This window comes from Papio anubis, chromosome 3 (genome assembly GCF_008728515.1).
Source record: "Papio anubis isolate 15944 chromosome 3, Panubis1.0, whole genome shotgun sequence".
Taxonomy (NCBI): Eukaryota; Metazoa; Chordata; class Mammalia; order Primates; family Cercopithecidae; genus Papio; species Papio anubis.
The window spans coordinates 159,978,466-160,266,823 of record NC_044978.1 but is presented as its reverse complement, the minus strand read 5'-3'; the positions used below and the strand labels follow the sequence as shown (position 1 = coordinate 160,266,823).

Genomic DNA, 288,358 nt, shown 5'->3' with positions numbered 1-288,358 from the left:
TGCAAACTTCTGAACATATGACTTTATCCAGCCTTGTCTCACAATGACTTGGTTATGTTTTTTTTTTTTTTATCAGCCTTGCCTTTGCTGATTTCTCCCGCAACTCAGTAGTTTCCTGGATTAAAATAACAGCTTCCGACACTTACCTTTGGAGGGACGAGGCTGATCCAAGCAGAAAAGCGTCTCATTTTCGAGCCCGAGTTCGCAGGGAGGAGTGATGTTGCTTCCATTCACAAGAAGGCTGTCAACCACATCCATCCTTGCCTGCTGCTTTCCACCAAGTGCTGGAGAGCTGGTGAATTGCTCACTCCCGGCTCATTTCTCTAATGACTGAAGCGTCTCCCAAATGCAACCTGCCGTGGAGGAGCAGGGAGGGAGTGATTTCCAGGTGTGGGCTTTTTCAGCCATTCCTAAAGGCGACTTGAGTTCACCACACTCACTCCAGCTGGGCAAGCATTTGCACTCCTGTTGTGGAAAAGGCAGTGAGTGCAAGCGAAGCCCGCTCCACCTTCACCCCCCACCCCCCCGGCCCTTTCCTGGGCCAGTCTTAGGGCCCTGAGCACAGACAGCCTGGTTGCCCGTTAACCATTCTCAGAGTGTGGCTGCTTTTATACACACATGTGTACACATGCAGGGACACATACACACACACACAGGCTTCCCCAGTACTCCTCTATATAGGAACCTGTCACCATCCAAGACATGTGCAGAAGAAAGCCCAAACTGGCTGTATGAGACAGGAACAATTAACATGGTAACAGATCCGATAATGCAGACCATCAGGCCTAAAGAACACGGAGGGACTGTGTTCTACCTCCTTATAGAAAAGCAATTAGTGCCTTTTTAGTTCTGGAACCATGCCCGGTGGTGTGTGTCTGTGGATAGAACTGCTGGCTGGTTGTTAAGTTGCTACTAAACACAGTGTTGTTTCTCGTGGTCTCTGCCCTTGTTAACTAGAAGGATTGAGGTACTTTTGAATATAGGTACCTGGGTCCTTATTACAAAAGATGTTAGTAAGATTTCCTCGTCATTCATGAAGTCTTGCGTTCAGCACATCTTCATTGAGGGTCAATCATTTGCCAGGCACTTTTCTATCATGTCAGCAAATAATGAACAGAATTATTTCAGGTAGTAAGTACTATGAAGGAAGTAAAGCAGGGAGACGTGATGTATACAAACAGATTAGGGACTGATTTTTTGGGGGGCGGGGACAGGGTCTTACTCTGTCCCCCAGGCTGCAGTGGAGTGGTGCAATCATGGCTCACTGCAGCCTTCATCTCCCTGGCTCAAGCAATCCTCCTACCTTAGCCTCCTGAGTAGCTGGGACTACGGGTACACACCACTAAGCCCAGCTGATTTTTTTAGTTTTAGAATAGAGGAGGTCTCGCTATGTTGCCCAGGCTGGTCTCAAGCTCCTGAGCTCAAGCAATCCTCCTGCCTTGGCCTCCGAGTGTTGGGATTACAGTTGTGAGCCACTGGCCTGGGGCTGCTAATTTAGAAGGGGTAGTCAGGAGAGGTCTCTCAAGGAGGGGACTGTGATCTGAGACCTGAACCACAAGGAGGACAAAGTCTTGTGAAGATCTGGGGACAGCTTCTCCCAGGCAAAAGAAGGAGTATTTTTAGCAGTGGTAACAGCACGTGCAAAGGCCCTGAGGTGGGAATGAGGGTGGCCCCATTGAGATACGAATAGATAGAAGCAGGAGTGAGTGAGGGGCAAACAGCAGGACATGAGATCAGAGAGGGGGACCAGACTCAGAGGTCTTGCTCTGTTGCCCATGAAGCTCTGTGAGTGCAGTGGCATGATCTACGGCCTCCACTGCACAGACTCTACCTCCTCAGTCGCAGAGCAATTGTCATGCCTCAGCCTCCCAAGTAGCTGTGGAATCTACAGGTGCTGCACCACCACACCCAGCTAATTTTTAGACATTTGTCTAGTAGAGACTAGATTTCACCAAGTTGGGCTCGTCTGTGTACTCAAAGTGCTTCCGCTGAACTGCAAGCTGCATCCAACCGCGTCTCGGCCTCACACAAAGTGAACTGGCGCATTTTTACTGTCAAGTGTGAGCCACTGCACCGACAGCCTGGTGCAAGTTTTCCTTGAAACCACGAAGACCACATGGTTCAGGGCATTTAGTCAAATGGGGATCAGAATGATTTAATAGATATTTGTTATGAAGATTGAACGATTGACTCAAGACAGTGTCTGACATACAAAAAATGTTCAATAAATCACAGGCAGCAGTATTCATAGCTTCCTACAATAATGGCTATTTTCCTTTTACAAATGAGAAGGCTGGGGCTCACAGTGGCCACATGCTTTGCTGGTGAGAACCAGTGGTGGATTTCCCCTCGAGGGCCCTGCAGACCCCATCCTCACACCGCTCTTCCCATGGCATGGAGCTTTGCATCCCCATTCTAGCATCACGTAGCCTGTTTGGAGCCAGGGCTGTCGTCTTTACTCCTCCTTCCTGCCATGAGGCCTTTTGGCTGAATCCTCCCTGTCTACAGATGATGGACCCTGCTCACTGGGCGATGACCCAGAGCAGCTGTGTTCTGATGTGAGAAGGGATGAGCATCCAGGGTTTCGGCTGCTGCTTCAGCTGCTCCAGCTGGGCAGACATCACCAGCCGTTCAGGGTGCCTCCTGCTGAGGCTTGTCAGGCCCATCAGCAGCTGCTTCTAAAGCTGGGGGGACAGTAGTTCTGTAAGTCCGAGAACCAGAAGAGCAGAGGGCTGAGTATCGATCTGCCCTAAACCAAAATGGAGCCCAATTTGGGGCAAGTTCCTCCTTTCCCTTCCCTTCCCTTTCCCTTCTTCCTATTCTGTTTCTTCCTCCTGCTCATTGTTTGGTAGGAAGTGGGAGTGGGAGATGTGGTTGATGCTAGCGATTTTGTGAACTCACGGTTGGGGGGATGGCAGCATATTTGAGTTCTATTTTGTACAAACTTTACTGCACAACTGAATTACCTGGATTAGTGGTGATTTCCAGACTTTCCTCCTGTAGATTCTGATTCCTCAGCCCTGAGCCTGGAAATCTGCATTTTTATCCAGCATCCCTGGGGATTTGGAGACCTGTGATCTCAGGATCACTTGTGGGAAAACTCCCTGGGACCCGTTAAGAGGGTGAGGGGAGCTGTCAGAAGGCAGAAGTTGAAGCCTGATCTTCATCCCTGGCTGGTTGGGAAGCACGTACAAAGAAATTACTTAACCTTTCTGAATCTCAGCTTGCTCGTCTGTAAAATAGAGATAAAATAATACTACTATAAATAAAACAATACATGGAGACAACTCAGAACAATGCCTGGAACATAGTGCTGGATACTATTTGTTATTATTAATGGGTAAGATTAATTCTAGGGATGCTCTATTTATCCCATTATCATGGCCAGATTAAGGGCTTGTATTAATATCTTCAACACCCTAGCACAAAATCTGGCATATAGTATGTGCTTGGTAAATATGAATGAATAAACAGCAAAAATTAGAGGAGCCAATATTTCATTGCTTATTACACCCATTGATAATTCTATTACATTGATTCCTTTCCTGGCCATCTCTGGATTTTTTACTTTGAATTTGTGAGCCCATGTGATATGGTTTGGGTGTGTCCCCACCCAAATCTCATCTTGAATTGTAGTTCCCATAATTCCCACATGTGGTGGGAGGGACTGGATGGGAGGTAATTGAATCATGAGAATGGGTCTTTCCCTTGCTGTTCTTGTGATAGTGAATAAGTCTCATGAGAGCTGATGTTTTTATAAAGGGGAGTTCCCTTGCACATGCTCTCCCTTGCCTGCCACCATATAAGGTGTGACTTTGCTCCTCATTCACCTTGCATCATGATTGTGAGGTCTCCCCAGCCATGTGGAGCTGTGAGTCCATTAAACCTCTTTCCTTTTTAAATTACCCAGTCTTGGGTATGTCTTTATTAGCAGCATGAAAACAGACTAAAACCTCGTATTACCTAAGAGTTCAACTAACAAAAGAGAATTGCAATGAAAGATTCCAATGCACTTTCAAGGGAAAAGCTGATGCATTTCCAAAGTGTCAGCCCTTGTTTCATTCCTCAACATACATGATAGTGAGTGTCTCGTAAGTGCCAGGTGCTGTATTTGGTGCTAGGGATTTCGTGAGCCAAGTGGATGGAATTTCTGTCCTCATGAAATCACTGTCCTCTGTGGGACATAGAAGACGAGTAACTTGGGCAAAGTGGAAATGCCTTTTCACCCTGGAGACCTAACCTGTGATTAGGCACAGTTCCAGATGAATTGATACAAATGGACTAAATTGAATTGGAATGGCATAAATGCCTCTCCTCTCTCTGAGACACACACAGACACACAGGACATAAGCCCAAGTGCCTCCTGCAGTCCACAAAACCCTTTCAGTACTGGGGACTCTCTTCTCTGTCAAACCCTGCCCTGGAAGGAAAAGACGTAAACAATCTCCATGGGTTCCTGGTTGATAAAATTATTAACTGTTCTCCAAGCTATTCTTTGTGTTAAGAAACAATCGTTCTAAAACACCTAAAGGATTTATATGGATTCCCCCACCCCATTATGACATTAATCACATGCTTATTGCACATTTTTTAAAAATAAAGAAAAATAAAGGCTGGGTATGGTGGCTCACACCTGTAATCCCAGCACTTTGGGAGGCCAAGGTGGGTGGGTCACCTGAAGTCGGGAGTTGGAGACTGGCCTGACCAACATGGAGAAACCCTGTCTCTACTAAAAATACAAAATTAGTCGGGTGTGGTGGTGCATGCCTGTAATCCCAGCTACTTGAGAGGCTGAGGCAGGAGAATCGTTTGCACCCGGGAGGCAGAGGTTGCGGTGAGCCAAGATGGCGCCATTGCACTCCAGCCTGGCAACAAGAGTGACACTCTGTCTCAAATAAATAAATAAATAATAAAGAAAAATAGATCAGTATAAATATAACACAAATACATTTTGGGGCCCTACATGATTCATTCTCAATGTGGTGCCACTTTCAGAGAAACTCAGACACTCAGAGGTAGTGAACAGGCAATTTCATGTTCTGGGAGACTCAGTTCACAGGGCAGCCTGACATTTCTTAAAATTCTCTTGCCTCTGCAGTTTCTCCGTACACTCTGCTGCTCAGATTGTCATTCCCTGAATTCCTCATTCCTCACTCTAGTCCCAGACTCACTCAGAGTGCCGTTTGCTAGGGTTTTTCTATTTTCCTCCCTCTAACCTTCTCAGCCTTCTGCCACTGGCTGACTGGGACTTCTCTTCCTCGTTGCACGCTGGCCGAGCTGGGCTACTCTGGGAAGAGTTAACGCCCTGAGGCTCTCGCACATCCCTGGTGCCCACAGAAGGCAGCTTGCAACCACCCTCTCAAGTTCTTCCCCCACGGCTGCCCTCCTTGGAAAAAGCACAGTGGACCTTTGCTGATGAATAGATCCCTTCTCCTTGAACAGAGGAAAGCCAGTACTGTGTCTGCTTGAAGATGTCACTTAGCAAAGTGGACTTGGGCTTTGGGCAAGCAGCTTTGCCTCTCTGAGTCTCCATTTCCTCGCCTGTAAAATGGATTCGCAGCAATAACGCACACCTCAGAGGCTGTTGGGACCTTACTTGTCACAATGTGTGTAAAAAGTGCACCCAGGAGAGCACTTTGCATGTCATAGGGGCTCAATAAATGATAATAACAAGCAAAAAATGTATTGATAGGAACATTAAAACCAACCCTGTTACCACTGTCTCAAGATAACCTTTGTTAGTGGTTTGGTGGTTATCCATTCAGCCTTTTCCTCTAAATACATTTTTTAAGAAAGAGAGAATTGGTATAATACTCTATATACCATAATTATTCTACTTACCACTTTTTGAAAATGTAATTTTAAGATAAAATTTCTCTCAAAATGAGAAATATGGTTTTTGTAGCATAATGGAAAAACGTATTTTTAAAAAAATACTTAGATAGACAAGAAAGTAAAAACATCTATAGCCTCATTATCCGGAGAATTTAAAAAAACGTTTTATATACATCTTATTTTGTATATTTATTTTGCATATGTCTTTTCTTCACTTAACATTATTCCATGATTATGGTTTTTTGTTTGTTTTTTGTTTTTGTTTTTGTTTTTGTTTGAGACGGAGTCTCACTATGTCACCCAAGCTGGAGTGCAGTGGCGCCATCTCGGCTCACTGCAACTTCTGCCTCCCAGGTTCAAGCGATTCTCCTGCTTCAGCCTCCTGAGTAACTGGGACTACAGGTGCACGCCACCTCACCCAGCTAATTTTTGTATTTTTAGTAGAGATGGGGTTTCACCATGTTGGCCAGGATGGTCTCGATCTCCTGACCTCGTGATCCATTTGCCTCGGCCTCCCAAAGTGCTGGGATTACAGGCATGAGCCACCGCGCCCGGCCGATATTTAGGTTTTATTGTTAGCTTTTTATTTTCATAAGTGAACACATGCACACATGTTTTTGTGACATTTGATGTACATTGGTAACTTCAGGGCTGTCCTCAGCACACTCACAGCATTCACACTGAATGCAACGCAAATGTAACCTCATATAGTTGTCCACGCAAGGTGCATGATCCCCTGGAGCTGGTCACCTGGCAGGCCTGGGCAATTGCTTTCCAAAAAAATCATACTATTTTATAAGGCTGCTATTTAATAGTACTGGTTTATTTCCTTTTTTTTTTTTTTTTTTTTTTTTTTTTTGGAGACAGAGTCCTGCTCTATCACCCAGGCTGGAGTGCAGTGGTAGGATCTTGGCTTTCTGTAACCTCCACCTCCTAGGTTCAAGTGATTGTCCTGCCTCAGCCTCCCAAGTAGTGGGAATTACAGGCACCCACCATCACGCCTGGTTAATTTTTGTTGTTGTTGTTGTTGTTTTCATTTTTCAGACAGAGTCTTGCTCTCAGTAGGCTGGAGTGCAATGGCGTGATCTCAGCTCACTGCAACCTCCGCCTCCTGAGTTCAAGCGATTCTCCGGCCTCAGCCTCCAGAGTAGCTGGAACTACAGGCGTGCACCACCATGATCAGCTAATTTTCTTTTGGTATTTTTACTAGAGACAGGATTTCGCCATCTTGGCCAGACTGGTCTTGAACTCCTGACCTCATGTTATCTGCCCGCCTTGACCTCCCAAAGTGCTGGGATTGTAGGCGTGAGCCACCACGCAAGGCCAGTGTGCAGGTCTTGTATGATCAAAGATGCTCACTATTTCCCACCTTTGTTTACTAGTTGTATTTCTTCTTTACCAAAACCTAAGATAAGCCAGAGCATCTTTTAGGAATTCTGTGCTTTGCCCATTTCTTTATACCATCAACAAATATTTATTGAACATCTGCTCTGTAGCAGGAACTGGGGCAGGTGCTGTTCCCAGTGGTGAACAAAACAAATTCCCTTCCTTTACAGAGCTCTCATTCTGTGAGGGACATGCAATAAGCAAATAACTGAATAGAGTTTTATGTCAGAGAGTGTAAAGGGCTGTGAAGGGAAACAAAGCGAGTTTGGGGATAGAGAGTGATGGGTCATTAGGAAGGCCTTTCTGAGGGAAAGAGTCTCAGGACAGTCTGGGAAAAGACCATTCCAGATAGGGCAGTTATTGCGGTCTTAACGTTTTTCTCATCACCTGATACGAGCTCTAAAAAGCTGAGAATGATGTTTAATTTGCAAATCACTGTCATAAACTGCAGTGTGTGCGTGTGGCAGAAACTCCTTCCCTTCTCTTTTTACATAATAATAGGGTCTCCCATTTTTAATTGGGTACACAACTGCCTAGCATGAATAATATTTTCCTGCCTCCTTTGCAGCTAGATAGGGCCATGTGACTAAGTTCTGACCACTGACAAGTAGGCAGAAATGAACATGCAGCTTCTGGAAAGCATCTTTACAAAGAGGGAGCATGTCCTTTTCTTTCCTTTTCATCTTTCCTCTGACTGGAATGAAGATGTGACCGCTGGAGCTGGAGATGCTGTCTTGTACCATGAGGTGGGTGCCTGTGTTGGATGTAACGAAACAAGACACTTGAGGAGCCTGGATTCCCGACAATCTTATTTATTTATTTATTGAGACAGGGTCTCACTTTGTCACCCAGGCTGGAGTGCAGTGGTGTGATCTCGGCTCACTGCAACCTTCACCTCCTGGGTTCAAGCGATTCTCGTGCCTTAGCCTCCTGAGTAGCTGGGATTACAGGCACACACCACCTTGCCCAGCTCATTTTTTTGTATTTTTAGTAGAGACAGGATTTCACCATGTTGGCCAGGCTAGTCTTGAACTCCTGACCTCAAGTGATCCACCTGCCTTGGCCTCCCAAAGAGCTGGGATTACGGGCATGAGCCACCGTGTCCAGCCCTGACAATCTTAGAATTGGTATATTAGCTAGACCTGAACTGCTTATCTTTAAACTTCATTTATGTAAGAAAGAAAAATGGATTTTATTTCAAAAAACCAGTGCTGTTATGGATTTTCTGCCACTCTCAGCCTAATTTGAACAGAAACACTGTAAATGAGAGTCTGCAAATTTTAGTTTCTAGTCTTTTTTTCCTCACACTACTCCACAGCCATTAATATAGTCCAGATACATCACTGTAGCTTTCACATCAACACTGGTGATATTTCCATCGGTTGGAACACTGGTGATATTTCCCTGACTCCCAGTGTGCCTGTCTGATTCCTTACCACCTCATTAGAGTCTACTATTCCTTTTTAAATTTATTTTTATTTTTGTAGATATAAGATCTCACCATGTTGCCCAGTCTGGTCTCGGACTCCAGGCCTCAAGTGATCCTCTCACCTCGACCTCCCAAAGTGCTGGGATTACAGATATGAGTCACTGCACCTGGCCCAGAGTCTACTATTCTTATTTTTTTGAGATGTCACCTCTCTCTGTCACCCAGGCTGGAGTGCGGTGACGCAATCTCAGCTCACTACAGCCTCCACCTCCTGGGTTCAAGTGATTCTCCTGGCCCAGCCTCCTGAGTAGCTGGGATTGCAGGCACGTGCCACCACTCCCAGCTAATTTTTGTATTTTTAGTAAAGATGGGGTTTCGTCATGTTAGCCGGGCTGGTTTCAAACCCCTGACCTCAAGTGATTCATCCGCTTTGGTCTCCCAAAGTGCTGGGATTATAGGCGTGAGTCACTGCACCCGGCCCAGAGTCTACTATTCTTTAAGACCCAACTCCAATCTACCTCCCAGCAGCCTTCTCCAGTTTACAGCCCTCATTGCTGGGTTTTTTCTCTCAACCTCCACAGCCCTTACCACGAATTCCACTCACTGGGACTTAATCAAGTGGTCTTGTCCTTTCATGGGTTGAAGATAAATTTCTGCCTCATTTTTCCACTTTTGTCTATCTCTGCTGCTGTTGCCCTAGTGCACGTGGCCCTCACCTCTCCCAGGGGGAATTGCTGGAGCTCCCTGCTTTCCCTATGACTCCTCCAATCCCTCCTCCATGCAGTAGCCTGTGTGGTGTTTTAAAAATAGAAGCCAGAATGTTATTCCCTACTTGACTTTGCAGACCTTTCCGGTGAGTCCCTCAATGACCTGGATAGCCCCTGCCTCCCTCTGTGGCCTCACTTTACACCCTTCCCCATCCCATTTCCTTTCTGTGTGTGCCATAGACTTGCTTCTCCCCCATGCCATGCTCTTAGCGCACTCCCTTCCTCTTGCCTGCGGTCGTCACACATGTTTTCTCTCTGTCTGGACTGCCCTACCCTCATGAATTCCCACCCACCAATGCCCTTCCTCAGGGAAACCTGTCTTTGGACTTAGACTAAAACAAGTTTCCCCATTGGCTGCCCACACAGGTACCTGGTCTTTTCTTTAGCAGTACTTACTGTGGCTCGTAATATTGATTTGTGTATTTGTGTATCAGGGTTCTCTAGAGGGATAGAACTAATGGAATATATATACATATATGTGTGTGTGTGTGTGTATATACATATATATACATATATATGTGTGTGTGTATATATATACATATATATACATATATATGTGTGTGTGTGTATATACATATATGTGTGTGTATATATACACGTATATATATGTGTGTGTGTGTGTATATATATAGGAGTTTATTAAGTATTAACCCGCATGATCACAAGGTCCCACAATAGGCCATCTGCAGGCTGAGGAGAAAGGATTGCGAGTTCAAGTTCCAAAACTGAAGAACTTGGAGTCCGATGTTTGAGGGAAGGAAGTATCCAGCACCGGAGAAAGATGTAGGCTGGGAGGCTAGGCCAGTCTAACCTTTTCACATTTTTCTGCCTGTTTACATTCTAGCCGTGCTGGCAGCTGATTAGATGGTACCTACCTAGATTAAGGGTGGGTCTCCCTTTCCCAGCCCGCTGACTCAAATATTAATCTCCTTTGGCAACATCCTCATAGACACACACAGGATCAATACTTTGTATTCTTCAATCCAGTCAAGTTGACACTCAGTATTCACCATCACAATTTGTGTGATTGTTGGCTCACCTGTCTACACACTAGAAGCTCCATGAAGACAGGAGCTGTGCTTTGCATGTCACTACAGTAACTCCTCAATGTAAGTGTCGGTCAGTATTCCTCCCCAAGCCACTAGAAAGAAGGTATTATAATTCCTTCTTGCACATGAGGAAAATGAGTCTCAAAGAGATCATAATAGCAGAATCAGCACTCAGACCCAAGTAGGCTTGATGCCAACTCCGACAGCACAAAGTATCACCGTAATAAACTCCAGAGTCGGTTGGGAATGGAGGCCAAAAACTGGTTCCTACTCTGGTCTGGTCTTCAGTACGATTGAGGAGGAGGCTTGTGAGTCTTTAAGATTCAAGGACATGAATCTCTGAATAAAATTTCACAATATATGACAGACCCTGGGGGAGGTTCTCTTAACTTGGGAGTCAACACAAAGCCAGTATAGAATTAGCTTAGAATTTTCTCACCCTTTCTTAGGCTCTCCGGGACCACTCAGAGAAGGAAGCTAAGAGGCACTGCTACGCAGTGAGCACATGGAACTCCAGTGTGCCACTTTATTGGGCCATCTTCACTGACCTGACCTCAGTTGGGCTCTACCATTGACCTTCATTCCTTTGCATTTCCAGTTCCTGCTCCACAAAGTGCAGAACATAATATTAACCTCACGGGGTTGCGTTAGGAACCCATAAGATGGTGCATGTGAGGGAAAGTTCCATCTGAGTTCTAGAGAGATGAGGGAAAAAAGCACCATTTTTTTGGGCACAAACACTCCATCAGATGTCCTATTTCTCACACAACAACGTGCTGCCCCAGTATGAGGCATCCTTCACTTATCTGTGGGAGTCCTCAAGGCAGGCCTCATGTACACACCTGCAAGTCACGCTCTTAACTATTGCTACCTCATGCCACCCATGACTTTATCCTCTGCCCTGGATCCCACTGCGGAAAACTTCTACCTTGAACCACTGGAATCTCATCATGAGAACGCCATGAACCATGGGAAGAACACTGTCTCTGTATCTTTCATGTATTCTCACGAAAGGACACTGTTCTGCAGTGGCTCATCCTCCCACACCAGTGTGCAGCAGTGGGGACTGAGCACCCAAGGAGCCCCACTGCGTTAGACCCCAGAAAGCCTCCTGGGAAAACAGTCCCATCAACTCCAGCCCTCAAATCTAGTCCAAGGCCCACCGTGGCCCTCCATCTCTCTGCTATCCTGCTGCACTGCCCCATCCAAACCCTTTTTTCCCCTGGAAATTAAGAGACAAAAGCCCCCAGGAATATCAGAGGATGCAAAGGGATGGATGAGTCTTCCTGGGGTGGTGGGAGGTCTATGTCCCAGCTCAGCCAGCCCAATGCCCTACCATATCACTGTTATTATGCTCCCATCATGTCAGGAGGAGGCTGCTAGGCACCACTGGATCACTAAAACCCTGAGGATCACATTCCTCAGAGGCGTGGGGAACAAGCTTCGTGGTTTTTACGGGAACCATTTAGACTTGTGCCCAGTGGCATCTGATCCACCCACAAGTCCACTTGCTATTTTGGGATTGTAACAGCTACCAAATCCATTAACTGGTTTAAAAGTGAAAGCAATTGGAAACACAAGTGCCTTGAAATGTTTAAACACCATAATGCTTATCTGGCCTGATTACTGGGAAGGGAGAGCCAGAATGGAACACTTGATTTCAACCCTTTCATGAACCAGTCAATTAAAGGAGAAATGTCAGGAAAACATTATTTCTACTCCTGTCAATAATAAAAGCTTGGATTTGAAAGTAACTTGTCTTAGACAGGCATTTACAGATCACAGAGTAGTTATAGCCCCAAGCACACAGTCTCAGAGCTTACTATGCAGTGATGTCACTGTGCCTGCAGGGTCAATCTGTCACCACGATGGACCCTGAGCTCCTTGAGAGCAGTGCCCTGTCAACCACATTTGCTGTAATTGTATCTCCATTTATTTCTGCAATAGTTAGTGCATGTAAGCATTCGCTAAATGTTTGTGGGGTAAAAGAATGAGCAAATGGGAGGATTGATGTCATTTAATGTCATTTTATCATTTTTATATATGGAAGAAAATGTAAGAGTCTGAAATTGTAGGATTTTTCAAACTGGATAGAATTATCCCTCCATTTTACTTATGATATAACCATTTCAAGAATTCAAGTCTCTTCAATGGCATGATCTTTCCAAGCTATTTAAAATAGCAGCAACAACAAAAGGAATACTAATAGTTAATATTTATGAACTTCTATTTTGCATGCTTTATACACATTGACGCACTTAATCCTCACACTGACCCCATGAGGTAAATACTATTATGATCCTCATTATCCAGAGAGGCTGAGTAGCTTTCCTAAGGCCACAACAGAACAGGAACATTTGCCACCAAAATTGTCCTTGACCTTTTTTGGGTCTTGGATCCTGCTATAGACTGAAGATTTATGTTGTCCAGTATTCATGTTAAATCCTAACCCCTAAGGTGATGGTATTTGCTGGTGGGGCCTTTGGGAGGTGATTAGATCATGAGGCTGGAGTCCTCTTGACTGGGATTAGTTCCCTTATAAAAGAGACCCCACAGAGCTTTCTTACCGCTTCTGCTACATGAGGACACAGCAAGATGGCAGCCATCTATGAACCAGGAAGCAGCCCTTACCAGACCCCAGTCGGCCAGCACCTTGATCTTGGACTTCCTGGTCTCCAGACCTGTGAGAAATAAACGTTTGTTGTTTATAAGCCATCCAGTCTGTGGTATTTTGTTATAGCAACCCAAGTTGACTAAGACAGATTTCCTTTGGAATCCAATATTCCAAAGGAAATCTAAGAAAAGATATTTGTACCCCAACATACATTCAATGTGTGCACAATTTCATAAGTTCATGAACTTTCTAAAAACCTAACCATAAACCATAAACCATAGGTTAAGAATCAATATAACAACATACTTAGGCTCTGGAGTTAGCCACTCCTTGTTTCTTTCTCTTTTTAAAAAAGTGTTGGCTGGGCGTGGTGGCTCACGCCTGTAATCTCAGCACTTTGGGAGGCTTGGGTGTGGGGGGTGCCTTGGGGTTGGGGGGGACATGGAGGGGGAGGGGGCCGGGGCTGAGGGGGGCGGATTACCTAAGGTCAAGAGTTTGAAACCAGCCTGGCCAACATGAAGAAACCCTGTCTCCACTAAATTAAAAAAATTATCCGGGCTTGGTGGCAGGTGCCTGCCAGTTACTTGGGAGGCTGAGGCAGGAGAATCACTTGAACCCAGGAGGCGGAGGTTGCAGTGAGCCAAGATCGCGCCACTGCCACTCCAGCCTGGGTAACAGAGTAAGACTCTGTCACAATTTAAAGAAAAAAGAAAAGTACTTGTTGTTAGTTATAAGTAATAGAGGACTACATCTTCTGTAGTTAAAATTCAAACGTTAAATCAATGTCTAAATTTCTTTTGACCAATGATTTCCAGATGCTTTCCTAGAAGTAACCATTGCTACCACTTCATTTTATATTCTTTTTCTATACATTAAAGATCTAATTTTTTATCCACAGACATTACTTGCTATGGTTGTGTGTTAATGAGGAGTTTATGCAAATGATATTTCATTACATCTTTTTTCCCCCTTCAACTTTCATTTTTTCACTTAAGAATCATTTTAGAGGTTTTCAGCCTATATAGATCTTCCATATCCTTTTTAAGCTACTGTGTAGTATTCCATAATATAGATGCACCACACTGTTATCGTTTTCTTACTAAATGACTTTAAGTTGTTTTTATCAAGGTGCAAAAGCAGTTGCGGGTTTTGCCATTAGTTTTAATGGAAGTAATGGCGAAAACCACAATTGCTTTTGCATCAACCTAATAGCTTTTTGATCTCACAAACAAAGCCACAGTGAACACTTTTGTACACCCTTCTCCAGTACTTAAGCAGGTGTTTCTCCAGAATAAACACCAAAGCACTGGAACTGCTGGGACATTGGATATGTGCATTTTAAAAAATGTAAATGTACCAAACTTTATTAAAAACAGTGATGCTGACTTGTATTTTCTCTAACCATGCATAAAACTCACAATTTATGCATGTTAAACCATGACTTTTATCAATCTTTTCAACTTTTCTCTAAACTGATGGATAAAAAATGATATCTCATTACTTCAGTTTGCATTCTTTGGTTACTAGTGAGGTTGAGCATCTTTTTGTATTTTATTGATCATTTGTATTTTTTATTTGGTGAATTACTTGCTTATTTCTTTTGCTCATTTTTCTGAGCATTTTCTTTTTCATTACTGATTTATGAGTAATGAAAATGATTGTCCCCAAAAGCCTCCAGAATAGGTGAGGGCAAGAAAAGCTATTTCCTCCCAACTTTCAATTGAGGAAACAGAGGCTCTGAGGGCAAAGACATTCTTGACCTTCCCCATCTGAATGGGGTCTCCTTGTAGAAGCCTCCATCCCACCACGTATGAGCTATGTTACAAATATTATCTCTCCGTCTGTCCCTTGTCCTTGTAAGTTACACGCCTAGACTGGAATTCTGGCACTAACATTGACATTCTACATGACTTGCATAAATACCACTCTGAGCCTTAGAGTCCTTTTTTACAATATGGAAGTAGTAACAGTATCTACCTTTAGGGTTGTTGTTAGGATTAAATGAGATAATGATTATAAAGTGTTCAACCCAGTGCCTGACATATAATAAGTGTTTAAAAGTCATTATTATTCTTCATTGGTAATTTTTGGAAGATTTTTCCATGTATAAGCCAAAATAACTCCTATCTGTTGGTTATAGATCTATTTTCTACAGGGAAACAAAAATGAAAGTTCGAGAGATCTTTTAGGATAAATAGTAGAAAAAGATCACATCTGATTTTAGTTTATAACTTCTACAATAGACCTGTTTTATTTTCATTTGCAGCCAATTTTATAGAAACCTAATTGTTAGGACAGCAGGGGAAGGCCTGAATAGAAGTAAAATTATGTTTTCATTCAAAAAAACTTTTAAAGCAAATTTAGAGAAATATTTTTCATAATGGCCTCAGCCTGGGGAGATGGAGAAACATTCTGTCCTCCTCTTCCCCCTGTAACATTGCCTGCCTACAAAATCATTGTTCTGAAAGACACCCATTTGTTTTGAGAGGCCAAACAGCTTCTGATTTGGAATGATCATGAGCCTATGTAACCAACCATGCTCTCTAGGCCACAGACCTTCCTTATGAACTTGATTCTCCCCAAAAGCCTCCAGAATAGGTGAGGGCAAGAAAAGCTATTTCCTCCAAACTTTCAATTGAGGAAACAGAGGCTCTGAGGGCAAAGACATTCTTGACCTTCCCCATCTGAATGGGGTCTCCTTGTAGAAGCCTCCATCCCACCACGTATAAACCTCTATCAAACCGTGCTCAAGTCATGTGTATATGTCTTGGTCTCCTCTATTACATGAGTTCCCTGTGAGCAGAAGCCTTAAGTTTTGTCTTTGCATCCTTAACGCCTGCCTAGTATGAATGCATGGAGAGAAGAATGGATGGATGGAAGAAGTATGGAGGGAGGGATGGATGGATGGATGGATAAATCAATGGATGGATGAATAAATCAATGGAAGAGGGAGGGATGCATGCATGGATGCATGGGAGAAAGATGGAGGGATGGATGATGGAGGGAAGAAGGGTGGGTGGATAGATGGATGGATGAGTGGATGGATGGGCAAACTTAGTCAAAACCATATCTGGTAAGAAATGGTATCCGGGTCTCCATAAACCATATCAAGCACTCCTTCTTCAGATGTAGTCAAAATTTTAAAATAATGTTTCAAATCATCATACAGGAAAATAGACTTTGGGAAGTGTGTTCGTAGAGTTCTATGAATTTTAACACACACATAGATTCATGTAATCACCTCCACAATCAAGATACAGAACTATTCCATCATCACAAAAACTTCCTAATGTTACCCTTTAGAGTCACACCCTCTCTTACCCCAACCCCTGCAACCACCTGTCTGTTCTCCATCAATATATTTTATTTATTTATTTTTGGAGACAGGGCCCCGTTCTGTCACCCAGGCTGGAGTGGATCACCCAGCCGTAATCACAGCTCACTGCAGCCTCGAACCTCTGGGCTCAAGTGACCCTCCTTCCTCAGCAACCCAAGTAGCTAGAACTATAGGCACACCACCATGCTCAGCTAATGTTTTTTATTTTAATTTTTATAGAGATGGGGTCTTGCTATGTTTGGGCCTGGGCTGGTCTCAAACTTCTAGCCTCAAGTAGTCCTCCTGCCTCGGCCTCCTAAAGCACTGGGATTACAAGCATGAGCCACTGTGGCCAGCCTTTCATCACTCTCTCTTTGTCTTTCAAGAATGTCTTATATGGAACCAAACAGTATGTGGCCTTTTGAGAATGGCTTCTTTTACTTAGCATAATGCATTTGAGATCCACCACCGTTGCTGTGTGTGTCAATAGCTTCTTTTTTATCGCTGAGCTGTATTCCTGTGGGTGATGTACCCCGGAGCCTTTATCCATTCACCTATAGAAGACAATTTGGGCTGTTTCCAGTTGTGAGCAAGTATGAATTAGAGCTTCTATGAACAATCTTGTACAGGTTTTTGTAAGAAGCTAAGCCTTAATATCTCTAGGACAGTCCAAAGAGTAGAATTTCTGGGTCTCATGATAAGTGTATATTTCAAGGAGTTGTCAAACTGTTTTCCAGCAAGGCCATATGAAGCATGCTAACCTTGATACTATGGACCCTATTTTAAAAACCCTCTTCTCTTTTTTCTCTCTTGAGACAGGATCCCTTTCTTCCCTTCATCTAACTCCCCTCCCTGCACCCTTCAGAGTGCCAAGTGCTTCCCTGACCTCCAGAACCAAGAAGACAGCTATCAATCACGGTATGTGTCAGGGGGTACTGCAAGTCACACCCCCTCCAGATCTTTCCCTCCTGGCTTCAGAATGGCCTCTCTTCCACAGCACCAGATTCCTTCTTTCCACGGTATTAAAAAACACATTGTAGGGACTGGCAGGGTGAGGTGGCTCATGCCTGTAATCCCAGCACTTTGGGAAGCCGAGGCGGGCGGATCACCTGAGGTCGGGAGTTCGAGACCAGCCTAACCATCATGGAGAAACCCCACCTCGACTAAGAATACAAAAAGTTAGCTGGGCGCAGTGGTGCATGCCTGTGATCACAGCTACTCAGGAGGCTGAGGCAGGAGAATCACTTGAACTCAGGAGGCAGAGGTTGTGGTGAGCCAAGATCGCTCTATTGCCCTCCAGCCTGGCAGCAAGAGTGAAACTCTGTCTCAAAACAAACAAACAAACAAACAGCAGATGGTAGGGACTGAGAACATATCGGGCTCTTACATATTCTACTTAGACTAAACCACATTCAAGGCCATCCGAGTATAGACTGGGATATAGGAAGTAGAACAACCAGTAGGGAGTTGGCCATCCGGAGGGACTTAGGGACAGAGGCCCTGAAAGAAAAAACAGAGGGCACCTAACCCTGTTTGTCTATGTCCTGGCGCCGCTTTGCTCACTTACACGCTGACTGTTAGTAATGCGTCAGGGTGATCCTCTCTCTTCCCTTCTTTCCTCATACGCTTCTACCAATGATCTTCTCATTTCATCATGATGAACATGGTACCACCGGCGCTTTTCATCCAAACTGGCATGCTGTTGTGTGTACAGAGAAGCAGACTAGACACTTTTCTTGCCCGCCTCTCTGCAACTTTGGAAGAGGCACACTGCCTCTTAGAATAATCTACGTGTGATATTTCAAGCCTTATGCTCTTCCTTTTATCTGTGAGTTTAAACACAGCTCTGTCAATGAAATGTGGTTATGCCAGACTTTGTAGCCACAATTTGTGATGTTATTTGAGTTGCTTCATTCTTGACAAACTTCCCAAATGCAAGGGATAAGAAGAAAAGGCTCTTTTCGTCTTTCTCTCCGTGGAATCTTGACACAATGCAGATCCACATCTTTCTAACAGGCCTTTAGCCAGCTCAGCAGTGGTGTGATCCGTCAGCAAAGCCCACCCAAGTCCTCAATCTGGGTAAAGCTGGGAGGGACTTGTGGCCTGGGGCCCGCTGGCGTTTCCTGCTGGAGGTGGTATTTCAGGGAAAACCACGTCACTGATGCTCTCTGTCCCCTCCTCCCTTCTGGCTGGACTGTTCCTCCCCAACTGGCCTGCTGGAATTTCCTCATTTCAGGAAGTAAATTGCAGGCTTACAGCTCAGAGAGTCCATGTCAGTCTCCCTTGCCTTAACCGGGCGGTAGTCACACAGGAAGCTCCCTTTGTCCCAGAGCTGGGCCTCAGCACCTTTCCCCTGGGGCTTGTAGATTAGAGAGAGCAGTGAAGAGGGAGGACTACAGGTGGGATGAGAGTATTTCTAGGGTTGGTGAGTCTGATGGGGCTACCATGTAAGCATTCTATTGTGGGAGAGTGGAGTGAGGGGAATGGAGGTCTCAGAATTTACAGTATGCTTTAAATCCCCAGCCGTTCTGAATGACTTCTATAAACTGAGGGCCAGGGAAAGGGCTCGGGCCTCTCTCTGGAGTTGTTCCTACTTCAGTGATGCCAACTGCCTGCTGTTCTTACCAATCAACGTGGAATCCGGAGGATGACCCTAGCCAGGAAATAACAGAAGCATATGCACAGGTTTTCAGACCCACTGAAAAACTGTTACACTTTCCTTTAGCTTAGGAGTTTGGGGAAAGGGGGACGGGTGTTCTCTTCTTTCCTTTAATTTCCAAATTGTGTAGAGTATGCATGGGCTTCTTTTATATTAAACAGACTAGCTCTCATTCATTTACTAAACACCGTCTACGTGCCAGGACTGTGCTAAGCTGGGGATTTAATTCAAAGACAAGGCTCTCAAAAGCTAGGAAGTACCACCTCCCTTTTATTTATTTATTTTTATATTATTTTATTTTATTATTTTTTTTTTGAGATGGAATCTCACTCTGTCGCCCAGGTTGGAGTGCAGTGGTGCAATCTTGGCTCACTGCAAGCTCTGCCTCCTGGGTTCACGCCATTCTCCTGCCTCAGCCTCCTAAGTAGCTGGGACTACAGGCACCCGCCACCATACCTGGCTAATGTTTTGTGTTTTTAGTAGAGACGGGGTTTCACCGTGTTAGCCAGGATGGTCTCGATCTCCTGACCTCGTGATCCACCCACCTCGGCATCCCAAAGTGCTAGGATTACAGGTGTGAGCCACCGTGCCCAGCCACCACCTCCCTTTTAAAAGAGAAAAACAAAAAGAGGAGGAAATCACTGACAGAGAATGCTCTTTGTTGCTTGTAGATCATGGAGAATACCTTTTTTTGTTTGTTTGTTTTTGTTTCTTTGAGACAGGGTCTTGCTGTGTTGCCCAGGCTGGAGTGCAGTAGTGTGATTCAGCTCACTTTAGACTAGACTTCCAAGCTCAAGTGAACCTCCCACGTCAGCTTCCCAAGGAGCTGGGACTGAACGTGTGAGCCACTGCACCCAGCTAATTATTTTTTTCTGTAGAGACAGGGTCTCACTTTGTTGTCCAGGTTGGCCTTGAACTCCTGGGCTTAAGTGATTTTCCTGCCTCAGGCTCTCAGTGTTGGGATTACAGGCGTGAGCCACTGTGTCTGGCCACATGGAGAACATTTTATAGGGCACTGAATATTCTGAGCATATCCTCAGTATTATTGGCACCACAGGGGATGTGGGCAGCTGATCACTGGAATATTTACCTTGCTATCCTCTTTGCCCTCCTCCAGCTCCTGTCGTATTGGCAATTTCCCTTACTTAAAGGTACCGGCTCCTCAGACTATCCCAGCCTGCTCTTGCTTCTGGCTAGACTGAGAGGAACTTGTATTCGTGATTAATATTTTCCACACTGTATCTGTGCTTGGGATGGTTTTCTTCTGCTTTATTAAAACTAGTTTTGCTAATACTGAACAATTTTCATAATTGTTAATATATGGAAAAGTGGCTTGTTATTAGAATTCATTCTTCCTAGGACTCAGGCTCATATAAGTCTTTAAAGGCTAGGTCAAAGGTCAGATTGTGAAAGTGACTATGGAACGCCCTGCAGGACTCAAACTTTTCCCTGATGCTAATCCAGCTACATTTGGATCATACCTGTGCACTTGACTCTAGCATGGAATACGTTTTCTCCCAGGAGAATCCTCAGTTCTTTATGCAAATAAGATCGTGGTCTGATTCTCCCCACTACTCCTCTAGATGCATCTGAATCCTAACACCAATTGATGTCCCAACAAACACACTTGCATACACAGGGTGTGCATGGTTTTGTTAAAATAGCATGGGCTTTTTGGTCAGCCAGATCTGGAACTGAAAGTGACTTCATCACGTGCTTAGTGTATGACCTTGGCCAAGTTATTTGACCCTTTGGAGTCTTAGGTCCTTTATCTTCATGTGACAGAGAAAGAAGAAAAGATATGAGATTATGAATACTTGCAGTTTTCTAAACACACACACACACACACTCTACAATAGAACACACTTGCCATGAGCAAGGATTCTTTGCCTGCTTGATCATTTATTGGAGTTTGGTTGGGTTTCATCAGGGTGAGAGAGGTGAAGAGGAGAATTAAATAGACCAAGAGAGGCTGGATTGCACTATTTAAGAAAAATATAGAGGGAGGTGATAAGGCAGACAGGAGCAATGGGAGCCTCCTTTCCTTGAAAAATACAAGGACATGGGATCATGAAGCTAGGCCTTAGAAGACGTGTCTTTTTTGATCTTTCAAGAAGCAGATGCCAAGATGGAATTAGGAGAACAAAGATTTATTGGGGAAAGTATCTGTAGGTTAAAAGGAAGAGGGAACAGGAGGAGCAGGAGGGGAGTTTGATATCTGTGAAGAAAGAGTGAGAAGGAAGGAGGACTGGAAGAGCTTCAGGCTACAGTGCAGCTCTGAGGAAGTCAGCTAGGCTGTTGGGGCGCCCAGAACAAAGGCTGCGCCCAGACCAAAAGCAGCCTTGTGAACAGGAATGGTTGGGTTCTGGTAGCCCCACCACGCTGTCACTGGCTGGGAGCAGAGCAAAGAGGGAAGATATTTGGCTTCCACAGGGAAAAACAGACTTGGGAGTGGAGAGGAGAGAGAGAGACAGAATTTTAGGTGGCTGAGAAAGTTTGGCTATGTGAAGAGGGAGGAGAGATGAGCTGGGCAGCTCCTTGATGAGTGGAATCTTGAGTCGTAGAAAGAGGGTCTGGGTGGGTTCTGCGAGGTAGTTCCTTCTTTCCCATCATCTACTCAACCTTCTCATCCTGCTCCCACCCCAATACAACCTTCCATAAAGATTTATGTTGTATTAAGTGCCATGGGGTCTAATTTGTGCTGCTTCTTCTTCTTCTCTCTCTTTTTTTTTTTTGAGATGGAGTCTTGCTCTTTCGCCCAGGCTGGAGTGCAGTGGCGCCATCTCGGCTCACTGCAACTCTACCTCCCAGGTTCACACCATTCTCCTGCCTCAGCCTCCCGAGTAGCTGGGACTACAGGCACCCGCCACCACGCCCAGTTAATTTTTTGTATTTTTAGTAGAGACGGGGTTTCACCATGTTAGCCAGGGTGGTCTCGATCTCCTGAACTCGTGATCTGCCCACCTCGGCCTCCCAAAGTGCTGGGATTACAGGTGTGAGCCACCATGCCCGGCTCTTCTTCTTTTTTTTTTTTAATATATATATATATTTATTTTTATTTACATATAATAATTTTACATTTTCATAGGGTACAGAATGATATTTTGATACATGCATACAATGCTTAATGATCAGGTCAGAGCAATTAGAATACCCATCACTTCAAACATTTATTATTTCTTTGTTTTGGGAGCATTCAAAATCTTCTCTTTTAGCTTTTTGGACATATATAATAAATCATTGTTAACTATAATCATGCTGCAGTGCTACAGAACACTAGTACTTATTCCTCCTATCTAGTCATTTTGTATCCCTTAACCACCTTCTCCCCATCCTCCCCTCCACCTTTCCCTTTCCAGTCTCTAATACTCATAATTGTACTCACTACTTCTAGGGGCTCACTTTGTTAGTTCCCACATATGAGTGAGAATATGCAGTACTTATCTTTCTGTACCTGACATGTTTTACTTAACATAATGTCTTCTAGTTCCATTCATGTTACCATGAATGACGGATTTCTTTTTTATGGCTGAATAGTATTCCCTTGTTTATGTACACACCACATTTTCTTTAATCATCTGTTGATAGGCACTTAGCTTGATTCCATTTCTTCATTGTTGTGAATAGTGCTGCCATAAATATGGGGTCCAGATGGCTTCTGTATGCTGATTTCCTTTCATCTGGGTAAATATCCAGTAGTGGGATTGTTGGATTGTATAGTAGTTCTATTTTTAGCTTTCTGAGAAAACACCATACTATTTTCCATAGAGGTTATTCTAATGTACTTTATCACAAACAGTGTATAAAAGTCTCCCTTTCTCTGCATCCTCACTGGTATTTGTTATTTTTTGTCTTTTTGATGGTAGCTTTTCAGACCGGGATGAGGTGATACCTGATTGTGGTTTCGATTTGCATTTCCCTGATGATTAGTGATATTGAGCATTTTTTCATATTGTGATTTGTGTTTAAGGTGTCTGTTTTATTTGGGTTATGTGTTAAATGGCTATAACAGCTACCTTCCAGTATTGTAACAATTAAATGAAGCAATGCAAGTAGAATTGCTTGACACACAGCACACTGAACAGCTAATATGTGTCTGTCACTATTCTGTGTGGTAAGAACGAAGGAATAACTAAGAAAGGCACAGTCCTGGTCCTTATGGGTCTTAATAAAGAGTAACTTTTCTAATTTTCCTTTTCTTCATCTCAGGAAGCTTTTCAGTGTAGAAAATAATGCAATAGAAAAGCCCAGTTTAGTCTCATTGCAATCCTGATTTTAGATGGGCAATTCCTCATAGTTGAAATGATATTGATTTGTTGTAGTAATAATGATCTTAGCTAATATTTTCGCTTGCACTTTGGAGTTTTCAGGGGTTAATTCATTTAATTCTCATACCATACCTATAAAGTGAATATATGCATTACCCCCATTGTATAGATGAGGAAAACGAAGCCCAGAGATGGTTTTGGAGCGCTTGCCAAGGTCTTGGTGGAGGCGGGATTTAAACCAGAAGTTGGTCTTCCAAGCTGCTACTCCTAATGGAAGCTCCATTCTATCACTGGAGTGAAAAAGGTTGATTGCCTCTGGAGAAATAAGTATTATCTAATGGCCCTGTCCACGCAGCCCTTAACAAGGTAAATGTTGGACAAATGTTTGCTTTTCATAAAACAAACCTTAATGCCTTTATCGTTCCAAATGTACGTAGAGCCAACCCAAGGCTATTCGGGGAGCCAGGGAACAGAGGCAGGCTGCCTAAGTCTTTATTTACAGTTGGAGAAGAGAGTTCAGCATTTTTCTTGCCCACAGAGTAACACTAACATCTGTCTTTAGAAGTCATTTTGCGTTCCTGCTGCTGTTTGCTGCTAGTGCTGTTTCCCATCTATGGCTGCCAAAACTGAGTGCTCCCCTCATCCTCACCATACTGAGACTCCCCCGGTTCCTGGTTCCAGATAGACATTTCCTATGCCAATGTCAGGAATAATTCCTCAGCAAATCGTCATTCTAACCCTTCATCTCTTCCCCCATTATCAACACTCCCCTACCAAAGTGGTACGTTTGTTATAATTGATGAACCTACTTCACACATCATTATCGCCCAAAGTCCATAGTTCACCTTAGAGTTGACTCTTGGTATTGTATATTCTATGGGTTTAGACAAATGTGAAATGACGTTTCCACCGCTGTTTTCACCGCCATGCAAACCCTCTGTGCTCCACCTATTCATCCCTCACTCCCTCTATAACCCCCGGCAACCACTGATGGTTTTACTGCCTCCGTAGTTTTGCCTTTTTCTCCCTTCAGTTTTAAAGTTGTGGCCCAGGTTAATTTATTTCCACTGCCATGTTCATTTCTTTTGGAATGACATAGGTTTTTTTCCGGGTTCATTTCCCTGTCTTTCTATGTTTTCCTTTGTGTATTTGGATGTTGCTTCCTATCATTCAAGGTCAATAGTGATATTAATATCTTCGACTTGGGTAGTGCCTTCTGAATTACAGTGATCTCATTTACATTACTGTAATCTTCTCAGTCATTCCATGAGATAGGCATTTTACCCCTATTATACAGATGAAAAAACCGAGACTCAGGTATTTTTGGGAATTTGTCCCGTGTGATTGTAGAAGACACTTACTTTTGTATATACTTGTTGTATACACTTATTGCATCCATCCCCCCTATTTCTGGTACCATCTCAATATTTATTAGTGTCAATTTCTCTACTCTCGATATGTGAGGTCCTTGTGAAGCTGAGCCAACCACTGGTTACAGAAGTGGATATTAGAGTAATACACCACCAGTGAAAATCATTCAGTAACCACTTCCCATCAGAGCCGATCACAGTACATCTTGACAAGGAACTGGAGAAGGGCTGTCTTTTTACTGGATGTGAAGCTTGAGGAGGGGCCACAGGAGAAGAGTGAAGATGGAGTTGTTGCAAAAGAATGCAGAGCTTATACGAAGTTATCCTGTCAGAATCTGGATCAGGCTGGGAGTTTCAGCAGAGAAAGCCAAAACATTTCCTTTCTGGCTTTCGCCAGACAAACTGGGTTTCTACCACCGAGCCCTAATCATCCCCCACATTCTCAAAGGCAGGAGAGAGGATGTGGCCCAGCTCACCAGACTCCAGGACTGGGGTGTTTGACTCTGCTCAGAGCCACCTTCAAAAGGCCAGCAACTCCACCTGTCTGAGTGTGATAAGAAAGACAGAGATGAAAGACTAGACATTGGGTACAATGTGCACTGCTCAGGTGATGGGAACAACAAAATCTCAGAAATTACCACTAAATAACTTATTCATGTAACCAAACCCCACGTATTTCCAAACCTATTGAAAAAAAGAAAGAAAGACTAAGGGCACATCTCATTACAATATCACCCCTTCCCCTCCCCCAAGAACTTCATGCTTCTCCTAGCACTTGCATTTTTACTTGTTTAAGGATCTCTCTGATATCTTTCCAGTGATTAAAAACAGAGTAAAAAATATGCAGCCTGTAAGAACCAAGGTCACCCCCACTTTTTTTTTCATTGCCAGTAGAATGGTGACCTTTTCTCATTTTTTGAGGGCTTCCTTTATTCTTCCAAAGAACTGAAAAATAATAGTTAATGGCTTTGCAGTAATATCTTCTCATTCCCTGAGTACCTTAGAATAAATGCCATCAAGCCTGGTTGATGACAGTAGGTTCAGCTTTTACATACTCTCAGCCATCCTCTCTATTTGGAGAGACAGAGATGAAAGAAAAAAACAGCAAAAGCTACTGACCTTAGAGATGATATGTTCTGTCTATTTCTTTTGCTTCTTGTTTTGTATTTTTTTCTCTATGCTTTTGCTATCATAAAATTAATACATACTTACTGTAAATTATTTTGAACAATAAAGAACATAAAATTAAAAACAGAATCCTACCTCCCATTAACCCACCCAATTCTCCAGAAATAATCACTGTTAACAAATTACAATGGAATCTTTCTAGATAATTTCAAAAGCATTTCAAACATACTTTTTGAAAAAAATAAAACGGTATATATGTATAAAGAAAATATTTCCTCCACCCTTACTTAATTTTTCTACCTTAGGGCAGTCATTGGGACTATTTTTATATTGTTCTGCAATAGTTTGTTTTTACTTAAAAGCATGTGATAGACACTTTTCAGGTCCACGTATATAGCTCTGCCTCATTCTTTCCAAAGGCTGCATAATAGTTTTATAGTCAGTTATACCATTATTTATTTATCCATTCTCCAATGATGGTTACTTACATTGTGCCTGTTTTCTATGATTATAAACAATACAGCAATAAATATCCTCATACACATATCTTTACACACTGGCATTAGTATTTCTGAAGGTTCAATTTCTAAAAGTGGCATTTCTGGGCCATAGGATACAAATACACATTTTTTTAATTGATATTGTCAAATAATGCTCAAAAAAGCTGTATCAGTTTATACTACTGAAAGTGTAGAAAAGTACCTGTTTCGGCCGGGTGTGGTGGCTCATGCCTGTGCGGTGGCTCATGCCTGTAATCCCATCAGTTTGGGAGGCGGAGGCCTGTGGATCACCTGAGGTCAGGAGTTTGAGACCAGCTTGGCCAACATGGTAAAATCCCATCTCTACTAAAAATACAAAAAATTGGCTGGGCATGGTGGCAGATGCCTGTAATTCCAGCTACTCGGGAGGCTGAGGCAGGAGAATCACTTGAACCCAGGAGGCAGAGGTTGAAGCGAGCCGAGATTGTGCCACTGCACTCCAGCCTGGGCAACAAGAGTGAAACTTCGTCTCAAAAAAAAAAAAAAAAAGAAAGAAAGAAAAAGTGCCTATTTCTCAACGTTTTTGCCAACACTGGAGGTAGTCCATTTTTTAAAGATTTGTACCAGGCAACAGGTGGAAAAGGGAATCTTGTTGCTATTTTAAGTCCTTTCTTTTTACTATTTTGAAGAGTTTGCTCCTTTTTACTATTTATCAGCCAAAAATATTTTTTCTGTGAATTGTCTTAACATAGCATTTGACCATATTTCAATCAGTTTGTTTGAATGTTTCTTATTGATGTTGTAGAAATTCTTTATATTGTTATATATACTGTGGTAACTCATTGAACTCTAATTGACCAAATAGAAGATTTCCCTCCACATTTACATAGTAGGGGTTTCTTAGTTTTTCCTTATACAGAGATCTTCTTGATTTCACTTCCTGATTAGGAAAATCTTCTCCAGTCAATAATTGACTTTTCTCCCATACATTTTAAATACTTTTTAGTTTACTTTTCTTTTCTTTTCTTTCTTTTTTTTTTTTTTTTGAAACAGAGTCTTGCTCTGTCGCCCAGGTTGGAGTGCTGTGGCGTGATCTTGGCTCTCCGCAACCTTCACCTCCTGGGTTCAAGTGATTCCCCCACCTCAGCCTCCCGAGTAGCTGGGATTATAGGTGCCCGCCACCACGCCTGGGGAACTTTTTGTATCTTTAATATTTACTATGTTGGCCAGGCTGGTCTCGAACTGCTGACCTCAAATGATCCACCCACCTCGGCCCCCCATAGTGCTGTGATTACAGGCGTGAGCCACTGCAACTAGCTACTTTTCTTTATATGATGTAAAGTAGGAACTAAATTTTAATTTTCTAACTGGTAGCTAATTACTCCCAAGAAAATGTATTCAATAGCAAGTTCATCCTTTTTCTTCTAAGCTGAAATGCCACCTTTATCATATTTCCTAAACCTGTCTTTATTTCACTTCTGGATTCCCTGTTCTGTTCCAACAATAATATATTTGTGCATCCAAACCAGCATAGCAATACATGTTTGTTCTACCTTATACATTACAGGTACTGTACAGTTGAAAGCACAAGCTCTGGAATGAGACTGCCTGGGTAAAAATCCCAGTCATAACACTTCTTAGCTGTGTGATTTTGGGCAAGTCATTAAATCTTTCTTGAGCTTATTTCTCTCATCTGGAAAATGAGAACAACAATGGTACCAGTCTCATAATGCTGTTGTGATGGTTCAATGAAATAAGACATGCTGAGCATTTGATAGAATGCCTGGCTCATTCTAACTGGTGCATTCCTATGTAACTTCAAGTCTGCGCACTTACCATGCGTCACACACTCTGCTTGTGGGTATTTTTTTTTTTTTTTTTTTTTTGAGATGGATTTTCACTCTTATTGACCAGGCTGGAGGGCAAGGGCGTGATCTCGGTTCACTGCAACCTCTGTCTCCCAGGCTCAAGCAATTCTCCTGCCTCAACCTCCCGAGTAGCTGGGATTACAGGCATGTGCCACCATGCCCGGATAATTTTGTATTTTTATTAGAGACAGGGTTTCTTCATGTTGGTCAGGCTGGTCTCGAACTCCTGAAGTCAGGTGATCCGCCCACCTTGGCCTCCCAAAGTGCTGGGATTACAAGCATGAGCCACCGTGCCCAGCCATGTTTGTTTTTTAATCTCCATTTCTAAAAGATAATAAATAAGATTCAGAAATATTAACTAACTTGCCTGATGTGTGATGGGGTGGAACCACGCTTCTAAGTTCTATTTGACTCATTACAAGACATGTGCTCTTTTCATTACATTATTCTCTTCTTAAATAACAAGCACTAGGCAATAGTGGTAATTTGTGACTCAATTTCTTACATTTTCTAACCGTCATATTCTTACTACCCAGAAACCATTGCTTTTGATGCTCTCTTAACTCCCTGGCTTCTACGCTGAGGAAGGATGCCTGTTTCATAGTTGGTTCTCAAAAGGAACTTCCCATGTTCTAAGAATTTGGGAAAAACCCTAAAACATAGTAATATATTTTCTGCTCTGGTGATTTTCATAGCTGTGTCATCCAGAAAGAATAGACTGTGTAGGCTGTTGGTCAAAACTTGAAATTATTGTAATTCTACTGAATTTTAAAAATTAGATTCCCGGTAACAGGTTTGTTCAGTGTGACCTTGGTTTGCCCTCTGCTCCGAGTTCCCAGCTCCCCCTACGTCTGCCACCCTCTGTTCTCTTTGGCGATTTGTTGGGCATCCTCCTCACTCAGTTCCAACACTTTTGGGGTGGTTCCTTCCCAGATCAGGATTCTTTGTGTTGAAAATTCACTAGCTGGTGTTCAGCAGCCTAATTTCCTCTTCCTAAACACATGTGAAGATTATATACCTTAGCTTGCTTGTGGACAGACCACGGCCTTGTGATGAGTTTTAGCCAGTGGAATGGGGTCAGAAGTAATATCTGCCAATTTCAGGACTGACAATAAAGTATACCACGTGTGATAATTTTATGTGTCAACTTGGCTGTGCTGTGGCACCCAGAAAGGTGGCCAAATATTTTTATGGATGTTTCCATGAGGGAGCTTTTGGATGAGATTAACCGTAAAATCAGGGGACTCAGATAGATTACCTTCCATAATGTGGGTGGGCCTCATCCATTAAAGGCCTGGGAAACAAAAGACTGGCCTCCCACAAGCAAGAATTGTGCCAGCAAACAGTTTTCAGACTTGTATTGCAGCATTGGCTCCCCCCTTGGACTCCACCCTGCTGGCGCATCCTGCAGATTTTGGACTTGCTGGCCTCTATAATTACATGACCCAACTCCTTAAAATAAATCTTTTTGTTTCTCTCTACACATACATCCTATTGGTTCTGTTTCTCTGGAGAACCCTAATGCATGTTGCCATTCTCCATACTGTTTTGTTCTCCATCTACATGGCAAAGATCTCCAAAGGTGATGGAGTCATATGATGGGAGGAGCTTGGAGCCTGAGTCACCGCTGAAAGCACACTGCCATGTAGTGTCATTTGACCAATGTCAGAGTTTTTATGCGCTAGAAATAAACTTGTTGTTGTTAAGTCACTGAGATGTGACTGACTAGAGTTACTTGTCTTAACTACATCACTATTGTCTGGAAAATCCAGTGATGGAGTAACATAGAGACAAGAGAGGCCAGCTCAGCAGATGCGCCAGGGTTTAGTTCCAAGGGGGAACTGCAGTAAAAATCAAGGAGGTAATGCGGAAGGGACCCGAGAATGGAGCAAACACAGAGGGGGGCTTTTGGACCAGAAGCTGGCCTGGTGAGTCAGAGCTTTCCCAGGCACAATAGATACCTGTTCCACCAAACCAGTTCCAGACTCCAGCTGCTGCTGGGTGTGAGCTGACTGTCTGGTCAGCATCAACTCAGGCTGCATGGGAGTGAGAGACTTGGCTCCTATGTAGCCAAAGAGGCTGGGACCTGATCCAGTTGATTCAGGAATAATTCTCATGGAAGCGGGAGGAGAGTTGCAGGTAGCTAGCGCAGCAAACTCTCTCCTCTGCTTGAACTCCCTTGCTCCTCTGGTTACATTCATACTTCTCCAAGGATCCCTGCCCCTCTGTTGGTGTTGCAGAACTCCCAACATCTCCCTCTTGCCTTATTCCTCTGTGATGAGCTGGATTTCTTGCTCACCTGATTTAACTCTCTGGTCTGACCCATAGCTTGTTTTGTCTTCTAGGAGTCCAGATGGGAATGGAGGGATGAGGCATTGACTTCAGCCAGGCTCTAATCTTAGATTTGTCTTTGCTCATTGTAGTGGATTGAATAGTGTCCCTCCAAAATTTATGTCCATTCAGAACCTCAAACTGTGACTTTATTTAGAAACAGAGTCTTTACAGATGTAATTAAGAATCTTGAGAGAAGATCATCCTGGAAAATTAGGGTGCACCCTACATCCAATGACTGATGTCCTCATGAGAACTGGAGAGGACACAGAGACACAGAGAGGAAGGTGATGTGAAGATGCAGCAGAGACTGGAGTGATATGCCTGGAAGTCAGGGAATGCCAAGGATTGCCGGCCACCACTAGAAGCTAAGGAGAGAGGCATGGAATAGATTCTCCCTCGGAACCTTCAGAAGAAACCAATCCTGCCAACACCTTGATTTCAGATTCCTAGCCTCCAGAACTGCGATAGAATACATTTCTATTGTTTCAAGCCACCCAGATGTGGTCATTTGTTACGGCAGCATCTAGGACACTAATGTACCCCTCAAGACCTTGATGTGGCTCTTGTTTCATATACAGAGCCTGCTGCCCGAGGTTGCACAGCCAGTGAGTGGTAGAGCTGGGATGTGAACCTGGTTCTTATGATGCACAAATTAAGACCCTTTTTCCTACCTCTTGAGCTTGAGGCTTGCAAGAGTGAGTTTACATGGGAACACCTGATTAAAAAAGAGAATGGGACAGCTGGGAGCAAGGAACTCCTTGCTGGAAATCAACCCAGACCATTATCCCCTTCATCATAGGGTTACTGGTTAAATATACTTGTTCCTTAATTTCCGCCCTTCCTACAAGGAAGAGAGAGAGAGAGCTGTCTACACCACCGGTTCTATTCAATGAAATAGAAAAACTCTATTCATCACCCAAATTTTTATTTGCTAGCCTCAAATTGCTAAATAATAGAATTCTCCAACTATAATCAAGATGTTTGCTTGGCACAGGTATGGAGAGGATTAGACATCTCCACAGTTGGCTTTGTTTAAAGAAAAAAATTAGAGTAATGACTCAGAATGTAAAAATCACATTACTTTAAACGATATGAATAGCAGTCAAGGCAAGAACACGATTATCTGTGGTTGGAATCAGAAAGCAGAGATTGACTGTCACAGCCCAGAACAAGGTTTGTAGTCGTCTGCCCTCCTTCCTTTTCCAGACAATTTAACTGACTGTTAATCAGTCAAACACGACCAAGAGCACAGAAACTGACCCTTGTGTATTTAAGAGAATAAGATGGCATTTCAAGTTAGTTGTGGGAAAAATAGATTATTATTATTATTTTTCAATGAGTCATGTAGGGGCAATTGATTAGCTATTTGGAAAAACATAAGTTCTTATCTCATGTGCGCTTGAATCAGTGTCCTTAGTTGCAGACAACAGAAACCTCCCTAGCTACTGTTAGTGAAAAAGGAAATGATTAAATTATTAAAGGGTAGGGTAGCCCTGAAACTCTCTGAGAAAGACAGGAATTGGGTCCGAGGACTGTGCAGGCAGGAACAAAGCCCAAATTATAGAACAGGTCAGCTGTAGTGGAAACATTAAAGCTTCCCTTCTAGATACCAGCCTCCACTCACTCTTGTAGCCAGGCAAAGGGTGCCACGAAACTACTGCTATGATTGTGTCTGAAATCTGGAGACCTGTGCCACCACCCTCCACAGAATGGATTTCTGGAGGCCTTTGTTTCTGCTCATCACTGGTTTCTAAATTAAAATTTCACATGGGACTATCTGATTGGTGGAGCCTTGGTCACAGGCCTGTGCCCTCTATGCAAAGGCAGTTGGGACATCCAGTTTCTGGCATCTACTGTGGAGTTAAGTACAAACCAATAAGGTGAGGACATCCTCTATGACACACACACAGGCACACACACACATGCGTGCGCGTGCACACACACACACACACACACACGAAGGAGGTATCAAAGTTGTTAGCCCACCAAAACCGTAATACATGTTCATCACAATACTTTAAAATATATTCTAGCCATTGAAGAGTTGAAGAATTAGCTGTACGAAAGGGAACCCTAAACGGACTGGAAGAAGATGTGGGTGAATATTGAAGCAATCCTGGGATGAGGAAGGACTTTCTGAGCATAAAAGCAATAGAAGAAATCACAAAGGAACAGAGTCATAGATTTGACTACTTGAAAGACCAATCCTCCTTCCATCAAGCAAACCATGCACAGTGTGACTGATCACCCTCTGGTGTCATTTGCCCCCTTTAAAATCTGCACATACAAGGCCAAAGTCAATGGAATAAAATCTGCTTGGGAGGTCATCAGGGATCACAAATTTGAGTCCAAAATGACAGGATTTCAGTCCTCTCAAAATTGCCTAAAACTCAGCTCTGATCTACTCCAGAAGAGTATTTATATTTCAAAGGAAGAAGCTTTTTGTTTTTCCCAGTCTCTTAAGAATTGCTCTTACATATTTGGAAAGTTTAATTATTTTTATTGTCCAAATTACTTTCTGTCTTTTAGAGGAACTTAAGTTAATCCATGTCTAGACTTCTGAGATTCTTTTAATTAGAAAGAGGAATGATTTGGGTCACAAAGTAGATTCCCCAACCCCCAGCTCCCTCAGCTCTGTTTTACAAGGTTATTGCTGAATGTTTTATTGCTAAAGTGGGTGCAGACGCAGGGCAGTTAAAAAGAATCCTCTTTATTCCTTTTCATTACAGCTACTGGAGAATGTTCGGATTTGCTTCTTATGGCTAGCTAGGGTCTGACAATTGCTCTTCACTGGCAACACAAAATATATTGCTTTTTGATTTCCTGTCAGATTTTAAATGCATCCCTCAGCTAATAATAAGCTGAATCTGCAAAGAAAATGTAGAAAAGAAGAGGAGCAAATCAGGGTCTTGGTACAGAGATGAGCTGATGAGTGTGATGCTGGGGGCACTGAGCCAGTGAGTGGTGCAGACTCGGGTGCATCCCTGCTCTGGCTCACTCCAGGGTGAGTGAAGGGAGGAGAAATAGGCCATGGATGGCGAGCAGATAAAGAAGCGCTGTCCGAAAAACATGATCTTAATTGTTTTGGGGTTTGTGATTTAAAATTTAGCCAAAGAGGGCACTTGTAAGCAGATATGAAAATTAAGGTCTATTTTTAACCTGTACTTTCCATTCTTTGCCTTCCCATCGCTGTAAACCTTTCAATGTTCATGTTTCAACCCACAAAACAATAAAAGTCAGAAAATCGCATTATTGCATTTATGTCAGGTACTTTGATGGGTAACAGAAAAATAATTCTGTTATTTACAACCCTTTTCTTTTCTTTTCTTTAGAGATGGGATCTTGCTTTTGCCTAGGCTGGTCTCTAACTCCTGGGTTTAAGCAATCCTCCTGCCTCAGCCTTCTGGGTCACTAGGATTATAGGTATGAGCCCCTTTTTCAAGATGATGGGTGTGGTGGATTAAAGATAGTACAAATACTTTACCCCTCTTCCTCTTAAATTTAAGCTGGTCTTTGCTTTGACCAATACAAAGTGGTGGAAATTTTTTACTGTAGAACTTTCAGCCCTGGGCCTTAAGAGAGCAGCAACTTCTGTTTCCAAGTGCTTGGAATGCTCCCTCATGGAACCCACTTGCTGTGCTATGAAAAGCCCAATCAAGTGGAGAGGCCACCTGGAGAACTAAGTTGCTCCAGTTCAGCTTGCAGCAGAGAACCAGCTCCAACTGCCAGCCATGCGAGTCAGCCATCTCGGACATTCCAGCTTCCCAATGACTGTAACATCAGCTTACCCCATGTGCAACCGAGGAACCACCAGGCTGAGCCCAGCCCACCCAAGGAACTGTGAGAAAGAAAAGAAAGGTTTCTTGTTATGTGAAGCCCCTACATTTTGTGGTGTGTTTTTTTGTTTTTTTTGTTTTTTGTTTTTTGTTGTTGTTGTTGTTGTTGTTGTTTAAATGCAGCAATAGTAACCAAGATAGTGGGCCCTGATGAAATAACTGGAGGACCCTTTGTTTGCTAAGTAGTGTGTCAAATATGCATGTATGAGCGTAGAATTCAGAGCAGGCTTAGAGCCAAAGCAATATGGTTTGATGGAGTTGCTTGGGGTGAAAAATCTTGGAGGGAGAAGGAGGAGTCTGAAAGCTGAGAGTGTGTAGAGTTGGGGGAAAGTTAAGGGAGAGAAAGAAAAAGAAATCGATTTTGAGTTTCAACTGCCCACTCACTCTATTCCCTTCTGTAGCAGGTTAGCAGAGAAGGGGAGTTGGGGAAAGAAACACTAAGTCATTGCTGTGGCAGGGGATAGGTAAAGTTCCTCCTCATCTCCTCTACACAATCCTCAGTATAGTCTATATTACTTACAAATGCTTCTGGGCAAGTGTATTCTTTGGGGAAAACTAAAAAGTGATGACTAAGAAGTGACTAAAATATGGGTGAGTGGAGGGCAAGTGGACACAGTGGCTGCACGTGGTTACATGGGGACCAAAGGACAAGAAGGCAAAGCACATGGCACAGGCATCGATGTCATGTTTCATCCTGCCAGCAACCCTCCGAGACAGGCATTGCTGTGCTCATTTGACAGATGAGCAAATTGAGGCTTAGACATGTGAAGTGCTGTTTCCAAAGCACAGCAGCTTAGAGGTGGCAGCACTGAGATTCACACCCAGGTCCCTCTAATGCCAGTGCTTGAATTCTTTCCACCTTGCCTTGTACCCTGTGCCCCTTCTCATCCTTTACTTTTCAGATAATCAATCTTCAAGACTTAAACAAGGGTTTCACATATCTTATATACCTGGGTTTCTCAAGCCTCTTATTCTCTATAAACGCAATGCCCAAATAATATTTAGATGCGGCCAGACACGGTGGCTCATGCCTGTAATCTCAGCACTTTGGAGGGTCGAGGCTGGTGGATCACCTGAGGTTGGGAGTTCGAGACCAGTCAGACCAACATGAAGAAACCCCATCTCTAGTAAAAATACAAAAAATTAGCCAGGCGTGGTGGTGCATGCCTGTAATCCCAGCTAATCGGGAGCTGAGGCAGGAGAATTGCTTGAATCCAGGAGGCGGAGGTTGCAGTGAGCCGAGATCGTGCCATTGCACTCCAGCCTGGGTAACAAGAGCAAAATTCCTTCTCAAAAATAAATAAATAAATAAAAATAGATGCACACACACACACACACATATACATATACGTCTATATATGTATATATTTAGATGCTGTTTGAGAGCCTGCTTAATGGTTGTGTGCCTGGACTCTGGAGTCAGACTACCTCGGTGCAAAGCTCTGCCCCATCACTTGCTAGCTTTGTGAGACTGGGCAAGTTCCTTGTTCCTTAAACCCTCCATGCCTCTGTTTTCTTCATCTGTTAAATGGGAATAAGGCTTTTGACCTCTCTGGTTTGCTGATAGGTTTCAATGAGTCAATGCCTAAAGTTCTTAGGGCGGTACCCAGCACACAGTAAATGCTACACAAGTATTCACTCTTGTGATTATGTTCCCTGCACTGTTTCATTCCCTGCCTGAAGACAGGAAACTATTTTTTATCAGTTATCTCATTATCCCACAGTATGGTGCTGGTATTCTTGGTTTGGATTGGAAATGAGAGGCAGGGTCTCCTCTCCCTGCAATGGTCAAGTTGCCTCCAACAAGTGGAGAGGGAATTCTGTCCCAGCACAGCAACTGTGCAGCAGTGCAGAAATCTCCTTAAAACATCCTTTTTCCCATTCGGATGAAAAGAAATACATTCCTCCCTAATTTAAGGAGACACATACCCCTCAGAAGAACAAATAAACAGGCTTGCTAAACAAGAACTCTCAACTAGAGATTTGCGGCTGACACTAGTTTTCCTTCATTAAAGAAAAAGAGGCAGTGACTTTGGCTGGCATACCTTGCTCATCTGTTTCTGTGAGAAGAAACCAGTATTAGATTCTCATGCCAAAGTATCAGATGCAATTTGAGGATTTGTCTCAAGAATTCCCCCATAAGAGGAAATGTATAGATAAAAAGTTACAGAAAAAAATTCATCAAAATATTGAATCAACAATCCAAAATGGATCAATAATATATGTTACATAAGTCATCTTTAAACACAAACACACATAAAGCAAGGTTATATATTGACGAATTGGTGAAATTGTTGTGACCAGAGAGGCCTGCAGGAACCTAACCTTATAGTTCTCCTAAAAGTAGCAGTTGTCATCTCTGAGTGATGGGTTGACAGGCAAGCTTAACTTTTTTCTTTACACTTTTCTACCTTTTCAAAATAAAAGACATGAACATGTGTTGTTCTTACTGTCAATAGAAATAAGATAGCCATTTAAAGAAAAGTGATGTAATTGACTTAATATTAACTTGGAATTCATGGACTCCTCTAGAAATCTCAACTCCGGTAATAATCTTTGCTATACCAACAGCTCAACCAAAGAGAGGCAGTCCGTTCGCTTATTGGGAGGCTATTTTCATGTTTCTTCCTATTTCCTTGAGGAAAATAACACCAATTTTGTTGGTCTTTTCTCCTAGAGGCATTTCAACCCTTTCATCATGTTAACATTTCCCATTGGCAACCCCACCATTTATGAAAAAAAAATTATTTCTCACTGACTTCCATCAAAGCAGGTTAACTACACCTTGCAATAGACATTTTGACAGTCTGAAATAAAAGCTTGCCGGATCACTTGTATCTGAGAAAGGACAGCATAAGGCATAATGACCAAATAGGGCCCTGGAAGCCTGTGGCGATGCCTCCATCTTTATCCACACCTTCAGGTGTGGCTGCAACTCTTACCCAGAGGCAGCTTTAACTTCTATATCACAAGACCTGGGGCCTAGAAGCCAATGTTCCTAATCAAATTGTCCTGCCTTAATAACAATAATAATAATAATAATTGTTCTGATTGCTATATCATTAATAATACAAAATAATTATTGTCATATTATTATTACTATTATTACAGTTGATTCTCATTATTCACCATCGTTGTGTTCTATAAAATTCCCATGAACACTGAATTAGCAAATCCTGAACTGCTATTTTTAGGAGAACTACAAGGTTAGGTTCCTGCAGGCCTCTGGTCACAACAATTTCATCAATCGATCAATATATAACCTTGTTTTATGTGTGTTTGTGTTTAAAGATGCCTTATGTAATATATATTGTTGATCCATTAACATTCAACTCACAGTCAACAGCACTAGAACTCACGCCTGAATGAAACTCAGCTAACATATTTTTTTTCTTTTTTCTTTTTTTTTTTTTTTTTGAGATGGAGTGTTTCTCTGTTGCCCAGGCTGGAGTGCAGTGGCCGGATCTCAGCTCACTGCAAGCTCCGCCTCCTGGGTTTACGCCATTCTCCTGCCTCAGCCTCCCGAGTAGCTGGGACTACAGGCGCCTGCCACCTCGCCCAGCTGGTTTTTTCGTATTTTTTTTAGTAGAGATGGGGTTTCACCATGTTAGCCAGGATGGTCTCGATCTCCTGACCTCATGATCCACCCGTCTCAGCTTCCCAAAGACATATGTTTTTTTCTCTGTAATGCATATCACAGCCTTCTTGTGCTGAGGAAGATTTCAGCACTATGCATGGGGGACACTGTAAACAGCAAAATTAACAACAAAAAACACGCACAAAAATGTGGAATAATGCGGTGTTAAACAGATCATGAAAAGGACTATTGTCTACAGTATTGAGATGGGAGAGTTCCCTTGCCTCTATTGCAGGACTTGCAATAGATGTGTAGCTTGTTTATTTGGCCCCTTGTGGGAGGGAGAGCAGACAGTTGAGTGGGTGCAGGAACCAGGGTGAGCACTTTTGGGCTCTGGCCCCACAGCAGAGTTTAGGGGTGTGTTACAATTAATGCTCTTTTAGCTTTGCTGTCCGTAGACAGCTTAAGTGTTAAACAGCTCAGTGAAGAGTCAGTGTGACAGCCTTTTTGGATTCCTGCACACAGTGCATACTGAATTCTTGTCCCGTGTCCAGGAAGAATCAGGTTACATGAACAGTTTCAAAGATAATGAAAGTGGAGGATTTTATTAAGCAGTAGAAGTGGCTCTCAGAAGAAGGGGAGCAGGAGAGGGGATGGTGTGGGAAGAAGGTGATCTTTCCCTAAGCCAGGCTGTCTATAGCTGGGTTCCTCTCCAAAGCTGAGCCGTCTAAAATTAAGCTGTGTCTATCCATAGTCTCGATACTCAGTTGCTTCTTCTCCTGTCAGTGTTCAGCTGCTTGTCTCTCTGCCAGCTGAGGTCTGGGGTTTATATGGGCACAGGATTGGGGAGTGCGGCAGGCCAAAAAAGTAACACTTGGGTGGGATAACAGGGATGACTGTTCTCATTTAGAGCTGTGGTTCCAGGCTTGAGGGTGGGGCCTTTGCTGGGAAACCACTCTCTTTTACCGAGTATTTCCCTGCTTCCTGTTCATATCAGTATGAGAGCTGAAACTAGAAGGCAGAGTGTTGCTTTGTTCCACCTCAGCTGTGAATGAGGGCATGGAGTGACACTAATATTTTGCCACTCTGTGTGTGTCCATGGATGACTTCAAAAGCACTGTGAGTACTATTTTGGGGTTACAAATAAATTTTAGGGAGTATGTAAATTCATAAATAAGAAATCTGCAAATAATAAAGATCCACTGCATATGATTTGTGCTAAGATTTATTTCACACTTTCTACAGGGTAAGTGCTATATCAAGTATTTCATGCACATTTGCTCCTTAAACCTTTACAATAACCCCATTAGGGAAGTGCTATTGTCATTGATAGGGACAGAGGGCAGGGAAATCCTAGGCAGACGAGGGCCCTACCCTGGCGAGGGCCCTATCCTCAATCCTGGAACCACACCACAAAGTGAGAACATACATTCCTGTTTCCCTGCTGAATGTTGCCTTTTCCAAAGCTACCTATGGCCTGCCCCACCCCATCCTGTGCCCATAAAAACCCTAGGCTCTGCCAGCAGAGAGAAGAGGAGAGGAGAAGAGGAGAGGCAGTAGGACATGGGAGACTATGGTTGGACTTCAGACAGAAGTAGCTTAACTTCAGAGGGATAGCCTGACAGCATAGATTCAGTGAGGAGTCCGGCTGGAGATGGACAGACTCCAGGGGAAGATTATCTTTCTACTCCATTCCCTTTTCAGCTCCCCTTCCTGCTGAGAGCCACTTTCATCAATAATAAAATCCCCCACATTTAGCATCTTCAATTTGTTCATGTAACCTCATTTCTCCTGGACACCAGACAAGAACTCAGGTGCAGGAGCCAAAGACTGTCACGCTGGTCCTCCACTGAGTTGTTAACACTTAAGCTGTTTATGGACAGCAAACTAAAAGAGTACAGACAATTACACTCTTTCTGAGGCTTCCGGGGGTTGCATGCACCCCACTAGATGCTGCCATGTGGCCACACAGAGCTTTGCTCCTGCCAGCACCCAAAAGCGCTTGCCCTGCCTCCTGTACCCACTCACCTGTGCTTCCCCTCCTTCGAAGGGTGGAATGCAGTGGGACTGAGTGAGTGGAGTCCGCCTCTGCCGTCACTGAAGCAGCCGGCTAGTTCTAGTGCCCATGCACTCCAGTTCCTGCCACAAAGGAGTCGGGGAATCTTTCCTGCTTCATCATCACCATTTTATCTATGAAGATACTGAGTCTTAAGTAGGCTAAATGACATTATCAAGATGTACAGCTAACACATGGCCAAGCAGGATCCGTACCCAGTTGTGGCTCTGAGGACCACGGGCTTATCACTGTGAGCCATAGTCTAGCATGGTGGTGTTGGGGATTGGGGTGAGAAGAGGGTTGCCAAAGATCAGTAAATGGGTAACCACAGGCTATGACCTTCATGCTGAGTGGCAGTGGATATGGCGCAAAGTGCATCAAGGCTTGGAAACAGGGCACTTGGCTTCATATCTCGATTGTATCATTGTGTGAATGTAGCTTTGAGTAAACAGCCTCTCTTTTCATCAGTGTCTTCTTGTGGCCAGCAACAGAAATGCAACTCAAACATCCTTAAGAAACTCCATTATCTTCCTTAAGGAAGGAGGATAATTAAGAGATAATGGCTGGTTCATATAATCTGGTGAAGGGATCAACATCTAATACTCTGGAAAAGCAGGATCCAAGGCAACTTGAGGAATTTTGTGATTCAGCCATTACCGTTGGATATTTGGGGTTCTCTTTTCTAGAGAATCACCATTAATATGACTCAGTTCCAATCACTCTTACTTGGTGTTCTGGGTTCAAAACTTTAAATAGTGTGAAGGAACTGGCCGTTGGAGACCACCTCCAGGGACACTGGTCAGTTTTCAGGGAAGGAATACGTGTTGTTTATTATAAACTGCCTGAGTTTCTTTTTCCTCACTAGCTAAATAGTAGCTAAAGAAAGCTCCTTACATTGTCCCTGTAAGGTTGCTAGGAAGATCGAATGAGATTGTGTAAGTGGAAGCAGCCAGCACCAGGGTAGAAAGAGGCTCCTCTTCACCAGACAGCTCCAGGAGACTGGTAGCAGCTGCCCGAGGATTCCGGAGCTGAGACCTGTTACTAAGCTTAGTCCTTGGCTGGCCTGGGAGGCAGGGTGAGTGGCTGGAGTGTCTGCTCACATACTTTACGTATGTCATCTCTTGTTCTACCACAGTGCTCTCAAGGCTTCTTTCTCACCCTTGCTGTTTCCCTCCCCTGATTGAGAAAACTGGCCTCTCTCCACCCCAGAGAAGCACGCCTCAGATTGGTAAATTGGGAACAATTAACTGTGCATGCTCAGCTGAGCTCCCCCCACTCCCTCTGCTACTCCACACCTTCATTTTATTGGCTTTCTCCCTTAAATGCGAAGGCGGGTGGTGGTCTCGGGACATCTAGGGCTGAGGAGGTGTATCTAATTCTGTGGTTCAGAATTAGGAAATCCACCTACCTGCAGACATGTTGCTAGTCTTTTTTTTTTTTTTTTTTTTTTGAGACAGGGTTTCACACTGTCACCTGGGCATGATCACGGCTCATTGCAGTCCCAACTTCTCGGGTTCAGGTGATTCTCCCACCTTAGCCTCCTGAGTAGCTGGAACTAGAGGTGTGTAACACCATGCCTGGCTAATTTTTAAATTTTTTTGTAGAGACAGGGGTGGTCTTGCCATGCAGCCTAGGCTGGTCTTGAACTCCTGGGCTCAGGCGATCTGACCTCCTGGGCCTCCCAAAGTGCTGGGAGTACAGGCATGAGCCACCATGCTCATCAGTTGCTAGTGTTTATCAGCAATAAAGGCTATACTTGGGCTCAATCTGCCTGCCTCCTTTGTCTATTTTATTTTATTTTATTTTTTGAGACAGAGTCTCAGTCTGTCACCCAAGCTGGAGGGCAGTGGTGCTATCTCGGCTCACTGCAACCTCTGCCTCCTGGGTTCAAGCGATTCTCCTGCCTCAGTCTCTGGAGTAGCTGGGATTCTGTAAAACTGCCACCATGCCCAGCTAATTTTTGTGTTTTTAGTAGAGACAGACTTTCACAATATGGTCAGTTTGCTCTCAAACGCCTGACTTCAAGTGATCCGCTTGCCTCTGCCCCGCAAAGTGTTGGGATTACAGGCATAAGCCACCGCACCTGGCCTTTTGTCTCATTTCTCAATTAGTTCAGAACTTCAGTACCCTGACACAGGACAGGAGCTGATAAAAGCCACTGGAATCTGAAACAGCTGAATTTCCCATCCCTGACATTATCTGAGCTGCCCATTTTTCAAACACATCCAGTTTCCCAGCAAAAGGACATGCTTTGTACGGAAAACAGTGTGAAAGAAACCACTCAGTAGGTCCCAGTCATCATTCAGGCTTGGCTTAGGATTTTTGTTATATTAACTGCATATACCAGGGTTTGGCTTAGCACATCAGGACCACCCATTTCACTGTCCTCGCATATGCAGACTTGACAGGGCTCCCTGGTTATGTCAGGGCAAAGTATTATCCAAACAATGACAAGGAAGATGATTGCCTGTTGCAAGCTGGGTATATTTTCTTTGTTTTATTTCAGAATGCATTATCAGTCTACCCAGGATACTTTATATTCAGAAAGGATCTTCCCAGAAAGCTGTAGGCAACGTTTACATTTTGGTTATGTTTATACAGGACTGGATTTGGAAGTGGCTGAAATGAAGTAAAATCTAAATCTCACTTTTGTTCCTGGCTCTTAGTTTACCTTAAATAAGCGAATATGCTGCCTACACAGTAAAAGCATCCAACACAGAACATGAAAGGGAAAGATTGGGCTAGATTTCCAGCAAATTCATCCTCTTTTCAAGCTACTCTTTAAAGTCATTTGTTAATTGCAAACATAAATTTAAAACTGTTACTTTATTTAATCATTTGCAGTTTGGAAACAGGTTGAACATCTCTGTTCTAGAATAGAAATGAAGGCAGATCTTTCTTACGGAACATTTTAAACTGTCTGTGCATGGTGCTATGCCAGGTGTTTTCATAAATAATGTTCCACTGAACTCCCACAATAACTCTGTGAATTGCATAGTCTTACTTCATTTTACTGATAAAGAAACTGAGGCTCAAACTTGTTGTATAACCTGCCCACAGCTGCCCAGTTAGGAATAGGAGAACTGGAAGGAGACTCAAAGTTTCTAAGACCAGGAGTAAAATAAGAATTTTTTTTTTTTTTTTTGAGAAGGAGTCTCACTCTTTCATCCAGGTTGGAGTGCAGTGGTGCGATCTCAGCTCACTGCAACCTCCACCTCTTGGGTTCAAACAATTCTCTTGCCTCAGCCTCCCAGGTAGCTGGGATTACAGGCGCCTGCCACCACACCCGGCTAATTAAAAAAAAAATTTTTTTTTGAGATGGAGTCTCACTCTGTCGCCCTGGCTGGAGTGCAGTGGTGTGATCTCGGCTCACTGCAAGCTCTGCCTCCAGGGTTCATGCCATTCTCCTGCCTCAGCCTCCCGAGTAGCTGGGACTACAGGCACATGCCACCACGCCCAGATAATTTTTTGTATTTTTAGTAGAGACAGGGTTTCACCGTGTTAGCCAGGATGGTCTCGATCTCCTGACCTCGTGATCTACAGGCCTTGGCCTCCCAAAGTGCTAGGATTATAGGCGTGAGCCACTGCGCCTGGCCCACACCTGGCTAATTTTTGTATTTTTAGTAGAGACGGGAGTTTCACCACGTTGGCCAGGCTGGTCTCGAACTCTTGACCTCAAGTGATCCACCTGCCTCAACCTCCCAAAGTGCTAGGATTACAGGCATGAGCCACTGCGTCCAGCCTAAAATAAGAATTTTTTTTAACCCCTTCAAAAGAATGACATATTGGACTACATTTTTAAAAGATACAAAAAACTTTACAAAACACCTTAAGTAAAGCAACGTGTCCAGAATCTCCACATTTCAACATGAGGTGCTACTCTATCTATGCAAGACTTACAAAGGATACTTCAAAAAACCTGTTATGTGACATCACAGTGAATGATTTGCAGAGTCGAGATTGAAGATCTTTAGAGAGAGTCACATATGGTTTGCATCTGTCTTCCTTCCATGATGATGGGGAGGAGAGGACTGCCTTCCCACCTCAAGCCAAATGTGAGAGCTTGGCATGTACCCTATGGCGTAAAAGAGACACAGGGATTTATATTTGTTCCACTTCTGAAAAATTCTGCAGGCAGGTGGCTGGATGTGGTTAAAGTAGAAAGGCCGGTACTGGCAGCAAGCTGTACCTCACTGATGGGAGCCTCCTGGGAGACAAATTAGGAGAATTCAGCTTGGGGTCAGCCTGAACTCCACTTGACTCTCTGGAAGGGTAATGTGACCCCAGCAGAAGGAGTGGATGGTCAGATGCCTACAGGCTTTGGAGGAATTATAAGTAGCCAGCCAGAGTGGGGAATTCTCCACATTAAGGAAGCTACAATCACAAGGGGCGTATTTGGAGAATCCCCGAAAGCACCCTAACATAAGAAAGAATCAGCTTTGGGAATCTCCGTACAGTGGAGACAATGCTATGCATTCCAACTCCCAGACACAAAGTCCACATTTCCCAGCAGCCTTTGCAGTTCGGTGGGCCTACATAACTGAGTGACAGCCAATGAGGGATGGGCAGAAGTGAGATGACAGATGCCTTCCTACCTGGCCTGGCCTTCAAGTGGATCATTCTACAGGATCCTCCATGCCTTTTCTCTTTCCCCACCAACAGTAGAGCAGGAAGACACCACAGGCTGGGTTTTGAATGAGTGTAGCTGAGTCCTGTGTCCTCTTTCCCACTCAAAGACTGATGCATGTTGCCTGTGACAAGGGTGAGAATAAACTTTCACTGCGAAGTCACTCTAATTTGGGGTTATTGTTATTACATTAGTGTGAATCTGATTAATACACTCTGACACCTACCATTGTCAGATTCCATCTGTGACAAACAGCTAAAGCCTTTGCTGCTCCTTAGACCTAGCCCTCCAATCATGGAGAAGTCAGAGGTAGACTGTGTGGGGCCTGCAGGAGAGGAACTAGCAGAGAAAAGCAGCAGCAACTAGCCATGCTTCCTCCCGCAAGGCAGATTGCCAGTGAGGTTGTGAGGAGGAGAGAGCTTAATTAGAATAAGAATGTGACAATTTTAATATTACTCTGCGTTAGATATTTGGGCTAATACAATAAGATCAATCTTGTAATTAAAATGACCAAAGGCCTTTTTATTACCTTAAACGTCTGGAGAAAAAATTATGAGAGTAGCTTACAATTTTATCCAGGACAGAAAAGAGCTGGCTCCACAATGAGAGGAAAAATAGCGTTTTTATGGCACCCTATAGAATCAAGCTCATGTAACATAAAGGTTAGCATGTTTCGATTGCTTCCAGTTTTTTGTTATAAATAATGCTTCAGTGAATAATCTTGAATATACATATTTCTATTTTTATAGGCATGTTGAGTATGACTGTATACATTCCTGAAATTGGAACTGCTGGTTCAAATGATATGTCTTGTGTGAAATTTTGATTATTATTGCCACACTGCCCTCCAGGAGGTTGCCCTCCAATTCAGCACCCTGTGGTTGTGTGTGAGAGAATTGGTGTCCCCACACTCTCATCATAGAGTTTTATATTAGTTTGCTGAGACTGCTGTAACAAGTGACCACAAATTGGTGGCCTCAAACAATAGAAAGTGATTCTTTCACAGTTCTGGAGGCCACAAGTCCAAAACTAAAGTGTGAGCAGGGCTACACTCACACTGGGTATTCTAGGGGGAATCTTTCTTTGCTCCTTCCAGCTCCTGGCAGCCATCATCATTCCTAGGCTTCTTGGGCTTGTGGCTGTGTCACTCCAATCTCTGTCTCTGTCTTCACATAGCTGTACCCTCTCCTGTGTAATCTCCCTCTGTGCACTCTAACGAGGACACTGGTCATTGGACTGAGGGCCCACTGCAGCCTCAGACTCCGGGGCTCAAGGGATCCTTCCACCTCAGCCACCAGGCTCGGCTAATTTTTAAAGTTTTCATAAAGACAGGATCTCGCTATGCTGCCCAGGTTGGTCTTAAAGCCCTACTTTCTTTCTTTTCTTTTCTTTTTTTTTTTTTCACTTTTCCAATGAGTTTTTATTAGCAGGTAAGTCATGATTTAGGATCCCGGGGTGGGGATCACTAGGTACGAGGTTCCCCTTCACCATCCTGGGAGAAGGACAGAGGACAGGGAGGTACAGCCAGTTCAGATTTTCCTGGGAAACGTGCCTTCAGCCCGTTGCTCGTCCCAGTCTGTGACCCAGGATGTGGGGCAGAGGGACTGGTACACACGCTGGTACCATTCGCACACAGAGACATTGCCTCTTTTAGCGGTCATTGCCTTCTGACAGTGGTGGAAGTCCAGGTAGTTCTGCCAGCAGTTCCTGGTCTGGTTCTGGTTGGGGAAGCGGCTGTCAAAAGGGGCAGTCTTGTAGTTTTTGATTTTGGTCTCAATGTCTTCTTCTGCCATGGTGCTGAATCCTAAAGGCACCCCAGATGCAACTTGCAGCTCAATGTCACCCTCAGCAAAGATACCAGCCCTCCTTTCAAGCAATCCTTCTGCCTCAGCCTCCCAAAATGCTGAGATTACATGCCTGGCCTCAAGATTCTTATAAGATAACATTCACATGTTCTGGGGATTAAGACATGGACATATCTTTGTGGGAGCCCACCATTCAACACCCTGCAAGCTTATTAAAACTTTTAAAGATCTTTACTGATCTTAAAGATCAAAGATGGTATCTCTGTGTACAGTTGACCCTTGAACAATAGGTTTGAACTGCATGAGTCCACTTACACTCAAATTCTCTTCTGCCTCTACCACCCTTGACACAGCAGGACCAAGCTGTCCCCTTCCTCCTCCTCCCCAGCCTTCTTAACATGAAGTCTGTGAGGATGAAGACCTTCACGATGATCTACTCCCACTTAATAAAGAGTAAATACATTTTCTCTTCCTTATGATTTTCTTCATAACATTTTCTTTCCTCTAGCTTACTTTATTATAACAATACAGTATATAATACATATGCAAAAATGAGTTAATTGACTGTTCATGTTATCAGTAAGGCTTCCGATCTACAGTAGGCTATTAGTAATTAATTTTGGGGGAGTCAAAGGTTATATGAGGATTTTCTACTGTGCAGTGCGGCGGCATCCCTAATGCCCGTATGGTTCAAGGGTCAACTCTAGTTTTATACCCACTTCTTAAAATACTCTTGTCTCTTGAGTTCTGTGACATCCCTCTCTTGGGTTTTCTCTCCTGGCTGCTCCTTCATCACATCTGCTGGTTTCTCCTTAATCTTCATGTTCCTCCCAAGGGTTTTCTTTTCAGACCTCTTATCTCCTCTGTCCTCATGCTTTGCCTCCATCTGATCTCAACCAGGTCTTAAATACCACATTTAAGACCTATCCAAATTCAACAATCCTGCTTGGACGCAGTGCCCTTCTGGGCTATATTGGAGCCAGAGACAAAAGAAGGCACGTGAGCTCCTATATTCCCGTATCCAAATATCCTCAGGTATTTGAAACCAGGTGGAAAAAGGCGATAAAGCTCTACATTAAAAAAATAAAATAAAGACTATATGTGAAGCCTTGTATTGCCTAACCTATCGGCATGCCGTTGTCAGTTCTCACAAAAGAGTGAGGAGATCTCATGGCCTCATGGCCCAGGAAGCTCAGGCTGATAGAAATGATTGTTCCTGTGGTGCAATAATAGGGAGTCATAAAACAAACCAACCATAGTCTTTCTTTATTTTAAATTTTCGTAGTTTGTGCAACATCAATTTTTTTACATTAACTTTGATTTTTAAAACTATTACATTCAAATATTACTTATGTCGGTTACTGAGTTTTGGGTGGCCTCTTGTAGTTTGTGTCTAAGGCGAGTACCTCACTGGCTTTACCCCGATCCTGGCCCTGCCTGATATGTTGAAACCAAACTCTTGATTATTCACCCTACCCTAACCCCAGCCTCGAACTTGTTCCTCTTTGTCTCTGTAACTGTTAACTCATTTTTTTAGTTACTCAGGCCAAAACGATTTGAATCATTCTTGACCCCTTGCTTTCTCCATACTCCATATCTAGTCTGTCAGTAGATTTTGTCAGCTCTTCCTTCAAAATTACCCACAGTCTGATCATTCCCTCCACCTCTGCCGCTTTCCACATCATCTAAGCCTCCGTTGCCTCTCAGCAGTATCATTGCAAAAGTCTCCTAAATGGTCTTTCTGCCATTACTCTCTAGTCGCTTCTCATCTCGCTCAAAACAGGAGCCAAAGCCAGTCTATGTCCTACCAGGCCCTAGACACCCAGCCACCCAGCCATCTCTCTGACTTTGTCTCCTACACCTTCCACCCCCTGATCCCCCTGATGTAGCCACACTGGCTTCCTTACTATTTTGCAAACATATCAAGCCTCTCCTGCCTCAGGGCTTTGCCCTTCCTGCTCCTTCTTCCTAAGAAGTGTTCTTACAGATATCTTGCATGGCCAGGTATCTCACTCCATTCAGATCTCTGTTCAAATATTACTTCATGAAAAGGTCTTCTCAACTATTAGTTTCAAAATAATACAATCCCCCCATTCCCATGCTTACTCTATCACCTAGCTTTATTTTCTTCATAATAACCAATGACCACCTCATATAATATATGCATTCATAGGGTTATTATATTTTTGTCTCTCACTTCCCACTAGATTGTAGACTCTATGAAGGCAGGGAGTTTCTGTTTTCAGTCATATATCCCCTGTGTTAAAGACAAGATCTGGCTTAAAGTAGTATCTTGGAGCTAGTATACTCAAACTTGTCTCCCACCCTAAAGGGTGATTAAATACATTATCTTTTTGTTGTTGTTGAGACAGGATCTCACTCTGTTGCCCAGGCTAGGGTGCAGTGGTGCCATTATAGCTCACTACTACCTCAAACTCCTGGGCTCAAGGGTAGCTAGGACTACAGGTGCATGCCACCATGCCCAACTAGTTTTTAAAATTATTATTATTATTTTTTTTTTTGTAGAAATGGAATCTTCCTATGTTGCCCTGGCTGGTCTCAAACTCCTGGCTTCAGGCAATCCTCCTACCTTGACCTCCCAAAGTGCTGGAGTGTAGGCATGAGCCACTGTGCCTAGTTTATAGTATCCTTGAATTCAGTTTCCTTGATTGAACCCCTTTCTGTTTTTTGATGTAATACTTTATTGGCCAGGTACTCATTTGGGTGATTTTTTTTTTCTTGCTTTAAGACCTGTTCAAGAGTATGTATTCCCAGTGTCTCTCTGTAAGCAAGATCAGGTCTTCCAGGATCTCTCTTGGTCTCTATCTCCATCGCTGTTTATCTGTTTCCGTCTCTCTCTTACTTAGCACTGCTTCAGGCAATTAATAAAAATCAGATAATGATTTCCTCATTAAATCAGCAAGATGAGCTACAAGTAGACTGACAGGTGGTTGAAAGTCACCCTGGAGAATCATGCTGATTGGTGCCCTATGATATAGAGGTCAAAATGATTTAATTCTTATTATGTGGATGAAAACATTTTCAAACTTGTTTATATTGCTTGTTGATTACTCCATTGAGCCTTGTCGTTAAAACACTGGGGAAAATAAATGTAATTCAAAGTCACCTTTACCAAAGAGAAAATAATCCATCAAAAGTAAAAACAAACTTCAAAAGGAAAAAATGAGATAATTTGGGGTGGAGGGCATATAAATGGCCGTGTCTCAGGCTGTAAAAAACTTCCCTGTGCCCAGGACAGATGGAGGCATGACATCCATGCTAGCATGCAACCCATGCTAGACCCAGTACCATAGAAAGAGGGAAGCTGGCAATCATTGGCCACTTATTCAACAGGCACTATGGAATCCTGTGAGAAGGTAATATTAACATCTCCGTTTAACTGATAAGCAAATTGAGATTCACAGAGGCTGGTTAATTGCCCCAGGCCACACAGTCTTCAGGAGGCTGAGTGCACTTCTCAGTAGCCCCGTGGTCTGTCTCAGTGCCATCTAGCACACCCACCCCAGCACTGAACACATCCCTAGGGGAATCACAAGCAAAGGGAGGATGCTCATCTTATCCTGAATTAGAGCTTTGCATCCTAGTTCATTCTGTTTTAGAAAGGATTTGATTCAACCCGTGAAGGAGTCAAGGAAAATGGTTGAAAGGGTTGAAAATGTGTGAAGAAAGAAGAAAAACCAATCTATTCATGGTAAAGGAGGGGAAGGGTTGAAACAATGTGTTTACTCAACTTCCTGCCCTAACCATATTATCTTAGTCCATTCAAGCTGCTATAACAAAGACACCACAAAATGGGTAGCTAATAAACAATAGAAATTTGTTTCTCACGGTCCTGAAGGCTCAGAAGTCCAAGATCAAGTCTATTCCAAGGTGGAAGGATGGGTCCTACTTCCTAATACCATCACATTGGGAATTAGGTCTCAACTTATGAATATTTTGGGGTGGCACAAAAATTCATTCTATGCCAAATATGGTTCCTGAAACTTCCTGTTCTAAAATAATTTCTTACTCTATAACAAAGAAAAAGGTATACTGATTGGCTGCTTGATTCAAAATTATAAATAGTTGTATTAGATAATATTCTCCAAAGAGACAGAACCAATACTACATATATAGGTATATATATACATATATATACATACACACGTGTGTGTGTGTGTGTATATATATAGTATACCAGATAATGATGTTTTGGTCAATGTGGCCTGCATATACAACAGTGGTTCCATAAGATTATAATAAAGCTGCTCTATACAGGTGTATCATTTTTAAGTCTTTTAATATCATATTTTTACTGCACCTTTTTAATGTTGAGCTATGTTTAGATACACAAATACCACTGTGTTACAGCTGCCTACAGTACAGTATTTAGTACTGTAATATTCAGTACTGTGACATGCTGTACAGGTTTGTAGCATAGGAGCACTGGCCATACCATTTAGCCTAGGAGTGTAGGAGGCTATCCCATCCAGGTTTGTGTAAGTACACTCTGTGATGTTTGCAAAACAACGGACTTGCCTAATGACACATTTCGTAGGATGTATCTCCATCATTAAGCAATGCATGACCTTACATACATGAGAGAAAATTTACTAGAGGAATTGACTCTCATGGTCACAGAGGCTGAGACATCCCACGATAGGTCATCTGCAAGATGGAGAATGAGGGAAGCTGGAAGTGTGGCTCATTCCAAGTCTGAAAGCCTCAGAACCAGGGAAACTGATGGTGTAAATCTCAGTCCAAAGCCAAAGGTCTGAGAACCCCAGGGGGCCACTGGTGCAAATACCAGAGTCCACTCCAAAGATCAGAGAACCTGGAGTTCTAATGTGTATCAGCTCCAAAAGAGAAGGAGAGAATTCACCTCTCCTCTACCTTTTTATTCTATCTAGGCTATCAGCCAATTGGATGATGCCCATTTCCAGTAGGTGAGGGCAGATCTTCCTTACTCAGTCCACTGATTCAAATGCCAGTCTCCTCCAGAAACACCCTCACAGACACACTCAGAAATCATGCTTTATCAGCTATTTGTGTATTCCTTCATCCAGGCAAGTTGATACCTAAAATTAATCATCACAGTGGGCATACAGTTGAACAAAAAAGGTCAATTGTCAGTTTTTTTATTTTTAAAGCTTCATTGCATTTTAAAATGTATCTTCCACTTGCACACTTACAATAGTGAGAGGACAAACATCATTTAAATACTAGTTCTCCATAACATATAAATGACAAGATGAAATTGGAAGTATAATAGCATAGATTACTGCATCCTGTATGTAATTTTGTCGTTGTCCTTGTCATACTGTTTTGTAACTACTTCTCGGGTGCTCCCCCTATTGATTGTGTCATAACAGCAGTACCCACTTCTTTTTCGTCTCTATAGTTCCAGTGCCATATCCTTTGTTAATTTGGCTTATAATAAATCACAGACACTCATTTGGTTATTAATTAAAGACAAGCTAGACCACTCAAAAATTTGTTTGTGACTTGGAACCTACCCAAATGGCTATCAATGATAGGCTGGATAAAGAAAATGTGGCACATATATACTATAGAATACTATGCAGCCATAAAAAAGAATGAGTTCATATCCTTTGCAGTGACATGGATGAAGCTGGGAAACCATCACCCTCAGCAAACCAACACAGGAACAGAAAACCAAACACTGCATGTTCTCACTCATAAGTGGAAGTTGAACGATGAGAACACATGGACACAGGGAGAGGAATATCACACGCCAGGGCCTGTTGGGATGGGGAACAAGGGGAGAAAGAGCATTAGGACAAATACCTAATGCATGCAGAGCTGAAAACCTAGATGATGTGTTGATAGGTGCAGCAAATCACCATGGCACATGTATACCTGTGTAACAAACCTGCACATTCTGCACATGTATCCCAGAACCTAAAGTAAAATAAAATCAAATTTTAAATAAGTAAGAAAAAAAATCTGTTTGTGAATAGGAGTTGAGCCAAGTTAATCAGGATTCTGTCAGTTGCAAAAAGTAGAATCTCAACTCACCTCAAATTGCCTGAAATTAAGAGAACTATGAATCCTATAACTGGGGTAGCTCTCAACATTAAAGCAAGTCTTGTAGGAATCACGGAAGCTCCAGAGGCATCTGGAATTGGAACTGGGCCCCAGTGCTTCAGAACTCTACTTCATCTTTATGACACATTTTCTTTTTTCTTTTTTTTCATTTATTATACTTTAAGTTCTAGGGTACGTGTGCATAACGTGCAGGTTTGTTACATATGTATACTTGTGCCATGTTGGTGTGCTGCACCCATCAACTCGTATGCCACATTTTCTAATCTCTCTTTGTTATTCTCACTTGTTAAAGATGAGATTTCTCTGCCAGGCACGGTGGCTCATGCCTGTAATCCCAGCACTTTGAGGGGCCTAAGCGGGTGGATCACCTGAGGTCAGGAGTTCGAGACTGGCCTGGCCAACATGGTGAAACCCCGTCTCTACTAAAACTACAAAAATTAGCTGAGTGTCGTGGTGGGCACCTGTAATCTCAGTTACTCAGGAGATTGAGGCAGGAGAATTGCTGGAACCCAGGAGGCAGAGGTTGCAGTGAGCCGAGATCACACCATGGCATTCCAACTCAGCAAGAGTCTGTCTCAAAAAAAAAAAAAAAAAAAGATGAGATTTCTCCATGTGGTAGGGAAGGGGGTGGGCCACCAGCTACTTCAGTTTCATATTTTTTATCTCCTTGTGCCTTCAACTCCAAATGGAGAAATCCCAGAGAAAAGCTGTGCTGGGCCCCGCCTGGTCACTTTCCTATTCTGGAACCATTCTCCATGGCCCAGGGCATGGGAGACCATGGTCTTCCACAGGAAAATGGCTGAGGGATTGGGGTGAGGGATATCATTTGATTGCAGGGGAGGATCTCTTCCTCTAGCTAGAGGAGATGTGCTAGATGGGCAAGAACAATAGATAGTCACCACAGAAATGTTTTGCTACTTGGAAAATCTTACATTAGTAGGGACTTGCCGAGCTTCTGAAGCTTGACGCTGAAGGTTGGGTACAACAAAAGTTCTGGACCCAATGTCTGTCTTCAAGGAGTTCACCAATCAACTGGGGAGGCCCAAAGCCATTCCACCTGCCAGTTTCACCTACTCATCTTCCAGATCCTAGCTCAAATGTCAGAGCTTCCTTAATCTCCCAAAATAGACATGTCCATTTGTTATATGCTCTTACAGAAATCTGTCCCCCACTCTCTTTTTTAAGGCAACCTGTGTTTGTAACAATTGCCTTTCATGAATACGTTTGTCCCCTCCCACTAGAGTATAAGCCCTTTGAGGTTAAGACCATGTTGGTATAAACTCTCCATCATATCCTCAGCACTGAGCACAATTCTTAGAATAAAGGGTGGATGAAATTGCTAAAGATCTCACCATGACTTTCCTATTTGAGGAAGTGTGGAAAGGAGGTAAAGTTGAGAGCCAATTGCTGAGCCTGGGGGAGGGCCCAAATGAAACTGGGCAAGAGAATAGAGATGAGGAGGGAGATCTGATTGAATGAGCATCATTCTGGCCAAGTTAGGATAAAGTTTCAGTGAAATGAAGAGATGGCAATGTTTGCTGCAGTGAATCAGGAAAGAATAAAAATCTGAAAAATCATATCCCCCCAGGTTTGTTTTAGAAAAGAGAGTCGAGATTCAACCCACTACCATGATCCCAGACCCATATAGGGACTGGTCCTCTATGGATTAGGAAAAGCTCCCCACATAGAATAAACTTAAGCACTTGGCCTTGAGCCCAGCCTACAAATTTGATCTAGGGTCTTTGCAGCCTTTAAGGAAAATTAATAATGTCAAAGCTTCTAGTTATTTGCTTTGTTAAAAATCATAAATTTGGATTCCCTTTTGGTGGGTGAAAGGAATGATTATGTCTTTAGCTATGTAAAAGAATGCAGTCTTATACTAGAAAGGAAAACCTAAAACAATGAGCAAGGAAGCTGGAACTGCTTTACTCCGCTGCACATTAAACCACGTGGACAACTTCTCAAATATAAGCCATATGCTGGCCCCAATTCAGAACATGCAAATCAGGCTCTCCACAGGTGCAACTCAATCACTGGAATGTTGTAAAATCTCCCCAGGTGACTCTAATGTGTAGTCAGGATTGAGAGCTACTGAACTAAACTGTTTTATCTGAGGTAAAAGCATGGTCTTCTTTGTGGGGGCAGAGATTGTCCGAGACTTTTGGAAGTTGAGGTTCATTTGCATGGGGCTAAAGACGAGGCATTGGAACTTGGGAGAATATTAGAAAGGAGTCTTTAAACTGATGGAGGAGTGGGCCCTCTGCAACATGATGGCTAGCCTAGGGCTCAGGTGGTAGACAGCCAATATCGAATTCCCTCTCTTGCCCCACTTCTATGCTTGCCCACCATGAAAGAACACAGCCAGTGAACTTTAGGGTTGAACAAGTTTGTTATATAGGTAAATTGCATGTCATGGGGGTTTGGTGTGCAGATTATTTCACCACCCAGGTAATAAGCACAGCACTCAATAGGTAGTGTTTTTTTGTTTTGTTTTGTTTTTAAAACGTAATTTAATTTTAAGTTCCAGGATACAAGTGCAGAATGTGCAGATTTGTTACATAGGTAAATGTGTGCCCCAGTGGTTTGCTGCACCTATCAACCCATCACATAGGTATTAAGACCCACATGCATTAGCTGTTTATCCTGATGCTCTCTCTCCCCCCACCACACTGACAGGCCCCAGTGTATGTTGTTCCACTCCCTGTGTCCATGTGTTCTCATTGTTCGGCTCCCACTTATAAGTGAGAATATGTGGTGTTTGGTTTTCTGTTCCTGCATCAGTTTGCTGAGGATAATGGCTTCCAGTTCCATCAATGTCCCTGCAAAGGACATGGTTTCATTCCTTTTTATGATTGCATAGTATTCCATGGTGTATATGTACCATGTTTTCTTTATCCAGTCTATCATTGATGGGCATTTGGGTTGATTCCACTTCTTTGCTATTGTGAACAGTGCTGCAATGAACATACACATGCATGTATCTTTATACTAGAATGATTTATATTCTTTTGGATATATACCCAGTAATGAGATTGCTGGATCAAATGCTATTTCTGCTTCTAGATCTTTGAAGAATCACCACACTGTCTTCCACAATGGCTGAACTAATTTACATTCCCACCAACAGTATAAAAGCATTTCTCTTTCTCTACAACTGCACCAGCATCTGTTGTTTCTTGACTTTTTAGTAATTGCCATTCTGACTGGTGTGAGATGGTATGTCATTGCATTTTTTATTTGCATTTCTCTAATGATCAGTGATGTTGAGCTTTTTTCCATATGTTTTTTAGCCACATGAATGTCTTCTTTTGAGAAGTTCTGTTCATGTTTTTTGCCCAGTTTTTAATGAGGTCTTTTTTTTTTTTTTTTTTCCAAATTTGTTTACTCTACAATCATTGTAGATTCTGGATATTAGACCTTTGTCAAATGGATAGATTGCAAAAATTTTCTCCCATTCTGTAGGATGTCTGTTCACTCTGAAGATAGTTTCTTCTGCTGGGCAGAAAACTCTTTAGTTTAATTAGATCCCATTTGTCAATTTTTGCTTTTGTTGCAATTGCTTTTTATGTTTTCATCATAAAATTTTTGTCTGTGCCTGTGTCCTCAATGGTATTGCCTAGATTTTCTTCTAGGGTTTTTATAGTTTTTGTTTTTTTGTTTTTGTTTTTTTACTGTTTTGTTTATTTATTTTTTATTATACTTTAAGTTCTAGGGTACATGTACACAACATGCAGGTTTGTTACATATGTATACATGTGCCATGTTGGTGTGCCGCACCCATTAACTCATCATTTACATTAGGTATATCTCCTAATGCTATCCCTCCCCGCTACCCCCTCCCCACAATAGGACCCGGTGTGTGATGTTCCCCTTCCTGTGTCCAAGTGTTCTCTTTGTTCAGTTCCCATCTATGAGTGAGAACATGTGGTGTTTAGTTTTCTGTTCTTGTGATAGTTTGCTGAGAATGATGGTTTCCAGTTGCATCCATGTCCCTACAAAGGATACAAACTCATCCTTTTTTTATGGCTGCATAGTATTCCATGGTATATATGTGCCACATTTTCTTAATCCAGTCTGTCACTGATGGACATTTGAGTTGATTCCAAGTCTTTGCTGTTGTGAATAGTGCCGCAATAAACATACATATGCATGACGTATAGCAGCATGACTTTATAATTCTTTGGGTATATACCCAGTAATGGGATGGTTGCGTCAAATGGTATTTCTAGTTCTAGATCCTTGAGGAATCTCCACACTGTTTTCCACAGTAGTTGGACTAGTTTACAGTACCACCAACAGTGTAAAACTGTTTCTATTTCTCCACATCCTCTCCAGCACCTGTTGTTTCCTGACTTTTTAATGATTGCCATTCTAACTGGTGTGAGATGGTATCTCATTGTGGTTTTGATTTGCATTTCTCTGATGGCCTGTGATGATGAGCATGTTTTCATGTGTCTGTTGGCTGCATAAATATCTTCTTTTGAGAAGTGTCTGTTCATATCCTTTGCCCACTTTTTGATGGGATTGTTTGGTTTTTTTCTTGTAAATTTGTTTGAGTTCTTTGTAGGTTCTGGATATTAGCCCTTCGTCAGATGAGTAGATTGCAAAAACTTTCTCCCATTCTGTAGGTTGCCTGTTCACTCTGATGGTAGTCTCTTTTGCTGTACAGAAGCTCTTTAGTTTAATTAGATCCCATTTGTCAATTTTGGCTTTTGTTGCCATTGCTTTTGGTGTTTTAGACATGAAATCCTTGCCCATGCCTATGTCCTGAATGGTATTACCTAGGTTTTCTTCTGGGGTTTTTATGGTTTTAGGTCTAACATTTACGTCTCTAATCCATTCATATCCAGCCAAACTAAGTTTCATAAGTGAAGGAGAAATAAAATCCTTCACAGACAAGCAAATGCTGAGAGATTTTGTCACCACCAGGCCTGCCATACAAGAGCTTCTGAAGGAAGCACTAAACATAAAATGGAAGAACCAGTACCAGTCACTGCAAAAAGAAGCCAAAATGTGAAGACTATCAATGCTAGGAAGAAACTGCATCAACTAACGAGCAAAATAACCAGCTAACATCATAATGACAGGATCAAGTTCACACATAACAAAATTAATCTTAAATGTAAATGGGCTAAATGCTCCAATTAAAAGACACAGACTGGCAAATTGGATAAAGAGTCAAGATGCATCAGTTTGCTGTATTCAGGATACGCATCTCACATGCAGAGACACACATAGGCTCAAAATAAAGAGATGGAGGAAGATCTACCAAGCAATTGAAAACAAAAAAAGGCACGAGTTGCAATCCTAGTCTCTGATAAAACAGATTTTAAACCATCAAAGATCAAAAGAGACAAAGAAGGCCATTACATAATGGTAAAGGGATTAATCCAACAAGAAGAGCTAACTATCCTAAATATATATGCACCCAATATAGGAGCTCCCAGATTCATAAAGCAAGTCCTTAGAGACTTACAGAGAGACCTAGACTCCCATACAATAATAATGGGAGACTTTAACACCCCACTGTCAACATTAGACAGATTAGCGAGACAGAAAGTTAACAAGGATATCCAGGAATTGAGCTCAACTCTGCACCTAGCAGACTTAATAGACATCTACACAACTCTCCACCCCAAATCAACAGAATATACATTCTTCTCAGCACCACATGGCACTTATTCCAAAATTGACCACATAGTTGGAAGTAAAACACTCCTCAGCAAATGTAAAAGGACAGAAATTATAACAAACTGTCTCTCAGACCACAGTGCAATGAAACTAGAATTCAGGATTAAGAAACTCAATCAAAACCACTCAACTACATGGAAACTGAACAACCTGCTCCTAAATGACTACTGGGTACATAATGAAATGAAGGCGGAAATAAAGATGTTCTTTGAAACCAATGAGAACAAAGATAGAACATACCAGAATCTCTGGGACACATGTAAAGCAATATGTAGAGGGAAATTTATAGCACTAAATGCCCACAAGAAACAACAGGAAAGATCTAAAACTGAGACCCTAACATCACAATTAAAAGAACTAGAGAAGCAAGAGCAAACACATTCAAAAGCTAGCAGAAGGCAAGAAACAACTAAGATCAGCACAGAACTGAAGGCGATAGAGACACAAAAAACCCTTCAAAAAAATCAATGAATCCAGGAGCTGGTTTTTTGAAAAGATCAACAAAATTTATACACCGCTAGCAAGAAAAATAAAGAAGAAAAGAGAGAAGAATCAAATAGATGCAATAAAAAATGATAAAGGGGATGTCACCACCAACCCCACAGAAATACAAACTACCATCAGAGAATACTATAAACACCTCTATGCAAATAAACTAGAAAACCTAGAAGAAATGGATAAATTCCTGGACACATACACTTTCCCAAGATTAACCCAGGAAGAAGTTGAATCCTTGAACAGACCAATAACAGGCTCTGAAATTGAGGCAGTAATTAATAGCCTACCAGCCAAAAAGTCCAGGACCACTTGATTCATTGCTTCCATTCCTACCAGAGCAACGAGGGAGAGCTGGTACCATTCTTCTGAAACTATTCCAACAACAAATAGAAAAAGAGGGAATCCTCCCTAACTCATTTTATGAGGCCAACATCATCCTGATGTCAAAAGCCTGGCAGAGACACAACAACAAAAAGAGAATTTTAGACCAATATCCCCGATGAACACGATGCAAAAATCCTCAATAAAATACTGGCAAACCAACTAAAAGGCACATCAAAAAGTTTATCCACCATGATCAAGTGGGCTTCATCCCTGATGCAAGGTTGGTTCAACATATGCACCCAACAAAGGTAATCCAGCATATATAAACAGAACCAAAGACACAAAACCACATGATTATCTCTAATAGATGGCAGCACAAAATTCAACAGTCCTTTCACGCTAAAAACTCTCAATAAATTCGTATTGATGGAACGTGATCTCAAAATAATAACAGCTGTTTATGACCAACCCACAGCCAATATCATACTGAATGGGCAAAACTGAAGCATTCCTTGAAAAACTGGGCACAAGACAGGATGCCCTCTCACCACCATTCAAATACATGTTGAAAGTTCTGGCCAGGGCAATCAGGCAGGAGAAAGAAATAAATGGTGTTCAATTAGAAAAGAAGAAGTCAAATTGTCCCTGTTTGCAGATGACATGATTATTAGACATGAAAACCCCATTGTCTCAGCCCAAAATCTCCTTAAGCTGATAAGCAACTTCCAGCAAAGTCTCAGGATACAAAATCAATGTGCAAAAATCACAAGCATTCTTCTACACCAATACAGACAAACAGAGAGCCAAGTCATGAATGAACTCCCATTCACAATGTTCAAAGAGAATAAAATACCTAGGAATACAACTTACAAGGGATGTGAAGCACCTCTTCAAGGAGAACTGCAAACCACTGCTCAGTGAAATAAAAGAGGACACAAACAAAATGGAAGAACATTCCATGCTCATGGATAGGAAGAATCAATATCATGAAAATGGCCATACTGCCTCTAGGTAATTTATAGATTCAATGCCATCCCGCTAAAGCTACTATTACTTTCACAGAATTGTAAAACTCCTTTAAAGTTCATATGGAACCAAAAAAAGAGCCCACATTACCAAGACAACTTAAGTCAAAAGAACAAAACTGAGGCATCATGCTACCTGACTTCAAACTATACTACAAGGCTACAGTAACTAAAACAGCACGGTACTGGTACCAAAACAGAGATATAGGATCAAATGGAACAGAACAGAGCCCTCAGAAATAATACCACACATCTACACCATCTGATCTTTGACAAACCTGGACAAAACAAGAAATGGGGAAAGGATTTCTATTTAATAAATGGTGCTGGGAAACTGGACTAGCCATAAGTAGAAAGCTTCAGCCAGACCTTCCTTACACCTCACCTCTTATTTGTATGTCTTTTATTTCTTTATTTTACCAAATTGCTCTGACCAGGAGTTCCAGTACTATCTTGAATAAGAGTGGTGGGAGAGGCCATCCTTATCTTGTTCTGGTTTTCAAGAGGAATGCTTCCAGCTTTTGCCCATTCAGTATGATGTTAGTTGTGGGTTTGTCATAGATGGCTCTTAATATTTTGAGGTATGTTCTTCCAATGCCTAGTTTGCTGAGGGTTTTTAGCATAAAGAGATGTTGAATTTTATTGAAAGCCCTTTCTGCATCTGTTGAGATAATCATGTGGTTTTTGTTTTTAGTTCATTTATGTGACGAATCACATTTATTCATTTGTATTTGTTAAACCAAACTTGCATCCCAGAGATAAAGCCTACTTGATCATGATGGATTAGCTTTTTGATGTGCTGCTGGATTTGGTTGAGTAGTATTTTGCTGACGATTTTTGCATCTATGTTCATCAAGGATATTGGCCTAAAGTTTTCTTCTTGGTTGTGTCTCTGCCAGATTTTGGTATCAGGATAATGCTGGCCTCATGGAATGAGTTAGAGAGTATTACCTCCTCTTTATGACTGATATTATGTTTAATTTTTCTTGCCCTATGTGATAATTCCTTACAATAAACTTGTGTTATCAGAGTCATGGGGAATGAGGAAAGGGGCTGTGTCTATACTTGGGAAAGAGTGTCAAGATGGCAAGAGGTACTCAAAGGAACAGTCTGGCATAATCATCTTGAGAGAGGTAACTGCCATCAACTCATCTGGAAATTTTCAGCTATATTTGGTAAGAAACTAAATTTTCCTCAGTAATGCAAAATGAGACTAAGATTTTTTTTTAAATATACTTTTTAAAAGTAACTTAAAGGACAATACATTTGTTTGGGGACAAGGAGGACCCAAAAAGACTTTTGGATTTGGCATTAAGATCTGTGGCAACATCCAAACTATCAGTTTCAGAGGCCTGATGTCATATTGTAGGGTCATAAGCACAGGGTCTGAGCTTGCTTGTGTATATTGAGAATGGCAGTGAGGGAAAAAAGCAGTGGAGTGCAATTATTCAAGCAAAACAGGCATTACTGTTTTGATGACCACTTGATCAAGAAATTTGGTGACATAAGGAGGAATCTCAGCTACAGGAGGTTACAGGATTAAGCAAGGATGCCCTTGTGGGTTTGATTTCAAGACAGGATGGAGGTGTACATGCTTGAATAGCAACAAAGAAGGCACCAAGGGAAACTAAAGATGTTGAAGAGGAAGGGCAGAGGTGTGAGCCCATGGATATAAGAAAAATACGCACCTTTTTAGGTGAGCGGTCTTGAAACTTTTCTGATTGTGCCATTCCTATCAGTAATGTCTTTTTGAGGGTTTATTCTGGATACAAGTATGTTCACTTATTTATAAGTTGCTTGCATGTACTATTATGTGCATTATGAAATTGTGCAAAAATATGGATATTCTTAAAGGATAACATAAAAATAAAATATTTAAAATAGTTTTGTTTATGATATTTATGAAACTTTTGTACTCAAAATATTATTTATAGCTATTATTTTATATTAGTAATAGTAATAATTATAATTTTAGTGGCAGCAAATTGACAGTATATGCTTCACTATTTTTGAAAATCTCGATTTAATGTTTTCTATTATGGCAAATCAAAAGTCTGGTTCTAATTGCAGCTTATTTTGATACTTGATTTTATGTCTGTCACAGCTGAAAAAGATACCTCACAAAGCTACGTGGATCCAACTAGAAGGAGTATATAATTTGCTTTGCTTACCAAGATCACGACAATCATTTTTCACTCACACCTATCAATTATGCAAGAGTTGTTATTGAAATTCAGAGGAAATTTCCATCTTCCCTGATGTCAATTATTTGTTTTTCCTAAGTGCAAGGTGTTTCATATCTATATTTTTAACAAATGAGTTTAAAACCTACTGGAATTTTTTTGTTTAGAAAAAAAGTCTTCTTTACTGAGAGATAATTTGCAGAGCAAAAAATACTGATCGTAAGCTCAATTGAGAATTTTTAAGCAGTAGAAAATTCAATTTCCAAAATTTTCAAGTGTGTAGATGTGGCTGTGTTTGCAGGTGAGAAGTATAAATTGTTTGGAGCAGCATCATGAAATAATTGTGGAAAAATTCCAACACTGATTTAAAAATGATTCCTCCATAATATAAATATTAGGTTGGTGCAAAAGTAATTGTGGTTTTTGCCATGACTTTTAATTTATATTTCTAAATATATATTTTAAAAACAATAACTTTTAAACTTATTGTTAAAATTCATCTTTACATTGAAGGGATTAATTAAATGTATTTACTTTTTTATTATTATTATACTTTAAGTTCTGGGATACATGGGCAGAACGTGCAGGTTTGTTACATAGGTATACATGTGACATGGTGGTTTGCTGCATCTATCAACCCATCATCTACATTAGGTATTTCTCCTAATGCTATCTCTCCTCTAGCCCCACCCCTACCCCAACAGGCCCCAGTGTGTGATGTTCCCTTCTGTCTGTCCATGTGTTCTCATTGTTCAGCTCCTGCTTATGAGTGAGAACATGTGGTGTCTGGTTTTCTGTTCCTGTGTTAGTTTGCTGAGAATGATGGTTTCCAGCTTCATTCTGTCCCTGCAAAGGACATGAACTCGTTCTTTTTTATGGCTGCATAGTATTCCATGGTGTATATGTGCCACATTTTCTTTATCCAGTCTATCATTGATGGGCATTTGGGTTGGTTCCAAGTCTTTGCTATTGTGAATAGTGCTGCAATAAACATATATGTGCATGTGTCTTTATAGTAGAATGATTTATAATCCTTTGAGTATATACCCAGTAATGGGATTCCTGGATCAAATGGTATTTCTGGTTCTAGATCCTTGAGGAATTGCCACACTGTTTTCCACAATGGTTGAACTAATTTACATTCCCACCAACAGTGTAAAAGCGTTCCTATTTCTCCACATCCTCTCCAGCCTCTGGTTGCTTCCTGACTTTTTAATGATTGTCATTCTAACTGGCATGAGATGATATCTCATTGTGGTTTTGATTTGCATTTCTCTAATGACCAGTGATGACGAGCTTTTTTTCATATGTTTGTTGCCTGCGTAAATGTCTTCTTTTGAGAATTGTCTGTTCATATCTTTCACCCACTTTTTGATGAGGTTATTTGTTGTTTTCTTGTAAATTTGTTTAAGTTCCTTGAAGATTCTGGATATTAGCCCTTTGTCAAATGGACAGATGGCAAAAATCTTCTCTCATTGTGTAGGTTGTCCGTTCACTCTGATGATAGTTTCTTTTGCTGTGCAGAAGCTCTTTAGTTTAATTAGATCCCATTTGTCAGTTTTTGCTTTTGTTGCCATTGCTTTTGGTGTCTTAGTAATGAAGTCTTTGCCCATGCCTATGTCCAGAATGGTATTGCCTAGGTTTTCTTCTAGGGCTTTTATGGTTTTAGGTCTTATGTTTAAGTCTTTAATCCATCTTGAGTTTGTTTTTGTATAAGGTGTAAAGAAGGGGTCCAGTTTCAGTTTTCTGCATATCTCTAGTCAGTTTTTCCCAACGTCATTTATTAAATAGGGAATCCTTTCCCCATTGCTTGTTTTTGTCAGGTTTATCAAAGATCAGATGGCTGTAGATGTGTGGCATTATTTCTGAGGCCTCTATTCTGTTCCATTGGTCTATATATCTGTTTTGGTACCAGAACCATGCTGTTTTGGTTACTGTAGCCTTGTAGTATAGTTTAAAGTCAGGTCGCATGATGCCTCCAGCTTTGTTCTTTTTGCTTAGAATTATCTTGGATATACAGGCTCTTTTTTGTTCCATATGAAATTTAGAGTAGTTTTTTCTAATTCTGTGAAGAAAGCCAATGGTAGCTTGATGGGGATAGCATTGAACCTATAGATTACTTTGGGTAGTGTGGCCATTTTCGTGATATTGATTCTTCCTATCCATGAGCATGGAATGTTCTTCCATTTATTTGTGTCCTCTCTTATTTCCTTGAGCAGTGGTTTGTGGTTCTCCTTGAAGAAGTCCTTCACATCCCTTGTAAGTTGTATTCCTAGGTATTTTATTCTCTTTGTAGCAATTGTGAATGAGAGTTCACTCATGATTTGGCCCTCTGCTTGTCTATTATTGATGTACAGGAATGCTTGTGATTTTTGCACATTGATTTTGTATCCTGAGACCTTGCTGAAGTTGCTTATCAGCTTAAGGAGATTTTGGGCTGAGACAATGGGGTTTTCTAAATATACAATCATGTCATCTGCAAACAGGGACAATTTGACTTCTTCTTTTCCTAATTGAACACCATTTATTTCTTTCTCCTGCCTGATTGCCCTGGCCAGAACTTTCAACACTATGTTGAATAGGAGTGGTGAGAGAGGGCATCCCTGTCTTGTGCCAGTTTTCAAAAGGAATGCTTCCAGTTTTTGCCCATTCAGTAAGATATTGGCTGTGGGTTGGTCATAAACAGCTGTTATTATTTTGAGATACGTTCCATCAATACCGAATTTATTGAGAGTTTTTAGCGTGAAGGACTGTTGAATTTTGTCAAAAGCCTTTTCTGCATCTATTGAGATAATCATGTGGTTTTCGTCTTTGGTTCTGTTTATATGCTGGATTACCTTTATTGATTTGCATATGTTGAACCAGCCTTGCATCCCAAGGATGAAGCTGACTTGATGTGCTGCTTATTTCAATTTGGCAGTATTTTATCAAGGATTTTCACATTGATGTTCATCAGGAATATCGGCCTGAAATTTTCTTTTTATGTTGTGTCTTTGCCAGGTTTTGGTATCAGGATGATGCTGGAGTCCCTCTTTTTCTATTGTTTGGAATAGTTTCAGAAGGAATGGTACCAGCTCCTCTTTGTATCTCTGGTAGAATTTGCCTGTGAATCCATCTGGTCCTGAACTTTTTGGTTGGTAGGTTATTAATTACTGCCTCAATTTCAGAACCTGTTATTGGTCTATTCAGGGATTCGACTTCTTCCTGGTTTAGTCTTGAGAGGGTGTATGTGTCCAGGAATTTATCCATTTCTTCTAGATTTTCTAGTTTATTTGTGTAGAGGTGTTTATAGTATTATCTGATGGTAGTTTATTTTTCTGTGGGATCAATGGTGATATCCCTTTTATCATTTTTTATTGTGTCTATTTGATTCTTCTCTCTTTTCTTCTTTATTAGTCTTGCTAGCGGTCTGTCAATTTTGTTGATCTTTTCAAAAAACCAACTCCTGGATTCATTGAGTTTTTGAAGGGCTTTTTTTTTTGGTCTCTATCTCCTTCAGTTCTGCTCTGATCTTAGTTATTTCTTGTCTTCTGTTAGCTTTTGAATTTGTTTGCTCTTGCTTCTCTAGTTCTTTTAATTGTGACATTAGGGTGTCGATTTTAGATCTTTCCCACTTTCTCCTGTAGGCATTTAGTGCTATAAATTTCCCTCTAAACATGGCTTTAGCTGTGTCCAGGAGATTCTGGTACATTGTGTCTTTGTTCTCATTAGTTTCAAAGAACTTATTTATTTCTGCCTTAATTTCATTATTTACCCAGTAGTCATTTGGGAGCAAGTTCTTCAGTTTCCATGCAGTTGAGTGGTTTTGAGTGAGTTTCTTAATCCTGAGTTCTAATTTGATTGCACTGTGGTCTGAGAGACTGTTATGATTTCTGTTCTTTTTCATTGCTGAGGAGTGTTTGACTTCCAATTGTGTGGTCAATTTTAGAATAAGTGTGATGTGGTGCTGAGAAGAATATATATTCTGTTGATTTGGGGTGGAGAGTTCTGTAGATGTCTATTAGGTCTGCTTGGTCCAGAGTTGAGTTCAAGTCCTGAATATCCTTGTTAATTTTCTGTCTCATTGATCTGTCTAATATTGACAGTGGGGTGTTAAAGTCTCCCAATATTATTGTGGGGGAGTCTAAGTCTCTTTGCAGGTCTCTAAGTATTTGCTTTATGAATCTGGGAGCTCCTGTATGGGGTGCATATATATTTAGGATAGTTAGCTCTTCTTGTTGAATTGATCCCTTTACCATTATGTAACGGCCTTCTTTGTCTCTTTTGATCTTTGTTGGTTTAAAGTCTATTTTATCAGAGACTAGGATTGCAACCCCTGCTTTTTTTTGGTTTGTATTTGCTTGGTAAATATTCCTCCATCCCTTTATTTTGAACCTATGTGTGTCTTTGCACATGAGATGGGTCTCCTGAATACAGCACACCAATGGGTCTTGACTCTTTATCCAATTTGCCAGTCTGTGCCCTTTAATTGGGGAATTTAGCCCATTTACACTTAAGGTTAATATTGTTATGTGTGAGTTTGATCCTGTCATTATGATGCTAGCTCATTATTTTGCCCGTTAGTCGGGGCAGTTTCTTCACAGTATTGATGATCTTTACAATTTGGTGTGTTTTTGCAGTGGCTAGTAGCAGTTTTTCCTTTCCATATTTAGTGCTTTCTTCAGGAGCTCTTGTAAGGCAGGCCTGGTGGTGACAAAATCTCTCAACATTTGCTCGTCTATAAAGGATTTTATTTTTCCTTCATTTATGAAGCTTAATTTGGCTGGATATTAAATTCTGGGTTGAAAATTCTTTTCTTTAAGAATGTTGAATATTAGCCTCCACGGTCTTCTGGCTTGTAGGGTTTCTGCAGAGAGATCTGCTGTTAGTCTGATGGGCTTCCCTTTGTGGGTAACCAGACCTTTCTCTCTGGCTGCCCTTAACATTTTTTCCTTCATTTTAACCTTGGTAAATCTGACAATTATGTGTCTTGGGGTTGCTCTTCTCAAGGAGTATCTTTGCGATGTTCCCTGTTATTTCCTGAATTTGAATGTTGGCCTTTCTTGCTAGGCTGGGGAAGTTCTCCAGAATAATACCCTAAAGAGTGTTTGCCAAGTTGGTTCCATTCTCCCCATCACTTTCAGGTACACCGGTCAAATGTAGGTTTGGTCTTTTCACATAGTCCCATATTTCTTGGAAGCTTTGTTCATTCCTTTTCATTCTTTTTTCTCTAATCTTCTCTTCACAATGTATTTCATTAAGTTGATCTTCAACATCTGATATCCTTTCTTCCGCCTGATCGATTCAGTTATTGATACTTGTGTATGCTTTACCAAGTTCTCATGCTGTGTTTTTCAGCTCCATCAGGTCATTTATGTTCTTCTCTAAACTGGTCATTCTAGTTAGCAATTCCTCTAAGCTTTTTTCAAGGTTCTTAGCTTCCTTGCATAGAATTAGAACATGCTCCTTTAGCTCAGAGGAGTTTGTTATTACCCACCTTCTGAAGCTTACCTCTGTGAATTTGTCAAACTCATTCTCCATCCAGTTTTGTTCCTTTGCTGGTGAGGAGTTGTGATCCTTTGGAGGAGAAGAGGCATTCTGGTTTTCAGAATTTTCAGCCTTTTTGTGCTGGTTGTCCTCATCTTCATGGATTAATTTTCCTTTGGTCTTTGATGTTGGTGACCATTGGATGGGGTTTCTGTATGGATATTCTTTTTGTTGATGTCGATGCTATTCCTTTCTGTTTGTTACTTTTCCTTCTAACAGGCAGACCCCTCTGCTGCAGGTCTGCTGGAGTTTGCTGGGCTTCCACTCCTGACCCTGTTTGCCTGGGTATCACCAGCAGAGGCTGCAGAACAGCAAAGATTGCTGCCTGTTCCTTCTTCTGAAAGCTTTGTCCCAGAGAAGAACCCACCAGATGCCAGTTGGAGCTCTCCTGTATGAGGTGTCTGTCGACCCCTGCTGGGAGGTATCTCCCAGTCAGGAGCCACGGGAGTCAGGAATCCACTTGAGGAGGCAGTCTGTCCCTTAGCAGAGCTCAAGTGCTGTGATGGGAGATCTGCTGCTCTCTTCAGAGCTGGCAGGCAGGAGCATTTAATTTTGCTGAAGCTGCACCCACAGCCGCCCCTTCCCCCAGGTGCTCTGTCCCAGGGAGATGGGAGTTTTACCTAGAAGTCCCCTACTGGGGCTTCTGCCTTTCTTTCAGAGATGCCCTGCCCAGAGAAGAGGAATCTAGAGAGGCAGTCTGGCTATAGTGGCTTTTCCAACTTGCGGTGGGCTCTGTCCAGTTCAAACTTCCTGGAGGCTTCGTTTACACTGCAAGGGTAAAATCGCCTACTCAAACCTCAGTAATGGTGGATGCCCCTCCACCCACCAAACTCGAGTGTCCCAGGTCGATTTCAGACTACCATGCTGGTAGTGAGAATTTCAAGCCAGTGGATCTTAGCTTGCTGGGCTCTGTGAGGGTGGGTCTGCTGAGCTAGACCACTTGGCTCCCTGGCTTCAGCCTCCTTTCCAGGGGAGTAAATGGTTCTGTCTTGCTGGCACTCCAGATGCCACTGGGGTTTAAAAAAAACCTCCTGAAGTTAGCTCAGTGTCTACCCAAATGGCCACCCAGTTTTGTGCCTGAAACCCAGGGACCTGGTGGCGTAGGCACCCTAGGGAATCTCCTGGTCTGTGGGTTGTGAAGACTGTGGGAAAAGCATAGTATCTGGGCTGGAATGCACTATTCCTCATGGCACAATCCCTCATGGCTTGGCTAGGGGAGGGAGTTCCCCAACCCTTTGCACTTCCCTGGGTGAGGAGACAATCCACCCTGCTTCAGCTCACCCTCCGTGGGCTGCACCCACTGTCTAACCAGTCCCAATGAGATGAGCTGGGTACTTTGGTTGGAAATGGAGAAATCACCTGCCTTCTGCATTGATCTTTCTGGGAGCTGCAGACTGGAGCTGTTCCCATTTGGCCATCTTGCCAGCCACTCTACTTATCTTAAAAATAACCACTGAGGTTGCATTCCAGTGGCATTTACTTGTCATCACAGAAAAGACTAGCAAACTTGCAGTATTTATATTTTTCATAAAGGAAAAATGAAGAAGATCTTTATGTTTGACTTTGATCTTACCTTGAGATAACCACATTGTATGTGAGGTACTGTGTTAACCTACTGTTGCTGCAATGATAACAAACAGGCTCTCAGTGGTCTCTGGCATAAGCATGATTTCTTGCTCACAGGTCTGGGGCAACTCTGCTTCCAGCTGTGGGTGATTGGGATTGATGCCAGGTGGCAGGCCTGCTGCATGCATCATATTCCAGAGATCAGGCTAATGGTTACCCAAGGAATAGTCTTCTCATGACAGTTGCAGAAGTGAGCAGAGCCAAGCCAAATTGGCAAGCATATTTCAAGCCTCTGCTCATGCAACAGCCTCTAATATCCCATTGGCCAAAATGAGTCCCACACTAAGCCCAAAGTCAAGGGTGGTAAGAACACTCCACCCACCATGAGTCTATGTCAAGGGTATGGAATTTTATAGCAGAAAAATAAAGAACTGAGATCAATAATTTAGTTCACCACAGGTTCCCAAGTATTTTGTCATCACACCTCATCTCAATAAAGCATATTTATACAAATTCCACCAAAGGAATTTATTTTTGTAGCCTTTCCTCAAATGTGTTCATTTACTCCCATCAAAGCTCTTGCCCTATCAGGAGTTACACTAACACAGTGTATTAGTATGTTTTCACACTGCTGATAAAGACATACCCAAGACTGGGTAATTTAAAAAGAAAAAGAAGTTCAATGAACTCACAGTTTTGCATGGCTGAGGAGGCCTCACAATCATGGTGGAAGGTGAAAGACACATCTTCTATGGCGGCAGACAAGAGGAAATCAGAGTCAAGCAAAAGGGGAAGCCACTCTCATGATTCAATTATCTCCCACAGGTCCCTCCCACAACACGTGGGAATTATGGAAGCCACAATTAAAGATGAGATTTGTGTGGGGACATGGCCAAACCATATCACCGAGGTAACACAGATGTGTTAGTGTGGCATGTTTTTTCTCCTTTTTAAATGAAAGTCATTTTCTACTGAATTCACTATTGAATTCTTCTACTGGACACCTTTCCTTAGAGGTTCACACACACAAAAGTAGTCCTTCCTACGTTCATTACTGAAACAGAATGCTACAAACTGTCAGGTAAAGCATGCTGGCAATATCTGTGTTTCCTGCCAACAGAATAATAAACCTCCCAAACCAATTAGCTTGTGCCAATTCTAATTTGGTCCATTTTATAGCAGTGGTGGTTTTTTTTTTTGTATATCTTCCAACAATATTTTATGACAGATGAATATGTATTTGTTTGTAACAGTATTATTTTCAGTGCAATGTTTTAGCAGTTTTCACCACCATGGGAAAAATGAGTGTTACTTCCAGCGCTGTGTGGCTTGCTTGGTTTCAGTTTTAAGACATCTCATACGGCCATTCTAAATATTTATCATTCAATTTTGTGAAATGTTATAAAGTACTAGATTGATATCACATGATTTTAAATACTGCTGAAAAGTGGTTGGGGTTGTTAAGGTTTTGCCTTGTTGGTTTTTTATTGTGGTACAACACATATAAAATTTATCATTTTAACCATTTTTAAGTGTATGGTTCAGCATAAGTACATTATATTGTTGTGCAACCATCACCACAGGCATCCATCTCCAGAACTCTTTTCACTTTGTAAAAATCAAACTCTATATCTATTAAATAATAACTCCCCATTCTTTCCTCCCCTAGCCTCTGGCAACTACCATTTTATTTTCTGTCCCTATGATTTTGACCACCTTAAATACCTCGTATAGTTGGAACCATACAGTATTTTTCTTTTTGTGATTGGCTTATTTTGCTTAGCATAATGTCAAGTTTCACTCGTGTTTAGCATATGTCAGGATTTCCTTCCCTTCTAAAATTAAGTAATATTTTACTGTATGTAGGTACCATATTTTATGTATGCATTCATCTGCAAATGAACACTTGAGATGCTTTCATGTTTTAGCTACTGTGAATAATGCTGTCAGAAACAAGGGTTTACAAATATCTCTTTGATACTCTGCTTTCATTATTTTGGGTATGTACCCATAAGTTGACTTGATGAATCATATGGTAATTCTATTTTAATCTTTTGAGAGACAACCACACTGTTTTTTACAACAGCTGTACCGTTTTGCATTCCCACCGATAGCACACTGGGCTTCCAATTTCTGTACATTCTCACCAACACTTATTATTTTGTGTGTGTGTGTGTGTGTGTGTGTGTTTTGTGGGGGAGGATAGTAGCTGTCCTAATGGGTGTGAGGTGGTGTCTCTTTGTAGTTTTGATTTGCATTTCTCTAATTATTAGTCACGTCAAGTATCTTTTTATGGGCTTATTGGTCATTCGTATGTCTTCTTTGGAGAAATGTTTATTCAAGTTCTTTGCCCATTTTTGAATTGCATTTTAAAATTTCTTGTTGTTGAGTTTTAGGAGTTCTCCCTATAGTCTGTATATTAATGCCTTAGCAGATATATGATTTGAAAATATTTTCTCCCACTCTGTGAGTTGCCTTTTTACCCGATAATGTCTTTTGACACATAACATTTTTAAACTTTGATGAAGTCCAATTTTCTGTTTTTTAAAAAAATTTCCTATGCCTTTAGTACCTTACCCAAGGAATCATTGCCAAATCCAATTTCATGAAGTCCTATGCTTTCTTCTAAGAGTTTTATAGTTTTAGGTATTACGTTTAGTCTTCAATTCATTTTTTGTTAATTTTTATATACAGTATTAGGTAAGAGTCCAACTTCACTTTTTGCAAGTAGATATCCAGATATCCCAGCATCATTTGTTGAAAAGATTGTCCTTTCTCCATTGAATGGCCTTGGCACACTTGTCTGAAAATTATTTGATCATGTACAGGAGGGTTTATCTCTGGGCTATCTCTTCCATTGGTCTATATATCTGTTTTTATGCCAGTGTCACACAGTTTGGTTATTACAACTTTGTAGTAAGTTTTGAAACCAGGAAGTGCGAGTTCTCCAACATTGCTCTTCCTTTTCAAGATTGTTTTAGCTATTTGTGGTCTTTGGAGATTCCATATGAATTTTAGGATGAGTTTTTCTATTTCTTCAAAAGACAGCATTGAAATTCTGATAGGGAGTGCATTGTACTGGTAGATCACTTGGAAAGTATTGACATCTTAACAAATTAAGTCTTCCAATCTGTGAATATGATATATATTTCCATTTATTTATGTCTTTTCTAATTTCTTTTAGCAATGTTTTGTAGTTTTCTTTGTACAACTCTTTTATCTCCTTGGTTAAGTCAATTCCTATTTTATTTTTTGATGCTATTGTTAATGGAATAGTTTTCATAATTTCTTTTTTGGATTGTTCATTGTTAGTGTATAGAAATGCAACTAATTTTGTATGTTGTCTTTGTATCTAGGTACTTTGCTGGTTTTGTTTATTCTAACAATTGTTTGTGGAATCTTTAAAGTTTTCTACATATAAGATTATATTACCTGTGAACGGAGATAATTTAACTTTTTCCTTTCCAATTTGGATGCTTTTTTTTTTTTTTTTTTGGAAATAAGTTTTTCTTTCTGTTAAATACAATAGAGAAAATCAACCAAATCAAATATTTTATTTAATACAATGGATATACTTGGGGGACATTTTTAAAAAATTAAAAAGGAGATAGTACAAATAAATATATTAAGATTAAACAGGGAAGATAAACTAAGATAAAGCAGATATCAAAATAATAAAAAGAATCATATGGACTTTATACAAATAAATTTGAACATTTATATAAAATGAACAATTTCCAAGGAAAATATGATTTTGCATAACTGAGTCAGGAAGAAATAGAAAACCAAAGGGACATATAATAATTAAAGATGCTGAATCTATAATTATATAAAACTCTATTCTACCACCCCTAAAAAAGAAGGAAGAGGAGAAAACAGAGAAGGGGAAAGTTAAGAACTACCACCAGGTCAAAATGATTTTAATAGTTAGTTCTACCAAATATTGGAACAGGCAAATCCAATCTTATACAAATGCTTCCAGACAGTTCAGACCACCCAAATTGTTCTCAAAGATGACTTAACTTTCTTATCTGAGGAAGACAATTTTGTTTCTTCTTAATTTCTTGAATTTGCTTTGGTAACTTTTACTTTCTTTTCATACAACATTCAAAGGAGGAGAACAGGCTGGAAAAACATTATTCCTTTATCTAATGGAAGAATGGCCAATATGAAATCAGAGATACACACATGCACACACACACACACACATACACACACACCCCCTTCATTTTAAAGGAAGTGTCAATATGGATGCTTTTTATTTCTTTTTCTTGCCTAATTGCTCTGGCTAGAACTTTCAATACTGTATTGAATAGAAGTGATGAAGGCAGATGTCCCTGTCTTAGGCCTGATCTTAGAGGAAAAGCTTTTGGTCTTCATTTTTGAGTGTTATGTTCACTGTACACTTTTCATATGCTACTTTTATTATGTTGAGGTGATTTCCTTCTGTTTCTAGTTCTTTGAGGGTTTTTGTCATGAAAGAATGTTGAATTTTGTCAAATTCTTTTTCTGCATCAATTGAGATAATCATTTGGGTTTTTTCCCCTTCATTTTAGTAATATGGTGTATTACATTTATCAACTTTCATATGTTGAACAATCTTCTCATTCCACTTGGTCATGGTATATATTTCTTTTAATATGTTGCTGGGTTCCATTTTCAGGTATTCTGTTGAGAATTTTTGCATCAATGTTCATAAATATTGGCCTGTAGTTTTCTTGTAGTATCTTTGTCTGACTTTGACATTATTGTCATCATGGGATGAATTAAGAAGTGTTTTCACGTCTTTAATTTTAAGAAAAAGTTTGAGAAGAATCGGTGTTAACTCTTCTTTAAATGTTTAATAGAATTCACCAGTAAAGCCATCAGGTTCTGGGCTCTCTTTGTTGGGATATTTCTAAATTACTGATTTAACCTCCTTACTAATTATAGATCTGTTCAGATTTCTATTTCTTTGTGATTAGGTCTTGGTAGGTTTGTGTTTCTGGGAATTCATCCATTTTATCTTGGTTATTCAATTTGTTATAATACAGTTGTTCATATAATCCTTTTTATTTCTATAGAATTATTAGTAAAGTCCCCAGTTTCATTTCTGATTTTAGTAATTTGAGTCTCCTTTTTTTTCTTAGTCAACCTAGCTAAAGGTCTGACAACTTTGTTGATCTATTCAGACAACCCGTCTTTGATTTTATTGATTTTCTCCATTGTTTTTCTATTCTCTATTTAATTTCTCTCTGCATGACTCTTATTTCCTTCCTTCTAGATTTGGGTTTAATTTTTTTTCTACCTCCTTAAGTGGTAAAGTTAGGCTGTTGATTTGAGTTCTGCTTTTTAATATAAGTGTTTATAGCTATATATTTCCTCCTTAGCACTACTTTCTCTGTGTCCCATAGTTTTGGTATGCCATATTTTTGTTTTCATTCATCACTAAGTACTTAAAATTTTCCCTTGTGATTTCCTCTTTAATCCATAAGTTGTTTGAGTGTGTTGCTGGCCAGGGCAGTGGTTCATGCCTGTAATTCCAGCACTTTGGGAGGATTGCTTGAGGCCAGGAGTTTGAGACCAGCCTGGGCAACATAGCAAGACTCCATCTCTACAAAAAGAAAAAAAAAAATAACCAGGCATGGTGGTAGGTGCCAGTGGTCCTAAATACTCAGGAGGCTGAGGTGGCAGGATTGCTTGAGCCCAGGAGTTCAAGGCTGCAGTGAGCTATGATTGAGTCACTGCACTGTATTCCAGCTGTGTGACAGAGTGAGACCTTAACTCAAAAATTAAGTATGATGTTCAATTTTGAATAATATAAGTTTTCCCATTTTTCTTCTGTTACTAATTTCTGATTTCATTCACTTATAGTTGGAAAACATACTTTTTAGATACCTATCATTTAAAATCTATTAAAACTTAATTTTTGTCCTAATATATGGTGTATCCTGAAAAATGTCTTACGTGCACTTCAGAAGAATGCGTATTCTATGGTTGTTGGTTAGTGTTCTGTATATGTCTGTTAGATCCAGTTGGTTTATTATGTGTTCCATTCTCTATTTCTTTACTTATATTCTGTCTAGTTGTTCTATCCATTATTGACAGTAAGCTATTAACATCCTCAACTATTATTATAAAACTGCCTATTTCTCCCTTCAGTTCTGTCCATTTTTGACAGGAAGCTATTAACATCTTCAACTATTATTGCAAAACTGTCGATTTCTCCCTGTAATTCTGCTCATTTTTGCTTCATATATTTTGATAGTTTGTTATTAGGTACAGAAATGTTTATAGTTGCTTCATCTTCTTACTATATTGAACCTTTTACTAACATGTAGTGCTCTTCTTTGTCTCTTATAAATTTTTTGATCTGAAATCTATTTTGTCTTATGTAAGTATAGCCACACTTACCCCCTGTTGGTTACTATTTACATGAAATATCTTTTTCTATCCTTTTATTTTCAATCTATTTCTTTCTTTGTATCTAAAGTGAGTCTCCTGTAGACAGCATATACTTGGATCTTTCAAAAATCCGTTTAGCCAATCTATCTCTTGATTGGAGAATTTAATCCATTCACATTTGAAGTAACTACTGATAAGAAGGGACTTACTTCTGTCCTTTTCTTGTTTGGTTTATATGTGCCTTATAGCTTTTCCTTTCCCTCATTTTCTGCGATACTATCTTTTTTTGTGTTTGGTTGTATTTTTTTGTAGTAAGATGTTTTACTTCCCTTCTCATTTCACTTTTTGTACATTCTATATCTATTTTCTTTGTCATTACTTTGGGGATTATATTTAATATCTGCAAGTTATAATGCTCTAATTCAAATGTATACCATCTTAACTTCAATAACATACAAACACTCTGCTCCTTTACAACTCTTTTCCATCTCTTTTAGTTATTGATGTTGTGACGTTATCTTTTTATATTGTATGCCCTAAAACATAAACTAATTTTTTTTTACTTCATTGGCCACCTCCAAAATGATGTAGAAAACAATATGTGGAATTACAAACAAAAGTTACAATAATACTTCCTTTTATAACTGCACATGTATTTATCTTTCTTGGGATCTTTATTTCTTTATAGTGATTCAAGTTATTGTCCAGTGTTCTTCCACTTCGCCCTGTAGGATTGCTGCTGCTGAGCTAAGAGCTGAAATTGACTGTAATTTACTGTTCTAATCTTCACCTGGAATTTGCAAGCCTTCAGTAGACTCCAGAGTTCCAAAATATGTATTTTGCACAGATTCTGCCAGTGTAATTATTGTCTAGGTGGGATCATAGATTCTGGTGGTTCCTACTCTGCTGTCTCCCCATAACCTTTGCCTGCTTAGCTTTTAAGGGTCTTGCAAATTATGATGCTTCTAGACTATCAATAACTAACATCTCACCCACAAGATACATTTACAATGAAGATTATCATTTGTAATCTTAATGGACATAAACCTATATTTCAGATAGACATTAATATTTTTGAGAAATTTTGGCTAACTTGTAGTCATATATTTCTGTACAGCATTCTTTTACAAATTGTCATGTGACTGATAAAGGGCTTGCAGTCACATAATAACAGATTTGCCATTTTCTGCGCTTCCTTGCATTATTAACGTGGTAGAGTTGGTCTATGATTTCTCTGCAACATCTTTTGTTGTTGTTCCACTTGAGAAGGTTGATTTAATTGAAATTTGAGCACACCTCTGTAGATCTACTTACCCTGACTGAAACCCATGTGCCTCAAGCTGCTGAAAGTAAATTACTTGTGGCTACCACTGTCAGCTCCTCGTGGGATTCTTCCACCAGTACACCTCCCATGCTGAGTGTGCAACATGGATAGCGAATAGGTGACTGAGTGTGGACCACGCTTCTAGTAAATAATAATTGTTCCTACCCAAATCTTATCTTGAATTGTAGCTCCCATAATTCCCCATGGGTCGTGGGAGGGACCTGGTGAGAGGTAACTGAATCACGGGGGTGGGTCTTTCCCCTGCTGTTCTCGTGATAGTGAATAAGTCTCACAAGATCTGATGGTTTTATTAAAGGGAGTTCCCCTGCACACACTCTCTCTTGCCTGCTGCCATGTAAGATTTGACTTTGTTCCTCATTCACCTTCTGCCATGATTGTGAGGCCTCTCAGCCATGTGGAACTGTGAATCCATTCAACCTCTTTCCTTTATAAATTACCCAGTCTTGGGTATGTCTTTATTAGCAGCATGAGAACAGACTAATACAATAATGAAACCTAATTTCATTTTTGTAAGATAAATGCATATAAATAGAACTTCTAATCCTGATCCCACAGTCCTGTTTTGGAGACTGCTAATTCAGGTCAGTAGTTACGTAGTGGTTTAAAAGTTTCTTAATAGAATAGTTTAATTATGTGCTCAAGATTAGGTTCTAGACTGGGTGGGTGGCTCATGCTTATAATCCCAGCAGTTTGGGAGGCTTAGATGGGAGAATCACTTAAGCCCAGGAATTTGAGACCAGTCTGGGCAACATAGTGAGACTCTGTATCTACAAAAACATTAGAAATCACCTAGGCACGATGGCACATGCCTATAGTCCCAGCTACTTGGGAGGCTGAGGTGGGAGAACCATTTGAGCCCAGAAGGTTGAGGTTGCAGTGAGCTACAATCTCACCACTGCACTCCAGACTGGGTGACAGAGAGAGACCCTGTCTAAAATAAATACATAAATAAATAAAAGATTAGGTTCTATTAGCAGGGTCAAAAAGGCTACTCCAAAAGGCCAGCTTCCTACACCAAGAAGCCTGCTTCTCTTTTTCGCTCTCTGCCCCCATGGTAGATTTTTTTCTTGGACTGGCATCTTCTAGTAAGGTGGGATGTTTTCAGAACAATTCTCATCGTTCAAAACTGCCTTTCCCTTTCTTAAGTTTATGTTGTCTTTGTGACCTAAACTATATGTAATCTTTGTAGTCCCATTAAAAAACTTCTGGAAGCTTTTATGTGTGGCTAAAACTTGTATCTTTGAAAAATGGGCTTTTACTTTTCTTTGCTGATTATGCCAGAATTATCCCCATTGGGCTACTATCAGGTATGGTAGTGTTGAGGGAGCCATTTAAAATTAAAGTCATTTTTTCCTTCCTGAGCTTAATAGATACCTATTTATGCAAACACAGAGAAAGGATCTTTGCATTTCCAGGAAGTGGGGAAGATCATGAGACTGTAAATATGGTTCGAGGCAGAACTGTGACTAATAGAATTTTGTTCCATTCAGGAAATAAGAAAACAACATGAGGAAGGTAAAGAGCAAATTATGAATAGATTTCTGCTTAATAAAATGTCCAAAGAATTAGACAAGGAACATTAAGCCCCATAAGAAGAAGGAAGAACAATTTGACCTGTTGAAGTCACTGGGAAATAGGCCAGGTTTATCTTTAAGCATCCAGTCTTTTCCTGTTATTGGTAATGATCTCTAATACTTTTACAGCCCTTTGAAATTTACATAGAGCTTTTCTCGTTGGTGGCGTCCTTCTTCTTACGTTCTTCCCTGGCTCCTGTGGGCTTTCATGAGATCTGATCTCAGAAATGCATTTGCTTAACTCATTCCTAATAAGCAGCTTCAAATCCTTTTTGGAAGAAGACAGAGTCAAATAAAAAAAAAAATCATTCAAACAAAGGAAAGAATGGATGATAATGTTGAATGTGTGACCTTTCCAGAGGCATTTGTATTTTATCAGAAGATAAGTTAAACAGATGAATCTCTAATTCTATAAGTAAGGCAGCAGGAGAGATTTTTCTGGAGGGAAAGGAAAACATAGCACTTGGAAGTGTCTTATTTTAGATCCCTGAAATAATTTCATATTTAGGGAGTCATTTTGCTTCCTGGCAAGGTATTTCTCTTTCCAGCTCTGCATAGCTGATAGCAAACACTCCTTAGACTGGTTGAATTTAATTTTGAGTCCACATTTTCAAACCATTCAAAAATATAAAATCTCAGAATTTTAGAGATTTAGGGAATCTTACTGTTACTATGGTGAAACCCCTTATTTTATAGATAAGAAAATTGAGAACAAGAAATTCTAAATCATTCTGATTAGTCAGAGCCGCAAGATCCAAATGCTTTAATAAGAAAACTGAAAATTGGAAGACTAAACATTAGTTGACTAAGAAAGTCTCTTGAGATATGTTGTTATTTAGACCCACAGGCCGAGCATAGTATAGTTTTGTTGTTGTTGCTCTGTAAAGGTAACAGAACTACGTCTGAGCCGTAGGAGATGTTACTACTCCAATGCCTATCAACTTGTTATTTTCATCTGTACAATCATTACCTACTGTCCCTAGGTTAATCAGTATTTCATTATTACTTGCATTAATCTTTTTTTTTTTTTTTTTTTTCCCCCAAGACAGAGTCTTGCTGTGTCGCCCAGGCTGGAGTGTACTTGTGTGATCTTGGCTTACTGCAACCTCTGCATCCCAGATTCAAGCAATTCTCCTGCCTCAGCCTCCTGAGTCGCTGGGATTACAGGCACGTGCCACTATGCCCAGCTAATTTTTGTATTCTTGGTAGAGACAGGGTTTAACCCTGTTGGCCAGGTTGGTCTCGAACTCTTGACCTCATGATCTACCTGCCTTGACCTCCCAAAGTTCTGGGACTCCAGGCATGAGCCACTGTGCCCAGACCTGCATTAATCTTTTATATTGTAATTATATCATATTTGTGACACTTAATAGATAGCAGAATACTAGAAAAGTCAACTGATGCTTTTTAATAATGGATTCTTCCATCACATTAGCAAATATCTCCTTTCTTACAATATGGTATTGTTGAGCTGCTGGACTTCTTGTTAGCTTTACAGCATTGTAGAGTTTATTTTATTTTATTTTAAGATAGGGTCTTGCTCTGTCACCCAAGCTGGAGTACAGTGGCACAATCGTGGCTCACTGCAGCCTTGACCTCCTGGGCTCAAGTGATCCTCTCACCTCAGCCTCCTGAGTAGCTGGGGCTACAGCTCTGCTACCACACTCAGCTAATTTTGTGTGTGTGTGCGTGTGTGTGTGTGTGTGTGTTTTGTAGAGATGTGGTTTTGCCATTGTGCCCAAGCTGGTCTCAAATTCCTGGGCTCCTGTCATCCTCCCAAAGTGCTGGGATTACAGGCGTGAGCCACTGCGTCCGGCCTGTCATAGATGTTTGATGGAAGATCTTGAAAGATCATCTTGTCTAGCCACATCATATTTTCAAATGAGACACAGACCCAAAGGGTTATACCCCTGATTTGCAGCAGAGCTGACATGAGAGCCTGATCCCCTTAATCCAAGTCCAGGTCTCTGTCTGCCATATCACAAGACACCATTCTATCAGCTCAGAAGCCTCTGGTGGCTCTAGAAAGACATTTATTCCATATACTTCAAACCTAGGGAATATTGACTAGCATGATTCCTCCAGAATAAATTTCATTCTGGAAGAGGACTGGAGACTTAGCAGTTCTTTTCCCAATCTTCATGAGATCACAGGAAACAATCTTAGATGACATGTTAGTCTCTAAAAATTTGATTTTTCCTTTCAGCTCCCTTTTGTTTTGCTTGGCCTCACGAGGAAGGAAAAAACTTAGCTGAATGATAAAGCTATTAAAATCTTAATCGTCTATTTGTTTAATGTTTTCCTCGGTATTTTCATTTTATGTTTAACATTCAGAAGCTCATTTTAAGGAGCAAAGGCTACAGGCAAGATTAAGATCAAAGAATTCCTAAGAATACCGACAGAGAAACCAAGATCCTAGTCCTTAGAGTAACTATTCTTTCTGAGAAAAGCTGATGCCTCATGCTGACTGTAGAAGTTTGTAATTTGCCATGAAAATTGAGCACTTAAAATTCAAAGATTTCCTTGGGTGCATCCACCCTGAATCATCTGGAGGAAAATTGAATAAAAACAAAACCAAAACCAAAAAACCAAACCAAACAGTTAATTGTCTGGGTATTTTAGCCACATAATGACATACAGCTATTTGTAAATATCATATGACTGCCTGAATTTTTTACAATCTAGATTTCTAGTCATGGACCCAGTCAAATCTATATTATCATCAAATAACAATTTATTTCTACACAGACTATAATTGAAAATTTAAGCCATAGATTTTCATGATTACTAGCTAAATAAATGAACGTAGCTTAGTTGGATATGAAATAGCACAATTCATATAATCAAAAATTAGTTGAAGGGAAAATATCATGTGAAAGAAAGGGCTGAAGCAATCTAGCCGCAACTTTTAATCAGAAGCCAGCATACTGTCAGCATAATGAGATGTATTATATATGTAAATGCTCATTATGATAATCATTTTAAAAATTTCAGTATAATGGCAGGGTCTCTAGAGCATGAAGCCTTGAGCTCTACTGATTACTATTAGGAGGGAATATTCACGCATCACTTTTGGTTTTAAGGATTCACACTCATCTGTCTGGGAGATTTGCAAAGAAATACCTGGTGCCCTGAAAACAGGAGGAAAAAACCTACTAAAGCAGGAGATTGTACCAAATGAGAAAGGTCTGTTTTTGTTCACATTTATTCATCGGTCTTCAGGTGCTTTACTGCTCATGGCTACTTAACCTTTCATTGCCAGCATCTGGGGCTTTGTTTCCTTTGTTTTTTATTTGCTCACACAAGCAGTAACTACCTTATGTATGTATTATTTGGATGATGAAAATAATTTAATGTAGGTTGGCCCAGACTTGTTGAATGTCATGACCTCAGAGACAAGCCCTGACCAATCAACCCATATATCAGACACCTTTACCTAATCATCATGTTTAATTGTCTTCCAAACAACCACGGTTATCAAAGCTGGTCACCTTAAAAAAACATCCAGTTATGTGTTTACAGTCCATTTCCTCCATGAGGTATAAGCACAATAAAATCAGTTTCCTTGGCCATCCCATTTGCTGCTGAATCCCCAGTGTCTAGGACAGAGTATGGCACATGAAAGATACCCAAAAAATATGTGTTAAGTGAATATTTGAGTGTCTAAAGCACATGGCCTTAATTAGATCTGTTTCCTCTAGAACGAACACCAAGTTCAAGGTTACCGTCAAGGGTTACCTGGAAAGAAAGTCCTATAAGCATAAGACAAACAGAGACATTGGAAAAAAGAATAACCAAAAACCAAAACTGAATAAAATAAGCAGAGTCAGTGCATGAAAGGATGTAAAAAATAAAATTAGCACCAAATGATTTTACAGGTAAATATTCAAAGGACAGCAAAAAGATTAAAAAGTAGAAATAAATTTGAGGGAAAAAAGTCAGCTATTGGTCCCAGGGTTTTAACTGCAGGACTGGGATGCTTCCTGCAATGGTCTTTAAGAGTTAGAATCCTGGACAAGTCAGAAGGACAGAGGATAAGAATTTCTGGCACAATAAATAAGAGTCATTGGAAATAGATGGCCCTGATTCAAATCCAAGTTCTCCCATTTTCTTCCATGTGATCCGTGGTAAGTCACTTAGTTTCCTCAGCTGTTGGCTTACTCAGTGCAAACTGCTACAACAAAAATACGTTAGATTTAGTAATTTATAAACAACAGAAATTTATTTTTCATGGTTCTGGAGGCTGTGAAGTCCAAGATCAAGGTGCCAGCAGATTTGGTTCCTGGTGAGCGCCCACTTTCTGATTCATAGATGGGAACTTCCAGCTGCATCCTCACATGATATAAGGACAATGTCTCTCTGGAGCCTCTTTTGTAATAGTATTAATCTCATTCTTGAAGGCAGAGCCCTCATAACCTAATCATCTCCCAAAGGCTCCATCTTTTTATTTATTTATTTATTTTTTTGAGACGGAGGCTCGCTGTCTCCCAGGCTGGGGTGCAGTGGCATGATCTTGGCTCTCTGCAAGCTCCGCCTCCTGGGTTCACGCCATTCTCCTGCCTCAGCCTCCCGAGTAACTGGGACTACAGGTGCCCACCACCTTGCCCTGCTAAATTTTTTGTATTTTTAGTAGAGACGGGGTTTCACTGTGTTAGCCAGGATGGGCCCCATCTTTTAATACCATTACCTTGGGGGTTAGATTTCAATATATGAATTTTAACAAGACGCAAACAATCAGACAATAGTAGTTGTAAAGTCTAGATAATTCTGAGATAAGGCCTAAAGGAGATATAAATGTAAGTATATTTCTCATTGAATGTTCAACACCGTTACCTTTTATTATCTATTTTTCAATTAATAAACAGAGTGCTGGGTTACGCGTGAAGTCAAAGGAGTGGAATTTTGTGTAGAATTTCAGCAGCCACCTACAGGTATGTCTTGTGCCATCTCTTTTCCTCACTATTAAACACTTGAGTTTGTATTAGAACCCTACATCTATAATGGAAAAGAAGAATTAATAAGGGTAAAGAGTTCTACTTATAAGCTCTGTACAGAAAAATATAATTCATCACCAAAGGTTCACCTACATCATGTGCTGTTTTCACCATAATGTCTGGATACTTCATTTTTGACATTTAGCACCTGCAACTGTATCCATTTGCTCCTGGGGCAAATTCTTCCAGTGCAGAGGTCTGTCTTACTCATAATTATGGACTGAATTCTGTCCTCCAAAGATTCATACGTTGAAGACCCAACCCCCAATATGACTATTTGGAAACAGAGCCTCTAAAGAAGTAATTAAAGTTAAATGAGTTCATAAAAGTGGGACCCCAATCCAATAGGAATGGTGTCCTTATAAGAAGAGATACCTGGAGTATGCATGCCCACAGGAAAAAGGTCATGTGAGGACACATAAAGAAGGCAGCTGTCTGTAGGCAAGGAGAGAGGATTGAGGAGAAACCAAGCCTGATAGCATCACGATCTTAGACTTCCAGCCTCCAGAACTATGAGAAATAAATTTCCACTGCTGAAACCACCCAGGCTGCGATACTTTGTTATGGCAGCCCTTCAGACTAACACAATCATCTATGGTGAATATGTTAGACTGACATTCAGAATCCCTTCCAACCTCCTTCCTGCGCCTGGTTCTGTACTGCCAGAGAGCTTACAATGTTCCCTTTCAGATATCTGCACTCCCATGTTTACTGCATGACTATTCACAACAGCCAAGACATGGAATCAACCTAATTGTCTGTCAGTAGATTAATGAATCTAAAAATTTAGTATATACCCACCTATGGAATATTCTTCAGCTATAAAAATGAATGAAATCTACACCTGTCACTTGTGGCATGGATGTACCTGGAGGACATAATGTTAAGGGGAATAAGCCAGGCACAGAAAGACAAATACCACATGATTTGATGCAAAGGTGGAATCTAAAAAAAGTTGACCTTGCAGAATTAGAGAGTAGAATAGCGGTTACCAGAGTCCAAGGAGGGCAGGGGGTTAAGAGGATGGGGAAAGTTTACAGATACATAGGAAGAAAGAGTTCTGGATTTCTATTGCATGGTAAGGTGACTATAGCAAATAACAATGCACTGTATATTTCTTGTTTTAAAATTTTATTTCCATAGGTTTTTGGGGAACAGGTGGTATTTGGTTGCATAAGTAAATTCTTTAGTGGTAATTTGTGAGATTTTGGGGCACCCATCTCCCGAGCAGCATATACTGAACCCAATTTGTAGTCTTTTATCCCTTACCCCCTTTCCACCCTTTCTCCCTGAGTCCATTGTATCATTTTTACACCTTTGCATCCTGACAGCTTAGCTCCCACTTATGAGTGAGAACATACAATGCTTGGTTGTCCATTTTTAGTTACTTCACTTAGAATAGTAGTCTCCAATCCCATACAGGTTGCTGCAAATGCCATTAATTCATTCCTTTTTATGGCTGAGTAGTATTCCATCATACTTTATCCATCATAGTTTCTTTATCCACTTGTCGATTAATGGGCATTTGCATTGTATATTTCAAAACAGCTAAAAAAGAAGATCTTGAAAGTTATCACCACAAAAAATGATAAAACTTTGAGGTGATGAACGTGCTAGCTACCTGGGTTGTATCACTTTGTTATGCATACATGTATTGAAACATCACACTGTACCCCACAAATATGTATAATTATTATGTGCAAATAATAAATATTAAAAATCTATAAAATTTAAAAGATTGTTTTCTTCCAGTCTCCAAATATAAATTAAATCTCCCAATTAGATGACCTCAGGTAAGATTTCAAAGGTGGAAGAGAGGCAGGGGCCATCTTCAGCTGCTGCAGATGTTGCTAGAACAAGCACAGTCGTGGAGGTGCTGTGTTTTTCTGCAGCAGCATGGCAATGTCCAGTTCCCAGTTCAGAGGGTATTGAGAGAGTTGCGGTGGTTGAGGTAGCCTCTTGATCAGTAGATGGCAGCTAAGGCAGTGTGTCCTCAAACTCAGCAGTTCTTGATGGCTGTCTTCTGACTCCTCCTCCCCCCGATCATGGTGAAGATAGCAGCTGCCTTGGAGGGCCACCTTGGCAGTGTGATTCTGAGAGTTATTTTTGGAAAGCAAGTCTAGAACTAGCTCCCAAGACTTTCCAACTATCTTGTGTTTAGTGGTCTGGATCAAATTTCTTTCTGTTTAAGAAAGCTAGGGTGGTTTTTGTTTTTTGTAACTGAGCCCTAACTGATACATTCTTCTTTGTGTCCTTGGCATTAAACAAAATGCCTGGAATATTTAAAAGATGAACAAGTGTTTATTGTTGCTGTTTAAACCAGCAGTTCTCAATCTTTGATGTGTATCAGTATCACCTAGATATTTGTTTTTTCTGGGAACAATTTATTTTGTCACCTGGAAGCAAGGCAGAGAAGACTCTACTCATTGGTATATGTACACACAATGGAATATTCTTCAGCTATAAAAATGAATGAAATCCTGTCACTTGTGGCAACATGGATGTACCTGGAGGATATAATGTTAAGGGGAATAAGCCAGGCACAGAAAGACAAATACCACATGATTTCATGCAAAGATGGAATCTAAAAAAGTTGACAAAGCAAAAGAGATACCAGGGAGCCAGCCACAGTGCCGCTTCTGTAGTCTCAGGCTTGGTTTCAAGTAGGTGAGGGCAAGATTGTCCATGGTAATCCTATCATCTGGCGCAGGACAAGGAGTGACCTCATCTAAGAAGGGCTGTTTTATTTTGTATTGAACACTTGATCAGCAGCATCTGATTATATGACATCTCTCTGCTATACTGAGTATCACCTAGATATTGACACTGTATCCACTTAGAAATCTAATAGAGTCCAAAGTCTCAAGCTCATTGAAATAGACTAGGCCCCTAGTCTTCATATTTTTATCAAGTTCTCTAGATGATTCTAATACTCACCAAAGTTTGAGAAGCACTGGTTTAAACATTCACTGAGGCCTACCAAGGACCAGGCATGCTTCTAAGCACTTGACTCTCAGTGTTTTATTTAATTCTGATAATAACTTTATAAGGCAGGAAGCATTATTATCCCCGTCTTATATAAGAGAAAACTGAGGTGTAAAGAGCCTTAGAAAAATACCCAGGATCACACAACTGGTAAGATCTTGGGTCTCTGCCTCTGTCTGTTTTGCATTTCTGTAAAAGAATAGCTGAGACTGGGTAATTTATTTAAAAAAAAAAAAAAAAAAGGTTAGGCCAGGCGCAGTGGCTCACACCTATAATCCCAGCACTTTGGGAGGTCAGGGCGGGTGGATCCCCTGAAGTCAGGAGTTCGAGACCAGCCTGGCCAACATGGTGAAACTCTGTCTCTACAAAAATACAAAAATTAGCTGGGCATGATGGTGGGTTCCTGTAATCCCAGCTACTTAGGAAGCTGAGTGGGGAGAATCACATGAACCTAGGAGGCAGAGGTTGTAGTGAGCCGAGATCACACCATTGCACTCCAGCCTGGGCGACATAAGAAACTCCACCTAAAAAAAAAAAGTTTATTTGTTTCCACAATTTTGATTATTCTAGAAGGTCAAGATTGAGCATCTGCATTTGGTGAAGACCTCATGAAGGGGAGCTGGTATGTGCAGAGATCACATGGCAACAGAGGAAGCAACAACCAACTTTCATGAGAACTAATAAAAGAGAGAACTCACTCACCCCCAAGGGAGGGTATTAATCTCCGCATGAAGGATCAGAGCCAAGACCCAGACACCTCCCCATTTAGGCTCCACCTCTAACACTGGGGATCAAATTTCAACATGAGGTTTGGAGGGGATAAGCATCTATATCCTAGCAGCATCTAACCTGTGTCTACCTGTCCATAAGCTCCAAGCTCATGATCACTATACCCTTCTGCTTGAATCATCTCCACTCTTTGCAGAGCCTAGAAATGTATCCCGTTTACATCTAAATCAGATTCCTCCAAATAATTTTTTGAAACATAACAATATCCCAGTCTCTCTGACAAGGTCATTTAGTTACTAAAGAAAAAAGTTGGACTCATAACTGTCCTTCCAAGGAAACAATAGTCTCTGGGATAAATGCAAAGGTACTTCAAAGTCTAATAAGACCTATTTAAATCAAGAAATAGCTTGAAGAAATAATTGCTCTCCGATACAAAACTAACAATTCTTTGAATTTTATTATTATCTTTGAAGTGAGAAATAGCAAAACTGACCCTTATGTCTATCCATTTATTAGAGAAAATATTACATTTTTTCAAAAAGAATAGCTCAAAATAGTATTATCAAGCTGCAAAGTCCCACGTTCTTTTCTCCTTATTAATCATGTTTCTGACATTTTTAAGATTGCATCTCTAAGATGTAATAAAATCTTATTATTCTTCTAATATCTAGAAATTAATAATGTAGAGGAAGATATTGGATGTCCAGAGGAAGTTTTTACAGAGATACGCAGAATGCACAATGGAAAAAGGGAAATACTCTCCTTTTTTATACTTTATAAGCTTTTCAGTCAATAGAAGTTACCGAATTTAAATATTGTCATTGTTAGAAAGGAGGAGTTCTGAAAACTTCGGAATTGTCAATCTGATTGCCAGTTGGGCTTATTGGAGAAAAGCAAAACCTGAACATTTGTGAGGCAAAAATTACTCGATTTGTCCCAGAGAAGAAATGTGAACAAGTGGCATTCAAATCCCAGCTGTTATTCTGGACTTTATTGTGACTTTTGACAAGTTATCTACCTTTCAGGTGTCCATTTTCTAGTCTGTAAAAATCAGAGAGAATAACCACTACCTTGTGAGGTGTTACAAGTGTTAATGAGATACATTAGTTTCTTTCTGTGGATGTGTGCAGGGAAGGGGGAGTAGAGGGTGGGGAGGGGGAAGAAATTAAGAAAAGAAAAGAAAAGAAAGACACAGTAACAAGTCACCCACACCAAGATAGTAGAAAATCAACAAACTGTCAGAAAATTTGGCTTTGAACTTGGAACTCTGCCTCCATCTTGTTGTGTGACTCAAAGCAATTCTCTTAATTTTACCCTTGGAAAGAACACATTTCACTCTTCTCAAAAGGAGATGAAATTTTTGACTTCCCAGTTTGTTCTAATTTTGATGGTTCTTGTTTCGGGAACGTAAAAATAATTCTTAAAATTTATTAAAAATGTTACATCTTTACTCACCCTGAAAACCAAAAAATGTACTTTTTAAGCATCTACATTTCCTGTCCTCTTTCTTTATTTGTATTGTCAAGTGAAGTTGTTCCAGCGAATGAGTCAGTTGAGACGGAAACATTTATTTATCTGATGTAATGTGTCAGTGGTGTGCTTTTAAAGTGTTTCTAGTATGCTTTGACAGTAAGTAACGTCATTAAAAAATGCTCTGACAAAAATGCTAGTGGTAAATCTCCGCTGCCCTTCCCCTTCTCCCCAGGCGCTGCAGTTTCATTTTGCCACCTTTCCTTTTCCTTAACAAAAGTGCCATCTGACATATATTTTATGTGTAGTTCCGTGAACTAAACTTCATTTTGTTTGGAGAATCTGGAAAGAATCTCATACTTTGTTTGAGGCTCTACACAACAAACCACTGGATTGAAATTCCTGCGGGGGGCATTCTGGAAGGGACTTTGGACCCTGCTCAAGAAGTCAGTCCCCAAGAGTGGAGTCCAATTCAGCAGAGAAGTCACAGACAGAAGAACAACACAGCAGGGCACAGAGCCACAGAGCCCCCTCAAACCGAAAATCAACATGGAAGTGTTGTAGAGAGAGTCCAGATGTCAGGGAGATGAAGAGAGGGGACACAGTAAAATAAGACTCTGGGATGAAGGTATGACCAGGACAAGGGCCAGGTATGACCAGGTAGAGGCCTATGTCATGAACCTGTTGTATCTGTTGGGATGGCTAATATTGTGTGTCAACTTGGCTAGGCTATGGCGCCCAGTTGTTTGGTCAAGCCGTAATCTAGGTGTTGCTATAAAGGTATTTTTGTAGATGTGAAAAACATTTACAGTCAGTTGACTTCAAGTGAAACAAATGACCCTCCATAATGTGGGTGGGCCTCATCCAATCAGTCAAGGGCCTTAACAGCAAAAACTGAGATTTTCTAGAGAAGAAGGAATTCTTCCTCAAAGCTGGAACATAGAAATTCTGCCTGAGTTTTCAGCCTGCTGGTCTGTCCTGTGGATTTCAGATTCAAGACGGCAATATCAACTTTTTTTTTACTGAACATTCAGCTTGCTGGTCTGCTCTGTAGACTTTGGACTTGCTAGCCTCCCCAGTCACATGAGCCAAATCCTTAAAATTTCTCTCCTCTCTCTTCTCTCTCTCTCGTTCTCCCTCTCTCTCTCTCTCTCTGTGTGTGTGTGTGGGGTGTGTGTGTGTGTGTGTGTGTGTGCGCATTCTCCTATTTGTTCGACTCCTCTTGGGAATTTTGAGTGATACACCTCTCTTGTCATTTTTCGTTTCCAGGGCAAGGCTTGGAAGACTCTGCTGGTCTGGAAAGTCATGCTTAAAGTTGCAAGAACCCAGCCAAACAGTCCCCTCCTGGGGAAAATTGGAAACGGGTTTTCTTTTCTTCAACCAGCACATCTTCAGTACTTTTTACCTTCCAGGCAACATATTAGGTACTAGACAGGTTGGGTTCCCCCAGAAGCAGATGATAAAATAAGAATTTGAGCACAAAGAGTATATTAGGTAGGGGTAATTCTAGGAAACACTGGTAGGGGAGTGGGGAAGTGAGACAGGGAAGGGAAGGAAGACACAACAGGGCATGTTAACAAGAAGGGTATGGCTGTGGGCCACTGGATTCAGTGTCACTAGGACTTGTGAGAGACTGCATGGGAGCCTACAGCTGTACGCCTGGAGTATACTGAAAACCAAGGATGAAAATGGTGCATTCATTTTCCGGATGTTGCATTGTTAAAACCTTTTTATATTATAATAACCACAGGCATATTTTGGAATACACACATAGTCTCATAAATGTTTTAGATAAAGCATGAGAATACAAGGAAATTTTGAGATGAGAACTATTGTCTTAGTGCAGTCTTTGTCTTTTTTCTTCTCTCTTCTCCTTTGTATCAAACACTTAATTCAATGTCCTGTTTAAAAGGATTCTCCTTGCTAAGACATCCCGTTTGTTCCAGGGTCCATGGTCTTGCTCTGTGCACTACGTGGAGTTTGTTTTAGGATTAAGTCTTGGTAACAGGCTTTTGGTCCCTGCTCTATTCCCCTTTCTTGTTCACGGCATCTGTAGTGGGCCTGTCAGTTATGCAGTAGAACTCCTTGCTGTGCCTGCCTGTTGGCTCTGCTCCCAAATTACTGGGCCTCTTACATTTCCAGGCCTATAACTTGATCCTGATTCCCATCTGTGTCCATATGGACAACTTGCTAACTTCCATAATGGATGGAGACAGGTCCAACTGCAATCTTCAATTTGATCTCAAGGACCAATATTGCAGCCGTCCTATCCTTATTACATATGCTTGTCTTGTACATATTGCTAGGCCTTCAAGAAAACTGGAAGAACAAAAAAGATAAAAAAAGATGGCAAAAGGCATGTAAGTTTCCCAGGTGGCAATGGAGGAAAGCCCAAAATAAGAAAGAACCATGAAAAAGAAAACATTCTGGAGTAGAAATGTGTGTGTGTGAGAGAGAGAGAGAGAGAGAGAGAGAGCGCACGTGCAATTATGTATGTGTTAGGTATAGTTTGGAGGAGCTGAGAAGAGAGTAGTGATCAGAGAATTGAGGAGAAAATAGGCCAAGTGAATCCTGCTCTACTGTTAGCTGAAACCTAGAGGAAGTGCCTAGAGAAACTAGAACATCACTTTTTATCAGTAATCCTCTGTTGCCCCAAGTTGTACAGATTGTATTAGAGAATAGACTATTTCTGATGTTCATTTCTTTTGTACAACTCAACAGAGGGGATAATCTCAAATTCCAGTAGAATGACTTACAGATATAGGGAGGCCTTAGTTGAAAGCAATTTATGAGCAAGCTGCTTTCTTCACAAGTCATCAATTTTTGTCTTTTTTTACAATGACATTTGCAAATGTTCTGCTCCTGTCATGTAATCTGCTACTCTTATTTTGCAATGGGTCAACCTTATTTATGTTTACCTTTTAAAATGTCACCATGATACTAAGCAAATGCCACCTAGACAAGTACTATAGTTTAGAATCTCAGTCTAAACCGCACACAACCAACTCTGTGAATGGTAAGTAATCTGGGTATTGTCTAACTCTTAAGCAGTCTATCTGTGGCCCAAATATCATTCACAGGGGTTCATATCCCAGCACCACTCTCACATGGAAGTCATTTTGGACATTATGGCAGAAGCAACCAGACATTCTTCTACTCCTTCATCTCTCTCCCAGGATTGAGGATGAAACACCACATCAACTCTTTCCCGACTCTCTTGTAACGAGGGGTGATCATGTGACACAGCTTCAGGCAGTAAGATATATGGGGAAGTCTTCCTGGGAGCTTCTTGGAAAAATATTCTTTACTCAAACAGAAATGTATACATAGTCATTGAGAACTTTTAAAATTTTTCTCCCTTCTTTCCTGCCTTTCTTTTATTTTTAATTTTACTTTAAGCTCCAGGATACCTGTGCAGAATGTGCAGGTTTGTTACATAGGTATACATGTGCCATGGTGGTTTGCTGCACCTATCAACCCATCATCTAGGTTTTAAGCCCTGCATGCATTAGGTATTTGTCCTAATGCTCTCCCTTCCCTAACCCCCACCCCACAACAGGCCCCAATCTGTGGTGTTCCCCTCGCTGTGTCCATGTGTTCTCTTTGTTCAACTCCTGCTTACGAGTAAGAACTTGCGGTGTTTGGTTTTCTGTTCCTGTGTTAGTTTGCTGAGAACGATGCCTTCCAACTTCATCTTCTTTCCTGCCTTTCAAGACAGAGGTAGGACAGATACTTGAAACTGCAGCAGCTATCTGGAGACTGCGGCTATAAGCCAGGGAGGGAAAGTCAATATGCTAAGGGTGTTAAAATGGAAAAGATGGAAAATGCTTAGAAACTTGACATTTCTGAGACACTGAACCAACCTTGGGACTCTCCTCCAGACTTGTTGGTAATAATAAAGATCTTATTATTTAAACCACAGTTAGGTTTTCTCCTGTAAGTTTTCCCTTTTGCATAGAGTCAACACGGTCCCTGGGATTACTCATGGAGCCAGTAGCCCAGTCCTCTCCATTCACATAAAATTGTCTGGGACCACAGGAATGGAAGATGGTAAAGTGGAGGAGGATAGCATAGTCTGATGCTCAGTCTAGACTCAGAAACGAGGTATGACTGCCTTTGTAATGAGAGGTGGCAATCAGAAGCAGAAGGGGCTTTTTTTTTTTTCCCCATGAAGGTCTTTGTGAACCTTGGGGTTTAAACACCTTTGGTGCTTTGTTAGCACCCAGAAAAGTACCCTGGACAGTGGCTTGAGGGCATCAGACATCACCAAGGCATGCAGAGCAGAAGATCATGAGCCAATTTCTTTTTAAGCGCACATGTATTACTTCCTGAGGACTCCTGGAAGTAATGTGAAGAGACTCTGAAGAGGGGCCTGGGGTCCTGTGCCAGCACATGGGGCTAACTATCCAGTGACAGGTAATTGACATCAATATGACCTCATTTGTTCCCAGAGACAGTGAGGCCTGTGACATGTGTGATGCACACAACATGTATCATGATTTTTATTTATTCTAAGTTCCTGACAACATACAGTTGAATGTATTCTGCAGACATGGCATGTTGAAAGCAGTCTCTTTCTAAGAACAGTGGAAAGTATTTTTCACTGTAGATGGTACAGTTTATACAAGCCACTCTCATGTGAATACAGTAAATATATGTTTCAGTATACCCTTGAGGGGTGCTTCAATTTTGAGTTAGGCTGGCAGGTTGTTTTCGACGTGTTCCACAGCCTTGCCATGTGATACCACTAGTTAGTGGTTTTCAAATGCATCCTCTGCCCTTCCCCAGTAAAATCTGACACAGCATTATATGAAGAATAGGTCAAACCAAGCAGGTATGAGAAAGGCAGGGTTGGGACCAGAGCCCTACACATGTTGACTCAGAAGTACCTCTGTCCTAAATTTGAGAGAATTTTGAGATTTCCCTCTGCATCTATTTTAGTTTTGTCTCTGTTTATATAGTTTTAAGTACTCAGATAAAATTGCACCCCCTCTTGCTATTCATCTGTTAGTCACTCTGAAATGTCAGAAACAGAGGGTTTTCCCATTCTCTGCCCACCTTGGGTACAGTAAGGATTTTCTTTATTTATTATTATTTAAAAAAAATTTTTTTTAGTTTTTTTCTTTTTGAGACGGAGTCTCGCTCTGTCGCCCAAGCTGGAGTGCAGTGGCCGGATCTCAGCTCACTGCAAGCTCCGCCTCCCGGGTCTACGCCATTCTCCTGCCTCAGCCTCCCGAGTAGCTGGGACTACAGGCGCCCGCCACATCGCCCGGCTAGTTTTTGTGTATTTTTTAGTAGAGACGGGGTTTCACCGTGTTAGCCAGGATGGATTTTCTTTTTTAAAAAATTTATTTATTATACTTCAAGTTCTGGGATACATGTGCAGAACATGGTAGGTTTGTTACACAGGTATACATGTACCATGGTGGTTTGCTGCACCCATCAACCTGTCATCTAGGTTTTAAGCCCTGCATGCATTAGGTATTTGTCCTAATCCTCTCCCTCCCCTTGCCCCCGCACCCCCTAACAGGCCCTGGTGTGTGATGTTCCCTTCCCTGTGTCCATGTGTTCTCATGGTTCGACTCCCACTTATGAGTGAGAACATGCGGTGTTTGGTTTTCTGTTCCTGTGTTAGTTTGCTGAGAATGATATGATAGTTTCCAGCTTCATCCATGTCCCTGCAAAGGCCATGAACTCATTCTTTTTTATGGCTGCATAGTATTCCATGGTGTATATGTGCCACCAGATTTTCAAGGCCAAGTTCTGCCTTGTGGGATGGAGATGGTAATCTGTACCTTCAGTTTCTTGTGAGACAATGACTTTAAAGTAATAAAATTTCCAGACACACAAGCGGGAGATTGAAGTAGTCTATCTACCACTATAACTCTTTGTATAGCAGTCACATCATTCCTTTGGGACTGAAATTCCTTGCGAGAAAGAACCATTTCTTACTCATCTTTGTATTCCTTGCCATTTCTTGCCTAGAGCAGGTGTTCTGAAAAGTTTTGCTAAATCGAATTGGAAATAGAGAACAGAGGGCATTCTGTAATTAAATTATACTCTGACACATCTGCTTCTATGTATGTAAAAAACAATTTAAAAATATTAGGATTAAGGGTTTTTTTTTTTTTTTTTGCTTGGACATGCTTTCAGAATAAAATCCAAACTTCGTAATTGTTGTTTTACACTTGTAATTGTTCTTTTCTTTAACAAAATTATTTAAGTCTCCATCTGTGCAAGGAATTGTTCTGGGCACTTTCACATATGTTGCTATGTTTATTTAGTTACTTTCCATTCCCTTGTCAATAGTACTGGGCATTAGTTTTATTTAATTATCACTGTTTCAATATTTAATTTATTAATATATATTAAGAGTCTAATACTTGTAACATTTGTTCCTCATACTATCTCCTTAGTTGGGTATTTTATACTCTTGATACAGAGAAGACAATGAAACTCTGACGGGGAAAGAGACTCATGCAATCCCAGGGTACATACTAGGAAGGAAGCCAGAATGTTTTACGACTCTAGGCACTATTTATGCCTTTTCTTCTGCTCTTCAGCTTCATCTTTCCCTTCAATGCTCTACTAATCTTTTCAGTTGAAGCATCTTTATCTCTTTGGCAACTAATCACTCCACTTCTTTCAATCTCAAAGGAACTGTTATGGTAGTGCTCTCTCTCCTCTCTCTGTCTCTCTCTCTCTCTGTTCAAAGTGAGATTTGCGGTGGGAATTCATGGATGGGTGGAGTGTTGAGACGGAAGGACTATAAAGAGTTGACAATATCTACTTATCTGCAGCTTTGAGAAATTCTGAGTTGTGAGAGAACGCTTTATAGAGAAACTGCATTTTAGAGAGTCTGTTATTAATTGCCTTTAAGTGCTTTGTTTTTTTCCTGCCTGCCATTTTCTAAACTTGGTTTGATAAACCAACTTTACCAAGCGAGTTATTTAGGATTTGTACTTATCATCCCAGTATTCTGGATGGTGGTGTTATAAATGTCAGAGTGTTGCGCATAGAGGCTCGGGTCCAGTCCCTTTGAATTCGTATTATTTCCTGCTTTAGTCCTTTGCTATTCAGAATGCAGTCTTTGGACCATCGGTATCACAATCTGATGGGACTTGTCAGAAATGCAGTTTACCGGTTCTCACCGGAGACCTATTGAATTAGAACCTGCATTTGATTGAACGAGATCTCTTTTGTTTCTAGTTAGTCTAGAGTAGCTTTTGCAGCAATCTCAGTCTGTTTTCTTAAAATCCTACTTTTGCTTTGCTTACAATATGCATATACACATTTGAACTTAATTTTGATTATTTTTGTGAGGTTATTCTAATGTGTGTATTATTCACTAGGCCTTTTTTGGGGGGAGGGGAGGTGCAGTTGGCCTTTGGGGATGTCATTCAATAATTTAAATCAGTTACTTTTAGTTCTGCTAAAAATCTTTTGTGCATTTCCTTGAAGGCAAGAACCATATTTTATTAAACCTTTGTGCCCACACAGTCCCTTTTATGTAAACGTTCTATAAGTTGAAAGCTGAATGAATTATGAAAAATGCTTGAATGAATGAATATATGGAAGAGGATGAATCTAGATGGTAAATTCCTTGAAGACTGGGACAATGTCTTATTCATCCTTGAATTCCTAATGCTCTGCAGAAAACCTACCAAGAATGCCTGTTGGTTAATTTGTAGCTGTTAGATGAGACTAGATTGTCTACTTATTCCTGGTGTAAGACTCTAGAGAATAGAAACGAGAGAAAATGAAGTAAAATGGAGTGCTATGTACAGTGCTAGGCACCTTCAGGATTTTTACCTCAGCTAATCACAACATCCTGCAAACTGGGTGTTATTTTACAGAGGCGGAAACTGTAACACGTTCACGCAGCTCGTGTCAGAGCCTAACAATTCTTGGTTGTAATTCGCAGTATCATTGCGTGCCACAGTCCTGTTTGTGCAGAAATTGAGAGGTGGAAGAAAATGATCCTTTATATAGTAAAATGCACAATTCTCCGTGTCCCCCTTGTGCATCAGAGGCGCTGTGGCTCCGAAGGAATGAGCTTTCCTGCCTTTCAACATAGACAACATAGACAAGGCAGGAACAATGGTGTGAATAGCGTCCTCCCCGCCCCGGTCTTTTTCCGCAGGCGGAACGCAGATGCTGGGGCCTTCAGGCGCTGAGGGGACCAGAGAGGGACGGACACACGGCTCGTCAGTTGCCTGGTAACGCCCGCTGGAGGAGTCCCAGTGTAATAAGGTCCCGGAGAAGTGTCACTGGCCCTGAGTGGGACCCGGTAGCCCGTTCGCTCCGCGCCGGCGGCCTGTCCCCGCGGCTTGGCGGGCTAGGGCAGGGGAAATGTTGCAGGAGGAGTCGGACCTCTCTCTCATTATTGCCCAGATAGTCCAAAAGCTCAAGGGCTCCAATTTGTACTCACAGCTGGAACGGCAGGCCTGGGTAAGTGAGGCCGAGTGGGAAGGGATGGAGACGGGCGGGGCCGCAGCGATGTCTCTTCTTCACCCTCCTCACCCAAGCCAGAGCTCGCCTCTGACCTCTCCAGCTCCGCTCTGGTGCTCAAAAAACAAACAGACAAAAAAACAAAAACAAAACAAAACAAACAAAAAAACCCCCACCTCCCTGTCTAGTGCAAGCTCTGCTGCCTCAGCCCCAGGCATGGTTAATAGATTTATAAAGGAGGGTGGGGCGCACGCATCACACCTTTTTTCAGACCAGAGAAGCGCTTGGTTTACCAACTCATTTATCTATTCTTGTAGTCATTTACAGGGTCTATTTTTTTTAAGCTGCTGGACTCACTGAAGGTAGCTTGGACCACGCCTTCCCTCACTTTTTTCCGTCCTGTGGGGGGACTTGGGTCCCCAGGTACCTTTCTGCTTTGTGGTCAATATATCACTTTCTTGCACTTTACCCTCCCTGCAATGATTCCTCGTCTATCCGTCCACTACCTAGCATTTTTTTGGATATTTTATAACATGCTAGGCACTGAGGATGCACAGATTGATCGAGATCTTTACCTTTTTTGTGACTCACATGAATGAAATCATACAGTTTGTACATTTTGTGCCTGCTTTCTGGCATTTAACACAATGCTTTTGAGATTCATCCATTTTGTTGGTATTTCAGTAGTTCTGTTCCTTTTTATTGCTGAGTAATATTTCAGTGAATGTACAATGGTTTGTTTATCCATTATTGTGTGAAGGGCATTTGGATTGCGTTCTGTTTTTAGAGATTATAAGTGAAGCTGATATATACATTCTAGTATACGATTTTGCTTGGATATTTGTTTCTTTTTTTCTTGGATAAATACCTAGGGTTGGAATTGCTGAGTTGTATGGTAAGTGTAATGTTTAATTCTATGAGAAACGGTCACACTTTTCCAAAGTGGCTGTATCATTTTCCATTCCCACTAGCAGTTCTGAGAGTTCCAGATGTTTTGCGTCCTTGATAGCACTTGATGTTGCCAGTCTTTTATTTATTTTTATTAATTAATTATACTTCTCTAGCAGAAGTGTAATAATATCTTATTGTAGCTTTTATTGCATTTCCCTAATGACTAATTATGTTAAGCATTTTCTCATGTGCTTATGTATTTTTTGGTGAGGTACTCTGTTCAAATCTTCTGCCCATTAAAAAAAAAATCATATTGTTTGTCTTCTTATTGTTGAGTTGTAAGGATTCTTTCTTTATGATGTAAGTCTTTATTAGATATGCATCTTGCAAATATTTCCTCCCAGTCTGTCGTTATTTATTTATTTTTTGGAGATGGAGTCACCCAGGCTGGAGTGGTATTTCTTGGCTCACTGCAACCTCTGCCTCCCAGGTTCAAGTGATCCTCCCACCTCTGCCTCCTGAATAGCTGGGGTTACAGGCATCCACCACCACGCCCAGCTAATTTTTTGTATTTTCAGTAGAGACGGGGTTTCACCATGTTGGCCAGGCTGGTCTCGAACTCCTGATCTTAAGTGATCTGCCTGACTCTGGCTCCCAAAGTGCTGGGATTACAGACATGAGCCACCGCGCCCTGCCCAGTCTGTGGATTATCTTTTCATTTTCTTAACTGGGTCTTTGAAAGGGAAAAACGCTTAATTTTGGTGACATAAATTTTTATCAATTGTTTTATGATTTGTGTTTTTTGTTCCCTACCTAAGTGTTTGCCTAACTCAAGGTCTTAAAAAAGTTTCTACTATGTTTGTTTGTTCTAGAAGTTTTATAGTTTTAGCTTCTACATTTAGGTCTGTGATTCATTTTGAGTTAGTTATTGTATATGGTGCAAGGTAAGCCTTTTTTTTTTTTTTTTTTTTTGCATATGGATATCCAGTATTTCCATTACTGATTTGTTGAAAAACCTATCCTAAGCATACACAGGTAGAAAGTGCTGGAGTCAGAATTGCACAGCGAGGAGTAGTACCTCAATCAATGAGGGCAAATCAACTGAAACTAGAGGACCAATTAATGAATTGCTTGGGAGGGAGGGATCAAGGCTATCAGGGAGATCTTTCTGGGAAGATTATTGTTTAAAGTTGTGAAGGAGCAGGGCAGGAACAGGACCGGAGGTAGAGGAGAACATTGCCTACAGCCCTTGTCCTGCACCCAGAGGCTAAAGGGGTGGCGATCAATTTGGAGGGATTAGAGCAGTGCTTGTGGGGTACAGAGGAGGAATGAAGACTGAAGAGTTAAGTGGTTGTTATCCAAAAGGGACAGGTCTGCTAATTTCCTTGGCACCTTTGTCGAAAATCAATTACACACACACACACACACACACACACACAGACACACACACAATTTCTGGCTCTCTATTTTGTTCCATTGATCTATTTGTTCATCATACAATACCACACTATCTTGCTTTTTGTAACTTTATAGTAAGCTTTGAGATCAAAGTCCTCCAAATTTGTTCCTTTTTTTCCCAAAATTATTTTGGCTATTCTAGGTCCTTTGCTTTGCTATATAAATTTTAGAATCTGCTTACAAATTACTACAAAAATTGTTGAAAATTGGATTGGGATTATGTTGAATCTGTAGATCAATTTGGGGAGAATCGAGATTTTAGCAATATTAAATTTCCTGGCCCATGGACATGGTTTGTCTTTTCATTTATTAATATTGTTTTTATTTTCTCTTGTCAGTGTTTTGTAGTTTCAGCACAGAAATATTGCACACTCTTTGTTAAGATTTTTCCCTTAAGTATTTCATGGTTTTTGCTGCTATTATAAATGGCAACTTAAGTTTTAATTGTTTATTATTAACATACAGAAATGCAATTGATATTGATCTATTTACCATGTATCCTGAGAACTTGCTAAACTTATGTATTGGTTATAGTACCTTTTCTTAGATTACTTAAGATTTTCCAGGTACATGTATCATAATGAACTAAAGACAGTTTTACTTTTTCCTTTCCAATCTGTGTGTCTTTTATTTCTTTTTCTTGACTTATTGTACTGGATAATGCCTCCAGTGCAATGTTTTGCAGATGCTTTTTTTTTTTTTTTTCAGGTTGAGGAAGCTCTATTCTATCCCTAGTTTTCTGAGGGTTTTATCATGAATGGATGTTGGATGTTGAACTTTGTTAAATACTTTTTTTATATCTGTCGATATGTCCATACTATTTTTCCTGCTTATGTTGATAGGATGAGTAATACTGATTGGTTTTGAATGTTGCACCAATTTTGTATTCCTGAGATAAATTCCACTTGGTTATGATGCATTATCCTTTTTATATATTTCTTGACTCAATTTGCTAACATTTTGCTGAAATTTTGTAACTGTATTTATGAAAGATACTGGTTTGTGGCTGGGCACGGTGGCTCATGCCTGTAATCCCAGCACTTTGGGAGGCCAAGGTGGGCAGATGCTTGAGCTCATGAGTTTGAGACCAGCCTGGGCAACATGGCAAAACCCTATCTCTAAAAAAAATACAAAAATTAGCCGGTGTGGCAATGCACACCTGTAGTCCCAGCTATTGAGAGGTTGAGTTGGGAGGATGGCCTGAACCTGGGTGGCAGAGGTTGCAGTGAGCAGATTGCACCACTGCACTCCAGCCTGGGTGATAGAGCCAGAACTTATCTCAAAAAAAAAAAAAAAAAAAAAGAAAAAGATATTTCTTTGTAGTTTTTTTTTTTTTTTTTTTTTTTACACTTTGTCTGCTTGTCTGCTTTCGATACCAGGTAATGATGATCTTATAAAATGAGTTGGGAAGTGTTCCTTATTTTCTGGAAGAATTTATGTAGAATTAATATTATTTTCTCCTTAAATATGTGGTAGAGTTCCCAGCAAAGTCACTGGTGCCTAGAGTTTTCTTTATGGACACATTTTTAATTAAAAAAATTCAATTAAAAATATATGCAGGCCATTCAGGTTATCTATTTCTTCTTCTGTAAGCTTTTGTAGTTCTTATGTTTCAAGAAGTTGCTGCACTTAATCTATTTTAACAAATTTACTGGTATAAAATTGTCTATGTGATCCCCTTATAGTCCTTTTAGTGTCTGTAGGATTTGTAGTGATAACCCCTCTTTCATTCCTTATATTGTAATGTGTGTTCTTTTTTTTTTTTTTTTTTGAGATGGAATCTCGCTCTGTCGCCCAGGGTGGAGTGCAGTGGTGTGAGATTGGCTCACTGCAAGCTCCACCTCCTGGGTTCACACCATTCTCCTGCCTGAGCCTCCTGAGTAGGTGGGACTATAGGCATCTGCCACCATGCCCAGCTAATTTTTTGTATTTTTAGTAGAGACGGGGTTTCACCATGTTAGCCAGGATGGTCTCGATCTCCTGACCTCCTTGATCTGCCCGCCTCGGCCTCCCAAAGTGCTGAGATTACAGGCGTGAGCCACGGGGTGCCTGGCCATGTGTTCTTTTTTTCCCTAATTAATCTGGATAGAGGTTTATCAATTATATTAATACTTTCAAAGAAGAAGCTCTTGGTTTTTCTGTTTTCAGTTGCTCTGATTTTTTTCCTTTATTATTTTTGTCTGCTTGCTTTTCATTTAATTTGCATGTTTTAAGCTATTTAGATGAAATTTAGATTTTTGATTTGAGATCTTTATTCTCTTCTAATTAATGCTGTAAATTTCTTTCTGTGTACTGGTTTATCTGTGTCTATAAATTAGGATATAGTTTAGTGCCATTTTCACCCAATTAAAAATTTTAAAAAATTCTCTTGTGATTTTATGGGTTCTAATAACCCATGGGTTTTTTATAAATGCGTTCTTTACCAGTATCTTTCTTTGATTGATTTCTAGTTTAATTCTCTTATGGTCAAGAATAAAGTATATATGATTTTAGCTCTTTTAAACTTACTTACTTTTATGATCCAGAATATGTTTTATCTTATTTGTTTCGTATGTACTTGAAAAGCATGCTTATTCTGCTGTTTCTGTTCCATAATTTTCAATTAGGTCTAGTAGACAATTTTGTTTCAGTATTCTATATCCTTACTGAGTGTAGGGGCTTCAGTCAATATAGACAAGGCTCAAGCTGGGTTTGGGTTTTGTTATTCTTGTCATTACCTTCACTATATCACAGGCTTCAGATTCCTTTAAAACTAGTGGTAGTTAGGAGGCTGAGGTGGGCAAATCACTTAAGGTCAGGAGTTTGAGACCAACCTGGCCAACATGATGAAACCCTGTCTCTACTAGAAATACAAAAATTAGCCAGGGGTGGTGGTGCATGCCAGTAATCCCAGCTACTTGGGAAGCTGAGGCAGAAGAATTGCTTGAACTGGAGAGGTGGAGGTTGCAGTGAGCTGAGATCGTTCCACTGCCCTCCAGCCTAGGGGACAGAGCGAGACTCCATCTCAAAAAAACAAACAACAACAACAGCAACAACAAGAAAACTCAGTAGCAGACTGCTGTTACTTTGTGCTTGGCATAGATCTTAGGGTACTACAGAGTTTTTCTCATTGTTTCTACTACATCCTTGACTTTCTTCAGTCTCTCCTTGCCTGTTCCTCAGGGGGAGATCTCTCTCTGTGCTCTTGTCCCCAGCAGAAGTCTGTTGTTTGTTATTCAGTCCTGGGCTCACAGCAGGTGCAGGAGTCATCTGTTCTTCTGACTCAGTCCATGTGCTTTATCCTTGGGTATGGAGCTTTCCCAGCTTTGGCATGCTCCATCCCCTTATCCCTTTGGCAGCCCAGTTCTGCCTTGTATCTGTGGTAAGTATTGAGTGAAAGACCTATACATACCTGCTCTGCCCTAGTGCTAGTTAACCTCTGCTTTGTATTGTTGTAGGATCCTAGGCCCAAGAGTTTTCTTATTTTCCTATGAGGGTGAGGGTTTTTGTATCTATCCCACCCCCAAAAGCAATGAATTACTGCCTTGTCTTCAGAATGGGAGGGTTTCTGAACCTTCTCCCGTGTTTTTCGTCCTTTGCTTCAAATGAGAGGAGAGTTTGGCCAAGGTAGCACAGTTTTATGCTTGTCCTGCAGTGGCAGCCTATCTCTTTTTGCACAGCTGTGCCACAGAAGAGTGCTCTTTGTAGCTTTCTGCTCTCAATCTTTTGTGTGGGTATCTGGCATAGACCCATGGAAAAGAGTATGCAAATATGTGTGAATTCCCCTTGCATTTTGGGTTCCCAGTTATTCCAAACTGACACACTAGCCCACATCTTGTCTATAATAGTTAACATTTTAGTTCATTTCTTCTTACTCTCTTGTATAGTAGCTTCCTTTTCTTTCTGTGCTCTACCAAAGGTGAAGTAGTTTGGAATCTCATTTGTCCTTGAAGGAGCTTGTTACTCCTTGGAATTTAATTCACTTGGTTGTCTTATAGCTTCAGTTTCCTGATGGGTTCAAAATATATGATTTTTGAATATTGTACTGTTTTTCTTATTATTAGGCTGGGGGTGACACTCTTTTGTAGTAGCTTTCTACAGTGGAGCTAACAGAACTCCAAGAAATAGTGTATAAAGAATGATATACTGTCATGAAAACGATTGGTATGTAATTTTCCTTTCTTGTAACCATCTTTGTCAAGTTTTATGTCAAGGTTATGCTGGCCTCATAAAATGAGTAGGGAAATGTTGCCTCCCTTTTAAAATTTCTACTTGCCATAAGAGTGTTATGAGATTTGTTATTTTTTAAATGTTTGGAAGAATTCTTCAACGAAGCCTATGTCTGGAGTTTTCTATTTGAGAATATTTTTAAATTAATAGACTTTACAGAAAAATTGAGCAGAAAGTACAGTTTCCATTTATCCCTCTCCTTTGCACAGTTCTCATCTATTATTAACAAATCTTGCATTAGTGTGATACATTTGTTTCAGTTGAACTAATATTGATACATTATTATTAACTAAAGTTCATGGTTTACATTAAGGTTCACGGTTCACTCTTTGTCTTGCAGGTCTGTGTTTTTTTTTTTTTTTTTTTTGTGAGATGGTGTCTTGCTATGTTTGTCTCACTAGGCTGGTCTCAAGCTCCTGAGCTCAAGGGATCCTTCTGACTCAGTCTCCTAAGTAGCTGGAATTCCAGGTGTTCACCACTGTACATGGTTACTATGGGTTTTGACAGATACATGATGTCCTGTATTTATGTATTCACAATTCCAGTATCATACAGAATAGTTTCACTGTTCTAAAAATCCCCTGTGGCTTACCTGGTCATTACTTCCCTCCCCCTGAGACTCTGGCAACCACTTTTTACTGTCTCTATAGTTTTGCTTTTAAGAATGTCATATAGTTGGAATTCTATGGTATGTAGTTATTTTGCTGGCGTCTTTCACTTAGCAATGTTCATTTAGTGCTCCTCTCTGTCTTTTTGTGGCTTGATAGCTGATTTTTTTTTCTGTTTAGTAATATTTTATTGTATGGATGTACCACAGTTTGTTTATGCATTCACCTATTGATAGACATCTTGGTTGCATACAAATTTTAGCACTTATGAATAAAACTGCTATAGTGAGCTGAGATCGCGCCACTGTGGAACAGGAATTAAAAGAAATTAAAGAATGTGTAAGCAGAAACTCAGTTATATGTAAGAAAACCCAATTCCACCCGAGAAAGACAAAGAGCTGGAGTCCTTTAAAAATTAACTGCCCGTTTTTCTGTGACTAGTGAGCCTTATCTCTCCCTTTCTTGGGCATTGTAAAGACCCTGTTTCTCTAGCTGTGCAGCTGCAAGGTCACTAGACAGATAAACTCAAGCCGTAAAATATGTTTTTCCTTGAAAAGTAAGAAATGATGTAGTGCATGTCTCAATTAATTGAATAACTGTCTTTGTTTCTTGCTTCTGTTATATGCTTCCACCTGCACAGATCTTCTCCCACCCCATGAAATGCTTAAAAGGTAACTTAACTCTTTGTTCAGGGCTCAGTCCTTTGGATGTTAATCCGACTGGGCTGGTGCACCTAAATAATAAATATCCTCCTCAACCTCTCGGGCTCTCTGATTCCCTAAAAAATCCTGCTACAACTGCACTCCAGCCTGGCAAAAGAACGAGACTCTGTCTCAAACAAAACAAAACAGAACAACAACAACAAAGAAAACCTGGTATAAACCTTCATATGTAGGTTTTTGTATGGACATAAATTTTCAGCTATGTTAGGTAAATACCAAAGAGTGAAGTTGATAGATTGTGTGGTAAGAGAGTGGTTAACCATCAGAAACTGACAACCTGTCTTCCAATGAGGCTGTGCCATTTTGCATTCCCATCAGCAAGAAATGAGAGTGCTGGTTGCTCCACATCCTCCCCAGCACTTGGTGCTATCACTGTTTTGGATTTTAGCCATCTTAATGTTTGTTGTGATATCTTATTATTTTAATTTGCAATTCCCTAATGACATATGATGTTAAGTATCCTTTTATGTTTATTTGCCGTCTGTGTGTCTTCTTTGGTTAGGTGTCTATTCAGATCTTTTGCCCATTTTTTAATTGGGTTGTTTTCTTATTGAGTTTTAAGAATTTTTTGTATGTTTGGGTATAATTGTTTGCAAATATTTTCTTCCAATCTGTGGCTAGTCTTTTTATTTTCTTCAATATCTTTTTAAGAGCAGAAATTTTAAATGTTAATAAAGTCCAGTTGATCAATTGTTTTCTTTTATGGATTGTGCATTTGGTATTGTGTCTAGAAATTAATAGCTAAACCCTAAGGTCATCTAGATTTTTTCCTATGTTATCTTCTAGACATCTTATATTTCTATGTATTACATTTAGGTCTATGCTTCATTTGGAGTTAATTTTTGTGAAAGGTCTAAGTCTGTTTCTAGATTCCATTTCTTGTCCCCCACTCCCACCACCCACCATCTCTTTCTCTTCCTCCCTTCTCCTTTGCATGTGGATGTTCCAGTACTATTTCCTGAAAAGACTGTCTTTCATCCTTGAATTGCCTTTATTCCTTTGTCAAAAATGAGTTGGTGATGTTTATATGGACCTATTTTTAGGTCTCTATTCTGTTCTATTGATCTGTGTGTCTGTTTTTTCACCAATACCACACTGGCTTGATTGCATACCTTTGTAAGTCTTGAAGTTGGTGGTGTCAATTCTCCAACTTTGTTGTACTTCAGTATTGTATTAGCAAGATTTTTAATACAGATTTATTTATTTTTAATTTTTCAAAATTTTTTTGAGAGAGAATCTCACTTTGCTGCCCAAGCTGGAGTGCAGTGGCATGATCTCAGTTCACTGCAATCTCCCTCTCCTGGGTTCAAGCGATTCTCCTGCCTCAGCCTCCTGAGTAGCTGGGATTACAGGCGCGTGCTACCACACCTGGCTAATTTTTGTATTTTTAGTAGATATGGGGTTTTGCCATGTTGGCCAGGCTGGCCTCAAACTCCTGGCCTCATATGACCCATCTGCCTTGGCCTCCCATAGTGCTGGGATTACAGGCATGAGCCACCATGCCCGGCTCATACAGATTTCATTTTGATAGATACAGAAGTATTTGGATTTTCTATGCTTCTGTTGTTTGTTCTGATAGGTTGCATTTTTCAAGGAATTTGTTTTTATTTAAGTTGTATAAATTATTGGCCTAAAGTTGTTTATAATAAACCTCTATTTCTTTTTAATATCTGAAAAAAATCTGTTACCATTTCTGATAATGGTAACTAGTGTGTGTGTGTGTGTGTGTGTGTGTTTGAACAATTTTGCTAGAGGTTTATTAATTTTATTAGTCTCATCAATGAACCAGTTTTTGGGTTTACTAATTTTCTCTTAATTTCAGATCAGTTCTTTATTATTAATTTCCTCCTGTTTTTTTTTTTTTTTTTTTTGAGATTGATTTGCTGTTTTTTTTCTAGTTTCTTAAATTGGAAGCTTGTGCCATACATGAAGTCTTTCCTCTTTTATAAAACATGCATGCAAGGTTATAATTTTTCTTCTGAGCACTGCATTGATGGCATTCCACAGTCCTAATGAGTCATATTTTTATTATTCTTTTGTTTAAAATGTTTTCTAATATCTTCTAAAATTTTTCTAATATTTAACTCAAGGGCTGTTTTGAAGTATATTGCTTAATTTCCAAGCAATTGAGATACTTTAAAAAATATTTTTGTTATTGATTTCTAGGCTGAAGCTTGCTTTGCTAATTTGCTTGATTTGCTAAGTCTTGCTTTATAGCCCAGAATATAGTCAGTTTTGCTGAATGTTCCATGTGACCTCATAAAGAATGTTTATATTGCCATTGTTGGGTTAGATTACCTATATATGTCACTGAGGCCAAGTTGGAAATTATGCTGTTCAGCTCTTCTATAATCTTATTGAATTTTTTTGTTTGTTCCATCAGCTACTAAAATAAATATGTTAAAATCTCCCACTATGATTGTGTATTAGTCTGTTTCTCCTTTTAATTCTTTCAGATTTTTGCTTATGTATTTAAAGGCTATTTTTAGTGGTTATATGTGGATTGATTTTATGATATTTTCCTGTTGGTTTAACCTCTGAATTGTTATGAAGTATCTTTCTTTATCTCTGGTGAGGCTCTTGCCTTAAAGTCTGTTTTGTATGGTGTTACTATGGCTACATCAGGTTTCTTTTGGTTAGCAGTTGCATGGTATGACTTTTTCTATCCTTTTATTTTCACCTTCTTTGTGACTGTATTTAATGTATATCTTGTAAAGACGTCATATAGTTTTCTTAAAAATCCAGACTGACAGCTAGAGTCTTTTTTTTTTTTTAGTAGAGATGGGGTTTCACCATGTTGGCCAGGCAGTGTGGAACTCCTAACCTCAGGTGATCCTCCTGCCTCAGCCTCCCGAAGTGCTGGGATTGCAGGCGTTTGCCACTGTGCCTGGCCTTTGTATTTTTTTAATAGTCTTTTAATTTTATTATTTAGTCTATTTACATTTAATGAATTTACTGATCTATATGGTTTTATAACTCACATTAATATTTGTTTCTTATTTGATCTACTTCATATTGTTTTCTCTCATTTCTGCATTCTTTTGGATTATTCAAATCCTTTATTACATTTTCCTCTTCGTTAACTTGCTGTACTGTTCTTTTGGTATCTACACTAGAGTTACAGCACTTATTCCTGATTAATTATAGTTTTACATAAATTATTACTTTTACTATTTTCCTGTAATATAATGCTAGAACTTAGAACAATGTACTCACCCCTTTCTTTGTGTGTTATTTTGCCATACATTTTAAATCTGTATATACTTTACATTTCATAAGACATTGCTATTTATTGTATTGTAGCATTAATATTTAGTTGATATTAATCATTCTTAATCATATTTTAATCTTTTTTGCCCTCATGGAGAGATGATAGTATTACAAATAAGTATATACAGTCCATACATTCCCTTGTGCAAAGTCTAAGGACCAGATATTAAGGAATTCATATTATTTTTTAAATTATAGAAAGGTAATTCATGCATATTTTGTTATTTAATATCCCTATCAGGATCTGGCAGTACCTTTTAATTGTATACACTAACGTTTCTGCAGCAAAATGCATGAATTTTTACACTATGTATGATAAATGACTAAATATTCTTCTTTTTTTTTGAGACAGAGTCTTGCTTTGTTGCCCAGGCAGGAGTGCAGTGGCGCCATCTCGGCTCACTGCAAGCTCCACCTCCCGGGTTCATGCCTTTCTCCTGCCTCAGCCTCCCCGAGCAGCTGGGACTACAGGCACCCGCCACCACGCCTGGCTAATTTTTTGTATTTTCAGTAGAGACGGGGTTTCACCATGTTAGCCAGGATAGTCTCGACCTCCTGACCTCATGATCCGCCCACCTCGGCCTCCCGAAGTGCTGGGATTACAAGCGTGAGCCACTGCGCCCAGCCCTAAGTATTCTTCTGCCAATTTTGTACCACGTGAGTTCAAGTCAGGACAGATTTTGCCACTAATTCAGTTTTGAAAAGACTTGGTTTGCAAAGCTTTTCAGGCTTCAGGATTTCAAAAAAGGATTATGGATCTGTACATATAACATCAGGAGGTTAATCCTTGGAGTAATAGAAAGTTGGGCAAGGATAGAAAGAATAGAAAGAAAAAATAGAAAAAATAGAAAATTAGAAAGTTAGAAAATAGACAAAATAGAAAGTTGGGCAAGAATAGAAAGAAGGATAAAGCAGGAGTCAGGAGATGATTACACAAGAAACTCAAAAAGGTATTTGGCTGGTTCTTAAGATAAAATAAGATCTATATTTTATATGTATATGCCTATTTGTAAAATCAATGTAGATTTATTAGACAGATCTATAATATTATAGATTCATACTTTAAAAGAATGTATTTATAGATCTTTTAAAATAACGTAATCTTGGACTTGTAAGAGAATCTGTGATACCAACTTTGCCTTAGTTTATATCCATTAGCACTGACATTTAATAGAAATAACTCTTTAAAGGCAACTTTACAATCAGCTTTAATAATATATTTTTAAACAACTGGTGGTTTGTTACAAGCCTTTTAAAATTTAATCAAGAGGACATTTTCATGCCACCAGCATCTTCTGTACTGCCCTCGTTTTATCTGTTTGGGTATATCCAGAAAGTGCTAGAGCAGTGTTGGCCCAACTTAGTTGGAAATATAAAATCACACAGAATATTTCAAAGCCAAATATAAGTGATTTTTAGATTTCCCCACCCCACACCATTAGCTCTTCTCTTAAACGTTGACTGCATTTTAATGTATCCCTTTATATGTTGAAATTTGTTAAAGAGAGTGTGGAATTTTGTGTTCTCTAGAAAAGGGCTATGTTTTTTGTTTTCTGAGGTACTTTATGAATTCAACCTGCATCTTAAAACTGAATTTGCTGGCCAGGTGTGGTGGATCGTGCCTGTAATCCTAGCACTTTGGGAGGCGGAGGTGGGTGGGTTGCCTGAGCTCAGGAGTTGGAGGCCAGCCTGGGCAACACAGTGAAACAATGTCTCTACTAAAGTACAGAAGAAATTAGCTGGGTGTGGCGGCGTGTGTCTGTAGTCCCAGCTACTCAGGAGGCTGAGGCAGGAGAATTGCTTGAACCCTTGATTTGTTCAAGGCAGAAGTTGCAGTGAACTGAGATTGCGCCACTGCACTCCAGCCTGGGCGACAGAGCAAGACTGTCTCTACAAAAATAACAAAATAAATAAATAAATAAAAAGAATTTGCTCACTCATCTTCTAGACAATGGGGTGATTAGCACCAGATCAGCCATGTTATTTTATGTTATTATGCATTATTTGTATTTAAAATGGATGTTGTGTAATACCCCAAATGTTATTTTCATTCCATTAAGTATTTAATATGTTTTGTTGCTCACATTGTCATTATAAATAATAGAATTGCAAAAGGAAGGAACTTGAAAGAAAATAGGCTTTGAAGAGAGAAGGAATAACGCAACTAATAGGTTGTTGTCATAAGTCAAGAACCCTGATTACATTTGGTGTGAACCAGGGAGTGCTGTCATACTTACCCATATCTACTTTAGCTGCTGTTTGTCCTTTAATCCTGAAAAGTTAAAACAGTAAAGAAATAAATAATGGTATACAGGATTATAAAATAAGAAAGTTCTTGTCTCCATAGAAAATACGTATGTAAGGGATAACAGAAATACTAAAATGTGGGTTTACTTTGTTTAAGTACATCTCTTCATGTTTTATTTCAGCTTTTAGAGGAAACTGAGTTGTTTATAGAAGGTCAGGTAGGGTTGAATTAGGTAAGACCAAGTTGAAATGAAAGGTAGAAAATTGGTTACTAAATGTGAAGTGAAGACTTTCAGGCATAAAGTATACCATGAAAGGAGGCTAAGAATAAAGATATGGATGAATAGGGAACAAGACAGCCAGTGCTGGAAGAGAAGGGGGTCAGCTTGGAGATGTCAGCAAAAGAAAACCAGTGAGGGATCCATCCTCAGGTGAGAGAAACCAGAGCAGGGCTGGAATTATACAGCACAGATTGAGTATAAGGCATGGTCAGCTTTTGCAGAGCCAGAACTTTCCATTTGAAACTAGATCTTATTCCTGGCTACAATGTGTGTCCACTGGGATGACTAGGATTACAGAAACAGGTCTGGTCTACAGTTTTGGAAAGAACCAAAAGTATTAGAAAGAAATAAAGATACGTAGTAATTCAACATATTTTAATTGAGCTTCTCATCTGTGGTAGGATGGGCTCTTGAGAGAAATTAGACAAGTATAAACTATTAAGCTCATGATAAGGATATTTTGGGGATTGATGTGAGAAAGGACATTATATCCTTTTAAAATATCACTTCTGTTTTAGCTTTTTTTTTTTTTTTTTTTGAGACGGAGTCTCGCTCTATCGCCCAGGCTGGAGTGCAGTGGCCGGATCTCAGCTCACTGCAAGCTCCGCCTCCCGGGTTCATGCCATTCTCCCGCCTCAGCCTCCCGAGTAGCTGGGACTACAGGCGCCGCCACCTCGCCCGGCCAATTTTTTTGTATTTTAAGTAGAGACGGGGTTTCACCGTGTTAGCCAGGATGGTCTCGATCTCCTGACCTCGTGATCCGCCCGTCTCAGCCTCCCAAAGTGCTGGGATTACAGGCTTGAGCCACCGCGCCCGGCTGTTTTAGCTTTTTGTTTATGTATTTTATATATATTGTGTATGTCTCTCTCTCTCTCTATATATATAGGCATATATAAATAATAACTCTTCTTCTCCCCCGCTCCCACCAACCTGTAGTAACCATGTTCTACGGCCTGTCTTATGAATTTAACTACTCTAGGTACCTCATACAAATGGAAACATACAGTATCTGTCTTTTTAAAAATTTATTTCACTTAGTTTGATGGCTTCAAAGTTCATTCATGTTGTAGCGTGTGTCGGAATTTTCTTTCCTTTTAAGGGCTGAATAATATTCCATTGTATTTATTGAACATTTCCTATGTGCCAGTTGCATATTCGTGGTGATAGTAATGAACATTACTTTTTATTCAATGATATGTTTTCACTTTATAACTTAGTTAACCAATATATTTGAAAAGACCAGTGTATAATGTTACAAAATTATGTATGATATGTAAAAAATTAAGTCACAGTGCAAGACTGATCAATGTATTTTTATGTTATAAAGTATGGGAAGTTTATTGATGGTCAGATTCTACATCAAAACTAATCTTTAGGAAACTACTGCTTATAAATTTTGGTATACTATCAAAGGAGAATATCCCCATTTATCTGAAAAAGAATATTAAAATACTCTTCCTTTTTCCATGGACAACAACCAGAACAACACAGTACCACAGACTGAAAACTATGGCAGAATAAAAAAATCTAGCTGTCTTCTTTTAAGACAGACATCAAAAGAGATTTGCAAAAATGTAAAACAGTGCCTGTTTTCTCACTGTTTTATTTTTGAAAATACAATTACTTTAAATAAAAATAAGTTAGTATACAATGAGTTTATTATAGTTATATTAAAATGAATTGAACAGATTTTTTTTGTGGTAAGATATACCTAACATAAAAATGACCATTTTAATCATTAAGTATACAGTTCATTGTCATTAAGTATATACACCTTGTTGTGCAGCCATCCTCACCATCCATCTCCAAAACTTTTTCATCATTCCAAACTGAAACTCTGTACCCATAAATAATAACTCTACATTCTCCCCCTCTTCAACCTGTAGTAACCACCATTCTGTGGTCTATCTCTATGAATTTAACCACTCTAGGTACCTTATGTAAGTGGAATCATACAGTATCTGGTTTTTTTTTGGCAGATTTATTTTACTTAGCTTGATATCATGAAAGTTCATCCATGTTGTAACATGTGTCAGACTTTTCTTTTTCTTTTTTCTTTTTTTTTTTGAGACGGAGTCTTGCTCTGTCACCCAGGCTGGAGTGCAGTGGCGCCATCTCAGCTCACTGCCAGCTCCGCCTCCAGGGTTCACACCATTCTCCTGCCTCAGCCTCCTGAGTAGCTGGGACTACAGGGGCCCGCCACCACGCCGGGCTAATTTGTTGTATTTTTAGTAGAGACGGGTTTCACTGTGTTAGCCAGGATGGTCTCAGTCTCTTGACCTCGTGATCTGCCCGCCTTGGCCTCCCAAAGTGCTGGGATTACAGGGGTGAGCCACCACACCAGGCCAGAATTTTCTTTTTAAGAGCTGAATAATATTCCATTGTACTAATATATATGTACATATGATTTTTGTTTATCCATTTATCCATCTATAGACATTTGGGTTGTTTCCACCTTTGGCTATTGTTAATAATGCTACTATGGGCCTGGTGTGGTGGCTCATGCCTGTAATCCCAGCACTTTGGGAGACCAAGGTGGGCAGATCACAAGATCGGGAGATCAAGACCATCCTGGCTAACACGGTGAAACCCTGTCTCTACTGAAAAAAAAAAAAAAAAAAAAAAAAAAATTAGCCGGGCGTGGTGGCGGGTACCTGTAGTCCCAGCTACTTGGGAGGCTGAGGCAGGAGAATGGCATGAACCCTGGAGGCAGAGCTTGCAGTGAGCAGAGATCATCACGTCACTGCACTCCAGCCTGGGTGACAGAGGGAGACTCCATCTCAAAAAACAAAAAAAGAGATGCTACTATGAACATTGGTATACAAGTATCTGTTTGAGTATCTCTTTTCATTTCTTTGGATATATACTCAAAAGTGGAATAATTACTGAATCATATGAACTCTATGTTTAATGTTTTGAAGAACTACCATTCTAATAAACAAATATTTTAATTGTTTTTGTTTTAATTTCCAGTGCAAATATCAATAGATGTCATCCACATAAACAAAGCATTCTTGGGTTCTCAATAATGTTTTTGAGATGCAGTCTCACTATGTTGCCCAGGTTGGTCTCAAAGAGCTGGGTTCCAGTGACCCTCTAGCTTCAGCCTCCCCAGTAGCTGGGATCACAGGTGTATGCCACTATACCTGGCTCCTCATCAGTAATTTTTAAGAGTGAGGGTCCTGAGATTGAAAAGTTTGAATATCAGTGGTCTAGTGGAGTGAGTGAAATAGAGAGGCCAGTTAAGAAACTACCACAATGGAGAAGAATGGAATGGCCTTGCTCAGAGAGGAATGGAATGGCCAGGGTGGTAAGAAGGCTCTGTTGTATGAAGAGAACTTGAAGAACCCAGGAATATATTGTGGCCTTAAAAGGAGAAGCCTTCAGGGAAGACACAGTAGCTATCTTCAAATTGGAAGCTCTCTCACAGAAGAGACGTTAAGCTTATTTCTGTGACCCCAGGGTGGAGTGGTGGAGGGGAGGGGGTAGTGATGGTAAATCTTAAGGAGAATTAATCTCATAATAAGTAAGAATTTTCCAGTAGAATAGTTCAGAGATGGAATTGACTAAAGTAGGGATGTAGACAGTTTCTAAGTTAGAAAGGTACAGTTTTAAAGTTAGAGTTTTGAAGCCAGAAAATCATTTGGAGCGGATAATCAAGCATTAAATGGTTAGTCAACATAGAAGAATTCTGTAATCACTTCTAACCCTACAATTCCATGGGGCACAGAATGATGAAGTTCAGGATTAGCATGATAGCATAGTGAAAAGCGGGGAGGATGAGGTCTCTTTAGAGGGAATTAAAGGATCCTTGGAACCCTTTTTGTAGAACTTCCTATGCCCTCATTTGTACTTAATGGAGAGTTAGCCTCAGCTTACTTTGCAGCTTCTTTGGCCTAGCTGCTATTTTAGCTGCTTTGCTTCTCCAGTTCCCTTTGTTCACCAAGATTAGAAATTTAAGATTGCTAGTGGCCAGTACTTTGGATTAGGACTATTCTAGTAGGAATTGAAAGAAACTAGATTTGTGTATGTGTGTGAGTGGGAGAGGTTTGGTCATGTGTTTCTAGGAGTGCAGAAGGGTGGAGGATGTCAGAATCAGCATAACTAAATGGATGAAGGATGCATGCGGGACCATAACTACAAATGTACTGTACCCTTTCTCACTAGATTATATTTTTGAGCATATTCTTTACTAGCTCTTAAAGTGAGTGAGAGGCATTTTGTTTAAAGAAGACTTAACTTTTGTCATAGATATTTGAAAAGCCTCTACTTCCAGCCCCCCTAACCCACCTCACTGACAGTTTTACAGATATTTAGTCCATTGCCATCTGGGACATCTTATATTTTATAGCACAGCAACTTTAATTTATATTGGACTTTACAGCCTAAAAATAACCGAACATTTTTCTATTTGAGACTCATAATAACTTAGTTAAGGTATTATTTTTCCTATTAAATAAAGAAGAAAAGCCATACAGAGAGGTTAAATGACTTGAACAAGCTAGTAAATTAGGCTGAGAGGTGATTCCAGATCTTTTGATGCCAAATCCCACTCTCATTTAGTCCCAAGTGGTTTTCAAACTGTGTTCTATTATACCTAAGGATTCTGAAAAGCTATATTCACTTAAAAATATTTAATTAAAAAATTATACTAAGAAATAACACTTTCAGATGCACTAAATATCAAGTGCTTAGCACATAATCCACCACTGTGTTTCCAGATTAACTTGTTTCTGGATAATCCCAGAATAGAACCTGTTTCTTTTATCTTTTGTCATGTGTTTGGGACACTTCTTACAAATGCATGCTTGATTATAAAGATATAATTCTACACCGGTCCTTTAAAATATCTGAGCTTGCACATTTGTGCTTATGGAATGTTGTTCAAGTGATGAACCTTAATGCAGTGAGTATACTGTGTTTGGGGTTGGTTGGCCAGGCAAAGCACAAGTGCTTCTGTTCAACACAGGCCCCTGGTGATGGTATACTTCTGAGATGTAAGGCAAGTGAGCTTGTCATACCCCATCATGTAGTAGTAAAACCATGTTATGTGTAATTTTAGCAGTATTGGAAGCTCTTTGTCTGATTTTGTATTTGTGGTAAATTTTAGGATTTATCTCAAAATAAAAATTTCCAACTCTGCTTCTTTCAATTTCCTACATCAGTTTAATTTGGGAGTGTGCTGAGATGACCAGGAAGTCTATTAAAAATGCAAACATGTCTTTGATCGGGACTTTTCTCTATGCTGAACCACCAAAACGAAATATAGAAATTGGATATTGAGGCTATATCAGAATAAAGCTGTACCTTTTAAATGTTAATCATAACATTAGCAAACAAGAGAAGGCTCATTGTTCTTATTGTTTGGTAATATCATTTTCAATGTGTTTTATATAGGATTCCTAATAGGTTTTCAATTTCATTTGCAAAATAGGTTCTGTTGCTAAATTATGTTTGAGAACCACTGTGCCTTACCATGTTATCACTGTCCTGCTTTTGATCCTCAAATACTTCAAGATGTTTATAATTAGTTTGGGTGCAAAGTATATCTAGGAGGTCTAGCAACCTTAAAATACTGAAAGTGTTTAGAAAAAACAACCAGTTTTTAAAAAATTCTTTAAATTGTTTTCTCTCTGAATCATTTTCAAGTACAGGCTAGTATAAGATAGCTTATTTACTTTCAATTTAGTGCATTTGAATAATTAGCAGGGTTTTTCTGCTTTTAAAAGTCTTTTCTAGGAGTAACATATTGGAAAACAGTCTCTTCACTTAAACATAATTTTTATCAAGTTCCTTGTTTTGCGGGGGAGGAAATTGGGTAAAAAGTAGAATGTGGTTTGGTTAATATAATTTTGTCAAACAATAATTAATGCCAGGATGATACTTGGGATGCAAAAATAAAGACCCATTCCTTGCCTTCGAACTTACAGTCTAGTCAGAAAGATGAATAGGTGAGCTGAAAATTACATTGTAATCTGATAATTGTTGAAACAGAGGAACATAATGTTTTATCCTTGCTGCCTGGCCTAAGGAAAGGAGGTGATATTCGAAGGATGTCTTGGAAGCTAGTGGGTGTTTGCCAAGGTAGTGAGAGAGCACTTCCATCTGAGGAAATATGAATAGCCCTTAAAGGACTGAGAGTTGGGAAATCAGTAATATAGTTTACTGTGGCTAAGGTGTGTGTGGGGAGGAGGTGTGAGAAGAGGTTGTTGTTAACTTGGTGGGGCAACAGCAGGAGATGAATTTGTAGAGATAAGTTGGGTCTACATTGTGCAGGACCAAGTGTGCCATGTTAAAAAATGTAGACTTCTTATGTAAGCTGTGAAGAGCCACAGCTGGGACAGACTTATGTTTTAGAAAGAAATGCTGGAAGATAGATTGGGAAAGGGAGAATTGGTTCATTCATTCAATAAACATTTATTGAGCACCTACTGTGTGAAAACAACTTAGGTTTACAGAAAACACTTGGGATACAGACAGTAAAAAAAAGGCAGAAATGTCTGCCCTAATGGAGCTTACCACTTCCAATGTAATGAGATAGATGATATACCAATAAACATAGAAAATAAATTAATCGTGCAGTATAATAGAAGGTGACAAATGCTAAGAAAGAAGAAAAAATAGAGTAAGGGAGTTTTGAGAATGCCAGGTGGAAGTGGTCACAATTTAAGTAAGGTGACAAGAAGCCCAATTTAGAGGTTGTTGCAGTAATTCAAATGAGAAAGAAGGCTTGTCTTAGACTAAATGTGGGACTTTAAAATAGAGAGAAAGTATAGATTGGGAGGACCTTTGATCCTGTCTTTTTTGAACCTTTCTAGCCCATAAGTATATAAATTTATATTTATATTATAGATACAAATCTATAATGTATTGTTATGGAGTGAAGGACTTTGTAATGACCACCCTATAAGTGAAACTTTGCCAGCCACACTGGAAACCTCTCCATTTGTCCCATCCCAATCACAAACCCCTCCATTTCTGATAACATGAGATTTATGGTAATCACTTTTCTGCATTTCTTTTTTTTTTTTTTAGCTGTTCTGTTAGATATTTTATTCTTAACTTTTAGTTTAAGGGGCACATGTGCAGGTTTGTTATATAGATTAATTGTTTATCATGGGGGTTTGGTGTACGGATTATTTCATCACCCAGATAGTATGTATAATACCCAGTAGGTAGTTCCATTCCTCATCCTCCTCCCACCCTCTACCCTCAAGTAGGCCCTGCTGTCTATTGTTCCCTCTTTGTGTCCACGTGCACTCTATGTTCAGTTTCCATGTATAAGTGGGAACATGTGGGTTTTGTTTTTCTGTCCCTGCTCTTAGTTCACTTAGGATAATGGCCTCCAGCTTCATCCATGTTGCTAGACATGATCTCGTTGTTTTTTATGGCTGTGTAGTACTCCATGTTGTATATGTACCACATTTTCTTTATCCAATCTACTGTTGATGGGCATTTAGGTTGATTCCATTTCTTTGCTATTGTGAATAGTGCTGCAATGAACATAGGCATGCATGTGTCTTTATAGTAGAATGATTTATATTCCTTTGGATATATACCAGTAATTGGGATTGCTGGGTCAAATGGTAGTTCTGTTTTAAGTTCTTTGAGAAATCTCCAGACTGCTTTCCACAATGACTGAACTAATTTACATTCCCACTAGCAGTGTGTAAACCTTCCCTTTTCTCTACAGCCTTCCTGACATGTTATTTTTTGACTTTTTAATTGTAGCCATTCTGACTGGTGTGAAATGGTATCTCATTGCAGTTTTGATTTGCATTTCTTTAGTGATTAGTGACATTGAGTATTTTTTATATTTTCTGCATTCCTTGATAATTTTATTAATCAAATATATATCTCTAGACACTGTAGTTTAGTCCTGCCTATTTTTAAAATGTCTTTGTCTTTTTTTTTTTTTAAGCTATAGGTTTTCTCTCCTTCCTTTGTTTTTCCTTACAGTTTATCAGCTGAAGAACTAGGCTGTTTGACCTTAGAATTTCCCATAGCCTGGAGATTTTTCTTATTGCAAATTCATGGTATAACTCAACATGTTCCTCTGTCCTTTGTACGTCTTGTAAGTTAACAGGTGGACCCAGAGGCTTCATGATACTCAGGGGTTATCCCTTTGGCCTGACAATAGCAGTAGAGTCTTCTTTCATTGAAAACCACATAATGTCTGATTATCTCTTTTGCAATGTTAGTAGCTATTTTTGCTCAATGCCTAGAATTAGTAATTCTTTGGGGATTGCAAAGTTGTGATATTCTAATTATATCATATCTGTTTTAGTTATTAGCTAGAATACTTTTGCAAAGAGTCATTTCCCCTCATTTACTGTGTAGATATCCAGTGGTATAGTGCCAATAGGAAAGGCAGCATAAATGCCTTTTTCATTATTTACCACTGTTTAAGGTAATGAGTTAGTTCCCTATCATTCTCCTTTTTTATTACTCTATCAACATTTCCAGACTTTGGAAAGGGAGCCTTGATTTGTCAGTTTTAAGAATTTATAGGTACTAGATTGCTCCAGTCTCTTCAGATATCACCTGGCTATATTTGGATTAGGCAAAACCCCTCCCTGTTTTAACTTCTGCTCTAAAGTTGGCTCATCATATGTTCAAGTGTATGTTTGTTGACTACTTTGGGGTTCTTTTGTTTTCACTACATCAGATAGCCAATTGTTTCTTCTGCTTCTTCCTGTACAGATGTTGATACCTTACAGGTCTTGTGGCAGTTGGTTTATCCTCAGCTGCTTGTATTTCTGGGGGATAGCTTATCATCTAGTTTTGTTGTGAATATTTTCCAAGGGATTTGGCTTTGCTATCTAGTTGCTTGGTCTGTTTTTATGTGGAAATCGAGGAGGTTTTTAAAAAAAATCTCACTGCCACCAGTGCCATCTCCCAGAAAGGCATTGAATCATGGAAGAGTTAGTGTGGAATTGAGAATAAATTTGAAGTTTCTAACTTGGAAGATTTGGTAAATGGTAATTTTATTGATGAAGATTTGAAAAATGTAAGAGAAGGAACAAGACAGAGAGTGGAGGATAAGACCAAGTTTTGATTTCTTAGGTTTGAAATACTCTATTTGAGATCCTCTAATAGAAATTCCTTCTGAAGAAGTATGCTGCTAGAATTTGACAGAGCTAGGTGATGGAACATCAACACTTTGAGAGTAATCAAAGCCATTACAAGTAGGAAAAATTTTATTTTTTGGTAAAAATTACAGTGTGAAAAACCAGTAGAATAGGAAAAATGCACTTGAAGGTAAAACACTAATAATACACATTTATGAACTAGTAGTTTTATGTATTTTCTACAAATATACACAATGCATTTACATTGAAAAGCAATCCAAAGAGGAAGACACTATGCAAAGATCCATTTACATGGATGCAACTTTTTTCAGTCATTAGGTACAGGTGCCATATATATTTAATATAATATCAAGGCAATGAATTTATAAAATCTGAGTATTTTTCCAACTTGAGACCCTAGATAAAGATGATAAGGACTCATAATCTCCAAGTTTTTATAATTTTAGTAGACTTTAGTATACTGTCACAGATCCTTTAAGAGTTAGTGAGAAAGTCTTCTTTCTTACAAGCTATTCTAGATAGTTCTAAGCTCTATCTTCAAGAGGATTTTTCAAATACTATACATTTTTGGACACTCCTTTTTAAACATTTCATTTGTTCTAAATATCAACTCAAATGATTTACTTTGGATGTCTTTTCCTTCCTTATCTTTCTTTATTATTATTATTATTATTATTAGGCCAGTCTTCAGAGACCTGAGATTAAACTTGAATCACTGAAAGAAGATATTAAGGAATTCTTTAAAATATCAGGTTCGTAATTTTTTCCTAATAACTTAAGGCAAAATAAGAAAATGTTTTATTTATTCCTAATTCTTTAAGCCCTCAAACTTGTACAGCCACCTTACTTTGTTGTCGTCATTCTGTTTTGTTTTGTTTTAGGCTTTTAACAGCCTGAAGGCATGGTTTTTTGTTTCTGTCTCTAGTGATAAGCAGAGAAGAGGGATGAGGAAAGAGCTTTACTGGCCCAATCACAAACAGAAACTAAGAACCCATGACTGTATTCTGTGCCTTGGATACCCTTGCAAGGCAAAATAAATAATATTTTATCCCCAGCCTTCCAGTTTCTCATTCAAAATTGTGAAAACTATGGCCAAATAGGTTTCTATTTAGGGAGAATTAGAGCTATTAGACATTTTAACAAAATGGTGCAAAAATTCAAGAACTCTGTGAGAAAGACTCCTTTGCATTAGTTTGTTTTAAATACTGTTTGCCTTACTGGTAATATCCTGATGGATAAATACATCCTTAAGGTATTAAGTATCTCCTTAGTTAAATAATTTTTCATTTTACTTTTCAGTTGTGACTTTTTTCCTTTTATGCTTTCACAGAAAATAAAAAGAAAATTCTAACTTTTCAAAGAGCAAGAGGAGAGAGAGGTTCCCTAGTCCAGCATCTGCATATGGGAACTGAGATGTTAAGTGGTTGTCCCGGATAGTTAGAAGCTGAGCTAACTGGTCTGACTATTGGTATCTCACAATAATCTGCCTCTGTCGTCCAGGACTTTGCTGACAAGTTAATTATAACTAGATACTTGTCATCTATCTTCATCAGGTGGCTGTTTTTTGCTGTTCCCTTGGCACATTCCTTACAGCTTTAGTAGTACAACATCCGAAGATTTTGACATTCATTGAGCACTTTGATAGTGAAAAAGGAAATGTTCCTCCCAACTTGATAAAATGGTGCAATAATATTATTTTAAAATATCATGTTGGTGACTTTGCTGCTCAGTGTTAGCCAAGGGATATAGTAAGTATATAGGAAATAATCTTTAATAACACTTTATATAGGGATTGGCAGTTGACAAAGTTCTTTCACAAATAAATATGATGCCAAAGTTTTGTTGAGATAAATTTAATTATGATGTATGTTTATTTAAAAACTAGTATGTTCATATATTTTATTCTTTTTTTAAAAAACAGGTTGGGAGAAGAAACTTCAGAATGCTGTTTATAGCGAACTGAGTGTGTGAGTTTTCCTACCTATTTTGCAATAGTGTTTTGTTTAGCTATATTTACTTTGTGAGTAATAAAACCAGTATTGTTATACTTATTGTATTATTATCATTAATATTTATACAACATTTCAAGTAAGTTAATACAATTAAAAATTACTACCATCTTGCCTGACAAACAATAAGAAATAGGTGCGGTTTTTTTTTAACCACCCACTATTTTATTTTTTTAATTTTCTTTCTTTTTGAGATGGAGTCTCACTGTGTCGCCCAGGCTGAAGTGCAGTGCAATGATCTTGGCTTAACTGCAACCTCCACCTCCTGGGTTCAAGTGATTCTTGTGCCTCAGCCTCCCAAGTTGCTGGGATTACAGACCCCTGCCACAACACCTGGCTAATTTTTGTATTTTTAGTAGAGATGGGGTTTCACCGTGTTGGCCAGTCTAGTCTCGAACTCCTGACCTCATGTGATCCACCTGCATCGGCCTCCCAAAGTGCTGGGATTACAGGTATGAGATACGGCATCTGGCCCCACCCATTATTTTATATTAACAATTCATTTATCCAGTGGAATTAGGGAATAAGATGTTTCTCTAAAGTTAATATTTCAGATAACCGAAGCTTACTGACGTTCTTTTTTTGTGTCTTTATAAACTGTCCATTCTAAACATGATTATCTTTTTTGTTCTTTGGCAAGATTGGTGTCATTATTAAGAACATCTGTGTTTTTGTTTATTTATATTTAACATCAGGGTCTATTAAGGTGTATAGAACTGTTTGCCATTTTAAAATGTAAATCCAGAATGTTAGCTTTTGTAGTTTCTTCAATGTTCTGTTACTTGTCAGTTATTTATTGAATACCTACCATGTGGTAGCACCATACTAAGCACTGAGCATATAGTGTAGAACAATACACACAATTTCTGCCCTCATAGAGCTCATAGTCTAATAGAGTTCCCAAGTCTAATAGAGTTCCCATGTCTGCTTTTTTTTCCTTTACTGCTATCACTGTATTTCTGTCTGTAGCCTTCTCTAGTGTTTAACACTCCCATTTTCAACTTGACTTTTCCAGTTCATTTAACTGGGAAATGACATAATGCAGCTTACCAGAATTGTTTCTAAAATGAAGAGACTCAGATGAACGCCTGTGCGCATGTGCTTTAGATACAATTTTTTAAAAAATTAGTATTTGCTTCTTTGCTTTGCTCAAATCCATCTTCCCAGTTGGATTTGAAGTCTTAAATAATGTTAGATATAAGTGCTATCTAATAATTGAAGTTGACTGTGACCACACCTTTAGTAGTACTGTTATAGTACCTTTGGCAGTCACCACAGGAATAGACATTTATCATGACAAGTAAGGTTTTAAATTTATAATATGTACTAAAGGTGCCTGTTGTGTGTAATTCCAAACACTGGATTCTCAATCTGAGGTGATATTACTAATATTACTGAAAATTGTTCTGTGTGACAGACTGCCCTTTTACTTGATAGAAGGGACTGTGTTTTATTCATTATCATATTGTTGACATTTTGTGCAATAGAACTTTAAGTATATATTTTCTGAATAACTCGTTGGGATTTTTTAAAGGAGTCCAGTGATATTATTTTTATTCCTCGCTTGGGTTCTGAACAAATTAAGAAACAAGATAAAACAAAAAAGCAGATGGGATATCAAAATTACACTTTTATTACTGATAAAGACTAGGTAGGAGGACATAGCTTAGTATGAGAGCAAAATTAGTCTTTCAACTGATCTCAAGAATTAAATAGATTTAACCTTCCAGTCAAATAGCATTGGATCAGGGGCAGTATGTTCAGTTTATGCTTTTCAAATTTAAAAGTTGAGTAAGGCATAAACCTCTTCTGTGGTGTGTTGAGTTAAGCCTTAGAGAGAGTCCAAGAATGTTATAGTAATGGAACTCTTTTCACATGGAAGTGCACATCAGGGGTGGGAAAGAAACATTTCCCATAACATAAGTCAAAAGAATAAAGAAGACTTAGCGTATTCTGTTGCATTTTTCATTGGCAGCAACCATTGGATGGATGAATAAGGAAAGCAAAAAGGAAAGTATGAGTATTCATTAGGTAATATTAAACAATGGGAGATAAAAAATACACATCCTTATGCCTAATAGAGGTATAGAACACACGAGCTATACAGACTATACCTGAAAACAGTATGCTTCATTTTACTTGTTTTAGTAAGCATTACAAAGATTTTAGTCAGTTTCTTATTTGACAAATATACTAGAAAATTTTCTGTATTCTGTTATTTACATGAAATTTTCAACTAGTCTAGGTTAGCACTCTCCATTTCAGATTGCATACTTTAATTATCTTTTCCATTCATTTAAAACAGTTATATATTTGTTATTGTGTTAATAACTATTTAGTATTATATGAATGATAATTTACAGTGATTGAATGCTTATTTTGTGCCAACACTTTACATGCATTGGCTTATTCAATATAATCTTCACTACAACCCTATGAAGTAAAATTTATTATGATCACCGTTTTGCAGAAGAGAAAACTGAGGCTTAAACCATGTTTTAGTCTGTCTTGTGATACTATAACAGAATACCTGAGATTGGGTAATTTATAATGAATAGAAATTTATTGGCTCACAGTTCTGGAGGCTGGGAAGTCCAATATCAAGGTGCCAGCATCTGGTGAGAGCCTTCTTGCTGCATCATCCCATGGCAGAAGGTGAGAGGGCAAGAGGGGGTTTAACCCACCCTTTTATAATGGCACCAGTCCCACCCATGTCGGTGAAGCTCATGGCCTAATCACCTCTGAAAGATCCCACCTCTGAATACTGTTACAATCACAAATTTTAACATGAGTTTTGGAAAGGACAAACATTCAAACCATGGCAGACCACTTAAGTAACTTGTTGAACATCATATAGCTAACAAATGGAAGTGCTAGGGCTTAACCTCCAACTATATGATTCCAAAGCCCACGCATTTTACTACGTCTCACATAGGTCTATGTCTTATCTCTTAACTGGATTTAAAATGTTCTGGAACAAAAATTGTGTCTTACATTTCTTTCATATTTCCTATAGTATCAAATAAATGACATTGAGTCAGCAAATAGTTATTGAGCCACCTACTAATGCTAATACTTGACAAATATTTGTTGAATTGAGGAAACAGTGCAATTATTAGTCTTAGCCTTACTATATTTAAGACAATCTTTACATGCAAAATGAAAAATAGATCAATTTATTTCTGTGTTTTAGTCTTCATTGTACTTTGTACAGAGCAGTTTATAAAAAAATTAGATGACCTATTATTTTTCCCTTAAAGAACATAAAGAAGTAAATAAACCTTAAAAATGTTATTCTATATGTGCATGTTATAAAAACATATCGTATAGTTTGCTGTTATAGTAGATACATGCAAAAGTCTACCATACCTTACAGAGTTACAAGTGTCAAACAGTAGTGGGCCTAAAATGGAAGGATGTTAGATAAGGGATACCTTACACTAGACCACAAATTTGGATAAGTCTTCATACACATTCATGACTTTCACTGGGAGAGTGCTCAAGCAGTAGACCTGGGTACCTCTGAAACGTCCTAAACATACAGTTCTTCTTTGCCCTCTTAGTTTGAAATGCTACTGTATGTTTGCTATTGTGCACAGAGCCAGGTGCTGTTGATAATAAACAGCCTAGACAGTCTTTGTCTCCCGGAACTTACATCTCAGTTGGGCATAAAGACTTTAAAGAGGCATTTACAGTGCAGTAAAATAAGTGCAATGATTGGGGAAATACAAGGAACACATAAGGCTGGCATTTAACTTAGATTTGGGGTTGCCATGGTGGCTTGCCAAAGGAAGCAATATCCACGCTGAGATCAGAAAACTAAGCTAGAGTTTGTCAGGGGAAAGAGTAGAGAAGAAAAGCACTTCAGGCAGAAGGGAATTGCAGGCTAAGAGATTTAGAAGTGGAAAAGAGTGTGGTGCAAATGTTCAAAAGTTTGTATGGTTGGGTGGTAGCAGGTGAAGGGAGCATGGCTAAGGACGAGTCTAGATTTATAAAAAGGATTGTGCCTCTTCAGACTTTGTAGACTGGATCCTAAAAGCATTTGGGTGCCATTTAAAATTGTAAGTAAAGTAGTAATATGATCAAATTTGCATTTTATCCATTCAACAATATATTGGTTATCTACTATGTACCAGGCATTATGCTAGATGCTGGAATTACAATTACTGGTGAATAAGGAAGACATCACTTCTGGCCAACATCCAGGCAAACTGGTGAATAGATTGAAAATAGTCTGGAAGCACTTAGGAACCTGCTGGATAAATGTAGGCGAGGAATAATGGTTGCCTAAAATAGTTTACTGTCAGTGGGTAGAACATTTAAGTATTTAGGGAGACTTGGCGGACAAGAAAAAAATAGAGTGAAGTGTGCTGTATAAGTTTCTGTGCATTTTTCCTACCTGGCAATCCTTATCTCTGCATATTACTAAATGTAAGCTCCATAAGGGCAGATATTTTAGCCAGTTTTGTTCACTTCTGTCTCTTTTTTACATTGAGTAGGTTGTCATTAAATGTTTCTGAAAAAATAAATATCTAACTTGATTTTGGTCTTAATAAGAATGACTTTCAAGTTGTCTCGTTATCTGTATTTTGGATACATTTCTTTGATCATTAAATAACTATTAAGATCATCAGTAAATTCTCTCAAATTTTAATCCTAAATTTCTAAGCTTTATTAAATTTAGACATAATTACCATTAAAAGTGGAAGCAAATGGTGTATTGGACAATGTGAGATAGTTTTTAAACTATCTTACATATAACACAAGAAATATCAAGGTATCTAGAGACTTAACTTTTTTTTCATTTGTGAATGGGAAGGTACCTGAAATGTAGATTTTATTGGAAAAATAATTTGCCAGAAACAATCAATTTGTGAAACTGCCTTATAGATTAGGTGGGATAGGTTGCCTTTCCCTATTCCAGCAATGTTTCTATGCACAGTTTAGCCTTTTACATGTAGGCTCCAGGACAGATGCAAGTGGTTTCAAATATTATTAACCTTTTACATGCTTTTGTTCCACTTTGGACCAGGAATTTCTTGAGAATTCAGCTCTGCGGTTCTTGATTATTGGAACATGACTGTTTTGCTGTAGGTACAAGTCTGATGACTAATTTCAAGAGGAGTTATATATCGTTGTGAAATGGATTGGAATCTCCAAATAAACGTTGAACCATTATGTCTTCCTACTGCCTTTTCTATCTGTGATTTCATACCACTCTGCACTTCAGTCATTATGTTCCAGTGATCCCGACTTTTTCTGATCCTTAAACATTTCATGCATTACCTCCTCAGAATTCTTGCGCTTGCCATCCCTCTGCTTGGAATATTCTTCCCCCAGATCTTTGCATGGTTGGCTCCTTCACACTCATGTCTTGGTTTAAATATAAAATCCCCTAAGGGGACTTCACTGACCTCCAAATTTATTGTATCTTATTACCCTGCTTTCATTTTCTCACGGCACTTATTACAATCTGATATTATTTTATTTGTATGTGTTTGTAATTATTGGCTTTCTTCATGAGAATGTTATGTCCATGAGAACAGAGAATGTTATCTCAATCACCACCTTATACTTAGTACCTAGAGCGGCCCAAGTATTTGTTGACTAAATCAACCTATTTTCTTAATAAAAACAATACATTTTGAATATAAAATGAAATGTTACTGGGAAAACCGTTTATAACATGGACTACAGAGGTAAGTAATATCTAACCAAGAGAGTAATGTGTGATATTTAGCTGCCTCTTTTTGCTCCTAGGTTTCCTTTACCTAGTCATCCTGCTGCACCTCCTGAACATCTTAAAGAACCTTTGGTATACATGAGGAAAGCACAGGTTGGTTTTTCATGCCAAGTTATGTAATACAGAACCAAAGATCATTCTTGATGTCAGGAGTATGTATTATTAGTTATGAAATACTGAGTAAGAACCACTAAATTGATGTTAATGGTATTTGTATATTCTTCCATTTTATTTTCAGTAACCAAGGATCATACCTATTTAACTATGGCAACCCTGGAAAAAATGGGGTAGAAGGGGAAAAATAATCTACCATGCTGGCCTGCAATTTAAAATATGATACAAGTGTAATGTGGCAATCATGGCCTGTGATATTAAAGGAATGAAATGTGAATGAACTGACACCCTCTTTCCTTAAAATTTAGGTCTTTGAAGCCAGTGTTATTGATAGTGTATTTAAAATATATTTGTTCTCACAGTAGGCTGTCATCTATTAATTGTATGCTGTTATAGAACTCTGATAAACCTGCTATCAAAATGGGTTGGCAAAAAACTAGGAATAAAATAACAAAATAATTTAAGCATAAAAACTATGAATAGTTGTTAAAATGGAAACTCAAGAGGTTCTAGCACATGCCCCTAGCTTTTTTAACTGTCCTTCATCTCAGCACAGCCTCACTCACCTCCCCTCAACCCAGTCCTGTCCGTAAGCCTTCCTCACAGTGCTGTTTGAGTAGGACTCTGTGACTGCCACTGCCGAGACACGTAATGAGCACCACAGTCAGTCAAACTTCATTCTCCAGCATAGCCTCAGAGATGGATTTTTAAAACCTTTTTTGGTATGAAATATTTCAAAGGTACCTTAAAGAACTCCCACGAACCCATCACTCAACTTCCACAGTTATCATCATGGTTCTTCTGCTCTTGAAAATTTTCTGCAGAGTCATCACATTCTACAACAGTGGAAATTAGGCAGATTTTTATTTTTCAACTTTTATTTTTATTTAAAAAATCATCAAAATTAGATGGTGAAAAGAAGCAATAGAAATAAAAACCTTGGAGATAGTTGAGGAAGTATATATTTCTGTCTCTAGGTGGTATCTTTTACGGCTGGAAATCAGTTAATGTTTATTCATCAATTTGTCATAAAGCATAATAAGTCATACATATGTGAAAGAAGTGTGTGGTTTTTTGTTATAAAGATTTAAACTCAAGAAAATAAAACTAAGATTGGGCCTGAATATTTTTTAGTGAAATTGAAAATTTCTAAACAGTAATGAGAAAGTATCAGTTTTAACATACTAGGTGTAAGAAACAAAACACAAAGATTTTTTTTTTTTTAATCATGACTGAAAAGAAGAGATAGAGAGAGGTAAATAATAAGTCCACTCTCAGAGCTTACTGCTAGTTGTTAAGAATATATGTGAGTGATAGGTACATGTATGATACTCCTCTCTTTTCTTTCCGGACTTTCCCACTTACATCAGGGATCTGCAAACTACAGCCCCTGGGCCAAATACAACCTGCCATCTATTTTTATAGGGCTGGCAAACAAGGAATTTTATTTTTACTTTTTACATTTTTAAGTGGTTGAAAAATCAAAATAAAGATAATCTTGTGACACATGAAAACTATATGAATCCCTAAGATATGTTTTATTTGAAAATAGTCATGTTCATTCATTTGCATATTGGTTGTTGCTGCTTAGTTGCAACAGAGACCCATGGACTGCAAAGCCTAAAATATTTACTGCCTTCCCTTTCATACAAGGTTTGCCAATCCCTGCACTAAATTATTCATTCTTCAAGAGCAGGGATTGTGCTTTTTATCCTCAGCATCTAGCATAGTACCCAGCCCACAGAACACTTTTGATGAGGTTTGCTGTCTTTAACTATGGCCATACTGATTACCTCCCCTATCAGTAAGTGTCTACCTGTCTTTCTATATTTGTTCTTTTTGAGACATTTAGTTGTTTAGCCCCCTATTTTGGGGAGCAATTCTCTCTTCTTTCCATGAAAGCTACCTAGTCTGGATCACATGTCATGTATTGCATCATGTTCTTCCTTGCATTTCATAATCTCTTCCCCATCAGACTTCTGTTCTGTCTGCCATTCTACTCCTTAGTCTAAGGCCACTTTTACTGTTTACTTTCTCTCTTCTCCCAAACTTTTGACCACTTCAAGAGAAAATCATGTAATTTCTGTGTTAACCATTATCTAGTCTCAATTCATTTATTTAACTTCCAGTGGATTCTTTTTGCTGTCTAAGATTATATTTGTTATTCATTGTCTGTCTTCCATTTAGGTTGTTCTAAAACTTTTCCATGCTTGTGTGGCCCCTAATTCAACCTCTGTCCCACTCATTTTAAGCATTTCTCACTTATATTTTATAAAGAATATTCAGGTTATCTCATTCAAGCTTCACAGCTTCCTTCTTTTTTGTTGCCACATCTCTTTTTGCTCCAGTCCTCTAAGATCAACTGTCTGCTGCACATTTTTTTTCTGTGAGATCAAACTTAGCATGTCTAAAATGTTTATGTTCTTTTAAAAATGACCATCTCTTCCTCAGCTTCCTATTTTTGTTACTAGTGATCAAATGCTAAATATTATTTCTTCCCATAGTCTTACAGTCTCCTCTTTCTGTTCATTACCAAGGCTGTTACCATAGTAGTCACAATAATGATGATGATGGTGATAATGCTGATAATGTTGCCTTTTATTGTTTACTTTATTTTAGACATTGTGCTTTAATTCACATACTACCTTATTTTTATACCTCCCAACTTTCAATCGATCTCTCCCAATCTCCTTATATATTCTCAATACTATTAAATTTAATTATAAGCAGACGAACCCTTATAGCTCACTGCCTTTTAAAAAACCTTCAGTGATTATTCCCACTTGCTCAAAAAATGAAGTTCCTATTCCAGAACCCAGCATTTAAGAATTTTTACTATCTGTCCCCAGCCTTCCCCTTCTACTTTGTCAGTCTCTGCTGTCTTATGACTGTCCTATGTGCCTGTCCAAGTGAATCATTTTGCCTTTCCCTCTTGCATCATTAACACTTTTTTGTATTTTGTTTTCCTGTCCTGGAAAGCCCTTTCTGCCTGTTTTGTGTTACGAAAATCCTATCTATTTTGTGAGGGTCAGCTCAGATGACATCTCTTCTCTGATGTTATTATTGATTACTCCTGTTGAAAGGGATCGCTCTCTTGAACTCTGTTGAATAGCTCCCTGTTGTTTTATAGCCCTTAGCACAAATTGCAATTTATTGTAGTAATTGCTTTTTTTTATTTTTTGAGACTGAGTCTTGCTTTATCGCTCAGGCTGGAGTGCAGTGGTATGATCTCAGCTCACTGCAACCTCTGCCTCCCAGGTTCAAGCTATTCTCATGCCTCAGCCGCCTGAGTAGCTGGGATTACAGGCGCCCACCACCATGCCCAGCCAATTTTTATATCTTTATTTATTTATTTTTATTTTTATGATTATACTTTAAGTTCTAGGGTACATGTGCATAACGTGCAGGTTTGTTACATATGTATACTTGTGCCATGTTGGTGTGCTGCACCCATCAACTCGTCAGCACCCATCAACTCGTCATTTACATCAGGTATAACTCCCAATGCAATCCCTCCCCGCTCCCCCCTCCCCATAATAGGCCCCGACGTGTGATGTTCCCCTTCCCGAGTCCAAGTGATCTCATTGTTCAGTTCCCACCTATGAGTGAGAACATGCGGTGTTTGGTTTTCTGTTCTTGAGATAGTTTGCTGAGAATGATGGTTTCCAGCTGCATCCATGTCCCTACAAAGGACACAAACTCATCCTTTTTAATGGCTGCATAGTATTCCATGGTGTATATGTGCCACATTTTCTTAATCCAGTCTGTCACTGATGGACATTTGGTTGGATTCCAAGTCTTTGCTACTGTGAATAGTGCCGCAATGAACATACGTGTGCATGTGTCTTTATAGCAGCATGACTTATAATCCTTTGGGTATATACCCAGTAATGGGATGGCTGGGTCATATGGTACTTCTAGTTCTAGATCCGTGAGGAATTGTCATACTGTTTTCCATAATGGTTGAACTAGTTTACAATCCCACCAACAGTGTAAAAGTGTTCCTATTTCTTCACATCCTCTCCAGCACCTGTTGTTTCCTGACTTTTTAATGATTGCCATTCTAACTGGTGTGAGATGGTATCTCATTGTGGTTTTGATTTGCATTTCTCTGATGGCCGGTGATGTCGAGCATTTTTTCATGTGTCTGTAGGCTGTATGCCTGTCTTCTTTTGAGAAATGTCTGTTCATATCCTTTGCCCACTTTTTGATGGGGTTGTTTGTTTTTTTTCTTGTAAATTTGTTTGAGTCTTTTGTAGGTTTTGGATATTAGCCCTTTTGTCGATGAGTGTAGTATTTGCAAAATTTTTCTCCCATTCCAGCTGCCTGTTCACTCTGATGGTAGTTTCTTTGCTGCTGTGCAGAAGCTCTTTTAGTTTAATTAGATCCCATTTGTCAATTTTGGCTTTTGTTGTTCTTGTTTTTGGTGTTTTTAGACATGAAGTCCTTGCCCATGCCTATGTCCTGAATGGTATTTCCTAGGTTTCTAGGGTTTTATGGTATTAGGTCTAACATTTAAGTTCTAATCCATCTTGAATTCACTGTGATAAGGAGTAAGGAAAGATCCAGTTTCAGCTTACTTGGCTACAGCCACTTCAGCACTATTTATTAATAGGGAATCCTTTCCCCATTTCTTTGTTTTTCTCAGGTTTGTCAAAGATCAGATGGCTGTATATGTGTGGTATTATTTCTGAGGGCTCTGTTCTGTTCCACTGGTCTATATCTCTGTTTTGGCACCAGTACCATGCTGTTTTGATGACTGTAACCTTGTAGTATAGTTTGAAGTCAGGTAGCGTGATGCCTCCAGCTTTGTTCTTTTGACTTAGGATTGCCTTGGCAATGTGAGCTCTTTTTTGGTTCCATATGAACTTTAAAGGAGTTTTTTCCAATTCTGTGAAGAAACTCATTGGTAGCTTGATGGGGATGGCATTGAATCTATAAATTATCTTGGGCAGTATGGCCACTTTCATGATATTGATTCTTCCTATCCATGAGCATGGTATGTTCTTCCATTTGTTTATGTCCTCTTTTATTTCACTGAGCAGTGGTTTGCAGTTCTTGAAGAGGTCCTTACATCCCTTGTAAGTTGGATTCCTACATTTTATTCTCTTGAAGCAATTGTGAATGGAAGTTCATTCATGATTTGCTCTCTGTTTGTCTGTTACTGGTGTATAAGAATGCTAGCAGGCTCTGAAATTGAGGCAATAATTAATAGCCTACCAACCAAAAAAAGTCCAGGACCAGATGGATTCACAGCTGAATTTTACTACTAGAGGTATGAGGAGCTGGTACCATTCCTTCTGAAACTATTCCAATAGAAAAAGAGGGAATCCTCCCTAACTCATTTTATGAGGCCAACATCATCCTGATACCAAAGCCTGGCAGAGACATGACAAAAAGAGAGAATTTTAGACTAATATCCCTGATGAACATCGATGCAAAAATCCTCAATAAAATACTGGCAAACTGAATCCAGCATCACATGAAAAAGCCATGATCATGAGCTGCATCCCTGATGCAAGGCTGGTTCAACATAATGCTAAATCAATAATAAACATAATCTAGCATATAAACAAAACCAAAGACAAAACCACATGATTATCTCAATAGATGCAGAAAAGGCCTTTTGACAAATTCAACAGTCTCTTCATGCTAAAAACGCCAATAAATTCGGTATTGATGGAACGTGTCTCAAAATAGTAAGAGCTATTTATGACAAATCCACAGCCAATATCATACTGAATGGGCAAAAACTGGAAGCATTCCCTTTGAAAACTGGCACAAGACAGGGATGCCCTCTCTCACCACTCCTATTCAACATAGTGTTGGAAGTTCTGGCTAGGGCAATCAGGCAAGATAAAGAAATCAAGGGTATTCAGTTAGGAAAAGAAGAAGTCAAATTGTCCCTGTTTGCAGATGACATGATTGTATATTTAGAAAACCCCATCATCTCAGCCCAAAATCTCCTTAAACTGATAAGCAACTTCAGCAAAGTCTCAGGATACAAAATTAATGTGCAAACATTTTTATATCTTTAGTAGAGATGGGTCTCAGCATGTTGGCCAGGCTGGTCTCAAACTCCTGACCTCAAGTGATCCACCCGCCTCAGCCTCCCAAAGTGCTGGGATTACAGGCCTGAGCCACTGGGCCCGACCTGTTATAGTAATTTCTGTATACATCTTTCTGACATTTTATTATATGCCTCTTGAAAGAAGTAACAGTTTAAAAATATTTTTACATAACTGCTGCATCTAGTACACTGGCCTTTATGTAGCAGAAGCTTAGTAACTTTATGTTGGATTGATAGTAAACGAGTTAGCCATCTCTTTTCCCAGTTATTACAATAGTTTAAGGATATTTACTGAATACCTACTCAGTAGAAGATTCTGTGCTGCAGAAATTCAGAAATAAGTTAGATACAGATTCTGCCTTCAAGTAATTGCAAGGTTTAGTAATTGAAATAAGACTTGGACACTAGATGTAATACAAAGTAAAAAGTGCTGTGTGACTAGCGGAAAGTAACTAGGAAGTTTCGTCCGCGCACTGGGAAGGAGTAATATACAAGTGGTTTCTTACCAGGTTCTTCTTTGCCCCTTTTAACAAAAATGAAGCTTTAAAAATCCAGTTAGTGTTTCTTTTCACTTTGTATTCAGTAAAACATGGGCAGAAAATATTTTGAATTGTACCCTGAAAAAATTCAATTCATTTTTTTTTTCGATTAAAGTTTTATGAATTACTTTAACTTCACTTAGCTCTTGATCGTGTCTTCAGAGTTGGGTTATAAATCAGCTTCCTGCAGTTTCTGGCAAGCTACTCTAGTACTTAATTTTCTGGGCTCATGAGGTTATGAAGCTTCTTATTCTGCATCAGCATTTCCAAGAATGTTTTCTGCCAAATACTAACCTTGAGATATGCTCCACAAAAAAGGGTTCCTTGGGCAAGTAAGTCTGCAAATTGAGGAACACTGCTTTCCTCTTGATGAATCACAATTTGTTTTACTATTTTTACTAGACTATGTTTTAGAAGAGTTTTGAGAAGTTAGCACAGAGAGTTCTCATAGATCTCATACCCAGTTTCCCTTATTATTAACATCTTAACATTAGTATGGTACATTTGTTATAATTAATGAGCCATATTGGTTGATACATTATTATGAACTAAAGTCCGTATTTTATTTAGACTTCCTTAGTTGCAACCTAATGTCCTTGTTCTGACTCAGGATCCCATCCAGGACACCACATTACATTTGGTTGTCATGTCTCCTTAGGCTCTTCTTGGCTATGACAGTTTCTCAGACTTTCCTTGTTTTTGATGACTTTGGCAGTTTTGAGAAGTACTGTTCAGGTATTTTGTAGAATATCCCTCTCTTGGAATTTATCTGATGTTGTCTCATAATTAGATTGGGATTGTGGGTTTTTTGGAGGAAGATCACAGATGTAAAATGCCATTTACATTTATCACATCATATCAGGGTACATACTATTAGCATGATTTATCGCTGTTGATGTTGACCTTGATCATCTGACTGAGGTAGTATTTGTGAGCCTTCTTCACTGTAATGTTACTCTTTTTCCCTCGTTCCATACTGTACTCTTTGGAAGTAAGTCGCTACATATAGCCCATACTTAAGGAGTGGAGAATTATGTTCCATTTCCTTAAGGAGGGGTATCTACCTAAATTATTTGGAATTCTTCTGCATGAAAGAGTTTTCTCTTCTTCCCCATTTATTTATGTACTCAATTATTTATTTATATCAGTATGGACTCATGGATATTCATTTTCTACTTTGAGTTTTAATATTTTCTAATTTTGTTTCTCACAATTGATTTTGGCATGTTAAAGGTTTGGAGAAGTTCTGCAGGAAAGAAACCTGTTTAATTTTATTTAATCCAGTGTTGTTCAAGCTTACGTGATCATGAAACCCTATTTCCATGGAAAATACCTTGGGAACTACTTTGCTATACCCTTCAGTGAAAGCCATATTTGAAGATATACAGTGTGATAAATATAAGTGCATGAGTTTTCTTGTGAAACAATACTAATAAGCATATAGATCTCTAATTATATCCTAGGTACCATTCTAGTGCTGTACATGTACTCACTCTTTTAATAATATTCACGATAACCCTATGAGGTGAGTTACTAATGTGTTCTTAGGTCTCACTTTACAACATGAGAAAGTGGTAGAGCTGAGATTTGAAACTGGACACCCTGGCTCCAGAATTCACATTACCTGATATTCAGTCTATCTAGCTCAGAAATGCTCAGGCAAACTCAAGATGTGCTATGTGGTTAAATTTATTCTGTTCTCTGTCAATCCAGTAACCTTGGCAAATATGATAATTTTGTTAATTTTGCATTACTTCAGTTCTCACCCCCTTCCTAATGGTCTTTCTGCCTTCTATACTGTCACTCCATTTCCTAAAATTTCCAATACCTTGAGGATAGAGCTCAAATTCTTTATTATGGCTTAACAAAGGTAGAAATTATCTTGACTTCTTTAGTTCCAGTCTCATCTCTTGCCTTCTCATACCGTTCTTCCCCAGCCTGCCATGCACATACTTTCTCTTTAATCATACTTGACCTCCTCCACTTGTTGCAATAGGAGAACTTTTGCTTATGCCACTGTGTCTACTTGAAACTGCCTCCTCTCATCCCATATATTTCTGGCTATAGTTGAAACTGTCTCCTCTCATCCCATATGTTTCTGGGTATACTTGAAACTGCCTCCTCTCATCCCATATATTTCTTGCTAGCTTCTGCACATCACTTATGTTATCAAGTGAGATGATAGATTGTTTAGGAAGGCTGTCTGACTCCCAGATCTCAGATACTCAGGTACTTTTCCTGTCTTGTCCATCCTCCACACGGCAGGCCCCCTATACTTCTCTACTATAATACTTGGGTTGTTTGTATCATCATTTAGATTCTTTAGTCTCTGTGAAGTAGGACCTGAGTCTCTCTTTTCACCACTGTATCTCTAACATCTGGCACAGTCCCCAGTCCATGGTAGATAATAGATATTTTTTAAAAATTATGAATGAATAGCATAAAGAAAAAATAGAGAATATTCCTAGAAAATATTCAGACCCTTTGACCTAGTAATTCCACTTCTAGAACCTTGTATAAAGGAAAGAATCAGAAACACAGAAACTTATGTTCATAATAATAGTAAAAAATGTAAAAGAATCGAAATGGATAACAATAGAGCTTGCTTAAATATGACATGCTGTTTCCAAAAGAAACAAGGCTATATAGGCATCAAAAATGTCATTTTTGAAGAATTGTAATGAATACAAAAAGGCATACATTATAATCTTATATGGAGAATGCAAAATATAAAACAATATAATTTCACTTTAATCCAAAATATATGTGTTTATATGTCTCAATTACACACATATATATGCATAGAAAAATGAAAGACAAAATATTAATATTGGTTGTTTTGTTTGATATATTATTTTTATAATCAGAGAAGAATTACTAAAATGTTTTTCTATTAGATATCTGGGTTATAATTATTTTAGTTTTATTTTTTGTCAGGGTGAAGAAAATAGTTTTCTGATTTTATAATTTCATAAGTTTTTTTACATGCTATTTGTTTAATATATGGTTTAAAAGACATTTTATTTACCTTCATTGTTATTAAAAAGTAGTAATGCTATACTAATTTTAAAAAATAGTATAATGTGAGTCTTCTATAAATTTTTTGCTTCTCATACTTAGAAATTGCTTTATTTATGAAATTCCTGAAATCCTTTGAGTCAATACCATAGATTCCAGTTATTAGGGAAATTTACTTGAAGGCAACAATAATTTCATTTAGAGAGGATACAGGTTTGGATAAAAGGTAAATATCTTCCTATCTGAACATTTTAAATGTAAAAAACCATTCACTTTCCTTTTGAATAACATGAACGCTTTGAATTTATTTTGTAAGTCTTTTGGATGGAAACCATCTATTTATTTATTTTGGGGTGCTAAATGTACATTGAAATTATTTAAATAATAGCACAGGCATAATCATGATTTTTTTTTTTTTTTTGGCATTTCTTCTAAGACTTAGGGACTAATCATCCACCTCCACGAATAGGACCTGAGAAAAATTGTTGTCTATAAAACTGGAGCTAGAGTGGACCTCAAGTTTATCCAGTCCAAACTCTGGCAAATGTTCACTTCTCACCTCCTTTTGCTCCAGGACTTCTGGAAAAAAGGAGCTCATAATTTCACTGAGTTAAGTTATATTTGAGGTAAATATTTCTAATTGTTGCACAGTGTCTTCTTCATATTACATAGTCGTCTGCTCCTTACTACATTTACTCACTGGTCCTCATTTTGTGCTTGGCACATAGACAGCATTCAGTATATTAATATATTAGTCAGTGAGTCAGTGAGTGAACAAGGGAATGAATGGATACCACTTAATTAAGATTAGAGTTCTTGAGGGAACCTAAAGGATGGCCAAGCTTGAAAGCAACCGCTTGCTTCTTCATCTTGGATTTCCCCTCATTGTCAGGAAATTCTGTTTCTGTTTCTGATAACTATGGAACTGATTCCTTTGACCATCCAGGGTTTCAATGGAAATGACTTCACTGACCATCTGACTGAAGTTCTTGCAAGAGATACTTTGGAAAAGACCTCTCCACCTTGACATAGTGTTATAGATATGGGACAGAGGATAGACGTGGCCAACAACTGGGGTCACTTTTCTTTCATTATTTGTAGGATTTTCAAGGAAGTAGTATGTTCAATTGACAATGTTCAAGTTTAGCCATATCTAGCTTTCCTGTTTCTTTGTTCATTCTTTCATGTTTTTTCTGTAGTTTATGACATATTGACTGATAGAGATCTTATGAACTTTTTGCAAACTATCTCTGTCCCATATTATTTGTATATCTCTCTTATCCTCCTGACTTCCACTACAAAAGTGATGTGTTTCTTAGTGACAGGAATGCTGTTTTATTCCTCTTTAGTGGCATGTATTTAATAGGTGGCTAATAAATATTTGCTAAATCAATGTATTTTCATCATTTAAAAACTCAGATAATATACCTCATTTCCCCCTGTTCTAGTTATAAAAAATCCCCACTTTTCTGAATTGGACATACTGTTTTTTTTCTTTCCTCAATGCTTAGTCATAGTATTTCTCTGTTCCGGGTCATTTCTAGGTTTCTGCTTTAATTGTATAGCTCAGAAAAAAATGGTAATCAAATAAGTTTTAATCAGCACTTCTTACATTCTTAATAGTCTTTCTCATTATGCTTTTATGTGTTATTTTTTAAGTTTCCTCATTTGTAAAATGATAGTAATGATACACATCTTATAGGTTAGTAAAATAACATGTGTAAACACATGTAAATCACATAGTTGTGTTTCATCAATTCTTTCCATTCAGAATACTGTCTTATAATGTCTAATTTGTTTTCTGTGTAACTGTTTCTCTTGACTTCTTTCTCTATATGTTACATCTAATGTTAAATTTAGAGTTGGTAAATTGAAATTCTTGGCACAAAGGGATATCTATTTGGACAACTGTGATTCATCGCTTTACACAAAATACCTGAATGAGCTGTTTTTGCCAAAATAATTATTTAAAGGATAAGTTAACAAATATTCAACATCTTGTCTAGATGTCATTCCAAAAGTTATCTTTCTGTTTTGAATGGTCTTCATGTTTGAATTTTTAGTGAGTTTTATGCTGTTTTAAAATTGTGTATTGCAGTCTTGAAAATTTGTATAGAATAGCTGACCCTTAAACAATGTGGCGTTTAGGGGTGCTGACCCTTCATGCAGTCAAAAATTCACATATAAGTTTTGACTCCCCCAAAACTTAACTACTAATAGCCTACTGTTGACCAGAAACCTCACTGATAATATTAAGTGGATTAACACATATTTTATATGTTATATATATTATATATTATATTCTTACAATAAAGAATGCTAGAGAAAGGAAAATGTTATGAAGAAAATCATAAGTAAGAAAAATTATTTATTAAGTGGGAGTGGATCATCATAAATATCTTCATCACAAATTATCATAAATCATCTTCACGCTGAGTAGGCTGAGGAGGAGGAGGAAGAGGAAGGGCTGGTCTTGCTGTCTTGCCTGGCAGAGGCAAAAGAGGTAGAGGAGGTGGAAGGGATACAGGAGGGGCAGGCACACTTGGTGTAATGTTACAGAAATACATTGGAACTCCCATTTGACATTTTTACTTTTTCATTTTTCTAAAAATATTTCTATATGGTTCCAGTCCTCTTTCACTGGTTTGCTTTAGTTTTAAGGGTCCGTGTTGCAAAATGGACCTTTCTATGATATGGACACTGAAGTCAAAAGCAGTCTTGAATAATCAGAACTCTTCTGCCAGATTATCTGATGTCAATTTGCTTTTTGGCACCGCTTCTTCTATGTGTTCTTCCTCATTTTCTGACAGTGGTCTGGAAGCACTCATCTCCATCAAGTTGTTTTTAATTAATTCCTCTAGTGTGGTGTCTATTAGCTGTTGAATTTCTCTAAAATCCGTATCTTGCAACCCTTCACTCCTAACCTTTTTTGGTCATATCTACAATCTCTTATTTCCTTGATTGACTCTCTTGTAAATCCTGTGAAGTCTTTACAACATCTGGAAACAGTTTTCTCCAGCAGGAATTTACTGCTTTGGGCTTGATGGCTTTCACAGCTTTTTCCATAACAACAATGGCGTCTTCAATGGTATGTGTCTTCCAGACTGTCATGATGATCTCTGTATTGGGTTTTTCTTCCATAGCATTGGCAAATCTTTTCCGTAGGGTGATGTATATAATGAGCCTTAAAGGTCCATATGACCCAGACCTAGAGGCTGAATTAGAGACATTGTGTTTGAGGGTAAGTAGACCAATTTGATATCTTCTGTGTTGAACTCATGGTGTTCTGCGAGGTGGAGGGCATTGTCCAGTATCAAAAGAGCTTTAAAAACAATCCTTTACTGATAAGGTACTTCCTGACATCAGGGACAAAGCATAAATTGAACCAATCCAAAAAAAGTGTTCTTGTTGTCCAGGCTTTCTTGTTGTAAAACCAAAAGCCTGGCAATTGGTGTTTATCTTTTCCCTTCAAGGCTCAGGGGTTATAGCAGCTTTACAGATAAGGGCAGTGCTGGTCCTAAACTTAATTGCATTTACACAAAATGGTAGAATTAGCCTATTTCTTCTTGCCTTAAATCCTGGTACTTGCTTCTCTTACTTACTAATAAAAGTCCTATGTGGCATTTTTCCCCCCCTAGAATAAGGCACTCTCTTCTGCATTAAAAACCTGTTCAGCCAGATATTCTTTTTCCTCAATGATTTTAATGGCATTTGGGAACTCATCTTCTGCCTGTTGGTCAGCAGAAGCTGCTTCTCTTGTTATCTTGATATTTTTAAGCCAAACTGATTTTGAAAATTATCAAACCATCCTTGGCTGGGATTAAATACTCCAGCTTTAGATCCTTTACCTTTCTTTTGCTTTATATTGTCATATAATGACTTCACTTTTTCTCAAATCATATTTGGAGTCTATAGGTATGCCTTTTAGTAACCCTGAACCCACATAAAAGTTGTATTTTCAATACTAGATAAAAGAGTATTTTGCAAAAAAAAAAAGCGAGGTTTTCACCACTGGTGGTGTAGCTACAGCAATGACTTCATGAGTTTCCTTTTCTTTTTTTACAATGGTCCTTATGCTGGATTCATTTCTCTTGAAGTGATGGGCAACTGCAGCTGCAGACTTCAATCTTCCATACATATCAAGCAATTCAACATTTTCTTGCAATGTCATGACTTTTCTTCTTGGGAGCATTTCTAGCATCGCTAGTGGCTTTTTGTATGGGTCCCATGCTATTATTCAGGGACAATATTGTGCTCAACACAATAAAAAAAGTGAGACAGCGAGAGATCACTTTTTACTGCAGTACACAATTTACAGGCCTGTGGAACTGCTCACATGGAGATGATTAGCATCACCCAGGGTTTCAAGCAGATACTCACAGCACTTGAATTCACTGCAATAGCAAGAGGAGGTAGCTACAAAATTGTTACAGTAATATAGTATGTCCTACAGTTAATTTTATGCAGTTGTGATTTAATACCGCATCTTTATGTTTGTTTATATTTCTCTCAACTTCAAATGGTACCATGTATAATCTGAAAGTACATATATGTTTTTAATAAATCTTAATTTTTTATAATAGTTTTGTGTATACTTTATGGTAGGAAATGATAAATAGACTAGTAGTATCTACATATATTTTATGCATTCAGAACAAACTCAACTTTTTCTTAAAATTTTCAGTATGTCTAGGCTATGTGGTTTGTCTGTGAGGTTTTTTGAAATTGTTGCTCATATTGGAAAAAAAGTAAATATAAGTAAACCCACACAGTTCAAGCCTGTGTTGTTCAAGGGTCATCTCTGTATATTATGAGCTACACATCGATTTCTATTGTATTTAATATCTTTAGTTTTGTTTTTATGTCTGAGAGTTAATGCCTTTTTATCAATTCTAGAGCTGTTTGCATGAGTGATTGAAAATGAGAACATTTGTAGCGATAATTTAATAGCTAGCAGTTTGGTTCCTTATGATAGGATAAATAAAAATCCAGGGATTGGATTTTTAATATGTATGCAAATTTTATTTTATTGCGATCATTTAATTAGAAGTATTTTTTAATAAGCTTTTTCTTACCTGTTTCCTCCACCATTGGGGGTGGGAGGCAGCAGGTAACAGAAGGCTCGTTAGAGGAAATGATACTTAATCTGACATCAGAAAGGTGAATGAGATTTATCTGAATAAGGTGGGTGTAAAGACATTGAATGTGGAAGGTAGGTTGTATCATTATAACAAATGTTTACTCATTAACAATGTACCCAAATAAGAGGTACCAAATAAGTTTTGGATCTAAGAGAATTATTTATAGTTAAGGAGAGAATTAAAATAGGCCAATAGAGTTAATTTGGGAGCTATTTCATGTAATGTATTGAGTATGCTTTTATTCTTGAAAATCTGTTTCTATAAATATAGTAAACTGAACTTTATACATTTCACAAAGCTCGATATTTATCCTTCAGATGATTTTTTTCTGTTCATTCACTGCTTGGGCCATTACATTAAAATTTTTTTACATACTTACAACATTACTTAGAGTAGAAATCTGTTTAATTATTAAGCATCTATTATGTGCTAGACACAGTGTGATTTGTACTATGATAGGTGAAGGACAGGGTGCTATGAGAGCCCATAAGCAAAGTCACCTAATGCTATCTTAGTTGGGTACCAGGTGAGAAGTCTTAATGGAGGAAGGGATATTTAAGCTGATACCTAAAAGGTGAATAAGATTTATTTAGACAAGAATAACAATGTTGGAGGTGGGAGTTGACCTTTCAGAGCAAATTTCAGATAAAGAGTAATGTATTTGAATGTGTGTGTTGAAGAAGCTATGAATAATGATAGCTGTAGTAAAAGCCATCACTTACTGAATGATAATTATCATATTATGCCACTGTTTGAGTCAGTTTACATGTATTAACATCTTTAATCTTTGTAACAACCATATAAGGGAACTATTATTATTATTCCACTTTCATTAATTGATTATTACTGTTCTTTATGAGTAATATACGGTTCTCTCCTTGTTTCCTTATTAGGTCTGAATTTTGGGACTTTGGTATTATTTTATTTTGATTTCAGTGACCCAGAAGTGGTCTGTAGGCACATTTAGTAAAAAGACAAAAAACATTATTATGACATTTTCGCTTGTCATTGAAAAGAATAGTATATTAAAATATGGTATTTATGGATGACCAAACCTAGGACTATTAAAACTTAATTTCCATTTTATAACAAATGGAAGGGATAATGAAGAAGGTAATCAATACTGTGAAAAGTAGTGAGACAAATCCAGATTGTGACACAGTCTAAAAGATAACTGGCCTGGACCTTTCAAAAAGAGTCAGTATCATAAAAAAGAAAAGAATAGAGAGATTCTGGATTAAACTGCTCTGAAAGAGCGAGACATAACAACCAATGAAATGTAATGCATGAATTTTGAATGGATCTCAGATTTTAAAAAACTCTACAAGATATATGGAGAAGGTTGGAAAATTTGAACATGTGTGGACAAAGTATGACATCATGAAATATTAATTTTCTTAGGTATGATAATGATATTGTGATATGTTGGAAAAGGTCCTTATTCTAAGAATGTGCATGCTGAAGTATTTAGGGGTGAAATTTCATTTTGGGGAAAATTACAATGTAATAAAAAATTTCTGTACATTTTTACCTTTTACTAGGTCATTAATGGGATTCCTAAGTATTAAACATTTATGAGATGCTTAAATTTAACTTATCTTTTTATCTGATAGAAAAATGTTAGAAAATATCAGATAAAAAGATAAGTTAAATTTAAGCATCTCATAAATGTTTTCTATATAACGTTTATTACCATATGACTTGTTGACATTTAAAAAAAAATCTATGCTTATTCCCATCCTCAACTAAAATGTCAGTTATTTGAGGACTGAGGCTTTCTGTTATTCACTGCTTAGTTCATAGCACAAAGGATAGTATCTGGAATATAGTAGGCAATAGTTAGTATTTGTTGAGTGAACTAATAAATAGGGATAACCAATCTCAACCAACCTTACCATTTCTATGTAATTCATAATATCTTTAATATTTTTTATTAGTTTTAGTATTGTTACTGGAAAAGATAATTGATTGTTTTTTATATTTCAGGGAAGTTGGGAAAAAAGAATTTTGAAGAGTTTAAATAGTATGTGCACTGAACTGAGTATCCCACTGGCACGAAAGGTACTTTTAAACATTTTTCTGTTTAAGTATTTCATTGTGAATCAAATACTAGAAAGTATCATGAAGTTATATAACTGTTAGGCACATTTATTTATTTATTTATTTAGAGACAGAGTCTTACTCTATCACCCAGGCTGGAGTGCAGTGGCGCGATCTCGGCTCACTGCATCCTCTGCCTCCTGGGTTCAAGCAATTCTCCTGCCTCAGCCTCCCAAGTAACTAGGACTACAGGCACGTGCCACCACGCCTGGCTAATTTTTTTGTATTTTTGGTAGAGAGGGGTTTCACCGTGTTAGTCAGGAGGGTCTCGATCTCCTGACCTCATGATCCGCCCACCTTGGCCTCCCAAAGTGCTGGGATTACAGATGTGAGCCACTGCGCCTGGCCTATTTATTTATTTTTACTAGTATATCAACTTGGTTTGAAACAAAAATCTGTAAAAGGCCAATTATGTGGGTACATTCTGTATAGATTTCTGTTTCGTGTGCTATAATAATTATTGTAACAAACCTGTGTCTTTGCAAATAAATAGAAATATGAATCTGTAGTATAGATGAGTTAGGATTTGGCTGTAAAGATTAGCAATATGCTTTAAATATTTTAATTACCTTTAGTCTCCTTACTTTTTGGCTAATTAGCACAATAGCCATATTTCTTGAATCACAGATAGAGTTCAGGCATACTGTGATCTTGTAACAGGCAATACGGTACCATCTTTCGGTATTAACATAGGAAACAAAAAGGATAATTGGTCTTCTCTCTGTAGAACTGGAATTCTATTTAGATCTAATATTCAACACTTACGTTACTCTGAGCATTGAGGAGAAAAGATGAGAAAGAAAAGAAAAAACACTTGAGGGATGTTTTGTATTCTTTGTAGCTGCTCACAAGTAGGAGAGAGTCAGTTTCCCTTTACTTCATTCTCCCTACCTGCTATTTATTCCCTGTTGTTGGACAGGATGTAGTGGGTATACTTTGAATAATATCCAAGGAAAAATTACTGAAGGCACCAGAAGGATGGTATTTAAAAAGGATACACTTATATTAAAAACTGTCTAAATATGTAGTATTGTATAATATACTGCCTTTCATATAGGAAGATGATGCTACTAACTCTTAGTCACACTCTCTTGGCCAGTCCCCCTTACGATGCTTTTCTGAGTCTGCTGGATGGGGGTAAGAGATATAGTATGTGGCTGAGGAGCAGTTTTTCTTTGTGAAATGTACTGGCCAGTACAGATCACTTACCTTCTTTTATTGGACTCATTAGCACCATGTTCTAACTAGGCCATTGAGACTAGATATAACACAATAGTTAAATAATAATTTAAATGCAGTTACCCCCCAAATTCAACATGTTTAATGAAATTATTTATCCTGTTATTGTAGTTTATGTAAGCTTTTAAATAAGTTATTGATTCTTATTTTTAGTTGTATTGCTAGACTTCAAAAAATGAAATGAAACCAGTTTTAAATTACCTTTTCCAGAGGCCAGTTGGAGAACAGAAAGAACTTCTTAATAAATGGAATGAAATGGGAACTGATGAACCAGGTATGTGAACAATTTTTTCTGAATGTAGTAGTGGAAAAAGATTGCCTTCTTAACTGTGGATGCAAAATAACATAATTAACAATTCTTTTGTGAAGATGTTAATTTTCCTTCTCATTAATTTTCTATCTTCTGGAAAACCAGAGTTAGACTGGCCTACTCAAACTCCCAGACACCACATGCAGCTAATAAATACAGACATCAGGAGCAGCTTTTTGCTTGTTTGTTTGTGTTTTTAGAGACAGGGTCTTGCTCTGTTACCTGTGCTGGAGTGCAGTAGCCTGATCACAGCTCCCTTTAACCTGAAACTCCTGGGCTCAGAGGGTCCTTTCATCTCAGCCTCCTGAGTAGCAAAGACGACAGGCACGCACCACCATGCCTGGCTAATTTTTTTATTTTTTTGTAGAGATGGGGTTTTGCTATGTTGCCCTGGCTCTCTCTGTTGAACTCCTGGCTTCAAGTAATCCTCCGATCCTCCCACCAGAGCCTCCCAAAGTGCTGGGATTACAGGTGTGAGCTACTGTGCCTGGCCTTATTTATCCTTTTTTAAAGCAGCATTTAAAAACATTTTTATAAAATAATAAATTATCCAGTGGATTTTTGAGATTGTCTTTTAATTAAAGTAAATATTGTGCAAGCTTAATTATATTGGGTTGTTAAAAATAGGATAAATAGTGAAAAATACATTTGAAGGCTTTAAAATGTTTTAAAGAATTTATTTTTGTTCATTTTAATATTTAAAATGTAGTCAATTTTGTAAATGTAAAATGAATAACAACTATACTTCATTTACTATGATAGATGCCTGTAATTGTATAGACAGACATGTACATAACCCCTCCTCCCCCTCCTTTACCACTGCTAAAATACATGTAGGGGACTAGGTAAGAGATAAATACCATAATAGAGTTATTATGTCTAGTTATTTGAGTTCAAAAGGGGGAATAGTTTAATACAACTAGAGGAATTCACTAAGAATGCATTGTTTGTATTTTAAGTACATTGAAAATTCTCATATAGAACCTTTATGTTACATTGACCTTGTTTGGCCAATTAAGTTGTAAATAATTACGATCTGTGAATAGGATGCTCTTAATTTGTTCCAGAATATGTCATCTAGGATGGGAAGGGCAGAAATTGTCTTTTCATTTTAGTGTTCTCTGTACTTAATGCATGTATGACAAATAATTGATTCTCAAGAAATGTTTGAATTAATCTATCTGTATGATAACATATGAAAGAATGATTACATTTATTTAATAAGACTTCATATATTATTAGCTGAAATTTTGTTTATAATCTATCTTATTCTAGATTTAAGCCTTTTCAGACCTGTTTATGCACCTAAGGATTTTCTTGAGGTAGGTTCTATTGGATAAATACACATATATTAATGAACGAATCATGTGAATAAATGATGATGTAAAAATATATCAAGGCAGAGGGATTAGGATGTAAAAAGCCCCAGAGTCATTGAAACAGTGGAATGACATGATCAGATCTGTGTTTGAAAATTACTGTTAGAAAATATATTGGAATATGGAAAGATTAGCATGGGGTAAATCAGTTAGGATAATTTTGATTAAAAATTAGTGACTGTAGGAAGTGGGTTCCAAGATGACCGAATATGAACAGCTCCAGTCTGCAGCTCCCAGTGTGATCAACACAGAAGATGGGTAATTTCTGCATTTCCAACTGAGGTACCTGGTTCATCTCACTGGGACTGGTTGGCAAGTGGGTGCAGCCCATGGAGGGTGAGCCAAAGCTGGGGGGGCATCACCTTACCTGGGAAGCACAAGGAGTTGGGGGATTTCCTTTTCTGAGCCAAGGGAAAAAAGGATTTCCTTTTCTGAGCCATGACAGACTATACCGGGAAAATCGGGATACTGCCAACTAAACACTGTGCTTTTCCAACAGTCTTAGCAAACGGCACACCAGGAGATCATATCCTGTGCTTGGCTCAGCAGGTCCCACGCCCATGGACCCTTGCTCACTACTAGTCTGAGATCGAACTATGAAGTGGCAAGCCTGGCTAGGGGAGGGGCATCTGCCATTGCTGAGGCTTGAGTAGGTAAACAAAGTGGCAGGTGACGTGAATTGGGTGGAGCCCACCACAGCTCAATGAGGACTGCCTGCCTCTGTAGACTCCACCTGTCGGGGCAGGACATAGCTGAATGAAAGGCAGCAGAAACTTCTGCAGACTTAAACGTCCCTGTGTGACAGCTCTGAAGAGAGCAGTGATTCTCCCAGCACAGTGTTTGAGCTCTGAGAACAGACAGACTGCCTCCTCAAGTGGGTCCCTGACCCCTGTGTAGCCTAACTTGGAGACACCTCCCAGTAGGGGCTGACTGACACCTCATACAGCCTGGTACCCCTCTGAGACAAAGCTTCTAGGGGAAGGATCAGGCAGCAATATTTGCTGTTTTGCAATATTTGCTGTTCTACAGCCTCTGCTGGTGAAACCCAGGCAAACAGGGTCTGGAGTGGACCTCCAGCAAACTCCAACAAACCTGCAGCTGAGGGACCTGACTGTTAGAAGGAAAATTAACAAACAGAAAAGAATAGCATCAACATCAACAAAAAGGACATCCACACCAAAACCCCATCTGTAGGTCACCATCATCAGAGACCAAAGGTAGATAAAACCACAAACATGGGGAGAAACCAGAGCAGAAAGGCTGAAAATTCTAAAAACCAGAGTGCCCCTTCTCCTCCAAAGGATCACAGCTCCTTGCCAGCAATGGAACAAAGCAGGATGGAGAATGACTTTGACAAGTTGACAGAAGTAGGCTTCAGAAAGTCGATAATAACAAACTTCTCTGAGCTAAAGGAGGATGTCCGAACCCATCACAAGGAAGCTTAAAACCTTGAAAAAAGATTAGACAAATGGCTAACTAGAATGAACAGTGTAGAGAAGACCTTAAATGACCTCATGGAGCTGAAAAACATGGCACGAGAACTACGTGATGCATGCACAAGCTTCAGTAGCCTATCTGGTCAAGTGGAAGAAAGGGTATCAGTGATTGAAGATCAAATGAATGAAATGAAGCGAGAAGTTTAGAGAAAAAAGAGTAAAAAGAAATGAGCAAAGCCTCCAAGTAATATGGGACTACATGAAAAGACCAAATCTACATTTGATTGGTGTACCTGAAAGTGACAGGGAGAATGGAACCAAGCTGGAAAACACTCTTCAGGACATTATCCAGGAGAACGTACCTCACTAGCAAGGCAGGCCAATATTCAAATTCAGGAAATACAGAGAACACGACAAAGATACTCCTCGAGAGGAGCAACCCCAAGACATGTAATTGTCAATTAACAAAGGTTGAAATGAAAGAAAAAATGCTAAAGGCAGCCAGAGAGAAAGGTCAGGTTACCCACAAAGGGAAACCCATCAGACTAACAGTGGATCTCTCAGCAGAAACCCTACAAGCCAGAAGAGAGTGGGGACCAATATTCAACATTCTTAATGAAAATAATTTTCACCCAGAATTTCATGTCCAGCCAAACTAAGCTTCATAAGTGAAGGAGAAATAAAATCCTTTACAGAAAGCAAATGCTGAGAGATTTTGTCACCACCAGGCCTGCCTTACAAGAGCTCCTGAAGGAAGCACTAAATATGGAAAGGAACAACCGGTACCAGCCACTGCAAAAACATGCAAAATTGTAAAGACCATTGATGCTAGGAAGAAACTGCATCAACTAACAGGCAAAATAACCAGCTAACATCATAATGACAGGATCAAATTCACACATAACAATATTAACTTTAAATGTAAATGGGCTAAATGCACCAATTAAAAGACATGGACTGGTAAATTAGATAAAGAGTCAAGACCCATCAATGTGCTGTACTTCAGGAGACCCATCTCATGTGCAGAGATGCACATAGGCTCAAAATAAAGGAATGGAGGAAGATCTACCAAGCAAATGAAAAGCAAAAAAAAAAAAAAAAAAAAAAAGCAGGGGTTGCAATCCTAGTCTCTGATAAAACAGACTTTAAACAAACAAAGATCAAATGAGACAAGGCTATTACATAATGGTAAAGGGTTTAATTCAACAAGAAGAGCTAAGTATCCTAAATATATATGCACCCAATAAAGGAGCACCCAGATTCAAAAAGCAAGTCCTGAGAGACCTAAAAAGAGACTTAGACTCCCACACAATAATAATGGGAGACTTTACTATCCCACTGTCAATATTAGACAGATCAACGAGACAGAAGGTTAACAAGGATATCTAGGACTTGAACTCAGCTCTGCACCAAGCAGACCTAATAGACATCTACAGAACCCCCCACCCCAAATCAACAGAATACATTCTTCTCAGCACCACATGGCACTTATTTCAAAATTGACCACATAGTTGGAGTAAAGCACTCCTCAGCAAATATAAAAGAACAGGAATCACAACAAACTGTCTCTTAGACCACAGTGCAATTAAATTAGAACTCAGGATTAAGAAACTCACTCAAAACCACACAACTACATGGAAACTGAACAACTTGCTTCTGAATGACTACTGGGTAAATAACGAAATGAAGGCAGAAATAAAGATGTTCTTTGAAACCAATAAGAACAAAGACACAATGTACCAGAATCTCTGGGACACATTTGAAGCAGTGTGTAGAGGGAAATTTATAGCACTAAATGCCCACAAGAGAAAGCAGGAAAGATCTAAAATCGACATCCTAACATCACAATTAAAGAACTAGAGAAGCAAGAGCAAACAAATTCAAAAGCTAGCAGAAGGCAAGAAATAACTAAGATCAGAGCAGAACTGAAGGAGATAGAGACACAAAAAACACTTCAAAAAATCAGTGAATCCAGGAGCTGATTTTTCGAAAAGATCAACAAAATTGATAGACCACTAGCAAGACTAATAAAGAAGAAAAGAGAGAAGAATCAAATAGATGCAATAAAAAGAGATAAAGGGGATATCACCACCGTTCCCACAGAAATACAAACTACCATCAGAGAATACTGTAAACACTTCTACACAAACTAGAAAATCTAGAAGAAATGGATAAATTCCTGGACACATACACCCTCTCAAGACTAAACCAGGAAGAAGTTGAATCGCTGAATAGACCAATAAGAGGCTCTGAAGTTGAGGCAATAATTAATAGCCTACCAACCAATGAAAAGTCCAGGACCAGACGGATTCACAGCCAAATTCTACCAGAGGTACAAAGAGGAGCTGGTACCATTCCTTCTGAAACTATTCCAGTCAATAGAAAAAGAAGGAATCCTCCCTAACTCATTTTATGAGGCCAGCATCATCCTGATACCAAAGCCTGGCAGAGACACAACAAAAAAAAGAGAATTTTAGACCAATATCCCTGATGAACATTGTTGTGAAAATCCTCAATAAAATACTGGCAAAGCAAATCCAGCAGCACATCAAAAAGCTTATCCACCAAGATCAAGTTGGTTTCATCCCTGGAATGCAAGACTGGTTCAACATATGCAAATCAATACACGTAATCCATCACATAAACAGAACCAAAGACAAAACCACATGATTATCTCAATAGATGCAGAAAAGGCCTTCAACAAAATTCAACAGCCCTTCATGCTAAAAACTCTCAGTAAACTAGGTATTGATGGAAGATATCTCAAAATAATAAGAGCTATTTATGACAAACCCACAGTCAGTATCATACTGAATGGGCAAAAACTGGAAACACTCCATTTGAAAACTGGCACAAGAGAGGGATGCCCTCTCTTATCGCTCTTATTCAACATAGTGTTGGAATTTCTGGCCTGGGCAATCAGGCAAGAGAAAGAAATAAAGGATATTCAATTAGGAAAAGAGGAAGTCAAACTGTCCCTGTTGCAGATGACCTGATTGTATATTTAGAAAACCCCATTGTCTCAGCCCAAAATCTCCTTAAGCTGATAAACAACTTCAGCAAAGTCTCAGGATACAAAATCAATGTGCAAAAATCACAAGCATTCCTATACACCAATAACAGACAGACAGCGAAATTATGAGTGAACTCCCATTTACAATTACTACAAAGAGAAAAAAATACCTAGGAATCCAACTTACTAGGGATGTGAAGGACCTCTTCAAGGAGAACTACAAACCACTGCTCAATGAAATAAAAGAGGACACAAACAAATGGAAGAACATTCCATACTCATGGATAGGAAGAATCAATATCGTGAAAATCGCCATACTCTCCAAGATAATTTATAGATTCAGTGTCATCCCCATCAAGCTACTAATGACTTTCTTCACAGAATTGGAAAAAACGACTTTAAAGTTCATATGGAACTAAAAAAGAGCCCGCATTGCCAAGACAATCCTAAGGAAAAAGAACAAAGCTGGAGGCATCATGCTTCCTAACTTCAAACTATACTACAAGACTGCAGTAACCAAAACAGCATGGTATTGGTACCAAAACAGAGATATAGACCAATGGAACAGAACAGAGGCCTCAGAAATAACACCACACATCTACAACCATCTGATCTTTGACAAGCCTGACAAAAACAAGAAATGGGGAAAGGATTCCCTATTTAATAAATGGTGCTGGGAAAACTGGCTGGCCCTATGTAGAAAGCTGAAACTGGATCCCTTCCTTACATCTTCTACAAAAATTAATTCAAGATGGATTAGATCTAAATGTTAGACCTAAAACCATAAAAACCGTAGAAGAAAACCTGGGTAATACCATTCAGGACATAGGCATGGGCAAGGACTTCATGTCTAAAACACCAAAAGCAATGGCAAAAAAAAGCCAAAATTGACATATGGGATCTAATTAAACTAAAGAGCTTCTGCACAGCAAAAGAAACTACCATCAGAGTGAACAGACAACCTACAGAATGGGAGAAAATTTTTGCAATCTACCCATGTGACAAAGGGCTAATATCCAGAATCTACAAATAACTTGAAGACATTTACAAGAAAAAAACAACCCCATCAAAAAGTAGGCAAAGGATATGAACAGACACTTCTCAAAAGAAGACATTTATACAACCAACAGACACATGAAAAAATGCTCATCATCACTCACCATCAGAGAAATGCAGATCAAAACCACAATGAGATACCATCTCACACCAGTTAGAGTGGCTATCATTAAAAAGTCAGGAAACAACAGGTGCTGGAGAGGATGTGGAGAAATAGGAACACTTTTACACTGTTGGTGGGAGTATAAACTAAACCATTGTGGAAGACAGTGTGGCGATTCCTCAAGGATCTAGAACTAGAAATACAATTTGCCCCAGTGATCCCATTACTGGGTATATATCCAAAGGATTGTAAATCATGCCACTATAAAGACACATGCACACATATGTTTATTGTGGCACTATTCACAATAGCAAAGACTTGGAACCAACCCAAATGTCCATCAATGATAGACTGGATTAAGAAAATGTGGCACATATACACCATGGAATACTATGCAGCCATAGAAAAGGATGAGATCTTGTCCTTTGCAGGGACGTGGATGAAGCTGGAAACCATCATTCTGAGCAAACTATCACAAGAACAGAAAACCAAACACCGCATGTTCTCACTCATAGGTGGGAACTGAACAATGAGAACACTTGGACACAGGGTGTGGATCATCACACACTGGGGCCTGTCATGGGGTGGGGGGATGGGGGAGGCGTAGCATTAGGGAAAATACCTAATGTGAATGACGCGTTAATGGGTGCAGCAAACCAACACAGCACATGTATACATATGTAACAAATCTGCACGTTGTGCACATGTACCCTAGAACTTAAAGTATAATTAAAAAAAAAAAAAACAATAAAAGTAAAATAATGAAAAAAAAAAGTAGTGACTGTACATCACATAGCCTGCTGCCTGGCACATATACATACTCAGGAAATCTTTTTCTTTTTTATTCCCTTCCCTGTTCTAGTAGTCCAGAAGATATCATGAGTGTCTGAATTAAGAGAACAACACTGGAAATGGAAAGAATTTGACAGATTTGAAGGAAATTTTAAGGATGATTTGGGAGCTGATCAGATATGGGGTCTATGAGAAAAAGAAAATATAACGATCACCTTCAAGTATCTAGGTTGTGTAATTGGCTAGAAGTTACTTGAGGTGAGATAGAGGATACAGGAGGCGGAACAGGGCTGTTAGTGAACGTGATAAGCTTAGTTAAGTTTCAGAGGCATATCAAATATTCAAGTGGAACCCTTCAGTAGATGCTTGGAACTCATTATTTTAATTCACACATGTTTGATTTCACTCTTTCTCTTGGACTTTACATGTAATCCTATTAGGTTTACTGTTGAAATATATGTAGAATACATCCAGTTTTTGTCACCACCACTGCTACATCCAAGCTTCCCAACTGGTCTTCCTACTTCTACCTTTGCCCACCTAGAATCTTTTCTTAGCACAGCTTCTGGAGGAAGGCCTTTAAATGCAATTCAGAATAAGCCACTCTTCTGCTATCCAGTGGCTTCCCATCTCATTCTACTTATTAAATAAAAGCCAAAGTAATGACAGTGACCTAAAATACCCCTTTTGATTTGATATCCCATTACCTGTCTGAGTTCATCTCCGGTTACTGTCCTGATTGGTCTTACTCCAGCTACTTTAGCCTCCTTGCTTACCCCTGGCTTCCTCCCAGCTGAGTGTCTTTGCTCTTTGTTTTATCTGCTGGCAAAGATTTTTCCCTAAATGTCTACCTGCATGCTCCCTCACTACTCATGTCTTTGCTTAAATATCACCTTCTCATTAGAGGTTTCACTAGCTCTTCTGCTTGAACTCCTTATACCCTTTCCAGCTTTGTTTTTCTCCACAGCATCTATCATGAGGTATATAACATACTATTGATTTATTTTACTTACTGCTTGCCTTTTTCCATTACAAAGGAAGCTCCACAGGGGCAAGATCTTTTCATTCTGCTTTGTTCCCTGCTTCAACAGTCACACAGGGTCAAATAATTGACAACACTCACAAGGCTTCTCAGGGTACACCCACATGTGGCTTTCTTTCAGCAAGAGAAAGAATGAACCTGCAAACACAAAGAGATCCACACTTCCAACCGAGCTCTCAGGGCCCTTTCTCAGTTACACAGGATGTGTTTAGATTTTCATTTATAAGCCGTCAGGATACATGTGAGATACCTTGGTCTAGAGAGCCAGGACAGAAGTTTTTTGAGGGGTTGTTTCTGCAACTGGTTATATCAGATGCAATTTGCCAATCTACATTTTCAGTAAACTATGTAAATAAACACATGTGAAATGCCTCTAGGTTAGTTTTGGTCATTAAATAGCATATTACAACTGACTAGTTAGTACATGTCACTGCATCTTGGCCAAGGGTCACTACCAGACTTCCAGGTATTCCTGGAGAGTAGCATAGCACTACCACAAGTCAGCTGTAAGTTAATCCTGTCCTTGACTGCACTGTCCCCAAGTAGAACAGTGCTTAACACAATCTGCTCAATAAATATTTACTGAATGAATGAATAAATGAATCAATGAATGAATGTTTCGCATTTTTTCTCTTTATGTTTGCTATTTATTTTTATCTCTTTACATCTGCTAAAGTAAAACTTGGTTAGAAATTATTTTAGAACTTTTGGAATTGTAAACAGTTTACTTTTAATGTTAGACAGTTTAGTAAAAAACTGCCTTTATGATGATGGCTTTATTTCTCTTAGTCTACTAAAAGTTTCTCCCAAACTCTTCCCTTTTCTAGCACTTAAAAGCTGAAACTTTATGTAATTTTTATATGGTTATTCTTAACTATATTTTCTCCTTAATAGCTCATAACATTCTGTTTCTTTGAGGACAGTTCCTTAATTGATCCTTTTATTACTCATGCTGAGATCTCTTTGAAATTCACAAGTATTTCAAGTAATTATTTCCTTAATTACAGTTTCTACATGTCTAATATTTTTATTTTTCTGTTATTCATGTATTTACAGTATCTTCTCCTTTTTCTGTCTTTTATGTTTGTCAGTTTCCCTTGTAGTATGATTCCTTATTTATGTAATTAGGCTAAAATTGTGCTGTTAGGTAATTAGGCTAAAATTGTAGATTCTTTGTTACTTTTTTTTTATTTTTAAAAAAAAATACTACTGATATTTTTAGTTTCAATACAGTGTTTGCAATTTTAGGAAACTTTTTTGGTATTATAGCATATATTTTATCAGCTGTTAGCTATCAGTTCATTAATGTCTTCCTCAAAGATGATAACGTTTCTGTCATCATAATCTCCTCCACTAGATTCTTAATGGTTTTTTTTCTCTCTCAAGAGTTTTACTTAAGAACATTTTTAAAAATTATTATGATTGTTTCTTGAAAAATGCATGTTGTTAGAAAAATAAGAAAGCATATGTAACTATACGTAAGAATAAAATTTGAAATAAAATAACATACAATGTTATTACATAGCAATAACTACTATACTTTTAAAATAATATTGTGAACATTTTTCATGTCATTACCCATATTAATTGAGGCATATTATACTGTATTTTATTGTATGAATTAAACATACTTTATTTAAATAATTCCTTCTGATAGGTTATTTGTTTCATATTTTTCCAGTGTAAGCAGTACTTCACTAACATTATTTCTGTACAATCCTAGCAAACATATTTATTTTCCTTAGAATCATATTCTATATTTATACTTATAGAAGTAAGATTCCTACTTTAAATGGTATGTCAATATCTAAGTTGGCTTTTATCTGCTTTTTTTTTTTTTTTTTTTGAGATGGAGTCTTGCTCTGTCATCCAGGCTGGAGTGCAGTGGCACGATCTTGGCTCACTGCAACCTTCCCCTCCCGGGTTCAAGCAATTCTGCTGCCTCAGCCTCCCGAGTAGCTGGGACTACAGGTGCACACTGCTACGCCCAGCTAATTTTTTGTATTTTAGTAGAGATGGGGTCTCACCATTGTTGCCCAGGCTGGTTGCAAACTCCTGAGCTCAGACAATCTGCCCGCCTTGGCCTCCCACAGTGCTGGGATTACAGGCATGAGCCACTGCACCCGGCCACTTATTTTGGGAAATTCTATAAATGACCTTTTTTTAAGCTCTGCTTTTCAATTTTTTTTCCTTGTGAGTTTGGTTTAGAGGAGATGCCCTGCAATCTTTGTTACTATTATTATTTATTTATTTTTATTTTACTTTAAGTTCTGGAGTACATGTGTAGAATGTGCAGTTTTGTTACATAGGTATACATGTGCCATGGTGGTTTGCTGCACTCATCAACCCATCACCTGCATTAGGTATTTGTCGTAATGCTCTCCCTCCCCTTGCCTCTGACCCCCTGACAGGCCCTGGTGTGTGATGTTTTCCTCGCTGCGTTCATGTGTTCTCATTGTTCAACTCTCACTTATGAGTGAGAACATGCAGTATTTGGTTTTCTGTTCTTGTGATAGTTTGCTGAGAATAATAGTTTCCAGCTTCATCCATGTCCCTGCAAAGGATGTGAACTCATCCTTTTTTATGGCTATGTAGTATTCCATGGCGTATGTGTGCCACGTTTTCTTCATCCAGTCTATCATTGATGAACATTTGGGTTGGTTCCAAGTCTTTGCTATTGTGAATAGTGCCTCAGTAAACATACATGTGCATGTGTCTTTATAGTAGAATGATTTATAATCCTTTGGATATATACCCAGTAACGGAATGGCTGGGTCAAAGGGTATTTCTAGTTCTAGATCCTTGAGGAATCGCCACAATGTCTTCCACAATGGTTGAACTAGTTTACACTCCCACCAACAGTGTAAAAGCGTTCTGTTTCTCCACGTCCTCTCCAGCGTCTGTTGTTTCCTGACTTTTTAATGATCACCATTCTAACTGCTATGAGATGGTATCTCATTGTGGTTTTGATTTGTATTTCTCTAATGACCAGTGATCATGAGCATTTTTTCATATGTTTGTTGGCTGCGTAAATGTCTTCTTTTGAGAAGTGTCTGTTCATATCCTTTGCCCACTTTTTGATGGGGTTATTTGTTTTTTTCTTGTAAACATGTTTAAGTTCTTTGTAGATTCTGGATATTAGCCCTATGTCAGATGCATAGATTGCAAAATTTTTCTCCCATTCTGTAGGTTGTCTGTTCACTCTGACGATAGTTTCTTTTGCTGTACAAAAGCTCTTTAGTTTAATTAGGTCCCATTTGTCAATTTTGGCTTTTTTTTGCCATTGCTTTTTTTGCTTTTGGTGTTTTAGACATAAAGTCTTTGCCCATGCCTGTGTCCTGAATGGTATTGCCCAGGTTTTCTTCTAGGATTCTTATAGTTTTAGGTCTAACATTTAAGTCTTTAATCCATCTTGAGTTTATTTTTGTATAAGGTGTAAGGAAGAGGTCCGGTTTAAGTTTTGTGCATATGGCTAGCCAGTTTTCCCAGCACCATTTATTAAATAGGGAATCTTTTCCCCATTGCTTGTTTGTATCAAGTTTGTCAAAGATCAGATGGTTGTAGATATGTGGTGTTTTTTTCTGTGGCCTCTGTTCTTTTCCATTGGTCTATATATCTGTTTTGGTACCAGTACCATGCTGTTTTGGTTACTGTAGCCTTGTAGTATAGTTTGAAGTTAGAAAGCATGATGCCTCCAGCTTTGTTCTTTTTCCTTAGAATTGTCTTGAGTATGCGGGCTCTTTTTTGGTTCCATATGAAGTTTAAAGTAGTTTTTTTCCGTTTCCATGAAGAAAGTCAGTGGTAGCTATGGGGATAGCATTGAATCTATAAATTACTTTGGGCAGTATGGCCGTTTTCGTGATACTGATTCTTTCTATCCATGAGCATGAATGTTTTCCCATTTGTTGTGTCCTCTTATTTCCTTGAGCAGTGGTTTGTAGTTCTCCTTAAAGAGGTCCTGCACATCCCTAGTAAGTTGGATTCCTAGGTATTTTATTCTCTTAGTAGCAATTGTGAATGGGAGTTCAATGATTTGGCTCTCTGTCTGTTACTGGTGTATAGGAATGCTTGTGATTTTTGCACATTGATTTTGTATCCTGAGACTTTGCTGAAGTTGTTTATCAGCTTAAGGAGATTTTGGGCTGAGACAGTGGGGTTTTCTAAATATACAATCATGTCATCTGCAAACAGACAATTTGACTTCCACTCTTCCTATTTGAATACCCTTCATTTCTTTCTCTTGCCTGATTGCCCTAGCCAGAACTTCCAATATTATGTTGAATAGGAGTGGTGAGAGAGATGCCCTGCAATCTTACTTCATCATCTTTCTACAAATATTGTCAATATCTTTTTTTAAATGTGTTAGAATTGGTTCTAAAATTTTTCCTGATAAATATTACAATCAAGCAAGATTTCTTTCTTATCACCTTCTCTGGTAAAGTGTTATAATCAAGCAATTTTTATTTTTTCTAACCACCAAAAAGTTTTTATTTTTAACTAAATTCTTAACTTCGTAGAGTTTTGTATTGTAGATCATTTATTGGAATATTAAAACTATCCTAATTAAAGTATATTTATGGCATTATATTTTAACATTTCAATATACTTTTATACTATTTTAGAATGTAATTAAAGTATGTGTATCACCCAAATAGTAATTAATTTTGTGGTGATACACAAAGAATATCCCTGCTAATTTTATAAGTGTAAACATCCTATAAAGAAACTAACCAATTTTGTTGGATTTGTTTTTAAAGGTATTAATTAATCTTCGCAACCCAAATTATGAAAACGGTGATTCTCTTAGTTTCAGGACTCATTTGGGTTTAATTCAAGTTCCTCTGAAAGTAAAAGACATCCCTGAATTGGTAAGTATAGAAACTTAAAAATAAATTAACATCATTTAGAAGATAATTAGAAAAATGTTTTTATATAGCATGTATGTAAAGCAATAGGGTAATCTACTCATGAAACAAATTAATAAAGTGACATTTATTCTTTTATTGCAAATATGTATATAGAGAGAGCAAGCTGCTTTGCTAATAGGACTAAAAATGAGTTTGCATTGACCTATAAATGCTTTTGCTTATTTTGTATTTTAATAAGCAGCATAGATTTATGAGACAGCTTGTTGGGATTCAGTTGCCTGGTGGATGGTTATAAAACTAATTGAGATAAATTGTGAGTTTTATAAAATTATTTTTAAGAAAGTACACTTTATTTAATTTCACAAACTTTTGTGGAGCTTATAACAAGATGAGGCACTTAGGGAGATGGAGAACATAAGAATTAATTAGAGAGTGGCTTTGCTCTGGAGACCATAATATTCTTGTGAGGAAGCTCATTTTAAAATGAAAAGTAGGGAGATTTCCTGATGGTGGAATTAAGAAATTATCACTTCTTCTTTCAAAGTCACCCTAAAACAATAAGGAGCATAGAAATATAAATACTGTCTTTGGTGAAACTAGGAAGCCACTTATCACTCTGGGCATTAATGTATTAAGATAGAGCGCTGATGATAAATGACTCAAACAGGGGAGAAGAATATCAAACCTAAATGTCCCTAGAAGATAGAAAGTATGAATGAGATTAAAGTATATTTATGGCCTTATATTTTTTGCCAATCATCAGTTTATTATCTTTCAGCTCTAAATTCTCCTTTTTGCTCTGCTTTATCATGCTGGAGCTGGACCCTAGAAACATTTCCCCTTTGCCAGCAGCTCTGATGGTAGGCTTTGTCAATAGAAGGTTCTAGAGGGACACTGCAAGGCCATAGAAGGAGGAAGGGGTTTCCATTTCTAGCTCCTGTGTGTAGGAGTCAGCAGATTGGGATGCAGGAGGCTCAATAACACTCACCTCAGTAGTCCTCAATAGTCCAGCTCTAACCTGCCCCTTGACAAGTTTTTCCACCACCCTTGGTTTGCCTTTGTGTGGCAGCTCCACTACCTCTCTACAGAGGTATGAATCTCAGCCTTCAGCGCCAGGAGACCCTTTTCTAAGTTCTTAGTTTCTTTTTTGTTTACTTTCCTTTAACCTAGAAGTCATAGTTGCTTTCTGCATTTGCTTCTTCTGTTTTTCCCTGTTCAATTTCTGGTATGACCTATTTCCTGACTAGACACTGACTGATGCAAGAAGCAAGATGATTTTCTCCATAGAACCTTAGAAATGTTCGAGAATTGGAGGTACCACATGTCACAGAAAACCATGGTGAGCCATAGGGCTGAAAATGGAGATTGTGTGAAAGTCTGGATCAGGAGAAGTTAGTCCCCCAGATTTCCATCACCATGCATACTCAGATAACTCCTCCTCCCCCACAGAAGACCAGAGGTGTATTCACTAGAGATCCAGATGCAGAAAGACTGTGCACTCGGAGACCTCAGACATAGAGCAGGACAGGAATGAGCTATTGAAAACAGCGATTAAGTACAAGTCTGCTGAATGGTGAGACTAATACTCTCATTCTTACCACCACTACCCTACCTTCCCCACCCTCCACCTTCTTTTTCCTTACCCTCAACCAACTCTAGAATGCCAGAGAAAAGACTAACAGGGATTCAGAGAACCCTTACAAAAAAGAGGTTGGCTAGATATTAAATTGCCTCACAATGAAGCCTACTGCATTCTGTGCCTGACCCTTGCCGACAGAGCTTCCAATCAGTTTTTTATTACCTCGTTTCTAAATAGGAATGACCAACCTAGAAACCTCAGACTTTTGAATTCTTCCAGTATGAAAGACAGGACCAAACTAAAGCAAAACCAAACAGCAACAACAATAACAAAACCCAAATAGCCAAATTAGGGAATGACTGCTAGTAGGCATTTCAGGTTCTGATTTACATTCATACTCACAGGATACAATAGACGATAACCTGGTACCAGGTTCACTTAAATTTGTGAGTGAAACAGGACAGAAAACAGCATGACAGTATACTAGCATGCCATTAGCAGGTTCATCATCACGGAGAGTCTTTACAGCCATCCAAATGCTACTTCCCAACCCTCACAAGGAAGGTATGCAACTGGAAATGACAAGTCACATAGGCACAACATAGGGAAGTCTCATACACCATAGGAATCATTTCTTGTAATGCACATAAGCATAGCTTCTAAGTCCTCCCAAAAGACACCACACAGGTGGCTAAGGCCTGTGTTTTCCAGTCAGTTTTTATACTCTACTCACAGTTTTCCATTTCAGATGTCGTTTACCAGTCAAGGATCATATGTTTTCAGTAAATAACATTGCTTAGCAATATAGTGGGGGCGTTTCTCTTAGAATTTTTGTGTGTGTGTGTGATTCAGTACATTTTCAGGACAACAGTGATGGGAGAAGGTAAACACAATGTCATCTTCAAATGGACATGTTAACCATTTATTCCCAAAAGGAGACTTTAATGAAACCACTAATATTCTCAGTAAGATAATATATTACTTGAAACAAGAACAGAATTTCATTAATGCAAGAAAACACTTGAGAATGAAAAGGAGGTTTTTGGATTAAGAATATAGTATGCCAAAAAATACATATCGATAGATAAGTTGAAAACAAAGCTGAGGAAATCTTTGTCAGAAGATGAAGCAAAAAAACCAAAGAAATGAAAAATAGGAGTGAAAAGATTTCTTAAATTACAAGATCAATCTACAAAGATTAACATCTGACCAAAAGGAGTTCCAGAAAAGGGAAACGGAGGGAACATAAGTTTATAAGAATTTAAGAAAGATGTGGATCTCCAGTGAAAAGGCTTACCAAGTACCCAGTGGCATGAATGAAAGAAGATCCACACCAAGGCACTTGAAAACGAGAAAACTGAAAATTTTTTATAAAAGAAAAGCAGAGTATATACAGTGTCAGGAATCAGAGTGGCATCTTACTCTCAGCAACAACACTGGAAGCCAGAAGACTTTGAAGTAATGTCTTTAAAAACCTGAGTGATTTCAAGCCTGGAATTCTATATGTAACCAACAGTCAATCAAATGTTAAGATGGAGTAAACATTTTCTGATGTACTGATCTAAAATATTTACTCTTATTTAGGGAGCTCTTGGTAGAAGTACTTCAAACAAGGTCATAAACAAGAAGCAAAATATGGGACCCAGAAAACAGGATCCCAACCAAAGAGAAGGAGAATTTCCAGAAATGGTAGTGAAGAGAAGTTCCAGGACAAAGGCTGCACAACTGGACTGAAACACAACAACCCTAGATTGGAGCAGGAGGTTGGAAGGTTCCAGGAGGGATGCTTGCACGAAAAACACCAAAAGTGCAGATGAGCTCACAGGCTTGACTACATGCGAACTTCTATCAAGGAGGGTCTTTTCAGAGTTGGTATGGGTTTAGGAAAAAGAGGTAAATGGTTAGAGAAAATTGTATAAGTGAAAAATCAGTTTAATTATGAACAGTGTGGAAAAAAGTATAAGAATGAAAACATTGATAAGTACAACATACCTCACCAGTGAAATATTTACATAGTCACAATAATGCAAAACTCTCAATATGGATTTAATTAAGAATTAATGATGACTGAAGGGTGGAAATAGAATGTGCATGAGCTAAAATCCTCATTTTCCATATAAAATCAATAGATGATATCTGAAACTGCCACATGTAGAGGCAGTTTCACATGAAGATTAGGTGATGACCCTCTGAAGCCAGCCAACTTGAAGGAGTTTGCTAGGTAAAAAAGCAGGGAAAGGATAATTTAGACAAAGTTTCAGCTTATGTGTGAATGAGACTACTATGTATTCTATCTGTCTGAAGAGACCCTAAACTGATGCGAATGCATTCTTAACTATTGGAGAACCAAAAGCTTGTGGCTAATTTTCAAGAAATTGTGGCTATATGATTAAGAGTGTAGTTAGTCCTTTTATTCCTCAGTCATTATGGATAGTTGTCCCTGCCTTGCCTGTATCATGTAACCTGGCAATATAATGATTCTGACTCCAGGATGCATGGTTTATCTGTGACCCCAGTCTGCCTGTACAAGTATTGAACTTGGTGAGGCTCAGTGAGTCCTGTGATCCTATAATGGATAGCCCTTAAACCTAATTACAATGTTATGTAGACACATACATATTAAACAGAAATTCCTTATAACTGAGATTTATTAACTCTAAAGTGTAGTTGTGACAAATTCCTATTTACTAATTTGGTTATGTGGAGGCAGCTGGTTAGGACTAGAGCTAAGTAGTGTGGTTCAGTATTTATTGAACCCCTTCGCTATGTCAGGCCCTGTGCCAGGTAGTGAAGCAGAGTGCAAATGTGTGTAAGAGACAGTGCTTGTCTTCCAAGAGCTGCAGGCTAGTGGAGAGGTGGGCAGTAAAAATACAATTTTAATATGATGTGGTTATGTGCTTGGTTGATAAAGGTTAATATATATGCAGAGAAAGTTGCTTATATCAGCCTGGAATATCAAGGGAGGCTTCTCTGAAGATGAGATACCTGGGGTGAGTTTTGAAGGAAATCTGAGATTAGGGTCCATGTCTGTTGACACTGAGTTAAAAATAGTCCAGGGCAATGAAGTAGGAAATGGATGTTCAGAGTTCTGTTTATGCTTTTTAACATGTCCTAGCCTAAGTAAAACTCTCCATTTTAATTACAGAACCTAATATTAAAGCATTTATTGGGTATAAGTCCCTTTTGTAGTATGAAGATTAAGGTTATTAAAAAAAAGAAATACAAAGGATTTCAATTACAGAAGAGTACCTTAAAATAAATGGAAAACAATGGTTGAAAATGGAAGAATAACAAATTTACCTCTTCAGTCATTAAAAATTGGTAACATAAGATGCAGTACTGTTTTTTTTTTTTTTTTTTTCCAGTTGCAAGATTTAATAGAGTGAAAACAGAGCTCTCATACAATGGGAGGGGACCCAAAAGGGGTTGCCCACTCCCAGCTCGAATGCCTGGGTTTATATCCCGATCATTTTCCCTCCTCCCCCTGTGCTCTCATGCGATATATGACTTGACAATACTTTACCTCCTGCTTTTAGCCTAAGTTGTATTTTAGTGAGCCCTCTTTACTACCTGATTGGTCGGGTGTGAGCTGAGTTACAAACCCCGTGTTTAAAGGTGGGTGCATTCACCTTCTCAGCGGGGCTTAGGAATTCTTAGTCGGCCTAGGAAATCCAGCTAGTCTTGTCTCTCAGTCCCCCCTCTCAACAGGAAAACCCGAGTGCTACTGGGGAGGTTGGCCGATGATTGCTCTAACTGCTTCCTGCTGAATTGGGGCATAGTGGGGTCATGCAGTTGAGATTTCCTCGGGAGGGGTGCCTTCGATGTCATTAACATCAGAGCATGGGCTAGCAGGCCGGTCCTGGGGTCCATGGTAGATCTTAGTCATGGACAAGATGCAGTACTTTTTAAAGTGTAGATAAAGTTTAAAAATTGAAATATAGTAGTAGTTATTTAAAATCTATACAAAAATGAAATGTGTATATGTATATGTTAGGCTGAATAACTATCTTGTAAAGGACATTAATAAATCACTAACTTAAGTAATAATAGATAATTAGTAAGGATTAAAACTAATTCCATTTTTTAAAGGGCAAGGAAGTATGGGTTTAGCAATTAGAATAGTAACAAAATACTGAGGCAAATATTAATAGAAATATTTAATTACTTAGAGCATAAAAATGTGAATAATGTGAGGTTTTTATATATTTAAAAACTACCAGACAAACATTATTATTTTCCCTAGACATTACTAGATAAGTAGAGGAAGTCTGGAGAATAAATCTGATTTATCCTTATTTTAGCAGAGCACTTGATGGTCCAATTGTACTTAAAAATTAATTTAAGTTGTTTTGGATATTTGCAGTGTTTAGTTGATTAAGATCTGAGTGAGGTATAGTACCATAGAAAGCACAAATACAGGATCATAGTGGTAATTTTAGACAATGATTTTAGAAGATGAAATTGGTAAGTGATACGCATATCGAGTGTTTGTATGTGTGTGTGTGTGTGTTTCAGGAAAGGTTTAAAGTTAGTTTTTTACTGAAAGGATAATTATCATTCCTTATCTTACTGAGTAGTCTGTTACCTAAAAAGGCAAAATCAAGAACTATTTTTGAAAAACAGTTATTTTAAACAATGGCAGCACTCGTTGGTCAAAAGGCAAGAAGTAAAACTTTTATTAGGTAGGAAAAATTAGGAGAAAGAAAAATGTTGCTAATGGCTCTTCATTTGGATAAATATTACATGTTTGTGTCTTTCCCATTGTATATTTATATTTCCTAAATGCTTATATCTTTTCTATTCATGATTATTTCATATGAAAATAATAAACATTATATAGTAATCACTGGTTATTCTGTTCCTTAATTTTGGACTAATGCATTATTATTTAGATGTTTAATATGTCCTTTTCTTTTTTAGGTATTTGAATAAAGCAAAGCCTCATTTCACATTGTGATTTTTATTTAAGCTAATGTTTAGGTAAAGGTGATCTTTTAACAATGTGCAGTAAAGTCTGAGATCTATGTCAATTCTACATATGTTATTTTTCAGAAAGAATGCTTTGTGGAACTTGGCTTAAATATAGGACAACTGGGTATAGATGATTCTACACAAGTGCCTCCTGGTTGGTATTTTTCCAGTTAATTCAATTAATGATAAATGAGAGTGAGCCTAAGGTTTATATTGCTATTTCCAAGTTAATTTAGCAGTTTTTTTTTTAATATCTGAAAACTAAGTGTGCTTTTGCCTCTCCTTGGCTACTGTTATATATTGAATAGAATCCGGTATGTTGTAAGTATTAGAGTTCAACCAGATTTTGTCTTTTTATTTGATCTTTAAAATGATTTTGAAAAGTCATTAGACATATATAAGTTGTTTTTGTTGTCAGAATCTTTACTGGCAACATCCTTTCCTGGCCAACAGTATCTGTTTTTACTTTTGTATCACCAAGTTAAGTGAATACTGACGTCTACCTTGAGTCAACTTAGGCTTTAAAAATAGTGTCTTTTAAACCTTAATAATCCAAGCAATTTTCCTAACTTTTCCCTTTTTGTGCATAAATTCAGTGTACGTTTTACTAAATACTACATTGGTATTTAGCTATAATAAAAACGAAGTAAAAATTTACTTAAAGTATGGGAGCCCTGTATTGTAGTGGAAATAATACTAGATAGGGATTAGGAGACTATTCTGGTCTTTCCTCTGCCACTGGCTAACTGTATAACTTGCACAAGTCACTATACATCTTTGGACTTGTTTCTTCCTCTATAAAATAAGTTGGCTCTTACTACTATTATAATAGCAATGTTACATAATTATTACTATTATTATTCTATATAATCAGAAATAACCATTGAGTGCATACTATATGTTGCATCTATGTTGTCTCATTTTAACCTCTCAGCAACTCTATAAGGTATCTATTTTCATTTTAGATACTTTATTAATGTATAATGCACATAGAGGAATACATATATAATAAGAGGACAGCTTAATGAATTTTTACAAATTGAATACACCTATTAAAATACCCAGAACACTAAACAGAAGCCCTCCTCCTACCCTCTTTCAATCTTTAATCCCCATTACAAAGATAACTACTATTCTGATTTCTGGCAGCACAGATTAGTTTTTCAAATTCTTGAACTTCATATGAATAAAAGCATACAGTGTGTCTCTGTGATGTTTGACTTCTTTTGTTCAAATTATATTTGTGACATTTGGCCATATTGTTACATGTGTTTATAGATCATTTGCTTCCCAGTGTTCCACTGGATGCATATACCACATATTTATTTATCTATTCTACGGTTGGTAAATATTTGGGAAGTTTCAAGTTGGGGATAGTACAAATAAGGCTACTATTATCATTCTAGTATGTGTTTTTTGGTGAATGTATCTATATTCTGCTGTGGAGTATATACCTGGGAGTGTATTTTCTAGGTCCTAGAAATATTCATTCATTCATTCATGCATATTCATATTTGTATATGTTCATTTTTAGTAAATAACTGCCAGTGAGTTTTCAAAAGTGTTAGTACCAGTTTACACTTTCACCAACAATGTATGAGAGTCGTAGTTTTGCTGTATGTCCTCACTGATGCTTGGTGTATTTCATCTTTGTCTTAGTCAGTCTGGCAGTGTATAGTAGTATTGCAGTATGGTTTTAATTTTCTTATATAATGTGATGTAAGATTATTATCTTCATTTTAAAGTTGAAGATGTGGAGATGTTAAGTAACTTGCTCCAGGTCACAAAACTAGTAAGTAGTAGAGCCAGGATTCAAAACTAAGTAGTCTGTCTCCAAAGTCTGCTACACTGTACTGCCTCCCTCCTGCCACCTTTGACAGCCTTTTCTTATTTTATAAGAAGATGTAAAATATCTTATAAAATAAAATACCTTGTATTTTTATTCATGGAAATTGATAGTCATATAAGAAAAGGAAAGGAAGTAGTAACACAGCCTTGAATTATATTTTTATTTTTTACTTTTGAAATATCTTTAAGAGTTATTTAAAATTATTCTAAATCTCATAGTACCTATGCTTTAGAAGACTTAACATACTGTATTTTTAAACTTACAGTGCAGATTTTCCTTCTTTGATTCATTCATAATATAACAAACGTGTTTGAGACCCTGCTGAGGGCCAGGGGTTGGTAAATACAGAGTTTTATGTAGAATACATAGACATAAGACATAATCTCTGCTTTTAGGGGAAAAAATAGTGGTAAGTGACAGATAAGATACAGTGTGGTATTTGCTGTTATTACCTTTAAAGGGCGACTGGAGCATAGAACATCTAAGCCTGCTTGAAGGAGGCTGACGACCTCTTATTTTATATTTTAGTCTGTGTCTTTCGCTTTAAGTTGGAAATGTAATGCTAATGTTGGAAAATGTTGCTATACTTGTGTTTGGCTAGAGGCAAGTTTTTTATATTCAGAATTAAGTTTAAGTGTGGCTTAAGGGAATTGTGTTCTTACACATCTTTAAAACCTCTGTTACCTCTGTTTTATCATTACTGTTATTCAATTATTATCTTTGAAATGCATTTCTTACTTACGAGCTTTTATATATAAGTCAGGAGAAAAAGCCCTTACAATTATACTATAGAATCCTTATTTAACAATAATAAAAAAAAACAGTCATAGCCATTATTTCTACAAACTCATGAACACGCATTGCATTTATTGTAAATACACACACATTTACTATGGAAACCATTTATAAGACTGATATTAACAGAGTGAGCAAGATCAGCATTCTTTCATAAGCCTTTATGATAAAGGAGGTCCTGTGTCTGATATTATTGTCTGAGTGTACGTAATAATGAATCTTAATTAGACGAGGGTTCTACTAAATAGACATTTTCTTTCTAAAAGAAAAAACCATACTCAGTTAGTGTAGTATTTCCTGAAGCGTTATACTAAGGAGCACTCATAAGATGCCCTGTGAAAAAGAGAATCTTGTTGTCAAATAAGGTTTGAGAAGGGCTGAATTGTATACCTTCTTAAGATGTACAGTGTATGTTACTATCTTAAAGACTATGAGAAGTCTTAACTCAACTATTTTAGCTTAGCATCTTCCAAGATCGTTTTAACAGAAGTATTTTTCCTGAGCAAGATCTATTAATATAGATGCATCTGTTAACATAATGGTCCTCAGGGCACTCTGAAAAACACAGAATTAGAGTATAAGTTGGAGATTCTGGTTCTGATTTTTTAGGCTTCTTATTCTTAGGACAGAAAATAGCATTTAAAAAACAGAATTATTGTATTTCACATAATTGAATAGTTAAACTTTTTAAGAAGTCTGATTATTGTTATTTCATACTACTTTGGGTAATAAAGCGCTGTTACCATCTAGTAATATCATCTGCTTTTGTTAGAAAATGAGAATTGGCTGGCAACTTATTTTTACTTGATTATTCAACTGTTCTTTATTCATTCAGTGAAAATTACGAATATAAAACATTTCTTGGCACATTATGAGAAGAAAATATTGAACTGTATAAACTACATTGATTGAAATGAACATAAAGGATTATAATTTGAATCTTAAGAGAAAATTTAACTTAATCCTTAGTCAAGGAGGATGAAAAAAATCGAGTTGTTATGGGCCAGTTTTGTGATGTGCTTGTCAAGATAACTGAGAAGAACCAGTTATGGGGTTCTCTGTGAAAACTATCTCCAGTGCCTGTAATACACTGTTTGTTATTTTCTGAAAGTTTACTGAGCTAAGCCCCACTATAGTATGCTGCAGTATTACATCTGCCGTTTCATGCTATTACAGTGTTCACTGAAGCATTGTCTTCTTTGGCCACTAAGTCTCAGAAATCATAGCTGATTAAAATGAAACTGTATTGTTACTATATACATATATACATATGTTACTATATACATATATATATGATTATGTTAGGGATCCCAGACACTTTCCTTAGTCATTGTATAATCTGTTCAACTAATTACTTCCTAATTACTTCAGAAGTACTAGAACTACAATAAACTAAAAGAATAAGGCATTCTGGCTCAAATACTCTAATGAAAAAACAGCTTTATGCATTATTTTTTAAAACTAAAAAATTATGTAATACTGAAAATGTACCACACTTACATTAATCTTTCTTTGATTAAGAGAATTCTTCTGATTTTTCCTTAGTGTTGCAATTTTATATTTCAAAACTAGAGTTTTCAAGTACTGCAGGTAATAGAAAAATGACTGCTAATTTTTAAATAACTTCTATAGAAGTACAACATACATACTGGATAGCACACAAATCACGTCTATACAGATCAGTGAATTTTTACAAAGTGAACACACTTGCGTAACCTCCAGCTAGACCAAGAAACAGAATATTACCAGCACCTCAGAAGCCCCCTTAGGCACACGTCCAGATTCTGTCACGCTCATGGGTAAAAACTGTTCTGCCTTCTGGCATCACAGATTAGTTTTGCTTATTTTTGTACTTTATAGAAATGAAATCATATATACTCTTGTGTGTTTGGCTTCTTTTGCTTTTCCTTATAATATTCAAGGTGTTGTAGAGAATTATAAATCATTCATTCTCATTGCTGTATTATAACCTATTGTATGAATATGCCACTGTCTAGTGTACTGCTGATGGTAATTTGAGTTGTTTACATTTTCAGTTATTATCAATGGTGGTGCTGTGAATATTCTTATACACATCTCTTGGTGCACATATGTATGCATTAGGGTTTATAACTGAGAGTGGATTGCTAATTATTGTGGTATATGCACATCTGTTTAGTGTTAGTAGATATTGCTGGACAGTTTTCCACAGTGTTTGTGCCAAGTTCTACTCCTACTAGCTTTGTATGAGAAATTCATTTGCTCCACATCTTTTACATTTAGAATTGTTAGTCTTTTTCATTTTAGCTATTGTGGCGGTTGTGTGTTTCATAGTGGTTTTAATTGCATTTCCCTGAAGACCAATGTGGTTGAGCAAATTTTCATGTGTTTATTGGTCCTTCAGGTCACTTCTTTTGTGAAGAGCCTCTATTTAAGTCTTTTGTCTGTTTGTGTCTGACAGTCATCTATCTTTGTCTACCAGGAGTTCTTTATATATTCTGAATAAGAGTCTTTTGCCAGATATATGTACAGCAAATATATTCTTCCACTTTGTTACTTACATTTTTCTCTCTCTTAACAGTGTTTTTTGATGAACAGAAGTTTTTTTTTTTAAATGTAATATAGTCAGTTCATGAATCTTTTTCCATTATGATTGGTACTTAAAAAAATCTCATCATAGAATCTTTTGAAATGATATTTGTAGAGTGAGATTTTTCCTATATAGTAGTAAGGCTTTTATTAGATATACTCTTATTAGATAGCCAATGGTAGATTGGAGTGGAAGTAGGATTTTGTAAATGAAGCTGTCAATAAGTTTTGTTTTTCTTTTAGAAAAAACTAAAAGATGAATGATTAGGAACATTTTTGTATTATGAGATGTTTTAACGAAGGGAAAATTCATTCATCAGTTTTTTGTTTGATTAAATGCTCATAAGTCTGTTTTAATTTTAAACAAAAAATTGTTTAGCTTTAAACAATTTAGAAGAAACATTTTTACATATAAGATATTCTTGTAGTTTTCTATATAGCCATCCGACTTTAAAAATCATGAAACGTATCAATACCAGAAAAATGTATCTAATGTTGTTCCAAATGTGGTTGATCATACTCGTGTCTAACAATTTTATTTTCTTTTAACATTTTTAGAACTTTTTGAAAATGAGCATGTACGTATTGGGCAAAAAGGTAAGCTTTTAATTATAAAAGTTATTATTTCTGAAAAGTGAGACAGTCCCAGGTAAATGTCTGCCTCAAATAACCTCCAAGGAAATTTTTTTTTTTTTTTTTTTTTTTTGAGACGGAGTCTCGCTCTGTCGCCCAGGCTGGAGTGCAGTGGCCGGATCTCAGCTCACTGCAAGCTCTGCCTCCCGGTTTCACGCCATTCTCCTGCCTCAGCCTCCTGAGTAGCTGGGACTACAGGCGCCCGCCACCTCGCCCGGCTAGTTTTTTGTATTTTTTAGTAGAGACGGGGTTTCACCGTGTTAGCCAGGATGGTCTCGATCTCCTGACCTCGTGATCCGCCCGTCTCGGCCTCCCAAAGTGCTGGGATTACAGGCTTGAGCCACCGCGCCTGGCCTTCCTCCAAGGAAATTTAATCTCTGAAAAGCAAAAAACCTGAAGAGGGGTAATAGTTAACCATGTAGATTATATAATGAGAATCTTTATAAGTAGGGAAAATGCATCATTTTGGCTTTATCAATAAATATCAGAGAAAGAAGTACACAGCTGGTTCACTAAAAAGGAAATGCAGACACATATTCCTCAGGGATGTTAGCTTAATCCATTCGGCAGTAGAATTTCATTTTAAAATCAAAGAGGCAGGTTCTGTCTTTGATGCACCCACACACCTCTCATTAGAGTTAATGGGAATATGCTCCCGCATTAGGAGAAAATATAACTGTAATGGTTCCCAGTGACTATTCACAGTGGTGTGGCTTAATAACCAAAGTGGCTGTTAGTATTCTGGGGAATAATTTTTCCCTGTCTTTAGAAGATTTTTTTCCTTGTTTTTATAAATCCTTTTTTGTCTTTGAAATATGAAGTACAGATTGGTCTTTGTCTCAGAATGAACCTTCTATGGCAACTATATTGTCATGTACCAAATCCCTAGTTCAATTTTTAAAAATTGTATTTATTTAGAATTTATTTGTATGATTTGACACTTTTATTAAGAGCAATTGCAAATTAAAGAATATGTTTCATCTCTTTTTTATTTCATGATTCCTTTGTTTCTTCTGCTCATGTCATGTCATTTTCATTTAATATAAGATTATTTTTTCCATATCCTTTTAAGAAGAAAATATAAGGAAACAATACTGGTTAGATAAACATTAGCAGTTGCTTTGGTATGTCTTTTTTTGGTTTTGCTTCATTTTGTTTTTTTGGACCTTTATTTCCAGACTGAATAGCTGACATTTTTATTAAAGAAAATAAAAATTAAAATGAAAGCAAAAAATAACGTATTGATTGTGTGAACTTGGCTGCTTAAGAGTAATTTGATCCTTCTTACATGGTTATGAGATCTTTGTTTCTACGTCTTTTAAAATTCCTGTTTTCTGTTGATTTTCGCAAATAACTAAGAAGTCATTTAATAGAATAGATAGCTAACATTCTTATATACTGTAATTCTTAGCCTGAAACTTCATGTACCATACTATTTCCAAATGTTAGAACATTCATGAGGTAGTAGAATATACATAAGAAATTTGGGGTTTCTGTAGCTATGAATTTACCTGATAATGGAATCTAAAAATTATTTCCTATATGTATATACATGCAGACACACACACACACACACACACACACAAGTTTCAGATCCATGGAGCTATAGTTAAATCAAAGTGATCTCAAAGTCCTTATTAAGTCCCTCCTTATCCAGACTGGGTAGGAGATGAAAGAGCTTAAAGCTTGCAACTGGGGCAAAGGTGGGGGGATGGGGGCTGCAAATAGGGCTGTATTGAAATACAGAGAATAAGTTTTAAAAGGTAAAGATATGGTGTAATTATGTTAGATAGAAAGACTGAATGTCAGCTTCCCAGAAGATTTATAATTGAAGATTTCAGTGATATTTCTTACATTCTGAGTTTTCTAAGGAGATTTTCATATACTTTTGATAGTTCTAGCAGAACAAGATAGTGCTGCTGCTCAACAGTACATCAGACAAGGAAGTCCCACGGCACTGAGAGCTGAATTGTGGGCTCTCATTTTGAATATTTCCAGCCAACCTGAGGTAAGAAGAAAAAAAGGGTGGGTCAGATTTTAGCTTTGGGGTATTTATTTTTCAAAGACCAGTTATTCAAAATAGGAAAAAACTTTTGTTTCTTAATCTATTATTAACCCCCTTTTGAAATTTTCAAAATCACTATAGTTTTAGGTTCTAAAATAAGATTTAACATATAATTTAATCATTGTCTGCTTAATATACACATTTTTGTTATTAATAATTAATGAAATGGTGTGATCTTACATATACAACAAAACAGTAAGTAAAATTTTGAGAAGTGGAGGCTGACAATTTAGATCCGTGAAGATGTGTGGTAGAATAAGCATGTTAGACTACAGAGAAATAAAGAAAGGCAACTCAGGTTAAGTAAATGAATTCTTTGTCCCTATAGTTACCTTTGAAATATGCACTATTTTTATGGTTCTAGAAATTGACAGATTAAGTGGGAATGGTTTTTTTTATATGTAAGAACATTTTATTTTAGGAAATATGAATATGAAAAGAGATCACCAATAGATGGGTAATAGATTAAATAAAACAAAATTATATAAGACATTGATTCTTGAAATATTCTTAGTGGGGATTTTTTGTTTGTTTTTTGCTTAAGCCCATTAATCATAGAAGTTATCCATTTAAAAGATTTTAATGAATAGCACACTAATAGTTTTCTAGCCTGGTGGTTAAAAACATGGGTCTTGGAATCATACAGACCTGGTTTCAACTTCTAGCTCCCCCAGCTTACTAGAAATATATCATTGAGCAAGTTCTTATATTTCTTCAAATCTCAGTTAACCCACACTTAAATATAGGTAATAATATTTATATCACATAATTATTGTCAGAATTAAATGAAATAATGTACCTGTACTTTTAACATAGTGCCTGGAACATAAATGGTCACTATTAATAAAAATAATCATAAGAGTTACATATTACATATAATTATAAGTTAATTATAATTAATAATGATGTTTTTAAAGAAAATCAAATGTTATTAATACTATTATAAAAACTACACCTCTAACCCTTGCAAACTATGTATACGTGCATGTGTGTATACTGTGTTTTAAATCTCCCTCTGAACAGCTCTGTCAAAAATCACTTGCTTCCTTTTTGTAACAATAAAGCTTGTAATTTATTTCAGAGCAGTTTTAGATAAATGATATTGCTAGCCTTTTATAGTGACACTTCAGAGAAAATAGGGTATAAAATAGATTTGAATATATATTGGGCATTTTTTTGAGTGTATCAATTCTTGTAGAAGATACAACTCTTGTCCTGTTCTAACTTTGTAGATGCGCTGCCAACTTAACTGTATAGAAATTGGATTAACAAATTCTGTCTCTTTGCAGAGGAATCACTGCCATTTCTAAAACAAATTTAGAATATTTCCAGAAGTATCATCCTAATAACCCCACATAATAATAAAATAATAATCCCCGGTAATCATTATTTTTTACAGTGTTCAAAGGTCGTTTTTACTACTTATAGATGTTTTCTTATAAAAAGAAAAAAATTTTTTAAGGTGATTTTTACCCTTGAATTTTGGAGCTAATAGCCATCTGAATTTTCTAATTGCAAAGTGACAAGTCTATTCAACATCTGTAAATAGAAATTAATATTTTCAGAAAAGCAACCCTGAGTTTTTGATTAAAGCATATTTTATCACTTACAGTTAATTTCAGCTATAAAAGTGTGACCCCAGTGAACTATAGTAGTTCCAAAATAATTGTTGTAGGTGGTGCATTAGAGAGACAGAAAGAGAGAAGGAAAAAGAATACTACTTCTTATTAAGAATACCTTATTGAAATTTTTTGTTGAATCGCTTTTCAGTCACATAAAATAAGCTGCACATATAATTGTAGTCATAGTTGAGGAGTTAGACATAAGTGGAATATTTTACATTTCACAAACATAAAGCTATTCTTTAAAATCTATTTCAATACAAAGACTTTGAATATAATACTTGTGGTTCCTAGTAAATTCTTTTCATAGTTTGAATAGAATATTAACTTTCATTTTTTTAAGAAAATCTGTGTTAGGTTTAAAAAGATTTCTTTCGTATATTTCCTTTTCTACACATTTCTAGGTATGTGTCAAAATATCCATATTTAATAAACATTGTTCATATTTTAAAAATTTTTAAATTTCAGTGTGCTAATTAAAGACAGAAAGTGTTCCTCTACTTTTGCTCTAGGTACTTGCTTACTGATAAAATAGCCAAGACTAATATTAACAAATAAGATTTTCTTTAGTGATTTCTTAGGAAGATTCTTACAACCTTGCCTTGGCCCATAATGATGCCTGACCTGCCTGGATTTTTGTGGTCAACTCACTTAGTCTTCACAGTGCCTGTTTCTGACCTCTACTCTCTTCAATCCCTTCTCTTCAGTCTTAGCAAAATACGTCACCTCCTGATACTTAGAGAAAACAGAAGTCATCGTTAGAAATTCGTTCAAATTCTTCCTGCCAAACTTGTAAACTTAATTACATCAGCACCTGGTCCTTTCCTCATCTACTTTTATTTAAATGGAAGAAATGTCAAACTGGGCACAGTGACTCAGGCCTGTAATCCCAGCATTTTGGAAGGCCGAGGCAGGTGGATCACGTGATTTTGTGAGTTCGAGACCAGCCTGGCCAACGTGGAGAAACCCTGACTCTACTAAAAATACAAAAAATTAGCCAGGCATGGTAGTGCATGCCTGTAATCCCAACTACTTGGGAGGCTGAGGCACGAGAATCACATGAACCCAGGAGGTGGAGGTTGCAGTGAGTGAGATCATGCCACTGCACTCCAGCCTGGGCAACAGAGCAAGACTCTGTCTCCAAAAAAACAAAAGAAAAGAAAAGAAATGTCTACCTCTTATACCTGTTGTCAGTATTTAACCTCATTGACTACTCCTTTATTGAAATATTCCTTTGCTTTTGTGACACAGTGCTCTTTCTGGCATTCTTCATTGGTGGAGGGTCTTCTTTGTCTTATCAGTTAGGATTCTTGAGGGTCATTCTCTTCTTCATACATTCCTTAGCAAACACTACAAACTCCCAAAACCTCAGTTACCAATTACCTCAAATCTATATACTTTCTTCTCAGATCTCTCTTTTCTAAACCTCAAATGCAGCTGCTTAGTGCACCTAAGCACTTGTGTATCTCACAAGCACCTCCAATTCAAGATGTCAACACTCTTCCTAAATTCCTTTTTCAGTACCATTGTCCATCAAGGAACCATAGCCAGAAACCTGGTGTCATCCCTAACTCCTGAATATCATATTACTCAATTATATTACTCAATAATTCCTTCTTGATTTAACTCCTAAACATGTTTCACTACCACTCTCATTTCAAAATACCATCATTTCTTGCCTGAATTAAAAAAAAAAAAACTTTCTACCTTATCTTTCTGACTTCAGCCTTGTTCCCTATGAAATCCTTATTATTATTATTATTATTATTATTATTAATTTATTTATTTATTTTGAGATGGAGTCTCACTCTGTCATCCAGGCTGGAGTGCAATGGTGTGATCTCGGCTCACTGCAACCTCCGTCTCCTGGGTTCACGCCATTCTCCTGCCTTAGCCTCCCCAGTAGCTGGGACTACAGGCGCCCACCACCATGCCCAGCTAATTTTTTTTGTATTTTTCAGGAGAGACGGGGTTTCACTGTGTTAGCCAGGATGGTCTCGATCTCCTGACCTCGTGATCCACCTGCCTCAGCCCCCCAATACCCTACTCTTTAAAAAACTGAAATCTAGTGATATGGTTTGGCTGTGTCCCCACCCAAACCTTACCTTGAATTGTACTTCTCATAATTCCCACATGTCATGGGAGGGACTAGGTGGAGATAATTAAGTCATGGGAGCAATTTCTCCCATCCTGTTCTCATGATAGTGAGTGAGTTCTCATGAGATCTGATGGTTTGGTTTTGTAAGGTGTTTCCCCCTTCACTGGGTACTCGTTCTCTCCCCTGCTGCCCTGTAAAGAGGTACTTTCTGCCATGATTGTAAATTTCCTGAGGCCTCCTCAGCCATGTGGAACTGTGAGTCAATTAAACCTCTTTCCTTTATAAATTATCCAGTCTTGGGTATTTCTTCATAACAGCATGAGAATGGACTCATATAGTAAATTGGTACTGCAGAGAGTAGGGTGCTGCTATAGATATCTGAAAATGTGGAAGTGACTTTAGATCTGGTTAATAGGCAGAAGTGGGAATAGTTTGGAGGGCTCAGAAGAAGACAGGAAAATGTGGGAAAGTTTGGAACTTCCTAGAGACTTGTTGAATGGCATTGACCAAAATGTTGATAGTGATATGGACAATGAAGTCCAGGTTGAGATGGCCTCAGATGGAGATGAGAAACTTTTTGGGAACTGGAATAAAGGGGACTCTTGTTATGCTTTAGCAAAGAGACTGGCAGCATTTTGTCTCTGCCCTAGAGATCTGTGTAACTTTTGTCAATTGAGAAAAATGACAAGTCACAATTAGGAGGTTTGTTTGCCAAAGTTAAGGATGTGCATCCTGGAAACAGGTCTATGCCTTCTCCAAAGATGATTTTGAGGGCTCCAAATTTAAAGGGGAAAGAGTGAGATATTGAGAAGTACACAATTTTCATGTAAGAGGTGGGCGGGAAAAATAGTTATTCATGCCTTTGCCTGGCTCAGTGAATCTGCATTTTTTTTTTAACCTAAGATGACACAGACAAATGCAGCGAGGAAAAATGTGGGGAATCTGCATTTTTCCATAAGGTAACCTAGAAAAAAATGGGGCAGGGAAGCAATCAGATATGCATTTGTCTGGTGGGCAGGGAGGTGACTGCACCTGTGAAAATAAGCTATCAATTTACATTGCCATAGTGAAATTTTAACAGAAACACCTTAGGGTAAAGATCTTAGAGCTCACTAGGAATTTCCTTGTGAGTAAAATATGGGGGAGGTGTGTAGCTTTTCATCTTATAATCATCTTTTTTAAGAAACAAAAGGGGAGGCAGTTTTGCATGACCCAATTCCCACCTTGACTTTGCCCTTTAGCTTAGTGATTTGGGGACCCCAAGATTTATTTTCCTTTCACACTTTGCACTTGAGAGAGATGATTTAGGGTAAGTATCTGGTGGAAGAAATTTCTAAGTGGCAAAGCATTGAAGAGGTGACAGACCATGAAAGTTTGGAAAATTTGCAGCCTGACAATGTGGTAGAAAAGAAAAACCCATTTTCTGGGTAGAAATTCAAGCTGGCTGCAGAAATTTGCATATGTAATGAGGAGCAAAATGCTAATTGCGAAGACAATGGGGAAAATGCCTCCAGAGCATGTCAGAGACCTTCACAGCAGCCCCTCCCATCACAGGCTTGGAGGTTTAGGAGGGAAAAATGGTTTCCTGAGCCAGGCCCAGGGTCCCCCTGCTCTGTACAGCCTGAGGACATGGTACCCTGTGTCCCATGCTTCAGCTTCAGCCGTGACTAAAAGGGACCATGGTACAGGTCAGGCCATTGCTTCAGAGGGTGCAAGCTCCAAGACTTGGCAGCTTCCATGTACACAGAAGTCAAGAATTGAGGTTTGGGAACCTCCACCTAGATTTCAAAGAATATGTGATGGATATCCAGGCAAAAGTCTGCTGCAGGGGTAGAGCCCTCATGGAGAACCTCTGCTAGGGCAGTACAGAAGGGAAATGTGGATTGGAGCCCCCATACAGAGTCCCCACTGGAGCTGTGAGAAGAGAGTCACCATCCTCCAAACCCCAGAAGCTTGCACTGTGTGCCTGAAAAAGCTGCAGACACTCAATGCCAGCCTGTGAAAACAGCCCTGAGCAGGGCTGTACTCTGTAAAGCTACAGGGGCAGAGCTGGCCAAGGCCGTGGGAGCCTACGTCTTGCATTGGCATAGTTAATGCCAGAATGAGTTGAGACTTTGGAGGACTGTTGGAAGGGCGTGACTGTGTTTTGAATTGTGAGGACATGAGATTTGGGAGGGGCAAGGGTGGAATGATATCGGTTGGCCATGTCCCCATCCAAATCTCATCTTGAATTATGGTTCCCATAATCCCTACATGTCATGGATGGGACCAGGTGGACATAATTGAATCATGGGTGTGGTTTCCTCCATTTTGTTCTTATGATAGTGAGTTAGTTCTCATGAGATCTGATGGTTTTATAAGGGGCTTCCCCCTTTGCTGGGCACTCGTTCTCTCCCCTGTTTCCCTGTGAAGAGGTGCCTTCTACCATCATTGTAAGTTTTCTGAGGCTTCCACAGCCATGTGGAACTGTGAATCAATTAAACCTCTTTCCTTTATAAATTACCCAGTCTCAGGTATTTCTTCATAGCAGCGTAATAATGGACTAATACATCTGATATCACAGCTCTTCTGGTTAAAGACTTTTTAAAATCCTGTATTTGAAACACCTTAACATACTTCCTCTTTTCCCTATGTTTGTACATGTTCCATCTACTTTAAAACAAATCTTTTGTTCTGCCTTTTCCTTCCTCTCTACTCACTCCTTCCCATAGCATTATACATTCTCAAGTCTTTTCTATCTTAGGAATAAAAGTAAATCTTAAACCTCATGTCTTTCCTAGCCATCTCCCTCTCCCTTTCCTTCCTTTCACAGCTACACCTGTGAAACAAAATTCTGTGCTAGACTTAATTTCATTAATTACTTGATTGTATTAATATGAGTTAAGTAATGCTGAGTTAATCACTTGATCTCATTAATTACTCAGTCAATTGTAGTCTGACATACACCCACCCCCACTATATGACTACAACTACCCAAATTAAAGTCACCAAGGAATAGTGGACATATTTTAGTTCTTATACCTACAGTATTGATATCAGTGCCTACTTGATCCTTGAAATATTCTTGGTCTTTACTTTAGTTCACCCTGTTTTCTTAGCTCTTCGTTCTCTTTTCTTTGTTTAGTCTCCATTTGGATTTCTCTGCTGGACCTTAAGTGCATGTATTTCTCAGAATTCCATTTTGATCTTATTCGATACATTTTCCCTGAACTGCCTCATCACAAATCACCTATTCCCTAATGGCTTCAACTCTCTTTTCAATCCAAGCTTTTGTTTAAGCCTAAAATTTTTCATTTCTAGTTGCCTAGAGTAGCAGTCTTCAGCCTTTTTGGGACCAGGGACCAGTTTCACGAAAGACATTTTTTTCCATGGATAGGGGGTGTGGGTGGGAATGGTTTCATAATGAAACTGTTCCACCTCAAATCAGGCATTAGTTAGATTCTTATAAAGACCACACAACCTACATCCCTCTCATGTGCAGTTCACAATAGGGTTTACACTCCTATGAGAATCTAATGCCACTGCTGATCTGACAGGCAGCAATGCTTCCTGGCCCACCGCTCACCATCTGGCCCAGTTCCTATAAGGTCACGGACTAGACTGGTACCAGTCTGCATGCTGGGGATTGGGAACCCTGGCTAGAGAACTCCATTATATGTTTCATATATTTCAGATTCAAAAATATATCATATGTCTAAAAGAAAAATATATCATATGTCTAAAAGAAAAGGCATAATCTATACCTCAATATTTTTTACAAGACACGTTGAATTGTCTTTGCACCGTGTTGTTCTCTCCCTGAAATGCCTTCTCTGCCTTTTGTCTACTCATCTTACAATTAGCTATAAACTATTAGGAATTCTTTGGGTTTTTTCATTTCCCAAGAGTTTATTTGTTTTTCTTAAGTTAAGACAGTGTAAATCTGTGTAAAATACCACAAAAGTAACTGAAATTAAAATATTCTCTGACGCTAAAAATTGGGCTACTTTGTTTTTCAAAGATTGCTTTTTATAATGATGTTGTATTACTCTTACATATATATACATTACCAGAGCTTATACTAAATAGTCTTTTAAAATATTCTGTTTATATTGGTAATCATTAAATTTTATAGATCCTTGTATATTTTATCAGATAAATTAAAATATTAACATAAAAATTTGTCTCATTGATTGTAAGCATATGGTGTAATTCTGACTTTCCTACCAATGTTTTTCTCTCATGTTACATGGATAAATTACACTAAAAACTATTGAAACCAATAGCATAGACTGAGGATTATGGAAACTATTTCAGTCACCAGCTATGACAGTTAACTTGGCCAGATCTCATTTTTTAAATGTGAAAATTCAGAAAAGAAACTAGATATTTCCAAAGTCTCTTTTAGGTCACAGATTCTCCGATAAGTTTTTTTACCTCTAGAATTTAGAATAGATTTTTGTCTAAGCACTGTTATCTGTTTAAAGTCATAGTTACGAATTTATTCATAGCATTTAGATTGTGTCTAATCTTTTAGGAAACCATCTTTAGTTATTCAAATTGGTGACTGGGGATCCTTGTATGAGTACAAATTATTAACTGCATACTCTCCTGCTATTCAGGCAGCAACCAGCCCTGTGACTAGTTTAGATGCTTTTAGATCTTTAAGCACTATAATTAATTGGGTGGGAAAATAATGTGTTTTACTTAATTCAGTTTACTATTTGCATCCATTTGGGAGAAAACTCACAATTTGAAATCCACATAAAAATTTTGTTTTGAAAAAATAAAGGGATCATGAGGTATATGATTTTGTCCATGTGTCAATAAAATATACTGCTCAGTGGTTGATAAAGAACAGCTGAACTCTTAAGAACTCTGTCCAAGCTTATGCCTAAGTCACTAGATAACAAAGGTCTTGATTTAGTCTAAAGCTCTCTGAGGTTAGGTTACTTGTCTATCTGGATTACTGCTATACATCTATCTTCTAGCCGGAAATATTAAACATCCAATAAAATTTTCAATAAAATATACTAAAAGTTGAGTTAATGTCCTGTACAGGGATGTGGATGAAGCTGGAAACCATCCTTCTTAGTAAACTATCACAAGAACAGGAAAGCAAACACTGCATGTTCTCACTTATAAGTGGGAGTCGAACAATGAAGACACATGGACACAGGGAGGGGAACATCACACACCGGGGCCTGTCAGAGGGTAGGGGATTAGAGGAGGGATAACGTTAGGAGAAATACCTAATGTAGGTGATGGGTTGATGGGTGCAGCAAACACCATGGCACATGTATACCTATGTAACAATACTGCATGTTTTGCACATGTACCCCAGAACTTAAACTATAATAATAAAAAAATATATATATACACACACACTAAAGGTTTAATATTGTTAAGCTATATGATATGTTATTCAAGAGAACAAGGAAAAGTATAAAAAATAATTATTTCTTATGTATATAGTATCTTTGTTAGATGCAAATATCAATAAGTTTTTTTTTTTTTTTACATCTCAAAGCGTATTTTTTTTTTTAATTATTATTATACTTTAAGTTGTAGGGTACATGTGCATAACGTGGCGAGTTACATATGTATACTTGTGCCATGTTGGTGTAAGCACCTATCAACTCTCGTCATTTACATCAGTAGGTATAACTCCCAATGCACCTCCCTCCCTCCCATGATAGTCTCCGTGGTGATGTTCCTCCTGAGTCCAAGTGATCTCATTGTTCAGTTCCCACCTATGAGTGAGGAACATGTGTTTGGTTTTCTGTTCTGTGATAGTTTGCTAAGAATGATGGTTTCCAGTTGCATCCATGTCCCGCCAGCGACACAAAACTCATCCTTTTTTTTATGGCTGCATAGTATTCTCCATGGTGTATATGTGCCACATTTTCTAATCCAATCTGTCACTGATGGACATTTCTCTGCTGATTCCAAGTCTTTGCTATTGTGAATAGTGCTGCAATAAAACATACGCGGTGCATGTGTCTTATAGCAGCATAATTTATAATCCTTTGGGTATATACCCAGTAATGGGATGGCTGGGTCATATGGTACATCTAGTTCTAGATCCTTGAGGAATCGCCATACTGCTTTCCATAATGGTTGAACTAGTTTACAGTCCCACCAACAGTGTAAAAGTGTTCCTCAATAAGTTTTTAAATTTTACTTTATATTTTAATAGACATTAAAAGGGTTATATTGGGGAAAGCCAATATATTTTAAGTAGTTATAATTATGTCATAGTTGTCAAATGACATTAATAAAACTTGGCAGCCATTTGTAATCAAATCTTTAAATGAATTACTGAAAAATAATACAACTATTTCCCCAAACCAATAATAAATTTAAACAGAAACGTCAAAGCTCTTTTCATTAGAATTGGGAGTAAGGCAGCGATTATTCACCAGTATTATTTGTCATAGATTTTGAGGTCCTAGCTGAAGATGTGGAAATGAGTTGGTTTATGTTTGGGGAAAGTAGAGATACAGCCATCTTCTTAGCAGATGATCATGACTGTATACCCAGAAAACCCAACAGATTTTTTAAAAATTACAGAGGGATATGAAATAGATATACAAAATCAAGCCTTTTCTCTATTATCAATAATGAATTAGAAATATAATAGTGAAAAAATACCTCATTTTCAATAGTAGAAACATTAAAATATCTGTAAGATAAATTTAGCAGGACAGGATCCATAGGAGGAAAATTGTAATACTCTATAAAGAGCAATAATATTTAACTCTTACATAGCACTTACCCTGTGCCAGATACTATTCAGAGCATATTACATGTATTAATTCATTTATTTTTCACATCAACCTACAGAAAAGTTGCTGTTATTTTCATCATTTTACTGAGGCTCAGAAAAGCTTGTTAATTTACCTAGGGTCACACAGCTGAGCTCTGCATCATTCTTGGGTGGAGAGCCTTAATGTCATTCATAAAAACAGGAAAGTCTTAATATTATAAAATTTGTCAGTTTTTCCAAAACAAATTTATTAGAGTATTAATTTTATTTTTAACTGGATGAAATTATCTTAAAGTTCTCATGGAGATTAAATGTTTAAGAATAGTCCGATAAATTATGAAAAATAATGAATGGTGAGTCCATAGATAGATCCAGGTCTAGCATTTTATTTCAATTGCAAATGCATGGTTTATTTAATAAATGATGCTGATAATTGACCATCCTTCTGAAAGAAAACAGACCTTTTGATAACTAGGTACAAGAATAAATTCCAGGTGGATTATAAATAATAAAAAAATTTAATTGACAATTTTAGAAATAAAATTAGGAAAATATTTGTATAAACATGTGGTGGGGCAGCCTTGCCCAAATCTAGTAGGCAAACCCAAAGCCCTAGAGTACTTTTTAAAAATGGTCAATGTATGTTGGCAAGGAAGTGGAAAAAAGGGAACCCTCCTTCACTGTTGGTGGGAATGTAAGTTAGCAGAACCACTGTGGAGAAAAATTTGGAGGTTCTTCAAAATACTAAAAATAGAGCTACCATATTATCCAGGAATCCCACTCCTACATATATCCCCAAAAGAAAGGAAATAAGTATATTGAAGCGATATCTGCACTCTCATGTTTATTGCAGCACTATTCACAATAGCCAATATTTGGAAGTAACCCAAATTTTTATCATTAGAGGAATACATAAAGAAAACGTAGTACAAATATACAACAGAATACTCTTCAGCCATGAAAAATAGTGAGATCCTGTCACTTGCAACAACATGGATGGAACTGGAGGTCATTATGTTAAGTAAAATAAGCCAGTCATAGAAAGACAAACTTTGCAGGATCTCACTTACTCATGGGAGCTAAAAAGTAAAACAATTGAACTCATGGAGATAGAGGATAAAAGGGTGGTTACCAGAGGCTGGTAAGGGTAGTGCAGGTGCAGGGGAAGTGGGGAAGGTTAATGGTTACAAAAAATAGAACAAGTGAATAAGACCTAGTAATTGCTAGCACAACAGAGTGACTATAATAAAAATAATTATACTTTTAAAAATAACTAAAATACTATAATTGGATTGTTTGTAACACAAAAGATAAATGCTTGAGGCATTTACCCTGATGTGATTATTACACACTGCATTCCTATATCAAAATATCTCATGTAACTCATAAGTATATATATCTACTATATACCCACAAAAATTAAACAGAAAAATAAATTGTCAATCTATACCATAAACCAAAATCAAGTAACACATTCTTGCATTACAAATGACAGTTAATCTTCCTTATAAACAACAAATCTAACAAATTATTAAGAGAAAGATAATCTAATAGAAAAATAGGTATATGTTATGAATGACAAATCATTGAAATGGAAATTCAAATGGCCAATAAATATATGAAAGGTTCTTCAACAGTATTATGAGTTAGGAAAGTGCAAATAAATACATCGAGATGTTTCTCAAGCATGAAAATGTTTAAAAGAGGTGAGTACATAGATAAAATGTGCTCTCATGTTGCTGGTGGGAATTCGAATTGATTTTTTTTTCTGCGATTAGTCAGGCAATTTGTAGCCCAGTTTAAGATACATAACAGCCTTGGCCAGGCACGTTGGCTCATGCCTGTAATCCCAGCACTTTGGGAGGCCGAGGCGGGCAGATCACGAGGTCAGGAGATGGAGACCATCCTGGCTAACACGGTGAAACCCCATCTCTACTAAAAATACAAAAAATTAGCCAGACGTGGTGTCAGGCGCCTGTAGTCCCAGCTACTCCTGAGGCAGGAGAATGGCGTGAACCTGGGAGGCGGAGCTTGCAGTGAGCTGAGATCGTGCCACTGCACTCCAGCCTGGGCGACAGAGCGAGACTCCGTCTCAAAAAAAAAAAAAAAAAGAAAAGAAAGAAAGATACATATAGCCTTCAGCCTATAATCCTGCCTTTGCCAATTTATTCTGTAGATATAAAAGCATAGTGCCTAAGGATATTTATTACATTATTTGTAGGGACAAACAACCTGAGTATCCATCTGTTCAGGTTGTATGATTAAACAAATTATGTCAAATCTATTCAGGGATATGATTAAACAAATTGTGTCAAATCTATACCACAGCTTTAAAAATATTAAAATATATGTAACTATTAAAAAGAATGAGTTAAATGTGTATTGTTTAACAAGAAGGAAAACCATGATATAGCATTAGGTTAGAGAAGCTGAATAATGAGTATGGTATGATTCCATTTCATATTGAAAAACGACAACACAAACGCCCAACTATGATTACATAGTCATATAAGCATGGAGATAGGTATAAGCATGGAAGAATACAAATTACAAATAACACCACAAATACAATACCAAATACAAATAATATTAGTTATTTTGGGACAGTTGAATGGAAGGAAAAAAGATGCTTAACTTTTTCTTTATTTTACTTTAGATTGTTTCACTTATTTTAATGGTCATATATTAGTTTGTAATTTTAAACTTATTTTTAAAAAGGAGCAAACCCCTAAACGTAGCTTTTGCATTACTTTACTTATGCCAACTGGCAGGAATTGATATTTGAATTAGGTGCTGTTTCCACCATTAAGGAGCCTGCATTCTAGCCAGAGAGATGGATTCAGTAGATACAATGGAAGACAAATAAAATAGTAAAATAATTTTGCTTTAGTTAAAAAATGAAAACATCAATGATAACCAATTAAGGCTTTTTAATTAAAATTTAAATGACTAAAAATAGCCAGTAAAGGCCCAGATCATCGTTAGGCAAAGAGCACTTTGACTCAAGCCAAAGAACTATGTATTAAACATCTTTTGCGATGTAGAAATCATATTTCAGGAAACATAAAGTCAGATTTTATCCTGGCAAGGCAGCTACATGCAGTAAATATTCCTCCATATCCCAGACGACCCTATCCCACAACCCTTCTGTGAGGTCAGGAGTCATACAGATCCGCGTGTGCTAAATTTTGCTTTTGGGTTTGAGAGGAGGCTAGGGCTAACGTGCCTGAGAGGTGAAAGGAGGGATTTGGAGGAATACGTGGGTCAGCTAAAGCAACGAGATAATATTTCCATCTCTCGTTAGCATAACTGTTACCCAGTTGATCCCTACCTTCATCCTTAATGCCCTGACCAACTATGAACCTGATGCTTAACTTGATTACTGTCTCTAGTCCCTCCTCCCACTTTCTTTCCTCCCTTATTTCTCCACTTTCCATTTTCCCTCTCTTCCACTTCTTATTCTCTATTACATTAAACATTAGCCTAATCTCATAATTGTGCAGTTAATAAGATTTTATAATATTATGGGGCCATATTTTTGTATTTATTTATTTATTTAAGAGATTGGGTCTCATTCTGTCTCCCAGGCTGGAGAGCAGTGGCTCAATCATAACTCACTGTAACTTCAAACTCCTGAGCTCAAGCATATGGGACCATATTCTACTATTAAAAGCTGACTTACTTTATATGCTATATGATTGCTTTTACTACCAGGAGTGCTTTGTTATGCTTAAACTTTTTATTTTGTAATAATTTAGGTATTAGAAAGGCAGTATAAAGTAATCCTTCTGAGTTTTTTGTATAGGTTGTGGGGCTAGGTTTCCTGATGTTAAATCTTACTAGCTTTATGGTCTTGGATAGCAAGTTACTTTTCTCTCTTGGCTTCAGTTTCTCAAGCATAAATGGGAATAATAATCACTGACCTAATTCATTTTGTTGGTTTGGGATTAAATGAGTTAACTCTTGTAAAGTGGGTAAAATAGTGCCTGATGCCTATAAATACTCAATAAATGCTGTATTTGCTATTAAAGCTAATTTATAGTTAACTTAGCAAATATTGACTGAATGCTCACTAGGTGCCAGATGTTATCCTAAGTGATAGGAGTAAGTATATTTATTGAACATCTACTGTTAGGCATGAGGGTTATAGTAGTGAATAAAACTGAGTTCCTGCCCTTCTTAGTGTTTGGAATGCTATTGATTATTATTTGAATTTGAGGCTGACTTTATAAATGTGATTGACCTTTAATTTTTTTGTTTTACTTTTAAATTTAGGATGTCTTGTATTATGAGCAGCTTAAGACCAATGTGATACAACATGACCTTTTGGTGGACAGTCTAATCTATAAAGTAAGTAAAAGTCAACTTAGTTTTTTCCTTTTCATTAATATCATTAAAAATTGAGATTCTTTAGTATGCAGAGCCTGTACTATGTATAATGATATATATTAACCTTGAAAAATAATTTTAAGTGATTAGATGTATACATATAAAGTCGGTGTTCAAAATTTGCAGTTTCCATTTTATGTTATCTTCTTTCCCTTTGAAGCTGTCTTCATGATTCTTTTTTAGTCCTACTTTTTGATGAAGATAATAAGCATTTCTTATATCTCTAAATTCAGGCTTTCTACACAAACCAAGTAAAAAGGCAACTGAAAAGCAAAACCGGATTATAATATTTTTATCTTATGACCCTTTAGGGCCTACTTGTGTATTCTCTTTATATTGAAGTCCTTTTTAATTTTTAATTTCTTTTAGTTTCTAGACACATGGCTAAGTATATCTCAAGTTTTAAGGTAGAGATACATTGAGATTTTGCCTCCAAGCATCTGATAATCAAATTGAGAGCTGAGTTAATGCTTTCATCACTGAGCCAAACAGGGTCCGTTTTCCAGTACACAATAGAAAGCCAAGCACCAAATCACTGGGATTTTGTAGCTAGAAAGGTTTGATCAGATTGGATCCTGCCATGGGGTGATGCCAGGGCTTGATCTGATTGAATCCTGGATACTGCCGTGTGGTGTCCACTTCTTAATTCAGACCCCACTCCTTAGTCCTATCACATAGGTTCCACCTGTGGTTGCATGCTTGGTTAATCTGGGCATGCTCAGGTTACATGACCTTCAACCTGGGGGTCCATGGCAACTAAAAAACAGCTCATAACTGTGTTACATAAAAGTTGAACCAGATTGGTCTGGTGTAGCTAATACTTTATGTGTTATATAGGATATGAATAATTTTGAATTAATATTAGGCAACTTAAAAGTCTTAGATTTTAAATTTAGATTTGAAATATAAGGGAGAAAGGCATGTAATTACAGGTCTCGGAAATGGGGAAAAGAAGATTACATATTGAGGACCTGAAAATTTGTCTGAGTAGAACATGGCCAGGGGTAATAATAACTATTACTAACAAATGACTGCTTATTGTGCCATATAGTATTCCAAACCCTTTACATAGATTACTATTTAATGCCTACAAATACCTAAGAGTAGCAGATACCAACATTTAGGCTGTGAATTATAAATGTGTTGTTTTTCTGGGGAAAAAAACTTGCATTCTGTAAAACCACGCATTAAAAATAACAGAGCTTATGGGCAAAACAGGGTTGGGGTAGATCCACTCACAATTTTTGCAACTTTGTAATCATAGTACTAACAAAAGCAATCATTGGTAGCCTGGGAGAAGAATCAGACAGCTCAGGCAGGCTGGTCTGGTAGGAGCTATTAAAAATGTGTAAAAATAATAATACAGAAGTGCTAAAATAATGCAAATGCAAGTGGTGCTCTGGGCCACTGGAGCTACTGTTAAGGTGAGCACAAGAGAATAGCAGGGGAGAAATGTTGTGGGCTGGGAGTGTGCTTCTCTGGAGAGGGAGCCCCAGTGCCAATGTCCGTTTTTTAATGTTCTTAAAATGCAACTATAAAGTCTCATGCCTGTGCAGCAGCAGCTGAGCTAAAGACATTTTTTTTCCTGCTGATGGTTATAATTCTCCTCCCTCTGCTCCAACTCCTCTTGCTTAATAAAAATTGCATCTGAACCAATACAATTTCCATGTTATACTAACATCATTTCCTTACCAGCAGCCAGCAACATAGTGACATGTGTGTTGTAACAAAGTAGAAAGTAGTTATTTTGTTATTTTACAAATGAGGAAATTGAGATAAAGAAAGAAATTTGTTTAAATTAACATATTAAGTAGTGAAGCCAAGATTTAGACCTAGCCAGTCTGACTTCAGAACTGTATTCTTAACCACTAAGCTCTACAGTAAGTGGAAATGAGAGTTTAGAGAATACAGTCCTTTGACAGGAAGTCTTGAATCTCACAGAGGTTTTTCACTAGATTTGGATCACAGGTACTATTATTAACTTTGAGGTCAAATTATTATGCTCAGTGGATTATTTTATCAAAAATGTAAGAGATCTTTTGGGCTGTAAGACCATTAGCCTCTTTTCTAGTCAAATGAAAGGAAACTCACATGTGAAAAAGTTCAAAAAAGTAAGAAGTGCTAGGATGAGAGTTCTCTTTGTCTCCAAGATGAATTTCAGTTTGAGTCAGTAAGGAAAATCTGTTCCAAAAAGGAAGTAATTTGTGCCTGAGGAATTGAATAAAACTGTTGATGGCGTCTGTCCTTTGCACATCATGAATGTTTTTAGGAAGATATCTGTCTCTGGTTCTTTTTGACTTAGTTGGGCTCTGCCGATCACTCCAAACATTATTAAAGTCAGCCGTTAAGGGAATGATCACTTAAAAAAAAAATTCTGTTTCATTACAGTTCCCTATAGCAAAGACTTATTTTATTTATTTTATTTTATTTTATTTTATTTTATTTTATTTTATTTTATTTTTTGGGGAGCGAGGTCTAAGCTCTAATAGCCAGGCTGGAGTGCAGTGGCCCAGATCTCCAGCTCACTGCAAGCTCCATGCCTCGAGTTCCGCGCCATTCTCCTGCCTCAGCCTCCCGTGGCTGGGGCTACAAGCCACCACCGCCGGCTAGTTTTGTATTTTTAGTAGGTTTCGTGTGTAAGGATGGTCTCGATCTCCTGACCTGCGATCCACCCGTCTCGGCCCCCCAGAGTGCTGGGATTACAGGCTTGAGCCATTTTAAATTTAACTGAAAACAAGGTGAAATTCTTTTAAAGGTTAAAGGAATGAATGGAACAAGGCAATGTTACAAAATCCGTGATCAAATAGCTCAAACAGTCTACAAAATTCAACCAGGCTGTTGAGTAAAGTAGCAATCAGGGGAGGATAGAAAGTCATAGATGTTCTGAGCCAATGATGTTGTGAGTATGGAACATCATCGAACCCTCCCTAGGCTAATTTATTAAATGGTTCTTTTTTTTTTTTTTTTTTAACAAACTTGCCTTATATCCATGTATTCTATAGTTTTCAACCATTTACTATAATCTGATAATTTATACTAGTGTTTTTCAACCTTTCTTCATTATCACGCTCCTGGGGAGAAAGATTAATTAACTTATCTCTAATAAGAAAAAGTAAATAACAAAAAATAAGATTTGGGTGGGTAGGGGTGAGCTCTGGTCTGCCATGTATCATTGTAATATGTAAAATTTGTTGACCTCCAAGAACCAGTTTTCATGCCCCCAAAGGCAATAGTATCCCCCTGCTGAGAATGCATGATCTCTACTTTTGTCTAGGTTGTCTTCTGACACAGAAAGCTGGACCATTTCTTTCTCCTTAATCTGTGTCATTACGGTTTTTTCAGACTTAGCACACATTCGCTACCCTCAGAGTCATCTATGACTCTTTCCATCCTCCCCTGATTACTACTTGGCTCAACAGCCTAGTTGAATTTTGTAGACCGTTTGAAATATTTGACCATGGATTTTTGTAACATTTCTTTGTGATTTTCCCATGTTTTTACTATCTCGCCAGTGAGATTGTAGGCTTCTTGATGATAAACATTTTTTTGTTTGTCTTCTTTTTTGTTTGTTTGTTGAAGTTTTGATTTTCGTATCCTTCATCCCAGCCAATCAGTACTTGTTGAATTGATTATATATTGTGTCTAAAAGCATGGTGTAGTTTACAACTGGAGTTTTTGGATACATGTAAGGTTTGAGATGTATATTTACTTATAAATAGATGAACACTATTATAAGTAAAAGGACTTTTGGTGAATTTTTTTTAAAAAGCTTTCTGGATATCTACTCTTTATCTGATACTGTGCTAGGCATTCACCTATCCTTTCTGAAGTAGGCGGTGGTGTCCTTATTTACATATATGGAGATTAGGCTCAGAGTTACTGACCAAAGTTATACAGCTAAAAGTAGTGAAACTGATTTCAAATCTTAGTTAAATCTGTTGGAATTTCATGTTCTTTACACCAAAGCACACAAGCAGCAAGTTCCAACTCTGGACATAATACTCAGAAACAATCCTGGGGGAATGTTTTAGTTTGTTTTTCTAGACTTTTGTTCATTTGTTTGCTTGTTATTGGAGAGGGGTACCTATATATTGATGAATTATATTACAGGAAAATATAATTAATTTCTATTAATAATTTTATCATTTTTATTTTTACTCATCAAACATGTATTGGGTATTTAGGTGCTAAGCACTGTGGTGGTACTACATATACAAAAAACATTTAAGACATTTGAGCTCAAAGTGGCTAAAGTCTCATAGGGAGACTCATAGAAATCATTAAGGTAGACTCAAATCAGAAAGTGAGAATAGGAATATATTTAAAGAAGGAAACAAATATGCTATCCAGGGGAAGTCAATGAACTGGCCCTTAAACTCATAATGCAGAAAATCAATGTTCCTGCTCTCTCACTAACAAGTGGTGACTTGCAAGTGAATAATCACAAAGGCATGGAAGATATTTGGTCTTTTGTGGGAATGGCAAGAATGTGGACTTCAACAGTGATATTGGAACAGTAATTTGGGGCCAGATTGTTATGATTGCTTCTGGATGTTATGCTTGCATCCACTTTTCTTTTCTAGCTTTAAGCCATCTAAATATTAGATTAAAAGGAGATAAAATTGAAATAAATATTAAAGAATTACTAATGGGACCTTAAATGAGGAATTCGAGGTCAAATAATGTGTCACATATATTAGTTCAGTAAATATAGCAATGGTAAAATCTAATCTAATCACAATAAAATAATAAATTTATTGTGGTAATGCTTCTAAATACTGATTGTATGCCTTACTACTACAGACAGATCCATTTGGGTTCTTTTCAGTACTGTCTACTTTTAATTATAGGATGTGAAGTTGACAGCAAGCAATGATGATTATTATTTTGTATTTGAAGATTATTTATATCAGGTAAGTTTAAAAATTAAAATATATAGTGTTCTTGTTTTAGTTTCTCTAAATCATGATACTTTAGGAGATATCTCTGTTGTTGACTAAATCCTTTTGTAATCCATGGCATGCTTCAGATGAAATGTTCTAAGTTTGGGATAAGATTACCTTTTGTTTTTACTGTGAAATTAGATAGGAGAATAACAGTTCCCAATTGTTTCTTTTTGTCATATGTGGTACAACAAGGAGGTATTGGCAGGTAAGTTTTCTATCTTTGTTATTGGCACAGATGCTTAAATCAGATGTCAAATTCATATTTAAGCCATTCCAAGATGTTTGGAGAAAGCATTTTGCATTATATTTTTAAAATTAAAGATATTGAATAAATAATGTTTCAAAATAAATTTAGAGTGTCATGATTATCCTTTGATCATTTCATTTGCTAATATTGTGGATGCTTGGATTCTTACTTTTTCACATCTACTAGGATAAAATCATTTATCATAAATAGAAATGTAATTTATATAGAATTGCCTATATGATGTTCTTTTTTAAAAGATTATACATACATATTAATAATTTGATTTTGAATGAATGTCAATACAAATGTCATAGAGGAAATACATATATTCTACACAGCAATTTCTGCTCGATTAAATGTAAGTTGGTCACTGCTGTTTGTATGAGCAGGTTTTCGTTTGATAATGGTATTGTGGTGTATATATGTTTAAGAGAGAAGATAAAGTTAAATAAGCATCTGTCAAGAAGATTTATCATATGTTCCAAGAGCTAAAGTATAAACACTTTATAAGATTTATTTATAAACTTAAAATTTTGAATAACCCCAGAAACTATTTTAAGAGATTCCTGTGATTTCAAATGCATAATTAAATTTTTTTTTTAAATAGTAGACTTACAATTCCATTTTAATATAAAGTTAGTTATTAATTAAAAGTTAGAGAATACAAAAATCTTCTTCTAAAAGTTTGTTTAGGTAGCTAATATGTAGCCCTGTATCTAATTCTTAGTACTCAGTAAATTTTTGAATATACAGGTATATCTCACTTTATTGTGCTTTATTGTGTTTCACAGATATTATTATTTTTACAAATTGAAGGTTTGTGGCAGCCCTGTATTGAGCAAGTCTATCAGCACCATTTTTTTCAACAGCATGAGCTTTTTTCATATTTCTGTGTCACATTTTGGTAATTCTTTACAATATTTCAAACTTTATTATTATATCTGATTTAGTAATCTGTGATTAGTGATCTTTGATGTTACTACTGTAATTGTTTTGGAATGCCACAAACTACACCCTTAAGATGGCAAACTTAATTGATAAATGTATGTGTTCTGATTGTTCTACCAACTGGCCATTACCCATTTATCTCCCTTTCCTCAAGCCTTTCTAGACCCTGAGACACAACAATATTGAAATTAGGCCAAGAATAACCCTACGGTGGCCTTGAAATGTTGAAGTAAAAGGAAGTTACATGTCTCTGACTTTAAATCAAAAGCGAGAGATGATTATGCTTAGTGAGGACGGCATGCCCAAAGCCAAGATAAGCCAAAAGCTAGGCCTCTTGCACCGAACAGCCAAGTTGTAAATGCAAAGGAAAAGTTTTTGAAGGAAATTAAAAGTGTTACTCTCGTGAACACATGAGTGGTAAGAAAGGAAAACAGCCTTGTTGCTGATATGGAGAAAATTTTAGTAGTCTGAATAGAAGATCAAACTAGTCATGACATCCCCTTAAACCAAAGCCAAATCCAGAGCAAGGCCCTAACTCTCTTCAACTTTATCAAGGCTGAGAGAGGAGAGGAAGCTGGAGAAGAATAATTGAAAGCTAGCAAAGGTTGGTTTATGTGATTTAAGGAAAAATGCCATCTCCATAATTTAAAAAGTGCAAGGTGAAGCAGCAAGTGTTGATGTAGCAGCTACAGCAAATTATCCCTGTCTAGCAAAGATCATTGATAAAGGTGGCTGCACTAAACAACAGATTTTTCAGTGTAGGTGAAACAGCTTTCCATTGGAAGAAAATGCCGTCTAGAACTTTCATAGCTAGAGAGGAGAAGTCAGTGTTTGACTTCAAAGCTTCAAAGGATATGCTGACTATGTTGTTAGGGGCTAATGCAACTGGTACCTTTAGGTTGAAGCCAGTGCTTGTTTACCATTTCAAAAATCCTTGGGCCCTTAAGAAATATGCTTAATCTACTCTGCCTGTGCTCTATAAATGGAACAAGAAAGCCTAGATGACAGCACATCTGTTAACAGCATGGTCTACCTAATATTGTAAACATATTGTTGAAGCCTACTATTCAGAAAAAAAAATTCCTTTCAAAATATGACTGCTCATTGACAATGCACATAGTCACCCAAAAGCTGCGATCCAGATGTACAAGGAGATAAATGTTGGTTTCACGCCTGCTAACACGACATCCATTCTGCAGCCCATGGGTAAGGGAGTCATTTTGACTTTCAAGTCTTATTTAAGAAATACATTTTGTAAGGCTATATAGTGTCATAGATAGTGATTCCTCTGATGGATCTGGAAAAAGTAAATTGAAAGCTTCTGGAAAGGATTCACCAATCTAAATGCCATTAAGAACATTTGGGATTCATGAGAGGAGGTCAAAATATCAACATGAAAAGGAGTTTGGAAGAAGTTGGTTGTAACCTTAATGGATAACCTTGAGGGGTTCAAGACTTCAGTGGAGGAAGTAATGGTCACTGTGGTGGAAAAAGCAAGATAATTGGAATTAGAAGTAGAGCCTCAATATGTGACTGAATTTGCTTCAATCTCATCATAAAACTTAAATGAATGAAGAGTTGCCTCTTGAGGATAAACAAATAAAGTAATTTCTTGAGATAGACTCTACTCTTGGTGAAGCTACTGGACACATTGTTGAAATGACAACAAAGTGTTTACATTATTACTTAGTAAAACAACAGCAGGGTTCAAGAGAATTGACTCCAATTTTGAAAGTTCTACTGTAGGTAAAGTGCCAACAAACAGAGAAATATTTTGCGAAAGGAAGAGCCTATCAATTCAACAAACTTTATTGTTGTCTTATTTTAAGAAACTGCCACAGCTGCCCCAATGTTCAGCAGCCACCACCCTGGATCAGTCAGCAGCCATACACATTGAGGTAAGACCCTCTACCAACAGCAAGGTTACAGCCTGCTGAAGATTCAGATGGTCATTAGCACTTTTTTCAGCAATAAATTATTTTTAAATTATGGCATGTATATTTTTGGGCATATGCTGTTGTACTTAGTAGACTATAGTGTAGTGTAAACATAGCTTTTATACATGCTGAGAAACCAGAACATTTGCGTGATTTGCTTTATTACGATACTCACTTTATTGTGGTGGTCTGGAACTGAACCTGCAATATCTCCAAGGTATGCCTATATAAATAAAATTAATTATTCACTTATACAATAATACTAGTTTGCCAGTAACCTCTGTACTTCAGAAATACAGAGTGGGAATTATCAGTTCCTAAATGGTGGTCTGAGAGAAACTCCACAGAACCATCCTCAGCAGGAAACCGTAACTAGTGAAAACTATTTTTTTTAAAGTATTTAAAGTCTCTGGTAATTACCCTAAGGTTACATGAAAAGTCAGCAAACAAGAAAACATTTATTTGAGAAAAGCTACTAAATCTCGGTAAAAATAATTTGTGGCCCTTGAGTCATGAGCTGCTTTTTGCCTCCCCTCACCCCCAGATTAGCGTAATAGAAGCTTCAGTTCAGTCATGTGTGGCCAGGAAGATGGGGCTCCGTTTCCCTCCAGCTTCTAGTCAAGGGCTAAGTATCTCCATAGGAGGGGCAGATGGCCAGTATTTCTTACCTCCCTCAGCTCCATGTTGCAGATGCTAAATTCTAGAGAGTACCATCAAGAAGTTGTCAGATTCCTTCCCATAGGGCAGAGATCTGGTCCAAAAGCTCTGACTCCACTCAGCAGGCCAAAAATACTACGGCCTCAACTGCTTTCACCTCATTTTGTTTATAGAGGGGAGAGAGGTTCCACATCAGAAAGACAAGCTGAGAAGACCAGAGGCTACCACCCTCACCAGTGTCTTTCTCACAAAGCAGAAGTGTCACTCCAAGAGAAGTAGGCCACTATCCCCAACCTGGCTCCAGGGCAATGACTCAGAGATTTTGGCCAGAATGGGAGACAGCCTTAGCAACAGTAACTCTGAAGCTCTCCTCAAAGAACTAACTTTATATGGAGTACGGGAAAGTTCCAATGTAGTGGGGCTCTGAACAATTAAGATTTTAATGGTAAACACTTAAGAATTAAGAGTAACAAGCTAAAAGCGTAGCAGCTGGTTTACCAGAGAAAGCCAGAGACAGAGATAGCTAGGAGGAGTCCTGATGGGATAGGACAAACCTCAAAGACTGGCCTCAAAAATGACCTCATGAAGGACCCTACGTTTAATTGAATCAGACTGTGGTACAATTTATGCACGAGGACATTGTTGAAAACAGTAGAATAATCAGCTGGCAATTAGAGGAAACTAATATCTGGCTGTGATATCGAGAAAGACAGAAAGCTTAACACAGAGATCAGGGGAAGAGACCAAGAGCCCTGCTAAGTTAGCTGGGCTTGGTGGTGCGTGCCTGTAGTCCCAGATACTCAGGAGGCTGAGGCAGGAGAATCGCTTGAACCCAGGAGGTAGAGGTTGTGGTGAGCCAAGATTGCACCACTGCACTTTAGCCGGGGTGACAGAGCAAGACTGTCTCAAAAAAAAAAAAAAAAAGAGAAGAACGCTGCTAAAGCCAGTGTCACTGAAGGATGATTGTATGTATGCTCAAGGCTGCATACTCTGAGGTACATCAGAAGCTTCATACTTTGGGAGAAACAGACTTAAATGAAATATTTCGACCAAGTCACTAAACAAATAAGCAAATAACAATCATGAGCTCCAGCTGCTTGTAAGATGGCCTAGATGTTGTACTTAACCAACCAAAACTTCAAAGCAGCCATTATAAATATATTCAAAGAACTAAAGGAAGCTATGCTTAAAGAAGTAAAGTAAGGCCAGATGCAGTGGCTCACACCTGTAATCATAGCATTTTGGGAAGCTGGGGCAGGACAGTCGCTTGAGCCCAGGAGTTTGGGACCAGCCTAGGCAACATGGCAAAACCTTGTCTCTATAAAATAGAAAAAAGTTAGCTGGGTGTAGTGGCATGTGCCTGCCACTCAGGAGGCTGAGATGCGAGGATCACTTTTGCCCAGGAGGTCAAGGCTGCAGTGAGCTGTGATTATGCCACTACACTCCAGCCTAGATGACAGGTGAGACCTGGTCTAAAAAAAGAAAAAAAAAAAAAGAAAAGGTAAAGTAAGGTGTGATGACAATGTCTCCTCTAATACAGAAGGTTTTAAAGAGATAGAAATTACATTTTTAAAGTACCAAACCGAAATTCTGGAGTTGAAAAGTACAATAATTGAAATGAAAATTTTATTGGAAGGACTCAAAAGTATATTTGAAAAAGCAGAGAAGAATCAGTGAACTTGGAAGACATCAAGAGAAGTTATGTCATTCAAAGAACAAAGAAAATAACAAACAGAGCCTCAGAGAAGTTTAGGACAACATGCTCACAAACAAATTTATAACAGGAGTATCAGAAGGAGAGGAGAGAGAGAAAGGAGCAGATGTATTTGAAGAAAGAATGGCTGAAAATGTCTCAAATTTGATGAAAAACATTAATCTACACATCTAAGAAACTCAACAAACTCAAAGTAGGATAACCACAGATATCCATACCCAGACATATCATAGTCAAACTGTCAAAAGCCAAAGGTGATGAAAGAATCTCAAAAGTGCTGAAATAAATATTTTTTTCTTTTATTTAGCTCATGTTTCAGTAGTTCTGTCCTCAAATATGTTTGCGGCCTTAGGCAGTTCACCAGACCTCCATGGGCCTTCATATTCTTATCATTCAGCTGAGAGTTTAGACTAAACTGTCTTTATGCAGATCTCAGAGGTACAAAAAAAGTTTATGTGATTTGCCATAAAAGAAATGATTAAATTTTTCCATAAAAGTATTGATTACAGATTGTTTATTCTTTTTAAATGTGGATTTTAAAATTCTTTTATCTCAAGAGTTATTAGTTACTGGAATGTTATCTGTCAAAAGTTTTATAATTTGTTATGCAGGAAAATTCTATCGGTTTTGTCCTAAAGAAAGAATAGCTTTATTGTCTTTAATCTGTGCGTGTTTTATTACATTTCTTTACTATTACTAAAAACTAAATTGACCTTCCTATTTATCTCTCTTGCTGAATGCTGGCCACCCCACCTTTAATCCATGTTCTACGGTAAAGTCAGAGTGGTCTTTTAAAAACACCAATCAATTCATGTCACTTGTTTGATTAAAACCAAAAGACCCAAATTTTTCACAAGAGTCTACATGACCCTGCATTACCTGGCCCACCTCTCCAGATGAATTGTTCACTTCTCTGCCTGACACTCTGGCATTCTGTATTCCAACCATCCTGATCTTTAACTTCTTAAGTTCACTATACTCCTTTCTACTTCAGGGCCATGAGACCTGCAGTTCCTTTTATAAGCAAGACTGTTATCCTCCCGTCTTCATCTAGTAAACTCCTATTTTTACTTCATTTCTCAATTTTGGACTTAACAGACAAAAACTTCAAAGCAGTCATTATAAATATATTCAGAGACTCAAAGGAAACCATGCTTAAAGAAATAATCATTTACTCAGATACACCTTCCCTGACTAACCCCTCACTCACCTGCACAAACACACACAAAGCCATGGCTACCTAATATGTGCTTTTAAAGTGCCATATAGTACTTTCCATACTTTTTGTTTATAGTACTTATCATAGTTTATTTGATTATTTTATAATTGTCTCTCCCAGGTAAATTCTTAATTGTTTTGGTCCTTATTGTTAATTCCAATGCCTAGTGTACTACAGATACTGAGTAAAAATATTCCTTAACCTCATGTACTTGTTTTCATTGATGGGGTTATCTTTTTCATTATTGAGAAGGAAGCTTTCTTCTTTTATCTAAAAGCTTAATATTAGTAATTTATAGGCTAATGGATATTTTACTGTCATTTTATGGGGCTCTAGATTTCCTTAGATTTTAGTATAGTTGTAATGAATCCTTTTTTATGAACTGACTCATAAACAGATTAGTTAATGTCACACAAAGATATAAAACAAACAAAACCACATAAACTAAATATCTACCACTTGACAAAAAGTTGACCAACTCGCTAAAAGCTTTTGGTCCTTCTTATGCCATTTTGATCCAGAACATGAAACTGTTGTGACACCAAACATATGAACACATAAATTATAATATCAGCCAAAGACCAATAATGGCATGACTCATAGTAATCTGTGACTATTCTACTTCAGTGTGTGGGTAGAGAGAGTGTACATTTGACAAGTTTGTACCATTTGGTCACCAGAGATAAGAGGATTGCCATTTTTAAGTTACAACTACAAAGCCTCTTTGGTGGTGGTAAAAAGGGGCTTGACAGGTAACAAATCTGCCTCATTTGGTAAACAGAATCAGTGAGGGTATCTGTTTTCAATGAGAGCAGTAACAAGTTCTCCAAATAATGCCAGAACTAACCCTTAAGGGAGCATTCATTTTTATCTTTTCCACATGTAAGTGACTTATATGTGAGAAAACTTCTAAGAAAACTTGTAAGTAACTGAACTAATAAGTGGATGCATATTTTGAGAAAAAGCAGAATGAGCATCAGTAAATATTTATTGATCCACCTCTGATGAAACCTATGTTGGTGGGGACATCTGAGAGTGTTGATGAATGCCAGTGACTCTGATAGAAAAAAAATATTGATCCTTATACTATGTATAGATGATATCACCTTTGATGGGCTTACATTCTAGTTAAGGGGGCAGGACATGAACATACAAAATATTCTGAAATTGTTTTAAAGTGTTTATGTAAAGCATTAGGTGCTAAATCAGTATCACAAACAGTAAGTGCTATAAGAGTATGCTTTAACCTTTATTTTCCATTTCTATTAATATTTTAGTCCAAATTGTATTTTTTTAGATTTTACATAATTTTTTCAGTCATAGGTCTCATGACTTCTCCTGCTTTTAGTACTTTGGAAATCATTAAATAAGCCTCTGTTAAATGCTGTAGTAAGAACACTTATCACAAGGTCTATCCTCTTAATACCTTTTTAAGTGTACAGTATAGTGTTATTAACTATAGGCACAGTGCTGAACAGCAGATCTTTAGAATTCAGTCATCTCCCATGGCAGAAACATTATACTGATTGAATAGCAGCTCCATATTCCCCCTGCCCCCTAGGCCCAGCAGTCACCATTCAATTGCTGCTATATGTTTGACTGTTTTAGATACCTCATATAGTAGAATCATGTAGTATTTGTTCTTCTGTGACTGCCTTATTTCATTTAATATAATGTTCTCCAGGATCACGTTGCCTCATGTAACTCATTTTCTTCTTTATATTGACTGAATAATATTCCATTGTATTGTGTGTACTACATTTTCTTTATCCATTCATCTGTCTAAATAAGCTTTAATGTGGATCTCTATCCCCATGACATAAATAGATGGATGATTACAACATCTAAGCATCTCTCTTTGGGAATTATGTAAAAATAAATTTTCCTTATATGGATAATTACTAAGAAAACACTTTCATGGTGATGCTTTTTAGTTTTTCATTTTACAATTAGTTTGAATTATTAGAAATATATTTTAACTCCTAAAAACGTATGTAATTTTATACATTGTAAATATTCTGTTTTCAGAAATTGAGTTCTGTTTTTTCCTCTCAGAAAAAATTGTGTGTGTGTGTGTGTGTGTGTATGTGTGTAATAAGACAGAAGAAAGCCTGTTCTTATCATTAATTACAGGCGTTCCTTTAGCAAAGCTGCCTAGCAACTCTTGCTGTATAGGAAAATCGCCAGTGTATAGCAAATTTAGTGTTCCTGGCCATGTTCTTGGTCATAGCCCATTTATTGGATTTTGTGACTACACTGCAAAATTAGATGTCATGTGGCGTTGCTGTGTTTACATACAGATGAGAAAATATCCAATAATCCTTCTTTAAAGAAAATCTGGGCCTATGTTACAAGAATATGCAGGCACTTGTTCCCAAGTACCTCATGTTAATGTTACCTAAAAATTTTTTTTTTTTTTTTTTTTTGAGACGGAGTCTCGCTCTATGCCCAGGCTGGAGTGCAGTGGCGCGATCTCCACTCACTGCAAGCTCTGCCCCCCAAGTTCACGCCATTCTCCTGCCTCAGCCTCCAGTGTAGCTGGGACTACAGGCGCCCACCACTGCGCCCAGCTAATTTTTTGTATTTTTAGTAGAGACGGGGTTTCACAGTGTTAGCCAGGATGGTCTCGATCTCCTGACCTCGTAATCCGCCCGTCTCGGCTTCTCAAAGTGCTGGGATTACAGGCATGAGCCACCACACCCGGCCTGTTACCTAAATTTTATTGGCAACAATGCTGAATATTATAGAAATAATGTTTTTAGTAAGAAGCCTTTAGTATTCCAGTGTTAAGTTAGTTTTTATTTTGCATGAAATTCTTAAAGTACCCACTTTTAAGTGTTGTAAGTTTTAAATTATGTCAGAGTTTCAAAATGTATTCAAACAGAAGACAATTCTTATGTAATGGAAGTAAAGTGAGTAGTTTGACAATACCATTTTCAGACTCCAATACTGAATGGAATTTTCACTAACTACGTGAGTTAACATATTGTCCAAAGTATATAAAATATTCATAGGAAGGAATTCATATGTAGTAAAAGGGAAGACATGAAGATTTACTCTTTCTGTTATATGACAAATCTTCCATCATGTGCTTGGTTTATCTGGCATATACTGAGTAGTAGTCCTGAGATACTGAAGTGTGACATAGTTATAGATATTTTAATGCTATTGAATGGAATTTAAAAGGTCCAGATGCATCAGATATTCTTTGTTCATGTATCTAGTTAGATTATTTAGTGTATGTTCTGATATAAGCACTGTGTTAAGTGCTAGCAAAAGAAGATATTTATTAAGCTCACAACTTAGTGAAAAATGAAGAGAAAGACAAATTCATAGTTATAATTTGATAAATCCACCAATAGAAATATATATAAATTCTATGCAAATATAGATAAAGGGAAAATAAATTCTGGGAGTGGTACAGAACTCAGTGATGGCTTCAGAATAGAAATATAATATTATAAGAAATGAATTTTATTTCAACTTTTTGAGGAACTACCATACTGTTTTCCATAGTGACTATACCATTTTATATTCCAGCAATAGTGTACAAAGGTTCTAGTTACTCCACATCATCGTCAACATGTTACTTTCTCTTTTTTTGATAGTAGCCATCCTGATGGGTATGAAATTATGTTATCTTATTATAGTTTTCATTTGCATTTCCCTAATGATTAATGATATTGAGCATCTTTTCTTGTGCTCATTAGCCATTTTATGTCTACTCAGGAAAAAAATGTCTATTCAAGTCCTTTGCCCATTTTTGGATCAACTTGTTTTTTGTTGTTGTTATTGTTGAGTCTTAAGAGATCTGTAAATATTCTGGTTATTAATTTCTTATTGAAAATGTGATTTGTAAATATTTTCTCCCATTTGTGAGTTGACTTTTTACTCTATTGATAGTGTCTTTTGATGCACAAAATTTTAAAATTTTCATGAAGTCTAGTTTGCCTATTTTTGTTGTTATCACCTGTGCCTTTGGTATCATATCCAAGAGATCACCAAATCCAATGTTGTGAAGATTTTGCACTATGTTTTCTTCTATGAGTTTTATAGTTTTAGAACTTGCATTTAGGTCTTTAATCCATTTTGACTTAATTTTTGGATATGGTGTTAGAAAAAGGTCCAACTTCATTCTTTTGCATATAGATATCTAGTTTTCCTAGCATTTGTTGGAAGACTGCACTTTCTCCCATTCAATGGTAGTGGGAGAAAGGACTAGCACAAACCCTTGTTGTAAATCATTTGACCATATATTCAAGGTTTTATTTCTAGTTCTGTTCTATTCTGTTTGTCTGTACATCTGTCTTTATGCCAGTAGCACACTGTTTTGATTATTAAAACTTTCTAGTAAGTTTTTAAATCTGGAAGAAGTAGGAATCTTTCAGATATGTTCTTCTTTTTTCAAGATTGTTTTGGCTATTTGGGGTTTCTTGAGATTTCATCTACATTTCAGGATGGGTTTTTCTATTTTTGCAAAATATATCACTGGGATTTTGATAGGGATTGCATTGAGCTTGTAGATCACTTTAGGTAGTATTGCCTTAACAGTATTAAGTCTTCCAATTCATGAAGATGAAATACCTTTTCATTTATGTCTTTCTTAGTTTCTTTCAGCATTGTTTTATAGTTTTTATTATACAAGTCCTCCATGGTGAATTTAATTCCTAAGTAGTTTATTCTTTTTTTTTTTTTTTTTTTTTTTTAGTTTGAGACGGAGTCTTGCTCTGTTGCCCAGGCTGGAGTGCAGTGGCACGATCTCAGCTCACTGCAAGCTCTGTCTCCAGGGTTCATGCCATTCTCCTGCCTCAGCCTTCCGAGTAGCTGGAACTACAGGCACCCGCCACCATGCCCAGCTAATTTTTTGTACTTTTAGTAGAGATGGGGTTTTGCTGTGTTAGCCAGGATGGTCTTCATCTCCTGACCTCGTGATCCGCCCACCTCAGCCTCCCAAAGTGCTAGGATTACAGGTGTAAGCCACTGTGCCCGGCCCAGTAGTTTATTCTTTTTAACGCTATTGTATGTGAAATTTTTTTTTTCAGATTGTTCATTGTTAGTGTATAGAAATGCAACTGATTTTTTTGTGTTGACTTTGTACCTTACTACTTTATGGAATTTATTTATTAGTTCCAGCAGTCTTTTGTGGGAGTTTTAGGATTTTCTACATATAGGATCATATCACCTGTGAACAAAGATAATTGTACTTCTTCCTTTATAACTTGGATTTCTTTTATTTTTTTCTTGCCTAATTACTTTGGCTAGAATTTCCAGTATGTTGGATAAAAGCAGCAAAAGCAGGCATCCTTACCTTGTTTCTGATTTTAGATGAAAAGCTTTCAGTCATCCACCATGGAGTATGATGTTCACTGTAGCATTTTCATATACAGCTTTTATTATATTGAGGTATGTTGAATATTTTTATCATGAAGGGGTTTAGAATTTTGTCAAATGCTTTTTTTTTTACATCAATTGAGATGACCATGTGAGTTTTTTCACTTCATTCTGTTAGTATAGTGTATTACAGTGATCCATTGTTATATGTTGAACCATTCCAAGAATAAATCACACTAAGTCATTGTGTATAATTCTCTTAATATTCTGCTGAATTTGGTTTGCTAGTATTTTGTCAATTATTTTCCCATTGACTTTTCTAAGGGATATTGGTCTGTGGTTTTATTTTCTTGTAGTGTCTTTGGTTTTGGTATCAAGGTAATGCTGGCCTCATAGAATGAATTAATAAGTGTTTTCTACTTTTTAATTGTGTGGGAGAGTTTTTGTTTTGTTTTGTTTTGTTTTGTTTGTTTGTTTGAAAGACAGGATCTCCCTATGTTGCCCAGGCTGGAGTGCAGTGACTATTCACAGGCTTGATCGTAGTGTGTGCACTGTACCCTTGGACTCCTGGCCTCAAGCAATTCTCCTGCCTCAACTCTCTGAGTAGCTGGGACTATAGTTGCACATCACCATGCCCAGCTCAATTTTTTGGAAAGTTTGAGAAACACTTGTGTTAGTTCTTCTTTAAATGTTTGGTAGCATTCACCAGTGAAGCCATCAGGACCAAGGCTTTTCTTTGTCAGAGTTTTGATTATTGATTAATATTTTTACTACTTACAAGTCTGTTCAGATTTTTTATTTTTTTGTGATTTTGTCTTGGTTGATTTTGTGTTTCTAGAAATATGTTCATTTTATCTAGGTTATACAATTTGTTGGTGTACAATTGGTCATTGTACTCTTATAATCCTTTTTATTTCTGTAGAGTCAGTAGTAATGTTCGCAGTTTCATTTCTTATTGTAATAATTTGAGTATTCTCTTTTCTTAGTCCATCTAGCTCAAGGTTTTTTAATTTTGTTGATCTTTTTGAAAAGCCAACTTTTGGTTTCAGTTATTATCTCTATTGTTTTCCTATTCTCTATTTCATTTATCTCTGCTCTACTTTTTATTATTTATTTTCTTTCTTCTGGTAGCTTCCAGCCTAGTTTGCCCACTTTTCCTGTTCCTGAAGTTGCAAAGTTAGCTGTTGATTTGAAATCTTTCTTGTTTTTTAATCTAAGCCTCTGTAGCTATAAATTTTCCACTTAACATCACTCTCACTGAGTCCCGTAAGTTTTGATATGTCATGGTTTTGTCATTTGTCTCTAAGTATTTCCAATTTCTCTTATAATTTCTTCTTTAATCCATTGGCTGTTTAAGACTGTGTTGTTTAGTTTCCATAAATTTGTGAATTTTCCAGTTTTCCTTCTGTTACTGATTTCTACCTCTATCTCTGTGGTCAGAGAAGCTACTTTGCATCATCTCTATTTTTAAAAAATCTATTCAAACTTAATTTGCGACCTAATATATGATCTATCTATCTGGAAAATGTCCCATGTGCATTTACGTAGAATGTGTATGCCGTAGTTCTTGGATAAAGTGTTCAGTATATTGTTAGATCTAGTTGGTTTATCATGTAAATCCTTTGTTTCCCTATTTCCTGTCTACTGGTTCTATCCATCATTGAGAATAGGGTATTGAAGTCCACTGTTATTCTAGAATTGTCTATATCTCCCTTCATTTTTTTGTCAGTTTTTGCTTCATACGTTTTCAAGTCTGTTATAGGTACATAAATATTTATAGCTGTTATATCTTCTTGCTGTATTGAAACTTTTATTAATATATAATGACTTTTTGTCTCCCATAACCTTTTTTATTTAAAGTCTATTTTGTGTGATATAAGTATAGTCACCTTGCTCTCTTTTGGTTACTATTTGCATGGAGTATCTTTTTCCATCCTTTAATTTTTAATATATTTATATCTTTAGATCTAAAATGAATCTCTTACAGATCACCTGTAGTTTTTATATTTTTAAATTTATTCTGCCAACCTGTCTTTTGATTGGAGAATTTAATACATTTACATTTAAAGTAATTACTGATGAGATATTTCTCTCATTTTTCTATTTGTTTTCTATATGTCTTATAGCTTTTATGCCTCTCATTTTCTGTATTACTGTCTTCTTTTGGGTTTAGTTGGGGGTGTGTGTGTGTGTGTGTGTGTGTGTGTAGTGAAATGTTTACATTTCTTTCTCATTTTCTCTTCTGTTTTGTGTATACTCCATAGCTATTTTCTTTGTGGTTCCCATGGAGATTATATTTAACAACCTAAAATTATAACACTCTAGTTTAAATTAGTACCAATTTAACTTCAATAACATACAAATTTTGTATTAATTTACAGCTCTATCCTCGCATCTTTCGGTTGATGACATCACAATGTTACATCTGTGTACAGTGCATACACAAACCCTGAAAACAGCAATTCTTTTAAATGCACTGATTTATTAAATTATGTAGAAAACAAAATGTGGAGTTGCAATCCAAAGTTACAATAATACTCATTTTTAAACAGTGACTTTTCAAATGTATGAGTTTCTTAAATCGTACAGAAAACAAAAAGTGGAGTTAAAAACTTTTGTTACAATAGTATTATCTTTATAATTGCCCATGTGTTTTTTTTTAAAGATCTTTATTTCTTCACTCAGATTCTAGTTACTTCTTGTATCCTTTCATTTTACTCTGCAGGACTCCTGTGAACATTTCTTGAAGGTCAGGTCTCAGCTTTCATTTATGTGAGAGAGTCTGAATATCTCTCTCACTTTTGAAGGACAGTTTGCTGGATATGGGATTCTTGATTAATGGCGTTTTTCTTTTACCACACTGAATATGTCAGCCCATTGTGTGTGGTCCTCAAGTTTCTGATGAGAAATCTTCTAATTGTATAGAGGATCCCTTATATTTAATGAGTTACTACTCTTTGCAGCTTTCAAAGTTCTCTCTTTGCCTTTGACTTTCAACAGTTTGATTATAATGTGTCGCTTCTTGGATGTTTATATTCATGTCTTTCATCAAATTTGGGGAATTTTCAGCCATTATTTGTTCAAATATTCTCTCTACCCCTTCCTCAATTTCTCTTATCTTTCTGAGACTCCTACCATGCATATCGGTTGGCTTGGTGGTGTCCCATAAGTTCCTATGGCTCTGTTAACTTCAATTTTTTTTTTCTTTCTATTTCACAGACTCAATTATTTTCATTTCCCTGTCTTCAAGTTTGCTGATTCTTTCTTCTACCTGCTCAAATCTGTCTTTGAATCCCTCTACTGAGTTTTTATTTTACTATTATACCTTCCAGCTCCATAATGTCCTTTTGGTTTCTTTTTTGGTTTGCTATTTCTTTATTGATGTTTCCATTTTGCTGATATATTTTTTCTTTATTTTCTCCACATTTATTTAGTTTTTTGAGAATCTATGGACAGTTGTTTTAAAGTCTTTCTATAGTAGATCTGCTATCAGGTCTTTTTCAAGGACAGTTGTCAATTTTTTTTTTTTTTTTTTTTTTTGGCCCTTTAAATGGGCCGTACGTTTCAAGTTCTTTGTATTATTTGTGATTTTGTTGTTGTTGTTAAAAATGGGACATATAAATCTAATAATGTGGAATATCTGGAAATCAGATTCTTTTTCTTCCCTGGGTTTTTGTTGTTGTTTTTATTGTTTTAGTTTTAGTTTTTTTGAATATTGTTTGTTTTCCTTCTGCCCAGGATCAGCCTGAGGTATAAATCTAACATCATCTTGGGTCTTTCCTTAGCCTTCACTTTTCCTTGAGCATATGTGGTCACTTTCTGATTTCCCCCATATACACAGTTGTTTTTGAATAACCTAGTCTTTAACATCTGGCTCCCAAAGGGAATAAAAGAGAAAATAAAGAGGAGGGAGAGCATTGTTCCTTTAAATCTTCTGAAAATTACTTCAACCAGAGGGGAAGGGGCTTGCAACAATCAAGGGAGGTTCAAAAACAGTGTTTCCTTCTTTTGGTCTTCACCCTCACTTCTTTGTTTACACCTCTCTGTTCAGAAGAAGCAATCAGAGTACAGATACCAAATATTTGGAGGATGGCATGCTTTTCTCCCTTTCTGGGTCCTTCAAGCTGCTTGTAAGCTGCTCCTGGGACTCATGCATTCCTGCCTGTCAAGGAGATTGGGGTGGGGGATGCATATATGTGGCTATGCTAGAAGCTGACATTGATCAAAATTAACTGCAATTTACCATCCAAGCTTTATCCTAAAAGTTGCAAGACTTCAGTAGACTCCAGAGTTCTAAAATAATTACATCAGACAGTTGCTGCCAGTGCAATTTTTGTCTAGGTGGGGAGACAGATTCTTGGTGCTTCCTACTGCACCATCTTCCCGGAATCCACTTTATAGATGATTCTTACAACAACCCTGGGAGGTAGTTTTATTCCCCTTTTACAGATGAAGAAGCAGAGGCTTAGATCCCAAGCCCATCCAGCTATCAGGACTCCAAGCCAGGGGTGTCCATTTTCAAAGCTAGTAAGCCACATTGCCCTTTATTTTTTGAAAATTTGTATCAGGGCAGTGTTTTAAAAAGTGATTCTTGAAAATCTATCATTTGAAAATTTCTAAATTTGATTGGATAAAAATGTAAGAGCATCACAAATGAAAAAGTTGTATAATAGTTTTACATTAAAGTGATTGCCCAATTCATATGTCATTTCTTATGTGCTTTTTATTATAAAAATAATTTATTTCTCAGAAACATTTACCATAAATATATTTTCCAGAAATAAAACAAAGCTTTAGGACAAAGTAAATCTTTTGTGGCTATCTGTAGACATTTTAGGTATAACTTTGCCATATTAGCATAGTTCAGACTTACACATTCAGTTTCTTATAACTCTTCTAAATGAAGTAAATTACTATCGTGTAGCTTCATCCTCATAAAGTTTTAATTTTTACTTAATTAGTAATTAATCCAGGTTAGATTTTGTAGTTAATTTGATTGAAATTGTCATCTTCATATAATCATACCATTTTCTAGCAGATTTATAACTGAACGGTCATTTCCATACAGATACAAAAATTAGAATCTCAGAAGTTAAAGCAACTCAGATTAGAATAAGAGTTGACAGCTCTTTGCTTGTATCCCAGGGTTGCACACCAGTACGTACTGTCTAACATACCACTTCTGGCATTATCACCTTACAGTTGCCAATATTTTCTTTAGAACAGTCTCAGATATCTTGTCTTCTCTAGGGCAGCAGGGACTCTAGGGAGATATATTTAATCATAGAGCTTCTTCTAAAATTACTGTGCTTCTATGAGTCTGCTAAACTAAGGGAAAGTTAATACAAATGTTTCCTTAGGAATTGTTTTTCCTCTAGGCAATAGTAGAAAGTTGTTTGTAAGTATATTTTCTTGTTGTATTATTTTACCCTAATTATATATGTTTATTGTAGTATTTGTTGATTGGTTCTATTAGTTTATTATTGCTGCCATAAATTTAGTTGAATTTGAAATGGGTTTCACTGGGCTTGAATCAAGGCATTGGCAGGGCTCTGTTGCTTGTGGATGCTCCAGAGGAGAATCTGGGTTTTTCGTGCCCTTTCTAGAACCTAGAGTGCACCTGTATTCCTTGACTTGTGGCCCCTTCCTCTGTCTTCAAGGCCAGCAGAGAGCATCATCACATCTCTTTCTGACTTTGACCTTGCTGCTTCTCTCTTTCATGTATGAGAATCCTTGGTTACATTGGGCCCAACCAGACAATCCTAAATAATCTCCCCATTTAAAGATCTTCTATTTAATCACATCTGCATAATCCCATTTGTCACATAAGTCACATTTTGTGTGACTGTACCAGAATACCTGAGGCTAGGTAATTTACAAAGAAAAGAGGCTTATTTGGCTCATGATTCTGGTGGCTGGAAAGTCTAAGATTGGACAGCCTATCTAGTGAAAGTCTTATGCTGCTTGTACTCATGGCACAAAATGGAAGGGTAAGCAGGTATATACAAAGAGACCAAACATGAGAAGGAGCAACCTGCTTTCACGGCAACTAGTCCTGTCCCACAGAGATACTTTAAGCTATTCATAAAGGATCTGCCCACATGACCCAGACACCTCTCACCAGGCCCATCTCCCAGCACTACCACATTGGAAATCAAATTTTAACAGGAGTTTTCACAGGGACAAACCATATCCAAACTGGTAGCACACAAATTTCAGGGATTAGGATGCGTACATCTTTGGGGGCCATTATGCTACCTACCACAGTGGTATGTGAAAGTTTGGCAGGAGAAGAGATTAATATTTATAAATTTAGAATTTTTAGAGCCCAATGGTTTTTCTTAATTATTGGAAAATATTTATTATATTAATAGGTCAAAAAATAAAATTCACGTTTATCTTAATAGATGCCAAAAATTTATGTGAGACCGTATTTGATAATATCAATTAAAAAAAAATTTAATTGTAGTAAAACAAATCACAACATAAAATTGACGACTTAACCATTTCTAAGGGTACAGTTTAGCACTATTTGTTCTGCAACTTAATATTCATGTTTATACTAACTTTTTATACACTAGAAATCAAGTATTAATATATTTTCTTGACATAATAGTGTTTATCTGAAACCAACATTGGTGATACTAATGTAAGTTAATGTTACTCATTAGTGAAATACTAGAGATGTTCCCACTAAAGGAAGGAAAGAGATCACTTGGACTCAGGAAGGGGAACATCACACACCGGGGCCTATCATGGGGAGGGGGGAAGGGGGAGGGATTGCATTGGGAGTTATACCTGATGTAAATGACGAGTTGATGGGTGCAGCAGACTAACATGGCACAAGTATACATATGTAACAAACCTGCATGTTATGCACATGTACCCTACAACTTAAAGTATAATAATAATAAATAAATTAAAAAAAATAAATAAATAAAAATAAAAAATAAAAAATAAAAAAATAAAAAAAATAAAAAAAAAAAGGAAGGAAAGAACATATCGTTTTGGAATTTCTCAACAATAGAATAAGAAAAATAAAGTAATAAATAACTGAAAGAACACAACATTATTGTTAACTATAGATATTTAAAAATTCAAGGGATTGGACTGAAAGCCAGTAGAACTAATAAGATGATTCAGTTAACTGCCTCTTTACCAAATAAAATATTAAAATCCCTTACTCTTTTAAATATGAGTAATAATCATTTAGACTATGTAATAGAAAATAGAGTTAGGCAGCATAAGGGATTGAACTTACACAGCCCCCTTTTAGACTGTAAACATATGGAAATGCTGGAAAAAGAAAACAAGGGATATAAATATACAGCCAAATAGCCATCACATTTTTCAATGCGTATACTCTGTGACTGGGCAATTCTATTCCTGTGTATTTGTTCTACAGAGACACTCATATGTGTAAAATGATGCAGTAAAAGGCTAATTGTTTTGGTATTGTCAGAAACAGCATAAAGTTGAAAATGAATGTTCATATATTGGGGAGTAACCCATTAAATAAATCATGGAATACATATTCAGTGAAACATGATACAGCCCTTTAAAAATGAATGCAGTGGGTCAAACTCAGTGGCTCACGCCTGTAATCCCAGCACTTTGGAAGACTGAGGCAGGAGGATTACTTGAGCCCAAGAGTTCAAGACCAGCCTGGGCAACATAAATAGACCCTGTCTCTACCAAAAAAACAAAAAAAGAAAAAAAATGAGGCAGCTCTGTATATACTGATACGAAAAGATCTCTTTAATGCATTAAGTTTGTTTAAAAAAGCAGGTACCAAACATTGAGTATGGTGCTCCTACCACTGGAGCTGAAACTACTCTTGTCAAGGTCATCAAGAACTAAATCCAATGACCAATTATCCACCCTCCTTTTAACTAATCTCTCAACAGCATATGATTCATTTGTGCTGTTTCTTCACTTGGGTTTCAAGACACCACATTCTTTTTAGTTTTCCTCTTATTTTTCTAGTCACCAGTGGCAAATTCAGCATTTTGCGGACCTAAAGCTTATACAATTTGGAGGGCCTTCTTTAAGACAGAGAGTATCATATTATAAATACAAAACCAGATAAGAACATGTATTTTTGTTTTGAATGAGGAAAAATTTGTAACAAATTATTAGAACTATAGAGATTCAGGTCTTTTTCTTCTGAGATCTTATTAAGCAGTTTACTAGACACATACATAGAAATGCTTTCTGATTACACACTGACTTACTTTCCTTGCCTAGGACACTCTGTGTCTCCCAGCAACTTGCAGCACTCACAGAGCATCATGGTAAATCACTACTCCGTTGTCTAGGCTGGTTCCTTCTCTTTTCTCCAATATCCTAAGATGCCTCAGGTCTCAGTTCTTGGTCTCCTTTTCTCTAGTTACACTCACTTACTTGATGATTTCACCAAGCTCACCTATTTTGTGGCTTTCAGTACCATCTATATGTTGATAACTCTCAAATTTGTATCTTCAGTTTAAAATTTTCTTCTATACTCCATACAAATATCTCCAGTTACCTCTTCAATTTTTCCATTTAGGTGTCTTGCAGACATCTCAAACTTAGCATGTTGAAAAATGAACCCATGATCTCGCTCCCCAAACTGTTCTGCCTGCCACTTTCCCTGTTAAAGGCATTCCACTTGCTGAGATCAAACATCCTTCTACTTTCAACTTCCACATGTTACTCTCCTTGACTCCTGTCTTTCTGCAAAATATCATCTCAATCTATCAGTAACTCCTGTTAGCCCTGCCTTCACAATGTATTTAGAGTCTGACCACTTTTTCCCACTTTCACTGTGTTGTAAGATGGGTTCCCAGGGAAGCCAATTTAGATGGAGACCAGCAGGCCAAAGATTTATTAGGGAGTGCTCTTGGAATCAACACATGTAGAAGTCCAGTGAATGAAGCAAGATTGAGCATAAGGACAAGTCTAGCTGCAATACAGTTTAAATGAAACCCTCAGCCAATGCTGCAGAGAGTTCTAAAGATGGGATAAACTGTCAGACCCATCCTGAGCTGGGGACAAGAATTTCAGACTTTTTTCCCTTGCATCCTCTTCATCAGATGTAGGCCATTTCAGGAAACGGGCGTGACCTTGATATTTGAGCAAAATAGCTCTCTTCAGCAGAGGTAGTCCATGAAAAGAGCTGGCTGCTGAGGGTTATTTGCTACAGCACTACCAGCTGCTATAAGTCAGTCCTTCATTCCTAGAGGAGGCTCTCTGGGTGGTGTGTCATACATCTGCCACACACTGCTGCCATCTTAGTGAAAGCTACTGTCAATAGTCTCCTAACAAGTCTCCTGGAATGCTCTTGCACATATATCCACATGCTGAGTTTCTCAACTCCTTTCAATATTTGATTAGGTATCACCTTCTCAAGGAAACCTCCCCTGAACAGCCTCTTTAAAGTGTCAGCCACTCTTTCTGTGTTCCCCTTTATCTTGTTTCCATAGCACTTGCTACCTAATATACTATATAATATAATTATCTATCATATTTGCTATTTATCACACACATTTTGCTCCATCATAATTAAACTCCATAAAAGAGGTGTTTTGTTTGTTTCCTTTTATATATTCCAAACACAAGGAACAGTACCTGGTGCATAGTAGGGGCAGAAGAAGAGAATTAGTGAACTGACTAAAAAATAATCTGAGGAAGTCATCCAGAATGGAACAGGGGGAATAAAAGTAAGTAAAAGGCATGGCAGGTTGAATATGTGTAGGTAAATCTTACAGCTCCCAGGAGTCAGGCAGAAGTAGATAGAGAAAATGTGGGAGAGGCATGGTTCAATTAAAAATGCCCAAAGCAATTGACCAGAAAGGTGGTCCAGTTTTTGGAATTAAAATAACTAAAGGTGTACATATTTAGCCATAAGTAAATTCACTCTAGTGTTGTTTGTCGTTGGGGAAAAGTGGAAATAATTAAATGTTCAACAACAATACAGGTTAAATAAATTATTGTTCTTTCATACAGTGGAATATTCTACAACATAAAAATGTGTAGGAAATATTTATCTTACAATAGTGAAAGGAAACTATGTATAATCCTGTTTGGTTTGAAAAAATTATATGTATGAGTATGTTAAAAAACAGTCTGAAAGGATATACCTCAAATTATTAAGACTGATGGGATTATGGCTGTGTCCCCTTTTGTTGATCATCCATATTTCTTTATTTTTAAAATTAATTTAATTTTTTTTTTTTTTAAATTGAGATGAGGTTTCACCATGTTGATCAGGCTGGTCTTGAATTCCTGGGCTCAAGTGATCCTCCTGCCTTGGCCTCCCGAAGTGCTGGGGTCATAGGCGTGAGCTACCGTGCCCAGCCAATTCTCTATATTTCTAAATTTATCATTAATATGTATCACTTATGTAGTCATTTAAAATATAATGAAAACAATGCAGTGGCAGTGGTTGATACACATTCCACCATTAAATCTGACTGATGCCCAATCTCCATTACCTATCCTTTTTTCCAAAGCTGTATCCCCTTTCTTGTGTCTTGGACACAAGGATTTTTCCTCTGCCTTCACTCTTCCTGCTAGTTCAGCCCTGACTCTGTGCCCCTGTTCTGCCTTTTCAGTCATCTTGAATTCTTATCTTGGTAATATTTTTAGAATCCCAGATATTCTAATACCAGGACTCAGATTTCCTGTCACTAATGGCCTTACTGGGTCTTGGACTCCTGCTCCCAAATTCCAGGCTGGTGTCCTTTATTAGGCAACCACTTGTTGTACTGCTGCTGCTATCCTTTCTAAGTACCACAAGTTGCCTCCCCTCCCACCCTGACATGCCTAACTGCCTGATGCATCCCAGCAAGAGTCAAGTTCATTTCCTGCACTTCCCAAATTGCTCTGTGTCACAATAGTTATTCAGGGTCTTCTCCATACATTTTTCATCTGTTAAATTTCTCCCAGGTGTTTGTCTTGTCCAGATAGAAAACACAAGAGAATAATCAACTGTTAGTTAGCAGTTTGCATTTTCTGTTCTTCAAAGTTGAGGTAGCAAATGGTGAGAACTCTTTGGAAGAACTTGGTATCCCACTGTAATGCTTACCAAAGGTATACCGATAAAGGGCATTCTTCCCACTGCAAGGCATGGTACTTGAACTTGAAGGATGCCTCCTGAATAGGAAATAATGAATTACCTAGTTTTATAATAGTGCTTAATTGCTTTTTTTTTTTTTTCCCAATGTTATATTCAGGTATTACTTTGTTTTTCCCGGGATACATCCGTGTTGAGTCACTTTGCATACAACAGTGCCTCGCCACCAAAATCATACATAAGAGGTAAATTTTTAATAATTTTAAGGAAGTATTAAGACTTACATAATCATGCCAAGAATTTTTTTTTTGGAGATAGTGGTGTTGCCAAATTATTTTACTATAAGTTACTTAAGATTTCTCTCAGATGACCGTAATCATCCTTTCATACCTCAAATCAGTGCCCAAGTAATTTATCACAAATCATGGGAAAGTGGTTCCCAGAAGCAGCATTTCAACTTACTTTCTCTGTCTTCCCTGTGTACTCTACCATTTATTGTTGTTTTTATGTCTTACCTGTTGACTTTTCTTTTTCTTTCTATGAGTTTATAACACAGATTTGCTTTTTCTACTTTTAAAAAAATCTATATTTCTTCTCTCAAAATGCTCCACCACACTTAAAACTTTGATATAATTTATATGCTTTTAGCTCTCCAATTTCTAGTTTAGTTATTTTTCTCCTCTTTATCACCAGCTGCTTATAAAATATCAATATCCTGCCGTCATCTGAAGATATAAATAACTTCAGCTGAATGCCCTTCCCAACTTTTCCTTTTTATTAAATAGTGAACACCTAACACTGAAAGCTCAGACTTCATTGTGTATGGTCATTCTGCCATTTCCACGAAAAAAGAAACTGTTTCTCCTGTATCTCTTATGTCTGAACTATCTGCCTGATTGTTCCACCTCCTACCCTAGGAGAGGCCACATAACCTTGTGCTGGATTTGGGCTACCCCTAACTTAAGGTTTTCTGAGGTCCATTGCTTCTAAATTCAATTTATGGAAACCTTTTATTTGTTTCTTTAAGTCATCTGCTGAAAAACCGATTGTAAACTTAATTATCTACTGAGCTCACCTCTAAACTCAGCCAGGATTTTAAGGCCTTTTACCACTTGATACTGTCTTAACCTAACTAACTTTGCTTCCCTGATTATTCCACAATACCCCATATTCATTCTAGCCTCCCTATAGTCCCTGTATATGGAAGGCTTCCCACTCTCCAATCTTAAAAATCATATTTCCTTGAAGAACTAGCCTGTACCTCACCATGTCCACCAACCCATCATCCATTTCTCTCTCCTTTGAACTTCTAAACACTTAAAGTCTATGCTCGAAAAGTTAGCAAATATACCCTAATGTTTCATGGTTTAGTCTGGACTACAAACCACATGGTTGAGGGTTTGCCTCTCAGCACCTAGTCCAGTAATCAGTTTTATCTACCTACCTACCTACCTACCTACCTATTCATTATTCCATTCTCTTCTTGCTCACAAGATCAGTCCTTTTTGTCTCCACCCTAACCTGAACTGCTTACATTTCTTATTCTTCATTTCATCTCTGTCACCACCCCTAACAAAAATAAAAAGAACTTTTTTTTTCACTAAAAATATTACTCTTAGCCCAGTACAAAAATACAAGTAACTTTTCAATAAACTCAAAAGTGTTAGAAAAACTGTCAAGGTAAAAGCTATTTAAAGATATTCAGTGGAAGATGGAAAAAACTGAGAACTTTTCAGAGTTTTGAAGGAAAGATACTTTTTAAAACTCTGTTAAATATTTGATTATTGTGAATATACTTTACTTTTCTGGGACAATTCTGATTTCAAATATTCAGCCCCATTCTGAAATCATGTTAACTGTTCTGGTATTCAGAAAATATGACCACCATACAGCTGGTCATTTAATTTTTAACTTTCAGCACATTCCATAAAGATGTAAACACAGTATTGCAAAGCTTAAGACTTGCTTTAATGAATAGATTAGACTTATTTATAATTAGCAAAAAATTTTATGCATAATAAATAGATATTTCTCTTAAGTGCCTAAGGAACTTGAAAGTGTTTGTTCTTTTGGTTGTTTTGTGTTGCTTCTGTTGCACTTAGGTTCGTATTACTTTAATTTATGAAAGAGTTTGCTAATACCAAAAGATTGGCTGGTAAATTTTTAACTAAATTCCATATCATGAAATGACATATCAGTTTATAGTAGTTTTTAAAATTCCATTGTTAGTACATTCACAAAATAAGTTGATTTTTAAAGATTTATTTACTTAATCATATTGAAATCCTCTATGGTTTTCTCTTATAGGAAAACTAGGACTGGAAGAATATGCTGTCTTTTACCCACCAAATGGTAAGAGTAATGCTATTGCTTCCTCTAGTGGGAAGTGAAAAAATTACAACTTTTATAATCGAAATGTGACTTTCTTATTCTCTCTTTAATGGATAATCATTTATTATCTAAAATAAACCTTCTGTAGAATGTATAATTTAATGAAATCGTCCACATTTATGGTAGGTTTGTGCTAAATTATGCATACTCTCTCTGACTCTCCCTGGGACCAACAGTAAACCTGTGAGAGAGCTGAGGATGCTTAGATCTAAGTCCAAGGCACTTCGTTTTCCTGTGAAGAACACTAGCTAGTCCAATGAGGACCTTCCTTTTGGGTTTATTGGAGCTGGGCTTTACTCAATTGAGTGGATTGTCTTGTATTGCACCTTATTGTTCTCATAATTTGACCAGTGTAGTATTTATGAAATAAAAAGATTATTAAAAGGTATCACTGAAATCACCTGTTTTGATGTTATAAAGTGATCAGATACATAATGACCTCATTAGACATTAAATGTTATTTTGAGATTACTAGACAGGTTTTAAGATATGCTTCTTGGAAAAGCAATATATAGCAGTCCTTATGATAATACTAAGTTGCATCTTCAAGAAGTTATTTTACTCCAGCAGAGTTAAGAACATGGGTTTTGTAATCCAGCAGACCTGGTTTCAGATCCCAGTTCTGCCAGTTTACCCTATGACCTCAGGTAAGTTACATGACTTCTCTGAACTTCAGGTTCATCATCTGTACTATGTGGATAATACATTAAATGAGATATGGTATATAAAACCACAAAGTGCCTGACATGTAGTGAGTGCTCAGAAAATGTAGCTGTTATGAGTGTGTTTAACTTTACTGACCACTATATCTAAAACTCATACGTGGCTTTAGCTTTCATGGCGCTGTTCTCTCCCTGTGTCTCTCAATATGGAGTGTCAGTTTCTTTCATGGGCCCTCTACCTCTGTCCCTCTTTTGATATCTCACTGTTGTTCTGCTGCTCTTCTCTTTTCTTACTTTTATCTAGGGGCTGCCATTTGCTTTCATGATTCTATCTATTGTTAATTACTCTAAAATATCTCCAGTTCGTACTTCTCCCATAATTACCTCAGGCTTAATATGTCCCAGCCTGAACTCACTATTTTATCCTCCTATGCCCACCCCCCAAAAGAAAAAAAAGAAACTAAATTAAAAAACAAAAAACAAAAACCCACCTATTTCTCCCTCAGTTAAATTATCATCTTCCTAGTAACTCGAGGCCATCCTAGATTTCTCTCCACCTTGTCCCCAACTCATCTAATAAGTCGCCAGGACCTTCCAATTTTATCTTCCAAATACATCTGGGACCCTCTCTTCCACAGCATCCTTGCTGCCTTGTCTCCTTTCAGTTCTTACTATCTCTAGCTTGTTAATTGCAACAACCACGTAACTGGTCCCTCTTCCCACAGTCTTTTCTAGGTTTGCTGTCTTTTACACTGCTCACTGAGTTATACATCTAAAGTGAAAATCTGCAAACTGCCATTTTTTTCCAAGTGTTCTTAATGGCTTCTCATCTCTTAACAAGTAATATTCAAGCTTCTCAGCATGACATATGAGGACCTCTTGAATCTGTTCCCTATAATCTACCTCCTAGCTTCATTTCCCACCATTTCCCATCTCATTTTTTAATCACAGCAATATCAAACTCTATTATTTATACCCACAGCTACATACTCTCACGAAAGCACTATGCTGCTTCCTGTCTCATCACTTCTCATGTTTCCATGCTTAGAATAGCCCATCTAACCTTTCTTCACCTGGCTGTCATCAAGCTCAGTTTAGGCATGATCCTCTTTCAGGAAGCTTTCCCTAAAATCCCCAGGTTAGGCTAAGGGCCCTTCCTCTAGACTCCTGTAATACCTAGTCTAAAATCTTTAGTATCTCTAGCTATGTTATCTTGATATTGTTTGTTTATACTTTATCTCCTCTTCTTAATTGCAAGTTTCTTATAGTTCAGAACCATATCATTCATTTTTGTTGTATCTAGCATGTAATAGGACTGTAATGAGTATTTATTTGAACTCAATTAGAGGTTTGTTAATTTTATGTGTTACCATTGTTACATCTATTATCCCAGAAACTTACTTTTATAGTAACTTTTTATATTTATCTAAGAAGCAAGAAACAATAACAAATAAAATACCTCTGAATAGTCAAAAGAGTTGTCCATGGACTCAAGTTCTTCTCTCCATCCATAGAAGAGTTTTTTCAACTTAGTTTAGAATATATTAGCTTTTACTTAACACACATGTCTAACAAATTGGTTAACTCTTTTTTATGCCTCCTGCAAAAATGGAAGCATGGAAAAGGCTGATATAGATATGAAAAATTAGCAACAACAGTGAGAAGTGAAAAGGGGACTTCACAAAGGAAAATACAAGAGCTGTAAAACAGCGTATTAGACCACTCCAGCAAATCAGTCTGGGGCCATTTTATGTAAAAGCCAATAATGCTGTGCCCTTTAAGAAGTTATCACTAGGTTGCAGCATATTATAATTTATCATCTTTATAACGAGCTCAAGACACCAAAAGAAAACTTGCTGTAGTAATAATTGTAACAGTATAGTTATAGCAGCAGCAGCAGCAAACATTTTCCAAGCAGTACTATATCCCAGGCAATGTGTTAAGTATATGACATGTATTAATTCATTTAGTCCTTACAAGAACCTATGAGGAAGGTACTAATATTATCCCTATTTGCAGATAAAGAAACTGAGGCATAGAGTGTTAACCTGCCCAACAGGTGAGTGACAAAGCCAAGCTTTGAATCCAAGCTGTCTGGCTTCAGAAGCAACATGCTTATCAGGATGCCCTACTGCCTGGGAAGATGTTGCTGAGCTCATTATAGTGAATTTGGGAAGAAAGGAAAGTAGTTAATGTAATGAAAAGGTAGAGGATGTATATAATAGGTTCTAGAAAGATTTTCATCCAAAATGAAAACTGTTTAATCCTTAATGAGATAAGCCCACAGCTGTTCATAAATTTAGTTCTACAGAATAATTTCTCCTCTCAGGTTGTTTTAGAACTTGCCAGAATCAAGAAGAACTCTTTTCTCTGGGCAATGATTCTGAAGTCTCAGAACAAGAAGAGACAAAGACCAGTCAATCTACTGTCCCCGCTTTTATTTTAAGCTCAAGGCAATATGTAGCAGCATTTTTATATTACCCACCCTGTTTTGAACCTCTGCCAAAGATAGTACTACTTCGAAATCTTGACACCTCTGTCACTGCTACCACCAAAACTGTTCTGGCTTTCTTGGTCTCAGGGGACCACACATAGAGGTTAGCCTGCAGCTAACTGACACACACTCATTCCCTGACCAAGCCAGTGCTTACAGGGAGGCAGAGGTTTTCTCACCACTACCCCCAACATGCCTATGATTACCTTCCCTGGGAAGGAAATGACAGGCCATGGTGGCATCAGACATTTTGTTCTCTCACTTCATTTGAAGCATCACCAATGGACAGATTTCCTCTAGTAGATTCACCGAACAGCTAGTGAGCAAAATTTCTGAACTGAGGGAGACTTCTCAGAAGAATTTTATAAGCTTTTTATATTTTTTATTATTATTCAACACATATAAATCATCTTTGTTCATTTGATAAGCATTTATTTAGCCTAGCTCACTGTTATAGGAGGGTGATCCACAGTAAATGATACAAATAAAGCACCTGCTGCCAAGGAGCTTACCTTCTAATAAGGGGAAAATAAAATCAATCAATCATAAATCAGTCAACAAAGGATGAACGAATGAAAGTAATTTCAAAGAGTGATGAACTTAACAATGAAAGGGAGCAAAAATTGTAGGAAGTTGGGATGAGTATAGCCATTTTAGATTAAGTAGTCAGGAAAGGTGCCTCTGAGGAGGTGGAATATGAACAGAGACAGACTGTATGGAGTGAACTATGCAACAAAATGGGAGAATGTTCCAGAAGAGAGTACACAGCATGTCTGAAGGCAGGAATAAGCTTGATGGTCTGAAGCTCACCAAGATGGCCAGTGTGACTGGCAATAGTGAGCAAAGCATTGACTGATACAAGGTGAGGTAGAAGAGGTAGATGGAGCTAGGTCAGTTAGCGAGATAGTTGATTTGAAGTCTTGTCTGGTAAGTCCAATGTCTGGGCTTCCTCAGGGAGTTTTTAATTAATTTTTTCCTATGAATGGGTTATACGTTTTTATTTTTCACATGCCTAGTAATTTTTCTTATTGTTGAAAATGGAATATTTTGAATATAATCCTGTGGTATCACTAGAAATGGGAGTCTCTCTGTCCCCCTTCCCAAGAATTCATTGTTGTTGCTTGTTGTGGGTTCTAGGTGTTTGTTTAGTGACTTTTCTAAATTATTTTTATAAAGATTTTTATAAAGATATTTTATACAGATATTTTTATAAAGATATTTTTCATCTTGTATGCTCACTGAAGTCTTTATTTTACTAGAGTAACAGTCAGCTAGTGATTTCACAGATATTTTCTTAAATATCTAGAACCAAAAATAAAAAACACTCTCTCAGTCTTTGCAGATTGGCTGGGTATTGGGGCACTCCTTCAAGGCTTAGCCAGGCCATTTACAACTCTACCTTAGCCTTCACTTCCTGCTTGCACAGAGCCTAAAAGGTAGTCAGAGATGGAGCCTAAGATCTTCTCGGGTATTTTTTAGATTCCCCTGTATACACAGATGCTTTTCAAAGCCCGTATGCCCCAAGTAGCTCCTTCCCCAGCCTCTTTCTTCCCAGGCTTTTCAATATGTATACCACCACTCCCATCTTTTATTCCTTCCCATAGGTGGCTGCAGCTAGTATATATTTTCCTTTAAATGCTTTTGACAAATGCCTCTTGGCAGGCCATGTCAGTCCTGAAAAAGCTCAAGGATGAGGCAAATAAAATGAAGGCAATCTCCTGAGCCAGTCCCTCAGGTAGCTACTATATAGGTCAAAATACACAACCACAATTTTTTGTTACAGGATCCCCCTGGTACCAGCAAGCTGCATCAGGAATGTGAGCCATGGTCTTCATGGCTGCTACCAAGTTGGGGAGTAGGGTATGATAGGTGGGCAAATTAAAATGCCATATGCTCTCTTACTAAAATTCTTTCTTCACTAAACATTCCCCTGGTTGTTGTAAGTTTTTATTAAATTCCAGAGTTTGATTCTAACAGTTCCTGCCAGCTTAACCATTGCTTTAATGGAGGAATGGGGGGATTGGGAGTTCCCTACTCCACTCTTCTCAGTGACATCTCTCCTCCAATTCCTGATTAATGCTTTTTCTTTTTCTTTTTTTTTTTTTCTCCCCCCAAGACAAAGTCTTGCTCTGTCGCCCAGGCTGGAATGCAGTGGCCCGATCATGAACTATTGCAGCCTCGACCTCCTGGGCTTAAGTGATCCTCCCACCACAGCCTCCCAAGTAGCTGGAACTTCAGGCACACACCACCATGCTTGACTGATTTTTTTTGTATTTTTCGTATAGACAGGATTTTACCATGTTGCCGGGCTGGTCTTGAACACCTGGGCTCAAACAATCTGCCCATCTCAGCCTCCTAAATTTCTGGGATTATAAGCGCGAACCACCATGCCCAACCCTGATTAATACTTCTAAATGATCATCCTGTCTACTGTGTAGAATAAAAGTGTCACTAGAATGTAAGCTCCAAGAGAACAATGACCTTAATAGTTTTGGTGACCAACATATCTAGCACCTAGAATCATGCATGGCATAAAGTCTGTGCTCAGGAAACACTATTGATTAAGTGAGGGAATGAATAAGAGAATGAACACAGAATACAGAGGAATAAGAATGGAAGCAAGGAAACCAGACTTGTAGGAAAAATACACATATATCTGACTGACTTAGTTACAAATGATAAACAACCATCATAAATTTGTTAATACCATTTGTTTCCCACATGACAGAAGAAAACAGTTGTCAGTGAATATTGGGTAGGGGAGTTTCAGGACTCTAGAGCAGTAATTCTCAACCAGGGGCAATTCTTCCAACACACACACACACACACACACACACACACACACACACACCAGGAAACATTTGGCAATGTCTGAAGACATTTTTGGTTGTCAGCCAGGGGAGAGGGATGCTGATAAATATCCTATGGTACACTGGACAGCCCCTTACAACAAAGATTAGATAAGGCTCTTAGAAGAAAAATAATCAAAGTACATCATTTTAAATCTTCTTGCAAGTATCAGATTAATAGTGTAGTTTGTCAACCATATTAATTAAATAAATTTAAAATATCTCATACTCTAAAATTCATTTGAGGTATAACTTTAGACTTCAATGAAAACCTCATTAAAATTTTAAAATAAGATTTTCAGATTGATATTTAAGTATGGTTATGTTCTGATGTTTTGTGAAATTTTAACTACTGAAATAAAGTAACAAAACCATAATGTGACATTCTAATTCAGAAAGATAATGGAAATAACTAGAAAACAATTTAATCATTGTCCCAATCTCTATTCTTACTGACCTGTAGGCTACATGTGGAATGAGAATAAACAGAGGAAACGATTACTTCAACAAATGAATTAAATAAACTGTACTAAGTAATAATATGCTTTCAACTGGGGTGAAGTTGAAGTGAATCAGATGGGCAAGTTATGATACAACAATAAATGCTAAGTATTAATAGAGACAATGAGGAAATGAAGAGAAAATATTTAATAAGTGCAAAGCATGTTAATATTTGGGGGGTATTTTCTGAGTCATATTTACTATTTATATCTCATCTAGTTCAAGATTTATTTTAGTTGACAATGTTTGCCATTCTGAACTTTGTCAAAGGCCCATAAATCATCACTTTATAAAGTTATTCACATTGAATGGAATAGGCAGTTAATATTTTAGACTTTCTTCAGATGCATAAGGAAAGGCTAGAATCTGAAAATAATTACTCATAGCAGACTTGTAGAACTCTGAGGCCAAATATGAGATGTGCCCCAAGCATCCTGACGCCTGTTGGAAACATGCTCTTGGGTGGTAGCCAGGTGAATGAAACTTGACCCTTGAAAGGCTGAAGTGATGAGAGGCAAAGGGAAGGATTTTGAAAAACTAGCCAAGAACATGACAACCCCTAAGATCAAAGAAATGTTCTAGGTGGTATGCACCCTACAGTGTTAATGGATTCTTCACTGCCTCTTATGCCTCCGGATTTTGTTTGTCAGAATCTGACTCGTCCTTCAACAAAGCAGACTGTGAAGCCTTTTTTTGGAGCCTTAAGCCCAGGCTAATCTTGGATTAGCTGAAGTGTACCTTTATCTGATACTGGCAAAAAAAGATTTTCTTAGGTTTAAGCTGATATGTAAATGTGGAACTTTCCCTTCTGGGAACATAAAATAGCTATGGGTTATTGAGCATCTGCTGTGGACTAAACACTGGCACACTTTAAATAAATTAACTCTGTTGTGCTTTGTAGTGCAACCCAATGAAGTTGATCTTGTTTATCTCCATTTTCAGAAATGAAAATATGGTTTCAGCAAGGGTTTGTCACTTGCCCAGAGTCACACAGGATTCAAATTCATGTCTGTATAACTTCATTGGTCATTTATTCTTTCAACATTGAGTTATCAAGAGCCCTTTATCCTGTATCTTAATTACTTATTTATAAATTTTATATTTTAGTATTTTATTTGTAAAACTTGATTATATTTATAAATGCTCAAATTTCCATGATTAACAACATTTACTGAGCATCTCACCTGCGGAACACACTGTGCTGGATGCTGAAGATAATACACAATATGAAATATAGTTATTTCTTCAAATAGCTTGTAGCCTAGCTACTTAAAGAGAAGCTATAGATTTCAGAACCTGGGGGAAATGTAGTAAAAGTGGTTAAACATGACTCATCTTAATACTTGCATCCCTTTTTGCTGCTTCGTAGTTCACTAATTAATTTATTGTAAGCTTCCTTATTAAAAGTACCTCGTCCTAACCAGGGTATTCTTACACTTAGCAGATCCTTAATAAATATTTGTATAAGACGAAAATAATGATAATAATAATGTCTTCATTTCTGACTACCTTAGCCACTTGTTGAAATGTTTCTGCAGTGCAGTGGCTTAGAAGAGGAAGGCAAAAGTGTTTTTTAAGTAAGACTGTCAGGTTTTTATATAACAGCAATCTGCTTTGAGATTTAGTATTTAGAAAGATATAATATGTACTTACACTTTTATAAGGCATCAAAATATGCGTTCTATTTATTAACTTATTTTTCTCTCTGAGTTTTTCTTTCACGTGTCAACATGTTTATTGTAGAAAAGTTAGAAAAGACAGATAAACTTTGTAATTATTTGTTAAAAGTTTATAATTAGTAAAGGAAATAACATGAAACAGCAGAGGCAGAAGGAAGGTAAAAAAAGATTGGTGGAAGAAAAAGAGACTCAACCAAAGAATATAGAGAAAGACTTGAAGAAGAGATGTTTTTTGAGCTCTCCTTCTAGATGTTCCCTGAAACTGAAGCTGGTGGCTATAGTGTCATTGGGAATATTGACCTTCTAATCTGGTTTTTAATTTTTTTAGTTGCTAGAATGCAAAGGGCCTTTAAGTTGTTAAAAAGTCTTACTATTAGAAAATCTTGATAGGTACTGTTTCTTCAAGTCTCACAAATTTTTCCGCATTTCCTCTAGACTTAATTGTTAACATCTAATTTTAGAGTCAGATGATACATCAGAGGCAATCATAGCCCCTTTGTGTGTCAGGCAGGTTACTGAAGCTCAGGAGGTTTGATGACGTTCCTCACATTACCCTTAGGAATTGTGTTAAGCCCACAATTGAACTTTGATCTCCTAACTAGAGACCAATACTTCTCTTGCTGCTTCTGTATCTATGATTTACTCATCTCTTCATTCTGCAAAGATGTATATCATCAACTATGTATGTGGCACCATGAGTTGTATACACAGATGAATAAAATGTATTTCCTATCCTCAGGAACAATCTGTTAAACAGCTAATTATAACACAAAACACAGTGAAATCATAGTGTTGGAAATATGAACAAAGTGCCATGAGAATGCAGAAGAATGAGCATTTAATTATGATTAAGAGATCAGGAAATGTTTGTCTGAGGTTATAGCTGACCTTAGTAAGGTTTTGATGGCTAAGTAGGATAAAGAATTAGGATAAAGAATTATCAAGTTCAGAGCTATCAAACTGTAATGATACTGGTGATGATAAATAATCTGGTGTGACTGTACCACAGAGTATATGGAGTTAGGAGAGTATGCCAAGGGGAGGCAGATGTAGCTCAGGTTGCAGGACATAATCATGAATGTTTAAGGCCAGATCAAAGGTCTTGAATTTACTGTGTATACACTTAGCCTATATTACAAGGCTAGAGTGTGATCTCTATAAATACAGGGACAATGTCATATTTATTTTAATATCTCCAGAGGCTTCAGAGTAGGTTTTTAAGTATTTGTTAATTAGGTGAGTAGGAGCTCAGCAAATATTCGGTAGATGGATAAATAGTGGTAAATCCTCAATGGATGTAAAGATCTTTTTCATGGTCTTATTAATATTTTTGAAAGAGAAGTTGAGCTCTCTAATTTTAAAAATTGGTTAGAGACCTGAGAGTTTGGAGGAAAGGATACCAATTAGGAGGCTCTTACAGAACCATAGGTAAGAGCTTATTAGGGACAGAATTCTGATCATGGCAGTAGGGAAGGAAATAAAAGGTTAGAAAATAATAGTGGTAGACTCCCTACAGATGCATATATTCATTCTGCAAGCCTTTATTGAGTACCTGTTATATTCTGGGCACTGTGCTTGGTCTCTGGATATAGAGATACATGAATAAAAAACAGTTCCTATGCTCAAAGGATTTATTCTACTGGGAGAGAAAAAAATAAAAAATGATTAAATGACAGTAAGATAGGGGAAGGAATACAGTTAAGTACTGATTTTGTATCAAACATTGTGCTAATCATATTGCATATATAATAATATTTAATCCTCACCACCTCATTGGTATTGTTCCCACTTGATTAATGAAGGCAAGTTTCTTTCCAACCTTTGCTGGGCCCAGAGCAGGAGTACAAATAGAGGCCCACCTACCATAAGTCAAAATATTTAAAAGTTATAAATTAGACTCATAAACTGATAAAGACTACTCTATTTTCTTTCCTTGATACATATACTTTGATAACAATCTGGAAGGCGAGGTTTGAATTCAGAATTTTCCGACTCTTCATCCATCCCTAGCCTGTGGTATCCCCACCCACTTCTCATCTGTGGCTCCACTTCACACCTTGGACAGGCTTCATGGACAGAAGCCTGTAGGTCCAACCTCTGTTCACAGCTTCCACAAATAGCCAGCCTTTGGCCACCTCCCTGTCCCGAGGTATACACATTTATCAGGAGGTGTATACCTTCTCTTCTCTTCTCTACCCCACCAAAGAGAACATGCAGGCCCTGGAAGTTGTCTTAGGAGCCTTTGGGCTCAGAATTTCAGAGTCTTGGGTACCTGGGATGTGGTCTGGAAGAAACATGGGCTCTGGGTAAGGGGTACAGCCGGAGGGGGGTCACAGAGCCTTCAGCTCAAGCTACTGTGCCTTAGTCTAAAAGCAGTTATGGATGAGGAAGCAGGTTAAGTAACATACCTAAGCGTACACAGGTAGAAAGTGCTGGAGTCAGAATTGCACAGTGAGACGGAGTAGTACCTCAATCAATGAGGGCAAATCAACTGAAACATGAGGATTGATTAATGAATTGCTTGGGAGGGAGGGATCAAGGCTATCAGGGAGATCTTTCTAGGAAGATTGTTGTTTAAAGTTGTGAAGGAGCAGGGCAGGGACAGGGCCAGAGGTAGAGGAGAACATTGCCTATAGCCCTTGTCCTGCACGCAGAGGCTGAAGGGGTGGTGATCAATTTGGAGAGATTAGAGCAGTGCTTGTGGGGTACAGAGGAGGAATGAAGACTGAAGAGTTAAGTGGTGGTTATCCAAAAGGGACAGGAGAGTTACATAATCACATTTAGGTATAAGGGCTAAGGGAGAACAAGAGAGCAAAAATGACTCAAAAGTTTCTTCCCTGAATGACTAGGGAGTTGGTGAGTCATTTACAAAAATAGAGACCAGAAGGAGCCTGAGGATACTGGGCTTTTAAAGTCAGTATTATGGGTTGATAATGAGAATACTGGTAAAGCGAGAGAGAAAACAAGTATACAGAGTCTTGGAGCTATATCGAAGGAGTTCACAGAAGAGAGGACTGCCAGAAACAAAACAAACACTCACAAAAAACTGAGCAGCAAAAGTTTTTCTGTGGGACAAGAAGCCTGATGTGCTTAGTGTCATCAATGCGATGGTAGACCCAAGTTTGAGTGTGAGGCCATTAAGTACAACATACAAAGAAGGGAAACCCCTGGATTTAGCAATCAGAAGTTACATCCGTAGGGATGGGAAACCATTTGCAAGCATTTGAAGATACATAATAAGGAAGTAGAGGAGGTGAATATAGATAGTTTTAAAAAAAATTAAGCCTGGCTTCAAGAAAATGAGTGAGATTAGAGATTTGTTTGATGGGAAAGTAGGATCTGGGAAAAAAATTGACTACTACTTCTTCCTTCTTCCTTACTTCCTATTTTTTCTTCTTCTTTCTTATTTCTTCTTATTATTATGTATAAGAATATTTGTAACATCCCTGGCTGAAAGGATGCAGTGAAATAGGAAAGACTAAGGATATGATTACTTTGATAAGATACACCCACCCCTTGCCTCTACTCTGCTTCATTAGAGGAGTAAAGAGCAGATCCCACCACTATCCAGCTGAAGACCAGCTGTCCTCAGTAAAGGTAACCCTGTTTATGACAATCATCACATGAAGCTACGGCTTCCAGGTCACCCTTATCAGGTGATTCTCACCTCCACAGCTTCAGGCCTCTTTTATCAGTAAGTCCTCCTCCGCCCTAGCCTGGCCTTGTCCTCTTTCTCTCCATTATTTTTCTTCATAGCACTTATTACTATCTGACATATATTCACTTATTTTTATTATGGTTGTTTTGTCCCTGATAAAATGGCAGCTACAGTTCTTAGAACAGTGTCTGGCACATCGCAGGGACACAGCACATGCGTGTGGAATGATGCACGTGCAGCAAGGAGGAAGGGACGGTTGATGGGGCAGGAGTCCAAAGCAGGGTTTGGCAGACTTTTCCTTTAACCACTCAGATGGTAAATATGTCACGTTTTGCTGGCCACAAGTAGTCCGTGTCCCATATTATTCTTTGTTGTTTTTGAAATAATCCTTTAAAATATGTAAAAGCCATTCTTAGCTGACAGGCCACACATAAACAAGCTGCAAACCTGACCGCTGCTTGCCAGTCACTGTGAAAGTCAAGGAAACAAGATTTAGAGCACAGATGAAGATGTTGGGTGAAAAAGAAAATGTATACATCCTCCTCTGGACTGTAAGTGAGAAAACAGATGAAATATGAAGAATAGACAAAGGAAGGAGTCCATGTCAGTGGCGTCAGCCTCCTAGTGAGGAGAAAGTGAAGTCTACAATTAAGTGTTAAACACTTGAAAAGGAGGAAATTTTGAAAGAATGGGATGGCTAATCATATAGAGAGGAATAAGAAAACTGATACACAACATAAGATTCAGCAGAAGTTGGAGAACATGAATCTGTGTGCTAGAAGACTAGAGAAAATGTCGATCCTGAGAATTTTAACTTGTGAGCTTAAAGCAGTGCTGCACAAAATTCTGCACATGGTTGGCCTGGCGTACCAGTTCAGAATAATTTGGTGCTTCTCATACTATTTTTGATAAAATTGCTTCTAGAAACAACAAAGAAGTATGAACTAACTTGTAAATGATAACATCAACAATTAACATTTGTTTATTAATAAATAATAGCCTAAGCGATTTAAGTAAATAGTGTAGGCCCTAAGCTATTTATTAATGGCTAAGCTACAAATGTTATCTCATTTAATCATATTACGTGAGTTCTAGTGTTATCTCTGATTTACAGATGAGGAAACTAAAGCTTAGAGAAGTTAAGAGACTTATGCAAAGACACACACACACATACACACACACACAAACACTCTTAAGTGACAGAACCAGATGAACACAACCAAGTCTGTCTGACATCCAGTCCATGCCCTTATCGCAATAGGGTGCTGATAATGCATTGATATCAATATGAAAGGAGTTTCTACTGATAGTTCTAGTCTTCACACTGTCATGTTCAGCATTTTTATATTGCTTTTGATGAGGACATGTATACTTATCAAATTTTTCAGTTTTGTAGAATCAAGAAAACTAGAGAATGCATTAGATAACCGAATAAGAATTCAGGATTATTATCTCTAACTGGAGTGGTTCACCAAAGAAGAAATGTAATAGAGATAAAAATATAACCCTTTACTGAGGTCCAGGAACAACTGTCCAAGTACACTGTCTTAGCTGTTGGGTGTATAGGGAGGAAAAATGATTAGAGATTTTAGTCACCTCACTTTAAGGATTGCACTGAACTGTAACTTGTTCAGAAGAAAATAAAATAGGGAAGCTGTTCAAGACCACCTTATCTAAGGAAAAATTAAAGAAACTCATAAAGTCTTGGAGCAAGAAATCGTGATGGTGATGGGGCAGGAGACAGAGTAGTGTCTTCAAATATTTCTGAACGTTTTCACATAGAAGATAAATTAGATTTCTTCCATGTGACCTTTGTGGTCAGAACTAAGAATAATAAGTAGAAATTTCAGGGAGCCAGAGTTTGGCTCACTCTGAGAAAATAGCTCCTTCCAAATTAAACCCATTCAAAATTGTAATGAGTTGCATTGGTAATTAATGCTTCGGCTATTGCTGGACATGTTTTAAACTGCGACTGAACTATCATTTATTATAACTCACTCTGTATGACCTCTAAAGCCCCTGCCAGCACAAAATTTTTGCCTATGAACATGTCAGTTGAATAAAGCATTTCTATATTATTTTTCAAAAATGTAACTTAGCAGCTTTCTTCTGTGCTGTGTTTGCAACCTGATTTAGTAGTGTTAGCTATATGGTGGTATATATTACAAAACTTCTGTTTTGAACTAAGCTGTACAAATTCAAATTTTTTACTTGGAATGTGAGAAGATGTTTAGCACACCAAGTTAGGCTTCGAGTATTTTTTGAAAAGGATGTGTACTTTACTTCTGTATAATTATTGCCAAAGATTATACTGAATTTGTATCATATTTCTGCCAATATTTCTTCTAAAGCCATATCCCATGATTAATTTTCAGTTAGTTTACTTAACACCCATAGTGTTTTCTGTAAAGCAAATGTTTTCAAGAAGTGCCTTGAAAAGCTCACTTATCTTTTAGCATATTTGATTCTAATATACACAGTGAAGTTGTTTCAGGAGGGACATAATCTATTGACTTTCTGAGACCATTATAATTAGTTCTTAAACTTAATTCTGTGATCTGTCTTGTTATGTTTTTGCCCTGTTGTTTTGTGTGTGTGTATATGTATATGTATGTGTATGTATATGTATGGGTACGTATGCGTATGTGTATATATACACACATACATATACACATATATATACACATATATATTCAGTTTTGATTTCTCAATATTATCAATAGAATATTAACTGGATATATGTTTTAAAGCCTCTAGTTTACTTTTCCGAAGGTATCAAAAATTTTTTTTATTGTTTACTATCACTAAGTCTTTCTGACATTTATGGACAAAGTTGAAGCAAAAAATAGAAAACCTTTATAGTTTCAGTTTTAATCCTTTAAAGCTTACCTGATAATCAGTAGGCCTACTACTTATTGAAAAAGAAATACTTTTTTTTTTTTTTAGGTGTTATCCCTTTTCATGGATTTTCAATGTATGGTAAGTTGGGCTTTAAAAACATCATAATGTACACCATAAAAACATACAGTGTTATCTGTCAATTTAAAAAATAATGACTGACAGATATAATTATTTTACTATAATAAGACTATAAAGGAAAGAATAAAGTGAAATACATGCTGGTTTCCCATAGGGGCTTAATTTTTTAAAATTACTGTTTTTATTACACGTTAAGGAAATCACCCACAAGTTATTATGAACATTTTAAAATGTTGAGTTTAGTAGGCCAGGTGTGTTGGCTCATGCTTGTAATCCCAGCATTTTGGGAGGCCTAGATGAGAGGATCACTTGAGGCCAGGAGTTCAAGCCCAGCCTGGTCAACATAGCGAGACCCTATCTAAAAAATAAAATAAAATGTTGAGTTTAGTATTTTTATATGTCCAATTTAAAAATGTTAAAAATAAGAGGTCACCGTAATTGGTTAGGTGGTGATTGCTTGACAGATTAGAATTAGAGTATACTGTGAAAATGGTCCTGTGGTTTACCATTTTTTAGTCCAATGGAAACTAGAGATACACGTTAATATTTAGCTCTAGTAGGTGTAAAATCAGATTGCTTAAATTCCTAAAGTAATTCTCTTAAGAGTTTTTAAAAAATAATAGGTCAGAAAGAATGCTAAGGAAGGGACAACACTGAGTTTGAGCTCATGATTTCTCCAGGCTACTGATATGCACAGCAACAATTACATCAGAGCATTCAGTTACCTGAGGTGCATGTGGGAGATGCATGTGCAGGCTTGAGAGCTCTGAGTGCCTCCAAGGCCTCATGTGTCATTAAATGAGGAATGCAAGAAGCTTATGAAGATTAACAAAAGCAAGAACTCTCTACACCTTAATGCCACTTAATTTTTAAGTTTTTAAGTGTTACATATAAACTTATTAAAGATTGTTGTCCCCTTTATTTCTACCCCTACCTTTAGAATGAACAGAAATACATTAATGTTTCGCCTTTGTACCAAGAATCTTCAGTAAACATTTTTCTTTGTAAACATCAGTGTTCAACATCAGATGGTCATGGTGAATGACATAACACTATCATTCAATGAAAAAGAGTCAAAGTACCTAGGGACTTTATGCTATACTTGGTGTTAGTGACAGGCTTGAATTATAGGGTACTCAGCTTTATTCTCTTGGGCAACCACAATTTCATAACATAATACGTAATGTTATAGTGACCTCACAGCATATTTCTCTTATAAATGTGAGGAATTTAAAATAGAAAACCAAAAAAGATTAATAATATAAACTTTTACATCTAATAATAAAAATGTTCACGTTTTTATCTTTCTACTTTAGTAGTTCCAACTACAAAAATTTTTCAAGTAAATCATTTTTGGAAGTTGTACTTGAATGATTTGGAGGATACTTGATGTCATGAAAGTTTAAATATTTTAGAAAGATCTTCTGGTGTTTAAAATATATCATTGACTCAGCCTCTGCCTATTCACATTTATGATCATTTAAATAGGCTACAGTTTATACACCCAAGGGGAAAGCATTTGCTGACAATGATGCAAAATGTTTGATATAGAATTTATTTATACTATTTTAGAAAACTATTTTCAGCATCCACAAAAACTTTACCAGCAACCACTTATTTAGAACCAGTATACAAAAATAATCACAAATCATCCCTAAGGAACTCTAGTTAGTACTTTGCCATTTCAGTTTTAGTTACTATATTTCTTTAAAATTATAATACTTACCTCTTTTAAACATTGATACAGATCTTTAATGATAGGCTGTCATTAAAAAGGAAACCAAAAAGATAGTAATTTATTTAAAAATTTACTCAGAATTCTTCTGTAATTTTAAATACCTTCTGCTCTTCTATTTATGCAGATTAATGAAGTTTTATTGTAGGTGTATAGTATATTATGGTGTCATAAATTCCTACAGTATAGTCTTTAATTGGTTTAAAAGATAATTAGCTAAATTTATTTTTATGGAAGAACCAAATAGGGAAGGATGTTTAAAATTAAAAATTAAGTCATGTAGAATCTTTTTTACATATAATCTATAATGGACTAAAGCTTTTCCATTTCATGGCTATATAAAGGAATTCAACATAAACAACTGTGGCATCTTGAATAAAAACTAATTGTAAATTTCTTTTATATTGTGTATATTCATATAAAAGTGCTTATTTTAAGATTCTCTTTTCATTTCTTCACTGGAAATTTTTATTAATAATTATTGAATCCATAACATCTTCAGATTCAGGTTATAGGTTTTCACATATCAATATTTAAAAATTGGAGGGAAAAATTTGCATCATTTTTTTAAAATAAAGAAGTTCTAAACCTTCATCTTAGATTTATAATAATAGCATATATATTTGTACCACACTGTTGTTTCTTAGGTTCTTATTGCAATGAGAGCATGAGTTACTATTTGTAAATACATGAAATATCCTAATTTGGGCTATTTTTATAAGTAGCAATTTATTTAATAATAAAATAAGTTTTAAAATTTGTCTTGAAATAGACATACCTGTCTTTTTAAAATTTTTATATATAATATATATTGTATATACATTTTTCTATATATATACAAGTATTTATTTTTGTATGAATTTAGATATTTACCCCCAAAAGTGATTTCTCTTTTGCCTTCAGAAAAAATAAAAATTCTCACTTGCAATGCTAATTTTTAATGACTTATTTATCAGTAATACTGTGCATTGCCCTTTATCCCAGAAAATTGAACTTTTGTGTTTGAAAGAATTTAAAATATTTTACTATTTTTCCTTTTACTTTGTCAAAAAGAAGAGAGCTCAACTGGCCCACTGATTTCCTTGCTTACTTAGTGCTTACTGCCCTCAGAGCATTACCAACAGGTTACAGAGCCCCAGAAATTCTTACTTGTCCAATATATATTGTTTGAAATTACCCTGTAAGGCATTTTTTATTAAAATTAATATTTCAGTAATGCAGTTGTACCTATCCACATTATAAATTTGTTTCTATGCTGCCTAAAATACTTGAGGCTTGAAAAGATGGAAAGCATGACCACCTTTGTCAGTGTAGAATAATCACATGCTCAGGTAGGTCTCCAATAGAAGATTAGGACTTTCTGACATTCAGCTGTGGGATGGCTGGTTGTGTTGACCCAGCTGTGCTTAATTGCTACAGACTGGGGGCAATCAATTCAACATTCATTAGAGAAATAAATCCTTTCTGCCTACAGATTGTTTTCAGTTGATGAATATATATGGGGATGTAGCGATAAAGACCAGTAGTGTACAGCTATTACTCAAAAATCTTTATTTTCAAATTGAATTAATTGAAGACCATGATTCTAAAAGTCACAAATCATCTATTTTACTTACCTGACTTCCAAAATTAAAAATTTTGAAATGTGGCCTGAATCCTTTGTGAGAGAAAGTGAACATAAGCTGCCTGGTTGTTACTTTCTTATTACTTCAATTTAAAAAAGGAGAGATTTGATTTATGTAGTTTTTATAAGTTATGTGGAATTTTTCATATTTCTGTATAATTCCATAATGTCATTCTTAGCCATCTGTTAAATTGGGATTATAATAGTTTGTAATATACTCCTTTCTTTATAATATTTAATGGCTGTTTGAACTTTATATGTGCATATATTCGCCTCTCAAAATGAAAAAAAGTAGTATGATTTTAAACTTGTCTATGAGTGTATATGATTACTATAAAATAGTGATTTATAATGTCATATTTTATAAATTTATCTTAAAATTTTAGTAGTTCTGCAGTATTATAAATTATTTTTTTCTTTCAGTTGCACCACTTTGTTTTCTATACCATGAACCTTCCAAATTGTATCAGATATTCCGTGAGATGTACGTGCGTTTTTTCTTCAGACTTCATTCCATCTCTTCTCATCCTTCTGTAAGTTCATAAGAAAAACTGGATCAAGTTAGGTTGGACTGTAATCTGTTCTTTCTTTCCGTTAAGAAAAAGTCGTCTACTCAGATTCTAATGCAACACATTTTAATTTGTGATGTCAACCAGTGTGTTTTTATTGCAAAAATGACAAGATGAAATTGATATTTAACTATTTTGGTAATAATTTAAATGGAAAAAGTCTCTTGTCAACTACATTTAAATGATTTTTTTTTTTTACATATTACAAGAATTAGAATGTCTGTATTATTATTCTTAACAAAGATGCCTACCTTCTTTTCTGATCTCTTATCTACGAGATGAAATAAATAATATATTATCCCTAGTGCTGTAGAAAAGTCTACAAAGCACCCAGGGTAGTTAGTGCTTGGCTCCTAGCAGGTGTTCTGTAAATAAATGGCTGTTGTTGTTATAATTATTATCATCATTCTTCTTTGTTAATGAAAATCAAACGTTGAATTGTCACTTGTTTGCCAATTTCATATTTGGCTAATTATCAGTTATAAAAGTACATATTTTCTTTGTATTCAATAAAATAATCCTTTGGCCTACAACCATAAGAATCAAGGAAAAGCATATATATAGGAGTTGAACATTTTAATCTGTTTTATTTTGGCTGTTCCTTTATCATATCTTTTTTTTTCCTTTCCCATAAACCTGACTAAGAGCAGTATTTATTTTATTTCAGTTATGCTTTTTTTCCCCCTTTGGACCTGCTGTGGGTAACATGACTGCTACTCCAGGTGAAACATTCAATTGGAATATATGTCAGGGCTACTAAATTTCCCCAAAGAGGCAACTGTATTATTGCTATTAAATTAAATAGCTGTTCTTTATCCCCCCATTCTAAGGTTATGTATTCCTATTTCACCTTCCTCCATCTCCAGTTTTGCTCTCATACATTGCTAGTGAAAGTTGGCAAATCACAGAATTCCAGGATGTCACAGATAAACAAATGAAGCAACACCAGTTATCTTGGGTTTCTTATCTCTAAGAGAACTTGATTTTGTTCTTATCTTACCTTAATATTTAATCTGGAATAATCAGAAATATGACCAATAATTAAGATCAGTAATTCTTTTCTAATACTCATTCTAAGTATCGTATTTTTACTCTCATATTCAATGCCATTTTATGCTTCAGAGTTTAAAAAAACTGGCTGCATAGTACATACCCATGGTGTTCTCCCTGTGCAGAGCACTGAAGCCTGGCACTGGGCAACTCTGGGTATTTCTTCTTTATCTCTGTGCTGGTGGCCCTGGGTATCCTTTTTCAGTGAATTGATTGAGTCAGTCCTGCCCCTCTCCTTTTTTTTTTGATTCAGTGGAGTGAAAACTTACAGGCAGTCACCTCCTTTTTCGGCTTGCAGCCAGACTGAATTATTTGGAACCATGACAGTCTTTTTTTCTTTAGAAATGCAAAAAGAGGTTTAAAAATTCCTTACAAAGATCAACTCTGAGGAATGCTAAGCTGCAAGAAAGACTTTATTCAGAGTTGCCAAATAATAAATGTACTTGAAAAACCATCTGCTTAAATTGATTAAGTTTTGTACTTCACAAATAATGCCCTTTTAAAAACAATAGATTTTAGTTTAAAAAAAATATGTGTATACTAAGTAATCAAACATTCTTGTTCAATAATTTCCTGATGCAAATTTCAAGCAGCTAGCTGCTAGTCTTTTCCTGGGGGTAGATTTCAAAGAAAGAGTGAGAAAAGCAGGCGATGTTTTCCCTAGTGAGTGAGGCTGGAGGGGAAGGGACATATGGAGGGAGAATGAAGGTGGCTATATAGCACTAGGGAAATAACTGGAAACTGGAATGCATTCAGATAAAAAGTAATTTTGCTGAGGTTAAGTAATAATACGTGGCTTGCAAAGTGGCAAGTTTTCTGTAAGGTGATGTTTTCCTTGGACTCTCCACATATTACATACTGGTTTATGTGGGGAGCATATTGTGTGAAAAGGGAGGGTCCTTAGCATATCTGTATGTGTGAGTATAAATAAAGAGAAATAAAGTTTATGTTTAAACACAATGTTAGAGAGCCATTAATACATTTCCTGTTTTTGACTCTTAAACAGTATAAAGAATATTTATGTTGATAGTCTTTCTCATTTTCCATTTGAATAATTTGTTGGCATAGTTAATTTTTAAATATTAAAATATCTATTTCTCTTATGATTCATTATTATATCCAGGGTATTGTGTCACTCTGTCTGCTGTTTGAAACTCTTCTTCAAACTTACCTTCCCCAACTCTTTTATCATCTACGAGAAATTGGGGCTCAACCGTGAGTACTTTTCTCTCCTAATTGAAGAATAGATAGTTTCACAGAAAGCTCTTTTTTCTTCATTGTAGAGCACTTGCAAAGATGTAATTTTTCAGAGAAATTAAGCTAACAATTTTCCTAATAAAACTATAATTATCAAGTAGTAAATTATAATGACATTGTGCCAAAAATTCTTGAAAGAATTACCAAAATCCTAACAAAGTCTTCTTTACTAGGATTTTTGTGTCTGGTACAAGAGTCACCAAAATAAACCAATTTCTATTCATAATGAAAGGTGTCAGCCAAAACTGAAGCAAACATTTGTGGAAACAAATAATACCTGAAAAATGTGATCATACCAAACTTAAGTCAGTATAGGCCACAGTTATCAGAGAATTACCTATGAAAACTATAGAAGTTCAAGTTGGCTGTCTTTTGTTAAAGGAAAGCAAATCAGGTACCTATTAATGGTTGTACACTGTGATTTCTCCTTCCTAAAATTTGAATTTTGTTCATTGGTCGCAGTATGAGTTATAAGTGAATATGTATAGTATCTCTGGACTTCAAGATTATTGGTTTTCTCTCTCTCTCTTTTAAAATAACAGTGTCTAAAGCAAGAGAAATTTCCAAATGATTTATCAATGTTTTCTTCCTGTCTTATCTGTGCAGCTATTTTCTCCTATTAAAGAGGGTATATTTGAAAAAAGTATTAACTCCTTGAGGCCACAAAAGAAGTTAGTGGGAAATAGAATAGTATAGTATTTGTCTTCTCCACTCTTGAATCCATAGCAAATAGATAGCTGAGTGGGTGGAAATTTAATCCAGATTCAAATTCCATTTCTGTTAAGCTTTGTAATCCTGGTGAAGTTTTTTAATTTATCAAAGCCTCAATTTCTTTATGTTAAGATAATTCAGTTTATTTATCTTAAAAATCAAGAGAATTAGTACCTTGCAGAGTTGTTTAAAGATTGAATGATTATAAAGATGGAGATAGCAATCAAGATGGAAATAGAGATAGATAGGTATATAATCTCGTTTTTATAAAGTACCATTGAATTTCAGCCATCTTAGAGATGGCCTTTATAAAATAATACCTCATATCATCCATTGATAATACTGAGCGGATACCCTTTCCTTTGTAGCCATTAAAAAATAAAATTCTATTCATGATTCAGAAGTATTTTATATGAGCATAAGACTTTCATTCTTAAACTTGTAGTAAATTGACTTCTTTATGCTATTGTGAAATGAACATTGGAGTATAAGTAGGGTTTTCTTTACTAGGATGAAGACATTTAGTTCATTACTAGAAACTAAAATGGTATTTTTTCTAGCCTATTTATATACTTTACTTATTAAAAGAAATAAATTTATTTCAATGACATGATAAACATTAAAATTCCTATGTAGGAAAATTGTAAAAATTCTAATTGTCAAGGTAGAAATCATTTTTTAAAAAACTGAAGCTCTTGGAAGCTTTTTAACTTTGAATTTAATTTCTTTAATAGATACAGGACTACTTGGGTTATCTATTTCTTTTTGAATAAGCTTCAGTAGTTTATGTCTTTTACTAGGTTATCATATTTATAAACAAAGTTATTCATACTATTCTCTATGCTTAGCCTTTTTAATATTTCTAGGGTTAGCAGTGACATCATTTTTGTCATTCCTGATATTAGTAATTGTAATCTCCCATTTTTTCTTGATTATTCTGGCTACAGGTTTATCAATTTTATTCGTCTTTGAAAGAATCAGTTTTTTGTTCCATTGATTCTTTTTCTCTGTTGTTTTTCTGCTTCAATTTATTTCTACTCATATTTATTATTTTCTTCTTTTTGCTTGCATTAGATTTATTTTGCTCTTGTCTTTCTGCTTGTTTAAGGTGGAAGTTAGATCATTGATTTGGGGACCTTTCTTTTTTTTCTAATATAAGCATTAATGTTACAGATTTCCCTCAAATTACCTCTTTACCTCCACCCAACAAATTTTGATATGTTATATTTTCATTTTTATTTAATTAGAAATGTTTTGTAATTTCTCCTGTGGTTTCCTCTTTGAATATGGGTTATGTAAAAGTATGTTGTTTAATTTCTAAATATTTGGAAAGATATCTTTCTTCGTTTATTTCTGTTTTAATTCTGTTGCAGTTAGACAACATGCTTCATATGATTTCAGTTGTTTTAAATGTGTTGAAGTTTGTTTTTGGATCCAGAACATGATCTGTCTTGGTCCATGTGCACCTGAAAAAACTTTGTATTCTGCAAGTATTGGGCAGAATGTCATATAAATGTCAAGGAAATCAAGTTTGTTAATAATGATGTTCAAACCTTGTATACACTTACTAATTTTCTGTCTACTTTTTCTATTGATTATCGAAAGAGGAATGTGAAAGGCTCTAATTATAATTGTGGATTTTGTCTCTGTCTTCCTTTAGTGCTGTATTTGTTTTTTTCTTCATGTATTTTGATGCTTTGATTTTAGGAGAATTGATCACTTTATTATTATATAATGTCCTGTTTTATTCCTAGTAATAAATCTACTATGTCTGATATTAATATAACCATTCCAGCTTTTTAAAAATTATAATTGCATGATACATTCTTTTCTGTTCTTTTACTTAACATATTATCAATATCTTTTTTTAAGTGGGTTTCTTGTTGAAAGTATAGTTGGGTCTTCCTATGTGGCAGTCTGTTTCTTAATTGGTATGTTTATACCATTTATATTTAATATAATTGATATTATTGAATTGAAATCAACTATCTTTCTAAATTTTTTTAGTTGTTCCATGTTCTCTTTATTCCTTTTTTCTCATTCTCTGCCTACTTTTGAATTGAACATTTTTTTATTCCATTTTATCTCCACTATTAGATTTTTATACTTTTTAAAGTATGTTTTTGATGGATGCCATGAGGTTTACAATATACTTCTTCTTTTCTTTTTTTTTTTTTCTTGAGATGGAGTCTTGCTCTGTCGCCCAGGCTGGAGTGCAGTGACGCGATCTCGGCTCACTGCAACCTCACCTCCCTGGTTCAAGCAATTCCCCTGCCTCAGCCTCCCAAGTAGCTGGGATTATAGGTGCATGCCACCATGCGTGGCTAATTTTTTTTTTTGTATTTCTAGTAGAGATGGGGTTTCACCATGTTGGCCAGACTGGTCTTGGACTCCTGACCTCAGGCAATCTGCCTGCCTTGGCCTCCCAAAGTGCTGGGATTATAGGCGTGAGCCACTGCACCTAGCCAATATACTTCTTTAATTAATCACATTCTACCTTCAAATAAATTTCAGGCCTAGATGGCTTCACTGGCAAAATCTACCAAGCACTTCAGGAAGAAATGATATCAGTCCTTATTTTTCTCTGGCTACTATCAAGATTTTTGTTTTCAGTTGTCACCACTTTGATTATTCTATATCTAGGCATAGATTTCTTTGGATTTATCCTTTTGGGAGTTTGCTAAGCTTAAATTTATAAGTTTATGTCTTTTGACAAATTTGGAAGTTTTGACCCATTATTCCTTTAAATATTTTTTTGTGCACCATACTCATTCTTCTTTTCTTCTGGGATTCCAGTGACACAAATGTTGAAACTTTTGATATAAAAGAAAAAAAGAAGATGAAGAAAAATTAAGTTTATTATTTTCTCACAAGTCCTTGCAGGTCTATTTTTTTTTTCCATAGAGACAGGTTCTTGCTTTGTTGCTCAGGCTGGTCTCAAACTCCTGGCTTTAAGTATTCCTCCTGCCTCAGTCTCCCAAAGCACTGGGATTACAGCCATCACCACACACAGCACTTCACTTTTTCTTAATTCTTTTTCTGTATGGTGTAGATTGAACATTTTCTACTGATCTATAGTCAAATTCTCTGTCTCTTTCCTCCATCATTTTCGTTTTACTATTAGATCCCATCTAGTGAGATGTTTTTGTGTGGTTTTTCAGTTCTACAATTTTCATCTGGTTCTTCATACAAAACATATTGAACTGTACACTAATAAGGGTAATTTCTACTATACTGTAGTTTCCCCTTATCTGTGGGAGATACATTTCAAGACCCCCAGTGGATGCCTGAAACTGTGGATAGTACTGAGCCCTATATATACACCATGATGTTTTTCCCTATATATACATAACTATGATAAAGTTCAGTTTATAATTAGGCACAGCAAGAGATTTACAATAACTAATAATAAAATAGAGCAATTATAACAATATGCAAGCATCACTACTCTTACTCTTTGGGGCCATTATTAAGTAAAAAATAATAATAATAAGGGTTACTTGAACACAGGCGCTGTGATACCAGGACAGTCAACCTGATAACCAATGCAGCTTCTAAGTGACTAACGTGTGGGTAGCATGTGCAGCATGGATACACTGGACAAAGTGATGATTCATGTCTGGAGTGGGACCGTGTGAGCTTTCACCGGGCTACTCAGAACAGCACACAATTTAAAATTTATGGATTATCTTTGGAATTTTTCATTTAATATTCTTGGACTGTTGGTGACCACAGTTGGCTATGGATAACTGAAACCACAGAAAGTGAAACCATGGGGAGACGACTGTACATAAATTATAGCACAATAAACTTTATTTCTCAAAAGCTATGCTATGGTATTTCTGTATTGGTGGGTGGGGATGTGTGGCACTATTCCTCAAATATGACACTATGAGAATTTGAGTAAAATGAACTAGCTGAAGTTAATAATTTTGACTTTAAATTCAAATGTGTTTTGTAAGTTATTAAAATTCCAGTGGCCCAAAGTTTCTTTTGTATATATAAAGAGATATTCTAAGGCCACCCAAAAAGCTTAATTAGTCAATACTAGTGCCTACATGTACTTTGTTATATTAGAACAATAGTTAGACAGTATTGAGGAATTTCTGAAACTTGAGGATCTTTTTCAGTCTTAAGATAATTAATACAGTGACACCAACCAAGGCAACCTCTGGGTCCTTTTCTGTCCTTTAAGAGAATAGCACAGATGTTTATTGACATAATATGATAATTCCAGCAAGCAGTTTGGCTAGCACCTGTCAGGGACAGTCAAATGATATTAGATGCTAATAGATAATACAGAAATGTGAGGAACTAGTTGATCTCTTGAGGCACCAGGGCCAAAGAGTTCATTTCCTGATTTCAGAGATAAATTGTTATTGTAACGTAACCTACTTGTAAGTAGTGAGATCTCATACATCTTGAATTTTTTTAGTGAAATAGAATTTAATTGAATTTTCTGGCTGATCTTTCAGAGTTCTATAACCTCCTAACTGAAATGAAGAGTTTGAAATCAGAAATCTGTTTCTAATGTCTCATAGCTTTAAAACTATTTTTGTCCTTATACTTGTTATTTTATTTTATTCATCTTATATAGCCATTTGACTGAAATGTAGAAAATAATTTATTAAATTGAGAAAATATGAAGGCATTGAACAATCTTTCAAGTATTTTGAATAAAAATTCAAATTATTTTGGATTGCCTGGAATTAAGACTATCAGAAGGTCAGCTCATTGATAGCTAAGTAGTATACACTCTAAAAAACAGAATATAGAAGTGGGTTTTATAAAGGCTGACTTCTAGAATAAAGGAGGACCCAGCATGTGTAATTCTTCCTCTTAATACTTTGAGACCACTAATTTGAGGACTTATGGTTTCTCATCACTGCACTTTTGCAGCTTTCAAGAAAGTACTTAAGTTTTAAATGCCCAGGTTATTTCTAAGACTCTTGAAAGAGTTACCTTAACAATAGAATTGGTTGGGTTCTTCTGATATTGCATTTTCATAAGAAAATTTCAGTGGTAAATTAATTTTTATTTTTCCTTGCTTATAGACTTCGTATATCATTTAAGTGGATGGTTCGAGCTTTCTCTGGATACTTAGCTACAGATCAGCTCTTGCTTTTATGGGATAGAATCCTAGGATACAACTCTCTGGAAATTCTTGCTGGTAAGAGTAAATGCTTGTTTGTAAAACACGTGCTGTTTCTATAATAAGGTCCCTTTTCTTCCTAACATTCACCACCTGTAACTAGAATTTATTTGTCATTTCTAATGCATGAACAATTAATAGATATATCTGGCTTTGAAGATAAGTACCAACAAAAACTGCAGTCTTGATATTTTTATGTAACTGCACAATACCAGCCTACTTCTAGTCTTTCTTCCCAGCTCCCAGGAAAGTTCATTTTCCCTTCCCTTTCCGTCTCCCCTTTTAGTCCAGCTAGGTCTCACTATCTCCCAGCACCTATGAGGTCTGTGCAGCAGAGTGTAGATATACTTCCCTTCTCCTCTGGACTCCCCTGCTACCTTAGCAGTCTGTTCTTTGCCCCATCTCAACACCTAAGATCCAAACTGAGGCTAAGCCTCCCTGCATGGCTGAAACCTCAGCTCTTCTGTGTCTGTTTATAAAAGAAGTTAAAACCTTTTCCTTTTTGCTAACAGTCTCTGACTTCCTCCCTGGTGGCTGAGTTTCCCCTTTTATTCTCTCAGGCCAAAAACTATTTCATCTTTTTTTTCAGGAAGTCACAAATTTATCTTTTATTTAATAATTAAGCAGTTCTTACAACAGATGTATGCCCAAGGCAATTATATGATTACAAAGAGGGCATATATTTCTAATTAATTATATTATTTTGCTTCCCTTGTACACAATAGACTCAATTATTTTATTATTGAGATTATCAGGATATTCAAATAATAATTACAATGTTTTCACAATAGATAGGAATCAGAAAAGTTGGCAGAATGTTTCCATACCTTAAATTGATAGCATTATAAAATCACCTCTCTGGGCTGCTGTGGAAATAAAGCTTAGTTGAAGAAAAATATGATAGGAAGATTCTCTAGGTACCATATTAACATATTTGGGTTTTTTTTGTTTGGTTGGTTGTTTTTTTTTGAGACACTCTCACTCTGTCGCCCAAGCTGGGGTACAGTGGCATAATGTTGGCTCACTGCAACCTCTACTTCCTGGGTTAAAGTGAGTCTCCCTCCTCAACCTCCTGAATAGCTGAGATTACAGGTGCCTGCCACCACACTCAGGTAATTTTTGTATTTTTAGTAGAGACGGGGTTTTACCATGTTGGCCAGGTTGGTCTGAAACTCCTGACCTCAAGTGATCCACCCGCCTTGGCCTCCCAGAGTGCTGGGATTACAGGTGTGAGCCTCCACGCCCAGCCTTCACATATTCTTGAATGCTGAGAAGTCTATAGTTACAGATACTGGGTAGCATATGTCCCTGGGTGATAGTTACCCTGGTATAATGAGAGATATCACTGATTAATATTTTTAGCAACTTCTAGTTTTCTTCTCTCTCAATTTTTAAAAAAACCTGTACAAATATGAGTTAGGAAATAATGGTCTGCCCTCATTTCTTTTGGCTGAATGGCAGTAGCATATATAATCTAGCAAGAGAAGGAATCCTCAAGATTGTTGAGTATAACTTTTTCTAAACATTGTTTACGAGCTGTTCTTATCCTCTGTTGGGACACTTCAGTATTGGGCAATCCCTGCCTTACCTGGTGGCCCATTTCATTTCTGGATAATATGGCTCGTTAAAATGTACTCCTGTTAAACCAAGGTAATTATCATGTTCTCTCTACTCTCACATTTTTGCCTGTCCCCAAAGTCTTCTATTTTCCAAGCTAAGTAGCCTTGTTTTCTCCTGTCATTTCTCAAGTGAGAGAATTGTAGACTTTTAACCAAATGTCTGTCCTCTGAGTGTACCAGAAAATTTGAAGAGTACTGTGTATAGCACTCAGTATCATTTTTAAAGAGACATTAAAGCATGTTTAAAAGGAGGGCTCAGTATAAGAAAATACTTTTTAATAATTAGGACTTTCAAAAAGTAGAATGGGTTCTTTAACTGTGATGTGAAGGGTCAAGAGGTTTCATACCTTGAAAGAAATGTTGAATTAGAAAACCTTCAAGCCCTCTTTCTATTTAAATTCTCTCATTCTGTGCCTTATCACCCCTTAGCAAACTGAAGGAACAGAGAAATAAATGTATGTTGAATACTGTATTTGCTCTAAGCCAGGTACTCTTCTGTGAGCTCAACAATTAATGAAAAGGTTACTGAAGAATAGGTAGAAATGTAGTCTGCATTATTGCTTCCACCCATTTTCCCTGAGTGCTTTAAAAAAATCTACAGGGAAGAATTCTGGAACATCTAGAAATGGAACTAGACTGAAGGAAGCTCCCCTACCATGGAATTCAGATAAAGAACCACAGGGTAAATAATTTCATGTAAATGTATACAAATTAGTTTTGATTATTTCATATACCTTTGGTATGAGTATTTTGGAACCACATTTTTCTGATCAAGTGGGTTACTATGCAGTCTTGAGAAATGTTTTCATAAATGTCACTGGCTTTAATTGTGAATTAATTAGAGCCTTTTGAAGAACAGTTTAAAGCAAAGTTATCTTAATGTTCTTGATAGAATTGCTTAGAATTAAAGTAATAAGACCAAAAGAAAATACTAGAGCCTCTATATTTCATATGAAGCATAATTTCAGTTGAAAATATCCCAAAGTGTAGACCTTTCCTCCCTTGGCAAACAAGCCTGTCCTGTGGAAGGGCTGGGCAAACCAAACATGAAGCAGATGGAAAGGAACTTCTGTGATGTGACACCAAGATAAATAAAGGTTATGAGCACATAAGCATTTTGGATGCTGAGGTCAATTAGTGAACTGCTCTTTTTCCCCTTCTTATCTACCTTTGGAGAAACAGTTTTCCACTATGTAAAACTCTTTCCTGCTGGAGCAGAAAATTTGGCCAGCCTGTCAAGCTTTCAGCAACTATGTTCAATTATATACAAAAAAGGAAGTAGTAATCATATTCTTTAACGGCTAAAATGCCTGCACTATACAAAATATTATTCCAGATATTAGGAAGCTGTAAAAAATTGCTGGTCTACAGAAATAGTTTTCTTTGATATTCTTGTAAACATGAAACTCAGTGACTATTTAAAGTATTCATGTTTTCTCCATTTCAGTTAAGGAGTAAATCCTTTGTTGCAGATCTCTTGTATCTCCTGTTACATATTCACTAACTGCAGCTGACTTGACTTTTTAAAATTTTACCATTCCCATCTTTTTCTCCAGAATTTTTCTCTCTAAGGAGTTCTAATGCTTTTTTGCTCGACTGTACAAAATCTCTTGTCCCTTAGAAAAGTGCCTGTGCTTCCCAGTCACTGGTTGCACTTGGCCTTTATCTGGGGAAATTAAGAGGCCTTGCTGCTGACTTCTGTTCCTCAGGCACAATGACCAGGACCACTGTAGCAGCATCCTTCATGCCATCTCTGGAAAGTCATTCTGATAGACAGCAGAGCCAATGATTCTTAGGAAAGCACACAGATTATCATGTCAGAGATGAGTGGTTGCTGCTTACTTTCAGCCTCAATAGTGTCTTCACATAGTGGTTAGATGCACAACTCCAGAGCCAAGGTTGAGTATTGGCTTTACTGTTTTCTACGTGTCACCCCACTCACTATGCTTCACTCTCTGTATTAGTAAAATGGGCTATTAATAGTATTTAACTCACAGAATTGGTATGAGAATTACTTATTCTCTTTGTAAAAATGTATTTTAAAAAATATATGTGTTTGCATTAGGTATGCACTATACCTAGGAACCAGTCTTCCAAATAATTTTGAATATTTCTTTTTCATTTTTTTTGTTTTCTGTTTTTTGTTTTTTTGAGACAAGGTCTCACTCTGTTACCCAGGCTAGAGCGCAGTGGCACAAGCATAGCTCACTACAGCCTAGAACTCCTGGGTCAAGCATTCCTCTGCCTCAGTCTCCCAAGTAGCTGGGACTATAGGCATGCACCACCATGCCTGGCTTATTTTTTAAATTTTTTGTAGAGACCAGGGTCTTGCTTTGTTTTCCAGTCTGGTCTTCAACTCCTAGGCTCACACAATCCTCCTGTCTCAGCCTCCCAAAGCACTGGGATTGCAGGCATGAGTCACTGTGCCCAGTATTTTGAATATTTCTTACCATTAATTTCCTAAACTTCAATGACTTGTTGGGTAGAGAATCCACTACCATCACTGGTGATGGAGAGAAAAGGAGGTAAGTCAAGAGTTAACTCCAAGCAGTACCATCTCCTTGTCAGGGTCACCTGCCTTTTAAATGGGTCCTTCTATTGTTTATGACTCACTCCCTCACATGGAGTTTTATGGTAGGTTATATAAGTTTTGCATGTTAGCGTTGCTCTTTTTCCATATGCATATGTTTAATGGAAACAATAATCCAAATGTTATTTTAAATTTTTTTTTAAGAGACAGGTTTTTGCCATGTTGCCCAGGCTGTGAAACTCCTGAGCTCAAGACACTTCTCCTGCCTCAGCTTCCCAGTTAGCTGGTACTACAGGTGTGCACCACCATGCCTGGCCTCCAGTGTTGTTTTCTACTTAATGTATATTATTGATCTTTAAGTTGTCTTGTAATGTTTGGATTTTTTTGAAGTTTCACTTCTTTTTTCCTGTAGCCAACATTAAATTAAATGTCAATATCAATCCCACAGCAGCCCTCCATACAGATATATCCATTTGTGAAACTCTTAAGAAATTCAGTGTTGTGTATAAAAATTTAACGAAAAATTATAAAAATATTTTTTAAGAAAAGGCTTTAAAGCCACATTTCTATCAGGACACTTCCTTGGTACATATGAAACATAATCTATTTAAAAATTCAGCCTCCATATAACGTTTCAGAAGCCTCTCTACTACATTAGGAAGAAATACCTGCACCAAAATAAACCTTAATCTGTAAGACAGTCATTAGGCCAGGCATAGTGGCTCACCCCTGTAATCCCAGCACTTTGGGAGGGTGAGGCAGGATGATCACTTGAGCCCAGGAATTCAAGACCAGCCTAGGCAACATAGTAAGACCTTATCTCTATTAAAAAAAAAAAAAAAAAAAAAAAAAAAAAAAAAACTCATTAGATCTTCATGCCATTTTAAAACGGTTTAAGTTGTAGATTTGAAAGAAATAACTTTTAAAGTGGCCTTTTTAAAGAACACTGAATTTTTCTTTTTCTCAAAACTGTGGTGTTCAGTTTGTCTGGCCATCAGTCACTGTTCTTTAGAGCAGACAATTTCTGTTCATCATAAGACCTTAACTCAGAATGCGGGGATGTGGTTGGTTGTGTAAAGCACTAGTTCTGAATTTCCATGCAGTGGGTTTTGGGCATAGCATAGCAGTAACCGTGCTGGGCTGATGAGTAGGCGAACAGTTGAAATAGTGTGCATTCTTTTCCAGTGCTGGCAGCTGCCGTGTTTGCTTTCCGAGCAGTGAACCTGATGGAGGTGACATCACTGGCTGCAGCTGAAGTAAGGATAAGTTTCACTCAGATGGGATGGAAATAGTTTCTGAGGGATTGCCAGGCTGTCATTTTAGTGTCTGATGCATAGGACACGCATTACTTGCAGCCAGATTTTTTAACTCGGGTAAAACCTGTTAAGTTATGAGCTAATAATACTTAAGGATTCAAATTTCTTTAATTACTTGAGAAAAGTCTTCTTATGAAGGAGTAATAAACAAGATTATTATAGGAAACCATTATAACCATATGGGAAACCAGATACCTGGTAATTTTAGTAGAAACAATTGGGGTTTATGTTGCATTTTTTTATTGTTCATGTCGATGCATTATTTTCACAGAAGGAAAACTACTTGAGAGAGTTAAAGAACATGTATTTGGGTGATATAGTGAAGATACATGGGCTTTTTTGGTTATTTAAAATTGTGAGTTAATTATTTAAAGCTGATTTCTTGTCAGTGATATAATTTATACCTGAAATATGGTTCAATTAAATAGTGCTTACTGTATTATTCTATTTGTTATCTTTCACAGAAATATAAATTTTTCCTTAAAATAGCTGCCTGCATTTTTGTTTAAAGGGAAGAGGATGTTTATGCATCTTGCAACTGAATAAACATTAGTTCCATCTCAAAATGACTTCCTGCAGTCAGTCAGTCCTTACACTAGAATAACAGGACTAGGAATCATAATGTACGCTTATTTATAGAAGCAAGTTGAAATGTTAAACCTGTTATAAACTCTTGCTACCTTGTATATTTGAAGAAGACCGAGGCTAACATCCAGGTTATTTTCTGCAGCACGTTTTAGCATTTTGCACATGTACTACCATTAAGATATTCTGAAAAGAGAAGGAAAGTTGTAGCTTTAGTACTAAGATTTAGGACAAATCCAAAGACGAGCTTAGTGTCAAAATTACATAGTAATTATGTTTACCTTATCTCATAGACTTCGCTTTGCCATTAATAATTCTTTTTATTTTTTGTTTCAGGCAGTTCTTGCTGACCTTTCTACTTTAAAAGTAATGCCTCTTCTTCAAATTTTTCTGTTTGCTACTGTCACCTGATCTTCTTCACAGTCACTGACAACACATCTAGTTTTTCATTAGAAACAAATCATGAACTATGCAAACTCTGCATAAAACCAAAATGAAACTTTGCATATAAGCCAATAAAGATCATGTTCCCTCTTCAGTTAAACCTAAGTAGTTTCTCACTTTTTGAAACAATAACTCTGCACCAAATATTGCATCGCATGCTGCTGATTTTCAAGAGAGAAGCAATAAACACAACTTCTGCTAAATTGAGCATTATATATATAATATTATAATATATATATAATCCTGACTTGTAAATGGCATGTAATAATATATGCAATAAGAACTAAAGATACTGTAATAAACTTCAAGAGGTAATGTAGCTTCTTGGATAATTCTTTTATGTCAGTTTATAAATTTATCTCTAGATAATGTATTGTTTTGTCTCATAAATTGCTCTTCACTCAGAGCCAGGGGTGGAGTAGGGTGTGAGAACACTTGAAAAAGATAATGTTTTTAAGTAGGAATTCAAAAATTGCTTAAATGATGTTTTAAGCAACTTTTTACACCCCAGGGATTTTCTACATTTCTCTCCATTTTATTTCTCTCTTTAAACATCTCTACTGGGGAAGGTCGAATACAGTTGTCTCCGTCTAGCAATATTTTATGCTTGACTCTCTGAAAGTCAGAAAATTATAGTTGATCCCTTTTCACTTCTCAACCTTCCTTCTCTTGCTTAGAAGACTTGACATTGCCAAGACCTGTTGCCAGCTTCTGTTACTTTGTAACTATGCAAGGAAGACACCCAAGAGAATGAGGAGTCAAAACCACATTCACTTTTGCTGAAGCTTGGTTTCACAAGGTATACTTCTGGGGCAGAGCCCCTGAGAGAGATTAAAAGTAGGTAGTAGGCATTCATTCTAAACTGCAGACATTATGCAAGGCATCAGCCTTATTTTGGGCTTTATTATAAGTGAAGGGTCTTATTTTATATTACTTCCTAAAGACCTACCATTTCTGTAATATGGAGGAAAAAGTATGTGGGGGAAAAAGTCCGAAAGCTATTGTCCTTTGATTTTAGTTTCAAATTTAAGATGCTGATCACTTCACTAAAACTAAATCAGTAGATTGATACTCTTATTGATTGCCTGGAATTTTATTTTTACCCAAATGTATTTTATGAATCTTTTATTTTGGCAGTATATATTAGGAAAAATGCTTGTTGATTTCCTAAGAGCTGAATAATAATTTATTCCACGATTGATTCTTAATAAACCCCATTTTATTGCTTTTGAAGGTGATGCAGTTATAATCCTATGGTTTGCCATTCTTTGTTTCCGAATGTACATTAATTGACAGGAAAAGCACACACCCATGACTATTATCTACTCAGAAAATGGCTAAATATTAGGAAGAGAGTGAGTTTTAAATGATCTGGTTCACGTGCATACAGATATGCCCATCTTTGACTTTTTTCTTTAGGAGAATATGCTTTAGCTTTTTTTAAAGAGGCAATGTAATAGTGTAGTACACTAGACTGGAGAATTCTGGTCCTCAGATGGGGGAATTTTGGTCCTCCTGTAAATTCCTAGATAATTTAAGCTCTCTTACCTGTAATTGGGGTTGAGGGACTGGTAACAAATGGTAGGAAATTATTGTATCTGCTCCTTTTACCTTACAGGTAGGTAAGGACCTGTAGGACCAAATAAGAAAATACTATATTTGAAAGTAATTTTTAAAACTGCAAAGCACCAAGCAAATGAAGGATATTGTTGGTACTTAGTTTGTATATGACGTTTTAAGGACAAGTAGTAGAAGATGATAGATGAAGACTGCACAATTTCATTAGCATTTCTATCATTTAACCTGATAATTTAAGACTCTGTCTGTAAAAATGAATGGACCATGCCATAGCAGATCCTTTCATTTGAAACAGGTGGCTCTAGGCAGTAGATCTAAATCTGAATCCCAAAGCCAGACTTGGTTGACAACCACCCACTTTGCTGCTTCCCCAGACCCCTCTCTGCCAAGCACTGCTCTTGGCTGCTTGTTAAAACACTGCACTGAGGGTCATCGGGCTGCCTTACCCACGCTTTTTTTTTTTTTTTTTTTTTTTTTTTTTGACGCAGTCTGGCTCTGTCACCCAGGCTGGAGTGCAGTGATACGATCTCGGCTCACTGAAACCTCCACCTCCTGGGTTCAAGTGACTCTCCTGCCTCAGCCTCACAAGTAGCTGGGACTACAGGCATGCGCCATAACACCTGGCTGATTTTTTGTATTTTTAGTAGAGACGGGTTTTCACCATGTCAGCCAGCCAGGTCTCGAACTCCTGACCTCAAGTGATCCACCCGCCTCAGCCTCCCAAAGTGCTGGGATTATAGGCGTGAGTGACCACGCCAGACCTGTCCACTCCATCTTTAACCACGCCTCCTTAGGCTCCCTCATTTGACTTCCTTTCTCTTGCATCCTCCTGTGCCATCTCCTCCCAACCCCTGACACCCCCTTCACAACTGCTCTGCCAGTGATTACAAAGATTGGAGTGAATAGTGATACACTGGCATTGGTGTAGCCTAATAGGCGGTTCTTCAGGATGTCAGTTCACCCGCTAATGTGATACGTTATGACTTTATAGTATGGAAGAGTTTATTGAATAATGGTTTTGTTGAGAATGCTTTGGTAATGCAGTGTTCTGGCTAATTGAAATTTCCAGCTTGTCTTAACTTCACAACCCCCCACACTCAGTATGTACTCTCTCCTCCTATTTTGCAGGGAAAATAGAGACCATTAAGCTTGAGTTGTCTCAGCCTTCTATTTCAGAATTTAGCTTTATCTCTCCCCCCAGATTTATCTCCTTCCTTCTTGCATTAAGAAGTGTCTAGTCTAGTCTAGTCCTATAGTTCTCTGAATGCAGATTTGATTGTGCCACTTCTATGCTTCAAAAACTCAACAACTTCTCATTACCTAAAGGATAAAGGCTAGGCTCTGTAGCATAACAGGAAAAAGTTTTCATCGCTTGGCCTTTTCATTCTTATGTTCCCACAGTGACCCATTATCCTGTACTTCAGCCTCACTGGGTTCCATGCTGATTCTCAACCAGATATGGCTCTTCATTTTGTTTCTGCCAAAATCTTCTCCATTTCTCAAGGCCTCCCTCAAAAATTTTTCTCTGTTGTGAAGATACCATGGAACCTGTAAATTAAATTAATTATGCCCTTCTCCTTGTTCTCATAAAACTGTTCATCCACTCATGTGATGCTTATAGTATTAACTGATAGCTTTTTGGATATGTGTTCTGATTTTGTTACTTTATTCTGAAGGCAGTTTTCATTGACTTGTCTCTCCTAAATGTGGAAGATGCAAGCAGAAATTTGTCCATATATGTCTGTATCCCTTGACCTACTCAGAAATTGTTAGGATCTGTTTTCTATAAAACATAATTTCTCCTTTGTATCTAGTCTTCCTTCTTCCACAAATGCTCTGATTTTTCTTTAGCGATCTACCCCTTCCCCATGTGCATCAGGTGAGGCTGACTTGCATCCCCAGGACCTCTGGGTCCTAGCCAAGTAGTCACCATGTATTGTTCCTCTGGCCAAGGGGATTGCTTCAGGACCAACGCAAAATCTGAGACCAATGGGAGTTAGTGAAACTTAATTAGGAAGCTTTGGTTTAATCTTTCAGGGAAGCTACATATGAAAAAGAAAGAATGTAGGGTGTGTAGCTGCTGCAGTCTAGGAATGGAGAGAAGGAAAAGCTACACATTTGGCCTTGTTGATCCCCAGATCGTGCTGCATCAGTCTACCTCTGAACTGTTTTTTTTACAAGACCCAAAGGATTTTCTTTGCAACAAAAAGGATCGTAATTGATGGCAGTTATTTTCCTTTTAGGTGATGCACAATAATAGGGGTATCATTATTTGGTATAGAACTCCTGTCTACACATTGCTCAAACTAGAGTAGTATATATTTTAACTTCTTCTAATCAAGACACAACCATGACCTTACAAGGATAAATTGTATATTTCAGACCTACTGAACTACTCGAAATACCTAATACAAGGTACATATTTTGCCTTTAGCCCTTTGCCCTTATGGCTTCCTCTGCTTAGAATGCCTTCTCTTCCCTCTTTACCTAACTCTTACTTGTACATCAAAACGCATCTCAGGTGTTACATCATCAGGGAAGACTGCTTCTCTTATGAATCCTCAACCCCTACATATACATGAGATGTATTATAATCAAGTTAGCTTGTCCTCACTCCCACTGTACTGTGACTCCTTGAGGACAAAATTGGATTCTTTTTCAGCCATATATCTCTAGAATCTAGCATTGTGTTTGCCCCATAATAGGCTTTAGTAAATGTTTATTGAATGAACAAATGAAGTCATCTATTCTAATTCACTAATTTTACTGATAAAGGAATTTGCCTATCCAGTGTCACACAGCTATTTTACCCACCAAGTTGACTTGTGGAGTTGCCTTTGGAAGTCCAAAAGGAAAGAATATTTTCAGAGGGAAAAATGAAATGGTTCTGTCACTCTTTTTTTTTCATTTAAGTTAACTTTATTAAGGTATAATTTAATGTACAATAAAATTATATGTATATTTTATGTAAAATAAAATGCATTCTAAGTGTACAGTTCTATAAGGCTTAACAAATGTATATACCCATGTCACCACCACCACATCAAGGTATAGAACATTTCCATCACCCAAAATAGTTCCTTTTGTGCCCCTCCCCATCCAATCCCCCATACACACTCATCCACTTGGAGTGGATGAGTACACACCCCATACACACTCCAACCACTCATCTGCTTCTGTCCGTAAAGATTAGATTCATCTTTTCTAGAGTTTCATGTAAATGGAATCATCCATATGTACTTTTTTGTGTCTGGCTTCTTTTGCTCAGCATGTTTTGAGATTCATCCATATTATGTGATCAGTAGTTCATTCCTTTTTATTACTGCCTAGGATTTCATTGTATGAGTATTTCACAATTTGTTTATTTACCATTGTTAATGTACATTCATGGTGTTTTCAGTTTGGGTGTATTATGGATACAGCTACTATAAACATTTGTGCACAAGCCTTCATGTGGACATATATCTTAATATTTCTGGGGTAAATACCTTAGGAGTAGGATTTCTGGGTTATGTGTAAGCACGTGTTTAACTTAGAAGGAGGCCTCCACACTCTTCTGAAGTGGTTCTACTGTTTTACATTGCCACCAACAGTATATGAGTTCGTATTTCCCAATCCTTACTACCAACACTTGGTGTTGTCATATTAGTCATTCTAATAAGTGGTTTTAATTTGTATTTTCCTAATGATATTGAGCATATTTTCATACTTATTTGCCATTTATACATATTCTTTTGTAAAGTATCTGTTCAAATCTTTTGTCCATTTTAAATCAATGATCTTACTAAGTTATAGGCTGGGTGTGGTGGCTTACACCTATAATCCCAGCACTTTGGAAGGCCAAGGCAGGCAGATGGCTTGAGCCCAGGAGTTCAAGACTAGCTTGGGCAACATGATAAAACCACGTCCCTACAAAAAAAATACAAAAAAATTAACCAGTCATGGTGGCGCACACCTGTAATTTCAGCTACTGGGGGTGGGGGTGGGATGCTGAAGTGGAAGGATAGTTTGAGGCTAGAAGTTAAGGCTGCAGTGAGCTGTGATCCCGCCACTGCATTCCAGCCTGGATGTCAGAGTGAGACCTTGTCTCAAAACAAAGTTGTAAGGAGTCCTTATTCTGGATGCAGCATATGATTTGCAAAATTTTATCCCAGCCTATGGGAGAGTTAATTTTCTTAACTATGAGATAGTTAATATTCTTAACTGTCTTTTAAAGAGAAAAAGTTTTAATTTTGTTGAGGTTCAATTTATCTGTTTTTTTCTTTTATGGTTTATATTTTTTGCTTCAAGAAATCTTTGCTTAAGTCAAAGTCACAAAGATTTGTTTTCCCTATGTTTTTTTCTAGAAACTTTAAAGATTAACTCATACATTTAGGTTTATGATCCCTTTTTTCCAAGTTAATTTTTGTGTATGGTACAAGTTAAGGGTTGAGGTTTTGTTTTTGCACATGAATATAAGCCATTTGTGAAGAGACTTGTCTTTTCCCTTTTACATCACTACCTTTGTATAAAATTAACTGATTATGTATATGGGCTGGTTTCTGGACCCTCTATTCTGTTCATGAATTTTTGTCTAACCTAATTTCAATATTGCACTCTCTTGATTTTTGTAGTTTTATAGTAAATCTTGAAATCAGGTAGTGTAAGTCTTCTAACTTTATTCACGTATGTTAAAATTATTTGGCCATTCTAGCTTCTTCGTATTTCTAAAGAACTTTTTAATCTGCACCAAAAGAAGTAAAAAGTCTGCTTTGATTTTTATTCAGATAGCATTGGCTTAATAGATCAGTCTGGAAATAATTGATATCTTTAACAATGCTGAGTCCTCCAATCCATAAACATGGTGTATCTCTCTATTTATTTAGATCTGCTTTAATTTTACAAAAGATTACTACAAAAGTAATCTTTTGTAGTTTTCAGTGTACAATTCTTTCACATATTTTGTTAAAATTATCCCTACTTCTTTCACATTTTTTGATGCTATTGTATTTAAATAATGATATTTTTATTTTAATTTCCAATCTTTTGTTATTAAGATGTAAATGCAATTGATATTTTATATTGACCTTGCATCCTGAGACCTTGCTAAGCTTACTACTTCTACTATCCTTTTTTGTAGCCTCCCTGGAATTTTCCATATATACAGTATGTCATCCATAAATAAATAAAATTTGGTTTGTTTCTTTCAAATACATATACTCTTTTTCTTTCCTTATTCACTGACTAGAACTTGCAATTGAATACAGAAGTGTTGCATCTCACCTAATTTTAAAGGAAATGTACTTATTTCTTGAATAAGTGTAACAAATATTTTTCAATATTTATAAACAATAGTTTGGCCAATTTAGGTATAAAACAATGGGGGAGGATGGGCACGGTGGCTCACGCCTGTAATCTCAGCACTTTGGGAGGCCAAGGTGGGCAGATCACTTGAGATCAGGAGCTCGAGACCAGTCTCGCCAACATGGTGAAACCCCGTCTCTACTAAAAATACAAAAAAAAAAAAAAAAAAAAAATTAGCTAGGTATGGTGGCACATGCCTGTAATCCCAGCTACTTGGGAGGCTGAGGCAGGAGAATCACTTGAACCTGGGAGATGAAGGTTACAGTGAGCTGAGGTTGTGCCACCACACTTCGACCTGAGGGACAGAGTGAAACTCTGTCTCAAAATAAATAAATAAATAAAACAGTAGGGGAAAGTGAGACGGATTCAGAAGGAAGTGGGGAGCAATATTGAAATACAGAGAAGATAGGTTAAGTTTTATGTTGCTGATCATTCACATGGCTTCTTAAAATTATCCTTTTAACTTAAACAGTTGGCTTCAGGTATTATCAATGCCTTTGTCATATTAATTAGAAAATGGTTTTTAATTACTTATTCAACTATTCTTTATCCTTAAAACTTTTTTTCTTAGATATATGGTGTACATATACTTACTCAACAAACATTGAATACTTACTCAGAGCAAGATACTGTGCTGGGCCTTCAATGTATACAGGTATTCATGTGATTGCTTTTTCAGTATCAAATGTGGTAAGAGACAGTACCCCCTATGACAATAGAATCTTAGCACTTCTTTCTTAAAGTAATGGCGCCATCCTTCCTGTGATAGGAAAAATAATGATTCCTCAAAGATATTCAGTTCTAATTCCTGAAAACGCTGTATATGTTTCCTTACCAGCAAAAGGGACTTGTTGATGTTATTAACAATTTTGAGATGGGGAGATTATCCTGGATTATCAGGCGGGCCCAATGTAATGACAAGTGTTCTTACAATTGAAAGTGAAACAGAGAAACAGAAGGGTATGAGTCACGGAGGGATTTGAAGGTGTCACACAGCTGGCTTTAAAAATGGAGGGAGAGTCCATGAGCCAAGAAATACAGGCAGCCTCTAGAAGCTGGAAGGAAATGGAGTCTCCCTGTGACCCTCCAGAAGGAATGTATCCCTACTGACACCTTGATTGTAGGACTTTTGACCTCCAGAACTGTAAGATAATAATGTTGTATTGTTTTAAGCTCCTATGTGGGTCATAGTTTGTGACAGCAATAAGAGACAATCCATCTCCTCTCAGCTAAATGAAGTTTACTGTATTAACCGTAACATATGAAAATAATAAGTTCACATTGTTTTAATAACCCTTTTAATAAAATAGGTGATTCTACCTGTCTAATTTCTCTTGTGTGGTAATTTCGAATGTAAGCCAAAAATAAAATTCTAAGACCTCCCAACCATCTAAATGGACCTCCTCTTCAGCCAGGGCTCTTAAAATTTAACCTGAAAGACTGGTTCAGGCCATAAAGGGAAGTGGGGGTCGGACATGCCTCACTATACCTCTCCAGCATTAAAATCAACACAGACTTTTGATGAGAAACATTTTACAGCCTGTTCTCCCTGAAGCCCACTAGCTAAAAGCTTTATCTGCATGAGAAAACTTTGGTCTCCAAACATTCCTTTCTATTGATCCCAGGTTTTTAGACAAACTCAACCAATTGTCAACCAGGAAATGTTTAAATTTACCTATAGCCTTGAAACCTCCCCGCCTGAGTTGTCCTGCCTTTCTGGACCAAACCAATGGCTTTCTTTCTTTTTTTCATTTTGAGACAGTCTCGCTCTGCCACCCAGGCTGGAGTGCAGTCGTGCAATCTCGGCTCACTGCAAGCTCTGCCTCCAGGGTTCGCACCATTCTCATGCCTCGGCCTCCCAAGTAGCTGGGACAACAGGTCCACCCAGCTACATTTTTTGTATTTGTTGTTGTTGTTGAGACAGAGTCTCGCTCTGTTGCCCAGGCTGGAGTGCAGTGGCCGGATCTCAGCTCACTGCAAGCTCCGCCTCCCGGGTTCACGCCATTCTCCTGCCTCAGCCTCCCGAGTAGCTGGGACTACAGACGCCCGCCACCTCGCCTGGCTAGGTTTTTGTATTTTTTAGTAGAGACAGGGTTTCACTGTGTTAGCCAGGATGGTCTCGATCTCCTGACCTTGTGATCCGCCCGTCTCGGCCATTTTTTGTATTTTTAATAGAGACAGGGTTTCACCATGTTAGCCAGGATGTTCTCGATCTCCTGACCTCGTGATCTGCCTGCCTGGGCCTCCCAAAGTGCTGGGATTACAGGTGTGAGCCACCACGCCCGGCCCAATGTCTTTCTTAAATGTACTTGATTGATGAAGCATGCCTCCCTAAAATGTATAAAACCAAGCTGCATCCCAACAACCTTGGGCACATGTCCTCAGGACTTCCTGAGGCTGTGTCAAGGGCACGCATCCTCAACCTTGACAAAATAAACTTTCTAAATTAACTGAGATCTGTCTCAGATTTTCTGGGTCTACACAAGTAAGATAAAATACATAAAAGTATCTTGAATACTAACTTCTACTGCTCTGGTGCTGACAGGGAAAAGACCACAGAAAGTTGGGCAAGTGTGATGGAGGAAGAGGGGTGTTCGGGGTAGTATATCACCAAGTCCTAATGTTTTCTTCTGTGTGGAAGGAGCTCGCTGGTGTAATTGACCTTGTGTCCTAAGACTTTGCTGAACTTACTACTCCTACTATCCTTTGTTGCAGCATCCCTAGGTGATGTACAGTATGTTATCTATAAATAGGCAATTTTGCTTCTTTCAAATATGTATGCCTGTTGTCTGTCATTTCTTATTTGCTGACTAGAACTTGCAATCAAATATAAAAGTGTTACAGCTCACCTAATTTTAAATGAAATGTATTTCTTTTTTGAATAAGTTTAAGAAGTATTTTAAGATATTTATCAATGTAATATTTTGGCTGATAGCTGGCCCTCACTCCCTCCTCCCCTGGAGAAGGATGAATTATATTATTGATGAGGTCGGGATATGACAGTGGGCATTTAAAGCCAACCTTCTTCTCTTATCTTTTTCACGGAATCCAGCTGCCCACAGTGAACTGTTCTGCACTGCTCCTCTATTCCCTGAGCTTTACAGAGTCTAGATCCCATGGTACAGAATTGGGGGTGGGGGAGAAGATGGCTGTAGCGTTCAGGAGTCTGTGTCTAACTCAGTTTTTAAAAGCCAAGGAGCCCGTGACTAACTCAGTTTTTAAAAGTCCTTGCTGTAAAACTAAGTCACATTCCTTGGGATTAACTTTAGCAGTAAGAAAGATGATATATCATCTTCATCTGCTTTCACCAGCCTAGATTTTAATTTTCTCTCTCAAGTACTGCTGAACTCAGGCAGGAAGAAGAGTGCTGTTTATTGGACTCCAAATCTCATTCAACAGAACAAAGAAGTTGAGGTTTGCAAGGAAGAACCTATAATGATGGGTCATGGAATATAAACTAGAAAAGAAGAGAAATAAAAGGTAAGGAGGGGTTGGTGATGGGTATGGATAAAGAGGGGTGGATGGATTAAAGGTTACAACAAAAAAAATAAAAGCACTTCTGAGAGAAGGGTAATTTTGAAGGCACATAACCTGGAAGGTTAATATGGGTAGTCAGAATGTGATATTTGCATTTGAAATGTTGGAGATGGTGCCATTTTTATTGATGCAAAAATGTAAGGCATATGGATAGCTGAAATAGGGCAGAAGAAAATATCATTGACAATATGAGGTAGTAAAAAATGGTGTTAGATGAATCATTAGCATACATGCTGAAGCCACAAAGGACAACAGGAGTAGGGTAGGGATAAAGAAGAAAACTGAGTTGCGAGCTCACTTCCCTGAGAATGAGGAGGAAAGACCCAGAGACTACTAGTAGGTGACAGCAGCATGGAGGGGGAAGAGTAGTAGAACCAGATGGCTGAGCCTCAAAGGAGCAGAAGGGGTTTGCAAGAAGGAAGGAGGAATAACACTCTAAAATTGGCATTGAGGAGTAAGGTTGGTGCTGAAGCACTTTGGGGGAGGAGAGAAAAAAAGTTTGAAAGGGCTTCAGAGAAACCACGTCCCCAAGATATAGCCTGCTTTTAGTTGAGACTGGGAATAGATCTCCAGAAAAGATACTGAAAACCCCAGGATTTTATTGAACTCATATTGGGGGTAAGGAATTCCAAAGAGGTAGGGGGGAATGGTTTATTAAGAAGGGGAATTTGGGGATGAGGGAGGTGGGGAGCAAATTAGGTCAGATTAAGGGAAGAAAATTTTTAGGTAACTGATGCCTGGAGAGTAAGTCCTGATAAGGAGTGGAATAAACGGGGATGTGTAGATGAACCGTCTCCTCAGGGGTGACTGAGCAATAAACTCTACTGCTGTGGTCTAGATCATTTGTCTCTGGGGAGGGGCACCTACTGCCTCAGGAAGCCTGACATAGTCTAATCAAAGTCAGTTGCTTCTTAGACAGCAGGAGTGTGGTAGTCTCTGCTCTCTCACTACACTAGTTTGGTGACTCACCTATTTTTTCTTATCTTGTGAATTTGGTTCTCCTCTCTTCTCTTCTGACTTCTGCCTGTTTGTTGTTTCTACTTACTCCTGGCATGGGGAGGGATTATCTTCAGACAAAATAATTCCTCCTTTATAAGTGGAATCACTCCAAAGTTTTCTTGAAATATAAAGCAATAAATTATTTTCTATATACAACTTAATTTGCACCCATAACACACGCATGATACTCTGCCAAGACTTGGGTGATGGACTGACCCATGGTGGGGAGGTGGGAAGAGTGTATGTGAAAGACACAGATACAGAGAGAGAGGCATATTATTTTTTATGTTGATGGACTTCCTCCCCTAGTGTAGGAGAAAAGTAGATGAATGAGTATTTCATGCGTGAGAGCCTAAAGAAAATGAGAAGAACTGAATACATGTCTGGAAAGAAAGATTTGAGTCTGAGGATGGCAAATAGAACTTCACCCTGAGAGTGGTTCCCAACTCTGTCAGAGGTCTGAATAATGCCAGGCTGGTGGCCAAATACAGAAATGTTGTAATGGAGCACTGTATGAGGAACAGGACCTACACTCTCCTCAACAGAAGGCCAACGCAGTGTTTCAGCCCTAAGACAAGGTCAGTGGCCTCAGCCAGAGAATAGGAACAACACCTTGCTTGACCTTCCAGACTTCTCTTACCAATGTAAATATGCAACCACTGTGTGAGAACACCTCCCAGATTCTCAGGTCTTTCTCCACTCCTAGGCAACCACCAGACACCTACGCCATGTGAGGGAGGTAGTTGAAAGGGAAGGGGAGAGTTTCTACACCCATGCTTTGTAGAGAACTATGCATATTAGTAACACCTGGCCTGGAGACAGAAGGAATAGTCACTACTGTTGCAAACTAATATTTTCACAATATACCCATATTTTTTGTTTAGATTCTACCAGGCATGGACTTGAATCCCAGCTCCACTATTTACTAGCTGTGTGACCTTGGTAATATTACTTAACCTTTAAGCCTTGATCTCTTCATCTATAAAATGTAAATCAGTACCAATAGGGCTAGTTACTCTAAAGATTAAATGAGATAATGCATGTAGAATACTTAATCTAAGCACTTTACTAAGAAGAAAGAATCCATTGTTATCATCAAGGGACATACAATTAATAGATATGTAGTAATGCATAAAATAGCAAGCTCAGAACAATAAGACCCATCAAAAGTGCTCTGCCATTTTTAGGGTTTCATGAACAATAAATCTGGGAGGCCAGGCATGGGGGCTCATGTCTGTAATCCTAACACTTTGAGAGGTTGAGGCAGGGGGGTTGCTTGAGCCCAGGAGTACAAGGCCGTAATGAGCCATGGTCATGCCACTGCACTCCAGCCTGGGTGACAGAGTGAGACTCTATCTCAGTCAACTGATTAATAAAAAATAAATAAATGAAATGTCTTATGCTGTATTTTCCTCATGGAGATTTATACTGCATATTAGTCCATTATAGACTCTGAGAATTCCTGCAATAAACAACCTGAATAACTCTATTTATCCCACAGTTTCTCAACACTGCATATACACAAACTATTAATATCTTACAGAGGTAGTCTTCTTCCTCAAAACACCATTTGAATAGATTTCTGTCCGAGATGGACTGAGTGTTTGTGCCCCACTCCCAAAAGTCATATGTTGAAGCCCTAACCTCCAGTGTGATGGTATAGAAAACAGGGCCTTTGAGAGGTAATCAAGTCATCAAGTTAGAGCCACCATGATGGAACATAGCTGTCTCCCCTCTCACTCTTCTCACACACAAAGAAGTCATGTGAGCACACAACAAGATGGCAACACTATAAGGCAAGACTAGAGATCTCAGAATAAAGTTTACTTCGCTGGCACATTTATCTTGGACTTCCCAGCCTCCAGACTATGAAAAATAAATTTCTGTAGTTTAAGCCACCCTGCTGCTAAATTTTGTTATAGCAGCCTGCACCGATTAAAACAATGGAGTAACCAGAATCAAATTTACCCATTTACCCTTCATCTGAAACAACTCAAAATATAGACTATACAAAATAATAGTTCTCAAGATATGGGACATCAAGCACTAAGGACAGTGACCCTCACAGTTTCCCTACTTGCTGCCTGTGGAAAGTTTCCATGATGCAACATAAAAAGGAGGAACCCAGGAAGAACCTGGTTTTCTTGCTGAGTTGAAGAAATGGGATTGGGAGTTCCAGGAGGCCAAGACAAGAGTTCACAAGACAGAGTGCCAGAGAGGAGAGAGATGCACAGAGAGGGAACTCTAAGGATCTGCAAAAGATCCCCTCAACTTTTCACTGGGAGCTTTCCTCAGAACATGCACATGAGGAACCTATCCAAGGCTGAAATAGAATTACTCAGAAGGATTAGGGGGAGTAATCTCTTGAGCTCACACAGGCCAGGAAGAGTGGCTGTTCCTACCAGCATTCATGGGTAGAATACTCAAAAAGGTTTTGCCTCAGGAAGGAATATTAATTCTAAACTAGATGCTCTTCTGTTCCTACCTAGCAAAGCTTAAAAGCAAGGCTCAGGAGGATTAAATGACTGCCAAGTAACTTAACCCCATCTCAGCACAGCTCAAGGCTATAAGAATACAAATATACCCAGCACTCAAACAAAGTAAAATGTATAATACTTGGCGTTTGATAAAAAATTACCAGACATGCAAAGAAGTAGGAAAATTAGACTCATGATGGGAACAAAATTAATAAATCAAAAGGGACTGTAAATGACACAGATGATAAAATGTATAAACAAGAACATTACTTTTTATAACATTGTCCTATTTGTTAAAGACAGAGGAAAAATTGGCCTTGTTAAGTAGAGACATGGAAGATATTAAAAAGCTTCTAGATTTAAAAAATAGTGTCCAAGATGAAAAGGAACTGCTTATTTTAACAGCCAATTAGACATTTTGGAAGAAAAGATTAGTGAATCGTGAAATACTGCAATATAAACTATCCAAAATGAAACACAGAGAGTTGAAAACTAAAAATAAAATAATAAAAAGATAGTCAATTAGCTGTATGTTGCCTTCAAGCAACCATAATATACTTGTAATTGAAATCTCCAAAGAAAACAGAGGAGGATATCTCAAAAAGTAATGGCAAAAAATGTTCTAAATTTGATGAAAATTAAAACCCTCATGTCCAAGAAGATCAACAAGCCCCAAGCAGAAGAAACATGAAGAAAGTTACAAGAAGATACATGATAATAAATTTGGCTAAAACTAGTTATGAAGAGAAAATCTTAAAAGCAGCCCAAGAAGTCCTGTCCCGTAGAGAGGAACAAGGTTAAGGATGACAATATATTACAAGCTAGAAGATAGTAGACCAGTGTCTTTAAAGCACTGGAAGAAAAATGTTGTCAATCTAGAATTCTTTATCCAGTGAAAACATCTTTCAAAAATGAATATGAAATAAAGATTTTCACACCTACAACAGCTGAAAGAAATCTTTGCCAGCAGACATGCCTCAAAAGAAATGGTAAACAAGGCCCTTCAAGCAAAAGAAAAATAGCTCTAAAAGGAAATTTGTATTTACATAAAAGAATGAAGAGCACTAGAAATAATAACCATGCGGGTAAATAGAAAGGCTTTTTTCTTATTATTTAAATCTATTTAAAAAATAAACATTGTAAAGCAAGAATAATAAATCATGAGATTTATGTAGAAGTACAAGTAAAATGTATGACAATAGCACAACAGCAAGTAGGATTACAAATGTAAATATATAGTTTAAGGTTCTTTTTTTTTTTTTTTTTTTTTGAGACAGGGTCTTTCTCTTGCACCCAGCCTAGAGTGCAGTGGTGTGATCTCAGCTCACTGCAGCTTCAACCTCCTGAACTCAAGCAATCCTCCCACCTGAGCCTCCCAAGGAGTGGCTGGGACTACAGGTGCCCGCCACCACACCTGGCTAATTTTTGTATTTTTTTGTAGAGACAGTGTTTCGCTATGTTGCCCAGGCTGGTCTTGAACTTCTGAGCTCAAGCAATCCAGCCTCCTCAGCCTCCAGAAGTGCTGGGATTACAGGCATGGGACACCAAGTCTGGACATAAGGTTCTTATTCTATATATGCATGGTATACCACTTGAAGGTAGACTGTGATAAGTTAAAGATGTATATTTTTTAAATCTTCAAATAACCACTAAAATAAAACAACAAAGAGTTACAACTACTAAAGGAGATAAAATGGAATCATAAAAACATGTTTTCAAAAGATGGTGTAAAAAGAATAAAAAGGAAACAAAAAATAGACAGAGAAAATAGAAAAAAAACCACCAAGGTAGATTAAAACTCAACCATATCAATAATCACATTAAATAAAAAACCTAAATACAAAAATTTCAATTAAAAGGCAGAGATTGTCAGATTGGATTAAAAAAGATGAGACCTAACTACAAACTCCCTTCAAGAAACCCATTTTAATATAAAGGCACAATGAGGTTAAAAGTTAAAGGGTGAGAGAAGATCATGCTACCACTAATCAAAAGTAAGCCAGAGAGATTTCAAAGCAGCAAGCATTATCATGTTAAAGGTGAATTCATCAACAAGGCATAGTCCTAAACATTTATGCACATAAGAGTTTCTAAATATATGGAGCAAAACTGATAGAAGTGCAAGGAAAAAGAGACACATCTACAATTAGTCAGATTTCAACAACCCTTTATCAATTATTGGTGGAATGAGTAAATAGAAAAATCTGTAGTTCTTATTTCTTCTAGATTGTTCTACCTATTCCACCAATAATTGATAAAGGGGTGTTAAAATCTGACTAATCTTAGATACAGAAGAACAACATTATTAACCAACTATATCTAACTACATTTATAGAACACCCCACCCAACAACAGCAAAATATACATTAATCTCAAGCGCAGACAGAACTTCTATGAGTATAGAACATATTTGGGGCCACACAACAGGTCTCAACAATTTTACAATGATTCAAGCCATATAAAGTGTGTGCTCTGATTACAATGAGTAATATTAGAAATTGATAACAAAGATATCTGGAAAAATCTTCAACTATTGAGAATACTAACAGATTGCTAAATAACCCATAGGTCAAGGAATAAATCAAAAGAGAAGCTCAAAAGTATTTTGAACTGAATGAAAATGGAAATAAAACATCAAAATTTTTGAAATTCAGTCAAAGCAGTATTTACTAGGAAATTTCTACTATAAATACCTATATTATTAGAGAAAAGGGGAAAGATCTCACATCAATGATCTTGGTTTCTATTAAAAAACTAGAAGACATACAAATGGTCAACAGACATATGAAAAGACACTCAACATCACTAATCATCAGGGAAATGCAAATTAAAACCACAATGAGATGTCTCCTTCTACTTGTCAAGGTGTCTATTATCAAAAAAAAAAAAAAAAAAAAAAAAGATTAGTGTTGGCAATGATGTGGAGAAACCGGAACCCTTGTACACTGTTCGTAGGAATGTAAAATGGTGCAGCTGCTTGGAAAACAGTATGGAGGTTCCTCAAAAAGTTAAAATAGAACTATCATATGATCCAGCAATCTCACTTATGGATATTTATCCAAAAGAACTGAAATCAGGATCTCAAGGAGATTGGAACATTCGTATTCACTGAAACATTATTCCTAATAGCCAAGATATGGAAACAACTTAAATGGATGACTAGATAAAGAAAGGTAGTATATACATACAGTGGAATATTATTCAGCCTTAAAAAGGAAGAAAATCCTGCCATCTGTGACATGAGTAAACCTTGATGACATTACACTATGTGAAATAAGCCAGTCACAGAAAGACAAATACTGCATGATTCCACTAATATAAGGTATCTAAAATAGTCAAATTCAGAAGCAGAGTGGTGGTTGCCAGGGATGGGGGAGGGTGAAAGAAGAGTTGTTTTTCAATAGTATAAAGTTTCAGTTATGCAAGATAAATAAGTTCAAGAGATCTGCTGCACAACATTGTGCTATAGTCAAAAATACTGTATCATACACTTAAAATTGTGTTCAAAGGGTATGTCTCATGTTAAGTGTTCTTACCACATTTTTCAAACTAGAAAAAAGTGAGAAAATTAAACCCAAAAGTAAGTAGAATAAAGGAAATAATAAAGATCAGAGCAGAAGTCAATGAAATAGAAACAAAAACAAAATTTTTGTCATTAAAACAAAAATTCGGTTCTTCAATGCAGTCAGTATAATTAGTAAACCTCTATCCAGACTGATGAGGGGAAAAAAGAGAAAAGATAAATATTACCAATATCAGAAATGAGAGAGATAATAAACTGCAGGAAATACTATGGACAACTTCATGCCTGTGAATTTGACATAAGGTAGTTTTAGCCCTCCAACTTTCTTTTTTTCTTTTTTTTTTTTTTTTTTTGAGTAGTTTTGGCTATTGTGGATTCTCTGCATCTCTTTATTAAGGAGTCTGGCTCCTGGCCAAAGTCTACATGTGATTTTTCAGGTCCTACTATAGGCAATTACGAAGGCTTTACCTTGTAGGTCTCAAGGGAGGAAGCTGACTACCCCCACATCAGACTTGGTGCACAGCCAGAGCATTGCAGTCCCTGAAGGGACTTGCAGTCACAGACTCAGGCCCATCTGGCTGACCATGCTCTTACGCATGTCTGCATTCCTCACCTAAGTACCTCCATTTGGAGTCCTCTTTATTTTTTCTTACAGGGGAGTCATCTTTTTTTTCCTTCAACTTTTATTTTAAGTTCAGGGATACATGTGCAGGATGTGATGTTTGTTACATAGGTAAGTGTCTGCCATGGTGGTTTGTTGCACAGATCATCCCATCACCTAGGTTTTAAGCCCAGCGTTCATTAGCTGTTCTTCCTGATGCTCTCCCTCCCTCCTCCCCGACCCGCGACAGACCCCAGTGTGTGTTGCTCCCTGCTATGTGTCCATGTGTTTTCACTGTTCAATTCCCACTTATTAGAACCTGCGGTGTTTGGTTTTTTTTTCCTTCATTAGTTTGCTAAGAATAATGGCTTCCAACTCCATTCATGTCCCTTCAAAGGATATGATCTCATTCCTTTTTATGGCTGCATAGTATTCCATGGCATATATGTGCCACTCTTTCTTTATCCAGTCTATCATTAATGGACATTTAGTTTCATTCCACGTCTTTGCTATTGTAAATAGTGCTGCAATGAACATATGCATGAATGTATCTTTATTATAGAAAGATAATATCCTTTGGGTATATACCCAGTAATGGGATTGCTAGGTCAAATGGTATCTCTGTCTCTGGGTCTTTGAGGAATCACCACACTGTCTTCTACAATGGATGAGCTAATTTACACTGCCATCAACAGTGTAAAAGCATTCCTATTTCTCCACAACCTCACCAGCATCAGTTACTTTTGATGTTTTAATAGTCACCATTCTGACTAGCATGAGATGGTATCTCATTGTGGTTTTGATTAGCATTTCTCTAATGATCAGTGATGTTGAGCTTTATTTGATGTTTGTTTGCCACATGTATGTCTTCTTCTGAGGAGTATCTGTTTATGTCCTTTGCCCACTTTTTAAATGGGTTTGTTTGTTTGTTTTCTTGTAAATTTGTTTGTGTTTCTTGTAGATTCTGGATATTAGACCTTTGTCAGATGGATAGATTGCAAAAATTTTCTCCCAATCTGTAGGATGTCTGTTCACTCTAATAATAGTTTATTTTGCTGTGCAGAAGGTCTTTGTTTAATTAGATCCTATTTGTCAATTTTTGCTTTTGTTGTAATTGCTTTTGACATTTTTGTCATGAAATCTTTGCCCATGCCTATTACCTGAATGGTATTGCCTAGATTTTCTTCTAGGGTTTTTATAGTTTTGGGTTTTACATTTAGGTCTTTAATCCATCTTGAGTTAATTTTTATATAAGGTGTAAGGAAGGAGTCCAGTTTCAGTTTTCTGCATATGGCTAGCCAGTTTTCCCAGCACCATTTATTAAATAGGGAATCTTTTCCCCATTCCTCGTTTTTGTCAGGTTTGTCAAACATAAGATGGTTTGTAGGTGTGTGGCCTTATTTCTGAGTTCTCTATTCTGTTCCATTGTTCTATGTGTCTGTTCTTGTACCAGTACTATGCAGTTTTGGTTACCGTAGTCTTGTAGTATAGTTTGAAGTTGGGTAGCATGTTGCCTGGAGGCCTCTTTATTAGAAGCCTTCTGCAGGGGTTTTCTGCAGAGGCCTTCCTCAGGTGCCTCTGCTAAGATCTCCTTATCTAGGTAGGAAGAGGAAGGGACACTTGATGCTTTTCTCCACACTAACCCAATACTCGGTATTTTTTTTCTCCTACCCCTTCCCTTCTCTCACCTCCTGGTCCCCAGGTCCATAATACATCAGGAGCCTTTTGTAGGGCAGGGCTCCTTTGGCATTGAGACCATTCCCCACAACTGCACTGATCCACCTGATCCTCAACCAGAGCTGTTTTTCAGGGAAAATAAATGAAAGGGAAGTGGCATACTGCTTATACTATCATAGTACAGCAAGTGACTAAAGGCTTGACTCTTACTTTCATTTTAGTTTTTTTGCCTTAATCAGCCATTCTGATTCCTGGCTGATCAGCACTCTCTTAGCTCAGCTTTTGACATGTGATTATAGAAGCAGTTTGTCAATCTCCACAAGAAAGTCTAAACAGTTTAACAATACTGAATCTTCCAATCCATGAACATGGTATGTCTCTCTATTTAGGTCTTTTTCCATTTCACTTAGCAATGTTGTCATGGTATATCTCTGCATTTGTTGTCAATGTACTGGTCTTGAACATCCCTTGTCAGAATTTTCCCTGGGTTTCATATTTTTGATGCTATTATAAGTGCTGTTGTTTAATTTCAATTTTGGATTGTTCTGTAGAAATACAATTGATTTTAGTATATTGATCTTATAACCAGAAACCTTGATAAACTTATTAGTTCTAGTAGCTTTTTTTTTGTAGATTATCTAACATTTTCTACATAAACGGTAATATTGTCTGTCGATAAAGGCAATTTTACTGCTTTCTTTCCAATATCAATGCCTTTTGTTTTGTTCTTGTCTTTTTGCATTGCTAAAAGTTCCAAGAAAACATTGAGTAGACACTGTAAGAGTGACATCCCTCACAAGTTCTTAATCTAAGAAGGAAAGCACTTATTCTTTCTCCATTACATATGAGCAGCAGGCTTCAATCTTTTGTAAGGTTAAGGAATTTCCTTTCTATTCCAAGTTTGCTGAGAGTTTTTTTTGTTTGTTTTTTGTTTTTTAGGAACTAAGGTTGAATTTTGTAAAAATGACTTTTCTGTATCCATTGAGATAACCATATAAGTTTTCTCTTTTAGTATGTTAGTATTGTGAACTGGTCAATTGCATTTTAATAATTTAGGACAGCACTGCTATGATTTGAATGCTTGTACCCTCCAAAACTCATGTTGAAATTTAATTGCCAGGCCAGGTGCAGTGACTTACACCTGTAATCCCAGCACTTTGGGAGGCTAAGGCAGGAGATACACTTGAGCCCAGGAGTTTGAGACCACCCTGGGCAACATAGTGAGACCCTGTCTCTACAAAACACTTTTAAAAATTAACTAGACATAGTGTCACACGCCTATGGTCCTTGCTACTCAGGAGGCTAAGGTGGGAAGATCACTTGAGTGCAGGAAGTGGAGACTGCAGTGGGCTGTGATTGTGTTACCACACTGCAGCCTGGGCAACAGAGCAAGACTCTGTCTCAAAAGAAAGAAATATAATTGTCAATATAATGGTATGGGAGGTGGGCACTTTAAGAGATGATTACGCTATGAGGGCTCCAGCTTCATGTATGGGTTTATTGCCTTACTAAAAGGGCTTTTGGGGTGAGTACTCTTTGCCCTTCCACCATCAGATGACATAGCAAAAAGGTCCTCTCCAAATGCCAGCACCTTGATATTGAATTTCCCAGCCTCCAGAACTATACATTTCTGTTCTTTATAAATTACCCAGTCTCAGGTATCCTGTTATAGCAGAACAACATGGACTAAGACGAGTACATACAGGAAAGCCAGGATTTGCTTAATCCTGACAAATAAAGGGCTTTCCCTTTATTGTCAGTTTTCAAGACAATGAGTTGGTTTCTTATTCTTCTTCAAAGGTGGTCAGTTTTTTTTTTTTAATATCATTGTGAACTTATGCAGTTAAACATGATATGTTATGGGTTTCATTCCAGTGCAGTTTTTATCCTTATTGAGGTTCAAGCTTCCCCATCTTCAGTCAGTGACAGCCACTTCAAGGAGTAAAGTTTTTTTTGTCATGACTCTAGTCGTCATTGAAAGCTTACTTGCCATCTGGTATGACAAGATGTTCCAAGATTATCTTTTACGCTTTCTACCCAAAACCTGAAATTAGTCAATTCTCGAATAAGTCATGGTATCTTTTAGTAGTAAACAATATTTTAAGGCCACAATCTGATTCTTAGGGCTAATCATTGCTAGTAGGTTGGTCATTGTTATTAGGCCTTTTCAGGTGCTCAGAGGCAATTTCAAATTCAAATACAGACTTTATATTTTTACTTAAGCTTTCATATATATATATATAATTTTTTCTGCATACTGATAATCATAGTTTTCAAGAATACAAGAGGTGATGGGGTAAAATATCTATAATCATTCATTTGCTTTACCCAACAATTCACATATAATAGTCTTAAGATAACAAAACTCACCCCAACAGAAGAGTTTGTAAATGTCTCTATCATATGTTCTTCCCAGTTTTGCACTATGTCTACATTGTCAGAGCATATAGCCAGAGCAGACTGTATCCTAGTCCGTTTAACCCCTTAGTCTTACTTCTACAAGTAATTATATTGAATACCCACCATCATTACTTACATCAATGTCATCCCAGTCATTTTGGTTGTCTGAAGCTTGTTTTCTATTTAGATACCTCAAGAAGGGCTTAAGGGAGAAAATAATCTCTTAAGTTTATATGTTGATAACAGCTTGCATGTACTCTTTCTTGAAAGTAAGTTTAGTTACATGTAAAATCCTTGGCTCACATTTTCTTTCTTTGTGTATCTTAAATATGTTATTCTGTTTTTCTCTGGCTTAAGATTAGATGGTCATCTAATTTTCTTTCCCATATAAATCACTTGGTGTTTTTGTCTAGATTTTCTAAGGATTTTTTTTCCTTTCCTTCAAGCCAAGTAATAACTAAAATGTATCTTTCTGTTTGTTGTTTTGTGTTCATATTTTGAGGTTCATTGTGTACACTTTCAACATGTAATTTCAAATTTATTTCAAGAACGTTTTATTGAATTATAGTTTGTAGAACTATAGTTGTAGAATTTATTTTATTTACTTGTTTTGGTGTTATTCTACAGGAAATGCTGGGAAAGGCCACTTTATATCTTTACATAGTTCTATTAGGCATCTCTCTCTCTCTTTTTTTTTTTGGACGGAGTTTTGCTCTTGTTGCCCAGGCTGGAGTTCAATGGTGAAATTTTGGTTCACTGCAACCTCTGCCTCCTGGGTTCAGGCGATTTTCCTGTCTCAGCTTCCTGAGTAGCTGGGATTACAGGCGCCCACCACCATGCCCAACTAGTTTTTGTATTTTTAGTAGAGGCGGGGTTTCATCATATTGGTCAAGCTGGTCTCGAACTCCTGACCTGAGGTGATCTGGCCATCTTGGCTTTCCAAAGTGCTGGGATTACAGGTGTGAGCCACCGCACTGGGCCTGTTTGTTTGTTAGGTTGGTTGGTTGGTTTTGGTTTTGTTTGTTTGTTTAGACAGAGCCTCTCTCTGCCTCTCAGGCTGGAGTGCAGTGGCACGATCTTGGCTCACTGAAACCTCTGCCTGCTGGGTTCAGGTGATTCTTGTGCCTCAGCCTCTGAAGTAGCTGGGATTGCTGGGATTACAGGTGTGTACCACCACAACTGGCTAATTTTTGTACTTTTTAATAGAGACAGGGTTTTGCAATGTTAGCCAGGCTGGTCTCTAACTCCTGGCCTCAAGTGATCCACCAGCCTTGGCCTGCCAAAGTGCTGGGATTACAGGTCTGAACCACTGCTCTTGGCCTCTTACCCCCATTTTTAAATTGAGGACACTGATAATCAGATAGATTTTTTTTTTTGTCTGGACATGGTAGCTCATGCCTGTAATCTGAGCACTTTGAAAGGCCGGGGTGTGAGGATCGCTGGAGCCCAGGAGTTCAAGACTAGCCTTGGAAACAATGAGACTCTGTCTCTACAAGAAATTAACAGGTCATGGTCGTACGTGCCTGTGGTCCAAGCTACTGAAGAGGCTGAGGTCAGGGGATTGCTTGAACCCATGAGGCTGAAGAGACAGTTGCGCCTCAACCTGGGCAACAGAGCAGGGCCCTGTAAGAGAAAAAGAAGGGAAGGGGAGCGGAAGGAGAGATGGGGGGTGTGGAGGGAGAGAGAGGAAGGAAAGGAAAGAGACGGGGAGGGGAGGGGGAAGGGAAGAAGGAAGGAAAAAGGAAAGGAAAGATTATGTAATTTGTTCAAGATTCCACAGGTGGTAGGGGAAGAACCAGAACCGAGGTCTACTCAACCATGAATCTTGAGGTCTTTTTTCCATATTACCCTGCCGCCTGGCTCCTTTTTTCCTGAGTTTATTTCACTGCCTTTCCTTCAGATGGTCACTCTCATATGCCTTACAGTCTTGCTTCTCAAAATGTAGCCCTTGGACCAGCATCATTGGCATTACCAGAAACCCCATTAGAACTGAAGAATCTCAGTTGCTCCAGTCCTACTGAATGAGATTCTGAATTTTTATAAGATCTCCAGGTTATTTCAATCCCCATCACCATTTAAGAAACACTGGTCTAGAGAAAAATCTAAAGGTATTTTAGGCTATAATTCTCAAACTTTATGGCATACTGATATCCCTTGGAATCATTTTTAAGTCCTGATACCCAAGCCACAACCCCTATCAATTAAATCAAATCAGAATGTCTGGGGATGGAGCCTAGCATATGTTAAAACTCCCCAAGTGATCCAAAGTATAGCCATGTTTGGGAGCTAGGTCTTAAAACAGTACGGTTAGTCCTTCATGTTCCCAAGAATACTGGGAGCTTCTCATCTTCACATGCTGATTCAGTAGATCTAGTGTGGGACCTGAGATTCGGCATTTCTAACAAGTTCTCAAATGGTAGTTTCTGCTGCTCCTAAGAGTTTCTGGAGTAAAATGAAACTACCAGGAGCCTCCTTCAACAATATCAATAAATACAAATAGCATCTAATCAAGGAAAGCTCTAAGGCACAGTCCTGGCCTTCTAACTGCACCTGAGAGCAAAAAAGGAACTCTGGGAGAAGGGGTGGAGATGCTGCAGACTCTTACAAGGCTCTCCAGGTTACTTCACACCTGGTGCTGGGCATACCCACCTAGGCGTGCCAGACAGTTGGGATCAGGTTGCTGCTTGCAGCCCCAAGGCAAGACTTCTTGCAAACACACACTTTTTTCTCATTGCCTGTGCCTTCACCATCTGTCTACCTTTCTTTTCCCGAGTCCTTCACTTTCTTTTCCCCGGGTTCCTGTTTCCAGGCTTCCCAGCACCACCTGGGGCACTTGCTTGGTCTGCTAGGTGCTTACTTGGGTTTTGGACTAAGTCAAAACTGCAAAATCTCAGGCCATAATACAGAGGATCTTAAGATCCAGTGGAATAAGAAGGGCCCTGGGGATGGGTCCCTAAGAGATATGGCATGATGGAACTTGATTTGTTTTTCGTCACAGATCCATTCATGACATGCAAGATGTGGTCTGATAGCTTGGCAGGACGGAACATGCAGACATGCACTGCTCTCACTCCAGCTTAGAATTTACATATTGTTCCCTTGGCAAGACCTAAGCAACTGTCGTCAGCAGGTTGTGTGGGACTTGCTGAGTGTGGTGGCAGGTCCACGCTGGGTTTGGCTGCAGCCCAGAGTTTTGACTCATCCCCTGGCCTGTGGCCGAGTGGGAAATCTTGCTGGTGTAGCTAGGTAAGGGCTTCCCTCTGGACGTGCCAGGGCTAAGGAATCCCCAGCAGCCTTAGCTGGCCATTTCTGAGATGGCGGAACACTTACCCAGAATTCCACTGGGCCAAAAGTTAAGCTCTGCAGAAGAGCAAACTTACTCACTTTCTCTAGGTTTGACAGGAAAGAACAGAAAGGGAAGGGAAAAACTGAGACCTTAAGATATTCAACACGAACGCAGCCAAGTAGAAGATTCTTAAATTCTCAGTTTCTAAATTGGGATCATCCCACATTTATTTGGGGCTTATTCAATGACATTTTCCTAAGCACTACTTAAGAAGGCATCTTACCACATGCCAACTAAAACTGGTCGTCAGAACATAACCTTTTTACCCTCTGGAATAACATTTTTCACCCAGTTTCTTGAAACTCTCTTTAATTTCCTTACAGTTTCCAACCATTTAGGGAAAGCTACTCTGGGAACTGAAAGAGGCAATGTGGCTCAGAGATTGAGCAGGTTTCTCCTCCATACTAACAGCATCAGACGATAATTAATCCTCATTGTTTCCCAAAGGACAGCCAAGGAAAAGCTTCATTTCCCAGATAAGGTGGCTCAACAAACTGCCCAAGACCAGTGTCCCAGCTAGCAAGTAGCCAAGTACCCACACTGCAATCTGTTTCTGTCCTTGGGACAGGCCTCTGCTCTCCTGCGACTGGTCTGAGTAGACTTAAGTTCCTCTCTTCACTTTCCCCAGCCTTATAACACCTCCCTTAAGAGTACTATTTCTATGTAGGCTTTTGAGGGCTGAAACGAGAGAAGACATTTCCTGGCCCTCAAGTGAGTCATTGACCTGGTAAAACTTCACCAAAGGCGTAGCTAACTAGCCAATAGAGGACAATGGAGTAAGCCTAGCACCTTTGGAGGGAAGTTCTGATGTGTGAAGATGTGCTGTCTGAGACGGGAAGGCTCAGCGACTACACAGGCCCTCCGGCAGCCTTAAGCATCAAATAAATTAGATAAATACTTCGGGCCTCTAGGATCCGGGTCTTGAACTGCCTGCCTTGGAAAGCCCAGAGATTCTTGCTGTCATTCACTGGTTTTCAGTGTGGTCCCTGGGAAGCAGCATCAGCATCACCTGGGAAATGTTAGAGATAATTGTCAGACACCATCCCAGACCTAATGAATCAGAATCTCTGGGGCTGGAATACAGAATTCTGTGTTTCACCAGCTGTCTAGGTGATTCTGGTGCAAGTCCAAGTTTGAGGACCATTGCTCTTATCCAATCATTATTTGTGGAGCCCCTTTAAATCAGGTTGAATTGGGGTTCTCTAGAGGTAAGCGGGGCTGGGTAACAAAGTGAGGCTTTCAAGTCAGCTTGCCTGGTTCTCTGCAGCTTCCTAGTGATGTCACCTTGGATGTCAGTTCTCTCGCCTCTAAGATGGGGGAAATAAAACCTCTTCTACTGGGAGGTCATGTGTGTCTGGCCCACACAGTTTCTCTCTTTGCGCCACCCTGATCTATCTAAAAGGAAATTTACAGAATAGGACCTAGTGTTCCTAGGGTAAAAATCTGCAAGACAGGGAATGGCCACATGCAGGATGCTGACGTTAATACCTTTTTAATTAACATTTTAAGTGGTTCTAGGTTTAAATGAGTTTGGTTCAGCCTTTAAGTCCTGAGGATAATGGTATTTTTAGCAGAAGTATGTTTTCCCATGCTGACTTACATCCAAATAGTTTCAAAGATTAGATTACAACTTTACTAAAAAGTGAAACTTAGCTTCTCCTTAGGTTTCCTTCATTTTCTTTATAAGAGAGAGGAAGAATAGATCATGTAAGGTTGATTTTTTTTTTTTTGTATTTGTAATTCAGGATTACGCAAGTGTTTAAAAACTAATAAAAATGAATCGAGCATTTTAATTCTTTTTTCTTAAGGCAGAACATTTTTTAGTCACTTCCATGTTACATTGCTTTCTGCTTATAAAAAAATGTACCTCTATAGCAGAAATTTTAGAAAATACAGAGAAACATGAAGAGGAAAGCAAGCACCCATATCCTACTGCCCAGATAATCACTGTGAATATTTTAGTGTATTTCTTTGTGGCTGTTTTTCCTGCTCACATGTGTAATGATTGATATGTATATATATTTAAGATGTTTTAATGAAATCACACTCTACTGTTTTTATCACCCTGCAGAGGCAGGATGGACTCCCCTCAACCCAAAATTTGGTTCAGATGTCAAAACTGATGATGCCACACATACATAACAAGAGGGTATGGAAAGGTTTCTTACATAATGAGGCTTTCTAGAAAGAGCAGAGTAGGATCCTAAGGAAGTCCATAAATGGCTTAAGAAAGCAGAGAAAGGAGACTAGCTTGGTGTTTTGTTTTGTTTTTTTTTTTGAGACGGAGTCTCGCTCTGTCTCCCAGGCTGGAGTGCGGTGGCACCATCTTGGCTCACTGCAAGCTCCACCTCCCGGGTTCACGCCATTCTCCTGCCTCAGCCTCCCAAGTAGCTGGGACTACAGGTGCCCCCCACCACACCTGGCTAATTTTTTTTTTTTTTGTATTTTTAGTAGAGACGGGGTTTCACTGTGTTAGCCAGGAAGGTCTCGATCTCCTGACCTCGTGATCCTTCTGCCTTGGCCTCCCAAAGTGCTGGGATTACAGGCGTGAGCCACCGTGCCTGGCCTACCTTGGGGTTTTTATTGCAGTTAGAGTGTGGGACTGAGTGGAGGGCTCCTGCACACAGAATGGACATTGCATGGTTTGAACTTCTCACTGGTGCACTGGGGTTTTCTTATCAGCTTGTCCAGATGTGGAAACAAAAGGAAAGGACAGTCGCAGGGCTTGAAAGTTGTCAGCAGCCAAACGTCACGTCAAAGCTGGAATTAGACTCTTAATTACATGTAGTTTTGCATCTTTGTCTTAAATTTAGCACTGTACATTCTGTGCTTAAGAGACAAAGCTTAAACCAAAAGCTTTACTGTCAAACTAGATTGCTTTTGACATTGGCATCTTGTGGCTATGCCAGTGTTTCTTGTAACTAACCATTTATTTATTCATATTCTAGAAGAAAAAGATGTATGGATTAAAAACTACATTGACTTTTTTTTTTTAATAAAACAGACAAAAGAGTGTGGAATAAGAAAATATAGCATACTATATATCCCAAAAGCAATGTATCCAAAAATTTTCCTTGGAAAAACAACAACGAAAAAAAAAACAGCTTGCTCATGAAAGAGAATACAGATCGTTTTCTCTTTGTAAGTATATTTGAATATTTTATGATCAAACATGACTCTCAATTTACTGCAAAACGACTGCCGAATGTGTGAGTCATGTATCTAATCTGCTTTTAAATATTGTTCCTGAAGAACGTAGGTACTAATCCTGTACAATCCACAGCTGGAGTCCACACCTTGTGACAACAAAAGACAACTCAAATCAGCTTCAAGCATAGATCATAACTAACCGTGGGGCTATTTTTTCCATCTGTAATAAAGAATGTTCCAACATCTTTAATGACCGAAGATAATCCTCTGTCGTCATCTTGAGCATCTAGGCTATAAAAATACATACACTGCTTTGAAGAAAGGTTCTGGTCCACTGGTGTCACGTGAAGGTCAGATTATGGAAAACTGGCATTGTTACAACAAGAAATGAAGCCTGCTCATTTTTTCTCTGGGTATTTTGAATAAAGTATCTCATAGTTTCCAACTTGAAGATTTAATTAAAGGCATGAGGAGTGATTAATTCTAAACGCTCATCAGTGACAATGGCTTGCCATATGTTAGAGAAACACCTATTGAAACGAATGAGGGAAAATGTTTGGTTTCAGATTGAAGGTCTCCTGAAAAACGTTTCGAACATTCAAACATTTTGAACAGAATAATCAGAAGCTATTTGGTAGAAATATTAGCCAATCCTATTTTTCCACTTTTATGCAAAATAACTTGTCATCTCTGATAAATAAAAGGGGCATACTTTTTAAACTGAAGTGTAAAGATTGGCAATACAGTATCAAAATAATAGCTAGATGGGGGAGATATAAGACAGGAAGATGGGGGTGGGGATTAATCAATTGAGAAGAAATACTCCTCATTGTTTTGAATTTGGAGAAACGTGCTGCTCATACTTCCCCTACAATGCCTGGCAACCATGCATCTTAGGCCACCATGCATCTTAGGGAAAATATGAGCAGCACCCAAGTATGTTCTCTAAATTCAAAACATTGGGAATGGTCCAGAGGTGCCTCTGGTGGTTGCCATCTCCAGAACTCTCCCTTCAAGTTTCTTTCTTGGTCACCAGGGAACCAAGTCAGAGTTGAATTTATCCTCCATCCTCCTGGGAGCCTGTGTGCTAATCTTGTTGAGATTTTTGGCCATGCAATGCCTTTGGCTTCAAATTGCCTCTCCGGTTTTTCACCCTCAATAAAAACTTCTTCATCCTTCCCAGGCATACAAAACCACCTGAATGAACTTGTTCACACTAAGGTAGGGGTAGAGAAACTGTGCAGGCTGAGACAAAGGCTATGGTGACTGACAGCATTGGAGCAAGGGTTACCCAGAATCCCAGGAGATTCCCCTGGGCTTCTTCCAAGTGGGTCTTCTAGTAAAGAATCTTGGAGACTGGGTCTTTACTACCATCTCTTTGTTCCATAAGTCCAGTATTGAGAAGGCAGTAAGAGATTAAAAATTATTGTGTCAGCCTCTTATCTCTCAGGCCCATAGCCATCTTGTGACTGCCCAAGGCACTTGGCAGGAGCCCTGGAGCCCAACCTCAGATCTTAGGCTATGGCTAGCCTCATCATCACCTTGCTTCTTCAGGCTACCAGTGTATGCTGGGCTGGTGAAACACTGGGCAATCCACCCAACTGCCCATCAGAAACCTTTGTTATGAACATTCCCAAATCTTCTCACAGTTTCTTCTCACTGTTGACATACCAAAGAGACATTTCCAAGACTGTCTACTGCTTTCCTCCGCCTACAAAGCTCCTAAGGCCTCCAGTGACAACATGGTTGAGTATCCTTATATCTCTTGGAGAGCAGGTTCATGTTCTAATACTAAGCACTTTCTGAATTTATGAGAAGAGAAGTAGTTCTCTGCCTTGGGGAGCACTGGCTAATAATTTTCAGATAATCAAAAACTGCCATGACGTACATTCATACTAAATCCTAGCTTATATTACTCTCCAGTATCAAAGGATGAGTGTTGACCATGAAAATAATAGTAACAATAACCACAATTTATTAAACACCCACTTGGTGCCACATATCATGCTAGACATTGGGCCTAGGTCCTCCCTAGTTCTCCCACCACCCACCAAAAGAAACCACTTCACATGTGTTAAAACTGAGGCTTGGAGTGGTGCGGGGACTGGCCCAAAATCACATAGCCTTTTGAAATGTTAGAAGCCATTTCAAATCTAGGTCTTTTTATCTCCCTACCCACTCTAGCTATTATTTTAACATGGCATTGGTAGTTTTTACAATCCAATTCAAAAGTGTCTCTAGGATGACAAATTCAATGAAAGGAAAAAATAGGGAGACCCTAACATTCCTCCCAAATAGTTGCTTCTTTTTCTTTTTTAAATAAAACTTTAAGAAAATTAAATAAAACTAAGATAGACCTTGCTGAAATATGCAAAGGACTTCAAAGAACAAAATGGCACCCAAGAACTGTAAGAGTATAGCATTGTTTTGGCAGGATGAAGTCTAACAATGTACAAATAAAAGATAACCATGTCGATAGTTAGCTGTGACACATGTTAACTGTTACTACAATGACAATGATGACGATGATGACATAGTTATTCCTCTCAAGAAGTTCTTGGTCTAGTGGAGGAAGTATTCAGGTAAACAAAAGATCATAGTACAGTGTGGCAAAAATAATGCATAAAGTGTGAGCAGGACTAGAAAAAGGAGAACTCAATCTGGACGGGCAAGTGTGTGGGTGGGGACCACAGCAATGCATGCACACACAGATGTACACTGTGTGTGTGTGTGTGTGTGTTTGTAGAGATGCCTGTAAATACAACTGCTTCTCTGTTCATATGTGTGAATAGGAACAGATTCGGTTTCAGAGAACTGCTGCTTTTATCATTCCTCTTCTTTGTGCCACATAGCACAGGGGTCTTTAGGAACTTTTTACAAATACCACTTGGCTGCTATTGAAGAGTATTTTGGATTTGTATTCCACCCACCAGAGGTTTCCATTGTAATACACAGGGGTAGGCAGGCAGAATGGAAAGAAAAAGAATAATGGTTTCTTAGGAAACTGAACACTACATTTCCTGTGATTACAATCTCAAGGCTAAAGCTCCACGCTCATTGCAGGATTTTCTTGACAGCAGTATGTCCCTGTCAAAAGGTTTTGAAAGAGTTTGAAATTAGGGTTTCTTTGGGTTCCAGGAGGCACTGGCTCAGGACCTTGGCAAAAGACCCTTCATCTGCTGACATTTCTTGAATGGCCTCGTTTAAGCCCAGCCACCTTGCCTCTTACTCCTGGGAGGTGGCTGCAAATGAAAGCAGGGTGAGTGCTCAGTCATTAGCCAGTTGTCACTGAGCAGTCAATGTCGCCAAAGTGCTGGGCTAGGCTTTGTGAGGGACACCAGATCCCAGTTCTTAGAGCTTCCAGTCTGTTAGCCGGGCGCGATGGCTCATGCCTGTAATCCCAGCACTTTGGAAGGCTGAGGCGGGCCGATCGCCAGGTCAGATCAAGACCGTCCTGGCCAACACGGTGAAATCCTGTCTCTACTAAAAATACAAAAAATTAGCTGGGCGTGGTGATGGGCACCTATAGTCCCAGCTACTTGAGAGCCTGAGGCAGGAGAATGGCGTAAACCCAGGAGGTGGAGGTTGCAGTGAGCCAAGATCACGCCATTGCACTCCAGCCTGGGTGACAGAGCAAGACTCCATCTCAAAAAAAAAAAAGTGCCTAAACTAGAAAAGGAGAGGTATTTCACTGGGCCAACATTGGGGGGTGGTGCTGCAAACACTGAGTGCCACAGGACTTTGAAGGAGGGAGAGGGCTGTCTTGCTGCATGTAGACTTTTGGGGACGGGCAAGTAAATGGGTAGATGGCCAGTTGAAAGGATGGTAGGGTGAACAGGTGGATGGATAGGTGGGTGGGTGAGTGGGTGGGTGAATGGATGGATGGATGGATGGATGGATGGATGGATGGATGGATGGATGGAAGGATGGCAGGCAGATGGGGCTGAATGGCCAGATGATGAATGAGTGGGTGGGTGCATGAGTGCAGCAGCATTACACAGTATCTTTGAAGTCAATTAGATAAGAGTTGCTGTTCTGCCATTTACTAGCTACATGACCTCAGGAGATTTAATTAACCCTTTCAAACACAATCGCCTCACTTATAAAATAGGAATGATAATACTTGCCTTGCAAGCTTGTTGAGAAAATTGAACGTGATAAGGCTTGTGAAGCACTTGGTATATGGCAGACACACAATAAAGAGGAAGTAGTTTGTTTTTGTTTGGTTTTGTTTTTTGTTTTGTTGTTATTGAGATGGAATCTCACTCTGTAAGCCAAGCTGGTGTGCACTGGTACAATCTTGGCTTACTGCAACCCCCACATACCGGGCTCAAGCGATTCTTATGCCTCAGCCTCCCGAGTTGCTGGGACTACAGGCACTTGCCTCTACACATGGCTAATTTTTTGTGTTTTAATAGAGATGGAGTTTCACCATGTTGCCCAGGGTGTTCTCAAACTCCTGAGCTCAGGCAATCCACCCACCTCAGCCTCCCAAAATGCTGGGATTACAGGCGTGAGCCACGGCGCCTGTCCGAAACTAGGTTTATTAATATGAGTAATGGTCTAGAAAAGTTTCCAGGTGGACATGGGATTAGAGCCAGGCCTGAAGGAAGGACTGGATTGAGACGGATGGAAAAGAGGAAAAGGGCGGTCTCTGATGAAAGGGCAGCACTGTGAGAGAGTGTGCCTGGAAAAGCTAGAGTTGCATCTGGTGTCACTGAGGGGGCTCCCAGAGCTAACAAGTTTTTGGGGCTGGAAAGGCAGATTGAAGCCTGAGTTTAGAGGACTTGACATGCTTTTCATGTCAAGTCATGAGATTTGGCTTTTCCCTGGAGATTCGTGGAGGTTACTGAAGGTTCAGAAGGAAGTAGGAAAGTTCCCTCTGGACCCCCTTTCCTCTGAGCCTGACCTTGACAACATCCGGACTTCCTTTGAACTTGGAAGCTCCTGGTTTCTTACAGTATTTATAGTTCCCCTCACCTTTTACAAGTAGCTGTGGACTTCCTGTGCCCAGGACAGCTGCAGGACTCTGGCAGCCAGTGCTCTTCTCCCTCCCCAGGGAGCAGCTGAAAGACTGCTGCCTACAGAAACTCTCGGCTGACAGTTAAGGAGCAAGTGATTTTTAAAGATTAGATGGTACAAAGGAAAGCAAGGCCCCTTAAACCTCCTTTGTCAAATAAATGCTACCTGTGAATCAGAAGAGCGATCTGCTGTGACTCACCCTTTCACAAGCCTCTGCACAGAAGGCCGGCTGCCAGCTGATTTTTAGGGCACGGTTCCAGGTGACTATGGGATCCCAAGGGCCCTGGGTTCCGGGGAGGGGCTGTGCTTTATCGCCAAGCAAACCACAGAGGGAGGCTGACACAGGAACCAAGAGGGTGCCTGGAAGGTTTCCTTCCATAGGAGGCAGCAGAGTCAAGGGGAGCGATTCTGTATTGCTTTTGGAAAGCAAGAGCATTAGAGCTGAAAAGTGCCTAGAATCCACCTCTTCTTAATGGGAGGTTCCTGGATACCCATCAGGAGGTTTGTAAACTGTAAAATTGGTGGGTATGTGCATTTTGTGCAAAGAGGACCTATAGTTTTAATCAGATACTCTTGGTTCTAAGATCCTCTCTATGTTTTGACATCTAAACTCCTCATTTTGCCCAAAGAGCATGATTCAGTGATTTGTTCAAAGCCATACCACCAGTGGGTAAGAGAGAAGAGAGAGGAAGCAAAGTCATCAGGGCCCTTTCAGCTGCCCTGGCCCCATGAGATAACCTACAATAAGCGATCTGCTGTGGCATTCTGAACATAGCCCCCTAGACAGAAATTAAATGTGTCAAGAAGGACCACTTTGAAAACCTTTGTGCCACCAGCCCCTTCCCTCCTTCCAATTAGCCTACCCCCACCCCATGACTCTACCTACCTATCAAGTTGGCTTCCTGTTAAGAGGACAACATGCTCTAGAGACAAGTATTTGCAGTTGGAGGATCCCTGAAGCTGCTTCTCAAATTCTCAAGCACTTAGGCTGGGAGTCGCTGAGCTACTGGCCTTCTTGGCTGCACATTTCAGGGGAAACAGCAGATTGAGAGTAAGCAAGTAAACAGGAGCACCCTGAGGGGGCTGGAAGTCATTGTTGCCTTTTTTTTCCTTTTTTCATTTATGTGCATGAGTAGTTGTCACCTCATATTGACCTTGGTGTATCTTCAACGTAGTTGTAATGTAAGGAACCTGTAGTTTGAAGACTAATAGCTTGGGTTTGAATCTTGGCTCCATCATTTATTGCTAATTTAACTTTGAGCAAGTTTCTTAAACTGCTATACCTTGGTGTTCCCATGTGTAAAGTAGAATTGAGTACTTGGCCTTTGGCAGAGATTGATAAGCGCCAATTAAAACCAATTCCTGGCCACGCAGCCAGACTGCTCTTTCTAGCCCAGCCTCCCTTGCAGTTAGACTTGCTGTGCGATTAAATTCTCTAACCAATAGAATGTAGGGAGGGGATGATGTGTCACTTCCAGATCTGGCCCATAAAAATTTTCTGGGTCAGGCAAAGGACACGAACAGACACTTTTCAAAAGAAAACAAACAAATAGCCAAGAAC

General features: G+C 38.0%; 2 protein-coding genes, 1 non-coding gene and 1 pseudogene across 6 annotated transcripts in view; 2 read left to right on the top strand and 2 right to left on the bottom strand.

Moving 5' to 3' along the window:
- Window positions 1–481, bottom strand: part of CCKAR (cholecystokinin A receptor) — a 9,545-nt gene extending 9,064 nt beyond the window's left edge. The window contains exon 1 of the mRNA XM_003898559.5: window positions 147–481. Within this exon, the coding sequence (XP_003898608.1) occupies window positions 147–258 (112 nt within the window). The 5' untranslated portion in view covers window positions 259–481. The remainder of the gene's footprint in view (window positions 1–146) is intronic.
- A 45,506-nt stretch (window positions 482–45,987) lies between these two features.
- LOC101016651 lies at window positions 45,988–46,489 on the bottom strand (annotated as a pseudogene). Its single transcript, XR_646822.3, has one exon. The product of XR_646822.3 is annotated as a cytochrome c oxidase subunit 6B1 pseudogene (transcript).
- A 49,912-nt stretch (window positions 46,490–96,401) lies between these two features.
- On the top strand, window positions 96,402–254,377 carry TBC1D19 (TBC1 domain family member 19). Of its 3 annotated transcripts, XR_001902400.3 has the most exons (23): window positions 96,402–97,217; window positions 120,675–120,747; window positions 121,917–121,962; window positions 127,765–127,840; window positions 144,616–144,690; window positions 146,179–146,242; window positions 147,554–147,600; window positions 159,857–159,967; window positions 166,599–166,671; window positions 172,288–172,326; window positions 174,258–174,370; window positions 189,171–189,245; window positions 194,135–194,197; window positions 197,255–197,323; window positions 217,500–217,584; window positions 219,647–219,691; window positions 234,520–234,552; window positions 238,335–238,444; window positions 239,148–239,202; window positions 240,654–240,745; window positions 246,553–246,668; window positions 251,985–252,055; window positions 253,037–254,377. XR_001902400.3 is itself a non-coding variant. In XM_017958626.3 (22 exons), the coding sequence occupies exons 1-22, from the start codon at window positions 97,119–97,121 to the stop codon at window positions 253,109–253,111; spliced, it is 1,650 nt and encodes a 549-aa protein (XP_017814115.1). In that variant the 5' UTR covers window positions 96,422–97,118; the 3' UTR covers window positions 253,112–254,377. The 3 variants fall into 3 exon arrangements, 2 of the variants coding, with proteins under 2 accessions (XP_017814115.1, XP_003898609.1); XM_017958626.3 differs by lacking the exon at window positions 239,148–239,202 and having other exon boundaries at window positions 96,422–97,217; XM_003898560.4 differs by lacking the exons at window positions 197,255–197,323; window positions 239,148–239,202 and having other exon boundaries at window positions 96,427–97,217; window positions 253,037–253,249.
- Window positions 201,943–202,022, top strand: LOC116274334. The gene has a single exon (XR_004182960.1). It is a non-coding gene; the product is annotated as a small nucleolar RNA SNORD74 (small nucleolar RNA).
- Window positions 254,378–288,358: the final 33,981 nt, after the last annotated feature.

Excerpts from the sequence above, each read along its gene's own strand:
- TBC1D19 (XM_017958626.3), top strand. The coding sequence starts at position 97,119 with ATGTTGCAGGAGGAGTCGGACCTCTCTCTCATTATTGCCCAGATAGTC. Across the intron at positions 97,218-120,674 it reads AGCTGGAACGGCAGGCCTGG|GCCAGTCTTCAGAGACCTGA; the intron begins GTAAGTGAGGCC and ends TATTATTATTAG. Across the intron at positions 197,324-217,499 it reads CAGCAGCCATACACATTGAG|GTATTACTTTGTTTTTCCCG; the intron begins GTAAGACCCTCT and ends TGTTATATTCAG.